Source organism: Eleutherodactylus coqui, chromosome 3, assembly GCF_035609145.1.
Source record: "Eleutherodactylus coqui strain aEleCoq1 chromosome 3, aEleCoq1.hap1, whole genome shotgun sequence".
Taxonomy (NCBI): Eukaryota; Metazoa; Chordata; class Amphibia; order Anura; family Eleutherodactylidae; genus Eleutherodactylus; species Eleutherodactylus coqui.
The window spans coordinates 188,592,415-188,880,772 of NC_089839.1; the positions used below are offsets into that span (position 1 = coordinate 188,592,415).

The following is a 288,358-nucleotide window of genomic DNA, read 5'->3' on the forward strand; positions in this document are numbered from 1 at the left end:
CTCTGTCCGTCCTAACGCCTGTGGACACGTGTGAGCTGCGTGAAAAACATTGCTAAATCATACGCACCCAGCTACGCTTTACTGCTGGCTTCGCCATTTGCTTTCCTTAATTGGGAAAAAAAATACCTGCTCTGCCAGAGTTATAATAACTCTGCTACCCTCACGTTCTGTGACACATAAGCAGGGACACAGCACAGTTATTAAACTTCTCATGTTCATTGAATATACGCAGTGCTGCCTTTTGGTGGGAAAAAACTGAAAACAAATCTATTTGTCCAGCCTCTGTCCGTCCTAACGCCTGTGGACACGTGTGAGCTGCGTGAAAAACATTGCTAAATCATACGCACCCAGCTACGCTTTACTGCTGGCTTCGCCATTTGCTTTCCTTAATTGGGAAAAAAAATACCTGCTCTGCCAGAGTTATAATAACTCTGCTACCCTCACGTTCTGTGACACATTAGCAGGGACACAGCACAGTTATTAAACTTCTCATGTTCATTGAATATACGCAGTGCTGCCTTTTGGTGGGAAAAAACTGAAAACAAATCTATTTGTCCAGCCTCTGTCCGTCCTAACGCCTGTGGACACGTGTGAGCTGCGTGAAAAACATTGCTAAATCATACGCACCCAGCTACGCTTTACTGCTGGCTTCGCCATTTGCTTTCCTTAATTGGGAAAAAAAATACCTGCTCTGCCAGAGTTATAATAACTCTGCTACCCTCACGTTCTGTGACACATAAGCAGGGACACAGCACAGTTATTAAACTTCTCATGTTCATTGAATATACGCAGTGCTGCCTTTTGGTGGGAAAAAACTGAAAACAAATCTATTTGTCCAGCCTCTGTCCGTCCTAACGCCTGTGGACACGTGTGAGCTGCGTGAAAAACATTGCTAAATCATACGCACCCAGCTACGCTTTACTGCTGGCTTCGCCATTTGCTTTCCTTAATTGGGAAAAAAAATACCTGCTCTGCCAGAGTTATAATAACTCTGCTACCCTCACGTTCTGTGACACATAAGCAGGGACACAGCACAGTTATTAAACTTCTCATGTTCATTGAATATACGCAGTGCTGCCTTTTGGTGGGAAAAAACTGAAAACAAATCTATTTGTCCAGCCTCTGTCCGTCCTAACGCCTGTGGACACGTGTGAGCTGCGTGAAAAACATTGCTAAATCATACGCACCCAGCTACGCTTTACTGCTGGCTTCGCCATTTGCTTTCCTTAATTGGGAAAAAAAATACCTGCTCTGCCAGAGTTATAATAACTCTGCTACCCTCACGTTCTGTGACACATTAGCAGGGACACAGCACAGTTATTAAACTTCGATTATTCATTCACTAAAGGCAGTGGGGCCGTTCGTTTTCCAAAAAGTGCAAAAATTATATTTGGCCTGCAGTCTTGCGCCAATTTATTTCCTGCCTGTGAAATCAAATCACTGGTAATACAGCATGCTGAGGGGTAGGGGTAGGCCTAGAGGACGTGGACGCGGCCGAGGACGCGGAGGGCCAAGTCAGGGTGTGGGCACAGGCCGAGCTCCTGATCCCGGTGTGTCGCAGCCGACTGCTGCGCGATTAGGAGAGAGGCACGTTTCTGGCGTCCCCACATTCATCGCCCAATTAATGGGTCCACGCGGGAGACGGTTATTAGAAAATGAGCAGTGTGAGCAGGTCCTGTCCTGGATGGCAGAAAGTGCTTCGAGCAACCTATCGTCAACACGCAGTTCTGCGCCGTCCACTGCTGCAAATCCGAATCCTCTGTCTGCTGCTCCTCCTTCCTCCCAGCCTCCTCACTCCACTACAATGACACCTGCTCAGGAGCGGGAACACTCCCAGGAACTGTTCTCGGGCCCCTGCTCAGATTGGGCAGCAGCGGTTCCTCTCCCACCAGAGGAGTTTATAGTCACTGATGCCCAACCATTCGAAAGTTCCCGGGGTCCGGGGGATGAGGCTGGGGACTTCCGCCAACTGTCTCAACAACTTTCTGTGGGTGAGGAGGACGATGACGATCAGACACAGTTGTCTTGCAGTGAGGTAGTAGTAAGGGCAGTAAGTCCGAGGGAGCAGCGCACAGAGGATTCGGAGGAAGAGCAGCAGGACGATGAGGTGACTGACCCCACCTGGTGTGCAACGCTTACTCAGGAGGACAGGTCTTCAGAGGGGGAGTCAAGGGCATCAGCAGGGCAGGTTGCAAGAGGCAGTGCGGTGGCCAGGGCCAGGGGTAGAGGCAGGGCCAGACCGAATAATCCACCAAGTGTTTCCCAAAGCGCCCCCTCGCGCCATGCCACCCTGCAGAGGCCGAGGTGCTCTAAGGTCTGGCAGTTTTTCACCGAGACGCCTGACGACCGACGAACAGTGGTGTGCAACCTTTGTTGCGCAAAGCTCAGCCGGGGAGCCAACACCAACAGCCTCACCACCACCACCATGCGCAGGCATATGATGGCCAAGCACCCCACAAGGTGGGACGAAGGCCGTTCAGCGCCTCCGGTTTGCACCCCTGCCTCTCCCCCTGTGCCCCAACCTGCCACTGAGATGCAACCCCCCTCTCAGGACACAGGCACTACCGCCTCATGGCCTGCACCCACACCCTCATCTCCGCTGTCCTCGGCCCCATCCAGCAGTGTAGTTCAGCGCACCGTCCAGCCGTCGCTTGCGCAAGTGTTCGAGCGCAAGCGCAAGTACGCCGCCACGCACCCGCACGCTCAAACGTTAACCGTCCGCATCGCAAAATTCATCAGCCTTGAGATGCTGCCGTATAGGGTTGTGGAAACGGAGTCCTTCAAAAGTATCATGGAGGCGGCGGCCCCGCGCTACTCAGTTCCCAGTCGCCACTACTTTTCCCGATGTGCCGTCCCAGCCCTGCACGACCACGTCTCCCGCAACATTGTACGCGCCCTCACCAACGCGGTTACTGCCACGGTCCACTTAACTACGGACACGTGGACAAGCACAGGCGGGCAGGGCCACTACATCTCCCTGACGGCACATTGGGTGAATTTAGTGGAGGCTGGGACCGAGTCAGAGCCTGGGACCGCTCACGTCCTACCCACCCCCAGAATTGCGGGCCCCAGCTCGGTGCTGGTATCTGCGGAGGTGTATGCTTCCTCCACTAAAGCACCCTCCTCCTCCTCCTCCTCTGTCTCGCAATCAAGATGTGTTAGCAGCAGCATGTCGCCAGCAGTCGGTGTCGCGCGGTGTGGCAGCACAGCGGTGGGCAAGCGTCAGCAGGCCGTGCTGAAACTACTCAGCTTAGGCGATAAGAGGCACACGGCCCACGAACTGCTGCAGGGTCTGACACAGCAGACCGACCGCTGGCTTGCGCCGCTGAGCCTCCAACCGGGCATGGTCGTGTGTGACAACGGCCGTAACCTGGTGGCGGCTCTGCAGCTCGGCAGCCTCACGCACGTGCCATGCCTGGCCCACGTCTTTAATTTGGTGGTTCAGCGCTTTCTGAAAAGCTACCCACGCTTGTCAGACCTGCTCGTAAAGGCGCGCCGGCTCTGCGCACATTTCCGCAAGTCCCACACGGACGCTGCCACCCTGCGCACCCTGCAACATCACTTTAAGCTGCCAGTGCACCGACTGCTGTGCGACGTGCCCACACGGTGGAACTCTACGCTCCACATGTTGGCCAGGCTCTATGAACAACGGAGAGCTATAGTCGAATACCAACTCCAACATGGGCGGCGCAGTGGGAGTCAGCCTCCTCAATTCCTTTCAGAAGAGTGGGCCTGGTTGGCAGACATCTGCCATGTCCTTGGTAATTTTGAGGAGTCTACCCAGGTGGTGAGCGGCGATGCTACAATCATTAGCGTCACCATTCCTCTGCTATGCATCTTGAGAAATTCCCTGCAAACCATAAAGGCAGCTGCTTTGCGCTCGGAAACGGGGGCGGGGGAAGACAGTATGCCGCTGGATAGTCAGGGCACCCTCCTGTCTATTTCTCAGCGCGTACAGGAGGAGGAGGAGGAGCATGAGGAGGATGAGGAGGAGGGGGAAGAGACAGCTTGGGCCGCTGCTGACGGTACACCGGCTGATTGCCTGTCATCCTTTCAGCGTGTATGGCCTGAGGAGGAGGAGGAGGAGGAGGAGGATCCTGAAAGTGATCTTCCTAGTGAGGACAGCCATGTGTTGCGTACTGGTACCCTGGCACACATGGCTGACTTCATGTTAGGATGCCTTTCTCGTGACCCTCGCGTTGCACGCATTCTGGCCACGACGGATTACTGGGTGTACACACTGCTCGATCCACGGTATAAGGAGAACCTGCCCACTCTGATTCCCGAAGAGGAAAGGGGTTCGAGAGTGTTGCTATACCACAGGACCCTTGCGGACAAGCTGATGGTAAAATTCCCAGCCGACAGCGCTAGTGGCAGAAGGCGCAGTACCGAGGGCAAGGTAGCAGGGGATGTGCGTAGATCGAGCAGCATGTACATCCCAGGCAGTGCAACAGTCTTTAAGGGCCTGGCCAGCTTTATGGCTCCCCACCAAGACTGTGTCACCGCTCCCCAGTCACGGCTGAGTCGGCGGGAGCACTGTAAAAGGATGGTGAGGGAGTACGTAGCGGATCGCACGACCATCCTTGGTGACGCCTCTGCCCCCTACAACTACTGGGTGTCGAAGCTGGACACGTGGCCTGAACTCGCGCTGTATGCCCTGGAGGTGCTTGCTTGTCCTGCGGCTAGCGTCTTGTCGGAAAGGGTGTTTAGTGCGGCTGGGGGAATCATCACAGATAAGCGTAGCCGCTTGTCAACCGACAGTGCCGACAGGCTAACACTCATCAAGATGAACAAAGGCTGGATTTCCCCAGACTTCAGTTCTCCACCAGCGGACAGCAGCGATACGTAAGCAATACGTAGGCTGCACCCGCGGATGGAAGCTACGTTCTCTCTCACCATCCAAAACGGGGACATTTCTGCTTCATCAATCTGTGTCTAATATTCCTCCTCCTCCTCCTCCTGCTCCTCCTCCTGAAACCTCACGTAATCACGCTGAACGGGCAATTTTTCTTAGGGCCACAAGGCTCAGTCAAATAATTTTTCAGAACAATTTTTAAAAGTTTCAATGCGTTTAAAAGCATTGGAACTTTAACTTGAACCAATTTTTCGTTACACTGGGCTGCCTCCAGGCCTAGTTACCACTTAAGCCACATTAACCAAAGCGATTAATGTGTTTCACCTGCCCTCTTGGCTGGCCATGGCCAATTTTTGGGATGTACATTAGTACTGTTGATACAGCAATTTTTGTGGGCCCTCGCCTACAGTGTAATCAAATTAATTTTTAGCCCACCTGCATTACAGCTGACGTTACCTCAGCTGTGTTGGGCAATGCAATGGGATATTTTTATGTACCGCCGGTGGGTTCCAGGGAGCCACCCATGCTGTAGGTGCACACGGAGTTTTTAATACATCTGTACACTTCTAAAGAACCCCAGTCTGACTGGGGCATGCAGTGTGGGCCGAAGCCCACCTGTATTACGCACGACATTACTACCTCAGCTGTGTTGGGCAATGCAATGGGATATTTCTATGTACCGCCGGTGGCTTCCTGGCACCCACCCAGGCAGTGGGTCCACAGGGAGTTTAACCTACATGTGTCCACTTGTAAAGAACCCCAGTCTGACTGGGGCATGCAGTGTGGGCCGAAGCCCACCTGCATTAAGCACGACATTACTACCTCAGCTGTGTTGGGCAATGCAATGGGATATTTTTGTGTACCGCCGGTGGGTTCCAGGGAGCCACCCATGCTGTAGGTGCACACGGAGTTTTTAATACATCTGTACACTTCTAAAGAACCCCAGTCTGACTGGGGCATGCAGTGTGGGCCGAAGCCCACCTGTATTGCGCACGACATTACTACCTCAGCTGTGTTGGGCAATGCAATGGGATATTTCTATGTACCGCCGGTGGCTTCCTGGCACCCACCCAGGCAGTGGGTCCACAGGGAATTATAAATGCATCTGTTTCCACTTATAAAGAAACCCAGTCTGACTGGGGCATGCAGTGTGGGCCGAAACCCACCTGCATTAACCCTTTCCAGTCCACTGTGTGACCTGTGAAGACATTAGGGTTTAAGGCTGTACAGCTCCGTTGTTGGTAGACGTCCGTCGGGGTTCTCTTACTGTATATTGCCAGCCTCTCTGCTGTCGGAGCCTATCCTACGTGTCAGCTCATGCAGTACTGGCTTTAGCCAGCATATAGCGCCGTTGTATAACGGCAGAAAAAGAGTAAGCCCCCTAGGAAAACCATATACAAATTGGATTGGAAAGGGTTAAGCACAACATTACTACCTCAGCTGTGTTGGGCAATGCAATGGGATATTTCTATGTACCGCCGGTGGCTTCCTGGCACCCACCCATGCTGTAGGTGCACACGGAGTTTTTACTACATCTGTACACTTGTAAAGAACCCCAGTCTGACTGGGGCATGCAGTGTGGGCCGAAGCCCACCTGCATTAAGCACGACATTACTACCTCAGCTGTGTTGGGCAATGCAATGGGATATTTCTGTGTACCACCGGTGGGTTCCAGGGAGCCACCCATGCTGTGGGTCGACAGGGACTTCACAATAGGGAGTTGTACCTGCCTGTGTCTATGAATTAAAAAGCCCGGTCTGACTGGGGCATGCAGACACCTTGACAGAATGAATAGTGTGTGGCACATAGGTTCCCCATTGCTATGCCCACGTGTGCAGCTCCTGATGGCGGTGGCACAGGATTCTATTTCTCATTGCTTCTGTACAGCATTGTGGGCTATCGCTCCGCCACTTTTAAAGAGGGTCGCTGCCTAGCCGTGCCAACCTCTGCAGTGTGTGCCTGCGGTCCCTCGTCATGGCAGACGCAATTCTAAATAGACATGAGCGTGGTGTGGCATGAGGGCAGCTGAAGGCTGCCCAGGGACACTTTGGTGTGCGCTGTGGGGGGGAGGGGGGGCGGTTGGTCAGCATGTAACCCAGGAGAAGTGTCAGTGGAGTGTCATGCAGGCAGTGATTGTGCTTTGTTGGAGGTAGTGTGGTGCTTAGCAAAGGTATGCCATGCTAATGAGGGCTTTTCAGAAGTAAAAGTTGTTGGGAGGGGGGGGGGCCCACTCTTGCCGGTATTGTGGCTTAATAGTGGGACCTGTGAACTTGAGATGCAGTCCAACATGTAGCCCCTCGCCTGCCCTATCCGTCACTGTGTCATTCCCATCACTTTCTTGAATTGCCCAGATTTTTACACATGAAAACCTTAGCGAGCATCGGCGAAATACAAAAATGTTCTGGTCGCCCATTGACTTCAATGGGGTTCGTTGTTCGAAACGAACCCTCGAGCATCACGGGAAGTTCGTTCCGAATAACGAACACCCGAACATTTTGGTGTTCGCTCATCTCTAGTGAAGACCAAATTTAGAAAAAAATTTAAACTGTATATCATTTTGAAAGCCATGTTTGACAACCAAGTCAACATGAAGATCATTAATCAGCGAGCGAGAAGAGGCAGCGGTAACTACAGAATACAACCTTCATATAATTCTTGTCCTAACAATATACAGCGCACATGGGGATGCGGAATTCAATATTAACTTATTGACCGAAGACTGAATACTTCAACCCTTCATTTGATCAGGTGGATCTGGTATTTTGCAGTTTGTGCGCACCAAAAGCCTGAATGTAATCAAGACCACCATCATTATTTTAAAGTTTGACGCTTTGAGAAAAAAAATCTTCCCTACTTGATTATTTTGGTGTTATGGGTATAAGTATAAATTAGCTGTCATGTAAATTATCTTTGTCAAATATCTCCTGGGTCCCGATGAGGACTCATTAATCAGGTTTTAATGAGAGAATTCCCTGAACACATTTAATCAGATTTGGCGTATACTTATTTTAGTTTTTAGATTATTACTTTCATGGACACAATGTTTCATCAGGGGTCAATATTGCGGCATATAAAACACACGATATCATGAATAACAATATCATGCCAAAAGAAATTTCTATATGTAGAAAGGTGTAGCCTGGCACCCAATGCAAAATTTGTAATAAAACTTCCCAACTATTACTTGTCAGAGTGACATTTGGATTCCTCCGGCTACACAGTTGTAAGGCCAATTGGCCTGGACCCATATATACTAGGTTATGAAAGAAGAAATTTACCGCTCCTCTGGTATGTGGCCTCTCCACTCCCACGTCATCAAACACTGGCACCATTTTGCTGCGCACATCCTATGTGTTCCTGAGACAGGAATCGCTATCTCATGGAATCAAAAAATGGGAAATGACAGCGGGGAAGACAAAAGGTCACCTGACAACATACTGTATATTTATAGAGGACTTGCACACTGTCAGCCTTGATGCCAGAAATGCTGCCTTTGACCATAAACAATGGCAGTTTTTGTCATCCAATGCCCGAAAGCCATGGGAGGACCTAATTTTAAGTAAGTAAGCATATGTTCTAGAGGACACCCAAGAGCGAAACTCCTGAAGTAACCAAAGACATGTAAACCTTACTGTTCTAGACTGCAAAAGACCTTACCTTTACCCTTTTCACTGTGGTGGCCAACAGGGACTTCATCATTAAAGGAGTTGTGCCAACTTTAACACTTATCCCTCTATCCATAGGATAGGGGATGTGTGTCTGATCGGAGGGGTCCCAAGCTGTGACACCCACTGATCCTGAAAACAGGCGTATCATGTATCAGCTGATGAATGGAGCAGCAATCGAGCATGTGTCATTTCTATGGAACTGACAGAGATAGCAGAGTACAAGCTCTCAGCTAGCTCTGGCAGCCCTATAGAGCTGAAAGAATCAGCAGTGAGTATGCATGACTGACACTATAATCATGTGAGGGGACAAAGAACCCCCATTCTCATGATTGGTGGGAGGCCCAGCGGTTTGATCCTTACTGATCAGATGCTCATGACCTATCCCTTCGATAGTGGATAGGTGTTAAAATTGGCACAACTCCTTTATATGTACATACATTGTGTTTACAGTATGTATTTGCTATATGCACTGGGAAAACTCTCCACATCTATGTCAAAGTTATCCATAGTCAACCCTTCACCTGTTAGAGGTACCTTTTACTGGCTTTGAATTCACTAAATAAAAGAGGAGTTATTTCATCCTATTGTCTCATGACTTTTACTAGAGAGTTGTGCCAAGTTATAAGGTTATCATCTATCCACAGTGCATAACTTTATGATCGGTGGAGGTCCGACTGTTGGGACCATCACCAATCCCAAGAATTGGGGTCAAGTTAATCTTCAAGTGAATCAAGTAGAGGTTGTGTAGGTGCTCCACTCATTTCAATGACAGCACCGGAGATTGTCAAAGTGCTTGAACATGGTAAACTCTAGCACTGTCATTCAAGTGAATGGAGCAGCAGTGCTCCATTCACTCTGGAACCAACTGGACTCTCATTCTCATGATCGGTGGGGTCCTAGCTGCTGGACTCCCACCGGTCATAAAATTATGATCTATCCTGTGGATAGGGAATAACTTTATAACTTGGCAGAACCCCTTTAAGAAAATGTCTAATGTTTTATGTTGAGCCGACATTAACATTTTCACCGATCACTTTGCTAGAATTTTCCAGGGGTAATCTGTCAATAAAGGAAATAAAACAACAGAATACAGTCCTTCTCTCTGGAAAAGCATCTATTATATAGAACAGATCTGTACAATGGCAGTCCTACTTATCTTACATTTCATTTTTTCTATAAATCTCTGTGCAATTTCACAGCCCACACTAACACCGGCTAAGGAAATTGGAAAACCTCAGAATCGATTTGTAGAAGCTTACTTCTATTCTTTTTTTACACACTCTTCATCAAGACCCTTATCCTGTACTGAGAGAAGCGCTATCACGAACCAGGCACCAAAACGCGTCAATAATTGCTATATGAGAATGAAGCCGGAGGTATAAGGGGAGAGTGGGTCACATGATCAAGCAGATGTTATACAGAGGCTCCTTTCAGAAATTCAATTATAATTCCATTAAGGATTCATTGCAGTTTGCCCGTGCCGATAGTAGGTAGCGATCCATTCGTAAAACAACACTTAAAAAGTGCTTGTGCGGTAAAAGATGAGACAGAGTGGAACTTAATTACATCTGAAATGTTTAAACATTGATAGACATTTTAATATCGTTGGCGATAAGGTTCCAATATATTTTAATTGAGCAATATAATTAAGGCTGAATTCAAATTTGAAGTATTTTACTGTTTCAGATGTGCACTTAAAAGGATAGTCTGGATTAGAAAACCCATTTTCATATATGCTATTAGGGATTTCAGAAATAATAGAGAGGGCCCTCTTTTCAGGATCCTTATCACTTTGCTAGGGCGAAGAAGGGTTACAAAAAGCACATCTCGCTCTGGAGGACCTGTACTGTCCTGCATTACACAAAAAACCCACTGATGGCAATAAACACTGTGTAATGTTAAATTTCCCCTGTGGAGGTGCTGCGGGGAAATTGAACACTTATTGGCAAGTTTCCCCAAAGATTATAACTGATCTCTAGTGGTCTGAGTAGGGTAAGACTTTGTGATCAGCTTATTATCAAGGGCCCTTCAAACCGGAAAATATCTTTAAGCCCTTGATGACAGGGTCCTCTTTTTTTTCAATTTTTGTTTTTCTTCCACGCTTTAGAAAAATGTTAACACTTTTATTTATCTATTGGCGTAACTGTCTGAGGGCTATGTTTTTCAATGGTACTAATTAATGTACCATATAATGTACTGAAAAGCTTTAAAAAATTTCCAAGTGCAGTAAAGTGGAAAAACAAGTACGATGATACCAAATTTATATAGTTTTTGTGGTTTTTTTGCTGTACTACTCTAAAAAAAATATGTTTGGAAAAAAAATCTTTTTTCTGAAAGCTATAACTTTTTACATTTTCCAGCAACCTAGTCCTGTAGTTTCTATTGCTACCATTTTGGAGTACATACGACTTTGTGATCGCTTCTTTTTCAATTTCTTCTTGAAAATTGGGTGACCAACAAACCACCATTCTAGCATGGTGCATTTTTTTTTGTGATAGCATTCACCATGGGGGATAAATTATGCATTACTTTAATAGGACTTTTACGGATGTAGTGATGACAAATTTTTTATTTTATTTTATTTTATACTAGAAATAGGGGGAAGGGAGTGTTTTTAAACTTTTAATACCTTTTCAGTTTTCTAATTAATAAGACTTTTTAAAACTCAATTTTACTTTTTTTTAGTTCCCGTAGAAGACTTGAACTTGCGATCGCTCACAGAGTTCAATGCAATACCATACTATAATGCAATACCATTATATTGCATTATACTGCGTTCTGACAGGTAGTCTATCAAGCCACGCCAGCCTGACATGGCAACCAAATGGCACTCTCATCACAGGGAAGGGGAGCTATTGATTGGCTCCAAATCCATACAAACCCCGAACCCCCAGGATGTAACTGTAAATGCACATGAGCAGAGAAAAAAACTTGTAACGATTACACACTAAATGGGAAACCACTGGGAAACACTAACATGTTGAAGGACTTGGGGATTTTAGTTAACTGTAAGCTTAAGTGAAGCAACCAGCGCCAGGCAGCTGCTGCCAAGGCTTAAAAGATCATGGGGTGCATCAAAAGAGATCCAGGGGCACATGATAGGAACAGTGTTCTTCCTCTTTACAAGTCCCTGTTCAGACCACACATGGAATACTGTATACAGTTTTGGGCACCGGTACTTAAGAAGGACATATCAGAGCTTCAGCAGGTACAAAGGCGGTAACCGGTGACATACATATAGTGGTTGCAATTGCAACCCAATCCCTAAGCCATGTGGGCCCAGAGAGCCCCCATTCCATACTAACGCTGCCTAACCGCAGGGTTCTACACTTTACTAGGTCCTCTGCACATCGTAGGCAGCTTCTCCTGTAGCCTAGCGCTCCTCCCGGACCTTCACTCAGTCTCTTCCCTTGTCTTCTGATCCTCCACTGAGATCATCAGAGGGGAGGGAGTCTGAGCGGAGGTCATGGAGGAAGCGCTAATCTGTCGGCACTGTTCAGAGGACCCAATGAAAGTGCTTTCAGCCGGCTGACCAAGGGCTTTCATGGTGCCCCTCCTGTGCCACTCACATCACTAATTCAGGAAGGGGGGGGGGGGGATGGATGTGGAGCGGCGCACACCGCAGCGGCAACTTGGCAGAAGTGTAAATACTAACTTACACGGGTCTGTCTCAGAGGGGAAAAGGGATCAAAGCAGCATTCAGTGTCAGTGGGGGCAGGAGAATCAGGAAGGGGCATCCTGTGTGACAAGGGGGAGTGGACAGCTATGAAGGGGCAGGGGTGAACCATGCTAGGGCATCCTGCGTGATGGGAGAGCCATAAGACCGCTCTCTCACACACTGTCAGTAAATGCCACATTTCAAGTGCAGCGTTTTACCGCAATTTCAAACTGCGTTTTAAAATGCATTGTACAACGTTTAACAGCTTTTGTAACGCGCCCCATCATTATAATAGGCAAGGAGGTGCATTAAAAAGTGATTACATTTACTAAAAAAGAGCAGACAGCATTCAAAACCAATGGAGGCGTTGTAGAGCGTTTACTACGGTCTTTGAAATGCCGCGGTTAACCCTATAAAATGCTGTTTTCATTGTTTTCAATGCAACTGCCGGCCCACTGATAGAAAAGGGGCTGCGGTGTGAGATCACGCCGCCAGATAGAACATGCTGTGATTTGTTTCCGTATAGAATCGCATCACGGTGCCATTAAGGAAAACATCGCTCATGTGTATATCACCCCCTATTCAAAAGAATGGGGTTCATATTTGTGTGTCTCTCTATGTACAAATCTCACACAATTTTCATGTCACCGCGGACGTCCAATGATGTCAAAGAGGGAGCTCCCTCTGTGAACTCTTTATATTCCACAATGTACGTTGATCATGGCATATATGGGGTTAACAGTGGGGATCGCTGTTCTCATCAGTCTCTGCTGTTGCAGCCAGAGGTCGGCTGTCAGTTACAGCCACCTTCTGCTGTTAGATTGCGCAGCTCACTTCTGAGCCCCGCCATCAGCAGGACGTAAGTATACGTCCTGCTCGTTAAGTGCCCCCCAGCCAGGACATAAACATATGTCCTGCGGCAGTAAGGGGTTAAACTATCACACTCCAGCAACACTGAGACTTGTCATGTTCATGAATGGGCAGCGACAGGAACAGCGAGGAAGCATCTCCATCATTGAGTTAAAGGGGAATCACCAGCTGGTGACAGTACCAATGGCCCCCTAGCGGTACGCCGCTGCATCTTATCACGCTACAAGTCTAATCATCTGCATATCTGCCTGAGATGTAACTGCAGGACCAGTTTTGCAGCAAAAAGACAAACTTTTTTTTACAAAGCGAGTATATTCAAACTGCACCTTAGTGACACATCCATGCTAATATATACTGCTGTATACTGATATATACTGTACCATGCTAATACATATACACATTATACTATACTGATATATACTGCAGCATATTAATACTGTGCAGACATGCTGATATACAATGATTAGTGATGAGCGAACAGTTTAATTCGGAAGGTTCACCGAACTTTTGCAAAAAGCTTGGTTCGGTCCGAATTGGTCTGAACTAAATGGGAAGTTCACCAAAACCCGTAAAACTGGTGTATAAGATGGTCTGAGAACCATAAGAGCCCGTATAATAGTCAGTGTCACAGACGTCACATGACATCACGATTGGTTCAGAATGTCCAGAGCTCTAAAGCTGAAGCATCTTGTGGCAGTTGGACTCGATGGCTTGAAGAGGACGAGTCTAGGTAAGAAGCTCCTCACTCAGGGTGCTGTTACACTGGACGACTGTCGGGGGCAGAAGCGCCCAACCGTAGTCCCAACGACTATCACTCCTGTGCTTTCTCACCGCAGTAATGGTAGTGCAGTGAATGGAGGCGGAGCGCGCCGGAGATCTATTCTGGCCACCGACCTCCATTCACTGTGAACAGCCAGCCGCTCAGAGATGACGCGGAGAGAAGTCGCTGACTAGTCGTGTAGTATCAGTGGGGGGTTGTTAACATCTTTAGGCCAGTTTTCTGGTGTAGAAAAGTCGCACAATTTGGCACACAGCATCTCATATGTCAAAATGCACAACTTTTTGATACTTTATGGCGGCTCCACTACTTTATTAAAAAGTGGGGAAGACTTAGTGTCACAGGACATGGGTGCTTGCAGCCATCACATCAACTATAATGTATTACGTGGAAGCAGCATACCAATGGGGCGGATGTTGGCTCTATTTTGGATGAGACAATGCTGCAGTATATTCTGCTGCATTTCTGCCCCTTGTGAATGTAGCCTTAATGCAGTAATATCCGCGCATCTGTTCGTCTGTATGGTCACACAGCCCATAGTAGTGTAGCTGGCCCCTGGGGCGTAACTAGTGGATCAGGGGCACGGGTGTAAAAGTTCAGCTGGGCGCCCCCCTGTACCTGTACCTATAAACCGCTCTGCATACAGCTGCAAAACAAATTTACAGACATGTTCAATTTTGCGGCGTATTATGAGTGAGAGACACCATTGTTCTAAAAAGGCGCATAATCAACACCTCCCATATGCAATTACATTGGAAGAGCACAGAGGATATTACAAAAACAAAACAGGTGAACTGCACATGATGGTGTGTGTCATGATGGTATGCTGTGATGCAGAGTACAATTTAACTGCCATATACGGCGATAGCACAAGTCACCGGCGGCTCCACAGCGACAAAACGCTGCGTGACCCATGTCCATGTCAGTCACGTCTATGTCCAGCTTTATGTCAGTCACGTCTATGTCCAGCTTTATGTCAGTCACGTCTATGTCCAGCTTTATGTGAATCACATCTATGTCCAGCTTTATGTCAGTCACGTCTATGTCCACTTTATGTCAATCATGTCTATGTCCACTTTATGTCAGTCACATCTATGTCCGGCTTTATGTCAATCACATCTATGTCCAGCTTTATGTCAATCACGTCTATGTCAAACTTTAAATCAATGACATCTATGTCAATCACATCTGTGTCAATTACATCTATGTCAATGTTTCTGCCAATCAAGTCCGTCAATTACGTCCATGTCCACCTTTATATCTATGCCGTCTATGTCAGTCCCATCTATGTCCACTTTATGTCAATCACATCTATGTCCAGCTTTATGTCAGTCCCATCTATGTCCACTTTATGTCAGTCACGTCTATGTCCACTTTATGTCAGCCATGTATATGTCCAGCTTTATCTCAATCATGTCTATCTCAATCTCTAACTACCCTGTTTCCCTGAAAATAAGACATAGCATGATTTTCCAGAATTTTTGAGGATGCAAAATGATTTTTCAGGCTTTTTGAGGATGCTTGAAATATAAGCCCTACTCCAAAATTAAGCCCTGCTAACAGTTAATTAAAAAAGTCAATTTAAATAGTGGCCAGGCAGCTATGCATGTAAAAAAGTTAAACCTTTTTGAACAAAAATTAATATAAGACACTGTCTTATTTTCGGGTAAACACGGTATATACATAGCAATATGCAGCAGGTTAGATTAGATCCAGGGTGATATCCGATCGCCATATCTGGGGTCAAGAAGGAATTTTTTGCCCTCCAAGCAGTAACTCTCTGGGGGATTTTTCGCCTTCTTCTGGACCTTTGGGTCCGGTGGCTCTCACTTCAGGACAACGATGGACTGTTCATAATGATCGCGGCAAGTTCTGTGGTTTCCACCGGCCTCACCAGAGAGTCATTGTGATCGTTGCTTATTTTACAAACGGGCCAGTAATATTTAATTACTTCTTGCTTCTCCAATAAAGACAAATTCCTAAAAAATCCATTGCAGTGTTTGTCTTTTGTCTGGATTTCTTCTGTACAGTCACCATGATGAGAGCGATCGCTGCCACTCAATCCTTCAGAGCTAGAGCCGGGCTGAGCTGCTGGTTCTGTAAAGTGTATCATCTCCCACACACACGGCCACAGCGGCTGGGAGACAGGAACTATAGGGGGTCCATGTACAGAGAACATATGACTCCACCTATAGCGACATCAGCTCCTGTCTCAGGGCACATTTCAAGTGTTATGGGGTTCAGTCTCTGTAATGGGGCTCTAACATTGTATGTGCCCTCACTTCTACCCAACATACTGCCTGAAGGATGACTGAAGACCGAGTCACCAAAAGCGACCAAGTACAGAAGACACAACAGGGGTCTTGTATAAAGATAGGTCACAGACTAAAGAGATGTTGATCATTGGGGTACAACAAGTAGCTATGGGGAACTTAGAACCTGTAAGGGAACGCTGCTAAGCAATGACCAGTATTAGCAGACAGCGGCTCGTTAGTTACTGAGGGGATATCTTATGCCAGTCTAAGGAAAGGAGATTGCTAGAGTGATTTGTGCCACATTTATTGAAAGGCACAGGGTTCCTAATAAATGTGGTGCATTTGGAGCTCTCTAACAGCGAGTCTAACAGCGAGTCCAATGTACGTCCGCTACGAGCAGGGATGGATTTGCATCCACATTTCGGCTATTTTCAGGCTTTTATACTTAATAAATGTAATATACAAAAACAAAACTGTATCAACCACTGATGGCAAATTATCAGCATAAATGACTGCGATATTTATCCCACATGATATCCACCTATATATTATTCTAGATATCACACATCTTGAGCTTGTGAATTGTCCATTAATATGATATTCACTAAGCACATGGCATGGCAGGCAGCGTAGGACAACAACCATCATCATCCAACCCCGGCGCTGTAGAAATGGCCCCCAGGTCAGATCACATGTACAAGACAACCAGCTTCTATCAGCACCATATGACGGCCGGGTGCAGGAAGAAGTTGGGGGGGACGAGTGTCAGCAGTGCGGACAAGAGGAAGGCCAGATTCACACCGACAGATTTGTGCAGCGTTTCTCGCATACAATAAGCAGTGAATAGAAGCCATTGATTTCAGTGGGTTCAATAACACAAGTGTATTTTGTGCACGCATCTTATCCGTGTAATACAATGCGCAGCACGCTCTATTTTCAGGTGCATTTGCACAGGGAAAGAACACATTGAACTAATTACACTAATTGCCCATTCCAGTGAATTGGAGCATGGTTGCGTGTTTTTTGTGTGCGCTAATGCACATGATTTGCTTCCACAACAGGTACAGTAAAACACGCACATGCATGCAAATACACAACGCGGGTTACGCAAATGTATCCACTTATGCTGGTGTGAAACTGGCCTAAGGTAGGTGCGCACTAGTGTATTTTAGCGTATTGTCTGTGTAATCCCACTGACCGCTCACGGCTCCACTTTCACCTATGTGGTTACACACAGACATTTTTATGCCGCCCCGCGGTCCACATGATAAAACTCCCAGCAGGACTATCCCTGTGAATGTGCCTTGTCTGTGTATACCAGGGGTCCATGTCTTGTCCAATGTGAGTTGCACCAAAGTCTCTCCAGCATATCTCGCATTTACAGCTCGTGTCATCCAGACTTCATCATACAGTACATAAAACCCAATCGTATGTGCCGTCATCACGAGAGTACCGCCTATAATATCAGACATGTCGTACGGCGCCATCACTCAGAGCGCTCCCTATCAGTACACGTAATATCCCTGCAGTGCAGCTCTTACACATACACATCCGTTACTGACATGTCTACAAAAGATGGCGGCTGTGAAATACACACAATAGAGTGACATTATCTGAGCACGACGTATAACCGCACGCATGCGCACTATTGGGACGTCTTCACAGCGGAGAGCTGCCGGAAACTACTCACCCAAAGTAACTACATCAAAACACAAATGGAAGTGTTAGAGAACTTCTGTGTCCTGTGTATGGCCACGGCCTCACGTAATGGTCGTCGCAGGACTGGGTGCGGCAGCGATGCCGCCAACAATCCTGCCAGTGATGCAGGTTTGTGCAGTAGTGTTGTCGGGCACATCGCTGGTGCAACCCGGTCGTGTGGTGACTGCTGCTTGTCCGACTACTAGCCTGTCATCTTGTATCTTGTAGTCTTCCTGGCTCTGATGCTGCTCTGCATCTGACTCTTTGGCTTGCTTGCACCACCAATCAGCGGATATTCTGGTGAGGCGCCCCTTGTCTCATAATTGACATTACGCACTGCCATCATGAAATATGCAGCATCCCGCCAGCTTTCCCCACAACGGGTAGAAGAGAAGAGCGCGGCAGAGAGATATGCGACCCTGACCTCCACAACGCGGCTGGGCAGGACCGAGGGGCAGCGCTGCTGAGCTACTGCCACCCCAACACCTGTCATCTGTGTGACATGATGGTGTATAATGATACATACCGCACCAAGCAAACTGATATATAATGATACCAATACATACTGCAGCATACCGATACATCCATGCTGATATATGAAGATGTGTATACTGTACTGTGAGGATATATATATATATATTGCCATATGTGTTTTTTATGCTTTTATACCTGTATGCAAGTTTTATTCAATTCCAAATGAGAGAAAAAACTTATATGTCGCCTTACATCAGATATTCCAAGGCTTTGCAAGAGATGTTCTAGAAATTCAGAGAAGATACCGAACCAGACACAAGGACGCGTGTACTTGGCCGTTTTCCCAGAAGCCCATATCAAGATTTTCTGAACTTTCACGGTCTCAGGCCGGAAATGCGGACTTCCCATATATGGAGAATGCATGCATGACCGTTTTCTTAGAATTGAGTGGGTGATTCTTTGCACTGGAGTTAATTGAATACGTGATTTTCTGTACGTAAGCCAGAGGCGCCAGTATCAAGATAATGACTGTTATATGATTTTCACTGTCTCAGTCCGCAAATCCGGACTTCCCATATATGGTTATGAGCCCATCACCCCCTTGGGGATGGGACAAAGGGTATAAGATCTCATGTAATCTGTAATAAAGCACGTCGACGTCGGCACAGCCGAGAGCCATGTCCCGTGTGAGGAATGATACCAGATCCCTGTGTGGTGTCTCTTCTTACCGCCGGCAACGGGGCAAGTGGGGTGGGCCCGATTGGTGCTGTACTTAGAATATTTTATTACCCTGATAAATGGCGCCCGAACGTGCGGCGACAAAACCGGAGCTTACAACGCATTCCACCCGGATCCACGCCACTGAGAAGCCGTCCTGCTGCAAACCGAGCCTGATCAACTCACAAGAACTCCAGGTAAGACAAACATATATTTATGTTGTGTTTTACTGCGAGTCTTGCAGCAGGAGGGACTATCTGTGGTTTGTGACCGGACGGGTTGGGTTAAGAGTTCTACACGGTAACTGGTGTGGGCTCCGGGTTTGCCGTCATGGACCACTGACCGTGATATGCGCACCAATCGGTCACCCAGAAACTAGTCTGTAGTTTATTTGTACTTTGAAGTCCATGGTGTTTTAACGATAGTGAAGGTTGTTTGTTGTATTTTGTCTCATAGAAGAAGGGACCCTCGGGTTTAGTTTAGTTAAGAGTTAATAGTTTAGCTGAGGAGGAGACGCACTCTATGAGATTGGTTCCATAAGAAGAAGATGCCTTCGGTTGTCTTGCCGGTATATAAGGGGCTGACAATTCGGGTCAGAAGGATGCACTCTATGGAGCGTGTTATTTTTATTGTTGTTGTTGTAATATGCGTAACATCTTATTAAAGAAGACAGAGCCCCTCAAGGGCTGCCGCCGTGTGGATGAATTTGTAGAATGTAAGAAAACTCTAATGAAAATGTGTGACACTGACCCGCACGGCAGATTACAAAATGGTGTCTGGGAGGGAGGTCTTTAGGACCAAGAGGCGCCTTGAAAGACCAAGGTTTGCTAGGAGAGAGAGAGACAGTCAGAGAAAGTTACGTATGTACACATTATTTGTTTAAGAAAGTATCCGTAAGTGAAATGTTGAAAAGTACAGTAAGTGATCAAGAGGGCGTCAGGAGAGTGTCTATTGAAGGTTATATTGGCAGTTAGGTAGGGGAGAGAAGTATAAGGTACAGGCAAAGTCGATAAGAAAATTACAATGCATGTGATTTGTTGGCAGAAAGAAAGAAGAAAAGGTGTATAATACAAGATAGATAATAGATATGGATAAATATGTGTGTATATATATATATATATATATATATATATATATGTATATACTGTACGTGCAAATAGTTAACTGAGCTTGCTTTTAGGGGAGAAGAGTTTGTTGACATGTAGCTGCGAGCTTGTGTTCAGTCTGTTTAGTCTTCAAGGTCAAGAGATAACGAAGCGAGAGAAAGAATGCAATAATAACCCTGGATAATATCTCTGCTTGCGTAAATGGAATGAAGGCTTGAAATGAATTTAATTAATTATACCGTCTTAGTAGGCAGGAAATATAGCAATTTATATTCTTACTTATACAGGGGTTGAAAATGAAGAACATGTGCTGTATTTATGAGTTCAAATGCAGGGCTGTTCAGTCAGTGAATGCATATTCAGAGATTTATTTTGAAAAGGTGAGGGCTTTCAGAATTCACTCCAAATTCAGGGTCACAAGGGGGGTTAAAAAATACCCACAGATTCTAAAACACTTCAGCGTTTAATACAGCATATAATAGCTTCAGTAGATAAGAAATATAGAATATTTCAGTCACTCAGCAAACTTTTTCACATAATTTGTCAAAGATAGCGCTCATTCACAATCTCATCTCAATAGAATCATGTACTTTATAAAAATAATAGCACTCACCTCAATGTTTTTCAACTGATGTATGTATGTTTGTCAAACTTTTTTTGTCCGTGCATCTGTGTGTACTGGTACACCTTCAAGACTTGAGAGCATGGATGGATGAGAGTTAGTGACCCGTGTTCAAGCTGTGGTGGAATGTGTGATGTAGATAATTGACTGGGGATAAAAGTCCTCCCCATGCATGGGACTTTGCTTGGTTGAGATGTGGACGTGTGGACTGTTACGCTGAAATGGAGCTGGGAAGACGGACGCACGGAGCCAATATCGAAGGGGTGGAGCTAGATGATGTAATAGTACGTAGTAATGTTTCATCCTTCTTGTCCAAGGGAGGGGGTGAGGAGCGTGAGCAGCTAGTAAAAGTTTTTGTTGTTTTTTTTTGTTTTTTTTCTCTCCTGTCTCAGATTTTATAAGATATTGCAGGCAGGATCAGACTAATAATGAATTCACTTAAAGGGATATCACATTCCAAATATTAATAGGTGTTTGTAGATTATTCTTCCCCGGTGTAACTCATGTCTGTTATTGGTGCTAACATTTTACAGGCCTTATCTGCTTCCATCAAATCTTTTTACAATGTTATAATAACTTAAACCCGGCTACTATTTCTTCCAATTGAGTACCCTGGTTTAAAGGGGGGGAGGAGAAGGCATAGGTGATCTAGGTATTGCAAGTCAGCCATTTTTAAAATCAGCCATTTTTAAATTTTTTGCAAGTCATTTTTAAATTTTTAAATTTTTTGCAACAAGATTCTGATCTTTTTTGAAATAGAATACCAGCCTGATTGTCTAGCATTGATGCAACAAGAAAATTTAAGTTTTAAAAAAGTTACTGAAAGCCCTTGTTAATAATGCATATTTTGAGTTGTTTTTTATAGATGGTACCCAGGGTGATTGACGACTCCACACTGGATATACAGTGGTAACACAACATGACACGGTAAAAGCAGAATGCCTCCGCATGTCGCAGTACAAGAAGCGGAACTAAAAGCACTCACGGAGGCGTGTAGAGTGGCCACAGGTAAGACGGCAAACATTTACACTGACTCCCGGTATGCATTTGGCATAGCTCATGATTACGGCCCAACATGGAAGGCCAGACAGTTTTTTACCACAGCAGGACAGCCAATTAAGAATGTTGCAGCGGTGCAGAGTCTCATGGAGGCCCTACTTCTACCTGACAAGGTGGAAAGCTCACACCAATTCCTACACCGGAGAAACAAGAGGCAATGCCATCACAGACCAAACAGCAAAAGCAGCGGCCCTGAAGCCGTGAAAGAAAGAAGAAAAGAAGAATTTAACGATAATTTTGGACTTTGACTACACTTGGACTTTGATAACAATTTTGGACTTTTATTTGAACTTGGACTTTGATAAAAACATTGGACTTTGATATGCTAAAGACTTTACAGTTACAAGCCAGCAAGGAAGAAAAAGACAAATGGACTAAAAAGGGACGGCGTATGGTGAACAGTCAACAGAACTTGCTTACCATGGTCCCTGTGCCCCATGATGGCCCAGCTGACGCACGGAAAGACGCACCTCTTAAAGCAGTAATGATGTCTATGCTTGAACAAGGACGGGTGGCTCCTTGGTTTTCTGTAGCTGCTGCATCATTTGTCCAATTTTGCATGATCTTTGCCGTAAGCAACAGGGCAGAAGTAAATTTGCCACATAACACTTGCCGGGACCACTCTACCCATTTCAGGGATTGCAAATTGGCTACACTCAGCTCCTACTTGTTGGGAAGCATGAAAATGTGCTTGTTGTTGTTCATGTCTTTTCAGGTTGGAGACCTACTCTGTTACCAAAGTAAATAAGCAGGTAACCGCACAGAAGCTCATGAATAAGGTAATCCGCAGATATGGGGTACCGGAAGTGATTGAGTCAAACAAAGGTACACACTTCACAGGTGAAATAATGCAACACATCATGTCTGTTTTGGGTATATTCCAGGCTTTTCACACACCCTACCGTCCGTGGAGTAGTGGGAAAGTAGATACAAAAGGCAATGAAGGAAATGGTAAAATTTTGAATTGAGTGTCTTCCATTAGTGTTTCTTTTTCTAGGAGGGTACATGCCACAGTAGCAGAGTTTGGGGAATTTTGTCCTAGGTTTCTCCAAGGAATTGTTAGTAATGTATTCTGCAGTCTCTGCTTTTCTCTCAGGTCCTACAGATGAGTGTCACAATCTAAAACCAGGTGACAGGGTCTATGCGAAAAAGTTTAAGAGAGAAACCCGGTTTAAAGGTCCTTACCAGATGTTGTTCACCCAACTGCAGTCAAGCTCGAAGGAAAGCCCACTTGGATCAACACTTCGCACTGCAAAAACTAATGATCCTGCATATCCTTTACATGCTATGATGTGGTACAATTCCTCTAACACACACCTTTGACTACTGTACACTAGCCCCCTGTTTCAGAACAAATTAATACAATCAAATGTGCAATATGAAGCCTACACTGAGGGTGAGAATCCAACACCGCATCGTGCTAAGAGAGAAGTTGACGCTCCAGGTGGTAACTTTGATCCACATGTACACATAGATACAATAGGAGTGCCAAGGGGGGTGCCAGACTAATTTAATTCTAGAGATCAGGTTAAAGCAGGTTTTGAGTCCTTATTTGCTATTGTCACTGTTAATAATAATGTAGATTAGATGAATTATATCTTTTACAATCAGCAGAGGTTTGTAAACTACACCAGAGATGCTTTGCAAGGGTTAGCGGACCAGTTAGGGCCCACTGCATCCATGGCGTTCCAAAATAGAGTGGCCTGGATATGATTTTAGCAGAAAGAGGTGGGGTATGTAATTTCCTGTATGTGTATTTTCCCTTTGATCAAAAAGAGTATGAGTAAGGGACTGGATAATGTGACGCCAACATTTCCCTTGTTTGAAAAAGATGAAGAGCCAGTTCCGATAATGCCAACCACGTACGTTACCAGAAGAATGGAGAGATGGACTAGTACTGTGTCTGCCTCAGTCTCATAAGATGGACTGTCAGTGGACTTCCCATTTGCCTAGGGAAAGTGCAGAAGACCTTAGGTTCCGGCGAGGGCGCACCCTGTGGGGTGTTAACTTGTACAGATAGAGGGTATGGATGCCCGGAAATAAGCCCAGGGAATCCATGGCCTCCTTCTGAGGTGAGGTAGGGATCCCTCCCCTTTTAGGAGTAGGGACTTACGGGCAGTGGAGAAACCCTGACGCAAGGGAGAGACGACCGAGGAAGAGTGCGAGGCCTGGTACTTGATCTCCATATTAAGTTTTTTAGGGGGGTTTGTGAGGATATATATATATATTGCCATATGTGTTTTTTATGCTTTTATACCTGTATGCAAGTTTTATTCAATTCCAAATGAGAGAAAAAACTTATATGTCGCCTTACATCAGATATTCCAAGGCTTTGCAAGAGATGTTCTAGAAATTCAGAGAAGATACCGAACCAAACACAAGGACGCGTGTACTTGGCCGTTTTCCCAGAAGCCCATATCAAGATTTTCTGAACTTTCACGGTCTCAGGCCGGAAATCCGGACTTCCCATATATGGAGAATGCATGCATGACCGTTTTCTTAGAATTGAGTGGGTGATTCTTTGCACTGGAGTTAATTGAATACGTGATTTTCTGTACGTAAGCCAGAGGCGCCAGTATCAAGATAATGACTGTTATATGATTTTCACTGTCTCAGTCCGCAAATCCGGACTTCCCATCTATGGTTATGAGCCCATCACCCCCTTGGGGATGGGACAAAGGGTATAAGATCTCATGTAATCTGTAATAAAGCACGTCGACGTCGGCACAGCCGAGAGCCATGTCCCGTGTGAGGAATGATACCAGATCCCTGTGTGGTGTCTCTTCTTACCGCCGGCAACGGGGCAAGTGGGGTGGGCCCGATTGGTGCTGTACTTAGAATATTTTATTACCCTGATAGTACCATACTGATATATACTGTACCATGCAGACTGATATTCAATATTACACACTCATTGTCAAAGGAAATCAAATGGAACGGAATGGAATGAAACATTCTCTGTGTGATTGTAATGTTGATATAAGTAAGTGATTACAGTAGGCATGGAGGCTTTAGTACCCTGTTGTACCACCTCTAGCTTGGATACAAGATGTGATACTGGCAGGCATGGAGGCTCTAGTACCCTGTTGTATCACCTCTAGCTTGGATACAAGATGTGATACTGGCAGGCATGGAGTCTCCAGTACTCTGTTGCACCACCTCTAGCTTGGATACAAGATGTGATACGAGCGGGCATGGAGGCTCTAGTACCCTGTTGTACCGACTATCGCTTGTAAACAAGATGTGATACGGGTGGGCATAGAGGCTCTAATACCCTGTTGTGCGACTTTTGGCTTGGATTCAAGATGCGATATGGATGGGCATGGAGGCTCTAGTACCCTGTTGTACTACCTCTAGCTTGCATAGAAGATGTGATACAGGTGGGCGTAAAGGCTCTAGTACCCTGTTGTACCACTTCTATCTATAAAATGTGATATGGGCGGGCATGGAGGCATACAGGTTCCACATGGTATCCTGTCACATATTTGTCAGAAGGGTTGCTATATTCCCAATTGTTGTTTTACAGACTTGGTAGAAACACATACATTGCTTCGAAGGAATGTCACTATTTAATAGGTGGCGGTCAGAGATATCATTCCATCTTTCTTGTTTGCAGGTCTGAAGGAGAGATTTCACGTTTTTCACATTTCTTGTCACTGGACTGATTATTTACCTTTTATGGTCATGTCCCCCTGCTATTAATCCCAACATGTCTGTGCCCTCTTAAGACCCATTTAGACGGGACGAATGTTGGACAACCGATGCCCGACCCTCGTCCCTGCACATATTAGCTCCCGTGCTGCTGCATGGGAGCTAGTGATGCTGGCTCGCTCGCAGATCATCGTTCAGTGTAAAGAGCAGCCGTTGAGTATTGAATGGCCGCTATGTTACGTGAATGGAGAGGGGAAGGGGAGAGTGAGGAGAGCAATACTAGCTCCTGTGCAGCAGCATGAGAGCAGTATGTGTGGGGACGAGTGTTGGGCATAGTTTGCCTGACATTCGTCCCGTCTAAATGGACCTTTACTCTCAGTCTCTGGTATTTATCTAGTGCAAATTAAGTTCATCATGGTGGTGCCCTCCCCTGTACTCATATACATGTTTTAATATAAATATGTCTTTAGATCCAATATGCCTGAGGAATAACCTGATGTAGGTTGAAAGCTCGCAACATCATGTATTTTTGTTAGCCATTAAAAGGTATTATATCTACAAGATTACTTGGTTTCTCCTGCTGGGAACAATCACATTTTGCTCTACTGGCTAACACGGTACCAAACCCTTTTTTCATTTTATTTTTTCATACAGAGTAACAAAAACACCCTGCAGTGCTGGCATTGCTTCTATTTTTTTTTGAGACGGCGTTGAACATCCTCGATGAGTAATGTGGTGCTTTAATAATCTGGTTTTTTTGGAAGCAGTGGTGCGACGTTTTCTTTTTTTAAATTTTTTCATGTAAAAATTTTTTCCCTTAAAAAAAAAAAACAAAAAAACAAAACGACGCTCGCGGTTGTGTGAATGGACGTGAAACCGCTGCCATGATCACTGAAAAACGCCCATTCAGGCGCTTATACGGAGCAGGCCTAAGAAAACGTAAAACCACCGTTTCCATTTATGCGCTCATGTGAAAGAGCCCATAATCTCAGAGTGCTGCTAGGTTCACATAGCAGCCTTGATCACTGTTAAAGGGGTTGTCCCGCGCCGAAACGGGTTTTTTTTTTTTTTTTTTCAATAGCCCCCCCCGGTCGGCGCGAGACAAACCCAATGCAGGGGCTTAAAAAAAACAAAAAAAAACGCACAGTACTTACCCGAATCCCCGCACTCCGGTGACTTCTTACTTACCTTGTGAAGATGGCCGCCGGGATCTTCACCCTCGGTAGACCGCAGGGCTTCTGTGCGGTCCATTGCCGATTCCAGCCTCCTGATTGGCTGGAATCGGCACACGTGACGGGGCGGAGCTACGAGGGCAGCTCTCCAGCACGAGCAGCCCCATTCAAAACGGAGAAGACCGGACTGCGCAAGCGCGTCTAATCGGGCGATTAGACGCTGAAAATTAGACGGCACCATGTAGACGCAAATGTGTGCACAATACAGATGTGTGATATGCTGCATAATTCAGTTGAAAAAAGGATTAGCCATTTCAAGCGGTGAATAAACATGCCCTGCAGGGGCAAAAAGTACAGTAAAATACGTGTATGACACCATGTGACTGATATGGGAGTGGCTTATTGACATAAGGCTTTTTAAGTGTTTTAGAATGATCTGGGGTAACTTCCATGATTACAGGAGGTTTCCAGGGAGAACGCTACACATGATCCATCCTCAGAATAGGCCATCAATATTTGATCGTCTGGGGTCCGTCACTTGGGACCTCGAACGATCAGTTGATTGTGCGCCCACTAACAGCACTGCAATTCTACAGAGGTCGTTGTGGAAGTAGCGGAAGTCCCTGCTCTGACCTCTGTGTAGTGTCCGGCGCTTGTAACTGCAAGCACAGCCCGCGTTGTTTTTTTAATGAGGCAGTCATGATAAGCCACCTCAGGTGCCGGTTTGTCTTAAACCAAACTTTTAGCAAAGTTTAACCCAAAACAGTGTGTGACTTGCTTTCATTTCGGTCTGGTCAACATTATTGCCCAGTAAAAATTGTCTGTTTTTCTGATCCATGCTCCATCTCTCATCTGTTCCTGCATGTGCGGGTCCTAATCAATTACCTTTTTTGTTTACATCAGTTCCTGCTTTGTATCTATTGGCTGAAGTTGCACTTCACAGACTTCCTGTTCTTCTCGCCCCTTCTGTGTATATAGTACTGGTAATGCCTTTTAGATGCTCCTTCTTTCTCTTAACTAGCTGAGGGCAACTGTGTGATGTTTTTGCATGCAGCTGTGTGGAGCGTATATCGAGAATGGCCTGATCAAAGGAAACCATCCAGCAAAAGAGTCTCCGGTCGATGTAAACAACTCGCTGCTGAAAGGGGTCAAGAATCTTTCTGATGAACAGGCGATGCACAGTATAAATCGCAGCCGAATACAACACCGCTGCTCCATTGAACGTGTCCGAACACACAATCGTTCTTTGAGATGGATGGGCTATAACAGCAAACGACCAGTTTCAGCGCCATGGTGTCTAAAAGAAACAGAAAGGCAAGACTCCAGTGTCAAAAGAGCACATAAATCAGATCATTGAGCAGTGGAAAAACACCACCTGGTCAGATGAATTCAGATTTCTGTTGCATTATGCTGATGGGAGGGATAGAATCTGGCAAAAGCAGCATGAATCGCTGACCCCTTCCTGTCAGCTGGTCGGAACATTCAAGTACCTCCATCCAATTGCTAGTGGCGTGCCACAGGGTTCACTATTGGCCCGTATTCTGTTCAATATATTTATCAATGACCTGATAGAGGGACGGCACAGTAAAATATCAATATTTGTAGTTGATACAAAATTATACAAGATAATTAGTACTACGGAGGACAATATGCGGCTAAAATCGGACCTAGACAAGCTGGGGGCTTGGGCAGAAAAATGGCAAATATTGAAAAATTTAAGGTTATGCACATGGGCAGGAGAAACAGATGTCACCAATATACACTAAATGGGGTACTGCTAGGGAAAAGTGAGATGGAAAAAGACCCGGGGGTACTAGTAGACTAAACTGGAGTAATCAATGCCAGTCAGCTGCTGCAAAAGCAAATAAAGTCTTGGAGTACATTAAAAAAGGTATAGGGGCGAGGGACCAGAACATTATCCTCCCACTATATAAAGCACTTGTCAGACCTCACATGAAATACTGCGTACAGTTCTGGATACAGATGCTCATCTCCCCCCTCTGGTGAAGTGATATATAATTTCACTACACAGTTTTATGGATGTTTCGGGATTTGAACTATGCTGTAAAAAGGAGAGACACAAACTAAAGCGGTAGCGCAATATTGTATATATGTAAAGAAGGTTTTGGGTTTTTTTTGGCTTTGAACTCAGACATGTAGGATCCACTCCCATTAAGTCAAGGCTTAGTCTAAAGTCTACAGTAAATAATGAACTTTATTTGGAGGCCATAGGCCCAAACAGTGAGCGTTATGGTTGGAGCCATCTGCAAGTGTTGAGGCAACCTTATAAGATGGGACCCTATCTAAATGTGCACTAAGAACCTCAATTATTGTCATAGCATATTTAGCAGTAATGCAGTTCAAAACTTATGTTTTCAGCATTGGCATAGTTCTTGGCGCTTTAAGTGTGCCGGTTACATCATCCTACCAAAATGTAGTTGGACACCTGAGCAAGAAGCAAGAGTATTTATTTCCATAGGTTATTAGTGGGGCTCTTTTGACCCTAATGCTAGTAGGAAATAGGTCATGGAGAAAAGCTACTAATGTCTGATACTTCAGCTGGGATTTCCCTCTATTCATCCTGCAAACATCTGCCAAGTTCTCTCAAAAGATGAGATGTTCACACTTCCTGACCCGACATTCAAGTTCCACCCAAAGACATTTAGTAGGGTTCAGGTGAGGACTCTGCGCAGACCAGTCCAATTGTGGAATATTCCTAAACCAATGTAAAAACAGTGCCAGGTTTGTGACAAGGCACATTGTCTTGTTGGAAGTATGGCTGACCATTCCCAGAGTATTGTCACATTGTTGGCAGCACATTATCATCTAGAAGGTGAAGTTACACCTCTGTGTTCATGGTTTTTGCCACTACAACCAAGGCCTAGTTTGGTCTTAAAAATATTGGTATAATATGACAAGATCTGTGAATAAGGTTCACAAAAAAAAAAATAAATAAAAAGCCTATAACCAAAAACCATTCTGGAAGAATAGTGGCATCAATCACTAAAGCAAAGGTTTTATTTAAAACATTAAGGACAATTTCCTGCTTGACCAATATGAATAGAGACCAACATTGGGTAACAGAAGCACACATTAGAAAAAAAAAAAGTTACAAAGTAAGCACATAAAATCTCAAAATTTATTATCAGACAAGTAATGACATCAAGTACAATGCTAACATGTGCAAGATGGCAATAACAGTAAAATAAGTTAATGGGCCGAAAAGAAAAAACACAACATTTGCCGTAACTGCACTACAGTACTTGCCAACATACCTGAGCACAGAACAGTACACACAACTTCTTCAAGCTATGTAAAAAGTTATTTGTCAAGGACAAAACCCAAATACATTAGATTAAAAAGTTGAATTTTTTTATTTTATAAAAATGAGGAACTTCACATGAGTATTGCGCAGGTAGCTCGGAAGAGGATTAGAAATTATCTGCAACGGTTGGTCGCTTTAAATGGTTAAATCAAAAGAACTACCAGTAGTAGAAAAGTTTGAGCATTTTCTTGGGCCATTGTTTGTAATAGATTTTATTTCCTGTGAACTCCTCAGGAGCCAAGATTTCAGGTAAATTACTCCCACCCAAAAATAAGACACAAGAAGACCATGAAATCTAGAATAAGTCTCCCTCCCCCCCCCCCCCCCCCCCCCAAAAAAAAAAAAAAAAAAAAAAAAAAAGTTCAGCTGTGAAAATATAAGCCAGGTGGAAATCTTTCACTAGGTGATTGGAGATGCACTTTTTGCTGTATCCCCACACCCCATTTTCATGGATTTAGGCTACTTCCCAAAATAATCACTGCATGCTGACCATCATTATCCTGCAATAGCCAAGGGCAGTAGGTAGCACATAGCATCTTCGGCTCTTTTAATCTGGAAATGCCTTAATTAAACCTTTTAATTAGCCATACAAATTAGATAGAAGTAGGCTGTTCATTCATCAGTTTAATGATCATCTGGTGAACCATTGTGCTGATGCAGCCACACATTTTAGCCCATTCGGGTCATCACAGTCGTTCAACGACAGTCAATGGATGAAAGATCTTTCAGAGAAGCATTCTTTCAAGAAAAGATTGTTGGATTAAAGATCTTTCATCCATGAACAATCAAATGAAAAATGTCAAAACATGGCCTACAACTTTTCAGAAAATGAACTAATTTGTGGGCTGAAACGACCAGTCATCGTTAAGATTCACTCAATCTCTTGTTGAAATCATCCATTTTCATCAATTGTAGTCCGTGTGCATGGATACCTGTTAAAGCAATTGCTTTCCATAGCGACCAACCACATTCCAAGTAACCCGATTGGCTGGTCTGATCATGATGTTTTTGGTTTTTATGCATGAAGATCATAGGGGTGTTTATGTCGAGCCCCTGTACATGCTACATATCAATCCAAAGACCAGACAGCAACAGGAAGACTGGGTTAAGTTATCAGCATTAGTAATCAGAGCAACACCCAATACACTGAAATGGAGCTTCATTAAGAGTTTTGCACAGTGTCTTCTGCAGCTTTTACTTATCACTACATACAGAAACTGCAGTCTACGGGTGGCTTTACATGGGATAACCATCATAGCAAACAGTTGCTCGAAATATTTGCCACAGCGAGTAGTTGAGCGTACAAACAACTGTTAATGTGCTTTTACATAGAGCAACTGTTCAATTTTGCGGTTGCTGAAGTGTACACCTCGATGCATTGCTGTTGGCTAGTCCTTGAAAGATGTGCTTGACTGTTAATGGCCGAGGAAAATCAACCAGCTAAATTTTTATTTTAGGCAAGCTGAAAGAGAGGGACTAGTAAATGAATTCTCACTCATCAATTGGCTGGTGGTCATGTTAACATGAAACAACTGTTGCTTATAGCTGCTCTAGCGAGCTACTATTTGGACGATTGTTGTCCCATATGAAGCCACCCTTAGCCTCAACAGGAGCTCTATCAGTAGACCGACAGCCAAGGGCCCTTTTAAACGAGCCAGAAGTCACCCATAATCATTTGCTTGAGTGATTACTGTCTCCCTGTGTAAACATGAAACCCAACAGGTCAGTTGAGCTACAGTTCACTTGGCGGAGTCACTTGTTTTCAGCTCACCTAAAAAACAAGCGCCTGTTTGCCCATGTAAACAAACAGCTGTTAATCTATAAAGGACTGCCTTTGTGGACTCAATGGAGGCTGGTGCCGGAAGAGATCTGTGTCGCCGTGCCTCCATTCTGTGAGCGATTAGCGCTCCTGTGTGAAATCAGTGGGAAGGCTGTCGGATGCTTGTATGTGTAAAAGTATCCTTAGTTTCCCTCATCCTCTCCTGCACCTTTATTAGCCAGTTTAGGACTGCAAAGTTTCTTTAATGCATGCGAGAGAGAAGACATAAGGGCTGAAAGCCAAGCCATCGGTCTAGCCTCACTGATGGATCCATGTTGAGGCTTAGGCTGCAGTAGTTAACAGACACCACAGAAGACAACCTGTACAAAAATCAGCAAAAACAGAGGCCTTTGAAAAAAATATATAGCTCGAAGTTAGGAGTTACACCGGCCTTTTCAACTCAGGATACAAGTATTAGACTTTCACAAATTTTCCATTGTTAGATTAAAACCCAGTTGGAACTGTGAGATTTTGATTTCAGCCACAATCCGATCAACAGGTCTTAGATATTTCACCACAAATTCAAGTAAAACTGCAGAGATTGTCCAAAACCAAGGCATTTCTATACAGCAAAAAGAGGGTTTCATAAAAAAAATAAATAAAACAAAAACCCACACACACAACCCCCACACCAGATTCTATAAAGCATGTCACTTTATACAAAGGGGTTGGGGGTGGTAAAGGGGATGGATCCAATAAAACATTTTTGCAGAGAGAGCCCATTGGAAGGCAAGAACTTGAACTTTATGATGCACATAGGACTCAGACAGCTGAGATCAGGGTTGGGCTTTTGTTCTTTCCATACTCACCCATCTCCCTGTTCTTTTGTTTTACACCCGCTCACCCCCCCTGGATGTCGGTGCCAAGTTTGTGCATCAGGCTCATCTCTGCTTTCAGCAAACCCATGCAAACAGTTCATTTACTGAATGCAGAGGAGTCCACTGCAAAGACCATGCACCACAGGGTAGAGAGCGAGAGAACGGGGTAGCAGGTGAGCATTAAAAAACAACCACCACCCACCCCAACAAACCAAACATGATAGAAGCTGTGCTCTGGAAGAAAGTAACAATGTTTTTGTAACTTCATACAACCCTTTAAAGCTGAAGGGGGAATAAAAAAAAAAAAAAAACCATCATGAAAGATTTGGGTATGCCTATACGTAATGTTCTAGAAAACAAACAGATGAGGTATGCGATTTGTCAAAGGCTTTTGTTTCACAGTTTTGTTCGTGCAAGACATGGGCATTTAATATGTATAATACGCACTTAATATAAATGGTTAGTACAAGCAAAGACCAATGTAACTCCACTCAAACACAGATAAAAGCCTTGCACATGCAATGGTCACTCAAGCATATCTATTGGACAGAATAGTTTGACTTATTGCTCTTTAAGCTTATATTGCAACTTATGTCATTTGTAAAATTCCAGTTGATTAGGATTCAAGTATGATGGTGCTCTAGTCTGTCTCGCCCTTTTATATAGAGTGTGTGCTTAGTAAACAAAAGTTAAAAAAAAAAAAGTTGGTTCTCTTTAGGATAAATACCTATTCGTTTAGTTTTCCAATCCACCAATAATAGTGGGGCCAGACAAGTCTCTAATTGTTTCAAGAAGGTTTGGGAACACTGAAACTCAACTTCTGATACTTTTGTTCTCTGGGAGGTAAGCTGATGCCACAGCCGTCTAAACATTGTTGAGCCAATGAGGGGGCTGAGGGAAAATGAGCTGTCAGCTGGACATTCGTCCAACAGTTTTTGAAAGTACACAGGGACCTTAGAGCCCAAGTTATGCAGCCTAGGTTGGTCCGTTTCCTCAAGTTTCGAGAGGATGACTTTACATAGAAGAGTTGATTACAACATAAGTCAATAAAAGTTTGCCACTCATGTAATGCTCAAGATAAATATGTAAGCAAACGGATCATCCCTCACAAAAGTTGCATTCAGCAGCAACTTAGCAAGAGTCATGGTCATACATCTTACAGACATTAACATGATCCAGCCAAGGTAACCATCCAAGTGGAGTTGCAACTAACCAGACTGACCTCTTAAAATAAGTCAGTTTTGCTTGTTCAAGTTACCAGTCCTAAAAATGGGGTTCAACTACAGACAACCCAAAGCTTCAGTGGACAACTGCTCAACCACTTCCTAGATAAAGTCTGTATACGCACACCAGAGTGGGGTGGAGAGTGAGAGATCTCCCTCTCGATCCCCTCCGCAGCCTCCCTGAATCTTCAGGGATGAGCCAGCAGGTACTCGAAAAAGGCGATGCTCTCTCGAGTAAAATCGCCTTAACGAGTATGCTCGCTCATCTCTAGTCAATTTCTTTTCAAGGTCTCTGAAAAAGCCGATAGTTTTGAGCTACTAGAAAATACATAAAAGTTGGTTCCTAAAAGTTACAGGTTTTGTCCACTCCTGGAGCAAGGTATCGAATTCACAACAGCTCGTATGACTGTACTACTACAAAATTAAGAAGAGGGGTGGAGGAAGAGTTTTTTTCTCCCCCTTCCCTTTCCCCCCCCATGAGTCCAACAAGGAAGTAAAGCATTTCACCGCCATACAAAGTGTGAGAAGTTTACCCCGTCTACACAACGCTGTAAATCCCTTTTAAAAAGGGAAGGTGGAAAGGGCATCTAAAAATCTTCTGTGAACAGTAAAATATGCTAAGCGTTTCATACAATTCAGTCCTGGATTGGACACTGCAACCTCCATCCATGTACAGCCCTATAAGCTACCTCTGTCTACAGTACTCATTAGATAAAATCAATTATTCTAGATTTGGTCTTCTAGTTTCACTTTTTTTTTTTTTTTATAAAGATAGCACCATTTAAAATACAAAAAAAAAACCTTAAAGCATGTGAACAAATGAAAACCCGCTAGAACATGTGCTTTTTTCCAAAAACAAAAAGATGTACATATATAGCCATCTATACAAAGTGAAAGAAATACTGAAAGAAGCATTAAAAAGCCTAAAAAAACACCAAGCATTAAAGTATATAGCGCATGTATCGCAGCTTCAAGGATGGAGAGGATTGCAGTGCTCTGGAAGCTGTCCATGCAGGAAAACGGTAAACCGAGGCGGTTTGATCGCTAGTGTTTTTATTTTGTTTTTTTTTTAATTTTCTAGAATTATAAATAAAAATCAGATTGGGCAAGAAGGGAGAAAGACACAAGCCTAGTGATATTGCCTCAGATATTACCCGTATTAAGTCTTCAAACTTTAAAAAGATGCAGTACCACTTAGACATTGTGCCGCGGTGTAGCGATGAAGGCACTCCAACAATATGTAACATCCTCTGCATCAAATAGAAGGAAAAGTAAGACAAAATAAAAAAGTTTGTATTAAATATAATGCAGAAGACCATTCTTACCATGTTCAAGCCATAGCAAACCTACATAACTTACTAGGGACAACAAAAACATTTCCACCATTTCAAAAGGGTCAAAAAGTGGGGAAATCAGAAATTTGACTGAAAGAAAAAAAAAACAAAAAACGAAAATAGACAGATTCCTTAAATAGGAGAGGGAAAGAAAAACAGAAAAAAAAACAAAAAAAAAACAAGTGGAACTGCCCCATAAAAAGCTCAGGCATCAAAGGAGGCTAACCTCCAGTGCCCGCATCCTCCACCAGCTTTTGTCAAGTTGTAGGTTTGCCCACGCTCTAGTGCATAGATATCTTGGTTCCTCTAAAGCAATCAATAAGTTACTTTAAACAATTCCTACCTACAAAATATGACAGAATGATCAAATGTACACTGTGAAAACAATGCTGATAATTGCACTTTGTAAACTCAGGTTTCACTGAAATAACAGTGGTGAGAAAATTAAAAAACTAGCTGCAATCCTACAGCAACTCATACTGCACCCTTGAAAGCACCCATCCACAAGTACAAGAAGCTGTCCACAGACATTGAATACTGACAGATAGTTTGTTTCTTTTGAATGGTCTTTCATCCCAATGGCAGCAAGTAAAAGCTGCTTAAAAAAAAAAAAAAAAAAAAAGTTTACAAAACTTTCTGAAGACACTGGGGATAAAGTTTAGCAACTGCACATTCGTAGTGACGGCCCAGGTCCCACAGCCTCTCTGGAGACTCGTATACTTTTTTCCAACTGTCAGACACCTCATCGTATTGATAGAGGGAATTCTTTCTACTGGTACGGAATACAAACTCTTCCACACTGACTTGGGTTGCGCGAACGAACAGGTTGAGTTTACCCTTCATGACCAAAAGTTTGATGTATGGGTTTGAAGACTGTTCACATGGAAGATCTTTTTTTCTAGTCCAGCAGTTTTGCTCAATGTCATAAGCCTCTACGGTGAGCACTCGATGGTTTCCTCGGATGCCAGCTACATAGTAGATGGAATCTTTGTATACAGCCGCCAGCCCCTGAACTCTTGGAACAGTCATGGGAGTTAGGTAACACCAGTAATCTTTTGGAGGATCATAGCACAAAAACACATCTCCTATATTGAAGGGGAGAGAAGAGAAAAAAAGGCAGTTATATATAAAATGAAAGCAATGATTGATATTATAGCATCCAAGTCACCTCAGAACTGACAGCAACATTCAAATGGTTAAACAGTCAAACAAAGTTCTCTCCCACCATGTATGTAGAGGGCTCCCGAGTTGGCTCCATGCAATAATATCCGATGTGCGTTGTATATGAAAGGCGCACGTTGGAAAGGCTGTAAGTTGTATAATTTTAGTCACATGGCGGGATTTGTCCCTGCAATGCCTTGCATATTTCTACAATACACTGCATTACTTCGGTACTATACCCATAAAGGCTTTTACCCACTAGCTTTTATTTTTTTTAAACGCTGCCTTTTCTTCAATGACCAAAAAAAAGGCACAAAAATCACAACAGTGCAAACTTAGTTTTAACTTTAGAAAAAGTCCCATCGAAAAAGGAAGAAAAACAAAAACGCTGCGATATTGCAACGTTAACAAAAGAAAACACGCTAGTGGGTAAAGGCCCAAGGTCTTGCCTTTTTAGAACTTCAAAACATTGATCAGGGCATTTATTAAAGGTAAACAGTGATCTGTTCATCACAGCTTGTAAGGAGGTTATATCGTCAGGGTTGAAGATTGCCCTGCTCAATGTCGTTAGAGCAGGAGCCTGGCTACCAGACAGCAAAGGCCAAGTTCTTCCTGGCATGGGACATCTGTGTCAGGTTAATCCTGCAGCAGCATCAAGAGGTGCATATGCAGGTTTAAAGCCCATAGGAAGAAGAGTGTAGTCGCAATCACTAGTGGGTCAAGGCAATTGCAAATGCAGAGTTTTGCCACTACAAACCTGTGACAAATCCACAACAAAATCTACATATATTACAAGTTGATTTCACCCTTGCTACACTAAAAGTAGTGAAATCCACAATGAAAGTCTGTAGTATGTGTAGAAAGTGTGTGCAGCAGGTAGATGAGATGAAGAAAGCCTTAGACATTTGTCTTGTATAGTGATGCATTGGATTTTGCGGAAGATTTTTAACTGTGCAGATAAAATCCGAGTGTTAACTCAGCTTTTCACAGTCAGACTATCCAATAGACCCTGCCTCAGGCAAGGCTATATAGGTCTTTATTAGCAGTCCCCCACTACCACCACCACCAACCACTAGGTATGACAGACCACTGACACCCTGGGTATTATTGCATCTTGTCACCACAAGAATGGCTGGAGACAAGATACACGCCCACAAGCAAACACCCACAATTTGATTGGCTGCACTGGAGAATGGCAGGCCATGATCTCCCCTCCTGCCCCATTTCACTCACTCCTCAGACGCTTTACTTGGCCTTGGTCCCCTCCCCTGCTCCTCTCTGGCATGGCAATACCGCTGAACCACCACGGTGCTGCTCTGAGTCTTTGCCGCTGGCCATGTCATTCTGCTACTGCGCCCCCACCAACCTGTGCTCACCCCGGCGGCTGTGCTCCCTGGGCTGCTGTCAGCTGTGGCCTGGCGTACCCGCTGTCAGTCTGTCCCCCATGCAAGGTAAGCTCACGGATGGCCACCGCTGTCCTTACCCCAGCTGCTGTCAGTGTGCTCTGCTGATGGCAGGGCCACCGCACCAAGTTTGTTCCCCCGCCACTCAGTGCTCCCGGTGGCCAGCCCCAGCTTCCGTAGAGATGGGGGGTGGGTATGGCAGAGGCATGCAACAGCTCCAGGGAGTTGTCATGCCAAAAGCCAGGTCACCAAGAAGGGGTGAGGGGATCATGGCCTGCCATTCTCCAGCGCAGCTAATCACACTGGGGGGCGTTTTCTTGTAGCTGTGTGTCTTGTCTCCACACATTTTTCTGGTGGTGACAAGATACACTACAGACACCCTGACCTCTTGGGATGCAGATTGGCTTGCAGAGAGGGCTCGCTAAAGCTATAGGCAGTATTGATTCAGCTATAGGCAGATTAAGAAGCATAGAAGTGGCAGCAAGTCCTGAGGAGGGGGGGGGGGGGGGGGGGGGACATGAGAAGTTATCTTTACTGCTCTATGGGTTCCCGTTTCAAACTCCATCCTACCAGACCCCACATCGCAAGTATGACAGTGACCTGGCTTTTGGCAGGGCACCTCATATAAAGGAGAAACTATGGTAGGGGTTGATGCCCCTCTATGACTGTCCAGATCTCCTGATGAAACACCATGTCCCAGTATCTGCTCCATGCTCCAGACTTTGTCTCACTGCGACAGCCTGTATGGATGTGCTATCCTAGAGGAGCAGGACTACCTGTACAACCTGACTGGTCTGCAGGTACCCCTCATGTACCAGCAGTGACAAGGACATCAGCAGAATTAGAGAAGACTCACTCAGGAAGGATGAGGGGAGGAATAGCCTCCATCCCTTTTTGGAGGAATCTTGCTAGCGTCTCTCTGGTGCTCCTGTTCTCACTTTCACAATCTCTTCTGCTTCCTAACCGGACAGATTTATATCCCTGGAGTTTAACCCTTTCCAATCCACTGTCTGACCTCTGAAGACATTATGATTTAAGGCTATACAGCTCCGATGTTGGATGATGTCCGTCGGGCTTCTCTTACTGTATATTGCCAGCCTCTCTGCTGTTGGAGCCTATCCAACATATCTCCTCATGCAGTACTGGCTTTAGCCAGCATATAGCGCCATTGTATAACAGCAGAAAAAGAATAAGTCCCCTAGGAAAACCAGGATACAAATTGGATTGGAAAGGGTTAAGTAACGTGGCATTACACTGCGATGCCTAAAGGGGTTGCTCAGTTATAAGCTACTATTGTTGGCCTATCCTGAGAACAGGCCATCAGTAGATTAATATTGGTCCACCAGCTAGGACCCCCAGTGATCTGTTTGGCGGGTCGGTGTGCATTACACAGAGCAGATTTCTGCAAAAAGTGGAAAGCTTCATTCCCACTGCAGTAGCCAGGTGTGGTATTGCAGGCCAGTCACTTCAATGGGAACTGTGCCTGCAATACCAAGACTTGCCACTGCAGTAGGTATGGAGCTATCAGCTGTCTTCTGCAGGAAGCAGAGTGAACAATCACAAACCGATCAAAGGAGGTTCCTGGGGTGGCAAACTTCTGCTTATCTACTATTGATAACCAAGCCATCAATAGGTTACATCTGGACAACCCCTTTAAGTGTTCCCTTCATGTTTGAGCAGCTTTTCCCCGTGCTGTCAAGGTAGCCACATGCCACTAGCACAGGCATTTTAAGTGCAGACCAGCAGTTATTGCCATTACACGAATGTTAAATGCGCTCGTGTAACAGTGCCCTAGAGGGTAAATTAATTGGGTTTATATTATGATGCTTAGGTGTTCCTCTTCAGCGTTTAAACCCATACATCTCGACAGCGGACGTTATGGGTCTTTATTCTGACGTGTTGTCTTGACGGCTCTGCATCAGGAGCCTGGCACAAGAGATGGGTGCTCAGCTGTCAGAGCAGCTGCCAGGCTTTCATCCAACAGCAGGGACCAATGACACCACAGATCCCTGCTGTTTAATCCTTCACATGCTGCAGTCAGTGTGACTGCAGCATGTAGAATGCTGACAGAGGGAGAGGTTCCCTCTCGCCCCTATTGGACCCTCAAGATGTGATCGCAGGGGTCCTGATGGGTTGCTATGGCACCTAGAGGTTTCAATATGGCCTCCGTGTCTGGCAGCTACAGTGGCCTATGAGGGTCAGTCTTGGCTGGGCTTTATAGGCTAATAAACTACTATACTGAAGTATAGCAGTGTATTAGGAGAATGATAATTTATTTAATGTTCTTGTAAACCATATTTTAAGGTACAGTTAAATACACCAATTTTGCCTCGTCTTACAAAAAAAAAAAAAAAAAGAACAGAAAGTGATCAAAGTGTCAGATGGATCAGCCAGTAGTACCATATAAAAATTCTACAATACTTTGAACACTGATATACATATCCTGATGCCCAGCAAGTCCCCCCTCCATTTGCTAATGTTTGCATCCCCATAGCTTACCCTGTAGGATATATATCTTGTCCTTATATTCAACAGCACTATGAAACTCCATCGCAACAGGCATTAAACTCACAGCCGTCCAACAGTTGTCTCTAACGTCATAGCATTCGACGGACTTCAGAGGATTGCGGCCGTCCCCTTCATAGACGCGCCCCCCTATTGCGTATTGCTTACCACAGCAATGAACCAGTTTGCAACCTATTCGCGCTCTGAGCAGCGGTGCTTTAGCCAGCCACCTATTATTCGAATGATCATATAACCAAAAGTCACTTTCGGCTTTGTGGTCTATGCAGACGTCGTTGTTACTTGGTTTGAACCCCCCTGCAATGTAAAGTTCGTTATCTGGCGTCACAAGGATCCCAACTTCTCGCAAGTCTCCGGGGGGTTTGCATAGTTTATACACTTTTCCTGTGAGTGTGTCCAGACAAGGCACAGTTTGCTTCTTCCCTGAGTGTTTGCTGGCAGCTTCGAAGCAGAGAATCATTTCCGAAGCGGTCATGCCGAGACGCCGATTACAGTAATTGGCACTAATCTTTCCCTTTTGTATATGGTTTTTAGGCATTGCCCGTGCAAACATAGGAGGGATAGTTTCCACAAAATGTTCTTCCATAAGAGGCATACGGATACATTTGGCAAATATCTCTGGAAGATGCTTTTCTCTTTGCGGTTGGTCGTGTTCGAACCAACCGATAATGCTGTCGTAGACATGTTCTTCCTTATCCACGTCCAGGTCGTCGCTGTTCAGTATACTGATGAGCTGATCTTTCCTCAGGTGCAGAAACTCCTGCTCTTTGGTGACATACAAAAACTTTTTCCGAGTGTATTCTTGAGACTTGTCCCTAAGTTCCTTGTGACCGTAGTGATCGGCAAAAATAAATACGCCTATGCAGTTCTGTGGGTCCAAGCGGCTGATCATGTATTGAGCGCACTGGTCCTGGAGGGAAGGGATCTGGAAGATGCTAGCTGCCGTGAACAGAGCCTGGACGTTGGCCTCCGTCAATTGGACTCTGGAGGTGTATGCATAGTTCAGCACAAGCTGCATTGAATCCGCTTCAATTCCCACTAACCGGACCTCTTTTTGTTTGCTCTCTGTAAGGCCGCTAGTGAACATAGATCTGCGGTAGGGCGGAGAAAGGCAATAGATTAACAGATATACAATAAATGGGGAAAAGTTAAGTCTTATTCAGACAAGAATGCAGGAATTTGATCTGGGGGGAAAAAAAAAAAAAAAATTTTTTATCTAGGTGTACGTCCAGGCTTTGATAGGTCACTGCACATACATGAAGATCACCCATGTGAATGAGTCCTTAAAGGAGGGGGTTGTACCAGGATCACAACTTATTCCCTAGCCAAAGACTGTCGCTCCATTCATTTCCTCCTCATTGTGGGTGGGGGGGCCCCGACCCGTTCTCAGGATTGGTGGGGGTCTCAGCAGCCAAATAAGAGATAACTTAGGATTCTAGTATAACACCCCATCGGCCGTGTGGAACTACCCTTAGAATACATTCCCTGGGGCATACATACTGCGGATTCCCCATGCAGTTTTTGCAACATTTACAGTACAAGCAATGTGCTTGGGATTCACAAGCCTCATCCATCCGCTCCTCAAACCACAAAAAAAAATAAAATACGTGCAGCTTCTACAACAACATTGACATGTGGTGTGAAGGTCACGTCCACGGCACATCAATATACGCACTATTTAGTGTGGCTTTTGCCGCACATTCACTGCTGTGGGAAGTCAGCAGCCAATGACTCCCCATGGGAACAGACCCCAAGACCGGGTTCACACAAGCACATTATGGGTCCATAATAAAGGTGAATGTTCCAGCCCTCAGGTATGGTGACCCATCATGCTCTGAGCCAGTCTGCAGTATGGCAGCATTAGTGTGCCCATACTACGCTCTCCGTTGTACCACGTCACGCACCCCTAGTCACTATACCTGAAGTATGGACTGATTGCTGCAAGGACGTTCCGGTGGCAAGAGAAGTGCTTCCCGTGATCCACCTCCACCACGATGTCGGTCAGCTGGCCCTCGTCATACATGGCCTTGAGTTGCTGGAGAATGCTGCAGGCATGGTAAGGATCCATCCCACTGCTGACTGGACTGGACAGAGGGACTCCATTCTGTGTCTGTAAAAACTTGGCTACTTCTGGAACGGGGACACAAAACAGATAGTCAACGAGAGAAGGTCATTTCTGGCAGATCAGGTTCTACAAACAGCTCCCTATATCACAGCTCTCTGGACAAGAGCAGACCTCTCCAAATACCTGATCCAAGACATCAGTCATACCACCACAGCTGGAAACCCACTTTAATGCTGCCAATACTCACTGGATAAACGCCAGTGGCTAATGCAACATGTGCCGGCGCCTAAGGGCAGATGTCCGTGGTGCCACAAAACAGCAGTCAGGAGGGGCACTGTTATTGCTGGGGTAAAGACCATTCACAAGTTACCCCAAACAGTTGTTGCTCCGTAACCCCTTCCCAACATCCACCATAAATGTAAGGCAGGTGTCCTTGTATGGAGCCTCGTGTGGCGCAGAGTGTTAAGACAGAAGTATGCAGTCATAAGCTCTCGCTCACGACCTGAGGGTTGTGAGTTAAATCCCCGAATAGTTCAGGTAGTTGGCTCAAGTTTGACCTCCCATCCTTCAGAGGTTGGTAAAAAGAGTAGGTGGCTTGGTGGAACTAAGTTGGCGCTATACAATCAAGATTTATGTTTGGCAGCTGGGCCCATAAGATACACAATGGGTGTTGGCTGTCCTATCCCTGACCGCTGTCAGCCATTTACATATTGCTGCCAATACTGACAGCATCATTTAAAGGCTCAGGTCACCTTCCAACAACACCATTAACTAAGTTATGCCATTAATGTAGGCAACAGATTCGGGGAATACACACATTTTTTTTTTTTTGTAAGTACCCACCCTCTCTCTGGTTCCTGTAGGGTCCCCCACATTGTAGGCAAATCTGACTGTTTACTGATTGGCGTGCATCTGCAGACTACAGTAGGGGGAAGCCATGGGAATCGGAGCAGGTAAGAAAAAAAAAAAAATTAATCGATCACCTGACTCCCTGTCGACTACCCCAACAGCACTGATAGCCTACTGTGCTGTAGGGAGGTGGCAGAGGGTCCCCCACTTCATTCATCAGGATATTTAGAGGGAGCCTGTCTCCCACCCAACACACAGATTGTAGGGTGTCATTCGGTTACCTTGGTAGCCTACCGCCTCATGCACATCTCCAGCCCTTAACAGAATACCTGTAAATACTCTATACTGCAATACTGAAGTATTACGGTATTGAGTACATGCAATTAGACAATTGCCAGTTCAAGTCTGGGAGGCAAAAGAGTTAAAAAGTTATTAAGAAGGTTTAATAAGCCATTTCCAGTAGTTGCATCACAACCATGCTATTGCCACATCTGTAAAATTCCAAGTTACATTACATTAATGGGGCTGTTCTGGGTTAGAAAAATATGCCTGCTCCCTTCCAAACACAGCGCCACCCTTGTCCATGGGTTGTGTCTGCCGCTCAGCTCCCACTCACTTCAGCGGAGCTGCAATATCACACACAAGCCTATGGACAAGGGTGGCGCTGTATTTGGGGGAGGGGGGGGGGGGGGGGGGGGGAGAAAAAGCAGCCATGTTTTTTTAACCCTGGACAATCCCTTTAATCAAGCACTAAAACTTTTCTTTAAACCAGTACAAAAATGTCTACACAAGTTGGGCAGCGCTGTAATCATACTGATCCAAAGAATAGAGAGCACTATGTTTACCGTACTGAACGCCATCAGACAGACAAATCCCCACAAAATTACGCACGCATTTTCTCCATTTTTACTGGACTTATTATTCTACCCGTTGAAAAATATGGCTTATCCTGCCAAAAAACAAGTGTGGGATGGGGCAAAAAAAAAAAAAAAAAATGAAAAAGGTTGTGGCAGGAAGGGGTTAGAGGGCAGGTTAAGGTCCTTCACATGGATGGATTTGCGCATGTAATACACAGGATGGAACCCATTGATTTCAATCACTTTGTTCACATGCTCCACTTTTCTATACATTTGTGCACCCAAAGTGGCCATGGAAGTCAACAGGGGGGTGGGGGGTGCGCAAATGCACACACAATATGCTAGGATAGGAGGTATATACTATGTATACACCCACGTGAAGGCGGCCTTAGGCTGGGTTTCCATTTCTGCCATTTTGATTGCTGTTTGGTAACATTTTAAACCCGAATTAAAGTGTATGTGAAAACTACTACAAGACGTCACTGAACACAGGAGGCACGCCGGAGCAGCCGTACGGGAACGTCTCAGCTGAATATTCCTTTACCAGACTGCAATTTTGATGATCCAGCTGGAAAGCCGGAGGAACACAACATCCCTGAGGATTCGCAGTCACAAGTACCAGAGCCATCAGAGCCGCTCCAAGATGCCCGCACCCCAGCTCCCTCCCACTACAGATACATGCAGATGATGTCATCAGATCCACAGAAACCCACAGAGGTTTTAGATGGCAGCAACACAAAGCATCTAACACGGCGATGAAAACCCAGGACATAGGATTACAGCGTCGGATGCCATCCGAAACTCTGTAGCGCCCTTGTAGAGCAGTTTGTGGCCACCGCTCCGAGTAAGTGCTCACATACATAAGATTACCAGTCAAACACAGGTAGGTATCAGCACGCCTAAATCCAAGGACTTGAGTATGACACACTGGTTGTAAAGTATGGATGGCCCATCAGCAGGATAGGTCATGAATAGTAGACAGACAGGGGTCCATTGCCAGGTACCCCCGCTAATCAGCTGTACTTGTGCACTGAACCGATTTCTGCTGTAAACAGACAGCTCCGCTCTCACTGCAGTGGCCAGGCTTGGTACTGCAGGCTTTGAAGTGCACAGGAAGTTAGCCTGCAACACCAAGCCTTGCCACTAGAGTGAGAACAGCTGTCCGCTTCCCACGGAAAACAACTCAACGTATGAGCACACTAACTTAGCAAACAACTGATTGGCAGATCCCAGCCAATTATTATTGATGGTCTATCCTGTAGATAGGCAATCAATTGTTCACAACTGGACAACCCCTTCTGAAGGAAAAAAAAAAAAAAAAAAAACAATCACGCATACTCACAAAAGATCCCAATGACTGAAAGACATGTACTCGGTGTGAACCTGCTCTCATCTGGCAAAAGAAGAGGGCTGCAGTGTTGGACCTGTCACTTTTGGTGTTCTTTAGTGAATGCCAAGATGGATGGTGCTGTGCACTGGGTACTGGTCCCACTACAGGACATCAGGCCCTCATAAAGTGTTTGTGACAGTGGTCAGGAGCATGCAGACAAGTACGTTGCTAGAGGTTATTTTGTAGTGCTCCTCCAGTCTTAATGCCCCTCTACAGCCTTGTCCAGCTCTCCAGGGCAACGGCCCGTGAAGCGGGGCAACGCAGCAAACCTTCTTGTGACAGCACGTATGGACGTGCTATCTTAGAGGAGCAGAACTACCTGAACAACCTGATGGGGCTTCAGGTATCCCTCATGTACCCGTAGTAACAAGGACACCGGACAAACATGGAAAGAGGGATGAATCAGTCAGGAAGGAGAGAGGAGTTGTCTGTAGCCACCATTTGCAGACCACCCACGGGTGCTTGATGGTCCTGACCGGCGGCGGCTGACCAGATCCATCCATGTAAATAAGAAACGACTCCATCAGAAATCATATCCACGTTGAGTGAAGCAGTTTTAGCTTCCAGCTGAAGACCCACCAGAGGCCTCTGCTAACATGACAGCAGACGCCGCCGCCTCACCTGGGCACGTGAGGCTGCTAACTGGACCCTAGAGAAGGCTGCAGCTGGGAAATTTAGTTTCCTTTCTCACTGCTCAAAACACTCAAAAAAAAAACAAACAAAAAAAAAAACTGTGCGAGATCGTGTGAATACAGAGGGTGAGGCACGGGGGTCAAGCCATTTTTAACAAAACGGCATAGCACTCAACAGTTGTGAGGGCAGGTGTGTTATAATGGAAGAACAAGTCACCCGTTTGCCCACATGACGCTGAGCGTTAAGCAATTTGACAAAGAAAGAAGAAACAACAACAAATAAACAAAAGGTATGACACCCTTGTCTGACCCGCCGTATTCACCCAACCTCGAGAGGAGTGTTTTGAGCAGTGGAGAAAGAAACAATCTCATATCTGAATGGCGTTGGTATGAATCATCATCACAGAATAGGCAAAACACTTAGGCTGCGTTCACACAGGGCGGATTCCCGTCAGAAATCTCGCGGTTTGTCCGCAGCAAAAACCGCGAGATTTCCGCCGGGAGAACCGCCGCAGTTTAAGCCGCGGCGGCTTTGAAGCGGCCCGGACGCTTGCTTTTCCGTTGCGGCCGGCGTTCCATAGAGGAGAGCGCGGCCGCGACGAAAATAAACAAAAAAGAAAAAGGTAAATAGACATGCTGCTTCTTTTGAAACCGCGGCTGCCGCAGCCACGGTTTCAACCGGATTTAGCGCAGCGGATTAGCCGTCCCGTGTGGACAAGATTTCTGAGAAATCTCGTCCACATGGCTGGCTAATCCTGGGATTAGCGGCCGCGGGCGGATCTGCAGCGGCAAAACCGCCCTGTGTGAACCCAGCCTTACTGGACCCAAAACGCCAACCTTCCACAACGTCGTCGCTGGCATACAGCCTCAAAAGGGTCCCGCAAACATTCAACTAGCAGCAGCAGCCTATAGTAGCAACTTCCCACCAGCAGAAGGTATTCTTGGGTTCTTCTGGGATCCCCCTCGTATTCCAGCAGGCACTAGTCATCCAGAATGGGTTTGAGGAGCAGTCTGGAGAGTTCCTACGGATGGTGCAGTGAACAAACTCCTTTAACATGACCCAATCCAGTGTTTATGGGATGTGGTGGAGAGGTCCACTCCCACCCAAGATCCTGCCCCTACAGATACCCCAGAGCTGTGGGTGGCTGACCAGACGGCCCACTCAGCATCTCCAGACAGCTTCCATTCAGTTGGGGAACCAATGCTACGTTGAGTTTCAGCACTCTCCAGGTCTAAAGAGGTCCTACACGAGTTCCTGTCCCATGATTTTCAGCACATCATGTCTTTGATGTCAGGGGGAATGCTACCAGACTACCAAGCCATGTGTACAGAAAGAGGACCTGCCCTCCCATCCTCTGCACATCACTAACAACGTGGGACCAGCGGTGAAGGCAAGTATAATACATCCATGCATGCAGAATTACAGCTGCCACGAGTTTGGTTACGGGAGCGAACCAACTCCCTTTAAAGGGGTTGTCCCGCGCCGAAACGGGTTTTTTTTTTTATTCAATAGGCCCCCCGTTCGGCGCGAGACAAACCCGATGCATGTGTTAAAAAAAACAAAACGTCCAGTACTTACCCGAATCCGCGCTGCGGCGACTTCTTACTTACCTTAGTAAGATGGCCGCCGGGATCTTCACCCACGGTGGACCGCAGGTCTTCTCCCATGGTGCACCATGGGCTCTGTGCGGTCCATTGCCGATTCCAGCCTCCTGATTGGCTGCAATCGGCACATGTGACGAGGCGGAGCTACGAGGTCCAGCTCTCCGGCACGAGCGGCCCCATTCACCAGGGAGAAGACCGGACTGCGCAAGCACGTCTAATCGGGCGATTAGACGCTGAAATTAGACGGCACCATGGAGACGGGGACGCCAGCAACGGAGCAGGTAAGTGAATAACTTCTGTATGGCTCATATTTAATGCACGATGTACATTACAAAGTGCATTAATATGGCCATACAGAAGTGTATACCCCCACTTGCTTTCGCGGGACAACCCCTTTAAGTCGACCCTCCAGTCCTGGACAAACAAAGATGTCTCCACCGCCCCTCTGACTACCTGATGCATCATTAGGCTACAACACTATGAACTGCTTTGATTGGCCAGTGCAGCCTATGTGAGCAGCATGGTTGATCTTAGACTACCAATGCATACAAAGACAGTCATTAAGCGATGCAGCCATCTTTGTTTATCCAGGATCAGAGTGTCACTTTAAAGGGCTATCCCACCAAATACATTTATGATCTGTGCCCTATATAATGGTGGTCCAACCACTGGGGATTACAAGAACCAGGAAGACCTCCTAACACTTAGGGCCATACCACAGATGTGGAAGCACCGCACCATTCAGCATCCATTAGCACCATAGAAGTGACTGGAGGGGTAGTCACACATTCAGTCGGGAGGCTTTGCTACCACCGTTCACAATCCTTGGGGATCGCACCACCAGTGATCATTCACCCATCCCTCATTCTGTGGCTAAATGTATTCAGTATGAACACCCCCTTTAAGCACCATGACAACAGCCCCAACATTGTGATAAGCTCTGTCAATAAAGTTTCAGCACATTTGTACAATTTCCCATTGACCAGTCAGTCATTCAGTCACCCCGGATACACCACCTGCACCAATCACAGCTCATATGGACCAATCACCTGCGATTCTATGGCAGCTTATACCAGGCAGTGACTGATACAAATACAGTAGTTTAGTGCATAGAGGAGATATGATATCAGCAGGACATGGTGTAATAACAGGCACAGCCTCCTGGGTAATCCCAACCATAAACCCCATGTCACCCCTATATACAGCTACATGAATGAAACCCAACCCTATGTAAGCCCCAAAGCACAGCCCGACCCCTCAGAGCCCCCCAAACAACTCACCTCCTCCCTGCGCAGCCATTCTCCTCCTCCGGCTCCAGCTTGAGTCCAAAACGTCACTTACGTCCTAAAGAGTTCCCGGATGTTCCCTGCCAGCCAATCACAAGCCTCCCCTCTCACCGCCGCAGCCAATCAATTGGACGCTGGGTAGAAAAGGACGCCGGGAAATGTAGTTCCGTTCAGCAGTAAAGGGCGGAGACTTCCCCTGTGTTTTGTGTGACGTGTCAGCAGCTGGGAGAGGAATGCCGGGAAATGTAGTTCTACCGAGGAGGAGGAGTGCGGAGTGTGCTGGGGAGATAAGGCTGAGCCGGGCTGCGGGGACGTGTTAATGACAGAAGAGGCCGATGATATGGCTTGTTCTAGTGGCACAGGCCGCCCTGTGTGATTGTAAATGGCTGTAGAAGATGAAGATGATATAAATATCATTAAGGGCTTATTCACACGAATGCATTGTGTGTGCAAAATCAGTGCATGCAATAAGCAGTGAATAGAACCCCGGCGTTCACATGAGCGTATTTTGCGTAAAATTTTGTTAGTGCAAAAAAATACACAGCATGTTCTATTTTCGTAAATCGCGCACGTAAATAGCACGTCTAAAACTCAATGGCCCATTGAAATCAATGGGAGCATGCTTACGTTTTTTGTTGTGTGCGCAAATATGAAGGGTATACGTACGCAGAAAATACTGTAAAATACGTCCATCGCACATACAAGCAGTGTGAATATGCTTACACCGGGCCTGAGCTAATTTCATGCGGCCGAGAGCGATATCGGTCAATGAAATCGCGGAATGCGAGGCGTTTTTGCGTTAACGCCTTGCATCACTGCGGTAAAAAAGTTTCCATGGTTTTCAATGGGTAACCATCGCAGCCGTGTGCACCCAGCATGTGGCGTGTGCATTGATAACAATGGGTTTATGCGAGGGCACACCCACAGATAGGACGCACCGCAGTGCAAGGAAAAACCTCGCTCATGTGTATGACCACATTCAAAACAATGGGGTTCATATTCGTGTGAGGTGTGAGCATCTCGCAACGCACAAATCTAGCGTGATTTCCGACGCCGGTCTCAGTCAATGACCGCGACCTTCCTGCACTTTATTTTTTATCAGCCAAATCACTGCTCTGAAACCGCTGCCGTGTGACGCGTCGCCACGTAGCCCTAGCTGGAAGCTAGTTTCACACTGGCGTTTGCGTATGTACGTGTGAATTTGCGCCGCATATTTGCGCAATGAGCATTGTGGTTTTTTTTACACTCTTAGTTTTTTATTGTACTTTCGTACAAAAATAACACGCAGCCGCTCCTCACTCATCGATATGTGCAATTAAATTAATTAGTTCAATGCTTGCTATTTTCGTGCGCAAATGTGCATGAAAATAGAACATGCATATGTTTTTGCGCAAAATGCAAAATACGCTCATGTGAACGAACCCATTGAAATCATAGGGTTTTATTTACTGTCTGCGCAAGTTTTCCGCAAATACGTTTGTGTATTGTAAAACGCTGCGTAAATATAGCAGCGTTTTACTAGCGCATGGATCTGCGTATTAACACGTTTGCGATCGCGTATGTCTTCGCGCGGCAGCGTATCTCACACAAGCCGTCACGCATTGGCTTCCTGGTTTCTACTTCCTCTATTATCTCTTAGAAATGTTGCATAAAAACGCTGCACATACGCAATTGTGTACGTACAGCGTTTTAATACACACCCATAGAGAACAATAGGGTTCTATCCCGTGTAATACGCGGTAAAATAGAACATGTCGCGTTCTTTTTTTTTGCCCGTATTAAACGCAATTAATATATGCAAGCATCAGCGGAACAGCGAAAAACAATGCGCTTTCATTGACTCCATCCACCGCATATTATGCGCACGTGCATAATGCGCAGTTAAATTACGCTCATGTGACCCTGGCCTTTGGCTAGATTCACACGGATGATTGCGATATCGACACAAGAAAATATCGCAATTTTTGCTCATGAGACGTCTGAGCGCCAGCTCTGCTTTTTCTCGCAAAAACATCGCTGCTGCTTGCAGTTTTTTCGTGCGAGAACGACAATAGGAGTTTCTACTGTTTAAAACGCATCACATCACACGAAAATCGCAAGTTCGTGCGTTGCGATGAAATAAAAAGGAGGCTCCATAGGGAAACATGAGTGATACAAAAAATCGCAAAATTCTGAAAGATTGGACTTTTTTTTTAATCGCAACATCACAGGCGTAAAAACACCACAAATGGGAAGGAAACCATTGTAAAGCGTGTCTCATAACTCTGCGTTTTCATGCGATTTCACATCACACGAAAATCACGTGATTTTATCACCCGTGTGAAACTGGCCTTAGGGGGCCTTCACACTTGCAATAAGATCGCCTCAATGCAATTGCAATTTGCCATGATTCTCTCGAAATCGCCAGTGTGAAGGAGCCCTTTGGGCTTATTCACACTAACCTTTTGGGGTTTTTAGTCCATGTATAGACAGTGTTTGCACGCCGACACACCTACTGACTTCAAGGGGCTTTTTCAGACACGCAATTTATCTTCACAGATCCGCGGTCCATGCAAGAAATTGCAGCATGCGCTATATTCCTCTGTATCACAGACGAGAGTAGGACATGTAATGTCCACTGTCCCCGCTGTTCTGACAACACACGGATTTGTGTCCGTCTGCTGGTCTGATGCGAGTTGTGCCTGAGAGTCTTGGGTGTAAAGGTCCATTTAGAGACAACAATTATCGCTCAAAATTCGCTCAAAAGCCATCTTTTGAGCAAATCGTTGTGTCTAAATTGTCCATCTTTCACCGTTCAGTTCTGCTTGAAAACCCTTGTTCTGCAGAACAGCTAATAAGCAGGACCGCACACTGTGTCTGCTGTCCATGGTGCTGAATTCTCCATGGGGACCCCGTGGCTGATCAATAGAGCTAATTACAGAACTCAGAACTCCTGCTGAGTTCTGTAACAGTTGCCAGAAGCTGATTTACATGCAAATTAAGCTAATAAAGTACTAATAGCAATTAGTGCCTATTAGTATTTTATGCCAAACGATCGCTGATCTTTCAATCTTTTGAAAGATATCTGTGTGTGTAAATGCGCCTTAAGTAAAGCTCCATTTAAAGGATGCCTGACACATACATGCTCACAGCGGGGCGGCAGGAGGAGATTTCAGTTCTAGTCCCCCCGCCCCTCTCTATTCAGTTAACAGAGTGGATGTTCAGTACTGAACGGATGCTATTTACACTGCACTGTCATAGTTAAACTCATCGTTCATCGTTTATGCAGCACAACATATGATTTTACCTCCATCATTATAAAAAGTACTGGGCTGTTTAAAAAAAGCCAGGGGGAAAATTCTGAAGCATTTCTGCATCCAAAAAGCTGTTAAAATCTCTACCATGGGTGCAGATTTTGACTGGAAATCAGCCACATATCCACAGCTGATTTCATACTATGCGGCACTCCCCCTCACCTCCTCCGAAGGCTTCCTGCTGTCAGCGGTCCCTGGCCTGTAGTTTCCAGCGGCCTGTAGTGGACTCAGCTGACCAGCATCACCTGACCAGCAGCACTTGACCAGCGGCACTGCACCTGACCAGGCTGCTGGGAACTGGAAGCCGGGAAACGCTCACAACGGAAAGCCTTCAGAGGACGTGAGGGGAGCGCCGCATAGTATGAAATCAGCTGCGGATACGTGTCTGATTTTCAGTCAGAAATCCGCACAAATGGTATAATATTTTTTGGATGCAAAAATGCTGCAGAATTTGCAGCAGAAATTTCTGCTGTGGACATTCCGCAGCATTTCTATTGCGTGTAAACATACCCTAAGTCAGCTTGAGGTATGCTGCCATGTGCAGAGTGGCCTCAGTAGTAACCGTCTCCCCTATATAGTCCCCAGTAGTAATAGTGCCCCCCACAGTAGTCACAGTAAAATTAGCGCCTCCCTCTATATCCACCCCAGTAGTAATAGTAGCCCCCACAGTTGCTTCAGTAATAGTGACCACTCTCGGTTGCTTTAATGGTAATAGGGACCCCCCACAGTGGCCCCAGTAGTAATAGTGACCCCCACAGTGGCCTCAGTAGTTATACTGACCCACACAGCAGCCTTAGTAGTAATGCTGACCCCCACAGTGGCACCAGTAGTAATAGTGCACCCCACAGTGGCCTCAGTAGTAATAGTGACCCCCACAGCAGCCTCAGTAGTATTAGTGACCCCTACAGTGGCCTCATTAGTAATGCTGACCCACATGGTGGCCTCAGTAGTAATGCTAGCCCCAACAGTGGCCTGAGTAGTAATAATGACCCCCACAGTAGCCCTAGTAGTAATACTGACCCACACAGCGGCCTCAATAGTAATACTGACCCCCACAGTGGCGTCATTAGTAATGCTGACATCCACAGTGGCCTCAGTAGTAATAGTGACCCACACAGTAGCATCAGTAGTAATAGTGTCCCCCACAGTGGCCTCAGTAGTAAGGCTCAATGTCCACGGGTGGATTTAAATTGCAGTTCAAGCCGCCCATAGGGAACCACGGGCATTCGCAGTTGAATTTAGACATGCAGATTTGTTTTCCGGATTCCGCATGCAGAAAACAAATCGCAGCATGCTCACTTTTAACATAGTATGTTAGTCTGAAGGGAAACAGTGTCCATCTAGTCCAGCCTGTTTCCAGCCTGTTTGCTGATCCACAGGAAGGCAAAAAAAAAACAATGAGGAAGAAGCCAATTAGCCTATTTTGGGGGGAAAATCCTTCCTGACTCCATAATGGCAGTCAGAATAATTCCTGGATCAATGTTTTAAAAGTTCCTAACTGACTCCAAGACCCGGATCAACAATCCCAATTTTAGTGCTGTTCCCGCACGGACAGCTTTCATTGAATCCATGGATTCCGTAGGAAAGCAGGAGTTTTAAAAAGAAAAATGTACTGCGCATGTGTGCCAGCTGGCACTTCCACACACATCCGCAGTACAGAAAAAAGAAGACTCGGACAGGTCAGCAGGGTCCTCGGCTGCGGGCAGGATCGGATTCTGCTGCGGGCTCCTGTATGTGGAATCTGACCCGCCCATGGACATGAGGCCTAATGGTGACCCCCAAAATAGCCTTAGTAGTAATAGTGTCCCCCATAGTAGCCTCAGTAGTAATAGTGTCCCCCACAGTAGCCTCAGTAGTAATAGTGTCCCCCACAGTGACCTCAGGATTAATGCTGACCCCCACAGTAGCCTCAATAGTAATAGTGATCCCCACAGTGGCCCCAGTAGTAATCCTGACCTCCACAGTAGCCTTAGTAGTTATAGTAACCCCCAGAGTTGCCCTAGTAGTAATAGTAACCCTCATAGTGGTCCTGGGTAGTAATAGTGACCCCCCATAGTGGCCTCAGTAGTAATAGTGACCCCTACAGTGGCCTCAGTAGTAAAACTATTACTACTGGGGCTGATATAGGGAACACTATTACAAATAGTGTCTCCTACATCAACCCTAGTAGTAACAATTCCCCCTCACAGTAGCCCCAGTAGTAACAGAGCCACCCCCATATACTCACCTCTTCCTGGTCTTCAGTGTCCCGCTGCTTCTCTTCTCTGTGCTGCAGGTGGAAGTGTGTGCATCCGCAGCAGCGCCTCCTCCCCTCTCCTCTTCTGCGGAACTAAAAAGGAGAGGTCAAGGAAGGAAGGGAGGAAGATCCCGGATGCACACACTACCGTCAGTGGGTGCATCCCGTAGTAGCGCCAGTGAGTGATTAGCAGCTGGGGAGCCGCAGCACCCTGGCTGGTAATCACTTTGATGGTCACCAAATGGCTGTCCCACCAGAGTCCCAGCAAAAAGCCAGATATGGGGTCCCAAAGCGGGACTGTCTCGACTAAATTGGCACGTCTATTTACCTTAAAATAAGCCCTAAAGGTACATTCTACATGAAGCGGAAAATGGTGCTGATTTTCCATTGCGTAAAAATCCGGATACTTTCCAGGTAAAAATCAGCACCATTTATGCCACTTTCACACAAGCTTATTTTAACTTTGTGGTTAGTCCATATTATCGGGATCGAACAGCGTTATGCGTAAAACCCTGCGTGAGTCACACAGGACTTTGTTACTATGGAGTCAGCAGTGAGCTGGCCTATCGCACGTATGGCAGTGATATTGTACTGCGCATGACAGTGTATCTCACGCACGCTGTGATGTGCAGTCTAGTTGTTTTTTTAAATAAAATTTCCTGTGCTATCTCTTTGCAATGGCACGTATATACACCGCCCATACGCAAAATTGTATGTTGGCAGTATTGATTACACATTAATAGGGAACAATAGGCCCTCGCCCGTTATACGTGCCAGTATAGAACATGCTGTGTTCTTTTTTGTGCTTGCGTATTACGCAATGCTTACATGCAAATATGAGTGAAACAGCGTAAGGCAATTTATTTGATTACCTGAGAATTGAAAACAATGGGATACGCTTGCCAAACTCCAACGAGTCACACAGAGTGCTTTGTAGTGTTTTTTTTCCTGGATTATAAAAAAGTGCTGTGAATTTCATGTATTTTTTTTACAAGCTTTGCTTTCAGTGGAGTTTTTTTATACTGGCCTTTATTCTGGCCTTGGGGTTTTTTGTCTTCCTCTGGATCAACACAGTAGGATAGACAGGCTGGACTAGATGGACAATGTCTTCATTCGGCCTTACATACTATGTTACTATGTTACATATATGTTATTAGGCGCTTTTTTTTTATAGAGCAGCCTACAGGAAAACACGTGAAAACAAGCTAAATGTATAGCATGTGGCTAGAGTTGAGCGAACATACTCTGCCGAGCTTGATGCTCGTTCGAGTATTAGTGTACTCGATGGTTCTCGTTACTCGAACGAGCATCACGCTGTGTTCGACCCTGCCCCAGTTTTCGGCTCCTCACCGCCGTGACGTGCCTGTTTTGGCCCCTCCCCGCCGCAGCGCGTGCGTCACTGGCAAATTTTTGGGCTGGCTGGCTGGCTGAGAGAGAGACAGAGAACCACACGAACAAAGATTAAAAAAAAAAAAGCTCGGGACCTGGCGTCCCACATACAAAAATGCTCGAGTCTCCCATTGTAGTCACTCGAGTAGAGCTCTCGAATTTTCCGAAAAAACTCGACTCAAATAACGAGGACCCGAGCATTTGGGTGCTCGCTCATCTTTACATGTGGCATATTGACCTACTGGCCTACAGCTAACCTCTAGCCGTGCTGTTTTTATGCCAAAAAATGTTGTGAGGAATGCTACAAAAACACTCCATTATTTTTTTTTTTTAAAAGGCTATGTGTGTCTCCCCCGCAGGGTCTGTTCACACACAGCGGAATTGGGTTGATTTTGAGCTGCGGAAAATCCGTATCAATTTTCGCAACAAAAAACACATCAGAATCCGAACCATTGGTGTAGTTTTTGCCACAGACTTCACCCCTTCTCTCCTCACGTCCTTCTTCTCTCTCCTGAAGGTTGCCCACACCACAGGCAGCCTGGCCGTCATCACCAAGCAGAGCCACCTCAGGCGACCTCCCTCTTCACGCCCTCCCAACAGGCGCACATCTTCCTATACAAGAAGCCTGTTGTCAGTGCTTAATAGCTTCCTCTACTTCTCCCCTTCCACTTTCTCCACAGTGTCTATCCATAGCGGAAGAAGCCGCATTCCCCCTGCCATGTGCCAGGATCGCCGCTCTGTACAGGGTGTTTTCTGCTGCCTCGATGCTTCCCCTTCACTACTGCACCTTCCTCACTTTCTAATACACTGTGAAGTCTACTGCCGATCCGCGGTAAAAATGCACCAAAATCCGCACCAAGTAGTGCAGATTTTTATGTAGATTTTGGTGTAGAACCGCACCATAATTCACAACACAAAATATGCTGAGGAATTTGGTATTGATCTGCACCAAAATCCAATGCGTGTGACTGTACCCATGGGCCTTATGTCTTGCCTTATCTTTTGCCATGATACTCAAGAAGCTCCCATAGACTGCGCTGGAAAAAAGGGAGGTAGAGGGAGTTTACCTGCATACAATGCTGGGGAAAGAAGACCGTTGATTCTATTTAAGCATTATTAGTCATTAGTCCGAGGATTTCTTCCGATTGATGGGTTGCCGTGCTTGTGCTTTTTTTTTTCCAATACACAGCAGCGGCCCGTGTGAATGGCAGAAAATATGCAGCTAAGGATCGGTACTTGAATGCAGCAATTCTTCATACGATTTTACAGCGCGTACGGGCGAACGTTAAAAAGGCATATGAAAGGATCCACAGCATATTCAATTTGGTGTGGATGTTGACGCAGAACTTGAACCGAAGGGGTGAAACCTGCTGTGGATCTGTGTCAAAATTCACACTAACTCATATGGATTTTCGTGCTGATTTTTTTACTGCAGTAAATTCACACAAAATTCGCTATGTGTGAACACACCCTTAACCCTTTCCAATCCACTGTCTGACCGCTGAAGACATTATGATTTAAGGCTGTATAGCTCCGATGTTGGAAGACGACTGTCGGGGTCCTCTTACTGTATATTCCCAGCCTCTCTGCTGTCGGAGCCTATCCAATGTGTCACCTCATGCAGTACTGGCTTTAGCCAGCAGATAGTGCCATTGTAAAACGGCAGAAAAAGAGTAAGCCCCCAAAGAAAACCAGGATACAAATTGGATTGGAAAGGGTTAAAGGGGTTGTCTGACTCATGTAAAGGGCCGCTCAACAGGTTCCCCGTGGTGCCAAATAACAAAGCAGCTTATACTTACTTCTCCCTGCGCATTCCCTGATGGCTACTCTGGGTCTCCGCTGTGCTGTTTGTTTACAGGCTGCCTGTGACGTGCCGTAAACCTGCTGCTGCAGCCAATGACAGCGATTATTGCTGCATGCTGTTATTGGCTGCAGCAGCTTGTTTGGAGACGGCACCGGCTCACTGCAGCCTGCGAAGATGACATCAGCGGGGGACGAGCGGGGAAAGGTGAGTATGAGTTGCTTTCTTATTCTACACCATGGGGGACCCATGTCCTTTACATAACTCGAACAACTCCTTTAAGGGTGCATTAGGATGCCCATTATTAAATTCGGACAACCCCTCTCATGCGTGTTTATATAGCAGTAAACACTTCCGCAGTACAACTAATAAATACCGTAGTCAACCACAACTCCGTCTGTCGTATCCCGTGTCACAGATGCAATTCAGGGATGGTTCCCCTGATCTTTACCATCTTAATTAGTTCCAATACTTATTTCCAGCATTCCACTCAAAGCTGCAATTAGAATCAAATGAACTGTGCAAATCATCCGCTGGTGTGGCAGCGGGTTGTTTATAATGAGCGAGACGCCATACATCCCGGGAAGACGTGACGTGTCACTGGTAATGAATGTAGGATTCCCCTGTCCTCCGCTCTTTGCTGCGTCTGCCTGGAGGAAGCGTCTCTGGAGCCCTGCTCTTGTGTTCTCGATTATAATGTGATAATAATGATCTTTAATTTGTTACCTATCCCTCTGCCGCGATGACAATGAGCTGCCACGCATCACTTATTATTGGAAGCGCAATTGTATTCTTTGTGAATTGATTATGAAAAGAGAAAGTTGTTTTAATAAGAGGACAATTACTTGGAATGTATTGATCTCTCCAAAGACAATCAAAGGAACTATTTTGGATAATTGCTGGTAAATCACTGATGGATTCGGCATTTCATTTCAGTTTTAGGGCTCTTTCACACAAGCGCATAAAGGGCGCTGGCAGTTTTATGTTTTCGCGGCCGCTCCGTATAAGTGCCTGAAAGGGCATTTTTCTGCAATCACAGACTGCGTTTACTCATCCATTCACATGACCATGAGCGTCGTTTTTAGCGAAAAAAATACGCCGCACCCCGGAAATCCCTCGCTCTGCCAAAATCCTCGGGATGCCTTCCAGTGCCTATTTAGAGGCACCTGTGTGCTTTTCGCAGTGTTGCACGCTGCAAAAAAGTCTCCCCCTCCCTTCTCTTTCCCTGCTCCTATAGGAGTCTATAGGACCCGCTGGTGTATATTGGCCAAAACATAGTTCCAGAACTATCTTTTGGCTGAGGGTATATACGCCGGCCGCGTACATGTTCTAAATTGCATGCTGCTGGCGTATTTATGCACCATATATTCGCTCGTGTGAACGGATGCATTGAGAATTAATGCCTCTCATGGGCACGTATATACGCCCGGGTGTGAAAAATACATTAAATGGCCACTTTATTAGAGACCCCCATCAACTTGGATCTCCTTTGATCTTGAGAACCACAGCAAGTCATCGTGATGTAGATTCCAGTAGGTGTGGAAATCATTCAACAGGAATATCAGCCCATGCGGACAAGAAGCTTTTTGTAATTGGTTTAAACTGTAACATAGTAGGTTAGGTTGAAAGAAGACAATGTCCATCTAGTTCAGCCTGTTTCTATCCCCCCCACACCCCCATTGTTGATCCAGAGGAAGGCAAAAAAAATGAAGCAGAAGCCAACATAGCTCTTTGGGGGGGGGGGGGGGGGAATCCTTCCCAATTCCATTATGGCAGTCAATATAATCCCCGAATGAACATTTAAAAGTTCCTACCTTGCTCCAAACCCAGATCAACAACAATGCTGGTTATTTAATGTCTACCGCGGTTTCCAGAAAATAAGACTCTGTCTTATATAAATATTTGCCCCAAAAGAGGTGCTAGGTCTTATTTTTGGGGGATGTCTTATTATGCTTACCTAGCAGGCTTGGTCCAGGTCCCTCCAGCTGCTCTCCAGAGCCCTGACACGCTTCTGGCATTCCTCGTTCGCCCACAGAATATCACTTCCTGGTTACAGGATTCATAAATCCCGCCTCCAGGAAGAGATCACTCTGATTGGTTCTCGAGCCATACCCCATTCTATCTTATGTACATAGAATCACTGGGTCTTAAAGCGTCTATCTCTCACCTGGTTTTACCTGTCATGAAGACACCCAAGCCATGGCTCAGGCCCAAAGTGAATAGGGTGGCTACACCACTGCTGTACTTGCTTCAATAGGACTGATGGAGATAGCAGACTGTGGTCTTCTGGTGGTCCAAATTAAATAGAGTGGTGGCCCTCGTGTGACCACCCACTAACATCCACTTTGAGGCTCAGCTGCAGTTGCGGTCATTGCATGACAGGTAAAACCAGTTGGGAGGCAAAGCCTATGGGACCCTACTTTGTATAACTCAAATTCACCTAAAAAGAGGTGCTTCTGCCCACAAGTAGCACAGCGCCCACACCCCAAAATCCTGTAAGTGAATTCTGTTGCTGTTTACTAAGATTATCTCTATGACAAACTTTGAACTTTTTCTTTCAAGCTGACTCTGCTATCAGAGCACTTAAACACAGGCAGAGTAAACACACACTAGTGTAACTGAACACCCTGCCCTGATCATGGATTTTTAGTTGATTTCTGTTTTTTGATTCTGGATATGACAGATTTTGAGTACTAAAAACATTTTACAGTGACTGTAAATACTGTGAAATAGCACCACAAGGGTCTTTTTAGATGAGCCGATTTAATGTTTGACCGAACGAGTGATGTTATCCCAGCTTGTTCACTTGTTCAACCTGTTTTGACCCTATGCTCCAGCGCTGGCTCGTTCAAACGAGAAGTCATTTAGAATCCCTCAGTCTTTCACATTCACTGTATGAGGGAATGAGCCAATGGTGACACTTATGCCTACATTAAATTAGCGAAAAGCGATTCCTTGTTCGGTCATTGGCTATGCTTAGACTGAACGATTATCATTCACTTTCACTCGTTTGAATAATTTTTTTGAACGATAGTCGCTCTGTGTAAAAGTACCCTAATGAGGATTCCAAATATGACAATTAAACAAGACTAGCTGATATACCCGGTTTCACCTGAGTTAATTATATGCAGGTGTTTACCTGTTGTTCGCATGAAAATTTTCAGTGCAAAGTCATGGTTAGTTCAGAGGAACCGAGGAATAAAATATTATACACATAGAGGAGCGGTAGATTCTCCTCAGTCTGCATTTACTGATGTGCCTCTGCATAATGTGCCACCCCTCCCACTCTCCTCACTTTTTACCTATATAGGTAATACTCCTTTTTTATTCAAATTTACCCCCGGAGTAGAGGTTGCAGCTCCTTCTTAGTCTTAAAGGCATGCTCCATCGCTGCAGTCCATGGCTGCTTCCTTATGTAACTTACAGCCTTTTAGTATATACACACAGAGGTGAGTTAGATTGTTGTGCCAAATTTCATGCTTGTACAACAGCAGGAAGTTACTTTACATAGGGGTGAACTTACTTTTGCAATTGCCACTGAATAATCGAGTTTTAACCCCTTTACTTTTCCTATTTAGGACCTAAAGAATGCTCCTGCCAATTTTCACTCTTGTACGACATCGGGACAATATCAGTCTTTCTATCTGCTGAAGATCGTCTTGAGCTAGCTTTGTTTTTGTGACATTTTTAATTTAAAAAAGTAAAAAAAAAATCAAATTAACAATCTTAGGGTTCTTTTAGAAGGAAATTGTTCAAATGAGCGAAAGTGAATGATAATTGTTCAGTCTAAACACGAGCCATCGACCGAATGACAGAATTTTTCGCTTGTCTATTTTATGTAGACATAAAAACCGTCGTTGCCTCGTTCAGTTTAAACAGCGCTCGTTTAGTTGTTCTTAGTCAATTATACAACGAATACGAAAGGCTGAACGATTCTTGTTTTGAATGAGCCAACGATGTATCTGCTTGTATATCACTTGTTCAAACGAGAATCTGCTCGTGTAAAAAGACTCTAAATTGAAAAAGATTTCATGACGTTCTACATGCTTGCTAACACTCCTTACACCTTGTAGGTTTCTTGCTTTAATGTACATTATCGCCAATCCACTGGATATGTGGTATATGCCACATCTCTTGGGAGGCTCAAGCCTCCTGCTCTTCCTGTATGTTTACAGTGAAGAAAACCTTGAATTAAGTAACAGTCTGGAGGATATATATATATATATATATATATATATATATATATATATATGTCTCCTTATGTCTATACAAGGTGAAATGTCTATTTCACTATGTGGGCCAATAGAACAGAATGGAATGTGCTGGCACATCTCATACTGCTAACTGTTATCAAAATATGCAGCTTGATAGAAACACGCGCTCATAACCTCAGGGGACACTTTTTACCGCACATAACCCTCAGGCGTCATTTGACGAAACATTGCTCATTCCCGCCCCTACCCCCTCCATCGAACTCAAAAAGATGGCGCTGGCTCTTCATCTGAAAACACGTTATGTCGGACGTCCATGATGACAGCAACTCACACAGGACCGGATGCAAAAAGACCATATTTGGACCACCCAATCCCATGCTTTGATGATTTCCAACCACCTATTGCTTCCTGCTGCCCATAAAGGGCAATTAACCCCTAATGCTATAAAAGATGCTTTACGCCTACTAATAAACAGTCAGGAAGACTTTCTACACTGACAGTCTTGTCCCCATGTGATCTCTTCCATTGTGCGCACAATCTCTGAACATAAATCTGGAAGGGTACAAACATTCCTATTGATTACGCCGTGAACCCCAAAATAAATCCACGACACTTACACCTTGTAGGTTTCTTGCTTTAATGTATATTATCGCCTATCCACTGGATATGTGGTATATGCCACATCTCTTGGGAGGCTCAAGCCTCCTGTTCTTCCTCGCTGTATGTTTACAGTGAAGAAAACCTTGAATTAAGTAACAGTCTAGGTGAGCATGCTTGTGCAGTGACCGAGATGGACATTCGGGACACGAGGCCCACGCTGAGGAGCTGGGAGGGTAGTGTTGTCACGTGTCACAATGGCGCTTACCAGACTCCTCCCCAAAGAGACACGCATGACCTCGGCCTGAGTATCACTAGGCCTCTTCCTGACCCCCTAGGATAGGGATGGCCTATATACTATGTGTTCCTCACTCACTGGAATGAACCCCGGTGGAAAATAAGAGTCCAGACACTATGTAGTATTTAAGTACCTCAGTCCCTGGGAACAGTCAGGGCCTGGCAAAACTCTACTTGAAACTTTAACACTGGACAGGTAAAACACACCGCTGCAGGCAAGACAGGAGAAGGGATGCCATGGAGGGAACTCAGGATGAGGCCGGTCCTACAGTCCTTGTTATCTGTATGGTACTGCTCCTGGGAAGGGGACACTCTCTCAAAGAGAAAACTCAGGATGATATCGGCCCTACAGTCCTTGTTAGCTGTATGGTACCGCTCCTCGAAGGGGTAAGAGGCAAACTCTCCACAGATACTCGTTGAAGTACCTCTGCATGGTGGTCTCCACTTTCTTCACTCCTCTTTCTCTCTCTCACTCTCCCTAATAGTTCCTGGAACTGGGGTACTCAGGAAACCTCTCTTCCTCTTCCATCACTCTTTACCACATGAGGGTTAAAGTAACCCCCATTTGGCCAGAACTCCACTCCTCTCTACCATTGAAGATGATGAACCCTGTGATGGACTTCTTCACTACACCCAAATAACTCATACTTAGTCTCTAGCATACCACGTGACAGGACATAAATTGATACTTTTACAGACATATCCCAGCCACATGCAGACATTAACCCTTCACTAGCTGCAGCTGTGCAATACACATAACAGGAGACAAGACATTTTGCAGAGTGCATCTACACAAAAGACCTGACATGTATGACATTTATGGAGGGGCCAGGAATAGGTGTTTCGGGCCACTACACTTGCATTCTATTCAAACTATATGGTGCTGATTGAGACAGTGGAGTACTGTATTGTTTGGCCATGGAAAAGTAGCCTGCCTCCAATTCTGGCACCACACTCTGGCTCATTCATTTTACCATGGCAGTATAAGAGTTTGAATGCTGCGCTGTGATTGCTTGCTTGCAATGGACAACAAAGACCATCTCTTTTAGAGAGCTTTCATAGATGTGCCCCATGGTGTTCATCCTACAACAGTATGGCCGAAGTGGATCAATGAAGGAAACGTAAAAGGCCTTCGCCGAGATGTACCAAGTTACATAACCACCCACTAAACATTGTTTTTAGAGCCTGGTTCAGAAATGGTGCCAAATTGGGTCTGTCGCAAACATGAAATAACTGAAACCTCTGTTAGTCCAGACGGTCGAAGTCATGCCTTGATATGCAATAGTGGATAGCAAATGGCTCTCGAAAATCAACTCCAAGACTGTCCTAGCACGTTGGTGTATCATAAATGATGCGTCGGCGAGTGCTGAAATCTCTGAACCTGTAATCATACCGAATACCGTGTGCATGAACTGAAAGCGCTTGATGAACCTAAACTTGTAAATTACTGTACAAGTGGCTGACTATGATTGCTAGAGTACTTTTGGACCAATTGCTGTTACTTTATGATGCATAAAGTGTGTTTTTTATTTGCAAAGCCCTGGGAATTCCCAGAATATGAGGTTTTGGTCTACGGAAAGTCTCCACCTGATTTACGAAAGCCCAATGCACGTCCAGAAAATTGGTGTTTGGTGAGCAGTGTCAAGGTGCGTTCACACGAGCGCATAAACGGCGCATTTTTGCGCCCAATCATATAAACGTGACCATCTGAGGCATTGGTTTCCAATGTATTCGTTCGCACGAGCGATTTTACGGCGCGTAAAAACGGCAACCCGAAAAAAAACCGGAACATATGCGACCGAAATACGCGCCAACGCATATTCGATGGCCGAAAAGATAGTTTGCAAAGTAGGAACAAACGATAATACGCTTTCTAGCTCTGGTCATGATCGCCGAACCTACGCTCGTGTGACCGCGCCCTCAGGAACATGAATAGTGTTTCTATGAATGAACTATAAATACTGTGGTTTATCTGGACATATTTGAATAGTTTTGCAACCAACCTACTCTAACAAGATGTCAACATGCCACATCTCCATGGCACAAGTTCATGAACTGTGAGAAAGAAGTTATGGCAACCATGTTTCCCATACTTGTCCACATGCATTATCTATAGGGAAATTTTCAAACAAGCTGTACATCAATAAGCTGCATACCCTGGAGGAATTCAAGGAAAATATCATGAACACTATCCACAGTATCACTGTTGAAGAGCTGCAGGCAGTATCAGCCATCATGTTGGGACGTGCTCAGAGGTGCAGTGAACGGGGACCACTTGTACAGTATACGGCCGGGCCTACACATGGTGAAAAAATCTGCCAGTAGGTTTTGCAGTGAATCTGCAGTGAAGTCCACATGCGTAATAGTCATATTTCATTATGATACCTCTGCATTAAAAGGCGTAATGTTCCGCAGCAGAAACAGACATGCTGCGGGTTTAAAAAGTCAGTTTCCGCACTGAAACATTCAGCGGCATATGATTTGTTAAAATCTCAAGCAGGGGGCTGCTATTGTAATCTAGTGTGGAATCTATGTGCAAATCCATTCCAGGTGGATTTATTCTAAGTATGGTTCTTTACGACACAACATATACAGCAAGCAAACTGTCCTCTAACACTAAAGTTCGCAGGTGCAATTTTTTTCCCAGAACTCACTTTTTATACTTTCAACTAGGAATGCCTGCAGTCGCCACTAGAAGGAGTTTACTGCCTACTACTTTTATTAGTGATTTCAATGTGTGGCCCCTGAGATTCCCCTATTGGGGGCAAGAACCTTTTCATTTAAAGTGGTTTTTCCATCAAAGCAAGTGATCCCTAGGATAGGGGATAGCTTGTCGATTGGTGGGTGTCCAACCATTGTGCGAATGGAGCACTAGTGTGTCTTGAATTGTGAGCAGCAGAGGATGCACATGGAGTCGCTCTGCTGAGTACACTTCAATGGGATCGCCATTCTTGAAATTGGTGGGGGTCTCAGTGCTGACACCCCCACCAATCTGACATTTATCATTGTCCTAGTGGTAGGTGATAAAAGTACATTCTGGTACAACCCATTTAGTACTAGGGCAGGGGACTTGAAGCTCCGTACTAGAAAAAAGGTGAAACTGATATAAAGATATAGTAAAGGAGTTGTTCAGCTTGACCTATTGGTGACTTGTTCTCAGGATCGGTCTTCAATAGTTGATTGGTGGGCCACTAAATAGAATGGAATTCCTTGAATTTAATGAGAATTGGGCTACTGCAAAGTGTATGGTGCTTTCTGCTTCTGGCTCTGTATAATGTGCTGCTCAACAGGGATCCTGTATGACAACCCACACCCGATATACACTCTTTATAAAAACAAAAATCATCAAGCACCTAGGAGAAGTTGTCAATTTGCTGTAAAACTTGGCATTTATTTACTTCTCAAGCAGGTATGCAAATGATTAGAGTTAGAAACGATGCAAAAGAGGATGGTCGATGAAGTGCCCACCACCTTGGCCATTCTGACCAGAAGTATAAGTACAATATTTTTGATCAATCTTACTATCTGCTGAAAAACGTCTTGAGCTAGCCTCGTTTTTGTGACATTTTTTTTATTTTAAAAAAGTAAAAGAAAAATTCAAATGAACAATCTATGGGTTATTTTAGAAGGAACGATTACGCTCCAAAAAATCGTTCAAACGAGCGAAAGTGAATGATAATTGTTCAGTCTAAACACAAGCCAACAACTGAATGACAAACGAGAATGTTTTGCTTGTCCAATTTATGTAGACATAAAAACCGTTGTTGGCTCATTCGGTTTAGGGTACTAGAGCCTCCATGCCCACCTGTATCACATCTTGTATCCAAGCCAGAGGTTATACAACAGGGTACTGGAGCCTCCATGCCCGTCCGTATTACATCTTGTATCCAAGCTAGAGGCAGGACAACAGGATACTAGAGCATCCATGCCCATCTGTATCACATCTTGTATCCAAGCTAGAGATGGTATAACAGGGTACTAGAGCCTCCATGCCCACCCATATCATATCTTGTATCCAAGCTAGAGGCAGTACAACAGGGTACTAGAGCTTCTATGACCGCCTGTATCACATCTTGTATCCACGTTAGAGGCGGTACAACAGGGTACAAGAGCCTCTATGCCCACCCATGTCACATCTTGTACACAAGCTATAGGCGGTACAACAGGGTATTAGAGCCTCTATGCCCACCCGTATTGCATCTTGTATCCAAGTTAGAGGTGGTACAACAGGGTAATAGAGCTTCCATGTCTGCCCGTATCACATCCACCTCTGTCTGCGATCCGAACTCCCTCTATTCCCATTGCCTGAAAAACTGCTAATTTCTGTCCTTAGTAACGCCTCCCACTGGTACCTGATCGCCCATAGCGGTATGTGTGCACCTTTCTGGGTCTGATTGTCATTAGGAAGTCGGGAGGGAATTTTTCCCCAAAAGGGCTAATTTGCTCCTGCCTCTTGGGGTTTTTGCCTTCCTCTGGATCAACAACATAGGAGGATTAATAGGCTGAACTAGATGGACATGGTCTTCATTCGGCCTTACATACTATGTTACTATCAATCACATGTGTAGTGACATCAGTGAGGTCGAGAATCAGTCACCATGCATGTGCCTGATCGCTCAGAGCAAGGCTCGCATATTTCGGTGGAACACATGACGTTACTAATGGGCAGACACGAGACATCACTAACTATGTAAGGCCGCCTGCATATGGCGGGCAACACTATTGAGGATGGATATGTCAGTAATGGTAACCCACTAGATAAAGGTATCTACGGATTCATCATAACGCATGTATCTGTGTAATCTGCTTGCATCATTAAAATTAGGTGACAAACTTCCTATATTAGTTAATTTAACGTAGAGAGCAGAACTGGATGCAAAACCATAAAATCGGGGTGTGTTCAGTTTTTATCACACCTAGTGTATCATGAGCACAATAGTTGATTAAGCTGGTTTATCCTGTTACTCCGCAGCTCATCATATCTATACCATGTAGGTGGAGAACAATGCATGAGATTTATTTTATTCTGGGAATAGTAAGTGAAGTTCTATTTACCAGTTTGTATTGAGGAAAAGTGTTTTTCTTGACTGGACAAGTCCAGTTAAGAAAAAGCCTTTTCTGAATACAACCCACCAGTATGTAGCTGATCGCTGAAAACCTCCATTGGTCACATAAAGGTAGTATTAGAAATGAATTGGCAGCCGCGTAATCATGTTGAGCCAACAGTTTAGCCAATAGAAGGGGGTCCCAAATAAGGCACCTCTAATAGTGCATATCACCAAGGTTCTTTTAACCCCTTCCCTTCGCAGCCCTTTTTCCGTTTTCTCTTTTTTTATATTTACCCCCCCCCCCCCCCCCCACCTGCACTTTCAAATGATCATAACGCTTCTCTTTTTCCAGTTATATAGCTACATGAGACCTTGTTTTTTTATGGGACTAGTTTTATTTCCTAATGGTACCATTTCATGTAAAATATATTGAACTGAAAAACCTTGAAAAATCTTTAAAGAGACTTTTGCTCTGACCCCTGTGTAATTGCGTCACTGTCAGTGAGCCCATAATCAGCTGCTCAGTTGGGGTCTCAAGCGACAGACCCCCACCGATCAAGTATTGATGACCTATCCTGAGGATAGATCATGAGGAGTATTTTCCCAGAAAACCCCTTTGAGCAAGGTTAAAGCTCAATAATCAGCCATAGTTCATCATAGGCTGTGAACGGAAAATCAGAGATTTTTGCGCTGATGGGGACCTTTCATATCAGCGAGGAACACACCCATGCCGTGATTAGAAAAAGGCTGTGCAGCCTAATTAGTTCCCGATGTATTTGTTTTTTCACAAAATTACGAAATGCACAATTACGTGGGTATCGGGGAACCATTTGCAGTTTCCTATAGACTCCTATGGCACTTTTGGTGCCCAAATGTGCACAAAGATAGAGCATGTTGTATTTTTTTGCACGAGTGAAATGTGCATGCCAAAACGCATAATGTGAGAACGCCAATTGAAATCAATGCGTTCTATTCTCTGCGTATTACGCACACAACTACGACCCTGAGAGTCCGCCCTTAATAAGTGGAGTCCCGCACATCAGACAGCACAAGTACACGGTGCCTGTGTGCTGTCTAATATGAATTGCGACCAAGAATCTCAGGTGCAATGTTCTAATCATCTGTGTGAATGTAGCCTTGCACAGTTTCCAATAGCTGCAAAACTACAACTTTCAGCATGCTGTGCGTATGCTGGGAGTTGTAGTGTTGCAAGTTTGAGAACAGTAAGACTCTGCCTTATTATATAACAATCATAATACAATGCAACTTTATAGAGTTATAGTAATATATTTTCCTATATGATTCCACATGATGGTGATAACTCATACGTGCATTTCCCAAGAGGTTCTGCAGCAGTTTATAAACTCCCCCTGACCACCAGTGTTCTTCTGTAGTGAAGCATGCAGTGAATCTCTCAGGTTTACCCCAATCATATTGACCTAGTAGAACTTTTGCAGCCCCCCCTTCCCCTCTTTCTAGGTGAAGGAGCAGGGGGTGTCAGGTCAGTTCAGTCCATAGCTTGCAGAACTCCTCCCAGCATCATGCCTTCTTCAGAGACTTGGTCTGGAGTAACACTCTTCATCCACCCCCCGTAGCAGCAGGGAGCTCCACGTCATCCGGTACAGGGTAAGTGAGTGCAAGAACTGCTCAACACGTGGAGCCACTCTGCAGCCACATGCTGCTGTGGGGGCCACACCATGGTAGGACTGGGCTGGACAACATCTGCACCGTTAGCAGAAAAACATTGGGCGCACTAATGGACTGCTGTTAGCAAATGCAGAGATGGCACCAGCTGATTTTACATAGGACTGTGTATATAAATCTACAGGCCCATGTAAAATGCATCATCTCATCACCTGAACTCAGCAGAGTTCACAAATGATACAGGCATTAAATGATCTAAATTCTTCACAGTTGCAGCTGCATTAAGATTCTAGACGTGTGTACAGGCCACTAGATACAATGTACATAGTCTGTTTGTGTACTTATGTTTGATACTTTGTATTATGCCTGTATATTCTTTTAATTGTATCCTATTTGTATATTCTCTTATCTGGATATTCTGCTATTGATGTATACTCCTATCTGCATATTCTACATTTGGAGTATAATCTTCTTTGTATATTCTACAATTAGAGTGTGCTTGTATTTGTATATTCCCCTATCTGTATATTCTGCAGTTGGTATATACTGTTATTTGTACCTTCTCATATTTGTATATTCTCATATCTGTATCTTCTCCTATTTTGCAATTGGTATATACTCTTATTTGTACATTCTTCTTCTATTTGTATATTATCCTATCTGTATATTCTGCAGTTAGTGTATTCTGTGATTTGTATATTCTCCTATTTGTATTTCTTATTAGTGTCCATTTACAACAAACAATTTACCGTTTGAATGAGCGAATGATGTTAAGTGTATAAGTAAATGAGAATGACTGATCGCTATTTATACTGAACGATAAGGGGACGAGCCAACAATGATTTTTGTGCCAGTATAAGGCCGGCTTCACACGGCCGTGACGGGCTCACGGCGCCCCCCCAAAGACCCCAATACTTATATCCGGCGTCCTACGTCCCGCAGGACGCTTCGGCGTGCTTGCGCAATAGAGCGCGTGACGTGCCGGCCGCATCATATGACACGCCCACAGCGTCACATGATTCGCCGCCCGTGTCATATGACACGGCTGGCAGTAGGCGGGGAAGCGGTTTCACGCTATCTTCCGCTGTGCTACAGCGGAAGATAGGATGACGGACGGCTTCCATTGACTGCAATGGAAGCCATCCGCGCATACACCCGCGGCAAATAGAGCATGCCACGGGTGAGGACGGGTGATTTTACGGTGCGGAATTCTGCGGTGGAATTCCGCACCGTAAGCATTGAGCTATTAGGTTCAATAGAACCTAATAGCTGCAGGCAATGGAAAGGAGCCTTAAATGAAACATGAATGAAAGGTGAATGATCTGTGATTCATCATTCGGTCGTTGGCTGCATTTATGCTGAATGATTATCGTTCCCTTTTGTTCGTTTGAACTATATCATTCCGTGTAAAAGGGCATTCAGTATATTCCCCTATTAGTAGATTCTCTTATCGGTATATTATCTTATTTCCCAAACAGAGATTATAATAAAGATATCAGCAAGATGTAACATTATTTAATGAGTGGGAGCTTTCTGTGGATTCTGTGCATGTTGATTAGATTACATTAATTCGGTATTTTTTGGTATGTGTTATCAGTTGCTACATAGTTTCCCACCTATTTGCAGTTTTTGTATAAGACCAGGCGCATACGCCTTTACTTTACAACAGGTGGTGCTGTAGCGGACCAGGCCTATTGTGACAGACCTGCATCAGGGCTTAGTCACATGGGCGCTTCAGCGCCCCTGTGTTTCTGCAGGAGGAAGACGGCCGTACCTCAAGACGGACGTCTCTCTGCAGCGCCGGGAGAAAGAACATGTGACCGGCTTCATTGCCGGTCATGTGTTCTTTCTTCAGCGCTGCAGAGAGACGTCCGCTTTGAGGTACGGCCGTCTTCTACCTGCAGTACAGGCTCAGTCACACGGGCGCATCGGCGCCTGTGTACAGGTGCCGATGCGCCCGTGTGACTGAGCCCTCAGTGTCATATCTGACATCATTTGCCAATCTGTTTACAGTGATTCAGGGCAAACACATATGGGCACATTCGCTAAAACGCTCGCCGCTACAGTGCGTATTAGCGCATGAAAAATTTTTGGACTATTCAAACTCCGCACTAGTGTGCCCGAGTTTGAAAAGAAAAAAGTGTAATGATAGGTCCTGCCCTATCGCAAAAATCACAATAGTGGAAACAAAATCCTAGAAATCACTGGTTTCCTTTTGTCCCGTCGTGCGGCCGTGATTTCCACATGCCTATCTGTTTAATCCCTTAAGCTGACTCACTGTGTTGAGTCGCAGAAAACATAGTTTTCTGAATGCAGTGTTGTTGAAAAATTAAGGGGGACTTCTTGAACATTTGTAGTGTGATTTGCATAGGTACAGCGCCACCTATCAGCAATGTTTTTCCCAATTTTTTTATGAATAGCAAGCGCATTGTCTGAAGAGGCTGCTGTCTGATTTTTGTTTAGTTTGGAAGAGCAGTACGCTCTGCAGAGGCCCCTGAGTTGGGGAAGTTTAGTTTTGCTAATCCCGTATTATGGATCCAGCTCTAGCCTGTTTTCTGGAATATTTGGGTCTCCTCTAACAAACACCCCGATGCAGCTTTTAAACGTAATTCTACGAAAGACTAAACCCGATCAACCTTTGAAAAGCTAATGCAAACTACATTCTTGGCCAGTTTGTAGACAAGTTCTGATCAGCTGCAGAGCAAAAATAAAAATACTACCAGAAGAGTGTGAATCCAGCTTGAGACCCACATCAGCCAGCTGTAATATGTCTGCATCGCCATGACCCCGTGCTGTCCACCTTAAGGCTCGTGTATTTTCACTGCATATCCCTCATACTTGTATGGGCTGCAAATGATACGCTGTAGTAGGAATAAAAAAAAATGCTGCACATGTCTGTTAGCGTGTGATACCCGGGCATGCCCAGTGCCATATGCCACTCTACCGGCAGAGCGTATGGTTGAAAAATGGGTAAACACTGGGGGAAGACCCGCAGTGTTTTACGCATACGCCTGTGTGCACGCTGCTATGACTGAAGTAAGGAAAGTGTACTGGAAGTGGCCTCCTTCTGCTGCGATAGCGGCAGATCATCCAGGAAGTTGTCCACTGCCGTTTGTAGGAGATTCATGTACCAATGCGCTTAGAGAGTCCCTGGAATGAACAAGGGTCCAATGACAGCTCCATACATGTATAGTAGCAGAAGGAGGCCACTTCCAGTACACTTTCCTTCAGTCATAGAAGCAGTCCCACGGGAATTACAGAGACATGGAAAGCTGTGTTCTGCTTCTCACATTCTACTCTTCAACTTTGCACTGGGTTTTACTCTCTTAAAGGGACCACAATACAAGATTGAAATCCATGTTCTGGGGCCCCCCGTGACCCATGCGCCATACTATCCTGTAGCGCATCCATGCCTTCCTATTCAAGTACACTATTGTTATTTCACTTTAGGACACCGGTACTGAGATATAGCGCAATCTAAAAGTGTGCTCATTGGTAGGTGGGTCAAAATTACTAGCAGAGGGGTCCACCACAAGTAGTATTAGATGCTAGTTCTGGGCTTTGAGATGTTACCCATTAGCCGCTTGTTTCTCTGGACCTGGATGAGGTGAGTGTATCGCACAATTGCACCAGCTCAGCCCCTTATCGTGCAAAAAAGGAAGCTGTGGGGGATCTTTAAACTAGAAGAGACACCGCTGCCACTGATGATGGCACAGAAGCTAGGACCACCTCCATGCTATGCAGCCACATTGCCCTCTGTAATAAAAGGCCCCCACTGCGGTCAGTCTGCTGCTGCTCTCTGGGCCCCGCAAGCCAGCGGGAGAGTGGGTTCTGTAAGAACATCAACCCTATTCGGCCACAGCGGGAGTGCGTTTGGTCCGAACATCTGCCCAGATGCTTACACCAACCCTGCCTGACCTGATGGCCACTGACCTGTCCAGTCTATTGGGATTTCTACAAGTAGAGCCTATGCCCAATCCACCTTTGTCACACATATTACAGATGTAATGTCTGGTTCCCCAAAGACTTGACAATAAGTAAAAGGGACTCCACGCCAAGGATGTAGTTTTTCCTGCTGCAACCATATGTAGGCTGCTACCATGGCCTATAGATAATGTCAGTGACAGAAAATCATAAAACAGAGCAGTGCGCAAAATATAAAATGGGGATAAATGTGGGGTAACAAGCAACACCTCAACTAATAATACCGAAGCATCACAATTTTATATGTACAAATCAGCAACTATTGAAAAAAAAAAAAAAGTACTGCGCATGACCGACGCAGTACAGAAATAGCAGGTAAGCAGGATTGCCGGTCGGGGTCACAGCTGGATTTCGCTACGAGAACCTGCATGCGGAATCCGACTCTGCCGTGTGCAGCCGGCCTAAGGTTCTAACCTGATGCGCTTGTACAAGTGGTACAACACACTGATAGGGATGACAGCTGTTGCTTCCTTTACCCGGATGGAAAATATCTCAGCCATTTATATGCAGAGGAAAGTGAGGAGTAGAGGGTCAGGGCGCTCTGACACAGGGCAGGCAGATGGATCCCAAGGGGAGACGGTTAATCTCCAAAGACTTTATTGAGAAGGGCAATGCGTTTCAGTGACGTTTCTAGCTCCGAAACACTTTGCCCTTCTCAATAAAGTAACATTAACATAGTATGTAAGGCTACAAAAAGACAGATGTCCATCTAGTCCAGCCTATTGCCCCCCACTGTTGATCCAATTTTCTGGATTTAAGGGCAAGAAATTCTTTCCTGACTCCAATCTGGCAATCAGAATAATCCCCGGATCCCCGACCCTTCCAAAGTTATTAATGATTATAACATGTATTGTATCGCTTAAGAAAGACGTCCAGGCCCCTTTTGTCCTCTTTTAGTGAGTTCGCCATTACTATGTTACCTGGTAGACAGTTCCATAGTCTCACTGCTCTTACAGTAAAGAATCCCCTTCTAGGTCGGTGTAAAAACCTTCTTTTCTCTAAATGTAGAGCGTACCCTTGTTAGTCACAGTCCTGGGTATAAGTAGATGATGGGAGAGATATCTGTAGTGTCCCATGATTTGTTTATACATAGTTATTTGGTCGCCCCTCAGACATCTTTTTTCTAAACTAAATAACCCCAATTTTGCTAACCTCTCTGGGTATTGTAGTCCAACCATTCTATTTATTACTTTAGCTGCTCGCCTTTGTACCCACTCAAGCTCTGATATGTCTTTCATGAGTACTGCAAAGTCCTTATAAAGTTAGTGCTGCATCCAGGGTTCCAAATAGCACAGTACTCACATGGTTAAGTGCCCATCTTTATTGAAAAGTGCGCAAGCTTGCACACTATTCAATAAAGATGGGCACTTAACCATGTGAGTACTGTGCTATTAGGAACCCTGGATGTGGCTCTGACTTTATAAGGACTTTGCAGATTACATGAGTCTTGGATCCAGACCTATTCTTCTGAGCCTGCACCTGTTACCCAGTAATACACCTCCCCTTTCACTGAGGAGCATTTAAGTGCTGTTGCCATTACTTTTTGCCATATCCTTCTTGAGTACTGATGCCCAAAACTGTACACAATATTCCATGTGTGGTCTGACCAGTGACTTGTAAAAAGAAAGAACAATGTTCTCGTCCTGTGCCCCTAGACCTCTTTTGAGGAACCAGGGCAAAGTCTTTTGAAATTAACTTGCTCGCCTTGGGATCCATCTACCTGCCCTGTGTCAGCCGACCCTGACCCTCCACTCTTCTGTGTCAGCCGACCCTGACCCTCCACTCTTCTGTGTCAGCCGACCCTGACCCTGCACTCTTCTGTGTCAGCCGACCCTGACCCTGCACTCTTCTGTGTCAGCTGACCCTGACCCTCCACTCTTCTGTGTCAGCCGACCCTGACCCTCCACTCTTCTGTGTCAGCCGACCCTGACCCTCCACTCTTCTGTGTCAGCCGACCCTGACCCTCCACTCTTCTGTGTCAGCCGACCCTGACCCTCCACTCTTCTGTGTCAGCCGACCCTGACCCTCCACTCTTCTGTGTCAGCCGACCCTGACCCTCCACTCTTCTGTGTCAGCCGACCCTGACCCTCCACTCTTCTGTGTCAGCCGACCCTGACCCTGCACTCTTCTGTGTCAGCCGACCCTGACCCTGCACTCTTCTGTGTCAGCCGACCCTGACCCTCCACTCTTCTGTGTCAGCCGACCCTGACCCTCCACTCTTCTGTGTCAGCCGACCCTGACCCTCCACTCTTCTGTGTCAGCCGACCCTGACCCTCCACTCTTCTGTGTCAGCCGACCCTGACCCTCCACTCTTCTGTGTCAGCCGACCCTGACCCTCCACTCTTCTGTGTCAGCCGACCCTGACCCTCCACTCTTCTGTGTCAGCCGACCCTGACCCTCCACTCTTCTGTGTCAGCCGACCCTGACCCTCCACTCTTCTGTGTCAGCCGACCCTGACCCTCCACTCTTCTGTGTCAGCCGACCCTGACCCTCCACTCTTCTGTGTCAGCCGACCCTGACCCTCCACTCTTCTGTGTCAGCCGACCCTGACCCTCCACTCTTCTGTGTCAGCCGACCCTGACCCTCCACTCTTCTGTGTCAGCCGACCCTGACCCTCCACTCTTCTGTGTCAGCCGACCCTGACCCTCCACTCTTCTGTGTCAGCCGACCCTGACCCTCCACTCTTCTGTGTCAGCCGACCCTGACCCTCCACTCTTCACTTTCTTCTGTATATTCACTGCGCTATGTCATGTGGACCCCAGTATACAAATCCCATAGCTGATCACTCTTAAGATATGATGCATTTTATATTCAGAAGGTCTGTTGCTTTACGCACGACATTCACTATCTAGATCAGTTTGCATTCAGCTCTCAGTTTAATTGTATTTGGCAGAACCTAAACTGTGTATAAATGGCCCCTTTGTGGGCCGGCAGCCACCAGCGTCTCCGGAGTCCCGGCTTATTATATTTGATTCAAAGGATTTACAAGTAACATGTGACGAGCGGTTTTAATGTGGATCAGCGTTTAATGTGGTAAATTCAGCAGAAACACAGGGCGGTCTGTGGAACGGGGGGGATTACGCCTTCACTCATTCAGATATGATACAATCAGAGCTGCCACAATCTGCTCAATTTTCTATTGGTTTACCCCATTTAGATGTGATTTCCCCCTAAAATCAGTAGATCAGTAGTAAATGTGAATCAATGAGCTGTGCTGTTCTGTCAAATACTGTCTATATGGTTCAGAGAAAGCTTGATGACAGTCGGTTTGATTGGCTTTATAGCTTGTCACCCATCTTTCCAAGACTCCTGAATGGCAAGTTTGTCTAGTTATCCAGAATCATAACTAGGCTTTCATTTACCCAGGGCAAAGATGCAGATTGTTTGTCTATTCCTGCACTATAGCCAAGACTTGAGGGAGTGCCCCATTACCCAACACTCAGGACATGCACTTTGCTGCCATTCAATGCATGTATCACTCCACAATCTAGCAAATCTGACATTCAGTAATCTGGAAAAACTGTCTGACAACTTTCCCGTGCCCCTGAATAGCACATATCTGTAATAATGCAGTGATACATTCCCCATCCAGTTATCACAGCATGCACTGGCACACAGCTGTGTAATATTCTGCATATTATACACTTTAAATACTTTTTGATTCTCTTTCAGATCTATGAGAACAGCGACCTGATCTCCTAATGGCTCCAGCAGTGGGAACAGACTTGGAGTACACCCCTCCTGATGGCGGCTGGGGATGGGTGGTGGTCTTGGGGGCTTTCATATCAATGGGATTCTCTTACGCCTTTTCCAAAGCAGTAACTGTTTTCTACAAAGAGATCCAGGAGTTTTTTGGAGCCTCTTATAGTGAAATTGCCTGGATATCCTCATTACTGCTGGCTGTCATGTATGCAGGAGGTGAGTGATGGGCACATTGATGGTCAATGTCAGTAATTCTCATGTCTCTGTAATGTAATATATATACAATATATATATTTTGAGGTAAAACATTGAAAAAAAATTTGACTTCCAATATGTGAAAGTACTAATTGGGAAGGAGGCTGCATTTTTTGTTAGAAGAAAGTTTTGGTTGCCATTTTGAACTCCCCATATTAAATTCAGCTCAGGTTTTTCAAATGGGAAGGGGGTTAAAGGGGTTGTCCCGCGAAAGCAAGTGGGTCTATACACTTCTGTATGGCCATATTAATGCACTTTGTAATGTACTTCACAGAGGCAGTAAGGTCCCAATTACTTAATTAAGCTCACTTTTAGGACCCAAAAATATAAATTCATAAAAATTAACTTTTAATAAATATTGCTTAAAAACCTTATGGACACACAAACAACAACAAAAAAAAAATTTAAAAAAAAATCCACTATCCGGTAGGGAATGTGAAATTGTATCATACAGTAACACTTCAAGATCAGTATCGATCTTGGACGTTTTCTTTATTATGTCTTTTACGTCCAAAAGATAGCTCTTTTTTGGGGGGGTTTCTTGGTTTTAATGTTCCAAAAAACCTATGCATTTTTTCCGAACCTGAACATGATGTCGTAATCAGCCGGAATCTACATGCAACTCATACAGTCCAATGTATAATAGACACGAGATGTTTTTATGTACAGAATAGACCTTGTAATTGCCCAGATGTTTTTATGTACAAAATAGACCTTGTAATTGCCCTACGCGTTTCGCCCACTGCGTGGGCTCCTCAGGGGCTCAAGTATCTCCTGGGATGATTCCCTGGAGAAAGGGTTATCAGTCATCAACTGAGTATAGAAAATTGTTTATAGATTAGGACTATAAACCATTAAAGGCAATGAGTAAGTATAGGTAAGGTACTGTATTGAATTAGCACCCCACTATGAGGAGTGATCGCTGCAATAATTCCTCCTAAGCTGATATGCGGTACTTGATAGCCTAATAATATTTCCTAGAGGAACAGTGCCCAGTTATCACTTAGAGTGATGTCTTGGTCAATACCCAGATAGTCTGCGCACTAAAAAAAGTTCCCCAGGTAATACATCGCTGTCTATTAGATCCTTTTAGTAGGTGAGTTTTGATATACTCAAAAGCTATCAATAGTATAGCTCCCACTAAATAGGGTTTTTCTGCAGTCAGGCAAATTCTCAGCCTAGTGAAGGGTTGTAAGGTTTCCCCCCCTATCAGGATCAGATAAAGCAGAATGAAATCATAAAATAAATAGAACAAGCGGCAGCATGACAGTCCTGGTGGTGGACTGCCAGTCATACAAATTTAGGTTGAATGTCAACCACTTGGTTAAATCACTGAGAACTAAAATGAATTCTTTTATTAAAGGGGTTGTCCCGCGGCAGCAAGTGGGGTTATACACTTCTGTATGGCCATATTAATGCACTTTGTAATGTACATTGTGCATTAAATATGAGCCAAACAGAAGTTATTCACTTACCTGTTCCGTTGCTAGCGTCCTCGTCTCCATGGTGCCGTCTAATTTTCAGCGTCTAATCGCCCGATTAGACGCGCTTGCGCAGTCCGGTCTTCTGCTTTTCCCAATGGGGCCGCTCGTGCCGGAGAGCGGCTCCTCGTAGCTCCGCCCCGTCACGTGCCGATTCCAGCCAATCAGGAGGCTGGAATCGGCAATGGACCGCACAGAAGAGCTGCGGTCCACCGAGGGAGAAGATCCCGGCGGCCATCTTCACCACGTAAGTAAGAAGTCACCGGAGTGCGGGGATTCAGGTAAGCACTGTCCGGTTTTTATTTTTCACCCCTGCATCGGGTTTGTCTCGCGCCGAACGGGGGGGCTATTGAAAGAAAAAAAACCCGTTTCGGCGTGGGATATATCAGTCTTGGCTAGAATTTACTCAGAAACACATTGGAAGTGTCTTTTGCTCCTCTCATTACTTGTTTAGGAGTTAAGTGAGGGCAATATGGGTAAATTGCGTCTGACATCCAGGGCCGTTTTTCATTGATGGATCACTTAAGGGTGCCTACCCACTAGCAATTTCTTTTTTTTAATTTTTTTTCCTTGCGCTGCGAGAGCAAGTGAAAACTCACGCCTCACAGTGCAAAGAAAACTCTGCGATATCGCTAAATGCTTTCAATGGGGCCGGCAGCAGCAGCGCTAGCCCCATTGAAATCATAGGGAGTATATCGCGGACTTCTGCCACAGCTGAGACAGCTGTGGCAGGGATTACCTTTATCAGGGGTTACCTTTATTCTTCACAGCTGTGGTAGAAGTCCACGATGCTATCCCATTGCTTTCAATGGGTTCGACGCTACTGCGGCCCTATTGAAAGCAGTGGGCTGCACACAACCCCCGCAGCGATGATTTTCGGGGAAGGGCTTCAAATATAAGCCCTTCCCTGAATATCATCCTTAGCTGGTAAAAAAAAATAATAATTCTATACTCATCTCTCAGGTGCGTCCTCCGGCTGGCTCCCTGGCACTGCTGTGAAGCTCTTTAAAAATCCCCGCCTCCCGAAAGGGCTGTGCTGATTGGTTTAGTGCTCAGCCAATCACAGGCAGCGCACAGCCATTCATGAATGAATTATCATGGCAGTCCCCGCGGAGATGAAGGAAACCCCTGCCACAGCTGTGGCTGAAGTCCATGATGTACACCTTATGTTTTCAATGGGCCGCTGGCCCCATTGAAAACACTGAGCGATATCGCAAATCATTTTCTCTGCACTGCGAGGCCGGAGTGCAAAAACGCGAATGAGTATGAAACCATTGAAAATCATTGGTTTCATAATCGTGGCTCTCGCATCGCAAGAAAAAAAATATCGCTAGTGGGTAGCCACCCTGATGGTGAGAAGTACCTCCAGATTTACATGATACCATATTCCCATCTGTGCTCAATGAGGACAATGAGTTCCCACATTACTTTCAACAGGATGGCGCACCTCCACACTTGGCTGTGACTGTATGCAAATGGATGAATATGCAATTCCCTTGGCATTGGATGGGTTGTGGAGGTCCAGTAGAATGGCCACCAATGTCGCCAGACTCAACCCCTTTGGACTTTTATCTCTGGGGCCATTTGTGTGTGCAGAAAAAATACACAGTATGGCTCACCTAAAACAGTGAATCCTACAGTGCTGTGAAGAAGCATCACCTGCAGTTCTCCAGCATATTCACTGGATCAGACGTTTAACCATGTGCATCCGGCAGAATCATGGAAACATTGAACACCTAATGTAAAGCACTTTGTGAAAATTTGCCCTTGCTTAACTCCTAAACAAGTACAGATCTGGTAGAACTGATACTTCCATTGTGTTTCTAAGTAAATTCTAGACTGATATATCACATGACCCTCTTCCCATTTGCAAAACCTGACCCTGAAAAAGTCTCCACCAGAAAATACAGCCTCCCACCCAATTAATACATTCACATATTAGAAGTAATTTTTTCTTTATTACACCAGTTAAATGGGTGTGTCCAGTCTTTTGCCTCACCCAGTTTGTGAACATATTGGTTCTACTACATATGTAGGGGTTACATGTAAATTCACGTCATATTGAGTGGATTGCTTATGTAGCAATTTCTTAGTAGGATTTTAAATGGGTTGTCTCGTTCTTTACTATTGATGGCCAGTTTTCAGGACTCCCTCATCAGTAGCGGTAGCCAGGGCCCGAATGTAAGTTGTGTTCTCCGTGCTGCATTGAGGTTGCAGTAATTGGAGGTAAAAAGGAATGCGGTGCAGGATAAAATCAACTGCAGACACACAACTGATTTCAAGTCAAATTCAGCAAAAATGGTGCGGATTTTGACTCTATTTTTGATGCGAAAATGCTGTGGATTTTGCATCGAAATTCTCCACTGAGGAAGATCCGCAGCATTTCTGCTCCGTGTAATGATATCCTAAAATGTCATACAACAGACTATTGGGCCATTGTATACCAATCATTATCACTCCCAAACCAATTGACTCAGATTTTCATGAAACTTGGTAGGATGGTAGACGGCATAAAGTAACTTGTAGTTTTTAGCCATTTAGTCATTAACGACCTTGGGTGACCCTACAGGCGAGCTCCCTCCATGTTTTTTGGTTTTGCCCTGTTTCTTTCAGTTGTGTGATATCCATGCCAGTATCAGCCATCATGTTTTTTGACGGTCAGGTCTTCTTTTGCTCTGATCTGTCCAAGCATTATGGACTTTTTTAGTGACTCTGTTCACATTACATGGCCAAAATCCGTGAGCCTGAGCCAGGCCATCTTATCCTCCATGAGCCTGAGCCCGGTCAACAGTGATATATCAGGTCTTATACAATTTAGGACTTCTCTGTTTGTGTAACTTACAATTTGTGTCCTCAGTGATGCGCGGTATTCATACAGCAGGGCTGTAAACATGAGAAAAAATTGGAAATTTATGCTTACCAACGAAAAAAAATCATAACCTTGCTCCTCAGTATGGTAGAACTTTCATCTTGGGTTCATTTTGAAGGTCTCATGGTGTAAACTTTCACCTTGAATATCTATAAAAGTGTACTTTCAATTTTTTGAGGAATGGAGTATGTAATACAGGAAAATGCAATCTCTCTTTGGTGTAAGTTTCATTTTGGGACAGCTTTGGGAACAGGAGTCAAAAAAAATATTTAAGTGGTTGTCCCAACTCTTAAAATTGCTTTGCAAACCCTCTGTCCTTCTGACCGGGACATGTGACTGCTCTAGCCAATCACTGGCTGTAGAAGGTCACTGCTGTGGCTAGTGATTGGCTGTAGCAGTCACATGTCCAGGTCAGAAGGACAAAGGGGTTGCAAAGCAATTAACCACAGAGAAGCAAACTTTAGAAAAATGTGCGAACCTTGTAGTTATTTCGGACTGTCTACAACACAATGCAATAACTGTATATACGCCTGGCGTCAGGAGCCGGGGTCTTACCTGGAAGGGGCTACCTAGGGGCGCCCTAGTGGGTAAGTGGCTGTCACTGACTAGAGATGTCCTTAACATATTTTTGCGTCGCTGCTAGGAGTAAGGAGTCCAGGCTCTGCTGTCCATTAATAGCCACGGGTCACTGGCTCCAGAGCTAAGCAGAGCGAAGTATTAGGCCGGCGACCCTGCGTTCCTGTGGTGTCTGTATGGTGTATGACCGCAGCGGCTTGCCATTGGTCATGCGCAGTACAGTTCTTTTTTTTCAATATTTGTATTTGCTGCTCCATTGCTAAGCGATGAAGTGGGTACCCACAGCCGATACGCAATATTAATTGTGTATGTGCTGCAGGTCAGACTGCTTCCATTGACTTCAATGGTGGCCGTTTGTGGCAAAATAGAACATGCTGTGATTTTTCTTCCATTCTTGGAATACACAATTCATATTCGACAGTGTGAACGAAAAAGGGAAGGGCATGCTTTTCAATGCCTGCGTTTTGCCACGGATCCTCTGCGTGGACGCAGATCGCGGATTCCTAAATTGGAATCCGCCTGTATGAGCCTGGCCTTCGGAGGTAGGTCACGCTGCAGTGACATGGCAATACCATTGATTAGCGCCAGGCAGCTTGCACAGAGTGCTTGTGTATGTGGATCCGCATGAGGATTTAGTCCCATCCAGTGGGGTAAGTCAGTGTGCAGTCCCCTTTTAGAAACCGCATCAAGAATTGACCTGTTAATTCTTTTTTCCTTATCGCGTATTTCAAAATCTGCGTGCAGAAGAATCCTTTCTGTGTGAACCAGGGCAGGAATTCCCATTTAGTTCAAAGGGATAGAAAAATGATTCTGATTCCATCTAAGATTTCAGCTTGCAATCCACATCTGACTCCAGGCCAGTACTGCTCTATGTGAGCAGGACCTTAAAATCTCATCCACCTGCTTGTAATCCGCTGCAGATGGCACAGGTAAATTCTGAAGCCAAAATGTGCTCCTATTGATATTTCGGGTTTCCTGCTTCTCAGTTTATGAGATTACAGATAATATTGAGGTTCTGATTTAGATTAAAGTGCTAGACTATTGGTCTTTTAGCTATTGGATGTGATATTACCTTATTAAAGGGGAACATTTAAAATGTTAATTTGTTATTAAGGTGTCTTCTGCACTCATAAATTAAGCAGACGCCTAAATATTATGATGCAGGGCAGCCACTAGAACTCTCTGGCCTACATATGGGAAAATGGTTAGGACTCCTGAACTCCCTATTATCTAGTACCCTAAGGCCTCATGCTCTCGGCGGGGTCGGATTCCGACTGCAAAATATTGCAACGGAATCAGACCTGCTGCCCCCCAGAGACCCTATACTCCCTGTCTGGATCCGCTATAACAAAAGAGAAATGTAAATCACATCAATATTTGGTGTGACCGTCCCTTGTCTTCACAACAGCATCAATTCTTCTAAATACACTTGCAAACGGTTTTTGGGAGAACCCTGCAGGGAGCTTGTTCCAAACATCTTGGAGAATTAAGCACAGATCTTCTGTAGATGTCGGCTCGCTCCAATCCTTCTGTCTCTTCCTGTAATCCCAGACAGACTGGATGATGTTGCGATCAGGACTCTGTGGGGCCGTATCATCACTTCCAGGACTCCTTGTTCATATTTACCTTGAAGATAGTTCTTAATGACATTGGCTGATGTTTAGGGTTGTTGCCCTGATGCAGAATAAATTTGGAGCAGACAGACTCCTCCCTGATGGTATTGCATGATGAATAGGTATCTGCCTGTATTTCTCAGCATTGAGTACACCATTAAGCATGACCTAATTCCCAACTCCATTTGCTGAAATGCAGCCACAAACCTGCGAGGAACCTCCACCATGCTTCATAGTTGCCTCCAGACACTCATTATTGTACCGCTGTCCAACGTGCTTCACTACTGCCTGCAGACACTCAATATTGTAATGCTCTCTGCCATGCTTCACTGCTGCCTGCAGAAACTCATTATTGTACCGTTCTCCACCATGCTTCACTGCTTCCTGCAGATACTCATTATTATACTACTCACCACCAAGCTTCACTGCTGCCTGCAGACACTCATTATTGTACCACTCACCACCAAGCTTCGCTGCTGCCTGTAGACATTCATTATTGTACCATTCTCCATCATGCTTCGCTGCTGCCTGCAGATACTCATTATTGTACCACTCACCACCAAGCTTCACTGCTGCCTGTAGACACTCATTATTGTACCATTCTCCATCATGCTTCGCTGCTGCCTGCAGACACTCATTATTGTACCGTTCTCCACTATGCTTCACTGCTGCCTGCAGATACTCATTATTGTATTGTTCTCCACCAGGCTTCACTGCTGCCTGCAGACAATCATTATTGTACTGTTCTCCACCATGCTTTACTGCTGCCTGCAGACACTCATTATTGTACCGTTCTCCACTATGCTTCACTGCTGCCTGCAGATACTCATTATTGTATTGTTCTCCACCATGCTTCACTACTGCCTGCAGACACTCATTATTATACCACTCACCACCAAGCTTCACTGCTGCCTGCAGACACTCATTATTATACTACTCACCACCAAGCTTCACTGCTGCCTGCAGACACTCATTATTGTATTGTTCTCCACCATGCTTCACTACTGCCTGCCGACACTCATTTTGTTCAATCTGTTTTTATTGTAGAATTTTTTTGTTTCAATAAACAAACAAGTCAGGCCTTGCAGGACCACATAAAATCAAGAAATATATATAAAAATAAATTAAGAAAACCTAACTGACCGAGCCCAGACTTTGTGCGAAAATCAAACTTCCTTTGCCTATCTTGTTGCATGGTTTGTCTCTAAAGGCTGATTTAAACACAATGATTTTCACTGAAAAATCGCTCAAAGACATCTTTTGAGCGATAGTAGTTGTCTAACTGCACTGACATCGTGCAGTTTTCATTAAGCCGTTGCTGATCATTGTCTTTCAGCATGCTGAAAGATCAGCGATCGGTTATCAGGAATTCACAGCGGGATACAGCTGATACTATTGTTTCAGCTGTATCCCGCTCCCTGAAGAGAGGCTGGGTATGAAGAACACAGTTGTCTAGCTGTGTTCTTCATCCCCCTCTCGGAGCGCTTGGCTGTATAACACCCGGGTGCTCTGAGCAGAGAACAGCTGGATGCAGAAGACAAGCGGCCCCACTCAAAAGATTTTTTGAGCGATAATTGTGTCTAAACCAGGCTTAACACATCAAACGATCTCCAGAATCGTTTAACCATATCAGCACAGTCTTATCTTCATTCATAGATTATATTGCTCTAGGCTCTAAGATGAATGGAAAAAAAAAAAAAAAACAAGAAAAGAAAAAGAAGAAAGGAAACAGGTTTGCTGAGGGGGAAGGGGTCATGTATAACCATCCCATAGTCAGTCCACTGTGTCTACCACTTTGTAGACAATTCCAATCTAAGGCCTCATGTCCACGGGCAAAATATGATTTAAGATCCGCAGCGGATCTCCCGCATGCGGATCCGCACCCCATAGGGATGCATTGACCACCCGCGGGTAGATAAATACCCGCGGATCGTCAATAAAAGGGATTTAAAAAAAATGGAGCATGGAAAAATCCGGACCATGCTCCATTTTCGTGCGGGTCTCCCGCGGGGACGGCTCCCGCGGGCTTCTATTGAAGCCTATGGAAGCCGTCCGGATCCGCGGGAGACCTAAAATAGGAATTTAAAGTATTTACCATCCGGCGCGGGCGGGGAAGGTCAGCTGTTCCTCACGGCCGCATCTTCCTTGCTTCGGCTCGGCGGATGTGCCCGGCGCATGCGCGCGGCACGTCGGCGACGTGCCGGCGACGTGCCGCCGGCGTCAGGAATTCATCCGCCGGCCGAAAATGAAGATCCGGCCGTGAGGAACAGCTGATCTTCTCCGCCCGCGCCGGATGGTAAATACTTTTAAATTCTTATTTTCGGCGCTCATGTCCGCGGGGCAGGAGGGACCCGCTGCAGATTCTACATGGAGAATCTGCAGCGGATCTGATTTTCCCCGTGGACATGAGGCCTTAGTTTTCCTCTTCTTGAGCTATCAAAATTTATGGAAATTTATGAAAACAGGGTCTCGAACTGAGTAGAGGAGTCCAGCCCAGGCTTCCATATTGGTAGAAATTTTTCAGTCTTTCTATTGCATTCCGCACACAGTTCTTCCTCACTCATTATTGTATCACTCTTCACCATGCTTCACTGCTGACTGCACATACTCATTATTGTACGGCTCTTCACCATGCTTCACTACTGACTGCAGACACTCATTATTGTACAGCTGTCCAGCATGCTTCATTGCTGCCTACAGACACTCATTATTGTATCACTCTCCACCATGCTTCACTGCTGACTGCACATACTCATTATTGTACGGCTCTTCACCATGCTTCACTACTGACTACAGACACTCATTATTGTACAGCTCTCCAGCATGCTTCATTGCTGCCTACAGACACTCATTATTGTATCACTCTCCACCATGCTTCACTGCTGACTGCACATACTCATTATTGTATGGCTCTTCACCATGCTTCACTACTGACTGCAGACACTCATTATTGTACAGCTCTCCAGCATGCTTCATTGCTGCCTACAGACACTCATTATTGTATCACTCTCCACCATGCTTCACTGCTGACTGCACACACTCATTATTGTACGGCTCTCCACCATGCTTCACTACTGACTGCAGACACTCATTATTGTACTTCTCTCTATCATGCTTCACTGCTGACTGCAGACACTAATTATTGTATAGCTCTCCACGAAGCTTCACTGCTGCCTGCAGACACTCATTATTGTACCGCTCTCCACCATGCCTCACTGCTACCTGCAGACACTCATTATTATACCGTTCTCCACCATGCTTCACTACTGCCTGCAGATACTCATTATGCTCAATCTTTTTTTTATTGAGGAACTTTTTTTGTTTCAATAAACAAACAAGTCAGGTCTCGCAGGGCCACATAAAATGAAGAAATATATATAAAAATAAATTACGAAAACTGCCTTCTGTTACAGTCATATATTTCACATTGTGACTCATCTGTCCAGAACACCTGCTGCCATTTTTCTGCCCTCCAATTCCCTTGTTTTCATGTATAGCTTAGTCGCTTGGTCTTGTTTCTATGTCGAAGGTATTGCTTTTTGGCTGCAATTCTTCCATGAAGACCACTTCTGTTTAGACTTCTCTGAACAGCAGATGTTTATATCTGGGTCCCACTGGTTTCTGCCAGTTCTGAGCTAATGGCATTGCTGGACATTTTCCAAAGGGAAGTAAACACGATTTGTCTTTCATCTGCTGCACTAAGTTTCCTTTACTGACCACTGCATCTATGATCCTCAAAGTTGCCCATTTTTTTTTGTGCTTCTTCAAAGGAGCTTGAACAGCACATCTTGAGCTCCAAGTCTGCTTTGAAATCTTTGCCTGAGAGAGACCTTGCTGATGCAGTATAAGTACATTGTGTCTTGTTGCTGCTGTCAGTCTTGCCATAGTGTATGATCTCTGAAATAAAAACTGTCTTCCAAAACCTCACCTTTGCAGCAGAGTTTGGCTGTTACGCAGTTTTAAGCCTCTTACACAGCAGTTTCTGTTTCAGTTAATGACTGACTGTGTTTCAACCTATATATGAAAATCATGATCATTACTACCTGTTTGGTATAATTGCTTAATCATACTCCTGACTATAATCAAAGTGCTAATGACTACTTATCCATCTTTCTGTGTGTAACGGTAAATCCAGAGCCTGACAGCACCTGTGAATCTCAGTTACTGGCTCTTGGCCCCGCCCCTTGATCACATGACAGTGACGTCATCACATGTCTTTTATCCTTGTGCACTGAATGATGGATTTTTTGCGGACTATATCCCCCACAAACCCCTGCGGCCTCAGTTGCTATGAATACAGAATTATGCAGTTTGGCAGTTTGTATGTTGTCAGATAGCTGGACACCTGTGTGGAGACTCCAATAAATGACACCTCACAAATGTATACATACGTAGCTCACAGGACCTGTGATGATGTCACCATCATGTGCTCAGAGCTGAATGAGTGATTATTGGTGGACAACCCCCTGCAGCCTCAGTTGCTATGGATACAACAGTACTTAGTCTGGCAGTTTGTAGCTGGTTGTGAGGCAGCTGCACACCTGTGTGGAGACTCCAATAAATGACACCTCACAAATGTACACATACATAGTCGGCAGTGCATATTGACCAACAACATTGCAGCATAGTCCTTCCCCACTATTTTCACATCCTCTGAACGTCATATCATGTAATCTCAAGTGCTAATGCCGCCAACACCAGTCCAGCTTTCATCTAATTGTCAACCGTTGTCCAGTGTTGGAACAAACTGTAGTCATGTAAGCATGTCACCACAGAGGGTTCAACACCGCCGTTGAAGCTAATGCGGCGACAAGCCACAATGTCACCTCAGCCACCAACTAAAGTTTGTACATATCGTGCTGCAGATATGTGAAAGCAACGAGCGAACATGTCTCTTCAGCGAGCTGCTGAAGTTCACAAAGCACATGCAGCTCATATGCAAAAGCTGCAAGCAAATGTGTCTCCTCAGCCAGCTGCTGAAGTTCGTAAATTACAAGCAGCTAATATGCGAAAGTAACGAGCCAACATGTCTCTTTCGCGAGCTGCTGAAGTTTGTAAATCACATGCAGCTCATATGCGAAAGCAATGTAGCAGAGCTGTGTGAGTGTGTGTGTGACGTGCATGTAGCAGAGGTGTGTGTGTGACGTGCATGTAGCAGAGGTGTGTGTGTGACGTGCATGTAGCAGAGGTGTGTGTGTGTGACGTGCATGTAGCAGAGGTGTGTGTGTGTGACGTGCATGTAGCAGAGCTGTGTGTGTGACGTGCATGTAGCAGAGCTGTGTGTGTGATGTCCATGCAGCAGAGCTGTGTGGTGCATAGCACCATCAGAAACACTGGTACTATAATTTCCTAATAATTATTAGTCTTACAAAATCTAGGACTGTGTTGAAGTGTATTTAGAATAATTTATGCTGTTTTGAAGGCAAATGGTAGTCACACTAAGTATCAATTTAATTCTCATTTATCTTTTGTTCATTAACTCTGCATTTTGTTAAAGGGCTACTCCGGCGAATACAAATTTTTCCATCCCTGCGTTCCTCACCTGATTGCCTAACTCACTCTAGAGGTCTCCTCTGTGTATTCCGTCTGTCACCACCTTGAGGCTGAGATTTCTTTTACTTTCAATTAATCCCATGATGCATTTGTGATAGTGATGGTGGAAAAGTATGGCTCCCTTTTTCCCATTATATAAATATTTTGTTATATGTTTGGTGGCAACATTTGTTTTCTGGTGAGCATGCGCTGGTAAGGACCATGTGATGCACCCCAGGTCAGATGGCCTACGACCCTACATGGACCTCTATTTTGGATCCCAGCCTGGGGCGCTTTCTGTTGGGTCCTGACCCTGAACATTTTAATGCGCCAGACTGAGCATCAGTATGCCCAAACTTGCCAAGGAACCCCTTCGTCTGGAAGCCTTTGCAGATCAATTCTTAGCAGCTATAGTGAACTTTATACATTAGCACTTGATTAGTTAAAGTTATACCATTTTTACATGCAGGAGGAACTGTTTACTTATCATTAGCTTCTATATTCACCTAAATAAGCTACAAACCATAAGTATAAAGCCAGGATATGTTGCGATCTCCTTTATTATAACTGTGTGACAGGAGCTGTGTGATCATCAGCAGTGTCTGTGTTCCCCTCTAAAGCGCTTATGTGGTAGATCCAAGTAACAACATCACACAAACTGGGAAATTGACCCCAGGCAGATCTGAGCTGATCAGAACTGAGATGACATGACCATCTAAGACGAAAGAACCCAGGAGTTTCATACAGAAAGGAATAACTAACTACGGTAACACTAGCTCACATATATACACTGGAGGGATAGCTACATAATGGATAAACTAAAAAAAAAAAAAAAAAAAAAAAGAGTGGCCCTTTAATCGACAAAAGTTATTAACACTTCTATTTTTTAAAGCATTTTTGCATTGCAGCATTCTTCCCATTTGGTTGGCATCTGAGTAGGGCCCTTATAGGTGATCCTTTATTTACCTGGGACCTTCACAACCTATGACTTTTTCCATGCTATTGTGATTGACGCACGCTATACAGTGCAAATCCCACTGATGCGTATGATATGTGCTGTCGGCACTACCAGTCCCAGCCCACTGGTGAGGTCTACAATGCCCGGGGCAAGGAGTTCTTGACATCTACAGTATCTGCTGGTTTCCTTATTTCCTTAGTGATGTAACATTTGTTTCATTGCAGATTTTCACTTACTGTTATTTTTTTACTTCTTGAATAAGATTAACCTTTGAACTCTCTTAATTCTGGATTACATGGTTTACTGGGATCTAATCCAGCAGCCACCAGGGATCCTTGCACAACATTGCATGATTATGTTGTACGCTAAGTGGTTTTCTCCTGCAGTCCCATAGAGTGAATGGAGTTCACGCTCAATTCATATGGTCACACTCAGGACCTCTGTTCTCGTAATCGGTGGGATTTCATTGGTCGGACCCCCCCCCCATGTTAAAGTTGCCCCTGTGCTGTGGGTAGGTGATAAGTAGTTTTCATGGAATAACCCCTTTAAAAGAGTATTACCATCTCTGCAATGTCAAGATCAGGGATCCCCCGACCCTCATCCCATGGAATGAAGTGGCTACTAAAAACCTGCATTCTCAACACATTTGCAAGTTCTGGTGGTGGGAATCCCTTTGAAGATTAGCGGGTGAAAATTGCAATTTTATTTTTCTTTTTAATGTGTTTCCTGCAATTCTTTGTCTCAAAACGTTGTATTGAAATTTTGCAGAACAATACAAGGTGATGCTTTATTAGGTTCCCCACGCAGGGGGCGTCTGAATATCAATTAAAGTAGAAAGAAAAGAAAGAGGAAGAAGAAAAAAAAAGAAAACATAGAAGAAATTCCCCATATATGAAATAAAAATATGGTGGAAGTGGAAAAAAAAAGTGGAAATCCACATGTTCTAACAGGGTGTATTGCTTTAGCTGTTCTAGTCGTATGGCTCCTTCTCTCCTCCTCCTCTCCCCCTTCTCTCCGACTCGACTCGCATTACATGTTAGAGTAGATGAGCAGTCTTTGTCGCACCCCTTCCCTCTTTCCTCTCTCCCCACCCCAGCCAGACCCAGATCTAGGTTACAGTTTTTTCAGCACTGCTGCGCCCCCTAAGAAGCCTACTCAGACCTGGTATATCTAAGAAATCTGCCAATGGCTTCCAGGTTTTGAGGACAAATTCCATACCATCTTCCCTCATGGCTGAGAGTTTTTCATATAGCATCATTCTTGACACCCTTGCATGACTGGGTCTAGCGCAAGAATGGGAGACATCCACTGAGATGCAATGTATAGTTTAGTAGCCATGCATATATGCTGTAAAAGCTTATGTTGTTAATTATTATAGCCCCAGTGTTTGTCAGCCAGGAGGCAAGCGGAAGGAGAAAGTGGAAATGTTTTACCTAGGACCTAGAGATAAGTCTAGTTACCAGTCTCCAGAGTGACTCAGCCAATGGGCATGTCCACCATGTATGCGCCATTGAACCCAAACTAGCACAACCTCTGAAACAGTTCGGAGATGAAGATGGAGAGAATTTATGGATCGTTAAAGGGACTAAATACGACCTGTGCAGAATTTTTAGTGAGGATTCGGCCAGTGTCACTTGGTGACTCCCCTTTGAGATGAAGGTGCAACAGTGTTGACATCGTGGTAAGGAGAGGGGGATACCGAGATCTGTTTCCCAGCGTTGCATAAAAGGGAGTTTGGTTTATGATGAAGGTTTGTTCATGTTAGCATATAATAAGGTTATCATGCCTGATTGGAGTGGGGACCAGATACAGGATCTCTCGAAAGCTGTGGGGGTTACATGGCATTAATGGAGCCTAGCAAAGAGTGTAGAAAACTATAGATTTGCCTCACTTCAAACCATAGACAATCTGGGACAGAGTATTTGTCAATCAACTGTTGCGAGGTGAGGAGTTTTCCACGAGGCATAGAGTGATATAGAAGTGTAACGTGCCTAGATCGCCACCACTGAAAACCCTCATCCTGTAAACTCAGAGGAAATGCCTGATTGGGGATAATAGGCAACATCATGGAGTATTTAAATCTGTTCTTCCTCCGGATCAAGAAGTGGTAAGTTAATGGGGATGAGTGACGAGTATTTGTGAGTTTTAAATTTTTATCCCAAAAAACTGTCCCCAGGTCAAATGGGCCCAAAAAGCAGCCTCTAAGTCAATCCACAGAGGTCTCCTCGCGTCTGCGAATATAGGGGGAATTTGGGAAAGTTGGGCTGCCAAATAGTATTTTTTCAGGTTAGGGACCGACAAGCCCCCGACTCTTTTGTGGTAGTGCATCACTTTTTGTTTAATTCTGGGTTTTTTATTTCCCCATATAAATGGAAAGAGATGTTTCTGCATCTCTAGCATGTCTTTTGGAGGGACGACCACAGGGAGATATCTAAATAGGTATAGAAGATGAGGCAAGATTGTCATCTTGACCGAATTGATACGACCTATCCATGAGAGGGCATGTTGGCTCCAATTCTTCATCCGCCGTCCATAGAGAGGCAAATAAAGGGGGATAGTTCTATTTGTATAGCGCCTCAAGAGTGGGGGTAAGCTTGATACCCAAGTAGGTAATGTATGTGGGCAGGCCTTGAAACCAAAGCTTATCTCTATAAGTTTTTGTGTAAGTGGAGGGATATTATGGAATAGGGCTTCCGTTTTGTCCATGTTGACTACTAAGCCTGAAACTTCTGCGAATGCATCCAAGGTTGCTATTAAATTTGGTAGAGAGGTGAGGGGTCTAGATAGTCTGAGGAGAATATCGTCCGCAAAGAGACTGGCTTTGTGTTCCTGTTCTCCAACTTCAACACTAGAGATGAGCGAGCATACTCGCTAAGGGCAATTACTCGATCGAGCATTGTCCTTAGCGAGTATCTGCCTGCTCAGAAGAAAAGTTTGGCTGCCGGCTCGGGGGAGCGGTGAGTTGCGGCAGGGAGCGGAGGGGGGGGGGGGTGAAAGAGGGAGAGAGAGATCTCCCCTCCGTTCCTCCCCACTCTCCCCCGCCGGCAGCCGAACCTTTTCTTCCGAGCGGGCAGGTACTCGTTAAGGGCAATGCTCGATCGAGTAATTGCCCTTAGCGAGTATGCTCGCTCATCTCTATTCAACACCGGAAATGTTTGGGTTTTTTCTAATGAGCTGGGCAAGAGGTTCCATAGCCAGTGCAAAAAGGGCTGGGGGCAGCCTTGCCGTGTTCCTCTTTGGACCAATATTATTTTAACTGATGAAGAAGGGAGTTTTAGTTCCGCTGAGGGAGTTGAGTAAAGGGAGCGTAGTACTGTAACGAAGCTCCCTTGGCTACCTGCCTTCTCTTATGTAAGAGGATGAACACTCCTTGGTATTTTTTGGCTGCAACGGATGAATAGACCCGCGAGTATTGGGGGTGAAGATATCTAGGGGCAGAGGAGGCGGAGAAGTGAGTCTCCTGAAGGCTTAGATTTGAGGTATTGGATGAAAGCTTTTTTTTTCTTTTAAGTGGGGAATTAAATCCCATAACGTTGTGTGAAATTATGGTGACCATTGTGAAGAGGAGAGAGGGAGCTGAGCAACACCAAAATTTTGTCGTGGAAATTGGGGGCCATTGAAGTGATGAGCATTAAGCGTACAATATGTGGAGTAATAATCGAACATAAAAATAAAAGACATAAACAATAATAGAAAGGCAGTCATAGTGACGTACAGTGGTGGGTTCCAAAACCCAACAAATCCCAAATTGAATACCCCCCTAAATATGTAGGTGGGATGCACTCAAAGTCTGGAAGGGAGTGCGTATCAAGTATCACTGCTCCGTCCCAGAGCGTGAATTTAGCAAATAGTAACAGAAACACAAACTCCTAATGGTTAGGGTAATTCAACTGGCTGAGACAGACTTTTTTAGAAAACATTAAAATTATGAGGTTCCGAGTTTATCTGTGTAGGAGTCCAAAACGTCGTTGTGCATGACAGCTTCGGACAGGAATAGCAGAGGTTATCTGTGGGCGTATCATGTGCATCGGGCCCTGATCCAGATAAATTCCATTGCGTGCGGACCTAAAATAGAGGCCAAATGGACGCTCTAATATGGGACGCCTCCTGGCGCAGTGAATAATGTCTGTATGCAGTCTCTTATTATAGGAATAATCACATTGGCCTCATTAACCCCTCTATCCGGTTATTTAACGAACAATAGAGATGAGCGAACGTACTCGGATAAGCACTACTCGTCCGAGTAATGTGCTTTATCCGAGTACCGCTGTACTCGTCCTGAAAGATTCGGGACGCGCTGCGGAGCGGGGAGCTGCAGGGGAGAGCGGGAAGGAACGGAGGGGAGATCTTTCTCTCCTTCTCTCCCGCCCGCTCTGCCCCGCTCCCCGCTGCGACTCACCTGTCAGCAGCGGCAGCTCCCGAATCTTTCAAGACGAGCACAGCGGTACTCGGATAAAGCACATTACTCGGACGAGTAGTGCTTATCCGAGTACGTTCGCTCATCTCTAACGAACAATAAAACATGAAAAAGGAGAGAGCGGGAAAAGAAATGTCCCATGTTGACGTACAGGCAAACTGCAGAACCTCAAACTTTCAGAAACGCAAAAGACAAAGAATACGTAGCTGTCTCAGGCGATTGGGTCTCGGCGGTCTGCTGGTGTCGCCCCACGTCGGGGATTTCCCACCGTTGTCCAGGAATGAGCTGGCCGCTGTGGTCTGGGGGACCCGTTGCTCTTAGATTTAAAGGAGATTCGTTCTTCTTCCAGCATACGTTTACCCTCCTCCAGGGACGTGATAGAGAACGATCTTTGGTTGATGCGAACGAGCAAAGCAAATGGGAAATTCCAACTGTATCTAATGTTTGCCCGCTGCAGCGCCAAAGTGATGGGTCTCAGGATTCGCCGTTTAGCCAGGGTAGAGGGTGCGATATCGGCAAAAAGTTGAACAGAAGGGGGTACCCCTGGTAGTGAGTCCAGGTTACGCGTGGCTGTCAGAAGCTGGTCTCTCATTTCAGAGTAATGCAGCTTCAGTACCGTATCTCTCGGTAGGTCACAATTCGCCGGTTTTGAGAGGGCACGGTGTATTCTATCTATGTGGAAAGAATCATGAGCCACGTGGGGAAGGAGTGCAGAGAACAGATTAACGGCGGCCTCCTTCAGGTTGGTGATGGATTCTGGGAGACCTCGAATACGGATATTTGCTCTTCTATTCCGGTTTTCAAGGTCCTCACACTTTAACTCGAGAGCTTCTACCCTTACAGCATAATCTTCCCATTTTGTTCGTTCATGATCTAGTGCATCGATGATATCATCTGTTTTTTGTTCGAGGTCATTGGTGCGCTGGCCTAGGTCGCTAATTTGTTTAGAGATGTCATGTACTGCCGTCTGGAGCTCGTCTGTAACAATTTTTTTGATATGATTGAGAAGCCTGGAGTCTGATGCGGAGAGGTCAGAGTTTCGGGGCGTTACAGTTGGATCGGTGGTCTGGTCGCTGGTAGAAGGCTCTCCTATAACGGGGTTGTACGATGGCAGCTCCATTTGTGAAAGTGAGGTGAATTGATTGCCCGAGAAGTGTTATGGTAAAGTACACTGAGCTGACCAGGATTTGTGCTTTGTTCTGTCTGCTGGTTCTCCTGGACATATTAAATTCAGAGTAGTATATCTATCAAGGGCATTGTAGGATAGCGTTTCTGTTCTAGTAGCTGGGACAGAGGCAGAGCACAGCTCATGGAGAGACCATGGTCATCCCATAACTGTGTATGAATTTCTCCCTAGGTGATGGGTGGGGCAAACAGCGGGGGGTGCTCAAGCTGGAGGTCGTCTTAATTCTTTAGCATGGCCTGTGTTAGCGGACGGACAGTGGTGCTTTGTCACAATGGTGCTGACATGCGTTGGGCTGTCAAGTTGTAAAGTTGAGGGATAATTCTTAATGTATAGAAGGATGGCCTCCTGCTTGCTGAGCTTAGGGGCCTATCAGACCGTATTGTAGTTGCAGTTCAGGATTTACACTGCCCCTATCCTCCAATCCCTCAGCAATCCAAGGAGCTATTGAAGTGGGGCCAGAGCCCAAGACAGTCAGGGAGGATCAGGGGAGTTGGCCTGAGCCCTTAGAAACCTGGAGGGGCTTATTATCTGTCCTCTTCACTAGGGTTAATCATAGCTGTTGTAGACACTGCCACTTTTACACCCTGCCCTGTGGGGTCTGCAGTACTTATTGTTGATGGCTGGGGAGGGAATGAGGTGCTCCCCTAAACAGCTGTACTGTGTGTTCGCCGCTCCCCCTGTAACTCTAGCCCGTGGCTTCACCAAACTCAACAGGCCACGTTCTAAGATGGCGGCTCATTGGGCCATGGGGCTCTATGCCCCGAGTCTTTCTGCCTGTAAGGAGCCCCGGCACTGCACCCAGGTCTCGCCGCTGATCAGGAGGGCAGCAGGGTGCTGCACAGGTCGGTACCTGATGTTTAGCAGCAGGAGGTGATGTCGCCCGCTCCGGCCTCCACAGGGGGTCTTCGGTGTCTGCGTCAGCGTTCTCCCGCACCTCAGTGAGCCGTCCGACCCCACAGGCCACAATCCCGAAGCCACTGTCACTCTGCGCGGGTGCCTGGGAAAGTCTCGTCGGGCGCTTCTTGTCACAGGCCTGCCATTTCTAACCGCTGGAAGCCGCAGCTGTGCCCGGTCGCGACCCCGGGTCTCTCCGTCCCGCTAGAAGGGTCGTCCAAGAAGCTCCCCCGGCAGCAGACAGAAGCTCCAGCACAGGGCAGGTACTTTTGTTGGGGTTTTCTCCCCCTGGGACACTCACTTTGGGCCTAAAAGCTGATCTTCTATGGCGGAGCTAAGCTGTGAGCGTCTTCTCCGTGACAGTCATTTCCTGCAATTCTTAAAAAGAGACAACTGATAAATTGTCATTAACATGGAAACAACCAACAAGTCATGCTGATGTTGAGGTGTCTCCAGGTGTAGCTGATGTACTTTTTGTATTCATTCTTTACATCTGTGTCCTTTCATGCATTCTTGGAACATCTGGGTAAAAAGGGGATATATGAGGTCCAATAGGGCATCTTTGACCATTGGTCTAGGCATGTTCTTATTAGGGAATCCTGAATAGGTGTGAGTGCACCATTCAGTTAGTTCTGACTCTATTTTCTTGTATATGGTGTTATATGGTGCACAGCCAAGCTTATTCCAAGTGGTGCCAGCCTGTTATGTCTGTGCTGCCCAGCACGGACGCAAAACAGTATTGACAAAGGACAAATAAACTCCAGAAATTCCCATGTAAAACACTAAAACCACCACCAAACACAAAGAAGGGGAATGAATGAGAAATCTAGCCCTAACAGCCAAAGGTGGGAAAATACACTTGCCTAAAATAAAGCAATCGGCCTGACATGAATGACCACACTTCCTGAAACTAGACTACCTGTACTGGGCCTAGGAAAAGACAGGAAAAGTCAATAATCAGGTGGTAACAACAAATGGCAGCAGGAGCAATGGCAGGAACAACACTAACATATAAATCAATACATCAACTACTTAATTTGATCCGAATGGCAGCAGCTAGGGAAAAAGGACTAGACCAACTTCACCGACAAGAGATTAATAAGTAAGTACATACAACATATTGGTTTGTATATTGGCCAGAATACGTAAGCTTACAAGCCCACAACAAGGGTCCTTACTATCTTGTGAGTCCCTACTCTAATAAGACAACTAAAACCACAAAAAGGGAACCCTGCCTACAAGCGGGGCAATCGTCCCAACAGGGACGGCCCCACGCTGGAACCTAGAAACCTGAACACCAGACAAGGGAAATAACACAATAGGCATCTGCTAACCTACAGACATCACCAAATAGAAAACTATGCATACAGACACAGAACAAGACAAGTCACACCTAATGTCTGCACACCTGTAAACAGACACTGAACAAGTCACTGTTCAAATTCACAAACAGACACAAGGGAAAACCATCCAGAACCTCATGCATGCAACTTACACCGAAACAGAACCTGCGTGACTCTAAGCAACAGAGTTCTGAGAGATTAATGGCAAAATGACCAGCATCCTCTAGTAAGTATTTAGGAAATGGTATTTATGTGCACAAGACCGACAAAGATTGGCTGGCTGTAGAACTTCACACCATCTGCCATTCTAATCAACCACACCTGCAGCAGAAGAACTACAAGTCCCAGGAGCACAACGTGACACAGCCTGTATTTTGTGTTCTCAATGTTGTATTTATGTACTGAGCTTGGCTCTGGTGCTGTATTCATGTACTGAGTTTGGTTTTTGTGCTGTATTTATGTTGTGTGATTAATTGTTTTGGTGTATTTATATTATGAGCTTGGTCCCTGTGCTGTATTTATGTACTGAGCTTGGTTCTGGTGCTGTATTTATGTTGTATAATTAGTTTGGTGCTGTATTTATGTTATGAGCTTGGTTCCCATGCTGTATTTATGTTAGCAGCTTGGTTCTGGTGCAGTATTTATTCACTGAGCTGCTCTGGTGTGGGTATGCTGCTATCTTGCTACTTTCTGCACAAGCAGAATACAGGCGAACTGCCTATCAGTGCAGTATATATAGTTTTTTTTTCATTATGATGGGGGTACAAAAATATTCTGCACAGGGTGCCATCTAACCTAGGTTTGGTACTGTCCACGGGGGTCCCAGCAGTTGGACCCTCAACAATCATATGTTTTCACCTAGTATAAGCCCCTTTGAGAAAGATAATGGCTTTCAGTTCCAAACTGCATAAAGTTCTGCACTTGTGGTTAGTTTGCGGCGATAATTGAGTTGTAATGATTAATAATTAATTCATATTATATAAATTCCCTCTTTCGAGCAGAACTCACAATTACTGCTGATGGAAACGTTCCAGCAGACGCAGGGTTTCTTTAGCTGGTAGAATGTTAATCAGCAGCTGCCATTGTACGTATGAGTGCAGCTGGAAGTAATTGTGGATATAGAGGAGGTTAATCCACTTAGAGGAATTACTGAACATTCACATATTGAAAAATGTCTACAGACTTGGATAAAACGTGTTTCATACAGTGAATTTTGGCTAAATGGCGCAAATTATTTCTATTAAAGGAGATCTTCACCTTAAACCAAAATTTTGGATCCTTCCCTGAGACCTTAACCTAAAACGAAGTTTAAGGTCGGTTTTACACAGGTGGCAAAATCGCGCAATTTCCTCACGATACGACAGTGCTGCAGGAAAGCATGTATGTCAGGGTGCATTCACACGAGCGTAGGCGTATTTACGTTCGCACGAGCGCAGCGTATAATCGCCGGAAAGAACGTTTTTCGCCGATCACGACCAGAGCTAGAAAGCGTATTATCGTTTGTTCCTACTTTGCAAACTATCTTTTCGGCCATCGAATATGCGTTGGCGCGTATTTCGGTCGCATATGTTCCGTTTTTTTTTCAGGTTGCCGTTTTTACACGCCGTAAAATCGCCCGTGCGAACGAATACATTGGAAACCAATGCCTCAGATGGTCACGTTTATACGATTGGGCGCAAAAACGCGCCGTTTATGCGCTCGTGTGAACGCACCCTCAAGCCCATGCTTTCCAATGGGCTCCTTCACATTAGTGATGTTTTGTAGGCTGCTACATTGCGAGAGAAAAAAAATTGTGGATTGCTGAATATTGCTGGGATTTGCGATGTTTTGTAGCCCATGTTTCCCTATAGAGCCTTTCTTTAGCATTCAATGGCTATGATTGGTTCTTGAGTGCCTCGGCTCAACCAATCACTGCAGCGCTTGATGAACCAATCACACCAGTGCTTCCTGGAGGCGGGGATTTTTAACCTCCGAACCAGGAAGCGCTGACTGAAGACTACAAGAAAGTCTGCCGGAGGTGCAGAGGGAACGCGCGGCGGAGCCGGCAGTGCTTGTTAGGTGATCTACTGTGTGTTTGGTTTTTTTTGATGCTTATATTTCAACACCACCACCCCACCCCCTTTGCCCTGAAAATCCCAGCAGAAGAGTGCTACAAAGTCCTGCAACTTTGTAGCGCCATGCTACGATTTTCTCACTGAGTTATCACTGTTGCCCGTGTAAAAAAAGGGGTCTATGGCAGGTGGCAAACGAGCTTACTTCTTTCAGCCACAATTTTATCTCACCCTGACAGTGGGTATCCTGGCCATTACACTCGTTCATATTACGGATACATAAATGTGGCAGGCATACGCTCGTTTGTCTCTGTTCTTACTGGGCTTTCCAACTTTGTGCAAATACAGCTTAATCTTTTTATGATAAAGTCCTGCAACTTTCTGATATACTTTATGTTAAGGTGCCTTTACACGGGGTTAGATAACCGCTTGAACCAGCGATTTTTGGAAATAGTAGTGCTGTGTACTCACAACCAGTGACAGGGTACTGAGCAAGAACTTACTCAGTATTCCCTTATTTCAGTGAGCTGAAACTAATGCTTCATTCACACAAGCGTATTTCGGCTGCGCTTTCACATCCGGCCGATATGCGCTGCCCATCAATGCTTCAGTTAAGATGGGTGTACTCCTGTGGCGTAAAAGCCAAGATAGAGCATACGGTGCACATTTTGGCTGGGCGCTTTTACGCCAGCCAGAAAAGATAGTCTATGGCAGCAGCTCTCATAAACTCCTCTGGGAGCCTATGGTAGCTGCCAGAGAAGGGAGGTGGGAGGGAGTTTAGCAGCAGTTTACTATGGGAGGGGGCAGGACAGGGCAGGAGCTAGTTGCTAAGCTGGCGAAGGGGCGGAAAGGGGGAGGCAGTTTAGCAGAGCTAAACTGTCTCCCCCCGCCGACGGCATTCCGGGCTCGGTGTATATGTGCCGGACCTGGCCGTCTGAACGGATGCACAAATGGCAGATTTCTACACCCGTTCACATGATTTTCGGTCGCGCTGTGGCCGTGACATGGCCGATCGAAAATCGCTATGCTCTTGTTAAAGAGCCTTAAGAAAGTAGCAGGCAACTTTTTGCTCAATATAAACAGGAGTCACTCAGTCTTTGAACGACTGCCTGTTTGCAGTGAATGGAGGCGGCTGGAAGACAACTCCAGCCTCTCCGCCTCCATTCACGGAACGACTATTCCTATGTGAGAGAACAGGAGCGATACTTATTGGAGTTACTCTCATGCACTTTTGCGCTTGGCTGTTGTCCCGTGCCAAAGTGCCTTTACAATTCAATGCTCATTTCAACCTGTCTACTTGCTGTCAGTGAACTCGGGCATGATCGTATTTTGCTCCATGAAAACAGACAATATTATTTCTGCGTGTTTTGGCCCTTCTGCTGTATTTTTGGTGTAAATATGCAGCTTATTTAGGAGTGCAAAAAAATAAACAAAACGGCCCATAGTTTTGATGTGGATATACACAGTGAATATTTTTCCTGCATATTCACTGTGTTTTTGTGCTGGCGAACTCACTTCTAAAACGCTCTCAGTAGTACCACTTTTTGCGCTGAGAAGGTTTAGCTCATGTTACTGTACTTTCTGCGCTGCCAGGGACCATTCACATCGGTGCGGGACATACCTGCGCTGTGATTGAGAAGGCTATGCAGCCTAATTAGTCTCTGATGTTACCGATTTTTCCCATGAAATAGCGCAGTTAATTTTGCAAGGATTGGGTGCCTTATGTGCACAATTGCGCACGAAAATAGAGTAAGTCGCTTTTTTTTTTTGCATGAGAGAAACGTGCATGCAAAAAAAACAGTGAGAATGAACCCATTGAAAACAATGGCTCCTATTCTCTGCACAATGCGCGTGCAATACAGTGTGCAAACAAGGTCGTCTGAAGCGACCCTACCTGTTTCGGTGCATAACACGCACTAAAATAGGTCATCCAGCCCTAACCAGGAGATGAACAGGAAGTGCCGTAGCAGTCTGGTTCTCCCATTCGTTTCAAAGGGAGTGAAGCTGGCGCCCGCACCTCCTGCCCTGTCCGCTTTTGACAAAATCTGGCCTGCTGCACTGGACAGCAGGCTTGATGATCAGGTGATGGACAGGCGCCCAAGCGACGGATCCCCACCCATGAACTATTGTTGGCGTATCCAGAAGATGGATCATCAGTGGAAAAAAAAGGGCAGACTACCACTTTAAAGGGGTTATCTAGGCATTTATAAATTTGGCAAAGCACTCACGAGCTGCAAAAGCACAAAAGAAGCAATGCTGACCTCACGTGACCCATCGCCAGTCCCGTTACAACAGTGTCCATTCCCCACTGCTCTCTACCTCCTGCTTCCCTAGAAACATGTGAGGGTTAGAGCTGATCAGGGAGGTAAGTGAGCCAGCGCTTGGCGTTGTGGTCACATGTCCCTGGTATTGGTTATATCACTGATGCTGCAGGAGGTGTAGAGCAGCAGGGAACCTGGCATCTTTGGAACGGGTATTGGGTGAGGTAAGTATTGCTTCATACATGTTTGTGCAGCCTGGTGAGTAACTTTTAATTAGTCTTTTTTTGTGCTCAGATAACGCCTTTAAACCATAGTGTAGTGGTCCAAAGTGCATATATCTGGCCCCTTCATAACTGTCATACATGTCATATCTTCAGTGTAGATGCTCTGTGCAAATTATCTTGTCTTTATTGTGTATTGCACAGCTGCAGTATGTAAGAGTTGAATGTCTGGAAATTGTAACGAGTTGTGTTGTCACGTGAGTATGCAAGATATATATGTGAGTGCAAGAGAAGAGAGGGATTGCATTTTGCTTCAACGGTTGAGTGTGGAGAGGGAGTTCTGGCCGCATGGGGGTACCTTTAACCCTCATGTGGTGAAGAATGTAAGAGGAAGAGAGGTATCCTGAGGACCTAGTTCCAGGACCCCTATCATGAGAGAGAAAGAGACTGCGATGCAGCGTGCAGAAACCCGTCAAAGTGTCAGTGGAGTGATTTGTCCTCCTCGTGTGTGTGTGTGTGTGTGTGTGTGTGTGTGTATCCAGGAGCAGAGTCATACAGATAACTAGGACTGTAGATCCGGTATCATCCTATGTCCCGGAGTGTGTGTGTCCAGGAGTGGAGTCATACAGATAACTTGGACTGTCATCCTGTGTCATCCTGACCTCCATAGTTTGTCCTTCCTGCACTGGTGTAAAAATGTGTTTATCCTACAAGTAAAGTCCAGTCACTGACCTTCCAAATGACTGAAGTTGTCAAGTTACTCGTGTGTGGATTCTCTTACTTTTACTATCGGACATCCTGCGGAGTAAAGAATGGTGGCGTCACCTGGGACATATTTCTTCAAGTCCACCACACCACCTATTCAGGTAACCGCTGCCTCAGCGTGCCCTGGAAGAGGCCTGGCGGCGCCTTGGCCAAGGCTGCACGCGTCCCTCAGGGGAGAAGTTGGTAGTGCCACCGTGACGTCCCTCACAACTACCCCCGCCATCTCCTCAGTGGTGTGCCTTGTGTCTTGGTCTGGAAAGTCACAAGCAGTCTAAAATTGGAACTTCATTTTAAATTTGTGTGTATCCATAGGGTAGGCAATAAAAGACTGATCTACTGGGGTTTTACCACTGAAACGCCAACCGATCCCAGAAATGAGGGTCTCATTTCTCCTGTCCTAATCGCTGCGCACTCCCTGCATGCCTAACAGTGAAGAGGCGATTGAACGAGGAGAGTGATGACTGCGCATGCGCGCTGCAACGCCATTAGTTTTCAGTGGGACTGCTGGGGATAGCTGAGTACAAGCACTTGGCTGTTTCCGTCAGCCCCATTGAAATGAATAGAGTGGACGGTCATTGCTCTATTGAATGTTACGTCTTGCATGTGAGAGAAGCATCCCAGTAGTGATGAGAAGAAGGGACACGTGTCCTCCATGCTCAGGATCACTTGGCCCACCCCTACCGATCAGGCTTTTAGCACCTATCCTATGGATAGGTGATAAAAGTTAATTTTCTGATACCACCTGGAGATATCTGTCTTTACCTGTACTGACTTATCTGTACGTGGATCTTGAGCAAATACTGTGGTACAGTATAATAATTGAGAGTGTTGTTTGGCTATCGGGTGGAGAGAGGAATGTTATCGGCCTGGCAGAACTTTCATAGGTTGCAAAATATAACTTGCTCTCTGCCATAGTCCTGTGCATGCCACGCATACTAAAGATAAGTGCTTTAAGACCTTAAAGGGAAAGTGTCATCAGAAAATGGCCGTTTCTATTACCGGTAATCATGATTTTTCGTTAAACATATCTTCACGTGGATCTTGAGCAAATACTGTGGTACAGTATAATAATTGAGAGTGTTGTTTGGCTATCGGGTGGAGAGAGGAATGTTATCAGCCTGGCAGAACTATCAGAGGTTGCATAATATAACTTGCTCTCTGCCATAGTCCTGTGCATGCCACGCATACTAAAGATAAGTGCTTTAAGACCTTAAAAGGAAGGTGTAATCAGAAAATGGCCTGATTAAATCATGATTTTTTTGTTAAACAGATTTTTTTAAAGAATTTTCAGTGATTTTTTTTTTTTTTCCTTCTTTATTTCAATGTCACTATGTATATTTAAAAAAAAAATCCTGAAATCCTGCAGTTCTCACGCTGACTACTAAGCCTAATAATAGTCTGACACTTCCTGTTCTGTAGAGAAAACCTTTCATCCGTTATCTCATTACAATCACAACTTGGATTATGATGAAAGTAACATCTATATATAAATAACACAAGATCCACCATTCTCAATAGATGACGGGCACAGCTCACTTCCATTCACATTTTACAGCACTGAACATCTATATTCTTTTTTTTTTTTAGGGCATGTATCTATTGTTTTCATGGCTATCATGGGAATCGCATTAAAAAGTGCATTACATTTTTTACAGGGATAGTACCCATGCAATCACTATGACGATGCTCAGGAAGGTCTTAGGAAGAGCCCCTAGTAGGTGTGAGGAGACTTATAAGACTGTATGTTTCTCTGAAAAATTTAGGCAAATGGGAAGAGAGAACAATGCCCCATACAGCATCACCTATTGGAAGGCAGCATTCCTGCAAGGCAATGTCAGACCTTTTTATAGGCCTTGTAACAATGACTGGGAAAAGATAACCATGTACTGATAGACTGTTTCGGGGGGGGGGGGGGGTGTTTGCCCCTTATTAGTGTACAGTAGGTTGCTGGCTTGGCTACGTGAGAGGCTTATGAGGTTGGTCAGGAAGGGTATGGTTTCTCCTTAAGGGCAACATTTTTCAAACAGTCAGCCTGTTCATGGTTATCTTTTCCTTCTGGGAAAGACTCTGGCTTTGGCTTATATTCCCAACCATTATAACAAGGCTTGTGAAAAGGTCTGACATTAACTTGCAGGAATGCTGCCTTCCAATAGGTGGCGCTGCGGAGACATTGTGCCATCTTACCATTTGCAGATATCCCAGAGGAGCATGGATGGCCTTTTAAGTTTCCTCTCACCTTCTAGGTGTTCTCCCTAAGGAGAAAAAATACCTTCCTGACCCCTGATCATAGACCTTTCATCCGTCCAGCCAGCAACCTGCTGCTCACTGATGAGGGGGTGTAGTGGCCCAAAGTTAATGGGTCCCCTCCAGAATGTTCTATGTCTGTTATGTCTGTCTCGTGCCACTGTCTTGTCAGTGTCTTGTTTGTAGAGTGCATCAGATTTATGTATATTGGATGGCTGCAGGACTAAAAGAGTTAATGTCTGGTATGTTCTGTTCTGTCTGGAAAATGCATCGTTTGTGGTTACATGATGGTGTTGTATGTATGTGTTTGCTGAATGTTGGGGGTGGTGGTGGTAGTAGTTTGAGTCTGCAAGTGAGCTGCACAGACACTAGAGCGAGATTGATCTGTGTGTGGAGCATGGAGGAGGCCGAGCGTCTGCCTGATGCTCAGCCTGGGCTTGTTCAACCCAGGAATCCTCGGTACTTGTGCTGAGAGACAAAAAAACGCTTCATAGCCAGAAGAGAAGAAAGTGTGAGTGTTTGTCAGTAGAAAGAGAAAGGACGTATCAGGGGTAGAGGAACCGGCAGATAACTTGGACTGTGGATTGTACAAATACCCTGTTAGCTTCACCGAAATATCATACCTGTAAGCTGTGATTTCTGCAACTGTTCTGCAAGTCGTTATTGACTTTATTCAAACGTTTAAGTAAATGGGCAAGATTGACCGTTCCCGGTTTTGTTCCAAAATATAATCTTCAGGTGTTGGACTACTTTATTCATCTACAAGATCCATCCCTGAAGAAGGAACGGTGGCATCATGAGTGACAATTGGACTACAGCTAACCCCTGGTTACTATCCCTGTGATCTCCCCCAGCAATAATGCGGTCGGGTCCCAAGGTAACCTTAATGGGAGGAGATGGTAGAGCCCCATGACAAGGTCTTTCTCTACCCCGCTGTCTCCTCGGCTGTGGGCCTGCTCCTCGGACGCTGCAAGGGGTAATCACCCTGAAACAGTATGTCTGTACGTGGCTATCTGTTCCTTCTGGAGAAGACTCTGATTTAGCTTATACTCCCAGTCATGTTACAAGGCTTGCTAAAAGGTCTGACATTGACTTGCAGGAATGCTGCCTTCCAATAGGTGGTGCTATAGAGGCATTGTTCCAGCTTCACATTTGCATATATTATTGCTTATCACGCTGACTGTGACAAGCGTTTTTCCATATGGATTAAAATGAAAAGTTTATCAACACTCTGATATACTTTTAGTTTAATTATCTCTGCTTGCTGTTAGGGAATGGAAACAAATTGAGTGGATAAAATCCCTTCCTGACACAGTCCAGCTCATACAGCTGAGGGTTTGTTACAGTCGGTCTATCAATAAAACTGCAACATGCCCAGTATAGCGCACAGTTATGTCAGATAGCGTTAATGGTATTTTCTGTATTTTGGTGGCTTTCTACAAAAGTGTAATAGCGCAGAGCAAATCGTTGACTTACTGTTTTTCTAATTGCCGGCTTTATTAATGGCTCAGGAGATACGCAGCATGAATTTCCTCGCTTATTATTTGGATTGCAGGTTTAAAGTGCAGTATTAATTATTATGTCCTTTGAGCAGCAGCAGATTGATTAAATAACATGACTAATCCAATATACCAGTGTAAATCAAGGCCCAGGAGCAGCAGGTTCCACCGGCAAGTCTTTTTGTGAGCTTACTTTGAGGGGAGGATATAGGATCCAGTAGATGGAGGCCCCGGGGCAGTGTTTCCCAACTCCAGTCCTCAAGGCACCCCAACAGGTCATGTTTTTAGGATATCCTATAGTCAGGAAGAAACCAGCAAAAAGGCGCTCCATAGTGTAATACTGCTATATGAAATTAAACTGAAGCAATAGAAAATTGGTACCTGGGGCCATATAAAAATGGCAATTGAGCAGGGACCTTATAGTAGTGACATCCGAGATAGCCAGACGGTCCTCCAGAAAAAACAGAAGAGTAGAGAAACGACAGGTGTTAGGTGCGCTCAGACACAATGAAGAGACTAGGAGAGTCATCAGCAACACGTTTCAGTGTCGGATCGGCTCCTTCATCTGGCCTTTACCTTTTAGGGGATAAATGATTCTTCACATGATCATTCATCCCCTGTAGAGCTTTATCAGTGTTGGCAGCCCATCCTCAGTTCTCATAGGGAGATGTGCCGCCAAAAATGATAATTGTTTGTGATGCATAAAAGAGGTGATTATCCAGTGAGCAAACATTCTTACCTGATCATCAAGGTAGCTGAGCTGGACACAGAAGCCCTACTAGTCTATATAAGCTTGGCCATACACATTAAATGTATATTGGTTGAACCTAGATCAGCCAATCTGATGTGTATGGAGACCTGCTGACTAACCCCGACAGCAGATAGCTGGGGAGATAAGGATTAGGCATTTGGATTTCAACTTTCCGATCTTTTTGTTGCTGCAACCAAGGCTCTAGCAGCAGCTTATTCTATTTGCGAATTGAGAGCACATGCATGCTCAGCTGAGCCCAAGGTGCATGCTTATGGAGGAGTTGGGAAGGATAGCTGTCAAGCGAATACTCATTCAGCCAACAGCTATCTAATGTGTATAGCTACTCCTGCGCTTAAATAGATTTTCTAGCTGTAAACTATTGTTGGCCTATCTTCAGAATAGGTAATCAACAGTAGATCAGCAGGGGTGTGCTGCCCGGGACACCTGTCATTCAGCTGGTCGCCTGGCCGACATGCTTTTTTAATGATCTGATTTCTGCAGGAAGCACACAGCTCTGTTCTTACTGCAGTGGCCCTGGCCAGGCTTCTTATTGCAGGCAAAGTTCCCATTCATTTCATTGGTAATTTAGCCTGTACTACAAAGTCTGGCCACTGCAGTAGGAACAGAGCTGTGTGCTTCCTGCAAAAATTGGCTCAGTGCGCAAACATGCCAGCCAGGCCAACAGCTGATCAAAAGGATGTCCTGGTTGGCAGATCTCTGCTGAACTACTGTTGATGACCTAGCCTGAGGATCGGTCATTAATAGTTTGCAACTGGACAATCCCTTTAAAGGGGCACTCCAGTGAAATGCTTCCTATTGTAGTTATTCACCTGAAAGGTTTTCAAGACATTTATAGATGTTTTGTGTTCTAAACAGCAGCACAAATATATGCAACCACAGCCAACGTTGTTGAAAGACAGTGATGAAATGCTAAAGACTATCCTTACCAAGACTCTGTGCTTCTCCTGCAGAATAATAGGACCAGAGAACCACTGCTCTAGAGAACAGCTCTACTCTGGAGAACTCCGCACCACTATATTTGGAGTTTAATAGGTTGCATATGATACTACATTATCCTACCAAAAATATTTGGACACCCCTATCAGTAGACTGGATCATGTCTTTTTAGCATGTCACATGTCCTATACCATGCTACAAAAGATGAAGAAGACCCTTGGAAGTGTCAGCTATTATATGACGGGAACTGCATGCTATTAGATAAACAGTTATGTCACTGCACACAAGCCGTCCATCATGAAGTGCAATGCATCGACACGTCTACAATGATGCAAGGAACGTTGTCATCGCACAGTTGAGTAACGGAAGAACGTCCTATGGAGTGATGAATCCCACTACTCAATCTTCACATGAGATGGCCGTACCGGGGTGTGCAGGATGCTGGGGGAACGTTTTTTGCCTGAGTGTGTTATCAAGTACGGTGGAGGTTCCATTATAGTTTGCGGATGTTTTACATGACATGGTCTCTGGCCATTAATTGTAGTGCCAGAACCATGAACATGGAGGTGTACCCTGACATACTACACACTAACGTGCTGCTGACAATGTGGCAATACTCTGGGAACGGTCAGCCATACTTCCGACAAGACAACGCGCCTTGTCACAAATCCTACGCTGTTTTACATTGGTTTGAGGATCTGGATGTTCCACGATTGTACTGGCTGTACAGAGTCTGCTGACAAACTGGAATATCAGGTCAGGAAATATGAACAATGTCCATCTTTAGGAGAACTTGGCAGCTCTTTGCAGGATGAATTGTGAATGGTGGATCTTGTGTTATCTTTATACGAGAGGGTTCCTGGCTTCTGTTGCTGGGTGAATGTCTAAGAGGCCCTTCTGAGGCGATACACCAGCCGACGTTCATGGGGAAGGTTGCCTTCAGTTGCAGTGATTTTTGTCATCAAGTTGTTCAGTTTTTCTCCTATCTTGTGATGGCTGGTTCCTACCAACAACATGCAGCTGGGAAATTTAGTTTCCTTTTACACTGCTGAAAGCATTTGTAAAAAAAAGTTGCACGGAGTGAGATAGGGTGAAGTAAGGGTGCCATGCCATTTTTCATCAAAAATTGCTTAACACTTAGCTATAAGTAGTTAGGTGTGTTGTCATGATGGAAGAACCAGTCACCTGTTTGCACAAACAGCGCTGAGTGTTAGGCTGGCTGCACACGGGCAATCCGGATTCCGCATACGATAGCCTGCAGTGGAATCTGGCTCTGACCCCGGCCGGTAACCCTGCGTACCTTGTCTTTGCTAGGCGATGACGCAGGTACCTGCGGCCTATCCACAATGTCAGTTGCGGATGGACGACAGGTCAAACGGCTTCCATTGTCTTCAATGGAAGACATCCGCCCGGAGCCCGCAGCAAAATAGGACATGCTGCAATTCTTTTCAACGGGTGTGATTTTTTTTTTTTATAGCGTGTTTTGAACTGTATTTGCTGTGGATCCTCTGTGCGGACACTGATCGGATTCCACAGCCAATATCCATTCATGTACATTCGGCCCTAATCAATTTTCGACAGCAGCACCAATCCTCGCCTTTATTTACTGATTCTCTACCCTTCATTGCAATCCTGCCTGTGATGATAATGAGATGACTGCTGAGAAGTCATCTCTACAGATCAGGAAGTGCAGCGTCCCAGCAGCGGGCCCACAGCCTAGGAGACAGTGTGGTAGAGTTTGGGGCCTTGTCACGGGGCTCCACCATCTCCTACCCTGACGGTAGCATGGGACCTGTCCATCTCACCGCTGGGGGAAACTTGCACAGGGGTAACTCAACGCCACCGTTTCTTCCTCTGTGGGAAATTCCAGATGATGGAATAAATGGTCCACACACACAGGGAACTTTTCAATAGCAAAGCTGGGAATGATCGGCAATGCTCCTTTACTTGTAGAAACTATTTACAGTCCAACCAATTGCATAAATTCACGCCAGCAGGAAAACGGTGCAGAAATCACAAAGTGGTGCGACAGGGAGGAAAATCACAGGATAGCAGAAGAAGCTACAGTCCCAGTTATCTGTAAAGTTCTTTCCCGTTACCTTTACACTCGCCAGCTCTCTACTGGTCGGCACTCACATTTTGCAGGCAGGCACTCCACACTGCGTGCGTGGATCCACTCTCTCTCTTCTTCTCAGTGGTAAAGGATACCACTGGAAATCTTCTGGGTGAAGCAGACCAAGGGAAGGCTGCAGATACCTTTCAGTCTCTTCCATTCCGGCCCACACAGAACTGAAGGTGTCTGTGAGACTCACTTGCAGCTCCATAAACGTTCCTCTCTCGTGCAAGCTCAGAACAGAAGACCTCTTGCATACACCTTGCAATCACATATATGAAGCACAATCATGTGACTAGCAACTAGATACATTTCTCAGACATGTCACATACCAGACAGTTAACTCATTCAGTGCTGCAGCTATGCAATACACTTCATGTTCACTCAACATCAAAGACACTGACAAAACACATAGGCATGAGACAAATGCATGCATACACTATGGAGGGGCCCCATTAACTCCGGGCCACAACAGAAGTATCAGACTACAGAAGTATCAATCAAAAATTACCCCAAATTCTTTAAAAATATGTTTAATATAAAGACTTGATTTATACAATAGGTAATTTCCTGATGATGCATTCCCTTTAAGACTATGACTAATGCACTGGCTATGACATTGCAGGACAGTTGCACTCGTAAGGATGCTCTGTGATGCCTCTTCATCTGGCAAGTTAATTGCAATAAAAGCTGACCCTGATACACTTTATTGTATGTGGGCGAAAGGTTATTGCTAGATTACTGCACCAATGCCAGGTTATCTTTTTTTTATTGCTACTCTACATAGGAGTGCCAGAGATGATATCCAGGGAATGTAATGGAGAAGATTCACCAAAACTAGTGCAAAGGAAAAGTGAAGCAGATTCTTTGACCTGATAAACCTTCCCCAGTGACTTCAAAATGAGTGCAATTAAGGCTGCTATTACACCAGCGCTATATGAACCGCTCCATGCATGCTGGTGTAATAATGCTAATTGCGGACGGTACCCACTCTCGCAAGTGCCACCTAGCTATTGTCAGGAAAATGTGGGTTCTAGTGGCTGCCACTAGTGCTCGTTTAATAGCAGTCTTAGCGCTATTGCCTTTACTCCACTTAACTTGTTTAACCCCTTTGTTACCGCATATGTCAGGCAATCACTGAGGGCTCCTTCACAAGGGAGATGCGATTTTCGCCCGCATGCGTCTTGGCCACTTGGAGGTTGAAAATTACATGAATGAGAGGAAGCCGCGACCAATTTTCGGCTGCATTTCTTGTTTTGTTGCCCGTTTAGACGGCTAGGGCTGTGGAGTATATACTCTGCAGCCCGGAATACCATCGGGCGAGGGGAGAGAATTTAGCTCTGCTAAACTCCCTTCCCTCCACCTCTCCGCCCCTTGCTGTCTGCTAGTGTGCTAATCACCCAACCCCCGCCCACCCCCCAGCCTTTCCTTTGACGGCAGGCGGGTAAAAGTAGAGAGCTGAAATGCGCCTGCGCTATTTTTTTCGACCGGCTCATTTTACACCTCAAATATCGCCCATCTGAACAAATGCATTGGAATCCAATGCTTTAGATGGTCACGATTTTTGGACGGTGTTTTATCGTGGCAATAAAAGGACCATTGCACTGTCCTACAATGGCCTGCAGTTCTCCCATACCCCGAGACCAGATGACAGGCGTGGCGGAGGAGTAGGTGCTCTTCTCTCCCCGAAATGCACCTACCAGGTCATCCCCCCTGTACCCTCACTCACTTTTCCATCATTTGAGGTACATACGCTACGGCTTTTCCGTCCGCTGTCCATGCGAGTAGCAGTTATCTACCGCCCCCCAGGTGCTCCTCGCCTGTTTTTGGACCACTTTGCTGCCTGGCTCCCCCACTTCCTATCCTGTGAAATTCCAACCCTCATCTTAGGTGATTTTAACATCCCCACTAATGACCCTATCTCCCCATCTGCCTCTAAGCTTCTTTTGCTCACCTCCTCCCTTGGTCTCTCTCAACTCACAGCCTCTCCCACTCACAGGGATGGCAACACCCTGGATCTGGTCTTCTTCCGTCTCTGCTCTGTTTCCAACTTCACTAACTCCCCTCTCCCGCTCTCGGATCATAACTTCCTCTCTTTCTCTGTCACGCTCCCTACCATCTCTCCAGACCCACCTACCTACAGTACCTACAGGAACCTTAAGGCCATTCACACCCAGGACTTTGCTGAATCCCTACAGTCCTCTCTGTCCCCCATCTCTCTCCTCTCCTGCCCCAACCTGGCTGCCGCTCACTACAACACCGCTCTCAAACATACCCTGGATGAAGCGGCGCCCCCCAGAACCCGAGCCATTCGATGTAGAACACGGCAACCCTGGCTCACGCCTCAAACACGCTTCATCCGGCGGTGCTCTAGAAGTGCTAAACTGCTGTGGAGGAAATCGCAAACGGCCGCAGACTTCCTCCACTACAAATTCATGCTCAGAACCTACAACCTCGCCCTCCACCATGCCAAACAAGTCTACTTCACCTCTCTAGTCTCCTCATTATCGCACAACCCTAAACGGCTCTTTGATACTTTTCACTCCCTTCTCAGCCCAAAACCGCAGCCCCCAGTGACAGATCTCAGTGCTGAAGAGCTGGCTGCTTACTTCAAAAAGAAAATAGACGACATCCGTCAGGAAATAACTTCCCAATCCCAGACTAGCCCTGACCCTAGTCTTGTCAGCACTGCATCTAGCTCCTGCTCACTGTCTGTACTCAGACCAGCGACAGAGGAAGAAGTCTCCAAATTGCTCTTCTCTGCTCGCCCCACCACCTGCGCTAGCGACCCTCTCCCCTCACACCTCCTCCGTTCCTTCTCCCCAGTGGTCATCTCCCATCTCACCACGATATTCAACCTCTCTCTGACCTCTGGCATCTTTCCCTCTTCTTTCAAACACGCCATCATATCCCCACTGCTAAAGAAACCGACTCTGGACGCGACCGATGCTGCCAACTACCGACCCATCTCAAACCTCCCCTTCATCTCCAAACTACTAGAACGCCTGGTTTACTCCCGCCTTGTAAGCTATTTATCAGAGAACTCTCTCCTAGACCCCCTACAGTCTGGCTTCCGACCTCAACACTCGACAGAAACTGCCCTTACTAGGGTATCCAATGACCTACTGACAGCCAAATCGAGGGGCGATTACTCCCTACTGATCCTCCTCGACCTTTCTGCAGCGTTTGACACTGTTGACCACAAACTCCTCCTCAGTATGCTACGCTCCATTGGCCTAAAGGACACTGCCCTCTCCTGGTTCTCCTCTTACCTATCTGACCGCTCTTTCAGTGTCTCCTTTGCTGGCTCTACCTCCCCTCCTCTTCCCCTTGCTGTTGGGGTCCCCCAGGGCTCGGTCCTTGGCCCCCTTCTCTTCTCTATCTACACAACCCCTATTGGACAAACCATCAGGAGTTTTGGCCTCCAATACCACCTGTATGCTGATGACACCCAGCTATACACCTCTGCCCGTGACATCTCTGCACCTTTCCTCCAAAACATCACCGACTGTCTGTCTGCTGTCTCTAACACTATGTCCTCTCTCTACCTAAAACTAAACCTCTCTAAAACTGACTTACTGGTATTTCCGCCCTGCACTAACCGACCTCATCCTGACATCTCCATCTCAGTGTGTGGCGCCACCATAACTCCTAGACAACACGCCCGCTGCCTTGGGGTCATATTTGACTCTGATCTCTCTTTTGCCCCCTACATCCAATCTCTGGCCCGAACATGTCAGCTGCACCTCAAGAACATCGCAAGAATCCGCTCTTTTCTCACTGTGGAGACGTCAAAAACGCTTATTGTCACCCTCATCCACTCCCGGCTTGATTACTGCAACTCGTTGCTGATCGGCCTCCCCTGCACCAGACTCTACCCTCTCCAGTCCATCCTGAATGCGGCAGCCAGGCTCATCTTCCTGTCCAGCCGCTACTCGGACGCCTCTGCCCTGTGCCAGTCACTGCACTGGCTGCCCGTTAAATACAGAATTCAATTCAAACTCGCTACCATCATCCACAAAGCCCTCCACAGTGCAGCGCCACCCTATATCGCCTCCCTTATCTCAATCCATCAACCAGCCCGGGCTCTCCGCTCTGCTAATGAAACCAGACTGAGCGCCCCTTTAATTCGAACTTCTCGCCTCCAAGACTTCTCCAGAGCAGCACCGGTCCTCTGGAACGCACTACCAAAGGCTACCCGAGCAATCCAGGACTCGCAGAACTTCAGGCGTGCTCTAAAAACGCACCTCTTCAGGGAGGCATACCGCATTCCCTAAGAGAAAAAAAAAAAAAAACCTCTCTGTACTCCGCCTGATAACATGCTCCCTGACCTACTGACTGCAATTCCTGCTAGCCATCATAAACCGCTCCTGCAGTCACACCGTTTCTGCCGTCACACGGCTAAATGTCTGACCATTGTCTATGTGTATAGCATCCCTCACACTTCGCCATACCGTGCACATCTCCAGCCCCTTTACCCTCTGTATCACCCCATTACTTGTAGTATGTAAGCTCATTGGAGCAGGACCCTCACCCCTATTGTTTCCATCAACTGATTACTATATGTAACTGTGGTTCTATAATGTTTGTATTTTGTCTTTCTGTATTCCCCCTGTCTATGTAAGCGCTGCGGAATATGTTGGCGCTATACAAATAAAGATTATTATTATTATTATTATTATGTGAATAAAGCCTGAAGGTGCATGCAGCAGTCCGTACCTGTCAGCTGGCAGTTCTTTTCAACAACTGATAGCTGCCAGCAATAGCCACAATCAGAGTTAACTCTGATCGTGGCCATTAATTGTTTAGATGCTTCAGTCAAAGCGGAAAAGCACTAAATACTGAAGTTAATACTGTAAGTACAAGCAGGCAAGTGATTGCAAGCCTAATTCCTGCTATGGGGACTAAATAATTGCTTAGCATGTTAAATGTTCATGACAGTACAATTAGAAGAAGATTTCACAGGTATGACTTATTTAGAAGGGCTGCCAGGAAAAATGTTCTTCATGTAAAAAGAACATGGCAGCATGGCAAAGTTGCATCTGAACAAACCACAAAACTTCTGGAAAAATGTCCTTTGGATAGACAAGACCAAAGTGGAGATGTTTGGCCATAATACATAGCGCCACTTTTGGAAAAAAAACATAGCGCATGAGGATGAACACTTCATACCAAATGTCAAGTACGGTGGTGGAGGGGTGATGATTTGGGTTTGTTTTTTGGCCTGGGAACCTTGCAGTCATTGATTTGCCAATGAACTCATCTGTATACCAAAGTATTATGGAGTCAAATGTGGGACCATCTATCTAAAAGCTAAAGCTTGGCCAAAACTGGGTCAGGCAACAGGACAATGATCCAAAGAACACCAGCAAATCTGTATCAGAACGGCTGAAAAAGGAAAGAATCAAGGAGTCACAATGGCCCAAAGTCCAGACCTCAACCTAATTGAAATGCTATGGCAGGACCTCAACCTGTGCATAAACGAATGACCACAAAGCTCAATGAACTGAAGCAACGCTGTAAAGAAGAGCAGGCCTAAATTCCTCCAGAACAATATGAGAGACTGATAAACATATACAGAAAACATTTCAAGTAATTGCTGCTAAAGGTGGTTCCACAAGCTACTTATTCATGGGATGTACTTAATTTTTCACACACTGCTTCTGCATTTTGGCTTAGTTTTTGTTAAATAATAACACGGTGTTCACCCGAGGTTGTACTTCCCTAATCTTAAGACCTTCTAAGGACCAGATATTTTTTTGTTTATGTCCTGATATGTAAAACCATAGAATTCAAAGACGGTGTACCAATTTTTTCACATGAATGTAATAGTAAAAAGAGGCGAATTTCAACACTGCAGGAATTAAAAAGGATTTATAAACTGTGAAATGTGTAATGAGCGCAGCCAATGATACGTGACGTGTTTTCCCTATGAATAATTACATGGGCAAGTCTGGGTGGCCGCACAATAAAAAAAAAAAGGGGGATCAGTAATTAAAAGGCGCAGTATGTCTAAACAGCATGTCATGGTTATTATCTGCCAAAAAGCGTCTTTCACGAAGCGACGCTTGAGTTCAGTTCCTGACTGCTGATTGTAACCGACTCTCGTTATGAGCTCTTGATAATTATGCAGCTCAGTAAACAAGATAAGTACAATTATATTAAACCCTAATGGATGCGCTCTTCGGTCGGTGCGAATGACGCATTAGCGAGCGAAAGGGGAGAAGCAAACAGACAGTTTTTATATAAAGGTAAAAGGTTAATGCTCCCATAGAATTAAGCTGATCATTAAAGCCAATTCAACACCGAATGAATGATCTGACCTTAGCCCTGTCAAATAAAGCGATTACATCAAGTTTGATTGGGCATCAACGGCTGAGAAGAGAAAGCAGGTGTGGGAAATTTATGAGTAGCATACATGACCCTGAAATCTTAGAGATCAATCACAGATTAAAAAAATATGCAAAAGTGTTACATGATGGTAATGCAATGTGAAGTTTAAATTTCTGAGCTATACAATAAAAATTTGAGACGGCATTCACTTGAAGCCTATTTACCGTGGTGGTAGGGGAAGATAAAAAGTACCCACAGATCAGCGCCAATTTGGCCATGAACAGAATACTTGAGCCAGGCTTGTTGTTAGGAACTCACTGTCTGACAACCAAATCATTACATCTCTAGCAACCAGACTGACCTAAAGGGGTATTCCCATCTTGGCTTTTCATGGTTGAAATGGGAAAACCTAGAAGCTCTGTTCTAAAGCCTCCTGTGAGGCTGTTAGGAGGACGCTCCGCACCCTCTCTGATGAGGCAGTGACAATTCCCATGATAGAGAAGTATAAAGACTAAGCAGAGGCGTAATTAGAAGCTCTGGACCTCAATGCAAAATCTGTAATGGGGCCCCCTACCTATCATGTGCTGTTTATAATACTGGTAGTGTCTTATGTGATGGAGGAGCTTTTGAGCCTCCTAAGGCTCCAGGGCCCGGTAGAAACTGCAACCCCTGCATCCCTTATAGCTAGGCCCTGGGACTAAGCCTGCCTTCCTTCAAGGGAATGAGCCTGGGAAGATTTTGGTTCCTGTAGGTGTACTATTAAAAGTAATTAGAGCTGCAATGGCTGGTCATACCAGCAGAGTAGCCACAAGCAGAGACAGAGAGCAGATGCAGCAGAGCTGAGGACTGTAGAAACCTGGCGGCATCCGTTTCTGGGGGCAACAGCAGAGCAGCTCTGAGACCACCAGGAGGGCCGAAGATGGAAGATGAGGCATATCCTCAGGGTGAAGCACTCGCTTCCCACAATTGCCTGGCAATGTAGCGGCAGTGCTGAAGTGACCAACACTGCAGAGAAAGAAGCGGTTCATGCCGCAGGGAATGTTAACAAGTGAACTCATTCCCTTGAACGGATTAATGTAAAATCCCTCCACCACACCCCCAGGTGGGGGATAATGGACTCAGTGAAAATGTGATGACGCTAGCGCAAAGGGTTAAAAATGGCGCTATGCTTAATGCAAGGCCTTGTAAGGGTTAATTGTTGAGGTGTAATGTTCATTATGTGCTTATGACACAGGATGTGTTAAATGTTTCTACTGATGGATAACGTATATGATGTGTGCAAGGGGAAGTAAGTGTAATAGTGCAGTAAGGCACATGAGGAAGAGCAGTCATTGAGTAATGTGCGGCGCGTGGATTGAACTGCCAATATTGATGGTGAGACGGCCTCTGGATATGGAAGTGATATCTACGATGTATGAAAGCGGTCTGTGTGCAAGGACGCTGCTCCTACGGGGCATCTGAGGTCGGGGCCTGCGGCCAAGTATTATGTTTGTAATAGTTATGTCGCAGATAAGAGAAGTTGGAGGAGATGCTGATATTAATGTGAAGTCATGAGCCCTACTGCTGCCAAGGGGCACAGAGATATATGTGATGGCGAGAGGCGCTGTTTAAAGAATGAGTCGCAGAACAGATAGTGTGTACTGTTGTTTTAAAAGAGTTTATGGTAAAGTTTTTCTGCAAAATTCAAGTACAAAAGCCCTCCTACAGAGTGTATGGCTGGCGTCACAGGGGTGTATTTGCACCCCCCCGCTCCACCACGCCGCCCCCCGCCTTCCCGGCGCCCCCCAAATCTTTTCATCCGAGAAGTCAGTTACTCGGAAAAAGCTGTGCTCGAGTCCAAAAACACCCGAACCGAGTACGTTCGCTCATCACTAATAGGGACCATTTCAATGGATTTGTTCACATGCTTGTATTTTTCCTGCGCTCTTCCGGTTGCGCCAAAGAAAGAAGCAGCATGCTTAATTTTTTTGTGCATTTGCGCACCAGTGGTTCCCATAGAAGTCAATTTGTGGTGCGCAAATGCATGCACAATATTGTAGGAAATGCGTGAAACACTGCGCAATTCTGCTGGTAAAGGAAGACAGAGTAATTAGCCATTTAAATCAGTGCGTCATTGTTTGCCATGCGCAAATGAACATGCATTGCGGGCACAAAAAGTACAGTAAAAAAAAAACCCACTGCATTCACCTCCATCTGTCAGCTGCAGTGCCATCTGAACCTGCATCACACCTCTACCTGCGACAATTATGAAGGCAACCTAATGCCTACTTATCAGTTCATTCATGCACTTCCAGGAGGAATAATAGAGGAACAGCACTACACAGAGCTCTAGAAAAAAGATACCCTAGAATGGTTGTTTCATTAGGAATACAAGTAGTTTCAGGAGAGCCTCTCTAAAGGTATATGTCCAGGACAATGAAAAAGAGGTCTGCTGTTTTTCCAGAAGTAGGAATAGCACCACCTCTGTCTGTGGCTAGGTCTGGTATTGCAGCTCAGCTTCTTCGCTTCAATGTGGATGAGCTGCAATACAAGATAAAGCCCTTTAAGTCGCAGCCATTGTGAACATGGTTTGTTTTATCTCCAATGCAGTGTTTTTATTGCGGCAAAGATTCTCCAGTCAGATAGACAAACGGATTAATATTGTCAGAGCATCAATCATTTACTGCTCTGGAGCTTGTTTTCTTAAATGTCTTCATTGTGTTGATTCTCTGTTATTCTGCATGGAAATCTATGAATAAATTGATATCTGGGTGTCACCATTCCTTTTGTCAAATGGGTGTGTCCATACACCGTCTAATACTATCAGCACTGATTGGTCGGGATGTTTAGGGATTCACCCCAACTGGTAATGTATTTCTAGGAAGAATAACTGAGGGATGGCACAACGTAGAGTTATAAGAAAAGATGATCCCAAATTGTTATTTGAGAGTGGGTCAAAAATTATCCGCACTCTGAACAGACATATACACTAATTTTCAATATAATATTCCTACTTTTTAATACACTTTGTCCATCTGTCAATACATTTTGAAAATGTCCTCATTAGAAAATGTTTTAGGCTCAGCCACGAAAGGCACCACTCTCTTCACCTCTTTATCAAACATGAGTCCTCTTAGGGCTTCTTTCAGGGGACCAAACAGGTAATAGTCTGATAGGGCAAGATCAGGACTATAGGGAGAATGTTTTAAGACCTCAAAACAAAGTTTTTGTAGAGTGTTGACCATATGGGCAGCAGCACCAGAACACCCTTGGACAGCAGTCCTCTGTGTTTTGTTCGGATTTAAGGCTTCAGCCCTTCAACGAGCATTTTATTCTAATGAGCACTGTTGATTGTTGAACCTTTTTCCTGATAATGTTCCAATACTGGCTCTTGAGAATCCCAGAAAACAGTAAGCATCAATTTTTCAGCTGATGGTTGACTTTAAAATTTTTCCTTGGTCGGCAGCTGAGGATGTTTATTTTTACTCCATACTCTGTCATTTACTCTCAGGCTCAAAAATCAATAATCATCACATGCTGCTCTTCTTTCGTGCAACTCACCAGTGGGGGCAGTCATTTCTTTTCTTAGGGCGCCCACCCACTGGCGATTTTTTTTTCCCTGCGAAATTCGCAGCATTTTTTTCTCTGCAGGGGTCTATGGGACTTGTAATGTTAAAATCGCGATCGCGCAAAATCACAATTTACCGCGAAATCGCGATTTTGCGCGATCGCGATTTTAACATTACAAGTCCCATAGACCCCTGCAGAGAAAAAAATGCTGCGAATTTCGCAGGGAAAAAAATCGCCAGTGGGTGGGCGCCCTTACACTGCAGTCACAAATTAATTGACGTAACACGTTCCATCCAGCACAGCAGTGACTGGGGAGACAGCGACCTGCAATGGAAAGCGTTGATAAGACAGTGCTGTTCACCCTTGTATTATAGGCATGCAATAATCTACTAAAGCAGACATGCCAGGAGAGGTGACAGATCCTCATTAAACGCAGTCTTAAACTTTGAACTCTATGGAGATGGTGATACAAAGACGTTTTGGCTTCACCTTGACTTTGAAGGTAAAAGTTTGACTTCTATAAAAGTTTTACATCTCTAACTTGTAAACTTTTCCAACATTCAAGCTGATTAAAAGAAAACACAAGAAAAAGCATGCTCATTACATCTAATTTGTCTGTTTACTCTCACAGCCGTATGTCTCGTTTCTTTAAAATTAACCATGCGTGGCTGCGAGAGCGCCAGTGTGTAGGGCCGCGCGGGTTATTTTTATTTTAACTACATGATGACAAGTTTTGTGTTTTCTGTTGTATCTTTATATTATTTCACTCTTATTGTCAAATTTAAGACACAGTATATGTCACATTACTGTACCAGCAGGGAAACCCTATATCTGCCCTCTCAATACTCATTAGCTTATGTAGTGCTTTACGGTGAGACCCCCAATATTCACTTTAAGGGTCCCATTTATCTGGCATTATTGCTTTTGAGACTTATAGTAAAACAATCTGGATTAAGGAGCGTGCAAAATGCAACTTTGTAACTTATTTAAGCCAATGTTAAAGGGGTTTTTAATCAATCAATCAGGATAGGTCATCAATAGTTGATTGACTAAGGTCCTACTGCTTGGGACCCCGTGTATTCTGCTCGTGACAGTGGGTGTCAGAACAGCTAATTGGTCGGGGTCCCAAGTGGCAGACCCTGCCAATTAGCTATTGATGACCTATCCTAAGGATAAGTCTAAAATAAAAATAGCCAACCCCAGAAAACCCCTTTAAAGGGGTTGTCTCGAGGCAACAGTGATTTTTTTTTATTGCCCAGTCCCCCTTCTTAAGCATACATTACTATGCAGCAGTGTAAACGGCTTTTAAAGCCGGTTTCTACTCACAGTTCTGGTGTTTCATGAACTTATAAAACGGTTCCCAAAGATGACCGCCGATTCTTTTCCCAAGGTGCACCGCGGGTTTCTCCCATGGTGCACCGCGCTTGCTGTAGCCCGACGTGCGCGCTCCCGAGACGCTACCAGCTGTGTCTCCCTGACAACCAGACGCCCCGCAGCCGCCGACCGGACCCACCGCGGCCGCCGACCGGACCCCGGGATAGAACGCGGCCAACCACGGCACACGCTCTTGGGCTACAGTCATCCACCGCCAGGCAGCAGGTAACCGGCGCTAGGCCCCGGCTCCCCCGGCGCTAGGCCCCGGGGCCCAGCGGCAGGCCCCTGACAACAGACGAAGGCTCCGGGGCCACAGCGGTAGGCTCCAGGGCCCAGCGGCAGGCTCCGGGGCCCAGCGGCAGGCCCCTGACAACAGGCGAAGGCTCCGGGGCCCAGCGGCAGGACCCTGACAACAGACGAAGGCTCCGGGGCCCAGCGGCAGGCCCCTGACAACAGACGAAGGCTCCGGGGCCACAGCAGTAGGCTCCGGGGCCACAGCGGTAGGCTCCGGGGCCACAGCGGTAGGCTCTGGGGTCCAGCGGCAGGCCCCTGACAACAGACGGAGGCTCCGGGGCCCAGCGGCAGGCCTCTGACAACAGACGAAGGCTCCGGGGCCCAGCGGCAGGCCCCTGACAACAGACGAAGGCTCCGGGGCCCAGCGGCAGGCCCCTGACAGCAGACGAAGGCTCCGGGGCCCAGCGGCAGGCCCCTGACAGCAGACGAAGGCTCCGGGGCCCAGCGGCAGGCCCCTGACAACAGACGAAGGCTCCAGGGCCCAGCGGCAGGCCCCTGACAACAGACGAAGGCTCCGGGGCCCAGCGGTAGGCCCCGGGGCCCAGCGGCAGGCCCCTGACAACAGACGAAGGCTCCGGGGCCACAGCGGTAGGTTCCGGGGCCCAGCGGTAGGCCCCGGGGCCCAGCGTTAGGACACCCAGAGTAAAGCGGGGGCCCACGCCAGTTAGTCAGGGACCTATACAATCCCCCCTGCGCACACATCACCCCCGACCCCTCACTTACATGGGCGGCTGGGCGGCTTCACGGATGGGCAGCTGGGCGGCTTCACGGATGGGCTGCTCGGCTGGGCTGCTCAAGTTTCTGCACCTTTCTCTAAGAGAGGATGGTAGCAGAATGGCCGCTCCAGCGCGCTCCCGAGAAGTTACAGCTCGTCTGCGCATGCGCAGAAGAGCTGTAGCAGCAAGCACGCTGAAGCGGCTCGTGCTCAGAGCAGAAGACCGGACTGCGCAAGCGCATCTAAAAAAGCAAGAAGCCAGCAAAATTAGACGGAGCCATGGAGACGGGGACGCCAGCAACAGAGTGGGTAAGTGAATAACTTCTGTATGGCTCATATTTAATGCACGATGTATATTACAAAGTGCATTAATATGGCCATACAGAAGTGCTTAACCCCACTTGATTTCGCGAGACAACCCCTTTAATACTCTTTCAACATAAGTAACATAAGACATCCAACATGAGTAACACAACATTTATTCCCTATCCATATGTAGGAGGATAAGCGCTCAATCGGTGGGAGTCCAGCCACTGGGGACCCCTGGGCGATCGCAGGAATGAGGGTTATGTGTCCCTCCATATGAATGGAGCAACACTGAACCATGCATACTGCAGCTCCATTCATCTCTATGGGTCTGCGGAGAAGAGAACCAAATACAGCCCTCAGCTATCTCTAATATTTCCATACAGATGAATGGAGCTGCAGCGTGCATGCTCAACAGCTGCTTTATTCATATGGGAAGGACCCCCATTCTCATGATTGCTAGATGCTCTAGTGGTCAGACCTGCTTCGATCAAGGACTTACATCTTTGTACATCTTCTTTAAAAGGGGTTTTCCAACATTACCATGATTTTCAAAGTACTGGCTATTTAAGCACTAATATTGCTGATAAATACCCCCATTATATAATTAGCCGTTTTCACCATTTTCACCATTTTCCCCGGATCCTGTGGCATTGTTTACATACAGTATGTGACTCTATCCCAGCTCTTCCCTACTACATTCTCCAGCATCCTTAGTGCTGGCAGTAAAATGAAGTTGCTGATGTTGGCAGCACTGAGCTTGCTGAGAGGGCATGCATAGTTTCCACTTCAGATGGTATGATTGTGCCTTTGTAAACATGTGCAAGGAAAATTCTTAGTCTGGGTGAGATAAAACTCCAGTATAGATCTTCCTTCTGGATCCCAGTGAGCTCAGCTGAACCCACTGAGGTAATCACTGGGACATAAAAGGCTGCAAGCTCAGGCAGTCAAAGCCTGGAGTGAGTATATCTACCTGGTGGACTTTTGCTGTTTGCTGACCATTGCTGCACGTTAGTAGAAAATGAGAGTAGTGCTATTTAGTTAGTGCCGTGATGGGCAAGCGTTTGTTTTGTTTATTGGACAAAGCGTATGTTCTGCTACTGGCGATTGTTTTCCCCTGGATTTTCTGTTTTCTCTGAATATCCCCAAAAAATAAAGTTATTTGGATTTTTACATGGACTGAGAGTGCCGCTTTGTTCTTGCCAACCCCACCCCATTCAGAAATTGCCCAAGCATATTCCAAACTGCCATCAGCTTCTGGTCCAATCCACCCACCCATCCAATCAATACTCATGCCAGAAATGACAAGCCATGGACAGGACCGGAAGATCAAATCATCAGGCCAATGGACATGAGATCAGCAGAAGGGGCAAAGTGCTAGAGAGCTGGGTTACTAGGCAAACAGTGGGAGAAGCAACTTGTCACCAAATAGGCAAAGCAAGTTTATTGATAAAAGTTTAAATGATCTGTGTTATGTTTGAAGGGATAGAGTTAAAAAAAATCAGAGAAAACCCCGTTAATCTATGTAGTCCCAGTAGTAGCCAAGGTTCTCCACTGCAATGACACCAGCTAATTGTATGTGGATACGAGATATGTTCATATCTTGGAAGAAGTGCACAAGGTGCACTTACTGATATAAATCTTAATGGTCTTTGAATATGACTATTATAAGAAATCTAACATGTGTGGCGATATGATCATGCATGAAGGCAGCTCTCTACAACAGCTACCTTGTCTGGCAGAATGTGAGTTAAGGTATAGAAGGTGGTTCTAGAGGTAGAAGCCAGACCTATTAGACACTTATGATACACTCATTGTGAAAAGTTGTTGGCTTTCAATGAAACTTTCAATGTGTGATTGTTACCATACAGCGCGGCGCGTCGCTCCGGCTCCGGCGGCCTGGAGCCCTGTGTCGAGGTTATCCCAGCAGCTGTGGGCGGCGGCATGGGCGTGTCCGCCCGTAGGGTGCCGCCCGCCCTCCTCCGTTCTTCTTATACAGCAGTGGGCGGAGTTGCCTCCTCCCACTCTCCGCCCCTGGGCGGAACCTTGTGGTTAAAAGACTGGCAGTGAAGTGAGCTCATTGCCAGTTATTGGTTCTGCATGCACCTAGCCAGTCTGTCTGCGGTCCGCCTCAGCCAGTCCCTAGTTGTCGGTCAGCTCCCTCTGGTCCCCTATTACTCTGTCTGTTTGTGTTGGTTCTGCTAGCCTCTAATCTAGTCTGGCCCAGTCAGTACTAGTTGCTATCCAGCACCCTGCCAGTTTGCCTGTGAGTCCCATCTCCAGCCTTGTATGTTTTGTTGGTCTGATTCATCTGCCTCCTCTGTCGGCACTCTGTTCCCCCCATTAGGTAGTTTCCTGCTTGTCAGTCGCCAGGTCCCTAGCCAGGGCAGGGACCGCCGTCCAGTTGTCCGCCTGGGGTTAGCCAGGGCCGAGGCAAGTAGGCAGGGACAGTGGGGGGTGCGGGAGATCAGGGCACCCCAACTGGCGCTCGGGGGGCAGAGTGCCGTAACATAATAACTGGCCCTTAAAATACTGTTTTTCTTTTCATGGCGGCGATCAGCGCCCTTGCAAACCAGCTGCAAGACCTGGTGCCGGTGATTCGTGATTTGTCAGCTCGCATGGTGGCCCAGGAGCAGTGGGCGTTGTCGCAGGAGCAGAATGCCGTTACAAGTCCCGAACCCAAGTGCCCTCTTCCCGAGGTGTTCTCTGGGGAGAGGAACAAGTTTTTCGTTTTTCAACAGGCGTGTCGCCTGTTTTTTCGGATGCGTCCCCGCTCTTCCGGCTCGGAGGTCCAGAGGGTCGGGCTCATAATGTCCCTGCTGCGGGGCTCTGCCCAGACTTGGGCCTTTTCCATTCCCGAGGGTTCCCCCTCCCTGCATTCGGTGGACTCCTTTTTTCAGGAACTCGGGGGCATCTTCGATGAACCGGACAGAGTGGGGTTGGCGGTTTCACGGTTGCTGGCGCTGCATCAGGGGTCGCTTTGTGTGGAGGATTATTGCTCCAGTTTCAGACGCTATGCGGGTGATACTGCATGGAACGATAGCGCCCTGAAAGACGTTTTTATGCAAGGTCTCTCGGACGCGGTCAAAGAACTGTTGATCTCCCATCCCGTTCCCGGGTCCTTAAAGGAGGCTATGGAGTTAGCAGTGAAGGCAGATAGGAGGCTCAGGGCTGGGAAGCAAGATAGACCGACCCATAGAGTCAGGGAGGTCATTTGTCCTGTCCCCTCCCCGCCCGTACCAGTCTCTGTTCCCGAACCTATGGAACTGGACCTGCTGGACCCCGAGGAGCGACGCCGGATTCGGTTATTACATCATCTCTGTCTCTACTGCGGGAAAGCTGGACATCGGGTGATAACCTGCCCCCGGAGGCCTCAGCGTCCACAGTCTGAATCGGCAGAAAGACTTCCAGTCCTAGGCGATTGCAGGGAGGGTCGCCTAGGACCTCAGGTACGTCCTAGACTTCTGATACCCTGTCAGGTTAGATTCCGGAACTTCTCCCGCCTAGGGCAGGCGTTTATTGATTCCGGAGCAGCTGCTAACCTGATAAGCATGCGTCTCGTTGAGCCCCTGAGGGCTGAATTTGTGGCGCTAAAGACGCCAATTCGTTTTGCTAGCATTGATGCTACTCCTCTTGCTTCGGGCTTGGTACGATGGAGGACCCCAGTGTTACAACTCACGGTGGGGGGTCGCCATTCGGAAGGTCTATCGTTCCTGGTAATGGAGAAAATGTCGGTAGACATGATACTAGGGATGCCGTGGCTGGCGTTGCACAACCCCCAATTCGATTGGGCCACTGGGGAGCTAACCCAGTGGGGGCCATCCTGCCATAGCCATCACGCTTCCCTTCCTCCCTGCCCAGTCGATACCGCACTCAGTCCCCGAGATCTCACTTACCTTCAAACCCCGTCCGCCCTGCTGCTGCTGATGTCGCCACCGATGCCCTGCATAGGGGACGGAAGAAAGGGGTGGGGTCTCGTAGGCAGTTGCGTTGTGAGGAGAGTCTGTCGGTATTTGAGCCGTACAGGGTGGGACAGAAGGGGTACCGGTCCTCTGGAAATCGCAAAAGGAGGGGTCGCAGGGGGTTCCATAAGTCGTTGTCGAAACCTGTTGTCTCTTCGGTGATGCCCACCTCCGGTCCCCCGCCGCCCACCCTGGTCTGTGATGAAGTTGAACACGAGGCTCAGGAGATCCCGGATTCTCGCCGGGGTACAGGAACCTTACAATATTTGGGGCCCCGGAAGAGTTTTTTGGAGTATGATAGCTCAGATGACAGTGATTTTAAAATTGGAGTTGCCTCATATTTTGAAGACAGCGTCATTGGGAGCGAGGATGGGACAAGAGATAGTGGTGAACGTTCGGGCATTGACTCGGAAGACGACCTGAAACACGACGATATGTCAACGGTTGGTCCTGAAGAAGATGTAGAAAGGAGAGCCCCTGAAGGAAATGGGGCAGCCACAGGCTACCGAAGTCATGGACCTGAGGATCAGTCCATGGTGACCGCTCGGGAGGGTCACATTCTCGGGTTGGTACAGCGTTTTCACAGCCGTTTTTTGGATAAGCCTGGTCGAGCTTCCGGGGGCCCGGAGGTCCCCCGTCAGAGGGGGGGTAATGTTACCATACAGCGCGGCGCGTCGCTCCGGCGTCGGCTCCGGCGGCCTGGAGCCCTGTGTCGAGGTTATCCCAGCAGCTGTGGGCGGCGGCATGGGCGTGTCCGCCCGTAGGGTGCCGCCCGCCCTCCTCCGTTCTTCTTATACAGCAGTGGGCGGAGTTGCCTCCTCCCACTCTCCGCCCCTGGGCGGAACCTTGTGGTTAAAAGACTGGCAGTGAAGTGAGCTCATTGCCAGTTATTGGTTCTGCATGCACCTAGCCAGTCTGTCTGCGGTCCGCCTCAGCCAGTCCCTAGTTGTCGGTCAGCTCCCTCTGGTCCCCTATTACTCTGTCTGTTTGTGTTGGTTCTGCTAGCCTCTAATCTAGTCTGGCCCAGTCAGTACTAGTTGCTATCCAGCACCCTGCCAGTTTGCCTGTGAGTCCCATCTCCAGCCTTGTATGTTTTGTTGGTCTGATTCATCTGCCTCCTCTGTCGGCACTCTGTTCCCCCCATTAGGTAGTTTCCTGCTTGTCAGTCGCCAGGTCCCTAGCCAGGGCAGGGACCGCCGTCCAGTTGTCCGCCTGGGGTTAGCCAGGGCCGAGGCAAGTAGGCAGGGACAGTGGGGGGTGCGGGAGATCAGGGCACCCCAACTGGCGCTCGGGGGGCAGAGTGCCGTAACAGTGATTGTAACGTTGATATAAGTAAATGATTACAGTATCAGAGCAAAAGCATAATTTATTGCGAGAAACTGACCCCTTGAACGGAGGCTCTAGTACTCTGTTGTACCGCTTCTAGCTTGGATGCAAGATGTGATACGGGTGGGCATGGAGGCTCTGGTACCTGGTTGTGCCGTCTCTAGCTTGGATGCAAGATATGATATGGGCGGACATGGAGGCTCTAGTACCCTGTTGTACCTCCTTTAGCTTGGACGTAAGATGTGATACGGGCAGGCATGGAGGCTCTAGTACCCTGTTGTGCCATCTCTAGCTTGGATGCAAGATGTGATACGGGCAGGCATGGAGGCATACAGGTTCTGTATGGTATCTTGAAGCATATCAGTCCACATTTGCTGTTACTGAGCCTCTAGATCATGCAAACTTGTAGGCTCTTGAAGTTGGTGTCCCAGATGGTCCCATGACATGTTCTATTGACAATAAATCTGGTGACCAGGCAGCCACGGAAGTGGGACAATATTGTGGATACATTTCTGTGACCCACTTGTGTGTGCAGCCGGGCATTATCCTGCTGGAAAATGCCTCTTGGAAGCCGCCAGGAGAGGAACACATGTGGCTGCAGGATTTCCTGAACATATCGCTGTGCTGTCATTGTCCCTCGTACCACTACTAGGGATGACCGAGTGTCATATGCGATGGACCCCCAGACCACCAGAAGTGGGGGCAGTGTGCCGCTTCACAGCAAAGGCAAGATTGAGGCGATCACCCCGAAGGTCTCCAGACATGAACACGGCCGTCGTGAGTTCCCAAACTAAACCTGGATTTGTCGCTGAAGACAACCTGGTTCCACTCCGTAAAAGCCCAGTTTTATTATTCACGTCCCCAGTGCAAACTAAGGTCTATGGTGGGTGTCAAAGGCAGTATATGTAATGGGTGTCGTGAGACTGAGAGTCCTTCAGCCAAGTGCATGGAAATGGTTTTGACAAACACAGGGGTGTAACAATGGTGCCACCTGTTTCTGGATTGGGTACATTGAAACAGTTGGAGCTGCTCATGCTTGTTAGATGATCCTCTCTACTGGTGGTCTGTCGAAAGTGTCCTGAGTCCAGTCGCCTTGTGTGCCTTCACACATCCACTGGTCCCAACACCTCCTAACAGTCTGGTCAAAAAAAGCCCAGGTAGAGGACAATTCATTGATACGACCATCCAGCTTCTCACATCCCAATAATGCGCCCCTCTCGGACTCTGGTAACTGGGTGAAATCCCTTCTCTGCATCGTAGAGGCGTCTAGTGGTCAACAAGCTCTTCACATAAGGAAGAAGAAGAGGTCACTACACACGAGGAGCCTCTGAGAGCCTTCTATAGGCCAAGGGGGAGCCACTTTTAGGACCTCAGATGGCAAGACCGTTCATCTAATCCCACCACAACTCTAATCCTTTACATATTTTCCTGAGATAGTAACATAGTATGTAAGGCTGAATGAAGACCATGTCCATCTAGTTCAGCCTGTTTTCCTCCTATGTTGTTGATCCAGAGGAAGGCAAAAAACCCAAAGAGGCAGGAGCCAATTAGCCCTTTTGGGGAAAAATTCCTTCCCGACTCTCTAATGGCAATCAGACTAATCCCTGGATGAACCCCTAATATTTCCTACCTGCCTGTATACCCGGATTAACAATTAACCTAAGATTTATATCCTGTAATATCCTTCCCCTCTAGAAAGACATCTAGTCCCCTTTTAAATTCCTCTATGGATTTTGCTATCACCTCGTCCTTAGGCAGAGAGTTCCAGATTCTCACTGCTCTTACAATAAAGAACCCTTTTCTGTGTTGGCGATGAAACCTGCTTTCTTCTAGATGTAGCAGATGCCCTCTCGGTACCGTCACAGTCTTGGGTGTAAACAAATTGTGGGAGAGATCCTTGTATTGTCCCCTCATGTATTTATAGATAGTTATTTGATCACCCCTTAGCCGTCTTTTTTCCAGGGTAAATAATCCCAATTTTGATAGCCTCTCTGGGTATTCCAGTCCTCCCATTCTGTATATTAATTTTGTTGCCCTTCTTTGAACCCCCTCAAGCACTGCAACATCTTTCCTGAGCACCGGTGACCAGAACTGTACACAGTATTCCATGTGAGGCCTGACAAGTGCCTTATATAGTGGGAGGATAATGTTCTCGCCCCTCGCCCCTATATCTCATTTAATGCACCCCAAGACTCTATTAGCTTTTGCAGCAGCTGACTGGCATTTGTTACTCCAGTTTAATCTATAATCCACTAGTACCCCCAGATGGAACTGCATGAAAAAAAGTAAAGCAAAACAACAACTTCTTCTAGGGGCTTGATTTTTTTTTGACAAAGTGTATATACTGTGGACACCCCTTTAAGGTGTGGTAAGGGCAGCATATTATGGACTTTGTAATTAAGTTTTGTTAGAAACCAGAACAAATGAGAAATGGGACTTATGAAAGATCTGTAAAAAGCAAGTGAAATATAGAAATGTAATGACGCCTCCTGTGATCAATAACACATTTTCCAAAGAATACGGAGTAATTGTTTACTAAGTGCGCGACAGGGTCTGACTGCTAAGTTCTGTGCTTGACTAAACTGATGTATGCATTGTGACTTCTTATGTTCTGGTTTCTTTGCACTAGTAGTTAAAAGGGGTTGTCCAATTGTAAACTGTTGAGTGCCTTTTAGCAGGATAGATCATTAATAATAGATTGCTGGAGGTCTGTTGTCATTATTCATGGCCTATCCTGCTGATAGGCCATCAATAGCTTACAACTGGACAACCCCTTTTTTAGCACATACTGTAAGGGTGGTTTCACATGTGCGCACAAATGTGCATACGCTCATGTGAAGCCAGCTTTAATCTGTTTGGAAACCAGGAAGTATTACATTTCCCTGCAGTGCCACCACAGGTGAAACGAAGCATTACACAGTGTCCATTTTAATCAATGTGCTGTCTATGTAATACCGGACAGGACATGTCCTCCTGAGTAAGAGACACTCTTTGTTACTAGCCTTCACTCTAGGCAAGAGAGGAGGATCCTGAAAAGAGGACCCCCTCTATTAACTAAGAAGAACTTGATAGAGTGTTTCAAAGTTGTTTTCTAAACTGGACAACCCCTTTTAATCCCCTTAGGAACCAAGCAAAGTAAATTTACGGCGCTTGCTCCTGGGCTTTAATTCAGTCTGATAGTTAATCGCTTCTGCCTTCTCCTTTACAGGCTACATAGCGCTCAATGAGTGCTATGTAGTGAAGAGAGAAAGTGAAAGTGTTTCTTACACTGTTCAAACCGGCGATCACGTGACCGTCAGGTGCCCACTGCCAAGGCAAAGCTGCAGGGTCCTAGCAGACCCAGATCAGCTCTGTTAGTCACTACTGTCACTACAGGGGGATGTTTTTCCCTGTAATATGTGCTCCTAGGGATGCCCCAGCTACAGTAAAAAAGTGTGAAATTGAAAAAAAAAATACAATGTGAATGACCCTCAGAGGTCTTATATGACATCTTAGAGAACATAAATGTTAAAAAATAAATAAAATAAAAATCTATACAAAAAAAAGACCCACTGCCGACGCCAACCAAAACCGTCACTACATGCACCCTGTAATCCAAAACTACCAATATATCAAATCGTCCGAAACAACATAAGGAACCCATTCCCATACTTTATTTTAGCATAAGTATACTAATTTAAAAAATAAACAACTATAAAAAACAACCCATTATTTTAGCTTTTTACCTATTATAAAACTAAAAAATGGAAAAGAAAAGTCAGTGAAAAAAGATATAAAACAATAGCCCTATACGTCACGGGAAAAAAAACGCAGCAAAAATTATTTTGGTAGCTGAAGAAAAAAAATAGGGCAGTAAAACCACCACATCCCTAAAAATAGGTACAAAACGCCCTGGAGCATAAATGGTTAATAAAGTAACAAGTGATACTTCCTCTTTAAAGGAGATGTCCCGAGGCAGCAAGTGGGTCTATACACTTCTGTATGGCCATAATAATGCACTTTGTAATGTACATTGTGCATTAATTATGAGCCATACAGAAGTTATAAAAAGTTTTATACTTACCTGCTCCGTTGCTAGCGTCCTCGTCTCCATGGAGCCGACTAATTTTTGGCCTCCGATGGCCAAATTAGCCGCGCTTGCGCAGTCCGGGTCTTCTGCAGTCTTCTATGGGGCTCCGTGTAGCTCCGTGTAGCTCCGCCCCGTCACGTGCCGATTCCAGCCAATCAGGAGGCTGGAATCGGCAGTGGACCGCACAGAAGAGCTGCGGTCCACGGAGGAAGAGGCCATCTTCAGCGGTGAGTAGAGAAGTCACCGGAGCGCGGGGATTAAGGTAAGCGCTCCGGTGAGCTTTCTTTACCTCCCTGCATCGGGGTTGTCTCGCGCCGAACGGGGGGGGGGTTGAAAAAAAAAAAAACCCGTTTCGGCGCGGGACAACCCCTTTAAGTGACAAAAGTTCAGTAGTTTACTCTTCATGTTCAGTAAGTATGTTTTTCATCTGAAGCCAAGACTTGGGTGTTTTATTCTTCTATTCTAGGTGAGTAAGCAGGATTTCTGCTTTACTGGGCAGCGCTCGGCTCATTTTATTCAGCTTGTTATGGAAAATGTATGATTGCGTTGTTTGGCATCCATAATGGCTTCCTTGGGTTGTGCTCTGGTTTAGCACAGTACACAGATATACAGAATGATTTACTATTTACGGGATAATGCTTAAGAAATTATCTTCTTCATCTTGCTTTGTCTTTTCTCCGCTTTCCGAAATTATTCTGTCCCATTACTTATATTGGTTTCACCTTGGCAAGAAAATTCTTTATATATATATATATATATATATAGATATTTTTAAATTGTACTCTATTTGCTTGAGCCACTGACTGGGCATTTTTTTGCCCACTGTAATCTGGCATTCCCAGTACAAATTGCTGAATGCACAGTGGAGAAGCCATTTGTTCTGTGGGTAATGATGCTCTGCTTCTTTCACCGGAGCATGTAAGGACTATCTGCAAAGCCTTCGACTTGATTTGCTATTTTCAGCCTCCTTCTGCAAATTCTCCTTGACTTCTTGTGCGTTTTTAAAACGTATTCTTAAGAGAGGAAAGGCAAGAAAAATAGTGGCTTATAATGTGCAGATTCATAATATTTGACATTGTAAGTTTCTATTGTAGAGGAGGATGGAACATGCTTTGGACGATCTCTTTTTGTTAAAAATGAGCTGATCACCAACATCTCTGCAATCAGCTATAATCTGTCACAGGTGGTGGTATCATGACACAGATTCAGGATACGATGCAGCAGAAGGAGTTACAAAATGTACAATATTTCTTTATGGACAAAGAAATGAAATGAGTAATGTTATACTCATTGTCAAAAAAATCAAACACCTAGAAGGAGTTGTCGTTTTGCTGCAAAACTTGGCATGCAGTTCCATCTCAGATGAAAATGCAAATGATCAGAGTTGTAGCATGATTAGATGAAAAGTCTTGCACCTGAGACCCTAAAAGTGGACATCGCTAACTACAGCTAATTAGATCTTAGGATCAATAATTATTTGTGCACAACCGGAAACAATGCAGACAAAACCATAGCAATAAGACAGTTCAAAGATCAGGCCTGCTGAATGGGAATGCAAATCAAACAATCCATTCTTTAAGGGGTTCATGCCATACTACTAGCAACATAATCTACTTGAAACACAGCATTCAAACTCAAGCCAATATGTCGCTATTGTGTAGGCTTCCGTTCCTGTGGCAGTATCTCAGTTTGTAACTGCAAGCATAAGAGCAGTTCAAGTCCTATTGCCAGATTGAGGCTGGCCTCAGTTACGATTCCATTGTTCAGGAGTCACTGCTAAAGTAACGTCCTGCAGCACCTGAGGCATAAGGCACGACACTGAGGAGCTGGCGGGGTAGAGATGGCACTTGTCACAGTGGCTTTACCAAACTCCTCCCCAAAGGGATGCGTATGGCCTGAGCTGGGACAGCCGTTACCTGTATAGATGTGTAGTGGAATAACTTTCACACATCAGTGCAGGAATAACAGTTGAGCAAGGTCAGGGAGGGGAACACAGGATGATACTGGGCCTACAGTCCTAGTTATCTGTAAGGCTCTGCTTCTGGACAGACATACTCAGTGACACAGGATGACACCAGACCTACAGGCTGAGTTCTCTGTAAGGCTCCACTCCTGGACAGACATACTGGACGTGGAAAGAACACTTCGCTGACATTCACTTGTAGACAGAACACTTGAACGGCGGGCTCCTTACTTCCACTCACTCAAGGTAGGGGTCCAGGGATGGAGACATCAGAATACCTCTCCTCAATTTCCATTCTTCACCACATGAGGGTTGAAGGTATCCTCATGTGGCCGGCACTCTCGCTCCACACTCCACTATTGAAGCAATGGAATTCAGACTCCTCTCTCTCCTCTCGCAATCACATATATATCATATGACATGACAATTTGTTACATTTTTCAGACATATCCCAACCATTCACAGACCTTAGCCTTTTACATGCTGCAGCTGTGCAATACACATAACTAGAGACAAAACAATATGCACAGTGCATCCACACTGAACACATGACATGTTTGGCAATTATGGAGGGGCCAGATATTTAATACCAACCCAGGCTTATCCCAGGTCCATGGTTCCCTCTTGTCATTGTCGCAGTCCTGTTACCCCAGTGGGATGGGGACTTAGCACAGTCTCTCTTTTACTCTCTTAGGTGGCAGGCAGTCTCTGGTACCTTTGACTTGTACAACCAGCTTCTCTCCCATTTAGGGGCTCAGGCTCATGCTGTTCTTAACTCTTTTGCAGCTGCTCCTCTGCAGACTATTGCACCACTGTCGGCAGGTTCCCCAGCAGCACCTCAAATCTTTTATACAATCCTTGCTCTCTACTGTGGAACTGAAAGAAACTTGTCCTTTCCACATGGTGCTGATAGCACCTATAATGTTCCTGCTCCTGGGGGTGGGGCTTAACCTATTCACTGCTTAGAAGCAGTGTGACATTCTGGTGCCTTATTTGCCACAATCTTCTGCTGTGCGCCTGATTCTGGTGCTCAGCCAATCTCTCCTCTGTGGCCTAATGGGTGGAGCCTAGTGCGGCCTATGCAGCCGTTGGTCAGGGTGGCTGGGAGATGCTATGGTAAGAGAGGGGATAGGGTCATTGCTCCCCCTCTTACAAATCTGTAGAGGAACCTGGGTAACAGGGCACTTGAAAATAGGTTTTGAAAGCCTAAGGGCCCCTGCACACTAGTGTTTTTTTAACGCTGCGATATCGCTGCGCTTTTTTTACGCAAATGTCAATAGGACTTTCTAATGTTAAAAGCGCATCACACAAAAATCGTAAGTTTGTGCTTTGATACCTGTGTTGTTTGCTAAATTATTAGACTTCAAGAAAGTCTTGTAGAATGACGATACGGCTAGATGCAAACTTGGGCAAAAAGAAAAAACGTCCGCGTTACACCCGCAAAAAAAAAAAATTTTTTTTTTCAGAAGTGTGCAACTCCGTGTTGCCTCTGTATTTGGTTGTTGTGTCCATTTTTTTTTTTCTGTGTCATTCGTTTTTTTTACGTTTGGGAAAAAACAACTGGAACAACCCCAATTCTGTTTTTTTTCTGCAGCCGAAAAATAAACGGATGGCACACAGATGGCATCTGAGTTCTGTCCATTGTTTTTTTTTCTCCCCATTGACATCAATGGGCAAGTCTCGTCCGTAAATCAGATCATAGTGCATGCAATGAGTTTTTTCATACAGTCTGTGTGAAAAAACTCGGTAGTGTGAGTTGCCACATAGAACAACATGGACCAGTATGCTGTCCAGGTATTGTTGTATCTTGACGCCACCGGATGGGGTGGGTGTAGCCAAGTGATAGGCTGCTTGACAGGTAACGCCCCCAGTACCTGATTGGCTACACTCACCCCTCTGTGTGCTGGGCTCCTGAGAATGCTTTAGGCCGGCTGTGGTGAGTGATGTTGGGGAAGTGCTTTATCGTTGCCTCCTCCTCTGTCTTCTGTGACGCGTGAAGTGTTGCCGTGAGTAGCGCTGGATGGGTGCTTGGCAGTGCTGTAGCTTCTTGTAGTAAGGCTGCAGCATGTGGGATCCAGGGTCGCCCCCTCTGCAGCCGCGGCGCTGTGGCTTAATGCCTCAGCGTGTGGGATCCAGGGTCGCTCTCTGCAGCGCTGCCGGCGGGCACGGAGGTGCAGTGGCTTCTTGTTGTAACGCTGCGGCCTGTGGGGTCCAGGGCCGGCCTATGCAGTGGTAGCCACAGTGCATGGCGTTCACACTGCAGGGGAAAGGGGAGAGTACCTCACACGGGCGGCACGTTCCTACCGGTGGCAGGGGGGGCGGGGCCCAGATCGGCGGCAACAAAGTTTCTAGCAGCGTGGAAGGACTTTGTGCTGGGATAGAGGGTTAGTGTTAGGGGTTGTTTAACAGATAGGTGTACACGTAAGCCTAACTGTTAAACCACCCGCAACCCCCCATCCTAGTACAAACTTTGCAGCCAATCAGGCACAGGGGGCATCACCTGGCTCTCAATCCATTGGTCAATGTGAAATCCATTAGTCTTATGTTTGGGTTCCAGTGTTTTTAATGGTAAATGCTAAAAAGAAATCCATTCCTTCAAAAATTCAAAGTTGTTAGATAAATGAGTTCAAAATTAACTTTGCAGAAGTTTTTGCAAAAACTAGACAATCCCTTTAAGTCTATATATAATAATAAATATATTATAAGCTTGTTATTGATATTGCTGTATTGTTGTTTATGTTGCAAGTTCTCTTTCCTAGATTACTTCCACATCTGAGGGTCAGTTTAAGGTTTCTCTCTCTCTGCTCCATTTTTGGAGGAGAGAAGCTGAAATAAAAGGGAAAAAACTGATCAATTTTTAAAATCCCATTGAAATCAATGGTGAAAAAAAAATGTTTTTCTTTTTTTATTTTATTTCACTTTCTCTCCTCCACCCTCCTGGGGTGGAGAGATGGAAACCCTGAACTGACCCTAACGCAGGTGTAGAAGCAGCCTTATTTACATTGTTTCACGGTTTGTTTTTTAGGTCCCGTCAGCAGTATTCTGGTGAACCGATATGGCAGCAGACCGGTGGTTATGTTCGGGGGTCTCCTCAGTGGGATTGGCATGATATTAGCCACTTTCAGCACCAGTATTATACAGCTGTACATCTGTATCGGTATCGTAGCAGGTAATAACGTCTTGATTTACTTAACATAATCTCTTCTAACATATGGATTTGTTGCTTGGCTTATGACCGGGCGATCAATGTTTTGATTTGTGAAGTACTTTTTATGATAAGAGAGAGTTGACCAAGGTTATATTGTCATTAGACAAAATGTCATGTAACATTAACATATGACAAAATGGGTCTTTAAAGAAATTAATATTCCCTTTATACATTCCCGAGCCTAATGGAAGGCCATAAATATTACGGCTCCACGGTCAGGTTTATTTTTCATGTAAATGTATTTTTACAATATTAAGGAGACAGGAAGACAATTTGCTAAATTTATTACCGCTCGGCAAAAAGCATAGATTCAGTTGTCGTGTTTCTTAGACTGCCTTATGTAGGAATCATGTAAATGAGCACTATACTTCCAACAAACTGGGGATTATGTAATATCTAATGTGATAACGAGCAAAAGTACAACATTTTATTTACCTAAAATGACATTTTTGTGTTGAAAAATCTATATAAAGTGCTGATCATTAGAGGTCTGACTCCTTTCTAACTTGCGGTCCACTGCTTGTTGTTATGTGAAGTCAGTGTCTATTAGCAGAGACACCAAAATAGACTACAGTATGGGGACAGGAAGGGAGGTAGTCTTGTGCTGACCATAGAAGTCTATGGAGAGGACTGTGGGGAGGAGAAATTGACCAGCATAGTAGGGAGTTCTTTACGGTAAGATTAGTGAGACTGAATGATGGCAAGCTCAATAAAAGAGTACAAGAGGGGCCTGAACGCCTTTCTTGAGTATTACAATATTACATGTTATAGTCACTGATTAGTTCAGAAGGGTCGATGAACCGAGGATTATTCCGATTGCCAGATTAGAGTTGGGAAGGACTTTTTTACCTTAAATAAGAATAACTGGCTTGTACTACATTGGGGGTTTTTGCCTTCCTCTGGATCAACATGGGGGAGGGGATAATAGGCTGAGCTGGATGGACATATGCTTTTTTCAGCCTAACACACTATGTTACTATGAATGACCTAATACTGAGTGTCAGGGCTTCTACCCACTAGCGTTTTTTTAATGCTGTGATAGTGCTGCGTTTTTTAATGCAAATGTCAATGGGACTTTCTAATGTTAAAATCGCATCGCACAAAAATCGCAAGTTTGTGCTTCTGCGATTTTTGTGCGATGCGATTTTAACATTCGAAAGTCCCATTGGCATTTGCATTTAAAAAAAGCAGCAATATCGCAGCGTCAAGTGGGTAGAAGCCCTGACACTCAGTATTGGGCCATTTGCACACAACCGTATTTTAACTCCATATTTGGTCTATGTTTTTCCAGACCGTAATACGACTGCAATGTAAATCTATGTATCTATTTACATGGCCGTCTTTAAAAATGCTGAATGACCTATTTTTATGGGTTTTTGCCTATATGTTGATGTATTGGTATTCTTTTATACAAGGCTTTGTGCACATGCTCTCCCATTCATTTTTTTTATGCAAGTCAATCAGTGTAGTTAGTGGAGGAGTCAGTCAAGTCAGTTAGCAAGTCAGAATCTGCAAGTGAGTGAACCCCACAGACATTGATCGGTCTGTGTGTGGAGAATGGAAGAAGCTGAGCAATTCCCTTCTGCTTGGTCTGGGCCTACCCTACCCAGGATATGCCAGTGCTACCACTAAGCTCCGGGAGAGAAAGGCACCAGAAGCATGTCTGTTGACCGGTAGAGTGTTGGAGGGAGAAACAGAGTCACAGGGAATGGGATCACATAGACAACTGGGACTGTGGATTGTCCGGATTCCCCCGAGAAGACCTCCCTGTCACACCACCTTCTAGAAGTGTGATTTGTGCCAAACTACTGTTATACATTGGGATTTTACTAAAGTTATAGTAAACGGACACTGCCGACCATTAATGTTTTGTCCAGAACATTTCCCCTGTGTGTGGACTACTATATTCAATCGTCAAGATTCACCGCAGAGGATGGAACAGTGGCGTCACGTGTGACATTTGGATTTCAGGTAACCTCCGGTTACTTTAGCCTGTGACATCCTCCAGCAGTAACTTGATCGGATCCCAAGTTACCCCCAGGGGAGGTGATAGTAGAGCCCCGTGACAAGGCCCTTATCTACCCCACTATCTCCTTGACTGTGGGCCCGCTCCTCGGGCGCTGCATAGACTTGTATAGGAGAGTGTGCACAGGACTCTAAAAAGAGTCCGCTTTTCTGCCGGCGCATGGACTTCAGAGAGGGACACCGTGGGAACCAGGAAGTGGGTGAGTATGAAAAATATAGCACCCGGCACTCTGTCACCTCCCTTAACAGCACAATAACTTAGTTTATGGTGACTGGTGACCTTTAAATCATAATTCATTAATCAAGTAATTGACAGAGAACCCATTTTAAGCAGCATTTTATGAAAAAAACATGGATGATGGGACAGTTATTTGAATGTAAATATTTTTAAATTAGAGTCCTTTCTGCCAAAGATGTTAATTTGAGACCCAAAAGACCAACTTCTACGGATAACCGGAAGAAAAGAATTTTGGAGTCTAATTTACAGCAAGTATTTTGTTAGTGACTGAAACTCATTTTAATGACAAGTCAGCAAGAGGAATGCTGAGTAGGAAGCGATCACATCCTAATTAATGCTAGTAAAATGAGATGATAATAAATTAGATTTGTGTCAGTGGAAATTTAATGATGAGATAATAAGGAGCTATAATTGATTATTGCCTAAATGGGTAGTTGGCATTCAACCTAGTGGCTGGCTTTCGACCCAAATTTGCATAACTTGTTACGTTTCATAAATTCCTTGAGTGTCACCCAAAATATATTAATGGCTATTTTTCATAATATAAGATTTGTTACTGAAGGTCCTGAAAGCATTTGAAAGGGAAATTATCTAGCACTTTTCTCTTCTCTACAATACAATAGAATAGTTTAGGCTGCAAATGCTGCCCGATCTGCAGGCAGCCTGTTACAAAGAGCACACTGCCTCTGACATACATGCTGCTGCACAGGACTCAGTCTGCAGCCTCTCTTGGGCCTTATATGCATCTTTACTTCTCCAGTTTGGAAAGCTCTATATAACCATAAATTATGATAGATGCGATCTGGCCACATATCTTTGTGTGAATGGGAAACATAGTTGGCAGAGCTCATATTCAAGATGGCAGGTAGAATCTTGACTATCGTCTTCTAAAATCCATGTTAGTGGGTGCTAGGATCTATTTCATGTCTATTTTGCTATATGTGCTGGAGTTTTTTTTATAATCCCTTTGGGACCAAGTACATTGATAGCTAAATGTCCACATCAAAATTTCATATTTCCAAACGTTAGTTAGTATTGATCATCGTGAATGGCCGGGCAATAAATTGTGCTGATTTTTGTAAAAGCGGATCGGGTCAACCTGACCAGATTTTTTGCAAAAATCGCCAGAAAATCGCAAAGAGTAAAAGAAAGGTAGGGCTGTTTGTGTTTTCTTTTATGAATGTGGCTCACTTGTTAGCATTTTGGCCTTTCAGTACTGGGATCCTAGGTTTAAATCCCATCAAGGATAACATCTGCATGGACTTTGAAAAGCTCCATCCAGATGTTGCCCTTGGTCAGAGTTGAACCCACAAGTCAAGCTCTGCAAAGCATTTTCAAGTTCCCTTTAAGTTTCCTAAACTATAGTATTGTATTGTAGAGAGGGAAACTTTCTGGGTAAATAGTCTTTTTGATACTTCCAGGACCTTCAGTAATGAAATTACAAAAAAAAATCTTACATTATGAAAAATAGAAACTTATATATTTTGGGTGATACTCAAAGAATTTATGAAAGTCATACAAATTTAGGTTGAATGTCAACCACTAGGTTAAATCACTGAGGAGAACTAAAATTAATTCTTTTATTAAAGGGGTTGTCCCGCGGCAGCAAGTGGGGTTATACACTTCTGTATGGCCATATTAATGCACTTTGTAATATACATCGTGCATTAAATATGAGCCATACAGAAGTTATTCACTTACCTGCTCCGTTGCTGGCGTCCTCGTCTCCATGGTGTCGTCTAGTTTCAGCGTCTAATCGCCGGATTAGACGCGCTTGCGCAGATGGGTCTTTTCCCTTCGGCTCGCTCCGGCAGCAGCGGTGTTCTGGCTCCGCCCCCTTGTATGCGTCATCGTGTAGCTCCGCCCCCGTCACATGTGCCGATTCCAGCCAATCAGGAGGAATTTTCTAACATCTTATGAATTTTCTATCATCTTTGTTCTAACATCTTCCGATGGAAGATGTTAGAACAAAGAAGGATCGGAGACGTTAAATTTCAATGCCCGATCCTTTTTTTTCCTGTGAAGATATGCTGCTGCCAGAGATGTCTGGCTGTGGCTTACCTTCCTATAGACCTTGGAGCATTCATGTGTATGAGATTGCTTGGGGAAACACCTATCAGCCAACAGACATCCTAGCTATGCCACTGGTTCTGGACATTTACAGATATTCAGCTTTGACATACATTATATTATCAAGATTTATTGGGCTGTGGTGTGGGCAATCAGGTAAGTGAAAACCTTATTCAGCAGGAAATTGGAAGCTTTGATATAGCTTGGCTCTTCTTGGTGAAGTTATAATAACACTGTAATGTATTGTATAGACCAGATTGTTTGATGTTCTTTTACTCATTATGACTTTTCTTTACTTTTTAGGGTTTGGTTTCTCTATGAACCTCCAGCCATCAGTTATTGTGGTAGGACAATATTTTCTGAAAAACCGCCCTTTGGCTAATGGCCTCGCAATGGCAGGAAGTCCCGTTGTGCTCTCTACACTTGCTCCTCTAAATCAGTTTTTGTTTGACAACTATGGCTGGAGAGGAAGCTTTCTTATATTGGGGGCCCTACTATTTAACTGTTGTGCTGCAGGGGCTCTCTTCCGACCAATTGGACCCAATACGCCCAAAACCAAAAAAGACAAAGACAAGGCAATCCAAGACGAGGACCCAGAAAAAGTAAACATAAGTCTAGTTGAACCCAGCAAAGTGGTGATACCTGAAGAGAAAGAAAGCTGTATGACTAAATTCACTAGGGCTTTGGACCTGACTTTATTTAAGCACAGAGGTTTCATGATCTATCTCATCGGAAATGTGGTGATGTTTATTGGCTTTTACGCCCCTATAGTGTTTTTGGCTGCTTATGGAAAGCACCTTGGTGTCGATGAATATTCGTCAGCCTTCTTGTTGTCCATACTTGCCATGGTTGATATGATCGCTAGACCAGCCACCGGATTGATTGCCAACACAAAATGGATCAGGCCAAGAGTCCAATACTTTTTCAGCTGTTCCATAATATTTAATGGGATCTGCCACCTCATGTGCCCTCTTGCTACAGGTTACCTTGGTCTTGTTGTCTACTCCGTGTTCTTTGGCTTAGCGTTTGGCATGGTTTGTTCTCAGATCTTTGAAACTCTTATGGATCTTGTCGGAGCAAAACGATTTTCAAGTGCTGTTGGACTGGTCACTATTGTAGAATGTGTCCCACTTCTTCTGGGTCCCCCAATTGGAGGTAATTTTCTTACACTGTATATTCATTTTAATCTCCTTCTTTATATTTTCCGGTCTTAATGTACTGCACGTTTCTTAGGCTCTGTTCACTTCACGTTTCAGCCTACCGAGTATTTCCCAACATACAGTACTGTATAAAAGGTTTATGCAGGTGTGGAAGAAGTGCTGCAACATATTAAAAAGTATTAAAAAAATAAGTTAAAGTCTTACAAACCAATCGAATTCCCCAAAGGTCTTTTTTGACCTTTTTATAGACCGATCATAGAAAAATTAAGTAAAATGTAAAAAATAAATTGCAAAATAACAAAAAATTATAAAAAAAACAATAAACAACTGGCAACAATATACAAAGCCCTATCCTAAAGCAGCACCCCTAACTACAACATGTCATATATCAAGACAACTGTAACACCATTTAATTTTAGTTTTTTTTAATATTACCTCATTAAAAAAATCGATTTAATTGGGAAAATCACATTTCACTTTATTTTCATAAAATAAAATGCCAGTATTGCTTAAATGGATATTTCAGGATTTTTTAACATTTTTTTCTATTGATGATCTGCAGATCATCTATATATGGTCGGCAGAAACCCACTACTCGGACCCCCGTTAAACAGTTGATTCCCAGGACCGCTGTCACTGTGGTCAGAACAGGAAATGCTGCCCATAACGCAGCAGCATGGGTTAGTATTGTGGACTCAGCACCTATTGAATTTAATGGGAACTGCGCCTGCGATGTTGGTCATCAATAGAAAAAGTACAAAAGCCCCGGATTACCTTTTTAAAAAAAATTAAAAAAAAACAACTGACATTTGTTAATGGTTATAAAATAAGGCCCTATTTGAAACAGAAAAAATGATACAACAATCACTTCAATAACCTAAAAAGCTTTTTAAAAATTATGGCTGTTTGACCAGTAGGGGCAAAAAATCTGAAAAAGTTTACTGATTATTAAGATCCAAAACAGAGGGTGTATTAGAAGCTTAAAGGGGTGTTTCCATCTTCAAGAGGAATATGCCATAAATATCTGATAGATGATGATCTCACCCCTAGAATCCGCATTTACTTCTGGAATGGGGGTCCCCTTATCCAGCACATCTCCTTAGCCACCAATGGCTGGTAATTAGGGAAGCAGTCAAATTGACTATTCTCTATCTTCCATAGAAATTTGTCTGTTTTTATAGTCATGGTCACCAGTGGCCATAGCAATCGTTAACATGACTTTGGCATCGTGATAACTTAATTTACACCATTGCAGTACATTGTAGTTAAGTTATCATAACACATTAAATGTCAAGTTAACGTATGCTACATCTGTAGGTCAACTATTCCTGCCTCCGTCGTGATTGCCTGAGATAGGAATACCCCTTTTAAGCACCTCTACAGAGACCTTTTCATCTAAATTCATGGAGTTCAACAATGTGATCATCTCATATACACTTAGGACATATTAGAAGATCATTTAACTAGTTTTTCTTTTTAAAGGGAAATCTAAAGTTATCCCCTATTCAAAGCATAGGGGATAACTTTGATCAGTGCGGGTCTCGTGCGGAGATGGGGCATAACTTTAGGTTTTAGGAAATCCCTTTTAAGACCAGCATTGTCTGTTGTATAGTCCTAATATTTGTATGTTCTTCTACTTGCAGGCGCTATTGTAGACACCTTTGGAGACTACAAATATATGTTTTTTGAATGCGGGGCCATTTTGGTCGCTGCTGGTCTCTTCCTTTTCGTTGGAAACTTTTACAACTACCGTATGCTAAGGAAAGAGGCAGAAGCGGAAAGCCGTGACCAGAAGGAGGATATAGAAATGAAGGATGAGCAGAATCTGAAAAAACATGACTATGATCAAGTAAGCACTGATGAAAAGGCAAAGAATGACAATGAAGTCTTGCCTGCCAAAGACAATTCAGAAAAATGTGAAGATGTGAATGGTTCAGGTCATCAATGTTAGATACACTTTGGGAAATTTGTAGTTATTTGTAGCTGTGACCTCCATATTGGATATTTCTGTGCTGTGCCTGGTGTTCCACGTGTACTCATCGTACAAACTGCGCACTATTATGTTGTGTCAAGAAGGGGACAAAACCAGAGAAAATGACTCAACCTTGAACAGAGGAGACATAAAATGCAAACCTCGTATGAAGGCAACACATACCAATGCATTACGTGTTATCACAAGTAATCTCACTACAAGGTGGACAAAAGATGCTACAAGGATTCTTAAACCGAACTGCATTAAATAAAAACACTCTTTGTAAAAAAAACAAAAAAAAAAAAACACCTAGCGATTATCATTTTACTGCAAAAGTCTGCATGGAGTTACAGCTTAGGCAGATATACCAATGATTAGAATTTTGGAATTATTAGATTGAATGGTCTTGGCACCTGAGGCCCTAAAAGTACTTCCACCCTTAGCCTATAAATAGGCTCTTTTTTGCTCTTGTGTAGAGCTTGTTGACCACTAGATGCCTCTACGAGAAGAGAGATTTTGCCCCATTACCAGACTTTAACAGGGGGCGCATTATTGTAATGCGAGAAGCTGGACGGTTTCATTAATGAATTGCCCCCCACCTGGGCTGTTCTGACCAGACTGTTAGTAGGTGTTGGGAACAATGGTTGTCTGAGGGCAAGCACACAAGGCGCCCTTGACAGACCACTCGTAGAATGAATTGTCTGGTCATCTGACAATCACAAGCAGCTACAACTGTTTCACTGTCCGCTATCCAGAGACAGATGGCATCATCATTATAGGCCCATTACACTGCCTTTGACACCCACCTATTGTCGCCTTTGTTTGCAGTGGTGTCAGGAGCGATGAAACTACGGAGTGGAACTGGGCTGTCTTCAGCGATGCATCCATGTTTAGTTTGGGCACTGACAATGGCTGTGTTTGTGTCTGGAGACCTCAGGGTGAGCGCCTCAATCCTGCCTTTGCTGTGGAGCCGCACACTGCCCCCACTGCTGGTCTGATGGGGGGGGGGGGGGGCATATGTGTTCCTCTCATGGCGGCTTCCAAGAGGCATTTTCCAGCAGGATAATGCTCAGCCTCACACACAAGGGGGTCACAGGAATGTCCCCACAACATTGTCACCAGATTTATCAACCGTACAATATGTATGGGACCATCTGTGACACCAACTTCAACAGTGTATGGGTTGTAGAGGGTCAGTTACAGCAAATGTAGACCAATATGCTGCAGGATACTGTATGGCACTTGTATGTCTCCGTGCTCTCCCCGTATCACATCTTGTATTCACGTTAGAGGCCGCCTAACAGGGTACTAAAGTCTTCATGCCAGCCCGAATCCCATCTTGCATCCATGCTAGAGGCGGCCAAATAGAGTACTAGAACCTCCATGCCCGCCCATATCACATTTTAAATCCAAGCTAGAGGCGGTACAACAGGATACTAGAGCCTCCATGCCCATCCGTATCACATCTTGTATTCATGTTAGCGCCAACCCAACAGGGTACTAGAGCGTCCACATCCGCCCGTATCACATCTTGTATTCAAGCTAGAGGTGGTACAACAGGGTACTAGAGCCTCCATGCCTACTCATATCACTTCTTGTATCCAAGCTAGAGGTGGAACAACAGGGTACTAGAGCCTCCATGCCCGCCTGTATCACATCTTGTATCCATGCTAGAGGCGGTCCAACAGGGTACTAGAGTCTCCCTTCAAGGGTTCAGTTTTTTACAATAAATTATCCTTTTGCTCTGATACAGTAACTGACTTCTATCAATGTTATAATAACACATAGATAGTTTCATTTGATTCTGACAACTCTTTCAAGGTACTTGTTTTTGGTTTTTTTACAATGAGTGTATATACAGAGTGCAGATATGTGAGATAAAGTAATGATCATTAGGTTTTTTGAAACTTTTTGTTAGTCATCCCTCTAAAGCAGCCAGTCCTAAAATTTCAATGATCTCCTGAAACAAGAAAGTTTAGTGTAAAAGTGTCTAAAAGGGGTTATCCGTAAATCTCTCCTGGGAGCACCTAATTTTAAGCCAGAGTGGAAAGGCAGTCAAAAAGTGGCTCCTGCTCTGGAAAACTCAGGATGACCTTGTTTTCAATTATTTTATTCATTTAAGTGGTCTCTGTGTGATTTCTCCTGGAGTGGCCACTGTAGGTGAGATGTGCACTTATCGATGGCGATAACATCTGATTGGGAGACTACTTTAAGCAATGGAAAAATGCTGCTTTTTGGTGATCAATCATCGGTGGTGAAAAGGCCTTTATATGGACTTTTCAATCTATATAAACAACATGGGTTATGTTAGAGGTAATGGGTGCCTGAAAATTGTCACCTTTCCAAATGTACATTTTCTAAGCCTTGGATTTTATAGAGGTTAACCCATGAAAGAAAGTTATACCCTATCCATTTAATAGGAGATAACTTTCTGTTCGGTGGGGTCCAACTGCTAGGACTTCTGTTGATCCCAAGAAGGAGGGTCTGCTATGTCAATGAATGAACTGAGCTTTTGATGGGTAGTAAATGCTACATCAGTGTGGTTTTGACTTCTGGCACCCTGAATGATTGTCAAAACAGGGTTCACTAGTCCCCTATTTCACCCAGCTACATGTCCAGACTTAGGAGGATGTTGAATGTAGTGACAGTCAAGTATGCCCTTAGCTATTTCCATCAGTGGGGTTATTATGTTAAGGTTACCATGTTCAGACTGTTGTGCCTTACGTCATAAACCCTATGCCTAAGAGGGTTTTTCATTCTCAGGGAAAACATACAACTCACACTTACAGGGGTATTGCCATCTCGGCAAGTTATTCTCTAACCACGCGCGATAACAGGATAGGAGATAATTTGCCGATGGGTGGAGGTCTCACTATTGGGGCCACCACTGATGCAGTGAAATAGAGCCCAGTGAGTCCCAAAATGTTGGCAGAGGTGGCCACTGCACCATTCACTTCAAGCACTCTGAAGTGAATAGGACCCCTGGGGATTGATGAGCACTTGAACTGGGCTATCTCCAGCACTTCCCATTAAGTGAATGGTGTAGTGGTGATCAAGTCCAACCACAACTGGCCAACATATGGGATGCACTGGAGGCAATTTTAGGAATACACCTTTAAACCGAGTAATGTCTAGTAACTCTAGGCCTCATTTATTCAGACCATCTAGATCAGGGGCGTCAAACTCATTTTTACCGAAGGCCACATCAGCCTTATGGTTGCCTTCGAAGGGACGATTGTAATTGTAACATTGTATACTGGTAGTGACTCCCATAGTGGCCACAGAAGTAAGTGATCACCCATAGTGATCACAGTAATAATGGTGGCCCCCGTAGTAATAGGCTCCCCTATAGCAGCACCAGTAGTAATAGGGGTCCACTATAGTGGCCCCAGTAGTTATAGCAATCTCCATAGTGGCCAGACAGCATCCCTACAGGTATTCCACTCACCTGGGCTGCAGCTCTGGTCCAGCAGCTGATTCTGAATCTGTGACTGCTGACCTCTCCTCTCAGCATCCGTGCTGTGTACAGGATGATGCATACACTCCAGGGAGAAGAGGTTAGCGGCCATAGACTTTGCACTGTCACCGCCAGACCAGAGCGGCAGGCTAGGTGAGTGGAACACCTGTAGGAAGCTGTACAGCTGGCAGGCCACATAAAATGAAATGGTGGGCTGGATTCAGCTCTCGGGCCTTGAGTTTGACATGTGTGATCTAGATAAAAATGTCCTTTTTGCTCCTAGCAACCAATCACAGCGGAGTTTTTATTATTCCAGAGTAGTTCAGGGAATGATAGCTGAGCTCTGGTTGGCCGCTATGGCCAACAAGTGCAGATTTTCACTTAGACTGTTTTGATAAAACTATGACGTTACTCATACTTGAAAATGTTTCGTATCTGTGATTTGTAAATTTCTGAATGTAAAAAAATTTCAAACTTGTATAAATGGCAACTCCGGTTTTTCCGGATTATGAAGAAAACCATTGTACAATGAACTACATTAACCTGTTCCAGAGACATTTCTTTTGTTCATACATTCATAATTCATGACAATTGTTTCAACAATGATGGCACCGTACCACAAAATAAATATGTTTGTTTAAAATAGTTTCAGGTGTCCTTGTGTTCCGTTGTACCGTTTCCGTAAAGAGGGTCTTTCTTCTTTACTGACTTGTCTGTTTTAGGAAATAACAATTCTGGAACAACTTTTCCTACAACTCTGCCTTGTGCCGTTCCTCTATTATTCCTTTTGGAAATGTATGAATAAACAGGCAACTGGGTGTTATCAGTTGGGGGGGCGTCTTTACAAAGAATGACCATGCTGAGACACCCCTTTAAGGGGTGTCTGGTTGCCGGACATTTTAAGTATAAGTGCATGTGTGCTAAAAATAATACCAGTGATACTGACCCATCCTACAGCCCCGCGGTCCTTCTGGTCTTTATTGTAAAACAGAAACCACCTGACCACTGCAGCCAATCAGAGGCTGCAACAGTCAGGTGCCATTCTCCTGACATCATGGCTCCCAGCATCTGAGCAGTGAAGCCAGGAGAATGGCACCTGACCACTGCGGCCTCTGATTGGCTGCAGTGGTCAGGTGGTTTCTGTCCCACAACAGGGACCAGGAGGATAGTGGGGGCTGTAGTGCTGGATGGGAGAGGACGAGTAAGTATGTTTAAATACATGTATACCTATAATTAAAAACTCGTTTGGCGACCAAACAGCCCCTTTTAGGGTGCTATTACATGAGTGCTAGCACCTAGCGCTTGCATTGCCTTGCAATTAGCGCTATTACACAAGTGTTAACAGCATGTAACAACGCTAATTGCAGGACTAAGGCATGTGCAGCTCAGCAATTCTTGGCAAAACATGAGCAAGAGTAGTAGCTGCACCCTAAGGCCAGCTTCACATGGGCATAAGCGTAATTGCACGCTCATGAGCATAGTATTTTTGCTAAATGAATTAAGGTTTTTTAGTACACATCGGCGTATTTTACTGTACTTTTTGCTCCCACAAGGTATGTTATAACAAAGATACAAGGATTGAAATGGCTAATTAGTCTTAATTCTTTCCATATGTGTTCCTTTTTCTGCGCAATTACGCAGTGTTTTACGCATCTCCTAGCGTATTGCGCACCCGCCTTTAACCTCTATGGGGCCTTTGGTGTGCAAATATGCAGAAAAATAGAACTGAAATGGGGTCCATTCTCTGCATATTTCATGCAAATATGCCCTTGTGAAGTCGGCCTAACAAGGAGAAAGGCGACGCCCAGTTGTCAATTTATTCATACATTTCTAGGGGAAATAACGGATGAACGAGACAATGCAAAGTTAAAAGAAAAGATGCTCCTATATCTATTTTATGGTTACTTCATTATTTAGTAAAATCAGACATCTCAGTGTAAGGGGTGTTTAACATTTAAAAATCCTTTTTGCAATTAGTGTTGCTCTGTTTCTTTAAGAAAAATGTAAAATGTGCCCCTCATAGGGTAATGTCCTACAGAACACTGTCTCCTTTCAGCCTAACATACTATGTATAATGGTGACTTTGTGGGAGTGAGTCAGTAAGCTATGTAGGAAAAAAGCCTTGTTCTGATGGGGTAGAGGCATAGTGGGGATGAAGTGGAGCAGTAGCGTGACTGCTGCAAGTGAGACACGGAAGCAAAAAGAGAAAAGTTGCTCCCCTGCATTTTGGTAAGAGGCCTACTAGAGAGAGGACTGTAAGAGATGCTCCGAAGTGAGAGAGACAAGACCTATAGTAACCAGTGTGTGATTGTACGCTGATAAGGCATAGTATCTGTTGGACGTCAGCTAGAGAGAGGGAGATGGTCATGACAGAGTATCAGAAAGCTGGAACCTAGAGAGACTGGTGTGAAAAGTAGGGAGAAGGAAGAAGCAAGCTGGGAGAGTGAGAGACTGGTGTGACTTCTGAAGGGCCTACCCCGGTGTGTGTACTCTGCTGCTGCCTGAGACAGGAAGGTGTGCTGTAAGAGACTGAATTGCTTTTTAATAAAAGTTCTTTTGTAACTACTAAGTGAAATCAGAGACGTTTTATTCTGGTGTCCAAAATGATACTGCAACAGTCTTGTGATCATTTATTGGGTGCCCACTATGCCTCTGCGCAGTTAAGAATGGGACAGATGGAACTGCATGAGCCTCAGTGTCCACAACCCTGCTGCTGACATCTGCCAGTTGAGGCCAGAGAATTCTCTGTACCATCAGCCTGGCTCTGACATCTTCATCATTCCCCTTACGGCCTTGAGTTCAATGAGAACAGAGTCCATTGCTATGTCGGCAGCTTTCCCACCACTGATGACACTCTTAGACTCATAGACTGGTAGAGTTGGAAGGGACCTCCAGGGTCATTGGGTCCAACCCCCTGCTCAGTGCAGGATTCACTAAATCATTATTTAGTTGAAAGGTTGACACACACCCTGGTCCATTGTCCGAATGATACCGCAGCACTAATCCGCAGTAGCTCTTTATCAGGATTGCTGACAGGTCCTCCTTAAGGAATTGAGAAGATAATTAAATACTAGAGTCTTCATAGTACAGATGTAATCCTGGCCCTTGCTCTGGGGTTCCTGCAGAGTAGGCTTAGCTCACAACGTACCCTCCTCATTTGCTCTGTCTCTCCAGACATTTTAATTGTAACAAACCATACTAAATCATATGAAATAGTCATAGGGTTTACAGGGGCAGTAATAGTTGAAGAGCCCATATTGTATCCACAAAGTGCTAATTTTTCCCCATCCAAACGAAAGACACCTTGGTGGAACCGCATTATATATCAACCAACGTGAACAATCAGTTGACTTTACCAACACAGAAACCACACGGAGTCCCATAATGGAAGCATGGACGTTACTTATTACTAGCCGCATTTTCTCATGTAGCATCCATATATGGATATTTTGGGAGTGACCTGGTTTGCAGCATGATCCCGTTAATGAAAATCTAATTACATGTGGTAGAGGATAGGATCTTATGTTCTAAGAACAACGTGAGTGTCTCAGGTCATGTTCTGTTCCTGCTCGGACAACCAGCTCAATGATGTCGGCCATTGACTCAAGAATACAAGAGGCTTCTTTCATCAGTCATTCCGCTCACATGCCTGGATGCCAGGAGTGACTAGTAATGAAGGTAATTAAACATTCATCTATAATTAATTTCACACACTTCCCTGCCTCTGACAGACAGTCTGGATATAAATTCTCTGAGAGCACGGACATGTGCTGTTAGATTTTGAAACCAGCAAACATTATTGTGAACACCAATAATTTCATCAGTAAATTTCTTTTATCGTTTATGCAAAGTTTCCAAAAAAAAGAAAAAGTGCGTTGAATGTATTCAGAAAAATAGCATTTGGGGGTCTGCCATCAATTTTACACTGGTATAGCACGTATAAGAGACTTGGCCATTTCCACATTTCCCATAGGATTGTATGGAGCAGCAGCATCCTCGACCACCACCCCATATATCTCTTCCTTACTGAGGACTTTGAGGTGGAGAGGAATAGGTGGTCCCATTATACTGATTGGTGGACGTCCAAGTCATCCAGCATTTATCACCTATCCTGTAGATAGGTGCTAAATGTTAGTTGGAAAACAGTAAAGGCCCTTTTACATTACCAGATTCAGACACACTTATTCGTCCTAATTAATGATGGGCAAACTTTTCAAAAGTTTGGTTCAGCCGGTTTACCGAACTTTTGTAAAAACTTTGGTTCAATCCGAATTAGCTTGAGCCAAATGAGACGTTCACAATAACCCATAAAACTGGTGTAAAACATTGTCTAAGAGCCATAAAAGCCCTGTATAATATCTTGAGAGTATTACACAGGGCGTTTACGGTTCTTAGTGTTCTACACCAGTGTTCAGGACTAGTGTTGAGCAAATGTAACCAAGTGAACCCTGTTTCGGGTTGAACTTTGCTAAAAGCTTGAATTAGGTTCATGCCAAACTGAACTTTTTGCAAAGTTTGACTTGAAACCAGATTCTACTGGTTCACTTAACGCGAGTCCTAATCTTTGTTGGCTCAAATTTTAGGCTATTTAAAAGGGACCGCGATCAGCCAACAAATAAGTAAATGCTTGTCCTCGGCTGATCGGTGACCTTCAACAAGAAAAAAAATGCTTGCTGCTCAGCTGTACAGTTTATCTTGCTATATGAATGGGAAGGTTTACAACTGGCCTATCGAGATGAACGCTCATTGGTCCCCATAAGCCAATTCTCACACAGGCAAAAGAAAATTAAACGAGTTCCGTTCCACATACTTGGCACTCCTTACATCATGTGGAGAATTCGGCCCATGTAAAAGCACCCTTGCGTGAACCTCTATGTTAATGACTTCTTGAAGAGTTCATTGGCAAAAGGTGTTTCAACGAATGAGATTAAAAAGAGTGGACTTCACTAGCTGAAGAGCTATTGCCTGATGAAACAAGGCAAAAAAGCTACCAAAAAGTGGTTAATTAAGAAGAAATGTGTTTTGCAATAGCCAAGCTCTAGTTTGGTCGTTAACCCTATGGAGATGTTGTGGCATGACCTGAAGAGGGTTGTCACGCAAGGCATCCCAGAAATATTGGTGAACTGGAACACATTTGCAGGAAGGAATGGTCCAAAATTTCTCCTCAACATTCTGCAAATCTTATTTCCAGCTACAGGAAACATTTGGTGGAGGTGATTGCTGCGAAAGGAGGGTCTACAGGCTATAAAATACAAGGGTTCACTTATTTTTTTCACAGGGCATAGAGAATCCAAGGAGTTCCAAAGGGTTCACTTACTTTTTCTTACAACTGGTACTACTGGGACCCAACACAAACTCCAAATCAGGGCACCCCCACTCTTTACAACCTGTGTAAATATAACCTGCAGATATATTGCTGTTTCAGTAGAACAGAAGAGCCCTTCACTTGGAGTTTTCGGTAAAGTTAATTAAAAGTTAAAGGGGTATTCCCATCACCACTTTTCATAGCCAAGATGTGAAACTGCTGCTATAGTTACTGGCCGCCTGGCCAGTAACTACGAGAACAGCCGAGTGGTTTATTCCAGTGCTGTTTCCGTAGCTCTCACTCAAGTGAATGGGAACTATGGAAACAGTGTAACACAGGACACTACACTGCTTCCATAGCTCTCATTTACTTCAAAAAGAGCTATAGAAGCAGCGTTGGGGTGAACCACTCGGCTGTATTTGTAGTTACAGTCCAGGTGGCCAGTGACTATAGCAGCAGTTTCACAACTTGGCTATGAAAAGCAGAGATGCAAACAACCGTTTAATTTATGCTCAGATCCTATAGAGCCGGGAGGTAACCAATATGACTGTCATTAGAGCTTTCAGTGTCACCCAACTTTTCTAGACTTTGAATGGCAATTATATGAAGTGACATAGAAGTGGTAGGACAATTTGCCATTCAGATGCCTAAATAAGCAAGGTGTCTGCCCTATGATGGACAACATATCGGCTATCATATCAGGTATTATTGCTTTGTAGACATTACATTTGCATTGTGCTGTTTTTTGTGCCTTTTAATCTCCTATATCTGAAGATAAAACTAATCCTCATTTGCAGTAATGGCTCTGAGGACAAAACATTTAACTTCCTCTACTGCAGTTAGACAGTGAGAAATGTGGCCGATTAATGGCGACGTTGGCTCATATTGCTGTGTTCTGGTCATTTCTCCCAGACAAAAGGTTAATGAGCAAAGTGTCTATTTATAATGAAGGAGCGGTCAGATATAGATGTTACTGTTGTCAGATTAGATCAATTCCCGGCTTGCTAGAGAGGAAACACAATGATGCTAAACAGCATGTAGCACATAGATCATTCCAATGTAAGCCGGACCATGGACATGAGATGGAATTAGAAGTGGATCTTGTTCGTTTCTGAGGGATCTCTTGGCATTAGGGAATAGATCACAGTCCTACCATGTCTGCCAAAGACTGGGCAGGTAGGATTATACCTATTAAAACCTATTCTTTACTCCTTTGAGTAGCGGTCTAAGATATATCTGTTTGACTCATGTATTGCACTGGGCGATCTTTCAAAGTGTCATAGCTTAGGGTCCTTTTATATGGAACGATGGTCAAGCGCCTGACTACCCGATGGTCACCCCAACGCTTTCACACAAGAGCAAGAATCATTCAGTGAATGAAGGCGGAGTGCGTCGGAGGTCGCTTCTGGCCACCCGCCTCTATCCACAGAAAACAGGCAGTTGCTCATAGATGAATTGTCGTATTTTACTGTACATTTTGTGCTTGCAGGGCATGTATTTTTTGCAGGCGCAACACAACCATGCCCCGATTTTAATGGCTAGTTAGTCTAATGAGTTGCAAATATGTTCTTTTTCTTGTGGAATTGTACATTGCACGCACATTTGCGCACCCCACATAGCCTTCTATGGGGACCTTTGATGCGTCAATACACATAAAAGTAGAGCTTGGTGCATTTTCTTTTACGGGCGGAATACGATTTCAATTAGTTAATTCTCATTTCTTTTTTTTTTGGACACAGAAAAAAAACGAGTGGCCACAGCACTGAGTGTTGTGTTGAAGGCCAAACCAGCGAGAGACCACAGCAGCGAGTGTTCTTTCGAAGTCCAGTATGGACTGTTCAGTTGAGGATCACTCACATGTATGTCTGTGCTTTCGGTATCCAATGAGAAGGGAGGGTAAAATGTTCAAAAAAGTTAGGCGCCAATCAGCATATGGTGGGAGGCACATGCCGAGATGCACACACCTACCTGGAAAGTTGCTAGCTAGTCATTGATAGACAATGCTTTCCTGTTTAGACCAGGTGATGATTACTCAACAAGCGACTATTTTACGTGAGCTGAAATGATGCAACTAGTATACAAATTCTCACTTGTCACCCGGCTGGTGGTCGTGTTTACACAGGACAATTGTCGCTTACGTTGGCTCTATCGAAGCACTATTCGGACTATAGTTGACCCGTGTAAAGCCATCTTTACCCATCAGCAGACACAGGTAGAATACAGACTTCTGTAGATGATACTCTGCATTCTGTTGATGATTTTGCAGTGCAACACAAGGAAATTCAAACAGGACTTACTTGTCATGTCCTCTGACACGCAGGAGAGGCTGCATACCCTTTACAGCTGCGTCCATGCTGATTTCATGGCTGTTTTTATTCTTTCTCTAGACGCCCCCCCCCCCCCCCCCATTCAGCTGCATTGGCTCCCGTTACATGGCTGAGTCTACACTATTGTCAAATGCTGTAAAGTCTGCATTACTCAGTACAGAAAATACCTGAGCAAGTTGTACATAGATATCAAGCCACCAATGAATAGTGAGAGATTTCAGCTCTGAAGCCTCCAGCATTTTGAATGCAGCACTGTGCTATAATACAAGCTGTACCTCAGGACCAGTACAAGATAGGTGCTCTGCATTTGCAAAATTACTCTTTTTAGGTAAATATTATATAATATAGATCCCTCCCTACAATTTTATCATCATAACTCTGAACATAGAAACATTCTGAAGTAAATAAACACTTATTTTTAAACAAACTTCTATGTGATAACTAGCAAAAGTACTAATTACTTTTATACTGAAAAATCGTCTCCCTTCCTTCTAATTTGTTATCCACTGTCTGTTGTCATGTAAAATCCTTCTCTAGTAATGGAGACCTTGAAATAGATTACAGGAAGTGCATGCGTGTGTGTGTTATGGGGGGGGAGGGGCAACAAAAAGTGTTTCAGGGGGGTTTCACATCTGCATTGGAACCTCCTGTTGGAGGTTCCATCACTGATCTGGCATGAAATACCAAAAGAAAAAGCACGGCCTTTGGCTATATTCTAGGCAGTTGATCAATAGCGTCCATATGGCGCTGTTTGGTTCCATCATAAGACAGAGCGATTCGGTGGCAGGGATACCCCTTTCCTTATCCCGAACCTCAAACCACCCTTACTGTATCAAAGCTACTGAAATCACATCTGCACTGCTCAATACTCCTGTACAATATCATCCATGCTGCTGTTGTGTATGAACGTATGCTGCAGACAGGAAAGAAGAGATCCTGCACTCCTATATGTACAATGTATGGAGCCATCACAATAGCAGTCTACACCCACCAGCTCAGGTAGGACTGAGAATTAGATATACAGCTCGCAGAGGGGGACAACCAGCAAAAAATGCAAGTTGTAAGGCCAAAAATAGGGGTATTTACTTATGAGATTTTCATGGCATATGTATAAGATATACAGTACCATGAAAGTCTACTAAATGCAGGACTCACCTCTGGGACCTGCACTAATCTCTAGGTCTGGCCTCCCCTGCCCCTGGTCCGGCTGAATGTGGTGTTTAGGGATGGTTTGGATGTATGCAAACTACCGAATAAGCTTCACTACACTATTTCCGTTACTCCCATAGAAGTCAATGAGAAACAACATGGCACGTTCCCTAATTATCTTAGGATATTAGAGGAATGTAATTTAGCTTCCCTGTTCTTTATTATCTCATCAATTGAACTTTTCCCATAAGAGCCATGCAATATATAATTGCACTATAGGCAATTCTCTAATATATACACTATAGGCAATTCTCTAATATATACAATAAGTGCAGTTTCCATAGACTGCGGCAGCCTAGTTATCCTGTTTGATGAATGGAGCTCTGACTGGGGTCTAACCCTTTTGTGAAACTTCTAGCTGTTTATCATTATGCAGTCAGCTTTTCCATTAATTAATTTCTGCTAATGTTTGTGAAAACACGCAGACAGAATATAGCAAATTGTGTGTTCATTACAGTGAAATAATGAGCTAATGATTTTCTGCCACAACATCTCTGCTCCACGACACATTATTACTGCATGCGGTGCCTCTTTACCGCCACTAGAGGTCAGTCTTGTACCATAGGAAAAACTATACTAAATGGCGTCCAAGTGTGCTGTAACTCGTGTATTAGAGTCCAAGTCATTTTACTTAGGACTTTGTTGCTAATTAGTGGTAATTATAATTAACAATCATGTACATTTTTACAGAATATATAAATCTATGGTACAGAGTGTCACTTTATTTCAGCGATCACATTCCCTCTTGAAGAATCCTTAAAAATCTTCACCAACTGGCTGTGAGGTGGCACTATCTAGGAGAATGGAGAGCTAGCAGTAGCTGTACAGCAACCCCAGTGGCCAAAAGTAGTATTACATATTTCTGTGCACATGACTTGCGCTCATGATATAGTGGATATATTGGCCGCCATGTTTGCTATTTGTAGTTTGTGAACATTTTCACACCTCAGAAAATAATGAAACTTAGGATTACAGTTGTGCTAGTATTTGTACCATAGTTGTACGTGTAGGCCAAAAATACCTCCAAGTCATGCCTGGTGATGGTGTCCACCTTGGATCGCGTGTTATGGAGTCTTCCTCCCCCTCTGGTTGTTTGAGACGTCATTACAAGGGCTGGTTGTTTGAGTTATTTCAATAACTAAATCAGCCCCCTTCTTTATCCCTGCATCAGCCATAATGGAGAAGAGGGCTGGCTTAGTTATTGAAATAAGCCATACAGCTAGCCCCCTGTGGTAACGTTATCGTCAACGAGAAGCGGGAGGAAGACAATATACCAGTGGCCGTAACTGCTGGAACCAAATAGGATTGGTTAAGCATTGCCCTCCCTGGATAACTCCATTAACCAGTAAAAAGGCACCCCCAGCCAGCGATGCTTCAGGATCTGGCATAGACTATCCACTATAACTATCCTGGGTGAAGGCCCTTTCAAGAACTCAGCAACGATTCGGCACCTCAGATTGGATGGACTGCAACTTTGTTTAAACTCAGCAACCTTCATTTAATGTTAAGCACACACCGGACTGTTAGTCAACTGGTGCTGGTCTTGTGTGACGGAGGGTGCAGTCTCTTAATCAGCAACAGAAGTAGTCTCTCGGTCACTATACCAGTCTTTTGGTTTTGGCCACGCCAACCGGTTCAGTAATGCCAGTCTCAAAAACTTTCACGCAACCCTCAAGAGAGTAGCACGCTCCTTTTTTCCTTGACCGTGAAAGGCTGCTCAACTAGAACTGCTTCTGCATTTCATGGGTATATGACTTCTTGCACGTTGCCTAGTAGACCCACCTACCCAGTTCCCGCGTTGAACCATCATGTCACTCTTCTAGCAAGTAGGGACACAAAATTTAAAGAAACAGTTACATCAAAATTAACAGATAAAATGACGAGGCTTTCCAAAATCTCGTTACACCAGAACAGAATGTTACCCCTACAAAGAACAACGTGGCATTAAAAAAAGGACATTCCCTTTAAGTCTGCTCAAAAACCTAGTCTAAAACCCCTTTCATCAAGTCTTTACAATTACGCACTCGAGTTTAACAAGCTCCTCTGGCTAAAGTCCTATCATTACCAGCCAATCACCGTCGTCTGCCAGCAAAATGGGATGCACTTGCATAGCATTTATCAAAGCGAATAACTGAGTTGATTTACACAAACTACTACTAATAATTTCCATTTCATGATTTTGCCCGCTATTTGAAGCTGATTATTACCATCTACTTGTAACGACCTCATCTAATAACCTGCATTTGTCTGGGCGTTTGATAACACATCGGGGCCAAGACTTGTCTTTGTCTAAGGATTTCAGACATCAGCAGATACTGATTAAGTCCGACCCTTTCCAACTTGGCTTCACTATATGAAATCTAAAACCACCTGTCATAGCAATAATTGTACAAATATCCGCCTTCTCCCGTGTCAATGTTATCTGTCACCCAAGTTCATTTAATTAAAACGCATTGGCTGCCGCTGGTATCCCACATAGTTGTGTAAATCTTCTGGGCCCCGTCTATTACGTTATAATGCCCAAATTACTTAGTTCTGCATGAAGTGAGCGGACAGATGCCAAGTGCTGGAATTCACGGCTTAAAGGCACATTTTAGAGAAGTGCATACCTTTTGAGGAGCAACACCTACTATGAAGCATATACAGGACAGACCCTTCTCTAAAAGATAGCCCCCCTGTAGTCAGGTGCAAGTCTAGCTCCTGGAAGCCTCCAGCAATGTCTGAAAAAATTTTTGTCCGGCCACACATTTGGAATGTAATATAATCTTAGCACCCTGAATCTGATGCTGCCGCTCAGGGCAAAATTTTGGAGTCCAAAGTGGGATAAAACACTGTATGACATATTTTCTGTGGGTCTCCGGAGTGAACTCCTCTCTGACATCAATGCCCTTAGTTCTCCCTATATCTGCTTCCCTCGATGGCAGATATGGTGTGAAATAAGGATCAGGTAGTTAGATCTTGACTTACCTGATTTTTTTGTTTTTGGGGAGATTCTTCTAAACGTCCGTCTATCCTAAGGTCCTTTTACACAGGCAGATAATCTGCCAATGCTAACGACCATTACCAACAATAAAGGGGAAAGAAGAGTTGGGCATGCTGAATTTCAACATGCCCAATCATTTTGTTCTCATGGAGATAAGCCACCACCAGACACCTATAAACAGCCGGCTATCTACTATGAATGGTGGTTTCCCAACTTTCCTCCTGAGGCTTCATTCACACAAGCGTATATCAGCCGCGCTTTCATGCCTGGCTGATATACGCTGCCCATCTGATGTATTGGTTTACAATGCATCAGTTTACGTAGAGCGTATTATCGTGGCTTTTACAGCAGCCAGGAAAGATAGTTCAGGAACTATCTTCCGGCCGGAATACGTCAGCCACTGCCATGGACTCCTATGGGAGCTTATGATAGCTGCCGGAGAAGGGAGGTGGGAGGGAGTTTAGCTAAACTTGGACCCCCTTCCCTACTCACCCCTTGCCGGCTGTTTGCAATGGGAGGGAGCAGGAGCTAGTGCTAGGACCCCCTCTCCGCCCCTTGTTTTTCAGTACTGAATGGCCGCTATGTTAAGTCAATAGAGAGGGGCGGGGGAGAGTGAGGAGAGAAATCTCCTGCATCTGCCCCGCTGTAAGCCAGCGATACTAGCTCCTGTGCAGCAGGACAGAAGCGAGTATGTGTGGGGATGTTCATCCCATCTAAATGGGCCTTTATTCTCAAGGAGAGATAGGCCATCACTTGAGGAGTCTGGTAGTGTCTTACTCCCCTCTCCTCTATTCAAAACACCATGCATGCATATGGTGTCAAGAGATAGCCTTCAGCTGAATGAGTGTTCAACCGACAGCTATCTAATGTGTATGGGCAGCTTTTCACTTCTAACAGTAATAGTTTGTACCTTTAGAGCTGCTTCTCCTACTATAATTGATAATCATACCCATCAATCATAGTCATTAATTAGTGAAGCCATAAACAGCAGGATTGTTTACATAGTCAACCAGTGTGAGGCAGCCATATTTATTGTCAACTGACTTAGCAAAATAAAGCCTTAAGAAACAAATTCATAGAAACTTTAACAACTAGATTAAAGTGTAACTTAACTTTTGTGACATGTCAGAAGCTTTGATCAGGGGGTGTCAAAGTGCTGAGACCTGCACAAATTGCTACAACTGGAGAGAATGAGTGCTGTGTCTGTTTGATTCTTTTCAGCTCTGCTAGTAGCACTGTATGGGCTCAACAGAAAGACTATGAGCCTGTATATCACTGGCCGACCACAGCCGCAGGAGCACACTGCTCAGCTGAGTGCTTCTGCCGCTTCGTTTTACCATCGGTGAAGGTCCTGGCACTAAGACCTCCACTGATCAATACTTCTGACAAGTCACTATGACCTGTCAGAAGTGGTTTCAAAGTTTAGTTAAGTTTTAAAAGGACAACTCAAAAACTTGTAATTATAGAGATTTTTTTAAATTATAACTGGAAGTTCTGTTTAAAGAGGTTGTGCAGTAGTAACTTATCAATGAGCTCTCTGCAGGATAGATAATCAATAGTAGATCAGTGGAGGACTACCACCCAGGACCCCTGCGGATCAGCTGTTTGCTAGGCCAGTGTGTTCTTCTACTAATCTGATTTCTGTAAGAAGTAGACAGCTCCATGATCGCTGCAGTGGACAGACTTGGTATTGCAAGCACAGATTGGAATCTTCCCGTTAATGTACACTTAGGAGGATGGGTCAGGTAACTCATAACAACTTGCTTATGTGCATTTTTTTATATCTGTGTTGCATTCATATCCTCTGAATGGGAGTGCAGACAGGAGAAATCACTGACACTCTCCGTGCTCCTCAGTCATTTCTGAAGAAGGGGTGTATCCCAGAAACCCATTATATTGGCCATTTTTAAATGTATTAATAAAAGAAGAATTGGGTATAATATGCATTGAAATATTTGTGAGAGTTGTGCTAATCAAGTCCACAATTTTATTCTTCCTCCTCCCAGTCTACACACTACGCTCTATGTATATGGTTGGCGTTAGTGGGCAGGTAGCACCTCACTTCATTTCTCACAAGGAATATTAACCCTATAAGCTAAAGGAGCCCCACTCTACCGCTTTTTGTCTTGGCTTAATTCAATGGGTCCATATTTAGTCAATAAACAATATGGACAGAAAATACAGGGGATGTACAAAAATATGAAAACACCATATGAAATACGTGGGATTTTAATCAGTAGCACTGAGTTGTCCTTTTGACCCCTGCTTGGCTGAGAGCTTTCTAGACAAATTTATGTTTACTTCACCTCTTGCCCTGCTCTTGGTGGATTTTTGGCAGCCGGCTGGTAACAGCAGCTGAGTGGCTCAAACCCCTGATCAATGGAACCTTGTTGCTTGGGCAGATATTCACTTCTGCCCAGCAGCATCTGTGTTATATTACCTCCACTTAAAATCGGTCTCTATATGTCTTATTGAAATATGATTCATAATTCCAAGTAACTTAAGGCTTGCATTTCGTACAGTGTTTCCATATTTTTGTATGTCTATATGAATGGGCTTTCACTGGATATACTGCGTTAAGCATAATGGCATTCACTCTTAACAGGTCATAGAGCAAGAGAGCCAGATTTCAGCTGCAGTCTTTAGAGGCCTCATACTGCAGGTCTTTATCACTTTGGGATATAATAATCCATTTATCTGCTTTACCTGCACCAACTTTTTTTCTCTTTGTAAACAAAAACAGAATTTGGCAGCCTAAAATGTGCAAATTTGCATCAGCCAGTTTACAATTACAAATGCCGCTGGCAGCTTTCTTTCTCAGATTAGCAGCCAAAACAGAACGGCATTCGCCAACACATTCAGAGAGACGCGGAAAAAAAATTAAAAAACAATTTAATGACTTTCACTTTGAGTCAACACATTCCGTATTACAGATGTAGATCCAAGTGCATCTCTGTTAATCACATTACATTAATCACATTACATTAAAGTGATATAAATAATGGTCCTCTTCCTGCGGTGGAATGTACGACATAGATAAGTCAGACTCAGTCATGAAAGCAGCGGTAGAGAGAAATTAGCAAAAACACCATCATTAAAATAAAGTGCCTCTTTCAAGAGACATAGAAACTTAACTAGGAGCATGCATACAGTGCCTGTAAAGGGTTAAAGGAGATGTCTCGAGGAAGCAGTTAATTTTTTTTTTTGCCCAGTCCCCCCCATTAAACATACATTACAAAGCCCCCCTGTAAATGACATTTCTAGCTGGTTCGTACTTACCGTTCCAGCGTTTCAGCAACTTATAAAAGTTTCCTCAAGATGGCCGCCGGCTCTTTCCCCGTCGCTCGCTGCAGCCCGACGTGCGCGCTCCCGAGACGCCGCCAGCTGTGTCTCCATGGCAACCGGACGCATCGCAGCCGCCGACCAGACGCCCCGCAGCCGCCGACCAGACAGCAGGTAACCGGCGCTAGCCCCCGGCTCCCCAGCGCTAGACCCTCAGCCCAGGTGAAGGCCCCGGAGCCCAGCGCTAGGTTCCGGAGCCCAGCGCTAGTTCCCCCGGCCTAGCGGCAGCCCCCCCGGCCTAGCGACAGCCCCCCCCGGCCTAGCGACAGCCCCCCCGGCGCAGCCCGGCGCAGCGGCAGCCCCCCCCGGCCTAGCGACAGCCCCCCCGTCACAGCGGCAGCCCCCCCCGGCCTAGCGACAGCCCCCCCATCACAGCGGCAGCCCCCCCCCGGCCTAGCGACAGCCCCCCCGGCGCAGCCCGGCGCAGTGGCAGCCCCCCCCGGCCTAGCGACAGCCCCCCCATCACAGCGGCAGCCCCCCCCGGCCTAGCGACAGCCCCCCCGGCGCAGCGACAGCCCCCCCGGCGCAGCGACAGCCCCCCCGGCGCAGCCCGGCGCAGCGGCAGCCCCCCCCCGACCCATCACTTACCTGGGAGGCTTCTCGGGGCTGCTGGGCTGGGCTGGGCTTCTCCGCTGGGCAGCTCCAGTTTCTGCACCTTCCTCTAACAGAGGATGGTGCAGAATGGCCGCTTCAGCGCGCTCCAGAGCAGTGACAGCTCGTCTGCGCATGCGCAGAAGAGCTGTAGCGGGGAGCACACTGAAGCGGCTCGTGCTGAATGGAGAAGACCGGACTGCGCAAGCGCGTCTAAAAAAGCAAGCTGCCAGCGAATTTAGACGGAACCATGGAGACGAGGACGCTAGCAACGGAGCAGGTAAGTGGAATAACTTCTGTATGGCTCATATTTAATGCACAATGTACATTACAAAGTGCATTAATATGGCCATACGGAAGTGTACAACCCCACTTGGTTTCGCGAGACCACCCCTTTAACGGGGTATTCCAAGCTTTTACTACTGATGACCTATCCTAGGGATAGGTCATCAGTAGTTGATCCGTGGGGGTCTACTGCTCAAGATTCCCACCGATCAGCTGATCCTCTGGACTGCTGTCAATAATATTTTTCCTTGGGGAGAGCACCAAGTTGGCATAGGAAGTCATACAGGTCAGGCAATGCTCCTGGGAAAAAGGTGTATGCAAATAAGTCATCATCCAGGAGCTGGCTCTCTAGTGCCACCTATTGGATAGCTACCATCAAGTCAATATCCGACCCTTTAACAGGCCTTGCAACATGACAAACAGCAATCCATCTGCAGACAGCATGATTTTTGCCACTAATCAGTGCAGAGCTAGTTAAAGGGGGTATCTCACTTCTAGCTGATTTTCTACAGGAAGCAGACAGCTCCATATATTGTGCATAGGCCTGGGTTGGTACTGCAGATTGAGCTCTACTGAAGTGAATGGAATTCAGCCTGCAGTACCAACCCAGACCACTGCACAATATATGGAGCTCTCTGCTTCCTGCAGAAAAACATAAGCATTTATGGGGATTGATACATAAGCAATGTCATTAAATGTATTCATTTGGAGTACTGAAGAAGTTGGCTCATCAGAGGCAAGCTCTTTCAATAGGTAAGCAAAATTGCTCATCCGGCCAGGAAAAGCTGCAGCTAGCCAGGCACTTTTCCTGCAACAGCCACTATAGAGGAAATGTAGTATTACAGGGGCACAATTAAAATAAACAGTCATCCTTTTAATACAAGAACTGCTCAAGTCCTCTAAAACTGGAACCACCTGTGCAGCTGCTTGTAGAGAGCTGTCTCGAATGGACCACCTCCCCTACCCTCACACACACACTACGATGACCATGTCTACTACTAGGGTAATTGAGTAGGGTTGTCTTCACGAGATAAGCCCTTTAGAGTATTACTAAGATGTTAAAAAATCTACTGACCTCGCAACACCTTGATGACTTTGCGCAGTGCAGAGGGAAAGGTCTCGTGAATACTTGGACTGCCATTCCTGACTAGGTATGAAGAAGAAGATTAATTAGAACATCTCCAGGCCTTGGGATTTGTACTTTGATTAATGAGGCTTTACACCACCAGTTCACAGTATGTCACAATGTAGTCTGGTCCATAAAAACAATCAGACGTGTGTTTTATCTCGATAATGCAGGAAATTGTATTAGCAGGAAGGGCTATTATGATAATACCCCCCAACTTTATTTAGAATTGTCACCGGGATAGAAATGTCATTTGGTATTGGGATTCCAAGTGCGGGATTTAGTATGATATAGTGGAAAAAAATGTGGTCAGTTATTTCTTTCAGTTATAGCAAAGATGAATTTATCATCTAGCTATTTGGGGCTCCGTTTTTTCTATACAATGATAATGTTACGTTTGTGCAGGACTTAACCACCTTGCCTGCACGAATGAATGAAGAAAAGGGTTCACACTAAGACATAACAGTGCAAGATGGACCACACCAATAAACATAAAAGGGAAAGTTATCCATAGCAAGTTATTGGAAACATGACTCTGCCTACAAGCAAGGCGAACGTCCTGACCAGAATGGCCCTGCATCTCGTACCTTATGGTCTTGTCTGTCCCTAGATGAAAAGTAGGAAAGAGGACGGAAGAAGATAGATGTAAGATAAATGCCATATGTACTCAACACACAGATGTCGCATGCTCACCCCACAAACTAAACAAGACATGGATTCAAGCATCCACATGCCTATGGACAGATGGGATTCAGACATCCACGCACATATAGATGGAGGGACACAAGGAACACCAAACATGAACATGAATTACAATCTTGATCCAGGCAAACATTGACAGAACGTAAAATCTAGACTCACAGACTAATAAACAGATTACACCCATCTGACACAATTGGATACAGAGAGAGAGAGGAATAGCTCACATAAACAGGTAGACAGTAGAATGACCTACACCCAGGAATGGGTGGGACCTGGTTAAATATACTCCCACTATGGCTGATTGGCCAAACAGAGGACACACCTGTCTGTTGACCAATCAGTCCATACATCATAAGAGATGTTTGCAGCAGAGTGGAGAGGAAGGCCCTAGTGAGGTATTTGCAACAGAAAATGTCACAAAGACCTTTAACAGAGTCAGGTAAAAGGCAAACAGCACAGTTGAAGTCATAACCACATGGACCAGACTGACGTAATAATTCCACACTGGTTCCACTTACTGTTATGGATGGCACACTGTAACAAATAATCTTCTGTCCTAAAGTGGACTATTGTGTCTAACCTGCAGATTTTGGGTCTTTTACCTTTTGTAAATGTATAAGCCTGTTATATGGGGTGGGCTTTTCCTGTTGTGAGTTTACTGCTGTAATGTCTACTCTGAGACAATCCAGTGCCTCCATTAGAGAGAAGCTGCAGCTGCATCTCCCTCCTCCCTACCGTCTATTTACTGTTTCACACCACATGGATTTTTTTGGTTACAGAGGACCATCTGAGCATTTTCATGCAATGAGTGTTTGTTTCAGTGTCCTACATATTACTTGGTCTATGGACAGTCTGTGAAGGGACTATGGCTCCTTTTATACAGAGCAATTTTCTCTAGTAGACAAGCACTCATTAATAAGATTGGAGCTTGTCTATCAGGCCTTTACATAGACCGATTCAGACTTCATTAGGAGATGTCTCATTGTTCATACAATTGTTTGTTCCAATAGAGCTGTCATTAATGGTCCGCACATCCCCTCATTTATGCCCGTGAACATTTTTATGCTCACATAAATGAGACTTTAGCCAATGAACGATCTGCTAATTGTTTACACTTTTACATGCTCCAATCATCAGGTAAAAGAAATTTTGAGGGACATTTCTTACTTGATTATCAGGCTGTGTAAAAGGATCTCAAACCGACCCTCCCGTTTTGAAATATGTGATAGTAAAAAAAAAAATTAGAGATACCATTGATAAAGATGGTGAGCAAAAGGAGTGAGAGTGGAGTAGTAGTCGTTTTCACAGGTCTTCTGCCTCCAGTGCCCTCAGATCTTCTCCACTTGCATTGAAGCAACCCTCCAGTTTTCAGACAAAATCCTCTCCGAAGACCTGAAGGAAATAGGTTTATATTAGCTACAATTGTCCAATCGTCCAATTATTCAGCCTACCAAATCTCTACAGTGCATTGGTAATGTTAGACTACTAATGTAGTATACTTGCTCTCTGATTGGCCAGTGCTGCTCACATGGTCAACACTGACTAATCAGAAAGCAGTGCACATTGTGAATTAGGTAGTTAGACAATTGCTTCGGCCATCTTGGACTTCCAAAAACAGGGCCCAGAACCAATGGATTCGAAGGGCAGAAGGGAGGACAAATGCAGGTAATATACCCCCTCCCCTTCCTGTCTTGGGACAGAATTTCATCCCGGAACCAAAGGGTCATTTTAATTATGTGATTGTAGATGTTTGGGAACCCACCGCCTAACTTGCCAGTATTCTACTACAGTTTTAGTTATTTTGTCATCACTTCTTAGAACTCTTTGTTTCTGAGATTGTTTGGGTCCTTTTAATGAGTTTTATAATGCCACATTGTCATGCAATAGCTGGAATGTGAAATAAATTGCCGGTAATAAGCAGATTTTCGTAGCGTCATCTCTAATTTATAATATTTTAGTGTCTCCCCAGAGAGGAGTTAGCGCGTCTGAATGAGGATTCCTCCGCTGGTAAACAACTTTTTATTTAGATGTATTTCTCTTGTTGTGTTCTGAACTTGAGAAATACAATAATGGAGAACATTTCTGGTGTTTGTATCTATAGAAAATAAGGTTGCCTCTGACATAAGATGGATGAGAGGTGCATTGTGGGTTAATGTAGTTGATGTTAAGAGAAGTTACTCTACAGCCAACAAGTATGGGCTTACTCCATCCAGACACACAAGTCAGCTGACCAGTTTCATGTCTGAATCAGGATCAAAGTAAACTCCCAGCAGTACTACAGAACAGCAGGGAGTCCTTCAAACTGAACCTTTTGCTCACCCCATTCAGTGAGTACAATGAGATTGTTGAGGCTGCATTACCCCACAGCTTTTTTTTTCAATATACATGCATATTGTTTTGGGCAGAGTAGGAATGCAAAGTTGCAAAAATGCTATATGCTGAAAATCTACCTTGATGGATGACATCACAATAGCATCAAATGTTACGGGTAGGTGACAGATTCAGGATATGATGCAGCAGAAGGAGTTACAAAATAGTATAATATTTATTTAATAATTAAGAACTGAAAATGGGCAATATGAAATAACCGTAGGATCATCTATCGCTAGTTACGGCTAACTGAATTCTAAGGTCAGTAATGCAATTCAAGGAGGAATCCTGTAGAGAAAGGCAACCAAAGTAACTAAACTCACAGTTCATATTTAAGGGAATAACTCCTCACTCCCCACATTATGGTAAATCAGGGATACAACTTAAAAAAAAACCAATAATAGTGTCTCTGAGATCCCAGGTTTATTAAGGTAATTATCTAACTCCACTTTCACGTACTCGAGCCAACACTTGTGATGGAAGGTTCGAATAATAAGCACTTGAACGCTCACCAGAGTATCTCTAGTCGATTGCAGCAGGCCTGCTAACAATTCTTGTTCTTGCTGGTGTGAACACCTATTTGATGGAGGCTGGACCCACTTACGGCTGCATTGCATGGGAGTATTTACTACCACTGGCTTAGGCCTATCAAGGGTCGGGAAGGCGACTTGACCATGTTGTCCTCCTGGCCTTTAGTAGCAGTCTAACACTCTCAATTAAATGTAGGCTCTGTTTTTCCTTCACTGGGTGTTTCTTACACATGCCATATTATAACCTTAGGCAACAATACATCATTGAGCTCAGCTATAGTAACATATGCAATCACTCATGGCTCTATGAAGTCCTCCTCCCCCCCCCCCCCCCATTTCGCTATCAAAAGGCAGCTCCTCTAACAGAAGAAGTTAAAGTGGTTCTCTCCTCCAGCAGGAGAAGTAAAAGTGGTTCTCTCCTTAACGCCTTAATGACGCGGCCCCTTTTTCTTTTTCCATTTTCGTTTTTTCCTCCCCCCTTCAAAAAAATCGTAACTCCTTTATTTATCCATCTACGTCGCTGTATGAGGGACGAGTTGTATTTTTCAATGGTGCTATTTAAAGTACCATATAATGTACTGAAAAACATTTAAAAAATACTAAGTGGAGTAAAATTTTAAAAAAAACAAACATTTTCCCATCTTTCAGTGCGTCTTTCAGTGTTCAGTGCATCTTTCAGTGTTTCTACGGTGCACAAACGGCAACAAAAGCAACCTGATAAGTTTATTCTATGGATCCGTATGATTACTACAATACCAAACTTGTATAGGATTTTTTTTTTACTGTACTACTTTTTTTTTTTTTTTTTTAAAGACATTTAATTTTTTTTTTTTATTATTTTCTGCGGCCATTTTGTGCGCGCAATAACTATTTTATTTCTCCGTCGAGGTAGTTGAGCGAGGGCTCATTTTTTGCGGGATGTCCTGTAGTTTCTGTTAGTACCAATTTGGAATGCATATAGCTTTTTGATCGCTTTTTATTGCGTTTTTTTCTGGGAGACAGGGTAACTAAAAAAGTGCATTCCTGCGTTATTTTTTTTTTTCAGACGGCGTTCACCGTGCGGGAAAAATAATGCACTACTTTGATAGATCGGACTTTTACGGATGCGGCGATACCAAATACATATTTTTATTTTATGATTTAGATTTTTTAATAATAGATATGGCAAAAGGAGGGTGATTTAAACTTTTATAACTTTACAATTAAAAAAACTTTATTGATTTTTTTTTAACTTTACCTTAAAGACCCCCTGGGGGACTACAACCAGCGATGCTTTGATCGCTCCTGCAGTATGATGTAATGCTGCCATTTAAAAGGCAGTCTATCAAGCCACCCCACGGGGATGGCTTGATAGGCAGTCTGGTAAGGCAGCCCTGGGGCCATTCAGAAGGCCCCCGGCTGCCATGACACCTGCACAGCTTCCCCAATCTCACCGCGGGGGAGCCGTGCGGGACCCCCGAACATCGTTCGGGGGATTTAAATGCCGCTGTCAGAATTGACAGCGGCATTTAAATGGTTAATAGCCGTGATCGGCCGAACGCGGCTATTGCCCGCGGGTGTCAGCTGTAATAAACAGCTGACATGCGCACTATATGAAGAGAGGTTGCCCCGTAACCTCTCTTCATACATACCCCGCGGCTCCATGACGTACCTATACGTCATGGAGCGGGAAGGGGTTAAAAAATCCCTTTAAAAGAGATTTTCTGGGACTTTACTTTTGAAAACCTACGCTCATCACTAATTGATCAGCAGAGTCTGTTGCTTGAAATCCCTGTTGATCTGCACAGTGTCCGCTTCAGTCATATCATGTTCAGCAATGTACATTGTATTACGGCTGTGTCTGGTGCATCAACTCAGTCACTTGAATGAGACTGAGCTGCTCTCTGTCCACTTGACCGAAAAACATTATAACACAACACCACACCATGGCCTCTTCAATCAGCTAATTGATGGAAGCCCTGAGCAGCAGGCCACCACTGATCAACAACTGACGACATCTCCTTACGATAGGTCATCAATAGCTTAGTCCTGGAAAACCTCTTTAAGAATATGACTGCTACAACAATCAGCACGGTGCCACAGGTGTCACACCCATCACCCCTGACAGACAGCTCATTTTTTCAGAGCTGCCTAAAGATATCGTTACATTGGAAGACTGTTGGGAACATAAGCGCCCAACAGCCGTCTCAGCGACTATCGCTTATGTGCTTTCACACAGGGAGCGATAGTCTGTCAGATAATAGAGATGGAGCACACCGGAGATCTCTTTCGACTGCCCGTCTCCATTCACAGTCAACTGGAATGTTTCAAAAACTGAGCGACTCCTGCTTACATTGAGCGAGAAGAAGCTCAGTAGTAGTTTTGCTTTAGTGAGCGGAAATGGAAAGACTAGTAACTACTGAACAACTTGTTCCTCAATGCCCTGTCGGGGACTGTGTATATTTTTAGGGAGACTATCGGCCCAAGTAAAGGTACCTTCAGATTTCTGTGGTGTTAATTGGGTGTCTATATAATACAAGGACGACTCAAGTCTGAGAAAAGTGCATTTACCACATATATAGTTTCTCCGCATAGGTTTTAAAAATTGAGATTTCATTAACATAGGCACTAATTACATTTAAACATAAAATTAGTGGCAGAATTTATTTGTCAGCGTTTTTGGTTGCTTCCCCTCGGAACGCCACTAAATGGATCATTTTATGGCAACGGAAGGAGTTTCTTTTATTTCTTCTATAACTAATTAAAATAAATCTGCTATAAAGTGCTGCTGGGGAATTCTAATACATATCCTTAAGTAAGCAGCGAGAGACTTCTAAAATGTTTGATACCAAAAAATTAAAAACTTGTATTTAAGTTCTGTATCAACAAAATTTGTTTTTAGGGACTATTATATATAAAATGGTAGAGAAATTGTATTCAAACTTTTCTTAGTTACATCTGTTTCTGGGAAAGTTGGACATTTACTACAACAGTTACCATTACAGCTCCCACAGGGTTTGGCACTTAGCTTTCCTAGAGTCCTGAATTGCAAAAATAGCTAGTTATATGAGAGGGGGTATTATATAACTAAGCAGACTTGCTATTGAGCAAACCAAGAAAACTGGGTGTTCATCACAACAATGACTGTGGGGGCTGTAAAGGTGGCCATAATGATTGTCAATTCGCTCTATAAAAACAAATATAACTTAAAAACAGCCATCATTCCTATTCAAGGGGTTGTCCTGCTTAGAAACCCCATTTTCATGACCCCCCATTAAGTAATTCTGAGTTAATAGAGGGGTCCTCTGTTCAGGATCCTCATCTCTAGGCTAGAGAACAGTTACAAATAGCATATTTCCTTCTGGAGGACACATCCTGTTCTGCATTAACCATTGATGTGAATGAACACTGTGTAATGCTTAGTTTTCCCTGTGGTGGCGCTGCAGGGAGTGTAAACACTTTCATACAGGTTTCTTCACCGATTAGAGCTGATCGCTGTGGTCCCAGCATAGGGATAGTTTGTGATCATGTTATCAAGGGATTTCTCTAGCAAGTATGACTCATCCTTAAAATACCTCGGAACTTGGTTATGGTGCTGTTCCAGGAGATGATTTGGAGTTGGGGGATGTAATTTTTCTATTCACCCACTACTCGGTTGTCGCGATGTCCGCCAGTGAAGATCGTGCTGGGCACAAAGTTATGACTCGTCTCTGATTGTCGTGTGTGCACTTCCAAGTCCATAGGGGAGCTCGTGCACGTCACTCAATAGTCATATTTTCATGCCCAGAGCAATTTTCACCAGTGGACACTGTGAGAACCGAGGAGCGTATCAAAATTACATCTCCCAACTCCCTATTACCTCCCGAAGCAGCACCATAACTTAGTTTATGGCTCTGTTCCGAAGTAACAGGTTCCCTTTAAGGTCCCCCACTATAGTTGGTGTAATTTATGTTTGCTCTTGATTTCATTATTCTAGAGATAAATGTTCTTTAAGGGGTAAACCCATCAAAATAATGTCATAAGTGTTTGGTTTTCAGGGCCTAAAGGCTCCTTCACATGGGTGCTGCAATTTTTGGTCGGCCGTGTCACGGCCGCGGCAAGGCCGAAAATCGCATGAAGGAGACGCAGCTGGGAGCAAGTCACAGCTGCATCTCCCGTTTCTGCGCGCGTTCAGATGGCCCGGGTGCGGCAAGTACACGCTGCACCCGGAATACCTTCAGGCGGGGGGAGAGAGTTTAGCTCTGTTGAAACTCCCTCCTCCTTTCCTCCCTCTCTCCGCCTCTTGTCGGTAAAGGGAGGGGGCGGTAAGGGGCTGGAGCTAGTGTGCTAGTCTCCTGCCCTGTCCCCTCCCTTTGCCAACAGGCGGCAAGGGGCAGAGAGGAGGAAGAAAGTGGGAGGGAGTTAGGCAGGGCCGCTGCTAAACTCCCTCTCACTTCCCTTTTCAGGCAGCTCTCATAGGAGTCTATGGGACCGGCCGGCGTATTCTGCATGAAAAGATAGGTCTAGGCCGGTTGTTTTTACACACTGGAAAATCGCCCATCTGAACTGATGCATTGGAATCCAATGCATCAGATGGTTGCGTATATCAGCCAGCCGTGAAAACGCGGCCGAAATATACTCATGTGAATAAGCCCTAAAGAAGAGCATGCTGCAATTTACAAAAAAAATGCAGCAAAAGTGAAAAAATTGCCACTACAAAAATACTGCAGTACTTTTTGTGCCCACAGGGCATGTTTTTTTGTGTGAATGGGACACAACCTTGCCCGGATTGAAATGGTTATTATCCTAATGAGTTCCAGATGCTTTCTTTTTCCTGTGGAATTGCGCAGCGTATTGCGCATCCTGTTGCGTATCAGACTTCTATGAGGACCTTTGTTGCGCAAATGCACACAAAATAGGGAATTTGAGCAAACCCATTGAAATCGATGGGTGCAATTTGCATATTGCTCACAAATTTTGCGCACGCAAATACGCCTGTGTGAAGGAGCCCTAAATGTATATGTCTAGAAAGAGATCACTACTTGTTGCAGTGCTGTCTCCTTCTTTCCAGATATCATACTCTTGCTTTCTAGGACAGCGAAGGATCATTTATCATGTGCTAATCTACACCTGACACCACCCTAAACTACAATCAGACGACATTAATAATTCAAATCAATTGCAATTAACTTTAAAGCAGATTAATTCAGAACTAAAAACACCGGCAGCACGGGCGGACATAAAATCCCAAAGATTTTACATTGTACTAAAAGTTTAATGTATAAAATAATTAGCAAGTTAAATCGCACTTAAGAAAAGAAATGAGAATATTTAGTCTTTGTTAATTGGACTAATGTGTGATGTCCCCGTATTATAGTTACATAGACGGCCTGATACAACTCACTTTTATTCATCAATTTATTGCGCCACGTGATATAATGTTTATATAGTCTCCAAATATGAAAGCTTCATTCCCAGTTGGCAAAATGGTGAATATGTGAATTATTCAGGTTAGTCCCCTCTTCTCTTATGTCTTGCTTCTACTTTCAAACATTTAAGAACATGTTTTTGCACTCTTTTGAATGCTGTTAGGCATTCTGTATTTATAGGGTTGTCCAGCATTCAGGATCCTCATCTATTAGCCAGAGTGTAAAATGATTACAAAGGGATGGGATTTGGATGACATCACGGCATCAGTCCCAGTGCATGTGATCCTGCTTTCAGCACTTGTTCCCTGTCATTGCAGTAGGTACCTTAGGTGTGGTTTTTCAGTGGGTCTTGTGGATTGTGTTTCTGCTTCATCTCCTGTAGTGTATCGACTGACTGGCCAACAGGGAGGTATTTCTCCTAGTTGACTAATGAGCCGTGATAGAGATGTATGCATTTCAGTCCCGCTTCTACCCAATCATTATTGTTCTGTCTGTAGCGTCTGGTGACCCAGTGGGCTCCAGTCAATTAAAGGGGTTGGCCAGGTTGTTTTACTATGTTAAAACACTGTTCCCAATGCAGTAACATAACTAACAGGCATATACTCGCCTCTCCCTACTCCCAGCTGTGTCCTCCGCCCCTGCTCGGTCCTCTGTTCCCATTGTTTGTTTACGGTGTGGTACAAGGACTTATAAGCTATTGTTTCTCTGTTATCAGCACGAAGGCTGAAGCATATTATATATTATTCTTATTAACTTCCCTTAGTATAAACGTAGTTGACTAAAATATGTTTTTCTCTAACAAAAGTAGATACATTCTGCTTTGCTCTGTATATAATCCTCATCTATGTAATACTACCTGTAGCTGAGGTACACTGTGTAACCAGATACCAGGAACTTTAGCCGCAGTTGGAATTCACCCACTAACCCCCCTGCCCTCATGCTTTCTCTCTACCCCTCCCTTTCTTAAACTCGCTAAAGTGAAAGTAAATATATATTTCCTGGTCTTTATGTGAAGATGAGCCAATAAGTGTTAGTTTTTAATAAGCCTCAGCCTGCCTACTCGATATATGAAGCTATGTCCGTGATGTAATAACTCACTCTGAGATTTGTGAACACACGGTTCATCACAAATAAATCTGTGTTCACTTCCTACATCTCTGGGTATCGCATCAGATGTCACATTGTACATCAATGGGATATCACAGACTGCTGCAGCCAATGACATTTCTTAGCGATCGATCAGTAAGCTCTGGTTGTTACGTGTGCTGCTGGGATCTGTTGTACTATGTACTCCTAGCAGCACATCTCACAGGTGGTTAAGGGTTAATTGAGCTGGCTGGGTGTGGTACTTCCTGCTAGCCAATCTCCTGGATCTGTGCTCACATATAAACCCAGCTCCTGGTCAGTCTGGCTGGGTTCCCTAGGGTGAGCACTCATGTTAGTTCTGTGTCCTGTAACTTGTTATCAGTCATGGTCTGTCCTGTTCCCACTCTGATCTGTGTTTGCAAGTAAGTCTATTGTGTGGCTCTGCTTCCCCAAGATTGTCTGGACACCTGTCGTCCTAGTCTGCAGTACATGGACAGGACACAGAACTAACATGAGTGCTCACCCTAGGGAACCCAGCCAGACTGACCAGGAGCTGGGTTTATATGTGAGCACAGATCCAGGAGATTGGCTAGCAGGAAGTACCACACCCAGCCAGCTCAATTAACCCTTAACCACCTGTGAGATGTGCTGCTAGGAGTACATAGTACAACAGATCCCAGCAGCACACGTAACACTGGTATTGGCTGCAGCAGCCTTCGAGGTCCCATAAACAAGCTGGGGCAGACTGTAACATGACATCAGAGGGGACACCCAGAGCAGTGGTGGAGGACTCAGCGGGGCATGGGGAGAGGTGAGTATATGTCGGTTATGTTACTGCATGGGTAACAAGGTTTTTACATTACAAACATTTGTAGCTATTTATTCTGTGTGGAACATATCCACTTTTACCTGATACTGTGTTATATACATAGCTCTTTCCTTATGCAATACATATTTCCTACTTTCCATCTAGGGACAGCCTAGACCCTTAGATTCCTGATTGGAGGTTGTCCCTATTGGAGCGATTACCCTGCTTTTAGGCAGGGTCAGCCACATCAAAGTTTGTTAGTGATAGTGCATCTCTGTACTTCTATTACCATTATTCTCCCTATATTTTGTGTTCCCTCTACCTAGGTCTCTCATTTTACTGAATTCCGAGGAGAGCGCCATACTTGCATGAATGTAACATAATAACCAGCATAACAAATATAATTTTCAGAGCATTCTCCAAAATTTTCTATCAGTTTGGATCCTGTCCAGCAAAATTAAACAAGATATAGATTTTGAAAATTTGTTTGCTAAGCAACTTCTGAATCTTATAATGGAAGTCACTGATAATAAACAGTCTGTACAACACCTGAGTCAGTCTGCCACCTCTAGTGAGCCTCAGATTGACTTACCTGGACATTTTTCAGGTAAGAGACAAGACTTTGTCTTGTTTCGTGAGTCTTGCAAATTATATTTCAGATTATTCTGTTTATTTTGTGGCACGATATCCCATATGATTAGGATCATAATTTCTTGCTTACTGGGGTATGCATAAGCTTGGGCCTTTTTGTTACCACCATCCGCTGAAGACCTTTCATCTGTTGATCATTTTTTTCAGCTTTGAGCTTATTGCATAACAATTCTGCCAGAGTCTGCTTAGCCAAAAGTAAGATTGGAAAATTCTGTAAAGGAAAGTCTGTAACACAATGGAACGACTCTGCACTTGGATGCCAGTTTTCTTTAGGTTTGTCCAAAAAATAAAAAAAAAATCATTAGATTCAACACCCTCTTAGGACCCCCGAACTCTGATCGAAGCATTTAAATGCCGCTGTCAGAATTGACGGCAGCATTTAAAGGGTCAACAGCCGTGATCAGCAGGACCTCTGATTGCAGTTATTGATGGCGGGTGTCAGCTGTAAGAAACAACCTGCACCTACATTATATGGAGTGGGATCATCTGCCTTTCTCTGAATAGTAAGAATCAAGGCCCATTTGGACACAATAATTATTGCTCAAAAGATGTCGCTCAAGTGACTTTTGAGCGATAATCATAGTGTGCTTTTAAGCGATCACCTTGCGCTCCGAGCAGGGTATGCAGAAGACAAGTGGGGCCGCTTGTCTTCTGCATCCTGCTGTTCTCTGCTCAGAGTGCTCAGCTGGTATACAGCTGAGTGCTCTGAGCGGGGGAGGCAGAAGACAAGCAAGGATGCTTGTCTCCTGTGTCCAGCTGTTCTCTGCTCAGAGTGCTCATCTGGTATACAGCCGAGCGCTCGGAATGGGGGATGCAGAAGACAAGCTGGGCCGCTTGTCTTCTGTATCCATCTGCTCTCTGCTCGGAGCGCCCGGCTGTTATACAGCCAAGTGCTCCGAGCGGAGGATAAAGAACACAGCTGGACAGCTGTGTTCTTCATACCCCACCTGTCTTCAGGGAGTGGGATACAGCTGAAACAATAGTATCAGCTGTATACTGCTGTGAATTACTGAGAAGGCTGATCATTGTCTTTCAGCATACTGAAAGACAACAATTAGTGACTGCCTAACAAAAACTGCATGATGTCAGTGCAGTTAGACCCAATGATTATTGCTCGAAAGACGGTTTTTGAGCGAATTTTGAACAATAATCGTTGTGTCTAAATGGGCCTTTAGAAGTGACTCCAAAAGTTTCCGGTATAATCCAATTTATTGACAACATTGTTCAGGGTCATACAGACTCCTTCATCAGGTTCTGTACAACTCTCACATGAATTGTCAATAAATTGGATTACACTTAAAGGTTTTATAGTTTACTGAAATTCCTACCATTCAAAGAAAAGCAGCACACCCCCTACCCCCCAGTAGCAATTTTTTTGTTTAGACTTGTCAATTACATTTGATTAAAAATGACCTCTGGAGAGCGTTCGTGTTGTTTTAACAAAACCAACAATTTTTTTATAATCCTGCACAACCGCTTTAAAAAGGTTGTCTGGCTGTAGACTATTGAAGGTCTATCCCTAGGATAGTCCATTAATATTAGATTAGCAGAGCTCCGCAACCAGGATCCTTGCGGATCAGGTGTTCACCGGGCCAGTGCTCTCATGCATTGAGCTGATTTCTGCAGGAAGCAGACATCTCCATTCCCACTGCAGTGGCCAGGCTTGGTATTACAGGCATTGAGGGGAATGTAAACATAAACGTGACCTGCAATATCAAGCTTGGCCAACGCAGTAAGAATAGAGCTGCCTGTTTCCTGCAGAAATCAGCTCAGTGCATGAGCACAAAGGCCAGGTGAACTGTTGATCCGTGAGAATCCTTGGCAGTGGACCCCCGGCTGATCAACTATTGAAAACAAGGGGCTATAGGTGTCAGGACTGGGGTCCGGGATACTGGAGGACCCTGAAAAAAACCCACAACCCCTGTCCCTACCTACTTGACCCCTGGGCTAAGCCCCAGGGCGACAACTGGGCGACAGTCCCTACACTCACTAAGGAAGGGGGACACGGGGACTAACGAACAGACAGACACTGGAACAAAACAACAGCAAGGCGGCTCAGACTTTCCGGGTCGGCAACGAGAGGGTACGTGGTACAAGAGGGTCAGGCAAGACAACGTCAGGTCCAAAAGCAGGGAGTCAAAATCAGGAGTCATAACATGAAGCACACAGGTGTAGTAGGAAGACCAAACTAACACTGGCACTGGTATGCAGACACAGGCAGGTTTAAATCCTGTCAGAACTCCCGCCCCAGCAGCTGATTGGGGCGGAGAGTCTGACAGGAGCCAGGTACTGCCAAGCATGCTGGATAATCTTCCCCCAGCCCTGCAGGAGGCAAATCAGGAGAGGCGTGCCGGGTTGCCATGGTGCCGAGAACACGGCGTGGGGTGGTCCCCAATGCGTCCCTATCAACCCGGTAGCGAAGAGGAGCCCAGCGAGGGGAGGTAACAAGGATCGGGGCTCCCCTGCACCATACGCCAGCCACCTGAGAGACAGGACTGGCGGCGAGGGCACGTAGAACCCGTGAGCCGCCGGTCCTGACAATAGGAGTAACACACACACACACCTGATATCCACAGAGAAGAAAGGAGATAGGAGGGAAGGGAACTGAGGTATTAGTGTAATATGTCAACACCAGAAGTGTGGGCGTGCCCAGGCTGAGCTACAGGTAACGCCCAGGTCGCACCCACAGCTCCCGATTGGCTGCAGTGTACCCAGCTTGACCGAGCTGCCCAGACCTCAGTGAGTCACAGGGACGGTGGTTACCGCTTACATGCTGAGATCTTTGCTAATCGCAGTGTGTAAAGGGTTTTAATAGAGGGAGCCCCCTCTGTTTTTCAGCATCGGACCCCCGCATTAAAAAATCACGTAGGCATGACGGGTTGTCATGGCAACGGAATGACAGGCATCCTGCTTTGCCATCAACCCCGACATTGACAAGCTCTGGCAGCGAGAAAGCCGGCTGTCAGTGATAGCTGGCCTCCCGCTGCATCAGCTTGGATGTGCATCAAAGCTGTGACCCCCCGCTGTTAACCCCTTTCATGCCACGATCTATGTAGATCGCAGCATGTAAAGGGTTTTACAGAGAAAGCTGCTCTCTCCGTGAGGTCCTTGGACTCCCCCGAGTAGGAAAATTGTGGATGGCCGACTGGTCGCCATAGCAACAGAACACCAGATACAGGCATCCCTCTTTGCCATCGCCTCTAGCGAGCTATCTCTGTCTCGCCAGCTCTGTAAAGGCCTGTGTCCCGCAGCCAATCGGGGGCCGTGGGCGTGACCTGGGCCATACCTGTATCTCAGTCCGGGCATGCCCACACTTCCAGTGGAGACATACTACACAAAACCCGGGAACTGAATATGTATGTTTGCGTTCAGATGAGCGACTAGTGATCAAGCCAGCTCTGAAATTACTGCCCATTCACATGGGTGGATTTTCTGTTTGTATTGAGTCCATATTTTTTACTGGCTGAATGCGGACAGAATACACATCAGTTGAATTAAATTGGCGTATTCAAATGTGTGTTTTTTATTCGGACCAATGTTGTGTGTGAAAAACACCGCAGTATGTCTTATTTTAAACTATATTCACAGACCAAAATCACCCATTAAAGTCTATGTATTCGTAAAAAATATCGCTGGTGAAATTGAAACCATTGAAATTAATGGTTTTGTTTCATCACGTTATACCGCCATGATTATCACGCTGGCATAATAGGACTAAATCATGCCCATGTGAAGAACCCCTCAGTGCGTATTTACTCCAGGCTTTTTGCACACTATTTTCTGTGGGCTATGAAAAAGCTGGCATCACTTGGGCCTTTTTGTGTTTTTTGGAAAGTGTAAAAAACACATAACGGAACTAAATGAAAACACTCTTAATAATTATACAGTCGAGAAAAGATAGGACCTGTCCTGTCTTTCCCACACGTAGTGAAAGATCGGGCAGCACCTATATTGCCGCGTTGTTTTTTATCAAACTCCAGCGCTCTGGCATGGAGTTTGAAAAGCCGGCAAAGAGCCCTCGTTCCGGCGCAATTACATTCCGTGCCGCCAAACGTAGTTACACTTATGGCCATCTGAATAAGCCCTGACCATGGAAGCAACGCTGACGTAAAAACCGCACATGCACACACTGAAAACTGCATACACCCGTGTGAATGAGCCCTAAGAAAACGTTGACTCTACTTGTGACTTCAGCTCTTAGGGCTTATTCAGGCTTCCGTGGGCGCCACTATACTCAGCTGCATGGAGGGTAGTTGCGCCTGAACAAGGGGTATCCCTTCCTCTTTGCTGGATATCAGTGTCAAGGACCGTTACACATGACCGGTCACATTAACCTTTCAAGCCTTGGGTTCCAAATTAGTTCATACCTGGATGCATCAGGGAGGCCAAAAACTATATGAATTATAGTAATTGGTTCCCACAGATACGTAGAGATGAGCCGCGGCAAGTATACAGCCCACTCTGCTTAAGGCGCGTACACTGAATCTTTATTAACTTTTCATAGCGTTTCTCAATACAGGAAAGGAATACGTCATTAGTCACGGCTTTAATCTCATTGGGTTAGAAAAACATCAAGAATTGTGCTTTGTTCAACAATCAGCGCAGTGAGAATAAATATGTGAAATGTCCTTCAAATGATTATTCCTCCCTTGTGAGTTTGGATGGTCGCAGCATCTTATTAGCACGATTCATTCTTTTCCCAGAGCTCAGGGCGTGGGAGGGTTTCTTCTGATAACGATTTTTTTCAGGCTTGGCTCTCGGAAGAATAAAAACAAATCATTAGACATTGCACCGAATACCCTGCTGTAAAGTTATTTCTGCTTGAATTATTGTTTCACTACGCACAAGCTTATTTACATCTTGTAATGCTCCATTTTGTATCTAGCGGCCATTTTGAGACAGATTCTTCCATTTTATGGACCTGTACCTTCTCATCAGTGGTTTCATTCTGTCCCATAATGAGGCCGTTATTATCACGAACGCATAAGGAGACAAAACCACGTTCATCTGAATCCGTCCTTAAGGCGGCTTCAGATGAGCGTATGCACAAATACACTCGCCGTAGCGTAACGAATTCGCACAGTGAACAGGGTTGATTTGGGCACGTGTCTCTGTACAGAGCTGTACTTTTTTGCACACGCAGGGCAGTTCACATATGCGAGTGACACCCCCCACGCCCTGGTTTAGAGGGTCTTTAGTTTAATGAGGTCCAGATGTGTTCTTTTCTCCACGGTTTTGCGCAGCACATTGCACATGTTCTTGCATATTGTACACACATTTGCGCACCCCCCACACATTGCACACCCCCTTTGGTGAGCAAATACGCAGTAGCATGGAACAGGTTCTTATTTAGTTTTTAAATCAATGGGTTTTATTCTCTGTGTTTTGCGCACGCAATTTTTGCACACGTAAAATTTGCATGCTCAGTACGCAGAGAATAGAAGCTTTTAATATCAATGGGTTAGTTCTCGTTTCCCACACATTTCTCGCGAAAATAATCGGACCTTCTTTATCTTTCTGAGCATTTGCGCATCAAAGGTCCCCATAGAAATCTATCGTGAAATATGCAAATGTACGCGCAATGCCAAGTGTAATACACTGTGCAATTCTGTGCAAAAAGAACACATCTGGAACGTATTAAGCTAAATAGCTATTTAAATGGGGGCATGTTTGTCTGCTGCCCGCAAATGAACATGTCCTGCGTGCGCAAAAAATGCAGTAAAATACACCGATAAGCATGCAAAAAAGCCTCATGTTGTGCTAAGGTGTGCGCAAAAACACTTGTGTGAAGGGGGCCTAATTAAAACCCAATGCACATGGGCGTATTTGTATTACAAGATCCGGAGCAGACGTCCGCCTCCGGATTCCGCAGCAAATACTGCCCATATACATGCTATGGAAAATTGCTTTTCCATGTCCACAAGCGAAAATTAATTACGATTTTCCGCTTGCGGAGGGAAAATCGCAGCATGTCCGAACCCAGCACGGATTCCATGCGGACGGCTTCCATTGAAGTCAATGGAAGCTGTCCGATCTGCGCTCCTTCTGCAATGACATTGCGAAAGGGTCGCGGATTCTGCGTCATCGCCCGGTGACAGTGCGACATTTTCAGTACTGTGCATGTGAGCTGGTGTGCCTGCCGTCGGATCCGCAATGCAGAAGAGACGAATGTGGACAGGTACACAACGGTCACTGGTCGGGCACAGGGTCGGATTCCACTGCAGGATCCCGCATGCATAATCCGACCCGGCCACTCATTCAAACGAGTAAAAAGTCTAATTGCAAGCCAACGCCCGAATGGCGAGCGATAATTGTTCATTTTTCATCTGCTGTTCATTTCATGCAGGCATAAAAATGATTGTTGACTCATTCGCCTATTTTTGGGTTTAAACAGCGCTCGTTCATTCGTTCTCATTCACTTATACAGAGAATATAAAAGACTGAACGATTCTCGTGTGGACAGGTTCCACGAGAGCGAACGAGCTGACAATGACATCACTCGCTCGGTCAAAACCGAATCGACTTGTATAAAAGGAGCCTTAGATTAGGAAAAGCAGCTCTGGAGCACAAACTTCTGCTCTGACAAGTACTGTGTGGCTGATAACATCTAATCTTATACGTGTCTTAAGGGTTTTTAAGCTCAACTACATGAATTTTTTCGTCCAGGTATATACCACCCGGAAAGAGATAAAAGTTTATACCGTGAGAAAGAAGGAAAGTTTGCTTTTAATGTAAAGTATTATTTTTTCTGGTTGGCAGAAATTTTATAGATTTCATGTCCAAATTTGAAGATTGGGAAATAGAGAAAGTTATGGAAGTGGAAAAGACAGTGAGAAGGGTCAGCGGAGGGCAGAGCTTGTGTAGGAATAATTTAGAAGAATAACTGTATGTCTCCAGGTGTCTGACAGATCAGTGCCTCGTATTCCGTATGGACGGAGCTCGCGTGCCAGGGAAGAGGTGTGCAGAATGCTGACTGAACTCATGGGGGAATATCCTGATCAGAGCAGAGATTACAGCAGAGTTTACAGGGTCAAGTTGTGAAGCTTTCTCGTTTTCGCTCTCACTTTTTTCTATCGAGCACTTGTTATCTCACTACATTATCACTCAATAATCATTATCTTAAATATCTCCATCCTGGGGGGGTGGGGGGTCTTACCACTGCTTCTATTTCCAGACACAAAACTACAAACGACTTTTATGATCAACCATTAGATTTCACTGAATCGGATTCTACGACCAGCGCACAATGACGGATCAGTGGGCTCTTACCTGAGACCTGTGTTGCAGTTAAGGGTCCGATAAAGACTTATCAGAGTTGATAGGTTAAAAAAACTGGATTTGGCTTCCTATTTTTTTTTAACATTTTATGCATCTTAAGCTTTAACCCATTAGGGACGCAATCCTATTCTGTTTTTTTTATTTATTCATCAACGTAGATGTCTGAGGGCTTGTTTTTGCAAAGCGAGTTGTATTTTTCATTAGTACTTTTTAATTTATCATATAATGTACTGAAAAACTTTTTAAAAATTCTAAGTGGAGAGAAATTGAAAAAAAAGCGCATTTCCGCCATCTTTAAGGGGTATTGTTTCTATAGTGTACATAACAACATACATAAAAAAATGACACGATAACTTTAATTTATGGGTCAGTAAGAAAACTGTGATACCAAATTTATAGGTTTTTTTTGCTGTACAAATTTTTAAAATGTGTTTTTTTTAAAGAAGCATTACAGCTAGAGATGAGCGAGCATACTCGGTAAGGCGATATACTCGAGAGAGCATCGCCTTTTTTGAGTATCTGTTGGCTCGACCCTGAAGATTCAGGGGGGGGGGGGCGCGGGGGTCGGGGGCAGTGAGGGGGAGTGGGTAGGAAAGAGATCCCTCTCTCTCTCCCTCCCGATCCCCTCTGCAACCCCCCGCTCAGCCCCGCGGCCTCCCCAAATCTTCAGGGACGAGCCAGCAGGTACTCGAAAAAGGCGATGCTCTCTCGAGTATATCGCCTTAACGAGTATGCTCGCTCATCTCTAATTACAGCATTTCAGAATAAAACATATATGCCTTCAATGTATATACCTGCCCTGAGTTCATGCTGCCCATGGTTTGGACAGCATGAACCTGGTGACAGATTTCCTTTAAGATCAGGTAGTCAGGGTCGTTTTTCCTCTTCATAGCAATGTTTATGTATAATATATGTTATATTATTATATGTGTAGTGAGCCAGAGTGAAAAGTTAGGGTCATGGTGGCCGTTATGGTACAAATCTCTCACCCGGCTACACTACAGTTTAAAGTTTGGGGGACTCATGGTAAAGCCTGGTGTCTTCTTTCTGTTATGATGTCTCAATGTAGTGCAGTGTCCTCTGGCAGAAAAGAATCCAAGAAGTCAGACAGGTTAACAGATAATTCATGTTTATTCAGCATGCAGATAGTGAAGGGTTTAAGTCCATCAAAGTCCAGTCTTTCCCATCTGATCTTGAAGGTGGTGGCTGGAAGTGCTGCTGCCTCTCTACATGCTCCTGTACTGCTGATCTGGGTGTTTTATCAGGCCCCCAGGATATCTGCACCCTGCACTAAGCCCTCTTTGTTTCCCAGGCATTTGATCTAGAAACTGGCTTTTGGAACTGTGAAGCTCTGTCCCCTAAAACAAGCTATTTGCTCACTTTTCACTACACTTGCTCTTCTAAAACCTCTGGAACATTACATGAACTTATATAACTTTGGCTCATGAATATTGATACAGTATATATAACATAATGAAAGTAAGACCATTCCAATATATAACACAGCTAAATACACATAATTAAAGACACATACCCTCTTTCCAAGAACTACAGTATATTATCATTATATAGTGACTGCTCTGGGTCACTACATATGTATATGGCTTCACCTGAACATTTTGCTAAATAATTATGATATGTCATTATTACTATTAGTAGTATTATAGTATGTTATATTACAACACAGAAAAGTCCATTTGGTTTCTAGAGTAAATATGGTCTGAGCCGCCGCATGGCTGCAAACTTTCTGTGCTCCATTAGGGGATCTCTCACATTGAACAGAATAGGCCACATAAATTCCACACCAAAATCTGCAGGTTTCCTTTGGGTTTTGATGCAGAATTGAAAATAGCTTAAAACCTGCCTGCAGTTCTGCATCAAAATCTGCAGTTAACCTGCAAATATGGGTATGGAATTTGGCGGTATAATTCAATCCCATGTGAAAGGTCCATAAGTGTTTCATTATAATGTGATATGTTGTTTTATAGCATGCGTGGAATAATGTAATAAAATAATAGGGGGCAGTGTTAGTAATATTGTCATAATTTGTTTACCAGAAGATAATGAATGTGTTTAATGAGAAAGAAGCTGGCATATCCTGCGCTGTCCTCATTATCTGGTCAACACCTTCAAAATGACGGATAATTTATGTTTAAAGCAAGAGAATTGTAACATTCTGTTTTATTTATCGCAGTGTTATATTATTTTGTCATTAAAGAGGTATTCCCATCTTGGCCATACAGGGATAAGATGCTAATGTCTCTGGATAAAAACTAGTTTGGAAATGGGCAAGCTTGGGGAATAACACACAGGGGTTAGCCAGGGTTATGGGGCTCCATGGGACCTGGGTGGTATAGGAGGGCATGGACTCTCCTTTCCGACGCAGATTACTTCCAAAATAAGCTCCTCCCTCATAGCGGTATCATGCCCCTGTGAATCTGTGAAGCTCCAGCAGGTAGTCCCATGGGTTGGTTGCCATTGCAGAAGATCTGTGGTTTCTTTTCTTCTTCTCTTCCCTTAGCACAACGTTTTTCACCCTTCTCTCTCATCGACTACAACAACATTGGCCATAGATCTACTTCCGTCTACATGTCTACTTCCTCCCTGTGTCTCACAAGAAGAATGCTCCGAGCTCTGCCTCGCACCTTTCTCCTTAAAGTGACAGTAACAAATTAACTATAGGAGCAAAATGAAACAACAGTGACAATTTAATGACAAGAATAAAGTCCTTCCAGAGTGGGGCAGCAGTCGCCGGCGCATATGATGACCAGGATGCCTGAGAGGATGGAAGCAGCTGAAAATTGAAAATCATTGGTTTCATAATTCTGCGTTTTCACTCACTCTTGCATTGCACCAAAATCACGCGATTTTATCACCAGTGTGAAGGGCCCCTAATTCCCATAGAAGCACAATGGAAGTTGCAGAACAGCGCAACTCAGTGATCTACACTGTTTCTGCAACTCAGGAGCTGTGGAAACTGTGTAACGTCTTCTGCTACACTGTTTCCTTTACTCCCATTCACTATCAATACAAGATAGCCCACTCTGGTTTTTCTGAACTTCCAACCACTACTGTCTGCCAAATACAACCAGGCTGGAGACCGAGAAAGCCAGATCTTAATATTAGGTGCCAGTCCCAGAGCTGGGAATACTCCTTTAATGTAAACAGGAATTCTGTGAGTTTTAGCTGAAACTCTAAAATTTGTCTTTATTAGGGTGACTACCCACTAGCGTTTTTTTCTGCTGCAAATTCGCTGCGTTTTTTTTCCCAATTGTCAGTGGGACTTTCTAATGCTAAAACCGCAACGCACCAAAAACGCAAGTTGCGTTGCATTTTTAACATTAGAAAGTCCCACTGACAATTGGGAAAAAAAACGCTGCGAATTCGCAGCGGAAAAAGAACGCTAGTGGGTAGTTACCCTAAGGATGATAGTATTTCACCTATCTATGATTAAAATGCCATGATGTTGCGATGTCATGTCACGTGAATGTGACTGCCTGTTATGGTGTTGTAACACTCTGACCACAGGCCACCGTGGTCACATGACGTCACAATGGATGACATAACACAGCCAGGTATTGTAAATAGAGATCGAAAAAAGGCCATGATATTGGGGGGTGCCATATTTAAAATGGCCAGGGCTGCATTTAGGTTGGTAGAGGCTGCTGGGTGAAATACAGTTCTTAACAGTGAAATTGCAACATTAAGAAGGAAAAGTCATGAAATTATGGAAATCACAGGATCGATAGACATGTTTATGATATGCAAATGATGAAAAAAATGGAAAGTAAATATTCAAAACATCTCAATTTATTCAGTAGCGAGTATGAGCGCCATGTGCAGAAATACATGTACTTACACAGTTTGGCATGCTATCAATGAGGTTATTAATGATTGAGGAATGTTCTGCCACTATCATGCATTATGCTTCCCATACCAAAGTAGGACTGGTGTGAAGTTCCTTTGTGAAGAGCTGTTCATGGCGTTGCCCATGTGGTCTCTAGATGAATCTCCGGCTATCATTGCATCCGGGACAAATGCAGGTCTCATCACTGAAGACGATAGATCTCCATTGCTGTCGTGCTCTGCAGCATAATAGCCTATAAGAGCGGTGATGGGAGGTCGATGGAACAACTCTCACTGGACATACACTACCGTTCAAAAGTTTGGGGTCACCCAAACAATTTTGTGTTTTCCATGAAAAGTCACACTTATTCACCACCATGCGTTGTGAAATGAATAGAAAATAGAGTCAAGACATTGACAAGGTTAGAAATAATGATTTGTATTTGAAATAACATTGTTTTTACATCAAACTTTGCTTTCGTCAAAGAATCCTCCTTTTGCAGCAATTACAGCATTGCACACCTTTGACATTCTAGCTGTTAATTTGTTGAGGTAAGCTTGAGAAATTGCACCCCACGCTTCTAGAAGCATCTCCCACAAGTTGGATTGGTTGGATGGGCACTTCTGGCGTACCATACGGTCAAGCTGCTCCCACAACAGCTCAATGGGGTTCAGATCTGGTGACTGCGCTGGCCACTCCATTACCGATAGAATACCAGCTGCCTGCTTCTGCTGTAAATAGTTCTTGCACAATTTGGAGGTGTGTTTAGGGTCATTGTCCTGTTGTAGGATGAAATTGGTTCCAATCAAGCGCTGTCCACTGGGTATGGCATGGCGTTGCAAAATGGAGTGATAGCCTTCCTTATTCAGAATCCCTTTTACCCTGTACAAATCTCCCACCTTACCAGCACCAAAGCAACCCCAGACCATCACATTACCTCCACCATGCTTAACAGATGGCGTCAGGCATTCTTCCAGCATCTTTTCATTTGTTCTGCGTCTCACAAACGTTCTTCTTTGTGATCCAAACACCTCAAACTTGGATTCATCCGTCCACAACACTTTTTTCCAGTCTTCCTCTGTCCAATGTCTGTGTTCTTTTGCCCATCTTAATCTTTTTCTTTTATTGGCCAGTCTCAGATATGGCTTTTTCTTTGCCACTCTGCCCTGAAGCCCAAAATCCCGCAGCCGCCTCTTCACTGTAGATGTTGACACTGGTGTTTTGCGGGTACTATTTAATGAAGATGCCAGTTGGGTACCTGTGAGGCGTCTGTTTCTCAAACTAGAGACTCTAATGTGCTTATCTTCTTGCTTAGTTGTGCAACGCGGCCTGCCACTTCTTTTTCTACTCTGGTTAGAGCCTGTTTGTGCTGTCCTCTGAAGGGAGTAGTACACACCGTTGTAGGAAATCTTCAATTTCTTAGCAATTTCTCGCATGGAATAGCCTTCATTTCTAAGAACAAGAATAGACTGTCGAGTTTCAGATGAAAGTTCTCTTTTTCTGGCCATTTTGAGCGTTTAATTGACCCCACAAATGTGATGCTCCAGAAACTCAATCTGCTCACAGGAAGGTCAGTTTTGTAGCTTCTGTAACGAGCTAGCCTGTTTTCAGATGTGTGAACATGATTGCACAAGGGTTTTCTAATCATCAATTTGCCTTCTGAGCCAATGAGCAAACACATTGTACCATTAAAACACTGGAGTGATAGTTGCTGGAAATGGGCCTCTATTCACCTTTGTGGATTTTGCACAAAAAAACAGACATTTGCAGCTAGAATAGTCATTTACCACATTAGCAATGTATAGAGTGCATTTGTTTAAAGTTAGGACTAGTTTAAAGTTATCTTCATTGAAAAGTACAGTGCTTTTCCTTCAAAAATAAGGACATTTCAATGTGACCCCAAACTTTTGAACGGTAGTGTATGTCTCCTAGTTCAATGCCGTGCAAGCCTGTTATGATGGTTTGTGTAGATGCTGTTTGACCCCCAAGGTTTAGGATGTAACATATAATTTTACTCAAGGTACAAAATAGATCACTAAGCGCCATTTTTCTAATCTGACGATCAGTCTATGCAGAGATTGGCCTCTATGAACCTCTTGTTATCATTCAAGTTCGTCATTGTTTTTCCAACCACTGGGACACACAAGATTGAGCATCTCGGCCTACTGCTGGAGGGATAAACTGAGATCTCTCAGTTCAAGGATTCTGTCCTTCTCAGTTTGCAACAAGCGGCGATAATCGGCACGTTGATGAACACGAGGCATTGCACAATCGGGCCACAAGACTTTATTTAATTTTTGTGGTTTCATGTGGCTGAAGAAACTTGCTTTTGATCTGGCTTTTTTACCATTGAAGACCCTCCAACATCTCACAGATTGGAGCTTATGTGATCATTTTCATGTCTTAACGGCACCTTCAACCTCGACAACCATACGGCTCGTCCTTCTTGGTGTTGCAATTTCAATGTTGAGGAGAATATTTGACTGAGTGTCCCTTGACTGCACCTGACCACCTATTTCAGCCACCTAAAAGACGCGTGGCCATGGATACTTGTGGTCAGTGGTGTAGCTATAGAGGATGCAGGGGATGCGATTGCACCTGGGCCCAGGAGCCTTAGGGGGCCCATAAGGCCTCTCTTCTGTATATAAGGATCCCAGTACTATGAATTAAACATTGTATTTGGGGGCTCTGTTACAGGTTTTGCATTGGGGCCCGGAAGCTTCAAGTTACGCCTCTGCTTGTGGTTGTCTCCACTATTTTGAAACCCACCAAAATAGCCATTACTTTGTATAGCTGCTCTCATTCCCACATTAACATCTATCAAGCTTCTTCTAGTCCAGAACTACCTTCTCCAGAGGTGGCTGTGATTTAACCATTGGATTAGTGGATCCAGTATGAGGGATGTTAGGTAGTAGAGGCCCCATGGTGTGTACCCCATGTGTCCTCCCTAAAATCCAGCCCTGCTTTTAACTATTTTTGACTTCTTATGAATCATTCATAATTCCTTAATTGCTCCTATTCTATGCGGATTAACATAAATAATGCAAACTCTGAAATGTCAATTAAATTTTGCAAAGGACTAAATGAAAATGTTTCTTTCTATTTATTCGGCATAGAAATATATATATATTTTTTTTCAGGCAGAAAAATGGGATTTATGTCGCCCTGCAAAGAGCTGGTGCGTACTAAACCGGCTACAATGCTACAATTAGCTTTCCAGTATTGTTTGATTACAGTTCAGGGAGGATTATGTAATCTGCTTGGCACAAACATGCGTGCGGAATTTATTGACTTCCATGTTAAATGAGGTCATTTATAGAGCTTAATCTGCATACCCAACTCTCACTGCCTCCTCCTGGCAGATGTAATGGCTCATAATAGGGAAATATTGTACAAATTTAAGTAATAAGCAATTTACTCATAAATAGCAAAAAAACAATTTTGCTTATGTTTTTGGAAACAATTATGGAGTCTACTATTAAGAGCACAGTCCATGATGCGGCGCATATAAAATCAGAGAGAAGTCCCATTAAATTTAATGAAATGGCAATTGTTTATGAATAAAGCATATTTAGATAAAGGGAGGAATAGAAGTAGAGGTTTTATGGTACCCAAAATTGGTACATTGGACTATTACGGTGTATTAATATTATGGAAGTTAAGATGATATCACAATAGTGATGCACAAAAAAGGGACAAAACAACATGTAGCCTGCAGCTATTCATTGTAATATAGAAATACATTCAAAAATTCCAAATTAGAAACGTTTTATTGTTCTTTATATGTAAGCTTCTCAGACACACAATGCTTAAAGCCCTTTCTTTGTAGAGATTTCCTTAAAGAGGACCTGCCATGTCCTCATGTCAATTGGGCCGGCTGTATAGCTTTGTAGCCAACGACTCCTACGATGCCTGTCTTTTGTTCTCAGTCATCTCCATTCCTTAGCATGGGCTCTTCTTGGATTGGACTCCCAGTACTGTGAATATCATTTTGATATTCCTTTATGTAGTTTTATCTATTCCCACCTAAGTGATTTACAAACATATGCCACTTGTTTCCATGTCATATAGTCTTTAATTGCCCCACATATTATCTGGGACCATTCTTTCTAGTGTGCAAAATCCCACAAGAATTTAATTCTAAAATCCCTCCTGCCATAACCTGGCATGCTGGAATGCACGCTTACTTACAGACTTCACTTTCGGCTGCTTTGTTTCTTTATCCATCATGAGTCCTTGACAGGTCCTATTTAAAGGGACACCCAAGGCAAAATTAATATACTGTGTTATACCTAATGCTAGAAGTGAAGCATGATACAAGGAATCTGTCTTTGGTGCTCCGCCCCCCTGCAGCAGTCATGTGCCCTTTATTGTACTCAACCAATCACTGGCATCATTGGTCATACTCTCCAGAATGGCACATGACCACAGAAGCCAATGATTGGCTGAGGTGTGATCAACAATACATGATCACTGTGGCTTTCTTATGAGCCGGGCTCATATTTCGCTAGAAACACATGCACGGCACACAGCAAGTGAACAATGCGTACTTGCTGCGTGCTGCCAATCACCATGCACTTTCTTTGCATGTATGTGTGCATAATAGGCACCAAGATATGACAAGCTGCGATTTTGTTTTTGTGCGAGTATTTTGCGCACTTTGTGCGATTTGCACAATGTAAGTGTATTATCTGACTGCTACTGTGTATTATGCATGCAAAATACGCAATCAGCATACGGTTGTGTGAGCACAGCCTTAGACTGCGTAGCCTGTAATTGGGGCTCTTGCGCCGGACTGGGGAGCAAATAAGGAGGTGAGTATTATTTTTCTATTTTATTACATTCCTTGCCCATTATACAGTATCTATATTTTTAGTCTCAGAAAACCTCTTTAACTATCTGCAGAAAAATGGTTCTTTTCTGGAAACTGTTAACAAGCAAGTTAGGCCTCATTCACTTCTGTGCTGGCAGTTCCCATAGCAGCCTCAGTTTCAGATACTGCTAAACTTAGTAGAAAATGCTGCGCAACATGCAGTAAAATGCCAGGCACCATTATGGAAGCTCTATGGACCCCACCGTAGCCAATGAAGTCTGCCGCTGGTGTCCAGCGTATGAGTGATCAGGTACCATAATAACTTTCATGCACTGAATCTATTATGGAGAGGTGGGGAGTGGGGTGGGGTAGAGAGTTCGCTGGCCAGTTACTCCTCTATAGCCTAGAGAGAAAAGCTTCTACAAGAGTGACACTTTTACTCTGGAGTGCTTGATGTGATCATGAATTACATAGTTATTTGGTACCTTCACTTGGAACTGTGTAGAAACATTAAAGAGTGCAGAGGACCAAGTGATAGGGTTCCCATTGATCCCAACAGCAGGGGTCCCATTTCCTTCATCTTCTTTGCTGCAGCCCACACAGCGTGGAGGAGATTGAATAAAGCAGCAGTGCCGCTCCATTCATTTTCAATGTGACTCCCCGAGATAGCCAAAGTGCTCGCCTATTCTGTTAGCCCCACTGAATTTAATGGAGCAGTGGCTGCGCAAGTGCTACCTGCGCTCCATTTTATGATATTACTGACAATGGGAGAAGCTACCTGGAAGTGACGAGGATCGGACAAATCAGATCCCTGTTCTTGAGATCAGCGAGTGTCCCAATGGTTGGACCTCCAACAGTGGATAGGTGGATTCCTGAGAAAGTCCCGTAAGTGGTAAACCCCTTGAAGGCCTCCTTCACACGAGCGCTATTGCGCATGTTACATGGAGAAAATTTGGCCGCGGGAACTGCAACAGCAATCATTAAAACCCATTAAAACCGATGCTCCATAGGAGTCTATGGTGTGTTCAAATGCGCCCTTGTTCTAAACTAAATTGCGCTATTCACAGCACAATTTTGCAGTGTTAATTGATAACACCAGGGACAATTTAGGCTGGCTTACCCACTAAGTAGGCTGTCCCACTTACTCATTAGAATGCCCCGCCTGTTAAAATATGGCGTGGGTGTCTCCTGCGCCAATGTGGGTCTGCAGTGGGGCAAAGAACAGTAAGGAGCATGGATCTGCTGGCCAGAGGATGGGATCGACCTCCGTTCGGAGAGCAATCACGCTTGTGTGAAGTAGGCCTAATATTGTGACAACGCATGCTGTCAGGACATTATGGGAGTTGTAGTTTAGTAACAGTTGAGGAGCTACTGATTGGAGACCACTGTCCTAGGAGTATGCCATCAATCTGTGATTGGTAAGGGATTATAAATGCGGTTTGCAGTGATATTGTCACATTTTATTATTCACTTACCCATAACACACTCTCTATGAATCGTTGAGTCTTTCTATTCAAGGCTTCCTTTGATTTGCTGTCAAGCATAGATAGGCAACATGAGATAATAGAGAACAGACCCTCTCAGGAGACGATAGCCCATGATCGGCCCTCATCCTGGGCTTAGAAGAACCATCGGTAAAGGTGAAGTGAAGCAAACAAAATTCCTAAATCTCTTGGAGGAGCCAGGGGTTTGGAGGCTACTATTTTAAACCACCACTGGAGACGTGTAATGGATGTCTCCGATGGCTTGCTTCCAGCTAAAAGGCTTCCGCTTGGCCGCTCCACAACATGTAAGTTTGTTTAAGATGCATAATTCATGAAGGGTACATAACACCATCCTTGAATAACTTTTCACTCACCACTTACTCAATGGGAATGAAAGTGACAGAGCTGAGGAGCTCCTGATTTCTGAAATTATCACGCAATGTGTCCAGGGACTGCCGGAGAGCGATCGCCTCATTATTTTAGCCTCCTTAACTTTCTAGTGTCTTCTAGGAATTTCTGTTCTCTGCAGATGTTTTACTTTTTGGATCTGATCATTTTTTTTAATACAATAAACTTTAAATGTTTGGTACATGGAAGAACGACGTGTAGACGGCCAATGACAGAAGTTATATTCTCCTAAATAGAGCAGTCATTGGCGCAGATTTACTAATCCTGACTGACGCTTAAGAGTGTTTGCCTGATCATCGGCCCATCTAAATATTTAGGTGATCAGATCGTTCGTTGGCTGATTGTATCTTATATGGTGGAATAAAAATGATCGCTGGTAGACAGCACCTCTCTTTGTGTAGACAGTCATTATATACCGGGTGCCAAAATATTACACAGCACTTTACAAGTTGGAAGGAACAGAATCAGACATTGTATACATTTTGAACATTAAGGACTTATGCAGACGATCATATGCGGAATTGCATACGCTTCGGCACAATGCATTTGCACCGTGAATTAGGTAGATTTGTGCATGTTTTGTTGCATAGTACTGTACTTTTTAAGCACCTAGAGCCTGGTCACATGCATGAGTATAACACCCCCATCCTGATTTAAGAGGCTTTTTTGTCTAATGCGGTCCAGATGTGTTCTGCTTTTCATGCAACTGTGCAACATACTGTGCATCTGCCTGCATATTTGTGCATCTCCTATAGACTCATATGGGGGCCTTTGCTGAGCAATATGCAGAAAGATAAAGCAGACCCTATTTTTTTGCGCTTGCACTAAATATGAGCGCAAGACACATTAACCCTTTCCAATCCAATTTGTATTCAGGTTTTTCTAGGGAGATTACTCTTTTTCTCCTATTATACTATAGCACAATATGCTGCCTAAATTCAGTACTGCATGAGGTGACACATTGGATAGGCTCTGACAGCAGAGAGGCTGCCAATATACAGTAAGAGAACCTCGCTGGACGTCTGCCAACATAGGAGATATATAGCCTTAAATCTTAATGTCTTTAGACGTCAGACAGTGGATTGGAAAGTGTTAATGAGAATGAACCCATTGACATCAATGGGTTCCATTCTCTACGCATTGCGCGCATATATTTTACGCATGCAAAAACGTGCACAACTATGGTCATCTGAAGAACCCTAAGCGTGAGAGCCCTGCTCACAAGAGTATATGATCTATTAATAATTAGGAGTGAAGGGTCCTGCTCACAACAGCTTACAATCTAAGAGAAAATAGAAGTGAGAGTCATGCTCACAAAAGCCTTACAATCTATGATGAAATCGAAGTGAGGGTCCTGCTCATAAGAGTTTATAATCTATGAGGAAATAGGGGTGAGGGTCCTGCTCACAAGAGCTTACAATCTATGAGGAAATAAGGGTGAGGGTCCTACTCACAAGAGCTTACAATCTATGAGGAAATAAGGGTGAGGGTCCAGCTCACAAGAGCTTACAATCTATTAGGAAATAAGGGTGAGGGTCCTGCTCACAAGAGCTTACACTCTATGAGGAAATAAGGGTGAGGGTCCTGCTCACAAGAGCTTACAATCTATCGGGAAATAGAAGTGAGGGTCCTGCTCAAAAGAACTTACAATCTATGAGGAGATAGGGGGTGAGGGTCCTGCTCGCCACAGCTTACAATCTATGAGGAGTTAGGGGTGAGGGTCCTGCTCACAAGAGCTTACAATCTATCGGAAAAAAGAAGTGAGAGTCATGCTCATAAGAGCCTAAAATCTATGAGGAGTTAGGGGTGAGAGTCCTGCTCACAAGAGTGTACAATCTATGAGGAAATAGGGATGATGGTTCTGCTCACAAGAGCTTACAATGTATGAGGAGATAGAAATGAGGGTCCTAATCACAAAAGGTTACAGTCTATGGATAAATAGGAGTGAGGATCCTGATCTCAAGAGCTTACAATCTATGGGGAAATAGGAATGAGGATCCTGATCTCAAAAACTTACAATCTATAGGTAAATAGGAGTCACACAAGAGCTTACAATCTATAATTAAATAGGAGTGACACAAGAGCTTACAATCTATGAAGAATGGGAGTGAGGACCCTGCTCACAAGAGTTTATAATTAGAGATGAGCAAACGTACTCGTTTAGGGCGATTTCGCAATCGAGCACCGCTTTTTTCAAGTAACTGACTACTCGGGCGAAAAGATTCGGGGGGCGCCGGAGTGAGTGGGGGGGGGGGGGTGGTAGAGAGAGAGAGCTCCCCCCTGTCCCCCACTGCTACCCCCCGCTCCACCACGCAGCCCCCCCCCCCCCCCGACCCCCGGCGCCCCCCGAATCTTTTCGCCGGAGTAGGCAGTTACTCGAAAAAAGCTGTGCTCGATTATGAAATCGCCCCAAACGAGTACGTTCGCTCATCTCTATTTATAATCTATGAGGAAAAGGCGTTACACAAGAGCTTACAATCTATAGGGAAATAGGGGTGACACAAGAGGCAGCAGTGCCTGTTCTGTACAATGATTGGGCATCTTTTACATACATAGAGTAGTATACTTAAAGCTGTATAAGCTGGTCACCAGCTGGAATCTGTGTACTGTATATACAGATACAAAGGGTATTAGGATATATGGGGTGTGCGGGATATTGTGGGATGAGGTGGGTCACATTCTGAAGAATAATATAGAGGGGGGGTAAATAAAGAATACTGTTACGTTGCCTACATAAACCACGATTCAGGCTTTTTAGAAAGGGTTAAATAAAGAATACACTAAGCCGTGTCATTAAAATATCTACAATCTTTAGAGGAAAGATTCATAAATAATTCTTTAAAATTGTGTGTTTTTGAGGTTATTCTGCATAGGTCACAGCAGGGGCTACTGGAGTGCTGTGTAATCTATCTGCTTTCTGTCTGGCCATTTGCTACAGCTGTTTTCCTCTCCCCAGATGTCCCAAAGGCACGAGAAAGATAAAACTGGCCATTCGTCGTGGTCATGATCAAAATTGGAAACAGAAGAGTGATCAGCACTTATGATTCTGACACTTAGAATAGTTCTAATGGCATTTAAATGGTGAGCATTTTGAGAACGAGAGTCAAGCTAGGAAATGATCCGTCCATAGTAAATGACAATATTTTTAGATTTCTGTTATTTTTCATATTTGGATATGCAAATGAAGTTACAAAGTATTATTTATTATAGTGTGAAATCTGCTGTTCGAATGGTGCTGAAAATGAGAAATATCCTATAAAAATCTTATACTCAGAAGTGTCATCTCTGTGGGTCAAAATCCCAAGGACTTGTCTCCTCACTGCAACATTGCACAGAACAGAATTTTTTTATCCAAAGAAAGAAAGAGAAAAAGAGAGAGAAGGTGAGAAACAGACAGAGAGAAGGAGAGAAAGAGAGAGAAAGAAAGAAAGAAGAGAAAGAAAGAAAGAAAGAAAGAAAGAAAGAAAGAAGAGAAAGAAAGAAAGAAGAGAAAGTAGATGTGGAGAGACAGATAGATATGAGACAAGTGTGAATTGATGATAGATAGACATGAGACTGATAGAGATGAGATACAGAGCACACAGGCAGTTGTTATTATTATTATTTGCTGGCTCATCTAACAGGTAAGGTAATAGATTTTCCACATGCGGATTTGATTTGTGAAACCTGTGCGGGGCTCCCGTGCCTCTAGTCGCCCATTGGGATGCATTAGCATCCGCAAAACAATTTAAGGCACGCGGATGGGATTTTTTTCCCCTTAGCATGCGGATCACACATGTGGGAAGAAATCGCAGCATGCTCCATTTTTCTGTGGATCCCTCGGGAACGCTTCCATTGTAGTGGAAGCCATCCAATCATTGGCACAGCCACAGCTGTGACTGTGGACATGGCGCGAATCCGTGGAAAAGCAGGAGATTAAAAAAAAATTGTACTATGCATGCATCTTGCACATTAGCTGTCACGTCCGGACGCATCCGCCGTGCTGAAAACAGAAAATCCGGCAGGCATGAAGGAGACCTGCGCTGGATCTAGACAGGTAAGAAAATGTCTTTTTCTGTCCATGTCTGCGGGCACGGCTGGATTCCACTGCGGGATTCAGCAGATGGAATCCATGCGTGCAAGTGGACATTGGGCTTTAAGCCCAATGCCCACGGGCGATTTCGATTTGAAAAATCAGCGCAGGTCACCTGCAGTTCTAGCCACCCCTAGAGCAGCATTGGGCATCTGCACTTCATTTAACACCTACAGATTTGATTTTAAATGATTTGCGGATGCCATACGCAGATAATAAATCGCAGCCTGCTCCAGGGATCACGCGCAGATGTGGCTCCATTCATCTCTATGGGAGCTTAGGATCCGCAGTGCATCCGCAAATACATTTAAATTCTTTGCGGATTCACTGCGGATTTGAAGGTTAAAATCAATTAGGAAGGTGAAGAAAAGGCTGGGAGGTGCTGTTGCATCCGTGTACATCTGCGCGAGAAAAAAAATCCAATACGCGATCTCACGCAAGCAATCTGCTGCGGATATCCGCATGAAAAATCTGCACGTGCCGTGGACATGAGGCCTTACAGATAGATAAGTCAATGTTATACATTATGTAGACAGAAGTCACAAGTATGGTTATATATCACCTATTATTACATCACACCTTGTCTTCCACTCTGCCATCCTATGAATACATTAAAAAGTTTTCTACAAGCCTAAAACAATTAACAATAAGATGTGACAGAACAAATAATGGTTTTATGCACATTACACAAAGTGTGACTTTATTGGTAAGCGATTTAAATGACAAAATGATTTGTAATTTATGCACCTGCAATTACTGCCAAAAATTCCCAACAGAAGAATAACTTTCTAATTAACGGATGCAATCTCTCCGTCTTGGTAATACTTGAAATGTTAAAACTAATGTTCCATTTTTATGTGAGCCATTGAACGCTCTGGGAATTTCTGAACAAAAACCTTGGTATGAAAGAGAATTGGATTTGAAAAATTTACGAGTGTGATATGGGTCTGAGTGCCATTCTCCGAGGGAGTTTGAAATCCGGTGCTGAGGAGCAGCGATAATTAAAATTCTGCTGTTTGTGCCTTAGCATGGATACATTTTGATATATGCACACCACGCGACGCTCAAGGTTGACTCCTTTTTGAAAATACTACAACATATTTTGTGTTATTCGATTCGCTCGTCTTTTGTTCATAGTCTGCGTTTCATCAATAAAAAAAAAAAAAGAACAAAAGATGTTTCATTGGGAAGCATGGTGGTTTTCTGACATGCACTGGGCTCATGACTATACATGTGGTATGTAAGAGCTTCGTGTAAACCACTGGCTTCAGAACTCTGTTATATCCAAATTAGGTGTGAAACACCTTGTCCAGATTGGACATTAGTGTTGTCTTTAAATAATGAATATATATACAATCAATAGCACACAAATGTCTGCATAACAAAAATAAATTGGGGAGTAGCTAAAAACCCTACCTAAAAGCGGTGAAATCTCCCTTATAAGAGCAGCACCACGTCCGGAACCTAGGGTAATCTTGACTGTCCCTAGATGGTGACGAGGAGAGTGACAACTGGCAGATGAAAATTACCATTGTCACAACAGTATAAAGTCGTGATGGCTACGCCAACCAATAAATAATATCACCACAAACTTATATGATAGGTGTTGCCATCAGCAGAACGCTAACCCAACCAGAACTCCATCAGGCAGATGAATAATGAACATCCTCTGAGAGGAGGGGCTGAAAGGAATAAACTTCAATAATGGTTGATTGGACAGCTGGGGAAACTGCCTCCCCACCGACCAATCAAGCCCCAGATAGGTAGATATATGTGTTCATGTCGGCGCCTAAAGCCGAAAGACAGAGTGCATATGCTGGTACCTTGATTACTTGGGTTAGGGCTGGCGTCACGATCTCGCCTTGGACCTTTCTCCGGACCATGACCAGCGCACTGCAACAGACATCCTCTCCAAAGTCTCACCGACCACTAGTTAGTACAGATATAGTACCCATGTGAAAGGCATCTATCTAAAGACTGCAGAGTCTTCTATGAATCTTATCTACAGTAGTTAGGACATGGTGCACTTCTATATTTACTCACTTTCCACATTTTTATGTCATAGAGATTTCTTGGGGTATGGTTCCCCTTATGGGTATCGGTACTGTTAGTCTAGGGCATATGTGCGAATGGTCATCAGGTTCTCAGAAGCCACACCTAGAGTTTAAGCTTCAAAGTTGATGTCCTCCCACAATAATGTATCACCTATACATAGAATAGGTGATAGATATGTGATTGCTGGATGTTCGATTATTTGGACCACCAGAGATTACGAGGAAAGTGCACCCCGAGTCCCCTAGTGAATTGTGTGTGCATAACTACCCCTTCATTTACTTCTGTGAGACTGAGGGAGATAGCCAAGCACATTGCTTGGCTATGTTCACAGACAGTGAATTGAGTGGTGGTCACACATGTGCACCCACTACTCCATTCACTAGGGGAACTTGGGATGCACCATTTTTGTTAACCCTGGGGTCAGTGCCCAGACCCCTAGTGATCATACATTTATCGCCTAGCCTGAGGATAGGTGGAAGCCTAGGAAGACCATGGAGCACAGATGGGTCTTCGCTTTAACAAAGGGAATACCATATTTCCTTGACTATTACAGGCCCTAGGAAAGAAGTTGAGGGGCCTGTGCCCCTGTATGGTGATGTTTTAGGGTCCTTTTTAGCAGTTTTTGCATTTGTTTTTTCTTATTGTATAGTAGCATTTTTCTTGCCATTTTGGAAGGGTTATAGGATGAAAATGCCATACCTAGAGCATTCTGTGTTATGACAGAAACCCCGCTAACTCCAAAAATGCTACTTACGTAAAAACACAAAAAATGCAACCAAAAACACAGGTCAAGAGTGTTTGAAACCAGACTAAAGGAGGTATTTCCCTGAGGCAATACTTATGGGGCAGCACACCTTTGTAATATTGTTGTCTGATGTAGATATGTAGATAGAGTACCACATTCAACAGCTCAAATTAAATGAACGTCTTCTTACTTTTGTTGATGACTATTTTAATAAGACAAAAGCAATTTAATAATACTACAGGAGCCTGAGGACCCCAGGGAGGCTGTGCCTAATAGAACTGTACCTGGCCTAGGTAGGATAGGATTCTCAAATTGCAGAAGTGTGAGCTATTATTGCACATTACCCATATGTTATCCTTAAACTAAATTTAAGATGACGGGATTGTACTGAGGATATTAGACAGCTCACATAAGCTGTGCCCATTCCCCACTGAGACATTTATAGAGGGACGGGTCACTAAACTGCAGTTTATCAATGTCACATACTCTACAATATGAAATTACATTTCAGGAAACACATATAGTCTATAGAGAGGGGGATTTTTCACCATAAAAACTTATTGTCTTTGTCATGGAATTTAAGGCTTCTATAAAGAGCTATAATATGGCCATAGGCATGAGCTGTATGACACTACAGAAGCTCAGGGACACCAACATATGGTGCTGGTGTAGTGCTGTGATCCCATCACTGCTTTTCTTACAAAGCGGTGCCCTGGCCATCTAGTGTGTGGCCCCTTTCAACTTAGAAGAGGACTCAACACCATGACCTATGGAATACCCACTGATGCAATTACATAATAGGATGAGACTAATCGTTTAATGCATTAAATTCCTGACAGATAATATATGCTTAAATTTCCACATTTTATTTTGTAAACTTTCAAAAAAATGGAGGAAATATCTATGGGGCCACAAAGGGGAAGCTGATTACTATGGGGTGACAAGAAGGGACTGTGCTAGGGGCATGAAACTTTAAAACTGTTCAACATATTCCCCCTCAACTTCTACACACCTTTACATAGTTTTTGAAGTATTTTTAACCCTTCCAAAAAGAACTCTGATGTTTGCTCACCAGAAAACTGCTCTATCACCAGTGAGTCATTCAAAGTGTTTTTTAAGGTTTGGAAATAGGTAATAGTTCGACGGAGCAAGATGATGCTGCTGGTTATACATGACACCTGGGTACTGGGAGCCTTCTACACCTTTTGGCTAAGCTCATGCTTAGATCTGCGGTCTTCTATTCTCACATCTCTCCGTGGCAGAACCACTTGCCCTTCAAGCTGCATCACTCTCCACATAGCATATTTACTCTCTACATAGCATATTCCCTCCTTTTGTTATACTATTCTGGACTGATCCGGAGTATTCCCGGACCCTCTCCTCCTATGTTACAGGCAACCTTCTGATTTGAGGAACTTTATAGTCAGGAGTGCATTGTCCTCCGACACACAAAAAGGAACTTAACCATGTAATGTAAGGAGCTGCAAGACCTGCTCACATGTACGGACTGCGGACAGGATATGGATCCCCAACACACAGCAGGACTATAAGATCCCTAGGACATTCACATGTTCCACGTCCCATGTTGTGAACCTGATCCTGTGCAGTAAATGTCCTGTTGGGGCCCTCTACATTGGAGAAACAGGACAGAAACTGAAAGCCAGGATGAGATCTCATTGCCACACAATCAAAGAGAGAAAGACAGAATTCCCTGTGATGGAGCACTTTTCGGCCTCATGTCCACGGGGAAAATATGATTTAGGCCTCCTTCCCACGAACGGATTTCCGCCGCGTAATTCGCGGCGAAAATCCGCTGCGTTGCCCGCAGCTATTAGGTTCTATTGAACCTAATAGCACAATGCTCACGATGCGTAATTCCACCGCGGAATTACGCACCGCGATTTCTCCCGTCCTCACCCGCAGCATGCTCTATTTTCTGCGGGTGAGGACGGGCTGTACGCACTGACGGCTTCCATTGCAGTCAATGGAAGCCGTCCATTCACGCTATCTCCCGCTGTAACCAGCGGGAGATAGCGTGAAAAAACGCTTTCCCGCCCACCGCCGAGCGTCATATGACGCCAAATGACGCGGTCCGGCCGCGTCACGTGACACGGCCGGCCGTGCACGTGACACGGCTGGTGACGCGAGGGCGGTGGGCGGTGACGCGCGGTGACGCGGAGGCGGTGGGCGGGGAAGCGATTTCACGCTATCTCCCGCAGGTAAGTATAGGGGCTCTGGGGGGCGCCGTGACGGGCTTCACAGCGTAATATTACGCGGCGGAGCCCGTCACGCTCATGGGAAGGAGGCCTTAGGATCCGCAGCGGATTACCTGCACGCGGATCCGCACCCCATAGGGATGCATTGACCACCCGCGGGTAGATAAATACCCGCGGATGGTCAATAAAAGGGATTTTAAAAAAAATGGAGCATGAAAAAATCTGGACCATGCTCCATTTTCGTGCGGGTCTCCCGCGGGGACGGCTCCCGCGGGCTTCTATTGAAGCCTATGGAAGCCGTCCGGATCCGCGGGAGACCTAAGATAGGAATTTAAAAGAATTTACTCACCCGCAGCGGGCCGGGAAGGTCTTCTCTTCCTCACGGCCGCATCTCCCTTGCTTCGGCTCGGCGGATGTGCCCGGCGCATGCGCGCGGCACGTCGACGACGTGCCGGCTACGTGCCGCCGGCGTGAGGAATTCATCCGCCGGCCGAAAAAGAAGATCCGGCCGTGAGGAAGAGCAGAGCGTCCCCGCCCGCTACGGATAGGTAAATTCTTATAAATTCTTATTTTCAGCGCTCATGTCCGCGGGGCAGGAGGGACCCGCTGCAGATTCTACATGTAGAATCCGTAGCGGGCCCGATTTTCCCCGTGGACATGAGGCCTTCTAGTCACGGACACAACTTGGAAGACATGAAAATTATTATATTGAAAGGCAATTTTAAATCGCAAAGCCATAGAAGAATTTGGGAATATAAATTTATAACAACTTTTGACACTTTCAACAGAGGGTTAAAGTCTTCAAAAGGAAGCGCCATGAGTGACTGGGAAGTATGAGACATCTATAACACAGATAACACTGCTGACCTGATGACCTCTGAACACTTATTCAAGGACCATAAAACCATCACATCTATGTTTGTATTTCTGTTATAATATTCTTTTAAGAGCAAATTAATCCCACCATGTCTGTGCCTTGTCATAAGTATGTGTGTATGTATATGCAGGCCTCTTCGGATCCATTTCATTATTGCCTTGATGAAGGAGCACACATTAACATCATGTATGTATGAAAAAGCCTCACATCCACGAGGACATCACACGTTCACGAGCAGGATATTGGACGAGTTTCATGGCCCAATATCACGCTCGCCTGTGTGAAGTTAGCCTCGGGCAGATATACATATGAATAGAGTTGTGGTGTGAGTAGATGAACTGTCTTACTAACTGAATCCCAAAAAGTGTCTCACAGAGGCTATTTGTCTGCAGTGAAGGTCTTTTTCCGCTTCTTAACCACTAGACGCCTCTATGGTGCAATCAAAGAGATTTCACCCAGTTAACAGAGTTTGAGAGGGGCTGCATTATTGGAATAAAAGGAGATGGATTGTCATATTGAGAAACTACTCACCACCTGGGTCATTCTGACCAGACTATTGGGAGGTGTTGGGACCAGTGGATGTGTGAGGGCACACAAGGTGATCGGGTTCAGGACACCCTCGACAGACCACCAATAGAGAGGATCGTCTGATTGTCCAACAAGCATGAGCTGCTCCAACGGTTTCATTGTCTGGCATCCAAACACAGGTGGCACCAATGTTACACCCCTGTTTCTGTCAGAACCTGCGTTGGACACCCACCCACTATCGATTCTGTTTGCAGTGGTATTGTGAACAACAAAATTGGACTATTATGGAGTGAAACTGGGTTCTTTTCCATCACAAATCCAGGTTTAGTTTGGGCACTGGAGACCTAGGGGTGAGATCCTAATTCCTGCCTTTGCTGCGGAGCGGCACACTGCCCCCTGATTGTGTGATGGTCTGGTGGTGCCATCACATACGACAGTTGATCATCCTTAGTAGTGGTACGAGGGACAATGACGGCTCAGCGATATGTTCAGGACATCCTGCAGCCACATGTGTTCCTCTCATGGCAGCCTCCAAGAGGCATTTTCCAGGAGGATAATACTCGTCCGCACACACAAGGGGGTCACAGTAATGCCTCCATAACATTGTCACACTTTCATGGCTGCCTGGTTACCAAATTTATCACAATAGAACATGTATGGGACCATCTGGGATGCCAACTTTGACAGCCTACGAATTTGTACGATCTAGAGACTCAGTTACAGCAAATGTGTAGCGATATGCTGAAAACTATCAGACAGAACCTGAATGCCTCGGTGCCTACCAGTATCAAATCTTACATTTAAGCTAAAGGTGGCCCAACAGGGTACTATAGCCTCCATGCCCGCCATGTTACATCTTGAATCCAAGCTAGAGGCGGTATAACAGGGTTTAAGAGCCTCCACGGCTGCCCGTATGCCATCTTACATCTGAGATAGAGGTGGCTCAACAGGGTACTATACCCTCCATGCCTGATATATTACATCTTGTATCCAAGCTAAAGGCGGTACAACAGGTACTAGAGCCTTCATGCCCACCTGTATCACATCTTACATCCAAACTAGAGGTGGTACAACAGGGTACGAGACCCTCCCTTCAAGGGGTCCGTTTTCCGCAACACATTCCCCTTTTGCTCTGATATTGTAATCACATATCAACATTAAAATCACACATAGAAAATTTCATTCGATTCCAACAACTCCTTCTAGGGGAGGAATTGTTTTTGACAATGAGTGTAATTCAGCGCCATGTTTCTACTACCATAATAAAAAAATCCCCATTAAACAAAGTGTTACAAAGCAATTTCCTCCTATAAATAGGCAGAGACATTCGTTTGGCATTGTGTTATGTGTTTCCTCTACCTGATTGTGTTCAGAAAGACAGGGGGATTGTAAAAATATCCAATAATACATTTAATACAATGGCTCCGACACATGACTGATGATTTTACGAGTCAGTGACAATGAGGATTAATAACGCTGTCCGTCAAAAATACTTTTTTGACAGTCAAAAGTCAGAGGTGCAAATACAAAATGACGGATTCTCCGCTTTTGTCATCTTCAAAATATAGATGACTTCTCGAAATGGAACGATATGTTAAATCATGCTCATTATAGTCACAAGTCATCCAGTCAGCCACTTGTAACATTAATGGGCTCAGGGACTGGGGCTCAGCGGCGCTCATATTCCACAACAGTGTGCAACAATAGATAGCCCTATGAAGTGTTATTACATTGTGTACCATAAAAGGTGTTACAAAATGCCCCTTATCCCATAGCGCCTCGGTCAACTGGTAGAAGAAATTTAAAAGGCAAGTCCGTGTTCAAGGCAAACAGATATTAACCGCCTAACAGCCACATTAAAATTGGTAAAACTTTTCGGAGACTATCCATTGAATTTATGTCCCATGTAAATATATTTGGTGCACAATTCATTCGGCTTAAGTGCATTTTCAACCCCTTAGTGACATAACTAATTTTAACCCTAAGAACCAGGAAGTCATTTCCCCTTTTCAATTCTATTGTATTATATTTTTTCATTAATTAGGCTGTATGCGCCCTTATATTTTGCATGATGCATTCTAGTTTTTATAGGAACCAATTTCAGGTACCTATTTTAAGGAATTTAAAAACTTTTGTTATTCTTAATATTTTGCTGGTAGTCAATGGAAAAAAAAGCAATTTCATCATTTTTTTTAGGCGGGATTTATTTTTATGGCGCTCACCATATAGTATAAAAATAATGTGGCCTTTATTCTGCGGGGTATTACAATTTATGAAAGCACCAAATTTATAGAGGTTTTATTCTGTTTTACTGCTTTTGCATAATATATACACTTTTTTTTACAAAAATACTTTTGTGTGGGGGCAGAATAAGGACCAGAGCATTTTTATTTTATCATCAGCAGAGCTGTATGGGGGCTTGTTTTTTGCAGGATGACGTGTAGTTTTTATCAGTAGTGTTTTAAGGTATATACAAATTTTTGATTATTTCTTATTCCTGTTTTGGGGAAGCTAGATAGGCGTGCAGTGGAAGGGGCAGGGGCATGTTGTAGGGGATGAGGGGGGGGAGAAGGATTAGTTCAGGAGATTTGATATGCTTCCTAGAAGAGGTGTGTTTTTAAGGCGCGTCTGAAGTTCTGTGCAAAAGTTTATCTTGGGGCCCCCCAACTTCTCTTAACCCCTTAATGTAGAGGCGTAACTTGAAGCTTCTGGGCCCCAATGCAGAACCAGTAACAGGGCCCCCAACTATAATGCTTTATTCATAGAACTGGGCTCCCTATATGGAGAGAAGAGGCTTTGTGGGCCCTTAAGGCTCCTGGGCCCGGGTGCAACTGCATCCCCTGCTTCCCCTATAGTTACGCCAGTGTTTTGGAGTACTACATTGCAAGGAACTGGTACTGCTCTGTAGAGGCCCTCGAGGTGGGAATGTGAGGTTCAGATTAGGGAGACGTTTAGTCTGAGTGTGTTAGTGGAACAGAGTGCGCGGGCTGGGTGATGTATGGACAGGAGGGAAGCAATGTATGGTGTCGCGACGCCATGGAAAGCTTTGTGGGTGAGGGTAAGGAGTTTAAATTGAGTTCTGTAGTGGATGAACAGTCAGTACAGTGATTGGCACAGGGCAGAGGTGTCTGAGCAACGGCTGGATAGAAATATGAGTCTTGCTGCCACATTGGTGAGGAACGGATGGATTTTTGCAATGTTTCTGAGGTGCAGGTGGCATGTTTGGGCCAATGATTGACTGTGCGGGGTAAAGGAGAGCTCTGAATCTAGTGTGACCCCCAAGGCAGCGGGCGTGCTATCTAGGGGTATGATGGTGCCAAATACTGATATGGAGATAAAGGGGGGAGGTCGGCTGGCAGAGGGCAGAAAGACAAGAAGGTCGGTTTTTGAGAAGGTAAATCTAAAAAAAGAGAGGACATGGTGTTAGAGACAGTGGACAGGCAGTCACTGATGTTTAGGAGGAATGATGCTGAGATGGAAGAGGTGCAAAGCTGGGTGTCATCAGCATAAAAATGGTATTGGAGGCCAAAACTGCAGATGGCTCGTCCGATTGGGACTGTGTAGACAGGGAAGAGGAGGAGGCCAAGGACTGAGACCTGGGGGACCCCGACAGCTAGCAGGGGCAAGAAGGAGGTTGAGCCAGCAAAGAAGTTGCTGAATAAGCGGTCAAAGAGGTAGGGGAAGAACCAGGAGAGAGCCGTGTCCTTTAGGCCGATGGAGTGAAGCATAGAGAGGAGGAGGTCATGGTCAACAGTGTCAAATGCTGCAGAGAGGTGAGGAGGATTAGTAGAGAGTAGTCACACCTCAACTTGGCCATCATGCGGTCGTTTGATATTTTTGTGAGAGCAGTTTCGGTCGAGCGTAGGGGGCAGAAGCAAGACTGCAGAGGGTCAAGGAGCGAGTTATCAGAGAGAAAGGGTATGAGGTGGGAATAGACCAGGCATTCTCAAAGTTTGCAGATGAAGGTGAGCTTTGAGTTGGGTCGGTTTCTTTAGCATAGGGGATATGATGGCATGTTTGAGTGAGGAGGGGAGAGGTAGAAGATGGTGGTGAGGTGGGTAAAAACAGCTGGGGAAAGGGACCAGAGGAGATGTGAGGGGAGAGGGTTGCTGGTGCACGTGGTGGGGCCAGCAGAGGAAAGCAGTCTGGAGACTTCTTTCTCTGTCGTTGGTTCGAGTGCCGATAGTGAATGAGTGATGGTTGCATTTTTTTTTGTAAAAACATCCAGATGCTTTGATCAGCAATGAGTATGGCATCTACAGGGTTAAACAGTCTGAGATAGAAATACCCCTGGAAACAAGATGTTAGAAGATATTAATCTTATTGATTGCTTTGTTAAAGCATACTTTTTTGTGTGATTAAGGTCCGGTTCACCTCACATTATTGTATCCTATTCATATGTCCTGTTTCTTCTTTCTTCAAAAAAAAAAAATCTTTAATAACAAAATGCAATTCAATACTAAACTGATTGTATCCATTCGCTATTGACTTCTTTTGTGTTGTGCATCCGGTTCTTGACAGGAGAGAACAGAATGTAGCAAGATACATTTTTATGTCCTATCAAAAAATGGACACTTCAACAGGATGGACAAAATAGTCAATTGAGCCTTAGGATAAGACGCCCATAGACTGTTTATGGGCCTAAACATTACTTCAGTGCATGAGTTTATACATGGCTTGCTGCATTGAACACCATACTCTGGGCAAATTCTCTAGGGAAGAATATGGAACCTCACCAAGGAATCATACAGGGGCCTATGATCTTGTAATACCTTTCACAAGAGTACATTATACACTCAATGTAGAGTTGACTTTATTTTTGCTTTGTTTTTACTCCTTCCTTACTCATTGAAAGATGCTTTTTTATAGCTACACTTGCAAGAAAAAAGTAAGTGAACCCTTTAGGATTTCTGCATTGATTGCTAGAAAAAAAAATGTTGTCTAATTGTTATCTAGGAGCATTTTTACATGGGTCAACTATCGGTCAAAAGATCGCTTCAGAGCTTCTTCAGATGACTGCATTGGCACACGTTTTTGCGTGCAAAATATATGCAGGCAATGCGCAGAAAATGGAAGCCATTAGTGCACGTGCAAAAAGTCTATGGGAGGTAAGCAAATACAGACTCAATATGCGCACACTTTCGCCATACGCTGTGTAATTCCGGGGAAAAAAAGAACACATCTAGACCTCATTAGACTAAATAACCCTTTAAATCACGGAAGTGGTGTGTCACGTGCGCATGTGAACTGGCCCTGCTAGAACAGTACAATATATGCCCAAATCTACCACATTCACTGTACAAATACATTGCACTAAGGCGTGCACAATTGCGCATACGCCTGTGTGAAGGAGCCCTAAACAAGTAATTTTGACTGATAGCTGTCTTGTGTAAATGCAGGACTCAACAGGGTACTAGCCACTAGTTCCTTTTTTCATATCACTGAAACAAAGTGACTATTGAGCGACTTCTTGCTCAGCATAAACAGGCTGTTGCTCGTTTCTGAGCGACTGCCTGTTCACAATGAATGGAGCCGGGCAGTTGGAAGAGATCTCTGACACTCTCTGTCTTCAATTACTGAACAACTGTTGCTCCTGTGTGAAAGCACAGGAGCTATATCTGCTCCATCTAAAAGTACCCTAAGTCATAATTATAGACAAACACAATCTAATAACACACAAACAACTGTACCGCTTATATCTTTTATTGATAACATTGATTAAAAATTTACAGTGCTGGGAGAAAAAGTAAGTGAACTTTTGAATTTAATAACCTATAGATCCCCCTTTAGCAGCAATCATCATCACCAAATGTTTTCTATAGCTACAAATAAGATTTGCACAACTTCGAGGAGAAATTGTGGACTATTTCTTCCTGCAAATGTGTTTCAGTTCTGTAATATTTCTGGGATGCCTTGCATGTACAACTCTTTTCAGGTCATGCCACAGCATCTCCATAGGGTTAATGTCAGGACTCTGATTTGGCCATTCCAAAACACAAATCATCTTCTTTTTCAATCATTCTTAACTTAATTGACTTGTGTGCTTTGGATTATTGCATTGCTGTGTCACTGGTGGAGGTATAGCAAAGCTGGATTCTGGATATGATGCAGCAGATGGGGTAACCAAAATGTAAAATATTGATTTAAAATAACAAAGATAAACAATTAAATGATGATAGTTAAGGAGGAATAGAACCCTTATCATGAAGTACCTAGGCGCTATCTAATGCTAACTTAAAGGGGTTGTCCCGCGCCGAAACGGGTTTTTTTTTTTTCAACCCCCCCCCCGTTCAGCGCGAGACAACCCCGATGCAGGGAAGTAAAGAAAGTTTACCGGAGCGCTTACCTTAATCCCCGCGCTCCGGTGACTTCAATACTTACCGCTGAAGATGGCCGCCGGGATCCTCTGTCTTCGTGGACCGCAGCTCTTCTGTGCGGTCCACTGCCGATTCCAGCCTCCTGATTGGCTGGAATCGGCACGTGACGGGGCGGAGCTACACGGAGCCGCTCTCTGGCACGAGCGGCTCCATAGAAGACTGCTGAAGACCCGGACTGCGCAAGCGCGGCTAATTTGGCCATCGGAGGCCAAAAATTAGTCGGCACCATGGAGACGAGGACGCCAGCAACGGAGCAGGTAAGTAAAAAACTTTTTATAACTTCTGTATGGCTCATAATTAATGCACAATGTATATTACAAAGTGCATTATTATGGCCATACAGAAGTGTATAGACCCACTTGCTGCCTCGGGACAACCCCTTTAAATACAAGAATAGTAATATCTTGTGTACAATCCATAGTAACGGTGATACTTGGAAAGTAATATTAATAACACTTTAGGAACAATGGTACTGTTCCTCATTGATACAAATCACAAAATATAATGCAAAGTTCCCCCAGCAGGATTAACGCTGAGCAGTCCATTGAGTGGTCCTATCAGTGATTGACAACTATCTGTGTATGACTGTACATACAGGGGAAGCTGTCAATCCCTGATGGGACCGCCAATTAAAACTTTTCAGTTCAGAACAAGCATACATTTAAAATATTAAAATACAAGTTATGCTGAATCTTTGCCTATAAAACTATGTATCCATCTGCACAGCTCATCCTGCTCTATAACATGCAGCATGCAGTTTGGACAGAAGATTCAAGCTGACAGAACCCTTTCCAATCCACTGTCTGATGTCTTCCTACATTCTGATTGAAGCTTGTACAACTTCAATGTCAGGAGATGTCCGACAGGATATTCTTACCGTCTATTGCCAGCCACTCCGCTGTTGGAGCCTCTCTGGTGCATACACATTGGCTTTGACCAGCAGATGGCACCCTTGTATAACAGCAAAAAGAGAAAGCCTTTTAGGAAACCCTGAATCCAAAATTGGATGGGAAAGGGTTAAGACTTGCTCGATACTGCAGGGAATGTCTGACTTCCCTTTGGCCCCTAAACATCTCAGTCCAAGAACAGACGCTCGAGAATCAGCAACTTGGTAACAATACAAGGTCTTACATATAAGTCCTATCCTCTGCAGCAGGCCTGCTAACAAACTATAGTCTGTTCCTCTCTGGTGTCCACACCTATAAACCCATTGTAGGCCGGCTGCACTCACGCTTTGTTACGTGGAAGTCGCAACTGCTACTGACCCAAGCTTGACACAGGCCAGGAGCGCAACTCTTTTACAACGGCTTTTATTGGCATTGGTCAATCCTCTGTCTGCCGAGGGCTCTCAAGATCCTTCCCTGCCTTTTCCTCGACCTCCCAGTGCACACCCACAGCTAACCATGCAACTGAAATTGCCCCTGATTATATCAGGGCATCCTCCTTCCAGAAAGTTCCTAGTGAGCATGCTCAGTTCTGCTGCACTAAAAGTTGGCACAAATTGTGGCACACACATGCAAATGTTGGTGCATTTTCACAGTCCATCTCCATAGAGAGTTAACCCCTTACAGTGCGCTCCTTAGAGTTGTATCACACAATGTCTACTTATGGACTGCTGACCTTACATTCTTTAGTAAGATCTTTTGACACATCTTACACTTCATTATTCCCTCAAAAATACAAATTTTTAAAAAACCTACCTTTTACTTTTGCCGGTAATAAAAGATGGAGCTTCCCTTTACTCCTCCTGTAGAAGTTTTACAATTACCTCTAAGTGATATTTTTACTCGTCTTCTAAAACAGGCAGGAGGTCCAAAACCCCTATAACATGACTCCGAAACTTCAGCACAATGCTGCAATAGATAATAGCACTTCCAGAACGCACCCCTTCAAAGTCTCTTCTGTTCAGCCTGTGGAATGCACGGCCGACATAAAAAGGAAATCAATTTCCAAAAATTACAATACTTTCTACGAAGCCGCAGAAACGAATACATTCCCAGTTCTTTTGCATTTCAATGGGAAATTACCAACCGGGTTTTGTTCTTTGTTGGAATTATTTACGATAACACGGGGGTAGCGCAGCAGCCGTCATAGGAGGACAAGCTGATCCTTTTGTATAGCTGTGCAAATAACAATCGGGTTTAAATGACATACCGCTGGTCGGGCGAGATGTAATACGTTTAATTCAAATACCAATTTTTTTTTTCCATGTATATTTCGCCTTGATTATACTTCCAATCTAAAACAGAAATTTTGACAATGGGGGAAACAGAACGCGCGTGTGTGTTTTTTTTTCTTTTTGTTCTGTAGAGTCATGAATTTTTCAGCGCCATTGTCACACTGTATTAGAGATTTGAAACACTCTTCTGCTTTTTCCCGGTAACTTGTTTTGTCTGCAGAGCAGACACTGAGCACTTTGAGAATCTGATCCTATCCGTGTTATTTCTCTCATGTTGCATTAGCTGCAAAAATGTATTAGATCTAATCTGGCATCCGGCAAAAACATAGAATAAATACAAGGAAGACCTGGAAAAATAGATATCACTGACAATATAATTGCCGTCTAGATTTGTCTTTTTCCTATTAACCCTTAAAGTGGAAATGCTGCAGAATTTCCACTAACGTAATCGCAGCGGGAATTCCATAGTATTTACAGTATGTGTGGGGGAGATTTCCAGCGTTTTTCAAAAATTTTTAATTTGCAGCATGTTTATTTATGCTGCGGAATTCAGCCCTTGAAATACAATGGTTAAATCCCGCAGCAGGTCTGCAATTAAAAATGTGGCCAAATCTGCACCATTTAAGTGTGGATTTGGCGGGATTTGCAATGCGTTTTTCTGCAACAGATACGCTGCATGTGAAGGCAACCTTATGGTTGGGAATGGAATAAACCTCATTCATCAAAAATTTGAAATAATAGAAAAAGTTGCATTGGAACTGGTTGCAATGGGTAGAAACTCACAGGCTGGACTGCCACTGGGACCTGCATGCCTAAAGGTGGTTTTACACGGTCGAGAAAATCATGGTATGTTTTATCTTTCTGCGTTTTGCAATTTTTTATCTCCCATTGTATCTCTATGGAGCCGGCATTTTATGGCATCACAACGCTGCAAACACGCGTTGCGATGTGATTTAACATTACAGAGTCTCATTGACTTTTGCAATTAAAAAATGCGCAATTTTATTGTGCGATTTCATCGCAGGTGGAAGTGCTGCGATGCAAGAGTATTCTAAAAAGAAAACAGCGCTGACGCTCATAAAACGCAGTGAATAAAAGATGCGATTTTGCCACGATTTTCTCGCAGCAAAATCGCTATCGCCCATGTGGAATTACTCTAAGGGTTCAGTCACATGGGCGTTTTGACACACAAATTTTTAAGCCCATAACTGATTCATTCAAAAATTTGTGTGATCTAAGCAGGCGTCACAGGGGAAAAAACGCTGCTAGCAATGTTTATCCGCTCAAAAGGGCTCAGTCACATTTTGCCGCTCAAAGAGAGCGCTGCCCGCTATTCCCTGCTGTGGCTGTGACAGCTGCAGCAGGGGATTCCTTGGATGTGACACATCCAGGGGTTTCACATTGCACTCAATGGAGCGGCGGCAGCATTCATGAATGGCTGAGTGCTGCCTCTGATTGGCTGAGTGCAGGGACCAATCAGAGGCAGCTCTCAGCTGTCATTCAATAGCTGAGAGCTGCCTCTGATTGGTCACAGTGCTCAGCCAATCAGAGGCAGCCCATTCAGCAAACGGGGATTTTAAATCCCTGCCTGCTTAATACTCCTCAGAGCAGTGCAGGAGAAGAGTCGGCTGGACGCGGCTGAGCCCCGGCAGCTGCAGAGAGGTGAGTATAGATTTTTTTTACACAATTATTGGATTTATTTTCAGGGAAGGGCTTATATTTTAAGCCCTTCCCCGAAAATCACTTGCTGGCATCCCATTGCAGTATATACACTATATACAGTATATAGTAAATAGTACGATTAGAGGGAACGGGTTTTTGTGGGGTGAGGGAGTCTTCTTGGGCCATCAATCATCAATTACTTCACCCCCCTTTTATTTTTGAGAAATATATGTGTCAGTCTGTCCATAAATTGTTTTTAAAGAATTTTCAATAAAGTTAGTAGTTTTAACTTAATTTCTTCTTTGGTGACCAATACCTGATACCTAATCTATTCCATGTGTTTATGTGTGCGGGTATGCTTGGTGAGTGTTTTGGGTCATTTGTCAGTCACTGCTTTATGTCTGTATTCTGTGTTACATCTGATCCACCTGTCTACTGGTTGTTGGATGCCCGCTTCTTGTTTATTTGTTCTACCCATCCATTGGTGGGAGGACGACTAAGAGTTATCGCGTCCCCTTCGTCTGTTCGCAGGCAGACGCTAGGGCATTGTTTATCTGTCTGTTCCTACGTCTAGCCACCCGTAAAGCAAGCTGACACGTCCGTCCTGGCTGCTGCTGTACCATGTGACCCCAGAGTCCAGTTGGCAGTCCAGGACGAACGTAAAAGAATGGAGCTGCCTGCTTTCTGCAGATATTAGCTCAGTGCACAAGTGTGCTGGCCTCAGCAAATAGGTGTTCGGTGAGGTTCCTAGGCGACTGACCCCTACTGATCTGCTATTGATAACCTGTCCTGAGGATAGGCTACAAATAATTTACAACAGGACAACCCCTTCAATGTGTATAGGCAGCCTGATACTGGCTTGGCCAATTGGATATTAAGTGTAGTACAAAGAAGATATATCAATGTAAGGGTCTATTTACACAGATGAATTGGAAATCATTGTTTTACTAATTGATTATACGGCACTCATAGCTTACCCCATTGTGTGCCTCGGATGTGCACGAAGGTGAAAACCCGTTAGAAAAGAAAGTGTCTTACTACATTGAATGTTGTTTCCAGAGAATTGGTATACTCAACTATTGTTCATCTGCTGGGTAGAAGAAAAGAAAATCCAGACAGGATGGAGGGGAGACCCGCAGCGTCCGGAAAGGTAAGAAAATGTCTGTTCCTTTGCCATGGCCGCGGACACGCACGGATTCCACTGCGGGATTCAGCATGCATGCGTGCAAGTGGACATGAGGCCTTACTCCATTTTCATGTCATATATCATAACATGATTTTGGGTATATTTCCCTACTTGTCTCAATAAGACAGTCTTCATCAATATGACCTAGTGCAACATATCCACATCAGAGAAAGTTGGGATTACCCACTCAAGTGCCCCACCATTATTCACATGGAGTTCAGCTAACAAAGAGTGTCTCTTTTTCTCCTGCAAATATCTCTCAGCTGGCCTTTTACATGGTTGGCCATCCATTTAAGTGGCCCATATTTGTTACTACATTTTTCTGCAAAATCTATGACCGGCCAAGACTTTTAATGGGGAAATACACCGAATTGCCCCTTTATTAAATACCCTAGCCCTTTTACGATTGGAGCTTCCTTGTATGGAAATTAGACCCATGACCCTTGAGTGCAGCATAAAATCATGTGACAAGTTTTCCGTGGATCAGTTTCAGTGTGAATCCACATTAGATGGGAAAATCCACCAATTTGCAAGAATTCCAACAAGTCTTGGTCATGGCTGCTAGACTAGCCAGGGCCATAATTTCACTGCCAACCTTGTAGGGTTTTCTTGTGCAGTGGTGTGGAGATTATACAGGGAATGTGATTGAGGAAAATATCCAGTGAAAGGGGATCCTGCGGACAGAAACAACTTGTTGAAAAAAGGGGTAAGGGGAGGATGTTAAGAATCATTCTGATGAACATGTAGTGTACAATGTAACAAATTGGCAGCAGAATACAAAGTTGCTGTTTTGGTTAATCTGTCCGAACATGCATTTTGTTGTTCCATAGCACAGATGGGCTATAACAGCAGATGACCAGTTCCAGTGCCATTGCTGTCTAATAGCAATAGAAAGGTAAGAATGTAAAAATTGGACTGCTGAGCAGTGGAAAAACATCACCTGGTCAGATGAATCCAGATTTCTGTTGCACCATGCTGATGGGAGGTCAGAATTTAATGCAAGCGACATGCATTGATGACCCCTTCCTGTTCAGGCTGGTTGAGGCGGAGTAATGGTGCAGGGAATGTTTTCTTGACACACACTGCGTCCTCTGACACCTATGGATGAATGTGAAAATGAGTTGCTCTGGTTCTAAAAGCAAAAGGAGGTCCAACATGCATCTAGAAGAGGGGCTCTAATAAAGTGATCATTCAGGGTATGTAAAATATTCCAATTTTCTCCACCACAACAAGATTTATTTTTAATCCGGAGTTCCATTATATTTACAGAAAAGTCATACAAATGTATATACTGTAGTATTAGGATGTGCATCTCATTAATGTTTTGCTTGGATGGTTCTAACATTTTGCATGGATCTTAGTTCTAAATTACAAATGATTTTGTTACAGGGGAAGTCAGCCAAGATGTCTAACTCAAAATGGCTTTTTTCCCAGGAATCATGTCTGGTGTGGCAAATAAAATATTCTGTTACATTATTTTCTCATTTCTGTCTATTTCCTATCAAGCTCCTGGGTGGTATATTTTCCAAAAGTTCTAAAATATTTTCCCATTCACCATCTGGATGCGTGGACATCAGGGTTTGGATAAAACATCTGTGACCTGAGAACATCAAGCTGTCTGAGCTGGGAGTTTAGGGGATTATGGTAAGAATTTTCCTTGAAAGTTAGTCTGAATAAGGTCTTTTCTTAAAGAGACATTTCAGAGAAAATTGTTTCTGAGATTTCATAGAATGCAGTGAAGTGTGTTCTGGTTGGAGAGAGCATTATGCAGAGTTTAACAGGTTCCTAGCAGGTAATTGGTCAAGGACCACGTGTGAGAATGGGCCTGGGGATGGAGGACCATTGCTCAGCACAGTACTTAACCAGCTCCCACAGAGAGTGGTGCCCCATAAGTCCGAAGACCACAGCTCCCCTATGTGTGAAATCGAACTGTTGAGAGGGACCACGGCATGCTATCAAAATTGTCTTTATTTTGCTGACTCAGCCCTCTATCATTACAGCCTCTTTCTCTGTGGTGTTAGCGGATGCTTGACGTCATACCAACTCTCTATTTTCTCACTCAGAATAATGATGATGATTATCCATTCAGTCAAGGACGATTTTCGGTCCCTTTATGGATCATCGTTCTCCATGCTTTCCTATCCTTCACCATTTCTTACAGTTTTTCCATGTGCAGGTCTGTATCTGCTTTGATTGTGTCAGCCAGCATGTTCTTTGTAGTCTTCTTTTTCGAGACCCACTAACTTTACTGATCATCAATGTTGTTTCCAGAGAATTGGCTAACATGATATATCCAAAGTATGAGAGCTGCTGTTTGGTGATTTTGTCCTCTAGCGATACTTTTGATTTAATACGCTCTAGGACCATCTTGTTCATCATCCTTCTTCATCTAGGATGACGTAGGTCCCTAGGTTCCAGCATGGGGTCATCCCTGTTGGGATGATCGCAGGCAGGTTTCCTGGGATTAGTTATCTTGTTAGTGTAGGGACGCATAAGACAATGAGGACCCTTGAAGTGGGCTTGCGGGCTTAAGTATCTTGGCCAAAATACAAACTATTACCTTGTACATGCTATAGTTATTCTATCTGGCTAGGTGTGCAGGTATGCCGGTGAGTATTTTGTGTGCTTGGCAGTCTTTGGTTTATGCCTGTCCACGAGTATGTAGTCTGTCTCTCAGTCCTGCAATTCTGTCTGAATTCCTGAGTTTGGTCATTGGAAGATGTAACAGCACCATCTGTGGGCAAATGTACAACAGAATACCATACAGAGCCTGTATGCCTCCATGGCTGAGCATATTTCAACATGTATTCAGACTACAGGTGGCTCATTTGAATCATACAATTAACTCCAACATATCTTTTTTGCTCTAATATTGTAATCACTTACATATATCAAAGGGCCCATGTGGTGCAGAGTATTAACCCCTTAACGACTGCCCCATCGGGAAACTACATCTTCAGCAAGTGGGCTTGAATCCTAGAGGACATAGTTTTATGCATCCTCTTAGGATTAAAGCCCACTTGCCTGAGGACGTGACAGCTCCATGCTGTCGGTGCCCGCAGGTAGCCGACAGCATGGAGCTGTCATCCCAGGATGCGGGCAGTCCCCCCCGGCATTGCGATTGGCGCTATCCAATGGATAGCGCCGATCGCAATAAAGTAAATAAAAGTTGTAAAAAAGTCAGATATGCAGCTGCCCTGATGGATCGGATCCATCAGGGCAGCTGAAAATACTCACCCGGCTTGTCCACGGTGTCCCCCAAAGATTGGGTCCTCCCGGACCCACCGCCGGCCTTCTGCGCATGCGCGCCAGACGATGACGTCACGCGCATGCGCAGAAGCCCAGGAGCCCACGGCAAATTTAAAAACTCCTGGCTCCAGGCTCCTGAAGGTAGCCGGGAACCAGGAGGTGTTACCGCTGTGAGCAGTCCCCGGGCACGTGATCGCCGCTATCCATTGGATAGCGGCGATCGCGAAAAAGTTTTAAAAAAGTAAAGTTTCACCTCCCCTCATGGATCGGATCCATGAGGGGAGGTGAAAATACTCACCTCGGGTCCTCTGCGATGTCCCGATGTCCCGGGACCTGAAGTGCCCGTCTGCGCATGCGCGCCTGATGATTGACATCGGGCGCATGCACAGAGGGGCTCGAGCCCCGTGAAATTTAAAATCCCTCTGCTCCTGGCTGCCATGTGTAGCCAGGAGAAGAGAGATGTCACCAGGGACGTGATCACTGTCATCCAATGGATGACAGTGATCATGTAAAGTTTAAAAAAAAGGGTAAAAAGTTTAAAAAGGTTAAAAAAGCTTGCGTTTCATCTCCCCAACGGATCATATCTGTGAGGGAGGATGAAATGACGTACCTAAGGCCCACGGATTGATCCGCGGACCTTACCCCAGCTTCTGCGCATGCGCCCGTCGCCACAATGGCAGGCGCATGCGCAAAAGCTGTGATGATTTAAAATCTCCCTGCTCCTGGCTACAAAACTTAGCTGAGAGCCTGGAGATTTCACAGGGGGCTGCGGTGAGCGGTTCCTGATCACGCGTTCGCCGTTATCCAATGGATAATGGCGATCACGTAAAAGTAAAAAAAAAGGTGAAGGTTCATCTCCCCTCACCGATGCGATCGGTGAGAGGAGATAAAACTTTTTACCGGAGGCCTCCGTATTTGCAACCCGACGCGATCTTCCTCCGTGAACTTTCCCAGATTCTGCGCATGCGACCACCGGTAAAACACCGGACACATGCGCAGGAGTCGGGGAGCCCAAGAAACTTAAAATCTCCTTACTCCCAGTGACCAATGGTCGCCGAGAGCCTGGAGCAGTGACGGGTGGCCTCGTTGAGCGGTCCCCGGTCACGTGATAAAAAGGTAGCGATCTACCTTAGGCCGGTCTCACATGACCGGATAGGAATTACGGATTCCGCATGCGTCTGATCCGCGGTAATACGCAGATCAATCGCATTGGATTACACAATTCCGCTCACATTAGCGGGTCGGAATTGCGTAATCCACTCGCAGAAAAGAGAATGCAGCATGTTCTATTTTACCGCGGATATCCGCAACATAGAGCCCATTGTGCTCCACGGTCATGGATATACCCGCAGCCCATATGCAACTACATTGTATGCGGGCTGCGGGTACCCGCGTCATCGCTAAGCGACGGTGCGGGAAATACAAACAAAAAAAATAATTTGTACTGCGCATGACCGCCTGTGTGAGTAGGCAGTTATGCGCAGTACATTATGCGGCCGTACGCAGGGTCACAGCCGGGCTCACAGCCGGGATGCGCTGCAGGCCTCCGCAAGCGGATTCCGCCTACGGCTGCGTGAGCCCAGTGTTATTCAGACCGTTACCTGTAATCCGTAATTTACAAGAAGCCCCGGGAACGCTCGCCTTCATGCAGTTCCAGGAGCAGCTTGTTGAGCGCCCTCTGTGTGAGACCGCCGCACCTCATCAAGCTTACGGAGACTCACAGAGCGCCACTTTTTACACCCCATACCCGCCACAGAGGTCACAATATACCCCCAAAAAGCATGAGAGGAGGGGGGATACCCGGTTTTATTGCCCCATGTACCAATTCCAACCAGCCTCCGTAATTACCCCTGTCTTCGGAAATACTACACAGTTCACATTATTAATTTTATCTAAGATTTGGGGAACGCCGGGTGCGGAGGGGGGGGGGGATATTTTTTTAAGGTATCAATTTTTATTCCGTACAAGTGGGCAATGGGGCCTGGAATTTATTCAGTTGTACCCTGCAATCAACGGGTATTCCCTCCATTATAAGCCTTGCCATGTTTCCTGTAAGTAGATTAGGGCCACAATGGGTATGTTTTTGAACACGGGACAAGCGGGGGTATCCATTTTGGGGTGAATGTCTTCATTCCTATATACACTGTACAAAAAAAACGGTTTTTTAATTGACAAAATTGCCAAAAAAATGAAAATCGTAATTTTTTCCTTCTGCTTTGCTTAGATTTATTCAAATACTGTGGGGTCAAAATACGCAATACACCCCTAGATGAATTCGATAAGGGGTCTAGTTTTTAAAATGGGGTCATTTGTGGGGGTTCTTTATCGTTATGGATGCTCAATGGCTCTATAAGTGGGCGATGGAGCCTGGAATTTATTCCGTTGTACCATGAAATCCAACGGGTGCTCCTTCTATTATAGGTCTAGCCATGTGTCCTTTAAGTAGATTAGGGCCACAAGGGGTATGGTTCTGAACACGGGACAAACAGGGGTATCCATTTTGGGGTGAAAGTCTTCATCCCTATGTGTGCTGTACAAAAAAAAAAACTGTTTTTAAATTGATACAACTGCCAAAAAAATGAAAATTGTAATTTTTTTTCCTACTGCTTTGCTTGATTTATTCAAAAACTGTAGTGTAAAAATACACAGTGCACCCCTAGATAAATTCGCTAGGGGGTCTAGTTTTCAAAATGGGGTCATTTGTTGGGGTTCTCTGTCGTTTTGGCCGCTCAAGGGCTCTACAAGTGTGCTATGTCGCCTAAATTTCTGTTCTGAAAGCCACCAACTACTCCTTTCATTTTGGGCCCCGTTGTGCATCCAGACAAAAGATTAGGGCCACAATGCGTATGTCTCTGAACACGGGACAAACAGGGGTATCTATTTTGGGGGATACAAATCTTTATTCATGTGTGTGCTGTACAAAAAAAGCAGTTTTTAAAATGACAGGATTTCCAAAAAAACGAAAATCACATTTTTTTCCTTTTGCTTTGCTTGAATTCATTCAAAAACTATGGGGTCAAAATGGGCAGTACACCCCTAGATAAATTCGTTAAGGGGTCTAGTTTTCAAAATGGGGTCACTTGTGGGGGTTCTCTTTGGTTTTGGCCGCTCAAGAGCTCTACAAATGTGCCATGGGGCCTAAAACGCCTTCAAGCAAAATTTATGTTCTGAAAGACACCGACTACTCCTTTCGTTTTGGGCCCCGTTGTGCATCCAGACATAAGATTAGGGCCACAAAGGGTATGTCTCTGAACACGGGAGAAACAGGGGTATCCATTTTGGGGTGCAAGGCTTCATTGATGTGTGTGCTGTACAAAAAAAGCTGTTTTTAAAATGACAGAATTGACAATAAAACAAAAATCACAATTTTTTCCTTTTACTTTGCTTGAATTCATTCAAAAACTGTGGGGTCAAAATGGGCAGTACACCCCTAGATAAATTTGTTAAGGGGTGTAGTTTTCAAAATGGGGTCATTTGTGGGGGTTCTCTTTGGTTTTGGCCGCTCAAGAGCTCTACAAAAGTGCTATGGGGCCTAAAACGCCTTCAAGCAAAATGTATGTTCTGAAAGACACCGACTACTCCTTTAATTTTGGGTCCCGTTGTGCATCCAGACATAAGATTAGGGCCACAATGGGTATATTTCTGAACACGGGAGAAACGGGGGTATCCATTTTGGGGTGTAAATCCTCATTTTCATGGGCACTATAGGAAAAAAATATGTCTTTACAATGACATATTTGCAAAAATATGAAATTTTATTTTTTCTCAAACAGGCTTCGTCACTAAGGGGTTAAGGCAGCACAAATGCAGTTCTAAGCTCTCGCTTACAACCTGAAGGTTCCGGGTTCAATCCCTGCTTGGTTTAGGTAGCTGGCTCAAGGTTGACTCAGCCTTTCATCCTTCCGAGGTCGGTAAAATGAGTGGTAAAAAATGACTGGGGAAGACAATGGCAAACCACCCTGCAAAATCAGTCTGAAGAAAATGTCACAATGTGACATCACCCTAGGGTCATGACTTGCACCAGAGGACTTTACCTTTACTTTACTACATATATCTTTCCACTGTTTTGTCTATGGTATGTGTCTCTTGCCTAGATTGATTACTGGTCATATTTTGTGCATCTTTGGTGCACCCTCCCCCACATAGTATCATCCCCCACTTCTATGTCCAGTTTACGTGTGGAGGTGTTTATGTAAGCGAGCCATAAAACCTCTGGGCGGGTCACTGGCTGGTTCCTTAATGAATCTAACTAAACTAGTCCCTTTCAGCTGTTGTCTGTTGCTTGATTTTAAACGTAGTCTCCATTCAATGACATGCATGTGGCAGTGAACGCAGGTGGCTGTTCCCTGTGATGAAGAGAGACCATGATCAAGTGTAACTTTTGCACAGTTTAACATGGCAATTCAACATGGCAAGGGACAGGTATGCCGTATAAATTGTCTTAAAGGGGTGGTCTCGCGAAACAAAGTGGGGTTATACACTTCCGTATGGCCATATTAATGCACTTTGTAATATACATCGTGCATTAAATATGAGCCATACAGAAGTTATTCCACTTACCTGCACCGTTGCTAGCGTCCTCGTCTCCATGGTTCCGTCTAAATTCGCCGGCAGCTTGCTTTTTTAGACGCGCTTGCGCAGTCCGGTCTTCTCCATTTAGCACGAGCCGCTTCAGTGTGCTCCCCGCTACAGCTCTTCTGCGCATGCGCAGACGAGCTGTCACTGCTCGGGAGCGCGCTGGAGCGGCCATTCTGTACCTTCCTCTGTTAGAGGAAGGTGCAGAGCTGCCGAGCTGGCCGGAGAAGCCGCCCAGCTGTCCCGCCGTCCAGCTGTCCTGGTAAGTGATGGGCCGGGGGGGGCTGCCGCTGCGCCGGGGGAACTAGCGCTGGGCCGGGGGGGGCTGTCGCTAGGCCGGGGGGGCTGCCGCTGTGATGGGGGGGGCTGTCGCTGCGCCGGGGGAACTAGCGCTGGGCCGGGGGGGGCTGTCGCTGGGCCGGGGGGGCTGCCGCTGTGATGGGGGAACTAGCGCTGGGCCGGGGGGGGGCTGTCGCTGGGCCGGGGGGGCTGCCGCTGTGATGGGGGGGGGAGGGGCTGCGCCGGTTACCTTCTGCCTGGCGGTGGGTGACAGGTCGGCCGTGTTCACTCCAGGGGTCCGGTCGGCGGCTGCGGGGCGTCTGGTTGCCATGGAGACACAGCTGGTAGTGTCTCGGGAGCGCGCACGTCGGGCTACAGCAAGCGATGCGAAAAGAGCTGGCGGCCATCTTGGGAAAAAGTTTTATAAGTTGCTGAAACGCTGGAACGGTAAGTAGAAACCAGCTAGGAAAGTAATTTACAGGGGTAATTAGTAATGTATGTTTAATTAGGGGGACTGGGCAAAAAAAAAAATTCACTGCTTCCTCGAGACATCTCCTTTAAAACCCTACACTCCCTGACCATTACCACTACTGTAGTCTCTATTCTTATCTTTACTGTTTTCTATCAAACCTATGTCCAGCGCCCTTCTCTGGTGCATTCTATCCATATCAGCCCCTCCCTCCTTTCCTCAACCATGCACAGGTCACACGCACTCTTCACTTTCCTAAAATGCCTCAATCCCCCTGAAGCCATAGTGAAACATAACTATCGCCTTCACAAATCCCCTACCCACCTGCTCACCCTCGCTATCCTGCTGTTACTAGCAGCAGGGGACAATCCTAGCCCATTCTCTACTGCCCTTAACTATTACTCCCCACCTGCCCCATTGAGATACCCTTCTAACCCGACCACTAGTTCATGCATGTCCTCCCAGGTTTCCTTTTAATGTGCGCTCTGGAATTGCCAGTCAGCATGCAACAAACTCCCCACCATATATGACTTTTTCACCGCTAAATCCCTAAACCTGCTAGCTCTAATAGAAATGTGGATACAGCAGTCTGACACTGCCTCCCCTGCTGCATTGTCTTATAACGAACTGCAGTTCTCCCATATCCCGAAACCGGAAGACAGGCAAGGTGGAGGAGTAGGTGCTCTTCTATCCCCGCAATGCACCTTCCAGGTCATCCCCCGGTACTCTCACTCACTTTCCCATCATTCGAGGTACATGCCCTATGACTTTTCCATCTGCTGTCCATGCAAGTAGCAATTATCTACCACCCCCCAGGTGCTCCTTGCTTGTTTCTGGACCACTTTTCCACCTAGCTCCCCCACTTCCTCTCCTGTGAAATCCCAACCCTCATCCTAGGAGACTTTAACAACCCCACCAATGACCCTATCTCTTTATCTGCCTCTCAGCTTCTATCGCTCACCTCCTGCCTTGGTCTTTCACAACTCACAGCCTCTCCAACTCACAGGGATGGCAATACTCTTGATCTGGTCTTCCTCCGTCTCTGCTCTGCTTCCCACTTCACCAACTCCCCTCTCCCGCTCTCAGACCATAACCTCCTCTCTTTCTCTGTCAAGCTCCCAAGCATCTCTCCAGACCCTCCTTCCTACCTACCATACCTACAGGAACCTTCAGGCTGTTCACACCCAAAACTTTGCTGAGTCCCTATAGTCTTCTCTTTCCCCTATCTCTCTACTCTCCTGCCCCAACCTGGCTGCCGCACATTACAACACCACTCTCAACCATGCCCTGGATAAAGCGGCACCCAAGCCATCCGGTGCAGACCACACCAACCATGGCTCACACCTCAAATGCGATTCATCCAGCGGGGCTCTAGATGTGCTGAACGGCTGTGGAGAAAGTCACAAAAGTCTGCAGACTTTCTTCACTTAAAATTCATGCTCAGAACCTACAAGCTAGCCCTCCACCATGCCAAACAAGTCTACTTTACCTCTCTCGTCTCCTCACTATCTCACAACCCTAAATGACTCTTTGACACTTTCCACTCCCTTCTCAGCCCAAAATTGCAGCCCCCAGTGATGGATCTCAGTGCTGAAGAGCTGGCTGCTTACTTCAAAAAGAAAATTGATGACATCCATCAGGAAATAACTTCCCAATCTTAGACTAGCCCCGACCCTAGTCTCGTCAGTACTGCATCTAGCTCCTACTCACTCTCTGTACTCAGACCAACGACAGAGGCAGAAGTCTCCAGATTGCTTTCCTTTGCTCGCCCCACCACCTGCGCTAGCAACCCTCTTCCCTCACACCTCCTCCGGTCCCTCTCCCCAGTGGTCATCTCCCACTTCACCACTATATTCAATCTTTCCCTGACGTCTGGCATCTTGCCCTCCTCATTTAAATATGCTATCATATCCCCACTGCTAAAGAAACCGACTCTTGATTCGACCGATGCTGCCAACTACCGACCCATCTACAACCTCCCCTTCATCTGCAAACTACTAGAACGCCTGGTTTACTCCCGCCTTATAAGGTATCTGTCAGAAAACTCTCTTCTTGACCCCCTACAGTCCAGTTTCTGCCCCCTACATGCGACAGAAACCGCCCTGACTAAAGTGGCAAACGATCTCCTGACGGCCAAATCGAGGGGCAACTACTCCCTACTGATCCTCCTTGATCTCTCCGCAGCATTTGATACCATTGACCACAAACTCCTCCTTAGTATGCTTCACTCCATTGGACTAAAGGGCACTGCTCTTGGCTCTCCTACCTATCTGACCACTCCTTCAGTGTCTGCTTTGCTGGCTCTACCTCCCCTCCTCTTTCCCCTGCTGTTGGAGTCCCCCAGGGCTCGGTCCTCAGCCTCCTCCTCTTCTCTATCTACACAGCCCCCATTGGACAGACCATCAGGAGATTTGGCTTTCAGTACCATCTGTATACTGACGACACCCAATTATACACCTCTTCCCGTGACATCACAGAATCATTCCTTCAGAATGCCACTGACTGTCTGTCCGCTGTCTCTAAAACTATGTCCTCTCTCTACCTAAAACTGAACCTCTCAAAAACTGACCTACTGGTGTTTCCGCCCTCTACTGACCAACCTCATCCTGACATCTCCATCTCAGTGTGCGGCACCACCATAACTCCCAGACAACATGCCCGCTGCCTTGGGGTCATATTCATCTCTGATCTCTCCTTTACCCCCTATATCTAATTTCTGGCCGGAACATGTCAGCTGCACCTCTAGAACATCGCAAAAATACGCCCTTTTCTCACTGTGGACACACTAAAAACGCTCGCCATTGCCCTCATCCACTCTCAACTCGATTATTGCAACTTGGCCTCTGCTGATTGGCCTCTCCTGCACCAGACTCGCCTCCCTCCAATCCATCCTGAATGCAGCAGCCAGGCTCATCTTCCTGTCCAGCCGCTACTCGGATGTTTCTGCCCTGTGCCGGTCACTGCACTGGCTGCCTGTCAAATACAGAATCCAATTTAAACTCGCTACCCTCATCCACAAAGCTCTTCAAAGCACCACACCACCCTACATTGCTTGCCCCATCTCAATTCACCGCCCAGCCCGCGCCCTCCTCTCTGCTAACGAAATCAGATTAAGTGCCCCTGTAATTCGAACCTCCCATTTCCGCCTACAAGACTTCTCCAGAGCAGCACCAATCCTCTGGAACGCGCTACCCAAAACTATCCAAGCAATCACTGACACACTAAACTTCACACATGCTCTAAAGACGCACCTCTTCAAGAAGGCATACCGTATCCCCTAAACCAAACCCCTCAGTACTCCGCCTGATAACATACTCCCTGTCATACTGACTGTAGTTCCTGCTAGCCTTAATCAACCGGCACCTGAAGTCATACCGATTCAGCCACTATATGGCCTGACCATTGTCTGTGTGTATAGCATCCCACACTCTCCAACCCTCCATACCATGCACATCTCCAGCCCCTTTACCTTCTGTATCACCCCATAATTTGTAGTATGTAAGCTCATTGGAGCAGGACCCTCACACCTATTGACTCCATCAATGGATTACTTCATGTAACCGAGGATTTTGTTTTTATTTCCCCTGTTTTGTAAGCGCTGCTGAATAAGTTGGCAGTATATAAATAAAGATTATTATTATATATCATCATTACATTCACACATAGAAAGTGTCATTCGATTCCATCAACCCCTGCTTGCTGATGGTTTTCAGGTGCCATTTTTTCCTCCATACTGCATCAACAAACTATAAATTTACCAGGACAGTTCCTTAGAAATTTTCACATAGCCATGGGAGCATTTCTTGTTTATTTACTAGTATGTGGACCAACATTTATGTCTAAAAATGGTCTTATTTTCCAGTCCTACGCTGTCGTAACTGCAAATCTCACCAAGGGATGATAGAATCAGCAGGTGCTCTAGCCATTTGAAACAAGACATCCTCAACTGCTTTGTTCAGGAGTGAACCTTCAAACATTTGATGCGGTAAAATACATTCCTGCCTGGAAGAATTGGGGATGTCAGATGCATTGTGTGGTTTTCAAAGGTAACACTTGGATTCGTGAGTGACAATAAACAGCACACGTAGACAAGCTCTGCCGTTATTTAGTATGAGTAATTAGCTATTAGAAATATTTTGTTCAGTTTTTTCATGACTTTAAAGGAAAATCTAGTAAAATGCTAGTTACACAGAAAAAGGGATACATATCATTGGACTATTACAATGTAGTTCCTTTATTTAAATGCAAAGACAATTCAGAGTATCATTCGATTAACCCATTAAGGACCAGGCACCGTAAATTTACGGCGTCTGGTCCTGGGCTTGAAGCACCGCCGATAGCAAAATTACGGCGGTGCTTTAAGCCTCCTGGCTCTGCAATCAGTCAGAGGCAGGAACGGGTTATCAGCTGATAGTGACAGCTGATAACCCGGAGAAGAAGGCAGATGGGGTTTTTAACCCTTCTTGCCTTCTGCTTCCCCGAGAACACAGTGCTCAATGAGCGCTGTGTACTCAAAGTAAAAGTAAACTGTAACTTTCACATCGGCAGCTCGGGGGGTCATGTGACCACCTGGGTTTCCTGCTACAGCAAAGCTGGAGGGTCACACTAGACCCTGGACAGCTCTGCCAGTGACTACAGTCACTACAGGGGTTGCTTTCCCCTGTAACTGGGGCTCCTATGGATGCCCCAGCTACAGTGGGAAAGTGTCAAATAAAAAAAAAAAACGTATGTCCCCCAAAGGTCTTATATGACGTAATGGGGGACATAGATAGTAAAAAACATAATTACATACATCTCAGTAAGACAAAATTTCAGAATAAAACAACAATACATACATAGTAAAGAAAACACAAAGCCGATGCCAACAAAAACCGTCACCGTATGCGCCCTGTAAACCACAACCATACATACTATATATCAAAACGTCCGAAATAAATAGAGGAACCCATTCACATACTTTATTTTAGAATAAATATACTTAATAAAAAAATAACTATAAATGTTTAAAAAAAAACATTTTTTTTAGCATTTTACCCCCAATAAAACTAAAAAAACGGGAAAAGATATTTAAAAAATCAGTGAAAAGTCAGTGAAAAAGATATTTTAAAAATCGCCCTATATGTCACAGAAAAAAAAATGCTGTAAAAATAATTTTGGTAGCTAAAGGAAACAAAATAGGGCAGTAAAACCATCACATGGGTTAAATTCCTAAAAAGTGTCTGGTCCTTAAGGTACAAAACAGCCTGGTCCTTAAAGGGTTAATTTATATTTTTCAACTAATTAAAATTAGGCAATGAAACATTTTCCATTTTTCTAGTCTGCTTTTATTTTCTAATCGCTGATTTTTTTATTCTGTTGATTATAAGGACAGCCATCTTGCCTGAGCTGCAATTAAAGGGGCTGTCCAAGAGTTGAAAAACAGCCTTTTTTTTATCAAAACAACACCACACCTGTCTACAAGCTGTGTATGGTACTATGCCCAATCCCTATTTACTTCAGTAGAGCCGAGCTGCAATTCTAGATACAACCTGTGGACAGGTGTGGCACTGTGTAGCTCCAGTCCTACTGCAGCATAATTGGTGAAATTGGCGCTGTTAAAATTCTTATGAAAGTTGGTTGACAGACCCTTTGGGAGTGAAGAAAGTGGTCATGTTGGGGTACTTCTCAACTGTTATAACGTAAAGTGAATGTCAACTCTTAGCTAGATTCAAACCTCTATACTGAGTAATTTTTTGTTTTGTCTTTATCGTGGTCAGAACTCCATTTTTTTTATACAAGGTCCAAATCTCCTTCATAAACACAGAATTAAGTGATAAGATCTAGACTACCTACAACCACCACTAGGGGCAACCTATAGCAATAGTTAGGCCAATACCGGTTGCACTTATTGGTAATCCACCAAGGTTGCCAATGACTGTCGTGGGTAGGTTGTGGCATGACAGATTCAAGATACAAAACAATATTTATTCGCTAATAAAGAAATGAAAATGAGTAATGTTATAGTAACTGGCATAACATTTTACCGTAGATTCACCTGTCGCTACCTATGGCTAACAAAGTCCTAGGATTAATATTTCCGTATTGGTAATGCTGTAACCAGAGAAGTCCTATAGAACAAAAATATAAACCTCCCAATGTAATGCACAGTTTATCTATGAAAAGGTTAACACTTCACTTTCTGTGGTCAATACCCCACTCTTTTAGAAAATCATATCCGTTCTAGCAGTGCGCACACCTAGCAGTTTTACTGAGGCTAGCCTCATTTATGACTTGTTGATAACAAACTCCTCAATGTCCTATTTGGTCTTGGTCCATTGCTCTGTTGGGTAATCCTACACTCTCTCTGTTCTTCAGAAGGTTTTTCTAACCTGGATCCCGGTGTTCACTTAGGCGGTACTGCAGTGGGCAGAACCTATGATAAGGGGGGACAGCAGCAGGGAATAAGATGGTAGTCAGGGTGGCTCTGCTGCTCCCCTAAAACACAAGGAAAATCCTGATCTGGTGCGGCACGCCACATGCAGTGGTAAATTTGGCAGTTCCAATGGACTGCTGCCCACGGGGTAGGGCAGGGCAAGATGGTGGTACCCCAGTGAGGCACTACCAATGGAGTCGGGTAGGGGAAGATGTTGTTTTGTCGTGACACCAGTCTGTATATGGGTAGGGACCCGTTCCGAACAAAAATAATAAATGCAAAAAGTGCAGAGCTAAACATAAATGGAGGAAAAACCTCTGTTCTCCTGGAGCACGTAGTAAGGTACCTCAGTGTAGGTGATATATATGAAATAGATGGTGGGAAGGGACTCCAGGAGTCAGGTTGTAAAGTAAACTGCATAGAATGGCTTTATTTTGCAACAGGCAAAGGAGTGTTCACATTTACTCGCTTTTGACATTTAGCATTAGAAGAGTTTGCATAAAAGAGTTACATTTGCAGGCATTGAATACTTATGCATTCTGCTTAGTAGATTGGAACTATGAATTATTTTTGTAATCTGTGCTTTTACTTTCAGCTTCCTTCCCTAGTTGTGCTTATGAATGGCTGACTTAGTTTCCTTGCTCTCCTAACTTTCTTCTCCTTGTGCTTGCATCTTATTCTCCTCTCATCCTCTGTCTTTAATAACATTTCTTGGTATTTAGTACTCACACTTTAGATGTTTTCCTTCCCACCGCACTGGCTTTCTCCTTGTTCCTCCCTGGTCTCTCTCAAACTCAGGCTTAGCTCTATACTTGTAAGACTGACTTAACTCCACCCACTCCCTTCTTTTATACTGGTATACCAACCCAGCCTACCAAGGGACTCTACCAATTACAGGTCCTCTGTACCTGACTAAACACTCTCGGTGGTGCAGCAGAGACCTTTTTTGGTACTGGCTTCAAGTCACTAGTATGTTTCCAGTGAGAATACTCAGTTCTGCTTGGAGCATCCATCTTGGTACTCCATTACGAAGCTCAATACACACTAGACATTGCCCCACCTTCAGTTCTTTCACAGGCAGCATTAACCCTTTAGGAGTGAGTCCCTTATACGATTGCAAGCCATCAATGGCCACAATTCTCAACTTATTTTTGCCAAGATGAAAGTGAATTCACTGCACAAATAGATTTTTTTGTCCTGGAAGCTGGAGATCCACATTCTAGTACATTCAAACCCCAATAGGCAAGACAGAAGATATTTGACCTCAGAGCTCAGATGACTCTTGAAATGTTCTTCCCCAGCATTTTTCATCCACTATCTCTAGGACATACAAGTATTTGGTCCCCATACATATATTTTAGCTTCTATTAACACGCTCTATTAGGCTCAGTAAAACATTAAAAATGCATTTCTCTCAGCATGGCGCCACTTTCAAGCACATAACCGGATTCCCAAAGCATTCAGTGAACATCAAGAGAGGAGACTTCTTAATCGTATTTAAGTGAAATAATATTTTTAAGTTTTGCTTTAAAGGGGTTGTGCCAAGTTATTGCCTATCCATAAAATAGGGGATAACTTTATGATCAGTGGAGTCTGATCACTAGAACCCCCACGAGCCCCAAGAATATGGATCCCAAATGTCCCTGCATGAATGGAGTGGAGGTCGCTTGTCCATCGCTGCTTCGTTCATTCATTGGAAGTGTTGGAAATTGTTGAGTACGACCGATTTTCCCAATTCAAATGAATGAAGTGACGGTGTATATGCGTAACAGCTGCTCATTCATGCAGGAACCTTTAGGACCCTCATTCTCAGGATAGGTAGGGGTTCTAGCGGTTGCACCCACCACTGATCATACAGTTATTGCCTCTCATGTGTCCCAAATGCAGAACTTTTCTTTGTCAACATTAACCCTTTCCAATCCACTGTCTGACGTCTGAAGACATTCTGATTGAATGCTGTACAGCTCCGATGTCGGAAGACGTCCAGCAGGGTATTCTTACTGTATGTTACTGGCCGCTCTGTTGTCGGGGGCCTCTCCGGCATGTGCCATACTGCTGTACTGGCTGTAGCCAGTAGATGGCGCCATTGTATAATGGCAGAAAGAGAAAACCTCCTAGGAAACCCTGAATCCAAAATTGGATTGCAAAGGGTTAAAGGGGTTGTGCCTCCAGGCACCAACAGAACGGGAGCGTCAAGAGATTGGGTGAGGTAAATATATCTTCTTTCGTTTTAACACAATACTAAGCACTTTCCAAAAATGTATTCACCCACCCAAACATCTACATGTACATGGGAACAGGGGTTATTGTCTTATGAAGACATCTTCTAGGGTTTAGGTCAACAATAGTAAATTCCTGGAAAACCCCTTCAATTCTATCAAGACATAACTTGTATGCTATTGGCCCCCATTACAGAATTTGTTGCATGATTGCATCATGTTTCATTTTTATCAATGTGCCCAAACATATTTTTGCTTTTACTGTTGTTGGTCTAAAATTTCAATGGCAAAATCCCATTTGAAATAAATTTCGCCCTGACTGAGCTAGTGCTAGAACGTAATCAAACCAGAGTTCCACCGCTATCGTCTTGTGTTTCACGGTTATTATGTGAAAACTTCCAGCTTCATAAAACTTTAATATGCTGTCAAAGGTTCTATATTTCTGTCCTTTACATTCCTCGCTTTAAGTGTACAAAACCAGCAATTCGGTCTATTTCTACTATTTCTTTTAATCAGTCTAGCATTTTATTAGGGGGGTGATAGGTATTTGCTGGCTATATAAGCACCAATTTAGATCACTGCACTGATTCCTAAACTATTTATTCCTGCAATTTATAATTCCAGAAGAAAATGTGTGCAGAGCAACAACCATGGTCAGAGGTGAGAAATAATCACTTGACTGGGAAATCACTGGAAAGTAAATTCAAAGTATGCAAAATAGCTTTACAGTTGAAGGAAGTACCTGATTACCAAATAGGCAGAGTAGGCACCAGCCTATCGGCTCCATGCCTTTTAGGGGCTCTACGACAATGGATCAAAATAATATTGATTTGATCTTGAAACAAAATTACAATCAAGTTTTCTTAAATTGTAAGATAGAAAAAAATAAGTTAACTCAAAGAAATTAAAATTATACAATAAAGACTCTGCAGAGAAAAAACTGTATTCATGCAATGTACTTATTATTAACTTAACCCTTTGCAATCCAATTATGGATTCAGGGTTTCCTAGGGGGCTTTCTCCTTCTGCCATTTTACAATGGTGCCATCTGCTGGCTAGAGCTATTACTGCAGTATGTGACATGCTATAGAGGCCCCCAACAACAGAGTGGCTAGTAATATACAGTAAGAATACCCTGCCGGACGTCTTCCAACATCGGAGCTGTACAGCCTTCAATCAGAATGTCTTTAGACGTCAGACAGTGGATTGGAAAGGGTTAAAGTATATAAACCACAGACATCAGGTTCACATTATATAGTGGCCCAGAACTGTCACTACATAATAATTTTGATTGTTTTGAGAAATGGTATAGCTGTGTCTTTAAATTTGCTGTGTACTATATTGATGTCCAGGCTTGAAGATGGTGGCTGAAGCAAAGCATAGTACAAAGAGGGATAGGACAGCCCAGTGACTCAGCTTCTCTCAGTTGCAGCCAATTAGTACTTAGCAGGGGTAGGAACAAAAATTATAAAAGTTCTTGCAACCTTCCTAAAGAGTCAGCTGCAATTTTCAGTTTTTCAGAAAAGAGAGTGGGAAGTAGTGTAGCACAGTGTCATCTGAGTAAGCTGGTTTGAGGAAACAGTTCCTAACTAGATCTGACTTCTGGAGGAGAAAAGGCATATAGTGTATGCTAAAGATTTCAGGGTCATGGTGAAAACCCCACTTCAACAGTACAGAGCAAGTAGAAAAGCAACAGCACTTAAAGCCACCACCTTTAAGACTGGACTTGGAAAACTGGATTGTAAAGCACTTGAACCATCATCATCTGGATGCTGTTGGTCTAAATAAAAGTGAGTTAACAGTTACCCTTCCTGTCACCCTGTGCTCTCTTTCACTGCGGGTATCATGATACACCAAGTAATCACACTGGGGAGCAGAGACCAGTCCTTACCAAACCTGTCATTGTAGTGTTTCTATTACTATTCGTTCTATTACTCACTTAAGATGGTGCCGTGTGGCACTTATCTCTTTTGAAGGGCAAAAACCCTGAAACAGCTGTATGTGCAGGAGCTCTGACTTTGCTTTCAATTCCTGGTCATTATTGCAAGGCTTGCATAAAGAGTCTAACATTGACTTTAGGTATTGCTGCCTTCCAATAAGTGGCACTGTGAAAGTATTGTTTCATCTCCCTTATTTGCATATTACCCAGAGGAGCGTAAATGGCCTTTTAAGTTTCCTCACTCACCGTCTAGGTGACCTCCCTAAGGAGAAAATATAGCGTTTCTGACCCACATCACAGGCCTCTCTCTAGCAAAGTCAGAATCCTACTGCACACTGATGAAGGCCAAAAACCCTGAAACAGCTGTATGTACATGGGCTCTGACTTTGCTTTCAATTCCTGGTCATTGTTGCAAGGTTTGCATAAAGAGTCTTATATTGATTTTAGGTATTGCTGCCTTCCAATAGGTGGCACTGTGAAGGTATCTCCCTTATTTTCACTTATCTCTCTTCCTGAGCTGAAGGTATCGTCTCAGGTTCTTTCCCTTAAACACTTCTGTCACTTATCTACATGTCAATTCACAGTTTGTCTTAAAGGGTTGACACAACATTCAAACACAGTGGAAACATAGTTAATATATAAGGTTGCACCCTTGTATACTAGCTCAAACCATAATTGCCAGTGATGAAAAATTTCAATAAATGATCCAAATCTGTAGGTTGAGCATCTACCCACATAACAGGCTTGTTACTCTTTAACTGTGTGCACACTTAGTATTAGAATTAAGGTCGGCATCACTTACAGTTATGTTGTGCAGGAATCACTGCTTCCACTGACCCAAGCTACCTTAGCTCAGGATCATAACTTCTCCGTATTGTTACCTTTGCTGTTGGTTGCTGTCCAGATGCCCCACAAGGTTGCTTCTGCTGCTCTTCCTCTACCTCACAGTCCGCAGCCCCTATACAGGATATTGAGCCTTTTTCTAATGGCGCTCCAACAGGACCTCCTGCTCACTGTCAGACATTCTGTGCTCTCCTGTGGTGCAGTGAGAAATTCTTTTTTTTATATTTTAGGCATCAGCCAATCAGCTGATTTCTACTGGTCATGCTTATTTCTATTATGCTGAAATTTGGCACAGATTTTGGTGCATGAAATAATTTGGTGCAAATTTTGAAACATGCTCTGTCCATTGTCATAGTACCTTTTAACCCTTTAGGGAAGTCCCTTACAGATGTAGTCAGTATAACAGATGGGGTCAGGAAAGACAGAGTTCATGCAATATGGTAAATCTGGAACAAGGTCAGTGTAAGCTGTTATCAGGCAAGATTTTGGGTCCTTCACACTGGTGATTGCGATATTGGTGCAATAGTGGCAAAATCACAATTTTGTTCATGAAATGTTTGAGCATCAGCGATGCTTTTTCTTGCAGAAACATCATTGCCACTTGCGATTTTCTCGTGCGATTTTGCAACGATTTTTTTAATGCGATAGTCAATAGGGCTTTCTAATGTTAAAAAGGCATCACATCGCACAAAAAACGCAAGTTTGTGCTTTACAATGCGATAAAAAGGAAGCTCCATAGAGAAAGATGGGAGACAAGAAAACGCGAAATGCAGAAAGATAGGACATTCTGCGATTTTTTTTTTCTTGCAACATCGCATGAGTGAAAGCATCACAAATGTTAATAAACAATTGTAAATCATGGTTTTCATAATTCTGCATTTTTATTCACTCTCGCATCGCATGGAAAACACACAATTTTATCGCCAGTGTAAAGGCGCCCTTAGGCTAGTTTCACACGGGCAATCGCGATTTTGCCGTGAGAAGATTTGTATCTTTGTTCCTGCGATTTTTGAGCATCAGTAATGCTTTTTTTAGAATAATTTTGCTTCACATCGCTGCTGCTCGCGTTAAAATAATGCAGGAAAATTGCACATTCTTTTTACACGAAAGTCAATAGGACTTTCTAATGTTAAAATCACATCATGTTACAATGCGATAAAAAGGAGGCTCCATAGGAAAGCATGGGAGATTAAAAAACACAAAACACAGAAAGATAGGACATGCTGCGATTTTTTTTTCACTCCTCATTGCATGAGTGAAAATATTGCAAACGTGAAGAAAACCATTTTAAAACATTGGATTCATAATATACTTTTTTACTGACTCTCGCATCATGCGAAAATCGCACGTTTTTATGCCTGTGTGAAATAACCCTTAGTGCGCCTTCACACTGGTGATATCATACGAGATTTGTGTGTTGCGAGACGCACAAATATGAAGCCCATACTTTTGAATGGGTTCATTAACATTTGCGATCTTTTCCTGCAGAGCACCGCGTTGTGATGTGATGCAGAAAGCAAATTTCAGCATGCTCTTTCTTTTGAAGATATCACACATTGTTTTCAATAGGGCCGGCAGCATCAGCACCGGCCCCGTTAAAACTAATGTGAGAATATCACTATCCCCTGCCGCAGCTGGCACAGCTGCATGCCCAACATGTAGAGGCAGAAACTGAGGGGAATGGTGCAGCATCTTTTACACAAAAGACGCCGTGCTGAAGGACGCAGATAGCTGCAACAAGTGGAGTGGGAAGGTGAAGAGAGGCACTGCCAGCCATGACTAGTGGCTAAAACGTCTGACTTTTTTCCTTTCTTTACATAACTAGATTGACCCAATGTTCGCTATGCTTCACTCAATGTTTCAAAAGTGGTGGTTGTGCACTTCTAAATCTGCTTGGTTAGGTGATTATTTAGAGTGTCACTTTGTATTTGGAGCAGACATCTAATATAAAAAAGCCTACAGGTCTCTCTCTGTTTGTCTGTCTTTCTCTCTGTCTCTCTCTGTCTGTTTATCGCTTTCTCTCTGTCTTTCTATTGCTCTTTCTCTGTTTGTTTGTTTCTCTCTATCTCTCTATTGCTATCTTTCTCTATTTGTCACTGTCACTCTCTCTGTCTCTCTATCACTCTCTCTGTCTCTCTATGCTCTCTCTCTCTCTGCGCCCTTTCTGTCTCTCTATCGTTCTCTCTTTCTGTCTGTCTCTCTATTGCTCTCTCTCTGTTTCTGTATCACTCTCCCTCTGTCTGTTTCTTTATCGCTCTCTCTCTCTGTTTCTCTACTGCTCTCTTTCTGTCTGTCTCTTTATTGCTCTCTCTCTGTTTCTGTATCACTCTCCGTCTGTCTGTTTCTTTATCGCTCTCTCTCTCTGTTTCTCTACTGCTCTCTTTCTGTCTGTCTCTCTTTTACTCTGTCTGTTTTTCTCTCTACTGCTCTCTTTCTGTCTGTCTCTCTATTACTCTGTCTGTTTTTCTCTCTATTGCTCTCTCTCTCTGTCTCACTATCTATTTATCTCTTTCTGTCTAACACTCTCTCTCTGTCTGTCTCTTTATTGCTCTTCTCTGTTTCTATTGCTCTTTCTCTCACTGTCTCTCTCTATCGCTCTCTCTGTCTCTATCACTCTCTCACTCTGTCTCGCTCTCTCTGTCTCTCTATCGCTATCTCTCTCTGTCTCTCTATCGCTCTTTCTCTCGCTGCCTCTCTCTCTATCGCTCTCTCACTCTGTCTCTCTATTGCTCTTTCTGTCTGTCTATCACTGTCTATCTCTACCGCTCTTGGTTGGGCAGTGTATGGTGCAGCTTAGCATTGTATGCTGTGTTGCTTAGCAACGCTTCACTCATTCCAGCGCATGCCTGAAGCACAGCAGCGCCGCCCATAGACTTAACATTGTAACTTTCAACCCGCCTGACAGGTCCCTGAATGTATTAAACTCACATTTGATGATTTTACGGCACCAGTGAACATGTGTGTCATCTAATAGCACCAACATCATACACCAAAGTTACAGCAAAGGGGACAAAGTGTGGGGCAAGAAAAAGCATGTAGGCTTATTTATATTAGATTAGATTCCAGCATGTAATCTGCTATCATTCTGTATTGTACATCATGATTTACTTACCACTTTACTGTAGTGTTTCCTAAAGGATGCTATCTGTAGTGGGCCTGCACCCACTCCCGAATCCTTCAGCTGCACACAACATTAAAAATATATTTTGCTCATGTTGTTGGACCATTAGCCTTTACATCTCCTCCTGACATTTCAGCACACTGCCTTCCATCAACAGTTCCTAAATTGCTTGTCTATATCCAATATGAGTTCAATATAGATACCATCCACATCAGTAGACACCGAACTTTATGAGAAATCATTTTCAAGAGTGTTCCAGTTTTTACATTATACAATTTCTCAACCTGACATTCCAAACACTTGAAAAGAAATAGAAAATCTCTGCTGGAAGTGTCCAAAATTCTACATATATGGAAGCATGAAGAAAGCAGAAAAAACCCAGTGATTAAAGGTAAATTGCACCCAATATACAGTATATTGTGCAGACTAGTGCACATGTGTAAGAGGGTGGTACATAACCCTGGGTTTTATGGTGATATCGACTGAATCATATTTACAGTTTCTTAAAAAGTTTGTTGCAACATTCTTTTTAAACACTGTATCCTCTGGGCATTCGCTGGGAGAATCCGTGGCTGTTGCAATGCGCCAAAATTTCATATTGCCCTGGTAACCGGGGTATGATATATAAAGTGAGGGTGGTGCCCACCCAGGTGAGGGAGTGTCTAAGCTAGTCAAAGGAAAGAGCGAATCGACATACTATGAGGAGCCGAAGGCTGAGGAATTATCGAAGTGGGGACTACCTCTTATGCACCAAGTGTGACACTCTAGTGCCCATAGAGAGAATCCAAGCGTCACATTAAATATACGTTGAAAAGATTACCATGGATGTGTTTTATGGTACTTCTTGCAGGGATGAAAACTGGAAGGAACACTGGTTATACGGAGTGGGAGACGATAGTAGAGAAACCATTGATAAACTGGGTAGATGATGTAGATGCTGGGTTCCCTGTGAAGGACTCCGCATCTTCAGATCCAGGTAGGTACCTGACCCCGCCTTCCAAAGGACTACAACATCTTGTAGCTGATCCTGATCCTGGGGCGGGGTACCCTGCTGTAGTGGCCCCTTTACACATGCATAACATTGCATATGGGGAACTTACTAAAAGCCTATTTGATATTCCATAGATCTGTGATTTCTTTTTGGTGAGGTCTGAACCCCGAGTCTAACACGGATCATGATTCCTATCAGTGAGGTAGCATGTGCAGGCCATTCTCCTTTAAAGGGATTTTTTAGGATTTCCATTGGAAGATATACTTGACCCCCAAGTTCTTGTGACATTGTGTCGGGCATCAAGTCATGACTCACCAATGCAAAAAGAAGACCAATGAGAGCTTAGATAAGTGACTCCCCATTGGGGTGACTGGGACCTGCCAGGGGTGCTGCAACACTTCCCAGCTAGGGAATCAAATTAGCAACATCAGGGCTTAATTAGCAGCTAATTAGCAGTGGGCAAGGCAGCAGGACAAGGAGGCAGGTGAGGCAGCTATATATTGGGGGTGGAGTAGGATGTATTGTGGGTGGAGCTTGACTGTGGCTTGACTTGTCCCACTTCCCATTGTACTAATCTGATCATTAACACTATGGGAAGTAGAATGAAAGAAAGTGCCACACCAGAGAGGAGCACTCCAACTGCATGTGAATATTTGATGTCCACAGACTTACATGAGTGCAAGACTGGCTTCATAAGGCACGTGCAATACGCAGAGAATAGAACCCATTGATTCCAATGTGTTTGTTCACATTTACGCAGTTTGTGGGTGCATTTTGGTCACCCCCAAAAAAGTGGAACATGTTCTATTTTCCCCATAGAAATCAATGGGGTGGTGGGGGAGGGGAGTACGCACAAAGAGGAGCACATCTGGGACTAATAAACCATTTGAATCAGTGCGTCTTTGATTGCCGCATGCAAATGAACATGCCTTGCGGGCACTAAAAGTATAGGAAAATACGCCGATTCGCGCAAAAAAAAGGATTGTTCATAGCAAAGACGCTATGCTCTTGTGTGCGCAAACTAAGACAGCCTCTTTATTCAAATTATGGTGGCACCTGTTTGCAGCATCCAAGGAGCAGGCCCACAGTCGAGAAGATAGCAGGGCAGATTGAGACCTTGTCACGGGGCTTTACCATCTCCTCTCCTGCGGGTAGCTTGGGACCCGACCAGGTTACTGCTGGGGGAGTTTCACAGGGAAAACCTAGTCTGCGGTTTACCTTAAGTCCTAGTCTCTCGTAAACCCACCGTTCCGTCCTCTGTGTTGAAACCAGAAGTTGGAAAATAAATAGTCCACACACAGAGATAACTTTCTGAGCGAAACCAGGAATGGTCGGTAAAGCTCGTTTACTCCAATAAACTGTTACAGTCCAAAACTTTACATAAGTCAGCAGGATACCAGTGTAGACACAATAGTGGGTGACAGGGAGAATTCACAGAATAACAGACGAGTCCACAGTCCCAGTTATCTGTGGGGTTCTGCTCCTGGCAACTCTCTTTAATCTCACTCCAGCTCTCTACCGGTACACACTCACGTTTGGAAATAGCGCTCAGCACCGCATGGCGGCTCCTCTCGCTCCCTTAGTCCTCCACATCTATAGCAAGAAGGCCTGGGTGTTCTATCCTGGGGAACCTTGTAGGACAAGGCACAGTTTCTCCTACTCACTGAAAGGCTCTCACTTTCCCAGACTCCAACCAACTTGCAGACTTTTTTCTAGATTGCCTCCTGCTAAACCCCTCAAGATTCACTGGCATACATCTTGCAAACATATATATAGAAAATGATCACGTGACACACAACAAGATACATTTTTCAGAAGTACCCCAGACGTTAACCGATCCAGTGCTGTAGAGGTGCAATACACATCAAATTCACACATATAAAAGACACTGACAATACAATTGCAAAATGACAAACACATTCATACTTATAGAGGGGCCCCGTTAATTCTGGGCTACTACATGGTGAGCTAGGAAACCGGTGATAAATGCAGGATACAAGACATAGTAACACAGTGTGTAAGGCTTAAAAAAGAAATATGTCTATGCAGTTCAATTTTATTACCCCACCCCCACCCATGTTGATCCACAGGAAGGCAAAAAACACCAGATGAGGTAGAACCCAATTTTTCTCTTTTAATGGAAAAAAAATCCTTCCCAATATAACAATCACAATAATCACTGGATCACCAACCCCTCTGAAGTAATCAGTGACTATAACATGTAATATTATTACACTCAAGAAAGACATCCAGGCCCCTCTTGTTCTCTTTTAGTGAGTTCACCATCACCACGTCCTCAGGCAGAGAGTTCCATAGTTTCACTGCTCTTACAGTTAAGAACCCCCTACTATGTCAGTGTAGAAACCTTCTTTCTTCTAGAGGTAGAAGATGCCCCTTTGTTACAATCACAGTCCTGGGTATAAACAGATGATGGGAGAGATCTCTGTATTGTCCCCTGATATATCTATACATAGTTATTAGGTCGCCCCTCGGCCGTCTTTTTTCTAAACTAAATAACCTCAATTTTGATAACCTCTCTGGGTATTGTAGTCCATCATTCCATTTATTACTTTAGTTGCCCATCTTTGTACCCGCTTAAGCTCTGATATATCCTTCTTGAGTAATGGTGCCCAAAACTGTCCACAATATTCCATATGTGGTCTGATTAGTGATTTGTTAAGAGGAAGATGAATTATAATTCATTTATTATTAGAGATGAGCGAGCATACTCGTCCGAGCTTGATACTCGTTCGAGTATTAGGGTGTTCGAGATGCTCGTTACTAGAGGCGAGCACCACGCGATGTTCGGGTTACTTTCATTTTCTTCCCTGAGAAATTTGCGCGCTTTTCTGGCCAATAGAAAGACAGGGAAGGCATTACAACTTCCCCCTGCAACGTTCAAGCCCTATACCACCCCCCTGCAGTGAGTGGCTGGCGAGATTAGGTGTCACCCGAGTATTAAAATCTGCCCCTCCCGCGGCTCGCCACAGATGCATTCTGACATAGCTGAGGGAAAGTGGTATCGTGTTGGAGCTGCTATAGGGAGAGTGTTAGGAGTATTTTAGGTTTCAAGAACCCCAACGGTCCTTCTTAAGGCCATAAATCTTCTCTATATGCACTCAATGGGGCCGGCGGCAGCAGCGCCGACCCCATTGAGAACATATAGAAGACAAATCCTTCTTCTCTGCCACAGCTGTAACAGCTGTGGCAGAGAAGAACGATGTTTGCCCATTGAATTCAATGGAGCCAGCAATACAGCAGGTTCCACTGAAAGCAATGGGCTGCGGGCGAGCGCAGGATGAATTGTTGGGAAGGGCTTAAATATATAAGCCCTTCCCTGCAATTCATCCAGAAATGTGTTACAATAAAAATATATACCGGCGTATAAGGCGACGGGGCGTATAAGACGACCCCCCAACTGTCACCTTATACGCCGGCAATACAGTGGAGCAAAGAATAAAAATCATTACTTACTTCTTCTGACGTTCTGCGGCGCTGCTGCAGGCTGTCGCTCCCTCCTGGTTCCCGGCAGAGCATTGATTTCTCTACGAAGGGCTTTAAATCCCCGCCTCCAGAAACACACGTGCCTTCAGCCAATCACAGCCAATGACAATGATGTCATTGAATGGCTGTGATTGGCTGTGTTTCTGGAGGCGGGGATTTCAAGCCCTGCGTCCAGAAAGCAATGCTCTGCCGGGAACCAGGAGGGAGCGACAGCCTGCAGGAGCGGTGCAGAACATCAGAAGAAGTAAGTAATGATTTTTATTCTTTGCTCCACTGTATTGCCGGCGTATAAGGTGACAGTTGGGGGGTCGTCTTATACGCCCCGTCGCCTTATACGCCGGTATATATTTTTATTGTAACACATTTCTGGATGAATTGCAGGGAAGGGCTTATATATTTAAGCCCTTCCCGACAATTCATCCTGCGATCGCCGGCAGCCCATTGCTTTCAGTGGAACCTGCTGTATTGCTGGCTCCATTGAATTCAATGGGCAAACATCGTTCTTCTCTGCCACAGCTGTTACAGCTATGGCAGACGAGAACGATCTTTACGCTGACAGTGCGGGGGCGGGGGGGGGCCCACTTTTGCCGCTATTGTGGCTTAATAGTGGGACCTGGGAACTTGAGATGCAGCCCAACATGTAGCCCCTCGCCTGCCCTATCCGTTTCTGTGTCGTTCCCATCACTTTCTTGAATTGCCCAGATTTTCACAAACGAAAACCTTAGCGAGCATCGGCGATATACAAAAATGCTCTGGTCGCCCATTGACTTCAATGGGGTTCATTACTCGAAACGAACCCTCGAGCATCGCGAAAATTTCGTCCCGAGTAACGAGCACCCGAGCATTTTGGTGCTCGCTCATCTCTATTTATTATCATTGGTTAGTAAATCTAAACAAAAATATTAATATCTTAGTTGTCAGGCAGACTTCTCTCAAGCAGATTGGAACTATGGATAATAGATTTCTCAAAGCAAAATGTACAGAAATGTATAAACAATATGATGTCCAGGAACATGAGAACAGGTTGTTTAGATACCGGGCCCATGAGTCTGCTTTCTTTATCTCTTTATACGGAATGTACTAAACCATCAAGGTCCTTTAGAACTAGGTGCACATCTGACAAATGACGGCAATATGATATGACAGGTTGTATGCCCACCAGATGGATACCTGATCCAAAGTGGATACACATTTACTGCCCTAACACTGTCCAAGCCCCTAACTTATCCAGATCCTCTTGCAACCGCCCTGTGTCCTCTCTTGTGTTACTTTACATAGTTTTGTATCATCTGCAAATATTGATATTTTACTCTACAGTCCTACCAGGTCATTAATAAATATATTTAAAAAATAGAGCCCAACACCGACCCATGTGGTACCCCATTAGTAATGGTGACCCCTCCAATACTGCCCCCTGTGGTACCCCTCTAGTAACGGGGGCTCAATTAGAGTATGTACCATTTATATCCACCCTCTGCTTTCTATCATTGACCAGTTACTTACCAACTTACACACATTCTCACTCGGACCAAGCATTCTCATTTTATATACCAACCTTTTATGTGGCACAGTATCAAACACTTTGGAAAAGTTGAGATCCACGAGATCCACTGACATACGAGGGTATTATACATGCTCCCATAATCCATATTCCCTCTGACACCCTCCCCACCATATTAGTGTTTATTTCCCACGTACAATAAAGTCATATAGGTAAAATTTATTGGCCACAGTAGCCACTTTATTACTTAACAAGCATACAAAAATATTTTACATAGAATTAACATTCCCAATTGAGCATACTAGATGAGCTGTTTGACCAATGAGGTCTGAGGTGGCCCTCTACTCCAGAGAACCAAGTAGTGAGCCAACAGTCACTGTGCACCAACTCGGTGGAAGATGATAAATTTGTCCAAGGTACTGCCCAGTTCATTTAGAACCAGTTCCTTGGGACCGCCTCGCAGGAACACACCAATCACTGTCTATATGACTTAAAGGGACTTGGACACTAGGTTCATGCTGCTTAAACCACAGGATCGGCCAACAGATGTTGTAGTCTTTGGAGGGTTCAGGAGCCTACCTGGATCTGGTGATGTGGAGTCGTCCGCAGGGAACCTGGCGTCCACTTCGTCCGCCTAGCTTATCAATGATTTCTCTGCTACTGTCTCTTCTCCCTCTCTGTATAACCGGTGTTCCTTATCATCCTTGCGAGAAGTACCAAAACACACATCCATAATGAACTTTTCAAACAAACTTTTATTGTAATGCTTGGATTCTATCTGGGCGCTGGAGTGGTACACTCAGTGGAGCATAAGAAATAGTCCCCATCTTGTTAACACAGTGTGTTGGCTCATTCTTTCTCACTGGTTTGCCTATTCGTTCACTGCCATGGGTGAGCACCACTATAACTATATATGTATATAATCACTCTCTCCACCGGTTGTCCCACCCAGCACTCAGAGGGTATAGTACTTAAACACAACATTACTCATAACAACATCATGAAGGGACAGCACATATATTACAATTTATATCACAATAAAACCCATCTTACGGATAGATAGATAGATAGATAGATAGATAGATGTGAGATAGATGTGAGATAGATGTGAGATAGATGTGAGATAGATGTGAGATAGATGTGAGATAGATATATATGAGATAAGATAGATAGATAGATAGATAGATAGATAGATAGATAGATAGATAGATAGATAGATAGATAGATAGATATGAGATAGACGGATAGATAGATATGAGATAGATAGATAGGAGGTAGATAGATATGAGATAGATAGATAGATATGAGATAGATAGATAGATATACAGTATTTATTTATATTATGTTATAATAATCATTCAATATAATTGGGATAGTAATTATTCCGCCTCATTATCTGGCTTGTTGACTTTCTGTGTATTTTAGGAGATAAAATACAAATAAACAATGGAATACAAATGACATTGTGATGTATGAAGATAAGCAGAGCCATCTAGAGGCAGTTTCCATTAAACACACGTAAACAGTCAAAAACCATGTCGGAAGAGCAGAACCGTCATTATGTTTTCCTACTATTTACTGACATATTCTTTAGATTTAAAAATGTTTCACAACCAGATCGAAGTGAAGCTCAAGGTGATCCTTACATTGTCTTCACACTCCTGGAGGCTTCCACTCTGCTAAGGTTCCAACATTTCTGGCAGCAAGAATAGGATGCTTTGGAACACGATTCTTGCTGTCAGGAACATGGAAACCTGACGAATGAGTGACTTACATCAGTTTGAAAATATATCTATTATTCCTGTTACCTGGAATCCATGATTGCAGTGTGAACAGAGCCTAAAGGTCCTTTTACAAACAAACATGGGCTGATGATTGTTTCTATGAATTCTCGTTCACCCAACAATCAGGCCATGTAGAAGGATGAACGATCAGCCCAATGAACAAGCAAACACTTGTTCATCAGCTGATCGGCTCATGTAGGTGAGCATAAAAATGCTTGCTGGTCAGCTGCACATCTTCCCGTGTAAACAGAGCAAATCAATTGCCAATCAATGATAGCTGTATGGGGATGAATGATCATGTTAACGTCAATATAGCAACTGAAAAGTACTCTGACATAAGAGCTTACCACAATACAACATTGTCTCCAAATAATTGTAAAAGGGTTATTCCCATCTCAGCCATTCATGGCAATATCCCTATGTATTCAGTGGCCAAAAGTATGGAAAGAACGTAGAACATACTAAGGACTACCCCAAGGGAAGGGAAGATGCAGTACTTGAGATATGTGCAGGACCCATAGGAGGGACCTACATCTGTCAGACTTTTATGGCTTATACTGGATATGTAATGGGCTACCCTAAAGGGTTAAAGGGGTTGTCCCGCGCCGAAACGGGTTTTTTTTTTTTTTTCAACCCCCCCCCCCCCCCCCCCGTTCGGCGCGAGACAACCCAGATGCAGGGGTTAAAAAAGAACACCGGAGAGTGCTTACCTGAATCCCCGCGCTCCGGTGACTTCTTACTTACCTGCTGAAGATGGCCGCCGGGATCTTCTCTCTCCGTGGACCGCAGGGCTTCTGTGCGGTCCATTGCCGATTCCAGCCTCCTGATTGGCTGGAATCGGCACGTGACTGGGCGGAGCTACACGGAGCTACACGGAGCTCCATTGAGAACAGAAGAAGACCCGGACTGCGCAAGCGCGGCTAATTTGGCCATTAGACGGCGAAAATTAGTCGGCTCCATGGGAACGAGGACGCCAGCAACGGAGCAGGTAAGTGAAAAACTTCTTATAACTTCTGTATGGCTCATAATTAATGCACAATGTACATTACAAAGTGCATTAATATGGCCATACAGAAGTGTATAGACCCACTTGCTGCCGCGGGACAACCCCTTTAAGTTGTTGCTATGATGATGAGCTATGAGATGCGCCGCAAATTGCACCAGAATACCACATATGACATTAATTGCTCAAATTCCGGTATGCCTCGAGGACAAGACAGAGAGTGCTCAGGGGATCAAGTGAGCGAGCAGATGTGCTGTCTGAGAGTGGCTGAGGCTGCAGGGAGTGACAGCGCAGAAATGTGATACCAAAAGGTAAGACTGCTGAAGGAGAGCAAGCCCAAGCAGACAAAAAGAGGAGTTAAGCCGATCTGGGTCCCAGATAGAAAAAGGATTCAACGACTCTAAGTGTGGAAGAGCTAATCAACGTCACCAAGGACATAGAAAGAGGGGACTTAAAAGATCATCTGAAACAATTTGTAAGTGAGGCCGGCCTCAGCAAAACCACTAGGTGTGCATTCTGCTAGAGACGAAAAAGTTAGTCAACAGGCTGGCTGCAAATAGGGGCAGAGAAGTTAGCGGGTCTCTGAACGGCTGTTACAGTTTTCAGACTTGCGTACTTGGAAGTGTACTAAGAGAACTATACAGATAAGAGCTGAGCCTGTAATCTCAGAAACATTGACACTGGGGTTTACCTCATTTTGCTGTGGGAAGTAATTGTTAATCTTTGATAGGCGAACTATGTGTGATGCTGCATGTTTTGTTCTTTGATCTACTAGCTTGAACTGCATTATTGATACTATTTTACCTGTATTGTTCTATATTGTGCATAAGATTATTATTAATCCTAGGATTCAGTTAGCTGTAGTTAGTGTTAAGTAAATCTGCGGTAAAAAAATATATTGTTTACTTGTTATTGCATCACTATTCTCTTACAACTCTTTGTTTCTAAATAAATGTTGCATATTTTTGTAACTCCTTCTGCTGCGTCGTATCCTCAATCTGCACCACAATATCATTCACCCACACAAGATATGCCATAAGCGATGCAATGTTGGTGCAGTTTTACCTTCAAAACTGTGTGAACATTAAAAATCATTTGAAATCCACACTGGTTTGAAGCATCATTGCAACGTCAGCGCAATTTTTGGCAGTATTGATGCTGCTACCTTTACAAGTAAATGGCATCCATCAAATTGCCCCCAGAGCTTCTGGTTGGTGAGCCTTGCTGTATGTTCATTTTTGCCCATTTTCCCACCAATGGGGACTGGTGGGGCAGGGAAATTTTGATGGTAAGTTCATTACAGATTTTCTGGCCTAATAGGTCTGGAACATTCCTTTAAATTGGTGACTCACCATAATGCACAATAATAATGTATAGGAAAAATCACTGAAAATATATATGTAAACATTTTTGGCATGTCTATTAATTGTGTCTATTGAGCTTTGTGGTTTTTCACGAAGACTTCTACAATGAAACAAAACTCACACTGTCAATTAGTCCAGAATGTTTAATAATCCAGCACCTATTTGGTCAAGTTTTCTTGCCCATGTTTAGCAGTGAACAAACGTTCTCGGTTAGTCAATATAATTTTCATGGATACAGAAAATGTAAAAATTCTTAATAGCAATTTTTTATTTACACGTTCATGGGCTCCATTGAAGTTCAATAAGCGTGTCACTGTATATTCCGGTTTGATGCAATCCATCTTGACATGCTAAAAGCCATAACCTGGTTCTGAACATCTAAGACGGAGATAAACAGGTTTCCTTTGAAAATGAGCAGTTAAAAGCTCATATCTCTAAAAAGCATATTCTGTATTCCTCTGCCAGGACGTACGGGTATGGTCCCCACTGATAAGCGCATACGTCAGGCAACAGGAATATATAACAGATTACAATGACGTACAGTCACAAATCTCATAATTACCGTATTCTTTGTTTGGCTGCAGATTGTATTTCATGGTCTCGTTTTTTTCTGTTACCTCTGTAAGAGTGACTCTCATGCTGGAGGATTTGGCCACTTTATATGGTTATCTATTTATTCAAATGCTACATTGTCCCTAAAGTGTATTGTATTCTATTGTATATTTACAGCTAATGTCTAATTGGTTGGAGAACCAGATTTGTGGTGATAATCTAATTGCCATGTTGTCTTCATGGCATTCAATAGTAATATATGTAGTACTACATTTACCCTGTAGTGGCCACTGCAGGGAAAAAGAGCCAACTAACAAAAGTGAAAATAACTTTATTTACCTAAAATGACATTTTTGTGCTGAGAAATTCCTCTGAGGTCTTGGGCACTAGTGGTCTCCCTTCGGTGTTGGACTGGGGTGCCATGCACCCACCACTGACATTTATTCTTGGGGCCCACTGAACAGTTACATGCAAATATTAACTGTTTAAGGTGCGGTACTCTGCCTATCAGTATGTACTGCAGTTGGTGTACAGTGCTGTGACCATTCATGTGGGTTGATGGGGGTCCACTCCTGGCTCTGGGCCCATTGGGGTATTTACTGTTCCCCTGTAGGCCAGTATGGGTCTGTATTTCTTCCTTCTAACTTGCTGTACACTGCCTGTTGTCAGGTGAAATCCATCTCCAGAAGTAGATGTAAGAAAATAAAGAATAGGAAGTTCTACAATATATCAGAAGGGCTGTGACACTCCAGAGGTATCTGCCCTATTCTCATTTGCGCAGGGAAAGACTAGAAGCAATGGGATGAAACTGAAAGGGAGGAGACGCAGATTAGATATTACAAAACATTTTCTGACAGTGAGGATGATGAATGAGTGGAACAGGTTGCCACAGGAGCTTCTGAATTCTCCTTCAATGGTAGACTTCAAACAAAGGCTGGACAGACACCTGTCTGGAATGATTTAGTGAATCCTGCAATGAGGCTGGTCTTGTACCCATTGACCCTGGAGGTTCCATCCAACTCTACCATTCTATGATGACTTATGTTGCCTATAGAAGTCTATAGAGGAGTGAGAGAGAGAAACTCATACAGACGTGACTGCAGAACATATCTGGTAAATGGCTTACAAGTACTGAAATCACATCTACACTGCTCAGGGCTGCTGTATAATGTCCTCTATGATGCCGTTTTTTTTCTATGTGCTACATTGAATCAGGGAGCATAATTTGCAGTTTTCTCTGTACACAGTGCATAGACTATGTCATAGCAGCAATCTACACCCACCAGCTCAGAGAGAACTGAGAATTAGAGATACAGTCTGCAAAGGTGAAACTGGTGGTAAACACAGGATGCAAGTCATGTAAAAGCAAGATAGTATTATACCTCACTAGCTGATATAACCGGCTTCACCTGAGATAACTTGGTACAGGTGTTTACATGTTGTTTGCACAGAAAATTTTATGAAGATGTGGTTGCTTCAGAAGAACCAAGGAATACAATATTATTACACATAGTGGAGTGTTAGATTATCCTCAGGCTGCATGAACCGATGTCCCCTGCAGAATGTGCCACCCCTCCCACTCTCTTCACTTTTTACCTTTAAAGGTAACACCCCATTTTATTCAAATTTAACCCCAGACTGGAGGTTGCAGCCCCTTCTTAGCCTTAAAGGCATGCTCCATCCCTGCAGTCCACTGCCGCTTCATTATGTACTTTACAGGCTTTCAGTATATACATATACAGGTCAGTTAGATTCTCCTCAGTATATACACATTGAGGTGAGGTAGATTCTCTTCAGTATATACCCATAGAGGTGAGGTAGATTCTCTTCAGTATACAAATCAATTCCCTAGGCTTTATGGTTTCTGAGAAAAGAACTATCTCATGTATTGCAGATTTTTTTTACAGGTTTTCAGGCTTAGAATTGAATATTGAAGTTGCGGCAGCTTTACTTTTCCTACTTAGGACATTAAAAAGTGGTTGTGGCAAATTTCATTTGTGTTATTAGTTACATTACATAAGGGGTGCACTTACTTTTGCAATTAGAATTAAATTATCAAGTTGCAACCCCTTTACTTTTCCTGTTTACCATCTAAAGAATGGCCGTGCGAAATTCAGGTTTGTACGACACCGGGAAGTTAGAGAATTAGATAAGGTACATTACATAGGGGGTCACTTACTTTTACACCTAGAATTGAATAATCGAGTTGTGACTCCTTTACTTTTTCTATTTAGGACCTATAGAATGGTCGTGCCAAATTTCAAGTTTGTACGACACCAAGAAGTTAGAGAATTAGATTAGGTACATTACATAGGGGGTCACGTACTTTTACATTTAAAGCCTCATGGGGCACAGAGTGTTAGGGCAGCAGAAATGCAGTCCTAAGCTCTCGCTAGAGGCCTAAAGGTTTCGGGTTCAATCCCCTCGGGAAATCAGAGAATTAGTGGCCAGTCAGTTAGGGCTTTCTCCTTTAAATATAGAGATGTACAGACACTGTTGCTTATTCTGAGAAATCACCTAAATAGTTAGGTAGGTGTTAATCCTTTTGTCTGCAAAATAACTTTAAGGACTATCTAATAATGGCTCAGCTCTTGCATTTGTACTTTATTCTGACTTTCAGACACTCAACTCTTACTACTGAGGATAAAGAAAGTTAGAAAAAGGCATTAATGGATAATAAATTATTAAGAAGAAACTTAAACGTATAAACAGCATGTTCTTTAAAATCATCTTATTGGTCTCGTTGCCCTGGAAATGCAACTCACACAGGTTAAGAATGCTTTTTGCCATTTGCTCTAGATATCTTCTGGCTGAGGGAAATTAGTAGCAACTACAGATGAGCGAACGTACTCGGTAAGGGCGATTTCGCAATCGAGCACCTCGATTTTTGAGTACTTCACTACTCGGGTGAAAAGTACTCGGGTGTGCTGTGGGTGAGCGGGGGGTTGCAGCGGGGAGTGGGGGGGAGAGGGAGAGAGAGAGGACTCCCCCCTGTTCCCCGCTGCTACCCACCACTCCCCTCTGCAACCCCCTGTCCCACAGCGCACCCGAGTACTTTTCACCCGAGTAGTGAAGTACTTGAAAATCGCGGTGCTCGATTGTGAAATCGCCCTTACCGAGTACGTTCGCCCATCTCTAGTAGCAACACATAAAAACACATAAGAGTCATCTGATCGGGTAGATAAGCAGATAATAGCTTCTATTTACTTAGCTGTAGTGAAGATTAAAGGCGTTGTCTGGTTCTTTTATTATTCATGACCTACCCTGAGAATAGTTCATCAATAGTTGATCTGCGGGGCTTAGCTGCTCAGGCTCCCTGCCGATCAGTTGTTCACCGGGCTGCTGTCAGTGAGGTCAGTGCTGGAAGCAGGTAGTGCTATCAACATTGCAGCAGCCCAGGTTGGTACTGCAGGAACAGCTTCTACTGAATTCAGTGAGAGCTATGCCTGCAGTACCAACCTGGGCCACTATAGCATGGACAGCGCTATATGCTTTAAGGACAGCTGGCCCAGTAAACAGCTGATTGGCAGGGAGCCCTATTGGTGGGCACAGTTGCATTTTTTTATGTTCTATTTAAAAATGTTTAACATTTTTTCAGTACATTATATGTGTCAGATGAAGCGGATGTATAACCATTGTGCCACATCCTGGTTTGACTTTGGCCCAAATCCAGAGGCGACTTCTGAAGTACTCCGATCCTCACTTTTTAACCCTCTTGGCAATACTGTGGAGTCCCCAGGCTGCCATTCTAGAAGTGGTCCCAGTAATGTGGCAGCTGATGTGCACTCTCTGGAACCCCATTGACTACAATTGGAGAATCGAGCATTTGGTATGTGGGATGCCGAGTCCCAAGCTTTTTTTTTCTAGGTCTCTCTCTCTCTCCCCTGCCTGCCAGACAAAAAATTTGCGATTGACGCATGCTGCGTCGTGGCAGGGAGGGACCAAAACAGGCATGTCACTGCGGGCAGGGGCCAAAAACTGGGGCGGGGTCGAACACGGCTTGATGCTCACTCGAGTAACGAGCACCATCGAGTACGCTAATACTCGAACGAGCATCAAGCTCGGCAGAGTATGTTTGCTCAACTCTAGTCACAATGTGATGTCACCCTAGGAGTCGGTCATGACTCGTTACTTGCACCAAGGGACTTTACCTTTTACCTTCATATGCTGGCCTATAGGACTTTAAAAAGGTACCGTTCAAAAATAAAACTCATCACACAAAAACAACGCTCATACAGCTAAGTCAACCGAAAACAAAAAAGGCATGGCTCTCAGAAGGCGAAGACTAAAAATAAAAAAATTCAAAAATTAGCTGTGCCCTCATGGGTTAAGGGTGAAATCACAGATTTGTTGCAGAAAGTTCTGTTTCTGTCCCAGGCATCTGAATGGGGTTTGCAAAAATCCACGTACCTGCTGGCGAAACAACCCCATTCAGATGTATGGAACTGATTTTCGGTCTGCGAGTGAATTCACCCTCACATTCGTAGCCAGTTTATCATTGAACAGGACTTCATAAGATTAAACCGCTAAAAATATGCAGCCATATCCTCTAATAATTGGTACAAGAATGTCCTTAAAAATAGATAATGGGAAAGTAATTATAATTATAGAAAGCTATAGAGGTTATTTGCGAAGCATTCGGAGTTTACATGAAAACCATCTCCAGCTCTCGTAATTAGCAAACACTGAATTTGTATTGTTTTAATAAATATTTCATCATGTGTCACTTGCTCCTTAGAAAAGCCGTGATGGTATACAGCAGCTGCATATTTAGCAGCCTCGGAGTGACACAGGATGGACTCATTATGCTGAGATCTAACAAATTTACAGAGGGAAGGCAGTGAAATTTGACAGGACATGCCAGGGGCCGTGTATCAAGGTTATACTAAACAGCTCGCTGTTCATCTCCGCTAGCTTGATATTCTACTGTTGTCCTCCTGCTCTGTAACCCTGCCGATTGCTCCAGCGCCGCATTAAGAAAAAAAATCATTTTATTGTTATTTTTAACAATTTGCGAAAATGCAGATATCTTCTTCAGGTCTGTGAGGCCCCAGGAGCGAAAGAAACTGTCTGGGGTGTTTTTACCTTGATCGGGCCACAATTCATCTCAATGGGTTTTAAGTTTTTGCAAAAATGTTATATTTGTTGTCTAATCATTAGTGTGTGCTGGATTGCCTGCTGGGAGGGCTATTCAAATATACCCGCACCATGAGCATCCAAGTCATGACTGTTTAACGACTAGCTGAACTCCCACTTTTTCATTGTAATTAAAACACACACAAAACACAAGAATGTTGTGTAAAGTATGGCTGTAACATAGTATGTTAGGCAGAAAAAAGACAAATGTCCATCCAGTTCATCCTGTTTCCAACCCCCCATCTTGATTCAAAGAACGGCAAAAATTTCCCAATGAGGCCGAAGCCAATTTACCCCATGTAGGAGAAAAAATTACTTCCCGACTCCATAATGGCAGTCAGAATAATCCTTGGATCAACATTTGAAAGTTCCTACCTGACTCCAAGACCCGGATCAACAGCCCGCTGGTTATTTAATGTCTATATCCCGTAATATCATAGCACTCTAAAAAGACATTTAGTTCCCCGTTAAACTCCTCCATTGATTTTGCGATCACCACGTCCTCAGGCAGAGAGTTCCGCAGTCTCATTGCTCTTACAGTAAAGAACCCCCTCATATGTTGGTGATGAAACCTTCGCTCCTCTAGATCAGTGATGACGAACCTTTTAAAGACCGAGTGTCCAAACTGCAACCCAAAGCCCACTTATTTACCGCAAAGTGCCAACATGTCAGGGGGCGGGGCTTATCACGATACATGATTTTACCGCCGTTGTTCTAAAAAGGACAGGTCTGCTTCAAAATTGACAGGGTGCAGATTTTGACTCCTTTTTGGATGCGGAAATACTGCAGAATGTCCTCAGCGGAAATGACTGTGGAAAATTCTGCAGCATATCCGCATTGAAAAAGCAGTCAAAATCTGCACCCTGTATATTTTGACACAACCCTGCCCTTTTCCGCCACGTGTAAACATACCCCAGCGGTAATAGTGACCCCCCCAGCGGCCCAAGCGATAATAGTGACCCCCCAGCAGTAATAATAGTGACCCCCCAGTGGCCCTAGCGATAATAGTGACATCCCACAGCGGCCCCCAATATAATAGTGACCCCCCCCCCACAGTAATAATAGTGACACCCACTCAGAGTGGCCCCCCAGCAGTAATAATAGTGACACCCCCAGCGGTCCCCAGCAGTAATAATAGTGACACCCTCCAGAGCAGCTCCCCAGGAGTAATAATAGGGATACACCCCCCCCACCCCGAGCGGCTCCCCAGCAGTAATAATAGTGACACCCCCAGCGGCCCCCAGCAGTAATAATAGTGACACCTCCCAGAGAGACCACCCAGCAGTAATAATAGTGACACCCCCCAGAGCGGCCCCCCAGGAGGAATAATAGGGATACCCCCCCCCCAGAGCGGCCCCCCAGCAGTAATAATAGTGACACCCCCAGCAGCCCCCAGCAGTAATAGTGACACCCCCCAGAGCGGCCCCCCAGCAGTAATAATAGTGACACCCCCAGCGGCCCCCAGCAGTAATAATAGTGACACCTCCCAGAGCGACCACCCAGCAGTAGTAATAGTGACACCCCCCAGCGGCTCTCCAGCAGTAATAATAATAGTGACACCCTCCCAGCAGTAATAATAGTGACACCCCCCCCCCAGCGGCCCCCCAGCAGTAATAATAGTGACACCCCCCTCCGCGGCCTCCCAGCAGTAATAATAGTGACACCCCCCCAGCGGCCCCCCAGCAGTAATAATAGTGACACCCCCCCAGCGGCCCCCCAGCAGTAATAATAGTGACACCCCCTAATAGTAATAATAGTGACACCCCAGCGGCCCCCAGCAGTAATAATAGTGACACCCCCAGAGCGGCCCCCCAGCAGTAATAATAGTGACACCCCCAGCAGCCCCCAGCAGTAATAATAGTGACACCCCCCAGAGCGGCCCCCCAGCAGTAATAATAGTGACACCCCCAGCGGCCCCCAGCAGTAATAATAGTGACACCTCCCAGAGCGACCACCCAGCAGTAGTAATAGTGACACCCCCCAGCAGCTCTCCAGCAGTAATAATAATAGTGACACCCTCCCAGCAGTAATAATAGTGACACCCCCCCCAGCGGCCCCCCAGCAGTAATAATAGTGACACCCCCCTCCGCGGCCTCCCAGCAGTAATAATAGTGACACCCCCCAGCGGCCCCCCAGCAGTAATAATAGTGACACCCCCCCCAGCGGCCCCCCAGCAGTAATAATAGTGACACCCCCTAGCAGTAATAATAGTGACACCCCAGCGGCCCCCAGCAGTAATAATAGTGACACCCCCCAGAGCGGCCCCCCAGCAGTAATAATAGTGACACCCCCAGCGGCCCCCAGCAGTAATAATAGTGACACCTCCCAGAGCGACCACCCAGCAGTAGTAATAGTGACACCCCCCAGCGGCTCTCCAGCAGTAATAATAGTGACACCCTCCCAGCAGTAATAATAGTGACACCCCCCCAGCGGCCCCCCAGCAGTAATAATAGTGACACCCCCCTCCGCGGCCTCCCAGCAGTAATAATAGTGACACCCAACCAGCGGCCCCCCAGCAGTAATAATAGTGACACCCCCCCCAGTGGCCCCCCAGCAGTAATAATAGTGACACCCCCTAATAGTAATAATAGTGACACCCCAGCGGCCCCCAGCAGTAATAATAGTGACACCCCCAGAGCGGCCCCCCAGCAGTAATAATAGTGACACCCTCCCAGCAGTAATAATAGTGACACCCCCCAGCGGCCCCCCAGCAGTAATAATAGTGACACCCCCCTCCGCGGCCTCCCAGCAGTAATAATAGTGACACCCAACCAGCGGCCCCCCAGCAGTAATAATAGTGACACCCCCCCCAGTGGCCCCCCAGCAGTAATAATAGTGACACCCCCTAGCAGTAATAATAGTGACACCCCCAGCGGCCCCCAGCAGTAATAATAGTGAAACCCTCCCAGCGGCCCCCTGGCAGTAATAATAGTGATGGCCCCCAGCAGTAATAATGCTCCCCCAAGACCCCGCACCCCTGAGGCCCACATACTTACCCCTCCTCCTCGTGGAAGCGCCGCTCCTCTTCTGCCTGATCGCTGGTGCACACTAACGTCAGCGTGCTGCCGGATGCCTCCTCCTCTGCTCTCGCGGAACCAAGTAGGAGACGTCGGGGGAGGGGGGAGGAGGGTCCCGGCTGCACACTGACGTCACAGAGTGCGCCGGGATCAGCGCAGATCGCAGCACTGCTGGCATATTAGCCTTTTACTCGCTGCTAAGTGAATGCCGGCAGGGGAGCCGTGGCCCCTGCAGGCATTCACTAATGTGATGAGCGGCCGATGGTGACGCATGCCAGCAGGGAGGGCTCTGCGTGCCGCCTCTGGCACACGTGCCATAGGTTCACCCACACTAGAGCTAGGTGTAGAGGATGCCCTCTTGTTACCGTCGCAGTCCTGGGTATAAACAGATCATGGGAGAGATCCTTGTATCGTCCCCTCATGTATTTATACATAGTTATTTGGTCGTCCCTTAGGGTGACTACCCACTACGGTTTTTTTTTCACTTGTTAATGTTAAAATCGCGATCGCGCAAAATCACAATTTACCGCGAAATTGTAATTTTGTGCGATCGCAATTTTAACATTAACAAGTCCCATAGACCCCTGGAGAAAAAAAATGCTGCGAATTTCGCAGTTAAAAAGAACTGTAGTGGGTAGTCACCCTTAGCCATCTTTTTCCAGGGTGAATAATCCCAATTTCTGATAGCCTCTCTGGGTATTACAGTCCTCGCATTCCGTTTATTAATTTAGTTGCCTGTCTTTGGACCCCCTCAAGCACTGCAACATCTTTCCTGAGCACCGGTGTCCAGAACTGTACACAGTATTCCATGTGAGGCCTGACAAGTGTCTTATATAGTGGAAGAATAATGTTCTCGTCCCTCACCCCTATATCTCTTTTAATGCACCACAAAACTTTATTTGCCTTTGCAGCAGCTGATTGGCTTTGATCGCTCCAGTTACATCTACAGTCCACTAGTACCCCCAGGTCTTTTTCATTATCACTTACCCCCAGCAGTTAGTGTATATTGGTGACATACGTTTCTCCTGCTTATGTACATCACCTTACGTTTATGAATGTTGAACTTCATTTGCCATTTTTCTGCACAATTCCCCAACTTATCTAGGTCCTTTTGCAGCCGTGCATTGTCCTCCATTGCATTGATTATATTGTATAATTTTGTATCATCTGCAAATATTGATATTTTACTGTTCAGACCCTCTATCAGGTCATTGATAAATATATTAAACAGAATGGGGCCTAAAACTGAACCCTGTGGCACTCCACTAGCGACGGTGGCCCAATCAGAGTACAAACTATTTACTACCACCCTCTATTTTCTAGCTCCGAGACAGTTTTTTACCCAGCTACACATGTTTTCGCTGGGACTGAGCTGTCAGGGAAATGGGGTCCGGGTACTGGAAGTCCCTAAAAGCTACCCGCAACCCCTGTCCCTACCTACTTGCCCCCCTGGACTAGGCCCCAGGGCGACAACTGGGCAATGGTCCCTATACTCACCAGGGAAGTGGGGCAAGGGGTCAGACTTACAAACAAATACAAGAGACAAACAGACACCGAGGCAAGTCAGGAAGTCCGGGTCGGCAACAGGAGAATACGCGGTACCAGGGATCAGGTGAGGTCAAAGTCAGGTCCAAACGCAGAAAGTCACAACAGGAAATCAGATCAGAATAACGTGGGTGTATCCTAGAGATAAACATACACAGGCAGGGATCAGGAGAAACGGAAGAGTTAAAATGCTGTCAGAACTCCCGCCCCAGCAGCTGATTGGGGCGGGGAGTCTGACAGCAGCAGGACCAAATTAGACGCTGGGAGAACAGCCCCTCCCAGCACCTGCAGAGACAGAGCAGAGCAAAAGCGCCTGTGAGTCATGGTAACAGGGATGCGCGCAGCTGGAGTCGGCGTCCAGGACTGCGGTGGCCAGGGAAAGTCACCAAGACCGAGGCTCCCCTGCGCCGCACCTGATCATCTCGGGTGATAGGACCGGAGGTGCGGGCACGGAGACCCCGAGAGCCGCCATTCCTGACACGAGCTTTCTCATTTTATATATTAATCTATTATGTGGCACGTTGTCAAATGCTTTATAAAAATCCAGATATATGAGATCAATAGATTCTCCCAGGTCCAGCATAGAACTTACTTCATTGTAGAAGCTGATCAAGTTGGTTTGGCATGATCGACCTCTCATGAACTCATGTTGATAAGGATTTATACTGTTGTTTTCCTTGAGGTAATCCAGGATGGCATCTCTTAGAAACCCCTTGAATATTTTTCCAATTATTGAAGTGAGACTTACCGGCCTGTAGATGCCAGGCTTATCTTATTGACCCCTATTTGTATATTGGAACCACACTGGCAATGCGCCAATCCAGTGGTACAACCCTGGTCTCATGAAATAGTGGCCTGTCTACCACGTCACTTATTTTCCTTAGAACCCTTAGGTGTGTTCCATCTGGGCCCGGCGATTTGTCGATTTTAATCTTTTTTAGCCGACTCTGCACTTCCTCTGTATTAGGCAGGTGATATTTAGTGTGGGGGCGGAGGGGTTATCCCTTGCATCTCATGTGAGATCTACAGAGAGACTATAGACTACAGAACTATGGCAAAAATATAGGCAGTACAGAGCTGAAAAATAGCCGGGACTAAAGCCACTGTCCTCAGGACTGGACTTGAATTGGGTTCTAAAGCTTTGTGCCTTTAAGACTTGGATGTTGAAGTGACAAGTTGCTGAACCAAGTAAATGTGAGTTGAGCTGTTTTCCACTGACCACCTAGACTCTCTTTTATCAGGCTACACACTATACTTCACTATCATACCAGGGAGCATATACCCTTCTAACATCACCCGCCTATTTCACTGTAGTGTAGACATTTGGGGAGTGACTCCCACTGTTGTGACCACTGTGAACATCGTCCCTATTCAAGATTACTACAGTTGGCCAAAGCTCTAATGAAATAACCATGTAAGAAAGAGCAAATGCATATATGTGCCAACCAACATCATTCTCTTCAACCAACCATAACCATCTGAAAAAGCAACCAGCTGGTGTACAGCAGGCTTGTAGGCCAATTTAAAGTCTTCTCACTCACCCATGCAACAGAGCCTTCAACTGTGACATCTGAAATAAACAGAAAGCAAAGCCAGTATGTGACCAAGAAAAAAGACACAGGGCAGTTGGTTTTTCCTCTCGCCTGCAGTAGGTGGAGGGCCCAGCCATATGGCATCCCTTCTGTGTCCCAGGCTCCTCCTTTTTACTCTCAGTTAAAGCACTACCTACTTCAGTTCTCCCCTTAAGAGATAACTTAACATTAACTCTTTACTTCCTCCAACAGTCCTAAGCCTGATTGTTTTAAGCACTCTTTAGGGGATTGCTCAGTTGTAAACTATTTGCTGCCTATCCTCAGAATAAATCATCTAAAGTAGATTGGTGAAGTTTTGTCACTTGCTGATAAGCTGTTCAATGGGACATTGCACTCATGTACTGAACTGTTTTCTGCGGAAATTAGACTACTCCATTCCCACTGCAGTGACTCTGCTTGGTATAGCAGGCCAAGTTTCCCTTAATTTCAACAGAAACTTTAACTACAATAACAAGCTGGTCCACTGCAGTGAGAATGGAGCTGTCTGCTTCCTGCAGAGATCAGCTCAGTGCAGGAGCACACCAGCTCAGAGAATGGCTGACCAGTTGGGGTTCCAGGAGACAGGCCCTCTCTGATATACTATTGCTGTCCTATCCTGAAGATAGGCCATCAATAGTTTACAACTGGACAACTCCTTTAAGGAGGCGAGTAATCCATATTCCTTTGTTTAACAACATTTCCTGCCCCTAAATTTTTTGTATTCCTGCTTATTATAAATTATGGCTATCTTGAAAAGCATTACAGTCAGCATGTCACCATCCAGAAAAAAAAATAACAGTAAACAATAATACTCTAATTTTATGAATATTTGTCACCCCTCTAAAGCCAGTAAGCACTGTTTTGGAAATGTGTGTTCCTGTAAGGGAAGTGAGGGCTGTGCTGCTTTACCCTTACAGATTCCGTGCTTTACAGATGCTCTGGCATGCGGCTGATGGTTGTAGTGTTAGGCCTTGCTCTCCCCCCCCCCCCCCCCCCCCACCCACCCCCTCTCCCCAGTCATGTACCCAGCCGAGAGGGGGAAAGGAGAGAGAGTGCAGAGTCCAGCCAAGTGCTAGGTCAGCAAGACACTTGCCAGTGCCAGTGAAAAGAGCACTGACAGCACTGTGTTACAGCCGCACTGCCATCCCAGTGACATGGACATGGAGGGGAGATGTGTGGAGAGGTGCTCAGGGCATCAATTTTGTTAGGTTCTGCCAGAAGGAGGTTTTGCATCACGGAGGGGGATGCTCTAGAAAGTGCTGAGACTAGGTGTGGAGACTCTCAGTTCCACCCCAAGTGATATCACAGTGGCCACCTTAACCTGGGTGTCTGTGAGAGGACAGGGAGCAGTGCAGCAGCAGTGACTGATGAAAACAGTAATTGAGGCCTAGAAAGGATCATGGTAATGGCCTTTGGTAATGTAGAAGGCCAGCAGATGGACCATCAGGACACTGGGGAGACATGAGGCCCTGTATTCAACATAATATGATGGTGCTGCACTAAGCTGTGCAAGAGAGACAGTGAGAAGGTGGAGACTGCCCTGCAAGTGTCAGAGAAGGATGTCACCATGGAGAATCTGTTTCCATGAAAAGGACTAAGAACTGATGGAAGAGCTGTATTTGGAATGCGTGAGAGGACACCCAGGTCCAGCGAAAGTATGGGACACAGTAAAAAGATCAGGACACCAAAGTTCAAGAGCATCGAGCTGTAAGTAGGCCGGCCTTAAATTTAAAAAAATCACTGTACACTATTTGAGAGTTTTGATAATTAGTAAGCAGGCCGGCTAGTAGCTTAGGAGTACCAGAGTGGAACCTGTATGGAGTTACTAATGGGTACTAGTTATGTATATTGGGAAATAGTGTAAAGGTTTTTACTTTCTTTGTGGTCACAATGCAAATATAAGGGCAAAATCAGTCACTGTGCAAGGTCAGCAGGTCTGGCATTTCCAAGGTGGAGACACGGCCCCAACCAGGTGAGAAAAGATCTATGAAAAAAGTTAGCAGTATCAGTAACAGTCAATGGCCAGAACACAGTCGCCAGGTCACTTGTTGCAGCCTGATCTGAGACAATTGTTATATTTTGAAATGTTAAAGTAATTTGTGCCCTTCTATGAAGTGAACCTGTAACTTCCATTGTAGTAAGGTTGACAGCAGTAAAATGGGATGTTTTTTGGCTTTTCATTAAGCCATGTGTTTTTGCTATACAGGGCTCAGTAAACACATATTACTGACATATGCGATCTGCTACTATATATTTGTCAAGGACAATTAAAGAAATTTTAAGCTAAACAGTGTTTCTATCTTAGTTTGTGGATGTAAAAAACACATATATCTGCACCACCATATGTTTTACCCTTCTGCTTAGAGCAGGCGTTATCCCATACAAAGACAACATAGAGAACTGCGTTTAATTTATGTAAAAAATAGAAAGTTTTTTTTCTCGCAGATCTGACATGCAATCTATGCTCACAGCTTCGGGCTGAGATATTTTTAAATGTAGGATATTAAAACTACACTCAATGGCATCTGCTTCTACCAGTGCAAACAAATAAATACCGTACATATACATGAGGGAGTGCTAAATACGGCCCACTGACAGGAGGGGGCAGGAACCTTCTGGAGTATAAAAAGTTTTAATGAGAGTAATTTGCATTTTGCATTGTTTTGATCTTGAAGAGAATCTTTTAAATGTTTCGAATACAGCGTGGAAAGGATGAATAAGTGCATGGCGCACAAAAATCAGCAAGAAGACAAGTACGCTATCCTACCAAAAGTAATTGGACACCTTAGCAAGCATCAAAAGTAGTATTTATTTACATATGCTCATATTCCTTTGGCCCTAATGATATCGGATACTTTCTACTAACGTCTGATACACTTCAACTGGTATTTTCCTACTTTCATTCTGCAAACGCCTGGTGAGCTCTCTCAAAGAAGATGCATCGGCCCATCTGCAGTGGTGCAAGGAGCATCATCATTGACAGTTGAGTAATGAAAGAATGTTCTATGGAGTAACGAATAACGTTGCTCCATCTTTGAATCAGATGGCATACCTGGGTGTAGAGGACACCTCGGGAAAGCTTTTTGTCTGACTGTTGGACCAACGGTTAAGTATGGTGGAGGTTCCGTTATGGTCTGCAGATGTTTTACACGGCATGGTCTTGGTCTGTTGGTTGTAGTGGCAAGAACCATTAACACGGAGGTGTACCCTGACATTCTAGACAATAATGTGCTGCCAGCAATGTGGTAATACTCTGAGAATGGTCAGCCATACTTACAACAAGACAACTTGCCGTGTCACATGTCCAACTCTGTTCTACGTTCGTTTCAGGATATGGATGTCCCACGATTGGACTGGCTGCACCTGAACTCTACTGAACATCTTTGGAATAAACTGGAAAGTCGGTTCAAGAAATTTGAACAGCATCCATCTTCTTCAAGAAAACTCGCTAGACATTTGCAGGATAAATGGAGAGAAATACTAGCTGAAGAGAAAATCTGCTATGGGCAACACAGATTTTCCTTCAAATCTCAACCCATATTAATGTGTCTTTCATTCAAGTTTTAATCCCGGGCAACGGTCTGTATCCCTGCTAGCTTAATAATCACATATGTGCGGCAACGACATCCACCCTCATCTGTCTTCCTGTTTGTGGGCGGTGGAGTGTAAGTGCGCCAGTGCATCACCAAATATATCTGTCTTGCTGCGCTCCCTAGAGAACACTATAAATTTTTTGGATAAAACATAGCCTATGTCCTTCCTCAAGATGGCAGCTATCACCATGCCAAATTTCACCAAAATCGCTTTAGCCGTTTAGCCGTGAAAAGGTAACTAACAGACAGATAGAATGAGTTACTTTCGCATTTATAATACTAGTATGGTTAGTGTACTTTTGGTAACTGTTGTTTTTGTTTTTTAGGTAAAGGGGTTCTCTAGTTGGGACCATCTATCTTTCCATCTATCAAGTCCTCTTACAAGCGAGACAGGTTACACACCTTTACAGCCACATCTCCACTGACTCTACTGACATATTTTATTTTCTTGAAGCGCTTTTGTTTACCCGTAATGGCCCCCTTTACATGCGGAGTTCCACTCTAGTCTATTGTCAACTTAGTGGTCTTCTCTGCTCAGTGTCAATCAAATGTGACTTCAGTCATTGACACTGGGCACTGAAGACTTCCCACTTGACAGTAGGCTAGCACTGGGTTACATATGTAACAAGGGCCATTGCGTGCAAATGGGGGAAGAGCAACAAGAAAGAATCAGTAGGGTTGTGACTGTAAGGGTATGCTGCTCGCCCCAGTTGTCAAATGCCCTTAGAGGTCTTTAAGGAGGGTTCCTTTGATAATAAATTGATCAAATAAATCCTGCTACTCAGACTTTCAGCGATCAGCTTTAATCTATGAGAGAACTCAGCAGCTAGTGTTCAATTTCCCTGCAGCACCTCCACAGGTGGAATTAAGCATTACATAGTTTCCAGTGAAATTAATGAGCTGTTTGTGTAATGCTCGGACATGCCAGGCCCTTTAAAGATAGAGATGATATATGTAAAGTAGTTGTTCTTTATTACTGCTTACAGCTGAGGGTCATGAACAGATACACCACTGTATTAACTTACAATTTCCTAATATAGTATTTTTAAATCAGAAAATATAAGGGTATGTTTACATGGGGTATATTTTCTGTGGAAAATGTATTGGGACTTTCTGGGGCAAATCTGTACGATATTTTGTAGCAATAAATCTGCACCATTTTGGTGTAGATTGGCATCAAACAAAAAAAAATGGGTACTCACCTATATTTCCCACTCTCCCATAGAGCTTTATTAGCTCCACTGACCATTTCTCTAGGTCTCTGGTGATGGTGTCATGACCCATGTGCAACAGCCGAGCGAAGCATGCCAAAGTGGGGCAGTCCACAGGGATTGCAAGATGAATGTCACGGGTGGCTCTGTAATCTCTCCCGACAGTGGCAGCAATGGTGCTCTGCTTAGTTGTCACACAGTGGCACAAATAACGGTAGTAAATATGTTACACCCGAACAGTGGTTTTGTCACGTGTGACACCAGTATTCCAACCTGAACTCCAAGTTGAATGATGGTGGAATAACTTGACACGAGTCCAGTTAGCTTTTCTTAGTAAACTGGGAGCACACAGTTTTACTTAAGCTTTTCAATGAGAAGAATTCACTTTTAACAGTAATGCAGCAATACAGAAGTTTTAGCAGCACTGATAATGATGCAGTTGATGAACATGTTGAAGGCAGTAAACTTGGAAATAGCATACACTTTTCTTCAACGCTCTCTCTCTCTAATATCCTAGAGGTTACTCAGTAATGAATCCCCACAGTGGTTATAATCTGATGGGCTTACTGGAAGTGAAAGATGCAGGTGTTGGATTGGAGCTTTAATGGCCTCTGAACTATTCCTGGCTCTGAATTCACTGGGTTAGTTTAACTCATTGTTTTAGTGAAACAATGACCTTAAACTCTTTTCTCCTCACTGCTTGTAGACTCGGGAGCGGAAAGCACCCCGCTTCCCTTAAAGACTTGATAAATCACTGCACGCTCTGCTGTACTATTGACACATGACATCCAATGACGACAACTTGCTGCAGACTCTCCTCATGACTCCCTGATAACTCCTCCTCCACTTTCTCCTCTCTTTTCCTCCACTTTCTGTTTCTCCTTCCCCTCTGCATAGAGGCTCACACTAATGTTTCCCACTCTGGGCTCTCCCACAAATCAGTGGAGGCATGAAATACAGCCAATAGGCAGGCAGCTGATGCCAAGCTCTAAGCTTCTATCTTGAGAAGAAGGGGGAAAACAGGTTTCTCCGATGTATGGCACCTTCTATGCCTCCTGGAAGCACATAGACAGGTGTGACAGAACAAATGAGTGTGACTATTCTAGAGGAGCCTTCGGGCCACTACACTTGTGATTGCTACAGCCTAGGATTGGTTGCAACAGTCAGGTGCTTAAACAACAAGTCATTACTGGAGCCATGCATGCAGAGACCAGTGGTATAGCAGGCAATACTCTCTACAGAGCGTAGAAAAGATGCAGAACATGAGCATAATGGGGCTTATTTAGTAAAGCCGGCATTTGCTATAATCTATACCAGTTTGTGGCATGGACTATAATAAATGTAACTAGCTGTGTGTGGCCCCGCAGACTACTTGAAAAAGTGACGTGGTGCTGCATGAATGTTAAGAAACTCAGAATTCTGGCTAGTTAACTGTTTAATATACCCTAATCCTTTTTTTAAAAAATTGTTTTACATAATGCTTCCAGCTGCAGATTTTGCTGTGGATCTGAGAGTAATCTGCAACAATATGGATTTGTAGCAGATTTTGAGCTCCCCTTTGAACTCAAGGGGGAAAATCTGCCAGAAATCCGCAACCTACTTGGAACATAAATTGACATCCTATTTGCACTGCAGGCTAATTCAGGGCTTCTTCACATGGACGTGCTTTAGTCCCGTTATGCAGCCATGATAATCACAGCCTCATAATGGGTTGAAACAAAACCATTGATTTAATTGGTTTTGTTTTCATTAGCGGTATTCTCACCGATTAATAGCATAGGCAAGAAAAGATAGGGCAGAACCTATCTTTCTGGTCTTTTTTCAAACTCACGCGATATGGCGTGGAGTTTGAATGGCCCCAAAAAAATGGTTCTTGCACAACTACACTCTGTAGCGGCCAGCATAGTTGTGCATACACCCATATGTTTTTGCAGACTGTGGATGAGATTTCTGTAAATCCAAACACTTTGCTGCTGTTTTAATACACTGTATATTCCCTGTATGCAAATCCACAGCAGAAAATGTGCAGCATGTGAACATACCATTGTAGCTCTAGAACATCTTTTGGAAGCTGTTCCCTTTTAAAAACTATGAACAACTTTGCACTTTTTTAATCAATGTGTTTTTTTGTAATAATAATAATTTTTTTTAACTTTTTGTAATTGGTTTTCACTAAAAATTATGATTGGTTTATTTCTATGTTTGTATTGCTTTCCAGGACACTGCAGACTAGAGGGTTGAAATCTTAACAAATATTGTTTTGCCAGAGTAAATTGACAGCTTCTCCTCTAGCCTGCTCTCCTGTTGTTAACATGCATTCACTGCCTTTCCAATGAGCTATTACAGGGGGCTGTATGACAGCACTGGGGGATGGTGGAGGAAATCAGTACAGAGAGCAGAGAAAGGGTCTATAACAGAGGTCTGTCATTCACACCTGGTGAATGTTTTGCTCCTACCAGCAGTGAGGGGAAAGGACCAGCAGCTACTCAGCTGTGTAGTATTGAGTAGGTGTGGTTATGTGCACAGCCTCTGAAACAGGAAAGGGGGAGCTGAGCTTGTGTGCATTCATGAGATAGTCCAACTGATCAGTGCTTCATATGCCCCCAAGCCTGAAACTTGAATGTAGGAGGGCCTGCAAACCAAGCATGAGGCTTTCTAAATGCATGAGAAGAAAAACTCAATGCAAAACACAGATGAGTGCATCATTTATTTCTGCAAAAACTTAGTAAGATATGTGTGTATTGATATTTCATGACAAAGGTTCCATAGCCTTTAAAAAGGTCTGTCTTATTTCCAAAAACAGCACCAGTCATGTTTATAGGTCTTGTCATGCACTGCAACACAACTGAATGGGACTGACTTGCAATGATGCACACAACCCAATGAGAAAGGTGGCCCTATGCGTTAAAAAAAAAGGCAGAACAATCTCCTTAAATCTTATTTTCGTTCATCATACTTCCTCCATGTCTATTTACAAGAATACAGCTATGTGTTAGAACTATAGCAAACTTTTCTTCCTACACACCTATAGCTACAGACTTCTAAAGTCATAAAAGTTATCAATTTCAACAAATACACAGCTGTGTTTTTATCGGAGGATGCCAGTGTCATGAAGCTGGCACTACTTGCAAACAATAGCATAAACTGGCAGCCGGTACAACACTTAATGCTGGCTGCCCCTCCAAAACCTTCGTAGCTTGGCACTCACACCATGTTAAAACCCTCTGAGCAGGAGCAATGCCAACCTAACAGCTGGTCATTACAGTTCCCATGCCAGCGTGTCAGTATGTGCAGAAAATGCATAAGCATCCAGACCTGTATTCTTGTCCTAAAGGAATCTGCAACTGGGGTTTCAGTCGTCAGTCCTGTTGCGCTATCATTGCAGCTCGCTGTTGCCTGGGAAAAATGAGAACATCTTTTCTTCGGGAAAAATAGCGAGATTTTGACAGGCTGAGCCCGAAAAAAGAGAACATCACATTGACTGCAATGTTAATATAGTAGTTTAAAGTTTGTTCCTGGTGTAATTTGATACCTGAGAACAGCGGTGGCAGAGGTGACAAGCTGCTTGTCGCAACGCTAGAAATAAGTATTTTTTGAGACTGTCAGCTGCGGTACGGTCAGACAAGCGATACGTCAGCAGAATATTGAGTTAATAAACCTCCTGAGCGTATGAAGATCTGCTTGTCACAACCATCCAAACACTACAATAATATATTTCTGCCGAACACAGCGCAAGAAAATGTACAAGATCTAAAAGAGGGAAGATACTTCGTCAAAATGTAATAGTCAAAATTCATTGACTGCCCAATACAGTGCAAACCTATATGTAATCCTTTATGGGTAATAAGGTTTGGGTCAATATGCAGAGTAGAATGGGGTTGTGCCACTGTTCCTTAAACCCCTTGCTGATGTGGCCCCATTTTTTTTGTTTTTCCTCTCCACTTTTCAAAAATCATAACTCTTTTATTTATCCATCAACGTAGCCGTCTGAGTGCTTGTTTTTTGCGGCACGAGTTGTATTTTTCAATAGTAAGTTAGTTATCTCGCTTGGACAACGAGGGTCCGATGCGCCGATCTAGAATGACCCCGACCGATAGCATTGTTCGATTCGGTGTTGATGTCGGAGGAGGTACCGTTGCCTATCTGTTGCACCCACATGTGTCGTGGATGACCAGGGGGCCTCCGCCATCTGGCAGGGGGTCGTCTCTTAATTTTCCTAGCATTTGCTGTGGTTAGAGCACCGTGGGCCAGAACAGCTTCTGACAAGCGTGCAACATGACCAGAAAGTGCAAGTCGTCTCCTTGTTATTGTTTTTGTGATTGACTCAAGCCCCGTACAAGCCTGTATCTCGCTGTTTCTGATGACGTCAAACCAACAGACACAGAGAATCTCGCGTTGGTATCTCATGTGAAAGGACTCCAGACGCTCAGTGGTATGCGACAGCAAGGTCCAAGTCTCCGAGCCGTACAATAATATTGGCATAACGCAGGTCTGGTAGAATTGAATTTTGGTCCTGAGTGTTATGTTCTACCTCCGCCGGAGTTTATCCAGGGACCTCATCACCGTGGCTGTCAGTGCTATTCTCCGCAGGATGTCTGGAATCGCCCTCCCATCTGTGTGCTGAACGCTTCCGAGGTACACAAACACAGCGTCGACTCTCTGTCCGTTTATGTCTAGGTCCAGAGGGATTGCGCCGCCTCCTAGATTCTGCAGCTTGATTTTTTGCCAGGAGATGTGAAGCCCAAGACAGGATGCCTCAAAATCGAACTGTTCCAATGAGTGTCTCAGAATATTAGATTTGACAACCAAGAGTGCAACATTGTCGGCATAGTCCAGGTCGGTGAAGTGGTACTCCAAAAGAGTGACCCCATTACATTGGACAATACACTGAAGAATCTGGTCTATGGTCAGGCAGAAGAGTGCAGGAGCCAAGACGCAACCTTGTCGAACACCAGACGAGGTCTCAAAACTAGCAGAGGTTGAACCATTGATATGGACTTTGGCGGATGTGCCCTGATGCATGTCTTTTAGTAGGTTTAGAAGGGATGTGGGGATGCCAATGCCACGCAAGGCCTTCCAGAGGGCTTCTCTGTCAACCGAGTCGAACACCGCCTTGAGATCGACATAGGCGACGAGGAGCGGTTTGTTAAATTCTCTATGTATTTCTGAGGCAGCTTGGAATGTCACAAGAGACGCTATCCGTGAAACCGCATTGTTTAGAGCAGGATTGACCTCTGATCCCGCTCCACACAAACCCCGAACCTCCATGACGTAACTGTACATCATGGAGTGTTAAGGGGTTAAAACAGGTTCTCCACTTTGTGAAATGCATGTTTGAAGGTTCCCATCATGATAAACTGTTTACAAAGTAGTTCTTCATCAGTCAACTCTAATTAATAGGGAAAAGCGGCTGTGTTAATGTTTAGCTGCAGCGCGACCACAGGAGAAAAGCAGCATTACACAGTGTCTGTTCAAATCAATGGGTTGTCTGTGTAATGCAGGACTGGACTGGTCCTCCAGAGTCAGAGATGCTCTTCGTAACCACAACTCATACTGGCCACTCTAATAAAGTGGTCATTCAGTGTATACATCTAATACGCTCATAGAGTACTTTTCAACCAACATGTTCCGTAAAAGTGTACTTTCCACATATGGCTGGCCTATATACATTGGTGTACATGGCACCCCTCAATTTGAATTGAACTGATAGAATGAAATCTGCTGCAGATCTGCACCAAATCAGAAACGTGTGAACATACCTTAAGACTCCAGCATACTAGCCATGAGTTCAAGTTATCCAACAGTCTTGGGTGCAACTCGCATCAGACAGTGCAGGGACACCAGTGCATGTGCTGAATGATTTACACGGACACAGCACCTTAATATGCATTGGCATGTCATATTTCTCATCCATGGAATGAATGGGAATAGGACATGCCATAAGTTTTGGTCCTCATGAAAAAAAGTCAATGTACCTAGCCTCGTAGATGGGGCAGCGTGCTGTCTGTGGATTAACATGCACACGGCCCCAAATACACTAGTGTGCTGGATGCCTTAAGAGAATGCTCACTCAGCTGTTTCCGTATGTCCCCTACAAATGTATAGTTTCTTGCATGTTTTCGTCACTTTCCATAGACTACTATAGCGGAAACAACAGTAATCCCTTCCATCTTGGTGTGGCTTCAGGACAGTAAAGCAAGACATGGGATCCCCCATTCTCTTGATCAGTAAAGGTCTAGCATCCTGTATGGAGGTGGAAGTTGGAGATATGGGTGAAAGTATGGGCTCAGGGACAACGGACAGGGACATGGAGCTTTGCTTATCAGTGGATAGCAGAGAAACAGTTTGGGGCTTTGGGCACGGTAGTCTCCATATGCGTTATACCCCAAAGTACTGTAGGCACTGAAGTGTGCTCTATTACAAGTCACCTAGTGTGGGGTTCTCTAAAAATAATCAGAATGTGGATACATGCTGAAAATTTCCTTTTAGTGCACAATGGTGAACTCACTCCAATGGTTATATACCAAGAGGGTGCATGCTCATGGTTCAAGATGTCTCTCTCCTTCAGAGTCAGAGTTGCTTGCTCTATGGCAGATGTTATCAGGATTACCCTGAAGAGTGGCCACATTCAATCATCCATTGTCTTTCGGGATGCTTTTGGGCCTACTTACCAGAAGTGCTATCTGTTGCACACAGCCTTAGGCTCCTTGTCAGTTTCCATATGGCATTCCCCATTCCAGTGGGAAACTTACTCCCTTTTATAGTCTTCAACCTTCCCTAACTCCTCCGAGGAGCAAGAAGCCCCAAGCCATGTCCAGGCACATAAACCCTTAAAGGCACAGTCATCATTAAAAGCATAGAAATTAATAACATAACAATGCTTTGGATATGCAATAATAAACTTGCAGTGTTCTCCCCACTTACAAAGCTCCTAGAGGTCAAAACCCCACCAAATAGGCAATAGCTGGAATAACCCTTCAATGTTGTTTGCTTCCAACTGTTGAGCTCCTTGACAATTCTCAGTCTCTATCGATTGGAGCCATTTAGGCTTTTGACTCTCCATCTTGCCTAAGAGACAATTATCTTACATTGCACCTAGTCAATTTTCAGGGTCAGGCTAGTATTTAGATACAGGACCCCCTCCTTCTCTCTTCCCCAATTGGATTCAGTGTCTGCTGGGACATTATGGGACTTTTAATCTCGGATGAAACAAAAAAAGATTAAATTGTCAATATTCGGATGAGCTACCATGACGGTCTGTTTGATAGAAGAATGGCTTGTGATCTGCTTCTAATGATATGCCGGCCAGGAATAGACTATTCCTTACATGCATGTAATTAAGGAAAGAACTGAATGTTCTGTTCAAATTCATGACATGCACAACTAATAAAGGAGGAGAGGACGGGGCTCCTGCTATTTATTTGCATGAAAACGCTTCAATATAGCATATACTTTAGAGAAATTAGATTTTAATCTAGGTAACTAGATGAGATTTTGACCCTGAACTGTTTTCTCCGGCTCGACCTGGGAGAATTTATGCAGAAGTAAGAGTCGGACGCCTATCTGCCAGACAGCCATCATTTTTTTCATTAATTTTTCAATGTCTCCCGTAGTTATAAGAAGTGGAAAATTGCCTCCTTATAAAACGCTTGCCCGACACGAATTTGCTTTCATAAAGCACAATCAGAAAGCGATGATAGCACCGTCTGCCTTCTCCTGCATTGCGGATGATCACAAAGCCGGTCATATTGTTTCATTTGATTGTCTTCGTTGACCTGTTGTGGAGTGAAATGTAGAACTTGTGTCTGCAGGAAAACAATAATTCCGTTTTTGTTATTGCTTTTAACTGGCAGATTACGGTCAGAGAATTGGAGCTGAAGGAAGTATTTGATGGCTCTGCTGTATAGCGGCATCTTTCTCTCTAATACATAGGGCTACGTGCTGCTAATTTGTAATATACAGTCCAGGGGCAGCCTATCATAAGGTGGCAGTGTAGCGGACGTCTACTGCCACCTTCATATTTTTAGTGTTCCTACAAAGGGCCATGTGGCAGGCCCCGGGTACCAAGATACGACTTAGCAGATGGAGTAACCAAGTATACAATATTTATTTAAGAACACAGAAATAAAAGTGAACAATGGAACAGTAATGAGTAAGCAACTGAATTTTCACATATATAAACACAATGTACTATCAACTAAAATGTAGTACTACTGATATTGGTACGATTTAACGGAATACACAGTACAAAACATAATGCAGTCTCTCTGGTTAAGACCTATACTGTAATTTCCTATTGCCCTTGTGATGCAGTATCTCAGTCCTGAAATATGGAGCTTTCCATGCTCCCTCAAGTGCACTAAATGTCTCTCACAGTTCAGTCCCTTTTCCAATGTACTTAATTCAGGGTATAACAGCCCTGCCATCTAACTAATAACTATCTCTACTGTTCTGCACACCTAGTATCTTGACTGAGGCCAGCCTCACTTACAGTTTGATCTGTGGGAGTTGCAGTTTCCGCCTCCTGCCTTCGCAGACAGTAGTTCTCTCAGCTTCTCCTCTAGCATAGCACACTACGCAGATAAAACTACCCGTTTAGTCTACCCAATTAGTCAGAGGCCAGTAAGCATGCTCAGTTCTGTTGCACCAAATTTTGACATATGCTACAATTTTGGAGCAATATTTGGTGCATCTCTCCGATTACATCTCCATGGCAACATTACACACTTGGGTGAGCCCCTCACATTCCACTGCTGCTTGTGGGTATAGAGAATGGAGCTGCTGCCAAATCATTACAGTCTTACTATGAACTTAAAGACTGAAGGAGTCAGGTTTTTTTTAAGCCAAGTTCACTACTGCTTATCCAATGATATACAGGGTGTCCACAGAAATACCTATCCAGGGGCAAAAGAGATCTTTCCAGCATTACAGAAGGGTATCTGTGTGGAGCTGCTTGTTCCATCACTAAAATAACCAAATGTGCTGAGCACGCTCCATGATGCATGCAACACCAAGTGTGTTTTGACCTAACTGTCTGCTGTGGAATTCGGCATGAGCACCTCCTTGGTCTCAATAGTAACTGATGTATGAACATTCTAAACATGATGGTGGATGAATGGCTGAATGACATTCCACTGACACATCATCAACAGGTGTGGTACCAGCACAATAATGCTTGACCTCATTCCTGGAGATACACATATCAGTGGCTTGCAGCTTGGTTTGAAACCTTTTAGATTGAAGGGCATGGCCCAGTTCTTTGGCCATCATATTCCCCATTCTTGACCCATCTTGATTACCTCCTGTGGGGTAACTTTAAGACAGCTGTCTATGACAGACACCCAGTAGCACCTCATGATGCTGGTGAACGGAGGAGAAAAATACAAGTGGCCTGTGAAACAGTAACCCCAGAAATGTTACATGCCATCCATTTCGTCATGCTCAACCATGTAACTCTTGGTATAACTGCTGACGGCAGTCATTTGGAACATTTTCTGTAATTTGCTTGTTTTAAACCCTGCATTTGCCTTTATTCTTTACTGCCAAAAACGATTTATTTGTTATGCTATTTTGGCTTAAGTGGATTCCCTTTGATTATTTTGGTGCTATAACATTCAGCTCAATATACATATGCTCCTGCAACGATGGAAAGGATCTGTTTTGCCCCTGAATAATTTATTTTTGTAGATACACTGTATACTTGCTACCAGTCCAGAGGTTGGTGGGACTGTCCAATGAACCAGACCACATAGGGTTCAGGATTATGAATTATTATCTAAGCTTGTTTTGGAGGCATTTCTGGTTGTAGTGAGGGTAGGGCTTACAAATGTCCTGCAAATTGGGATTCAAATGTTGGTGAAGTATGAAAGATGGTAAATTTGTCAGTTTTCGAACATCATAGTGCTATATAACTCTCAATTGTTAAACATTAAAGCCCCAATTTACATGAGACAAAATTTATGCCAGCCTGGTGATCCCGGTAGGGCCAGAGATCTCCGAATGCTCAGGAAAGATGTTGCAGTGCTTGAGGGGGTTCAAAGAAGGGCAACTAAATTAATACATGGAATGGGAGGACTAGAATACCCAGAGAGACTATCAAAATTGGGATTATTCACCCTGGGAAAAAAACAGCTAAGGGGCAATCAAACAACCATGTATAAATACATTAGGGGACAATACAAGGATCTCTGTCATGATCTGTTTATACCCAGGACTGCGACGGTAATAAGAGGGCATTCGCTACATCTAGAAGAAAGCAAGTTTCATTACCACCACAGAAGGGGGTTCTTTACTGTAAGGGCAGTGAGACTGTGGAACTCTCTGCCTGAGGACGTGGTGATGGCAAAATCCATAGAGGAGTTTAAGAGGGGACTAGATGTCTATCTAGGGCTCTATGTAATTAAAGGATATAGACATATCCTGGGTCTTACATTCAGGTAGGAACTAACAAAGGTTGATCCAGGGATTATTCTGACTGCAATTATGGAGTCGGGAAGGAACTTTTCCCCTGAATAGGATAATTGGCTTCTGTCTCTTTGGTTTTTTTTTTGCCTTCCTCTGGATCAACAAGGGGATTGAAACAGGCTGAACTAAATGGACATTGTCTTCATTCAGCCTAACATACTACGTTACTATGAATGTATATGGCGGCCTCTTGACTTTTCAACGGATGATGTTGGGGAAAAGAAGGATCGGGCATGTTGAATTTCAATGTCGATCCTTGTTTTCCCTGGAGAGACACCTGTCAGCAGTTTATTCCCCTCTGCCTACTGAAACCACATGAACACTTGGCCAAACCGAGCATTCGGGTGTATGGCGGAGTCAAGAGAAATAGCTGTTTGCTGAGCAAGAATTCAACCAAGGTATATGTATAGATAATCGCTCAGGCTCTGTGATGGATTGGCACAGGGGGAGAATTGGTAAAGATGGTGCTTACCCTGGGTAGGATCACTGCTTGGGAATATCACAGGAAGAAGCTCCGATCATGGGGATTTCTTGGGGACAGCCGGTGCAGTTGTAAATACTCAAGACAGGACACATACTTGCAACCAAACTTTACTTAACAGATTGGATATTATACAGCACTACTCAAAGTCTTCCTTGTAGCCACTGAAGATACATACAGGCTGGTGGTGATACGGTGTGGCACCCGCTTGGCTCTCTGTTTCTATTATATCTGAATCATCAAAGTGACCAAAACAACTGCACTGAGCTTTTCATGGTTGTTCAGAGGTAGCAAACCCTATATCTCTCTTTCAAAAGATCCGACCTCTCTCATATGTAGGCACACTCTGCTTCTGCTCTCTTTCATGCACAGAGATTTTCATCTCTGAGCCAGTTCCTTTTTGGCAATAATGCCCATCCACACACCATTCGTATTAAAAAACAAAATGGCGGTCAACCTAAAGATATACACTACTAAAACTTTGCCAGTTAAAGAAAAAAAATGACATTAAATTAAAATAACATTAGCATTTACTAAGACACCATCTTGCATATGGACACCTTAAATTTCCTATTTGACAGACAGAATAGCATAGGTAAAAAAAAAAACAACTCAGAAACTTGACTGATTTATCATAATCCTGGCTTTGTTCACATCTGTATTGGAGGCTCTGTTTGGATCCTCCATAACAGATCCCAAGCAAAATCACTGATAAATAGCGTTGCATGCTGTGCTATGTTGTCCAATGAAATGCCGGGCACTATGATGAATGGGCCACATTATATTCAATGAGGCCCTGTCGCGTCCAACCAGGACATGCTGGATTCATAACCTGAGATACTCACGCAAATGCACATCAAACAGTAGTAAACAATACAGACTACAGGAAACCGCAACAAGGACTACACTGTCCCTGCATAACCTTACCCAGGGAAGAGACCTGCGTATATGCAGGCAACCTGCCCTGAAAAGGGTGAACCTGACCAAGTACCTAGGCCACCAGCTGACCCTATGTGAGATAGGAGAATACCACAGCTAACCAGATGAAAAAGGTAATAACCACTGTACTTAGTAAACAGGACATCCAGCTCCAAGCTCTGACTTCTAACACAGTTAGAGAAAGACTGAAATTAAAAAGCACTGAAACCAAGCACTAGGCCAGACTAAATAGTCCTGACAAATTACCCACAGGTGAAATACGTACCCAAGCACGTTTCACCTAATACCACTCCCACCAGAGCCAGAAGACAGGGAAACATACACAAAACCTGTACCAGATCCCGTAGAAAGTTAGCAATCCCACAACCGCCGCAGCAGGCCCATTGCGCTCCATTCATGTTAGTTAACTGTCAGGTGCGGTAGTTCAGTCATTTTCATTGTTCTATTCTTATGATGGAGTGGAATAATGGAAACGAGTAACGTAGGTGTGAACAGGGCATTAATTACTTCCATTGCAAATTGGATCAAAAACAGAACACATGGGCCCCTGATATCAGCTCAAACAAAGCACTGTCACTGCTGTATCTCCCCTACAGCCTGTGTTGGTATCACAATTCTTTAGGCCGTTGTGTAGTTCTGCAATCTGTACATGGACCAGGAGGAACATGATGAACACTGTTGCAGGACCTTCCCAGGTACAAGAGTGCTTTAGTGTAAGAAATAGTGGGGGACCACAGAAAACATTGATAAGTAATGCTTTTATGGCTGCTATCCATATCTGGCTATTGATAGCCAATTTTCTTTGAAAACGTGTATTCATTTTTGGAATTTACGAGCAAACGCTGCAGCTGGAATGTCGAATTTTTCACAGCTGAAGTGAATGATTCATAATTAGAAAAGTGATGTCCTAGGAAATAAGCGGCTGCACCTCACATTATCATGATTAATTTTTCAACATCCGCATCTGAAATGGGAGTTCAGTTTGCAGAAACGGCCCCGTAGACAACAATAGAATGAGTCTCTCTGGGGCCCATCAATTCTAACAGAAAATGCATCACAGTAAGTGGATACAATCAGGATAAGATGTCATGTTGCCGGCTACATCCAATCTTCCTAACACCCATCATTGCACATGCACATTTATAACCTCCAATTTAGGGAAGATCCTAAGCTAAACATATACCATTGTGCTACTGGCACAGTCTCCCTCTGATTAGCGCTGTCAGCGTCTGGAGTGACAATCATGTAACCTGGCTGCGTAGTTACCATTGAACAGAGCTTAAATATTATATAATACAGTTTATTGTGAGACAGTGACAGGGGAAATGCTGGATAGTCATACAGTAATGAGTCAATATCAACCAATAGGAAAATGATGGACCTATTGACTGGCATAGTAGCCAGACACGATTTACCTCATATGCTGTCTGTCTATCTATCTATCTATCTATCTATCTATCTATCTATCTATCTATCTATCTAATTTAACCTATCTATATCTGCAGCTGTAATTAAAATTTTTCAACCCTAGTACAAATTAAGTTTCTTTGCCAAATTTACAATCTTTCAGCAGTTTGCAAAAATACATTAAAACCAGAACAATTTAAATAACTCAATACAGCTAATATAACAAGTAGTTTCTACAAAATCACTAAATGCCATTTTAATGACTACTGCAGTCTCAGAATTATTAAGTCCCCTGAATAGAATCCCTCATAAAAACACACATGCAAATCAGGTGTGGTCTTAAGCACACCTGGTGTAACTAATCAACGGCTTCATTAGTTATATCAGGTGTGCTTTGAGATGCAATACATTAAACACATGGATTGGCTAGGGCTTTTTGACATGCCAGCAAAATTCTCAACATGCTGCAGAATGCCGGGACATTAAAACAACACCTGTTAATGCTTTACCATAAATCCTAAACATATGAATAAGCAATAAAAAACTAAGACAAAATTTTGGGTTGAATGTGGGGATCTGCCACAACTTTATTGAATATGGAGAACCTTGTCCAAGAGTAGCTATGACCTTACACTGCTAATTGTTCACCTCATATGCCAGCATGTCTTAGGCCTGTCTCGTGCAACCAGATTTCAATTGCGGAATCTGTGTTTCTAACCCCTTGAAAAAATAGAACATTTGCATGTCTGCTCAGATGAGTGGATAGCGATTGCAAAATCTGCAATGGATTTAAAATTGCTCCATTTTCTATTTTTGTGCTGAATCCCATGGACGGCTTCCATTGAAGTCAATGGAAGTTGTCCAACCAGCAGCCCATTCGCAGTTGACATTGCGGATAGGCCCGTGGGTACCTGCATCATCCCCTAACGATGGCACAGAAAAAAAATCTGTACTGCGCATGAGCGGCGCCGAGTGTCCGCGGTCATCCATAATATAGAGAGAAGGTACACAGAGTTGCTGGCCGGGGTCAGATCTGGATTCTGCTGCGGGCTTCCGCATGTGGAAATTGACTAGTTAGTATGTCAGGTTACTTAACTGTACTTCACCTCTAACTGGAATGGAACAAGGTCCTGACACACCGAAACGCTGCCAGCTGTGACATCAGCAAGGATAACAAACAGGAAACGGTAAAAATATACAAAATGTATCAGATTTTCATCTCACTCCAAGATATTAATACTTTTATCTTTTTATGTATTTAGTTTTATAGAAATACAAGATGTGTACAAAGGTGCAAAATAACTTAAAAGGAACCTGTCATGAACCATAAACTAAGTTACGGTGCTTATAGTATAGGTGATGTGCAGTTTTGGGAGCCTCTTTTCATACAGGGTGGGAGGGGGTGGGTAGTTTCTCTTAGCTGGGAGCAATAAGAGGAGAACATGGATGACCCCAGACGATATATAGGAGGGGGTCGTCCATCAGCAGGGAGGGACGCTCCCAGCCAATTAATACAAGGCTCTGCAGAATTGAAGCAGTTTGGTTAAGTCGCTTAAAGTGACACATGCCCTTCAGTCAGTACCGTGTCATCCTCCACTTTTCCTGCTGGTACCGCCAGCACTTTTGGGTCCCATATCCCTTAGTTTCAGAAGTGATGTTCCACCTCGCTTGACTGAATAAGGGGTTCTCTCCGAAACATGTGTCCTATGCTGTTTTTTTAATATACCTAATAAAAGAGAAGTTGGATAATACATCCTACTGTCCCAACATCTTTTCTGGAGAGTTGCACCTATCCACCAGTCTTTTCTTTCTATAGCTCTTCACACATCTGCCGTGCCTACCTTTGTTGGGTTCTCCTGGTTTGCAGGACCTCCACAGTTCATTCATTCTTCACAGCCCTTCCTAAGGCATTTTTTGACTCTAGGCATTCACCTGTGACCAAAACCTCCGATACCATCGGGTTTGTTCCACCCCTCTGCTTTTTTACTTCAGTCAGTACCTACTGGCATGAACACAGCCCAAGAAGGAGCAATCCATATCACAACTACTGGGTGGTTATATTCTGTATAGGTGCAATTTAACAACGTTCCTGCACCAGATATCTGGTGTTAAAAAGTCACAAATTTTTGTGTATAGTTATTTAGCAAAAAATGTTGCAACTTTTTAGATTTTTTCACAAAGTTTCGACGCTTTTTTAAAAACTGGGCAGGGCCTAGCAGTCGAGAGCCTGGTTGCTTGCACCTGTCACATGTACTATAATTTAGGCCAAAAGCTGCTGTGAACTATAGCTGAAATCTTTTCCAGTTATGAGTGTACCTTTCTTTTTTTTTTTTTTGCCATAGGGAGGGCCCGCGATGTGCCTACTGTATTAAGAGTCATAATCATTTTCATGAATTCTATACATTTTCATATTGGTTTTCCATGTTGTTGAGAGAAATCAAGTTTTTATGATTCTTTTTTGGCCCTTTTCACACATAGGAGGTGTTGCTACATTAATTTGACACCCCCTAAGTTTATATATACATTGTTTTTTTAAATATACTTTGCTTTCTCTGCTTCTGATTTTTTAACTCTGCTTTTTTTATACTTTTGTCAATAAAGGTCCTCTTAGATTGTTCTTTATATGCTAAACATCCCTAATTGTTCCAAACCTGATTTCTCTACTCTATGGACAGTAATCTTACTCACCCCAAGCACATGTTGACCTGTTAATTGCTATTTGGTGTTTGCAAAGTCAGCTATTTGATTATGCCCTTTATGCACTGTATACCAAATGTCAGATTTAATGAGATCTTTGTCTCGTTGCAATTTCTGTCATTAATTTTTGTTTATTATTTTTGTTTTTATTTTTATTTTTTATTTTCCTTTCTGTAGGGCTGTGGTTTACATCTGCATTAGATCCTCCAGTTGAAGGTACCGTCAGAGATTCGGCTTACAATACCGGAAGAAAAAAGTGCTTTTCCTTCTGTCCAAAAGTCGGGCAGCTGGACGGAAATCAGGCAGACCCCGTTATAGTCAATGGGGTCCACCCGGGGCTGTTTGGTTCCATCCAGACACAGAGCCATTCGGGCGCAGTTATTAGCAATTCTATCTGCCTGTGTATATTAATACTATCGGTGACTACGTTGCCACCTCTTGTCTGTTCTGTTTGTATGTAACTTCGGCTTTATGTTTTGGTGTCTATTCAAGTGCATATCCCTTTCCGTTCATTATCCAGCTTCCTGCTAGAGAATGCATTCATGGAGGTCGCTGTTCACACGGCCTGCACAGACATAACAATATGGCAGAGGTTCCGTTATGGTCTGGGGATGTTTTACGTGGCATGGTCTCGGTCTGTTGGTTGTAGTGAAAACAATGAACACAGAGGTGTACCCTGACATTCTAGACAATAATTTGATGCTGATAATGCGGCAATACTCTAGGAATGGCAAGGCGCCTTGTCACTAATCCAGCGCTGTTTTATGCTGACTTGAGGATATGGATGTTCCACGATTGGACTGGCTGCACAGAGTCCCTACCTGAACCCTACTGGACATCTTTGGGACGAACTAGAACGTTGAGTGTCCAATTACTTTTGGTAGGATACTGTAGATATTGTTTAACATTAACATAGTTTAGTTACCTTAGTTAACATAGTTAACAAACATGAATATTTTTTATGCAATTTTTTTTTTTTGCATAATGTTACATCTTAATGCAAAATTGCATAAAAGTGCCCAATGAATCAAAGGACTGGTCGGCATTCACAAGGTGCCACATTGTCTACCTTCATAAAATATATAGGTATGGGGATATAACATGATATTTTCTTGTGATTCATGTTTTTTTTTATGAGTAAAAGAAAAACTTGTCCTAATCATGACATGTTGCGGCATTGTTACTAGAGCGTCCATAATATAGTTTGCATTTGTGCACATGATGGTATATTCGATCCAGAACTGGTGGACAGTCAAGCATTTATCACACTGTCTATTCGATTTGCTGGAAAGCTCTAAAATGAGAAGACAACAAAAAAAAAATAATAATAGGAGAGTGTGAAATCATCCACAGACGAGAAGTGAACCAGACAGGAAATCAGAGAGAGAGCGTCTGTAGGGAGGTGATGCAAAAAGATTGGTTATGGGCAAGACGTCGTGGAAGAATAAATGGAGGTTTTGTTCACCGAAGGCCCCAAGAACCGAAGAAATCAGCTACAAGAAACATTTGCTGTAAGAGAAATATGCAGCTGAGTTGAGTTGTGACTTGTGAGATAAATGCGGTAAAACAACATTCGGTGTTGTCTCCTCTGCAGAACTTATATACAATAACGGAATAAGTGGCTTTCATGCAAAATAAACTTTTTACATAGAAATCCATTTCAAACGTAATGCTAACTTCATTCTGCGGTCACTAATAGTACGACTCTACCAAATGTATAAGATTTAATTACGTGTTGCTACTTTTGCACAATAAAAACACTTAAAATAATTGCATTTTGCATTGCCGCATTCCACGACCAGAATATTTTTTTTCTCTACCAACAAAGCTGTGATGAGTTTTGCGGGATTGATACTATTTTGGGGTATACGCAACTTTTTGATCACTTTTTCTTGCATTTTTTTAGCAAGGCAGAACAAAAAACAGCAATTCTGGAGTATGTTTTTACTGTGCTAACCATGCAGTATAGATAATATGCTACATTTATTCTTTGAGTCAATACAATTACAGCAATACCAAATTTATATATTTTATTATTTTTCACAACTTTTTTTTACCTTTTTTATTTAAAAAATGTATTTGTATTGCCTCATGCTATCACCCATAACGTTTTTATTATTCGTCTCTTTTATTGTAGTTTCCATTGGTACCAGTTTAAGGTACATACAACTTTTTCATCCCTTTTTATTATGTTTCTAAGAGGCAGATGAATGAAAAATAGTAATTCTTTTTTGTTGTACTTTTAATGCACATTCACCTGTGTGGGATAACGAACATAATATTTTTACGGGTCATTACGGAAGTGGTGATTAGTAATAGGTTTATTTTTTCTCTTATAAAGGGTGTTTTGTAGGAAAAACGTGTTATATTTTTTAAAATTAAACTTGAAGATGCGAAGGTTTGACAAGTACATTACACTGCACTTTTTCCACAATAGCCTGAGGCCTCATGTCCACGGGGAAAATCGGGCCCGCTACGGATTCTCCATGTAGAATCTGCAGCGGGTCCCTCCTGCCCCGCGGACATGAGGGCTAAAAATAGGAATAAATCAGAATTAACTTACCTCTCACACGCTCCGGATACTTCTCTTCGCTGCGGCGTCATCTTCTCTCGTCGCGGCCGGATCTTCTTTCTTCGGCTCGGCGGATGTGCATGATGACGTCGGTGACGTGCCCCGCGCATGTGCCGGGCCGAAGCAAAATGATCCGGCCGCGACTGAGAGAAGATGGCGCCGTGGCGAAGAGAAGAACCGGAGCGTGTGAGTAAAATCCGATTTTTGTGTCCTGCGGATCCGGACGGCTTCCATAGGCTTCAATAGAAGCCCGCGGGAGCCGTCCCCGCGGGAGACCCGCATGAAAATGGAGCATGGTCCAGATTTTTTCATGCTCCATTTTTTTTAAAATCACTTTTATTGACGATCCGCGGGTATTTATCTACCCACGGGTGGTCAATGCATCCCTATGGGGTGCGGATCCGCGGGCAGGAGAAGAGCTAAAATCCGCTGCGGATTTTAATTCTTATTTTGCCCGTGGACATGAGCCCTTAGACTAGGCTGCCGTGTTTTACAGCAGCATAACCTAAGACCCTTAGTGACCGCTGTACATGTACATACATACATGTATGGCTGGTCATCAAAGGGCTAACCTTAGAGATAGATTATTTTGTGTTCATTGAGCATGAAATACAAGGTCGTACCAAACTTTAACTGAGGAGATTCCCATAATAATATTCGTGAATTGTCGTTCATGCAGTTCCATATGTAGGTTCACCTTTCAGCCACACAAAGTGATCACAAGCTTTAAAGGGGTTTTCGAAATTCTAGCAAAATTTGAGGGAGTACATGAGATGGTTAAAAATAGAAAACTATGGCAAACTCACCACTCTGGTCCCCTGCTGGTCCAGCGCCACCACGTCCGTGCTAACCACTAGTCTGTGTTTAGATGGCTCACAGTGGTGCGTATAGCTTAGTGTGTTATTTTTAGTCATACCTTCCCCAAAATTTTTCTAGAACTTGGAAAACCCCTTTAAGGGGGTTGTTCATCTTAAAGAGAGTGCAGTTACACCTACCAGTCAATGAGAGAATCCTGCACCAAGCCATCCACAGGGGAAATGAAGCATTACACAGTTCCCATGAATCAATGGGCTGCCTATGTACTGCGAGGACTTGCTAGGTCCTATATATATATATATATATATATATATATATATATATACATTCCCTGTAGGCTACTGCACTCCTACTATATATATATATATATATATAAATATATATATATATATATATATGTAGTAGGAGTGCAGTTGCCTACAGGGAGTGGTAGACAGGCGTTCAGGCTGCAGAAACAAGAGGTAACACTTGTAGGTGTGTCAGGAAGCAACATAAAAGTGTCAGTTCCTGACACACTCAGAGGAAGTCGGCTGAGGGCCAGAGTGGGAGGTGGTGCGAAGGCGCTGCATCGGGAATTAGGAGCCTGAGCTCTGGCATGGACCAATCGGGTCTGTCCCAAGTCTGACAGAGGAAGATGCCTCTAGACTCCCCGGATGCCTCTAGACTTCCCGGGTGGGGAGTGGTGATAGAGACTCTGTGGGTTGTGAACCCTGAGGACTGTATGTACTAAGCACTGCATGTGCTTTAGATGGATTAAATAATGGCAGGCGCCAGTACTTAAAAGACACTGCAAGTTTCTCTGAGCCTTTTATGCCCATGTGCCAACCATCCTGACTTATAGATGGTGACCCAATAGGCTAGTAAACCCAACTCACTACTATATATATATATATATATATATATATATATATATATATATATATATTACTGTGCAAACGTTTTGGTCAAAGGTGGAAAAATGCAACAAATTAAGAATTTATTTCAAAAATAGGAGTGTTAAGAGGTTTTGTTTTGTCAATTAACAAAATGCAAAGTGAACGATCAAAAGAGAATTCTAAATCCCGTCAACATGACCACCCTTTGTTTACAAAACAGTATCAATTCTCATAGATACACTTGCACAGTCAGGGATTTGTGGGATTATAATGAGATGTATGATTATCCAATTGTACCAAGCAGGTGATAATGATCATCATTTTCATATGTAGGTTGAAATACAAATCATTAACTGAAACAGAAGCAGCTGTGTAAGAGGCTTAAAAGTGGGTGAGGAACAGCCACACTCTGCTACAAAAGTGAGGTTGTGGAAGACAGTTCCATGTCACAGGTCATACATACACCATGACAAGACAAAGCACTGCAAGAAGACGCAAGGTAATTATACTAAATCAGCAAGTTCTCTCCCATGCAAAGATTTCAAAGCTAGGCTCCTCCACCCCTATCAGACAAGGCAGGGGAGTGGAAAGTGAGAATATTGGCCATGCACCAGAAAAACAGGCACACAGTCTGGTATTAACGTGCATGAAGCGCCAGCAAATTAGTGCATTTGCAAGTGTTAAGCTCTAAGCCATCCCTTCGGAAGGTCCTCAA

The 288,358-nt window shown here is 44.4% G+C and overlaps 2 protein-coding genes across 2 annotated transcripts; one reads left to right on the forward strand and one right to left on the reverse strand.

Moving 5' to 3' along the window:
* Positions 1-30,275: 30,275 nt before the first annotated feature.
* On the reverse strand, positions 30,276-48,931 carry KBTBD8 (kelch repeat and BTB domain containing 8). The gene is made up of 4 exons (XM_066596664.1): positions 48,868-48,931; positions 42,109-42,319; positions 40,166-41,280; positions 30,276-36,187 (listed from the first exon to the last, which is right to left on the reverse strand). The coding sequence occupies exons 1-4, from the start codon at positions 48,884-48,886 to the stop codon at positions 35,727-35,729; spliced, it is 1,806 nt and encodes a 601-aa protein (XP_066452761.1). The 5' UTR covers positions 48,887-48,931; the 3' UTR covers positions 30,276-35,726.
* A 20,401-nt stretch (positions 48,932-69,332) lies between these two features.
* LOC136621281 (monocarboxylate transporter 2-like) lies at positions 69,333-149,702 on the forward strand. Its single transcript, XM_066596665.1, has 5 exons — positions 69,333-69,374; positions 77,049-77,294; positions 137,981-138,124; positions 142,800-143,651; positions 145,300-149,702. Exons 2-5 carry the CDS (start codon positions 77,078-77,080, stop codon positions 145,605-145,607), a joined length of 1,521 nt encoding a protein of 506 aa, XP_066452762.1. The 5' UTR covers positions 69,333-69,374; positions 77,049-77,077; the 3' UTR covers positions 145,608-149,702.
* Positions 149,703-288,358: the final 138,656 nt, after the last annotated feature.

Excerpts from the sequence above, each read along its gene's own strand:
- LOC136621281 (XM_066596665.1), top strand. The coding sequence starts at position 77,078 with ATGGCTCCAGCAGTGGGAACAGACTTGGAGTACACCCCTCCTGATGGC. Across the intron at positions 77,295-137,980 it reads GGCTGTCATGTATGCAGGAG|GTCCCGTCAGCAGTATTCTG; the intron begins GTGAGTGATGGG and ends TTTGTTTTTTAG. Across the intron at positions 138,125-142,799 it reads CTGTATCGGTATCGTAGCAG|GGTTTGGTTTCTCTATGAAC; the intron begins GTAATAACGTCT and ends TTTACTTTTTAG.
- KBTBD8 (XM_066596664.1), bottom strand. Across the intron at positions 41,281-42,108 it reads GCAATCAGTCCATACTTCAG|ATCTATGTTCACTAGCGGCC; the intron begins GTATAGTGACTA and ends GCCCTACCGCAG. Across the intron at positions 36,188-40,165 it reads CAAGATATATATCCTACAGG|GAGATGTGTTTTTGTGCTAT; the intron begins GTAAGCTATGGG and ends CCTTCAATATAG.